This window comes from Dasypus novemcinctus, chromosome 1 (assembly GCF_030445035.2).
Source record: "Dasypus novemcinctus isolate mDasNov1 chromosome 1, mDasNov1.1.hap2, whole genome shotgun sequence".
NCBI classification, from domain to species: Eukaryota; Metazoa; Chordata; class Mammalia; order Cingulata; family Dasypodidae; genus Dasypus; species Dasypus novemcinctus.
Window position 1 is genome coordinate 183,421,734 of NC_080673.1, and position 273,802 is coordinate 183,695,535.

At 40.7% G+C, this 273,802-nt stretch overlaps 2 protein-coding genes, 1 long non-coding RNA gene and 1 other non-coding gene across 6 annotated transcripts; 2 read left to right on the top strand and 2 right to left on the bottom strand.

Moving 5' to 3' along the window:
* Positions 1–22,367: 22,367 nt before the first annotated feature.
* On the bottom strand, positions 22,368–44,852 carry PI4K2B (phosphatidylinositol 4-kinase type 2 beta). Of its 2 annotated transcripts, none has more exons than XM_004461809.4 (10): positions 44,358–44,852; positions 40,793–40,947; positions 38,999–39,199; positions 38,277–38,408; positions 36,174–36,327; positions 34,949–35,016; positions 33,219–33,318; positions 27,888–28,021; positions 27,265–27,324; positions 22,368–24,794 (listed from the first exon to the last, which is right to left on the bottom strand). In XM_004461809.4, exons 1-10 carry the CDS (start codon positions 44,659–44,661, stop codon positions 24,621–24,623), a joined length of 1,482 nt encoding a protein of 493 aa, XP_004461866.2. In that variant the 5' UTR covers positions 44,662–44,852; the 3' UTR covers positions 22,368–24,620. The 2 variants fall into 2 exon arrangements, with proteins under 2 accessions (XP_004461866.2, XP_071073254.1); XM_071217153.1 differs by having other exon boundaries at positions 36,174–36,312; positions 44,358–44,810.
* An 8,569-nt stretch (positions 44,853–53,421) lies between these two features.
* LOC131279147 (uncharacterized) lies at positions 53,422–161,924 on the bottom strand. Of its 2 annotated transcripts, XR_009186487.1 has the most exons (5): positions 161,755–161,924; positions 160,213–160,306; positions 157,735–157,817; positions 63,856–64,027; positions 53,422–55,975 (listed from the first exon to the last, which is right to left on the bottom strand). It is a non-coding gene; the product is annotated as an uncharacterized lncRNA (long non-coding RNA). The 2 variants fall into 2 exon arrangements; XR_011649544.1 differs by lacking the exons at positions 53,422–55,975; positions 63,856–64,027 and adding an exon at positions 134,990–138,985 and having other exon boundaries at positions 161,755–161,912.
* LOC111764934 (U6 spliceosomal RNA) lies at positions 65,037–65,142 on the top strand. Its single transcript, XR_002797410.1, has one exon. It is a non-coding gene; the product is annotated as a U6 spliceosomal RNA (small nuclear RNA).
* A 50-nt stretch (positions 161,925–161,974) lies between the features above and the next one.
* On the top strand, positions 161,975–204,528 carry SEPSECS (Sep (O-phosphoserine) tRNA:Sec (selenocysteine) tRNA synthase). Its single transcript, XM_004461812.2, has 11 exons — positions 161,975–162,225; positions 162,968–163,122; positions 164,907–165,025; positions 165,995–166,153; positions 168,172–168,325; positions 171,534–171,636; positions 180,207–180,336; positions 180,473–180,564; positions 196,977–197,070; positions 198,400–198,487; positions 200,096–204,528. The coding sequence occupies exons 1-11, from the start codon at positions 162,112–162,114 to the stop codon at positions 200,400–200,402; spliced, it is 1,515 nt and encodes a 504-aa protein (XP_004461869.1). The 5' UTR covers positions 161,975–162,111; the 3' UTR covers positions 200,403–204,528.
* The last annotated feature ends 69,274 nt before the right edge of the window (positions 204,529–273,802 follow it).

Here is a 273,802-nt window from a genome sequence, read left to right on the forward strand (position 1 = left end):
GGGCTTTGAGGTCTTCCAAAACAGACACTTACTGATCCCAATAAGAAAGATCAATGTATGAGACTTTTTGAAATGCCTTCCGGAAGTTAACCAGTTAGTCCAGACTCTCTGGTTGTGGAGTCAATGAATTAGAGCATGACTTTAGCAGCATTAGAGATAATGCTTTGTATGAAGGGCTTTATCTCAGTGTTCAGACCTCAAGGAAACTATTTTCAGCTCTGTCACTGGTTTCCTTTGAGAATCCTTTTAAGTCTCTCAACATTTCTCTGCTCAAGGATTTTCCTGTACAAACTAAAGACACTATTAGGTAATACAATGAAACACTCTTAACTTATTACTCATATTTATAACTCCCTCAGCAAATTCTCAACATAGGCCACACGTAGTCTGAAATATGAGATTTTCCTTCCCAAATTTTCCCTTAGAAAATAGAGAACTGGGGAGGAAGTGGAATGGGGTATATGGGAATCTCCTATATTTTCTATGTGACTTTTCTGTAACCTAAATCTTCCCGGAAAACAAAGTGGAAAAAATAAAAAGAACCTGGGGAAACATACTGAAGAAAATTGTCAATATACATAAAAAATAACAGATCTTACAGTGATGAAAGGCACAATGCAAAGATTTTAAAATTCTTTTAGTTTTTCTTTTTTAAAATTTTATTATTAAAAATTTTTTTTATTATTTTTTGTTGGCTTTGTTTTTGGGTAGTTTTGGGTTGCTGAAGGGTTGCAACTGTGTCAAGGGAGGACCACTTGCTTAAAGTATCAGTGGTGGGGAGACGTGTGGGGAGGGGTACACCTGGGGCATGCCTCTGTGAAATATGTGTGTGTTCATGTGGTCATGGATGTTGTTTCTGAAGACCCACAAAATAACCGATGGAATATTGAATTCACATCCCAGGGAGTCCTGCTACTTACTCTCATACAGTGGCAAGAATCTCTAGAGTGCATGGGCAGTGCCTAGCAAAGGAGGACAGACCAATACTCCAGGGCCTTGATATTGATGCTTGTACTTACGAAGCTTGCTCTTGTGAAAGTGAAACTTAGCCTAGTGATATTTATTGCCTAATAGTTACCTCCTGAAAGCCTCCTTGTTGCTCAAATGTGGCCTCTCTCTAAGCCAAACTCAGCAAGTAAACTCACTATCTTCCCACGGATGTGGGATAGGACTCCTAGGGATGAGCTTCCCTGGCACTGAGGGATTAATACCAAGCGCCAACTAACAATGCATTTGGAAAAAGGCCTTGACCAAAAAGGGTGAATATTAAATACAAATGAGTTTTTATGGCTAAGAGATTTCAAAGTAGGTCAGGTGATCATTCCAGAGGTTACATTTACACACATCTCAGGAGGATCTCACTTACTGCCACAATAAACGGTGCCTCAAGTAGGAGTGTTCTTAAGGGCTCTAGAGACATCCAGACATGATACCCTGGTATATTTGATAACCCACCTTACCCAATGTATCAGAGTTAAACTCATCTATAACTTTTCTACAAATGGTTCTTCGGCCCCATTTATTTGAACCTATAATTAGGACTATGCCATTAAATATTCAAGTCCCAGAGACTTGAATCTTCCAGCTATTCATATGCTGGGTAAGCCCTGAATCTCAACATAGTTGCAGCCAACACCTACTCTCCAGTTCATCAGACTTGCCCAGTACAACCAACAAAGGGATGATGATGGACAATGAACAATCATAAGAGGTGAATGCAACTATGAACTAAAGTAGACGTTATTCTAGTTACAGAGGAACTTGTAACATTGATATAAAGGCAGTGGAAACCAGAGGTTCTGAGGGGAGGGAGAAGGAAGAATTGTTGTAACATAGGACATTTTTAGGACATTGGAATTGTTCTGCAGGATATTGCAATGATGGATACAAGCCATTATACATTTTGTCAAAACCTATTAAATTGTGCAGTGCAAAGTGTAAAACATAATGTAAACTATATACCATGCTTAGTAACAATGCTTCAATGTGTTTTCATCAATTGTAACAAATGTACCACACTAATGAAAGATGTTGTTAAAAGGGGAAAGTGGGGAAGGGGGAGGAGGTGGGGTATATAGGTATCCCCCATATTTTTGATGTAACAATTATGTAATCTAAAGCTCCTTTAAAAATACAGAAAAATAATAATAATAATAAAGAAAAGAGAACTGCTTTATTTTTTAAAAATTTATTGAAGTATATCACTCATACATAAACATACATAAACAATAAGTGTATAATAATAGTTGTGAACTTACAAAACAAACACATATAACATCATACAGGACTCTTATAACTCACCCTACCACCAATAACTTGCATTGTTGTTAAACCTTTTTAACTAATGATTAAAAAGCAGTGTCAAAATATTACTACTAAACAAAGTATTTTTCCCCAACCAATCCTATTATTATCTTTATATCATTTATATATGAACATACATAAACAATTAAGTGTATAGTAAAAGTTGTGAACTTACAAAGCAAACATGTATAACATCATACAGGGGTCCCATACATTAACCCTCCACCAACACCTTGCATTTTCATGAAACGTTTGTTACAAATTATGAAAAAATATTGTCAAAATCTTACTACTGATCATAGTCCTTGTCTTACATTTGGTGTGTTTTCCCCCCAACCCACCCTATTATTATTTTTAAATATATTTTTTATGACAGAAGTTGTAAACTTACAAAACAATCATGCATGTGTGCAGAGTTCCTGAACAACACCCCTCCATCAACATACCACAATGTGGTATGTCATTTGCTACAGATAAAATAATATCATCTGATTGATACCGTGTCCACAGTGTATATTTGGCTCACATTTACCATACTGCCTCAATATCAACACAGCACATCTTTCACATAGATGCAAGAATATTATATTACTACTAACCACAGTCCACAGGTCACTCCAGCTGTATTTTTCCCATGCTTCTCCACATTCCCAGCACCCTGCAGCAGTGATATACATTTGCTCTAGCTAACAAAGGACACTCTTGCTTCTGTACCATCAACCACAATTCTCATCTGCCTCTTGGTTTACCATGCTATCCAGTTCCTAGATTATTCTCTAGCATTCTGTCAATTGGCATTTACAGAACTAGACTACCATTTTCAGTCACATCCCCATTTATAAACTAGCTGATACTCACTGTGTGTTACCATCCACTCTATATATTTCCACACTTTAACAGTAAAGCTAATTAAAACTTCTACATACATTAAACTTCAGTAGTCCACTTAGTCCTCCTCTTATCTCCTTTAAGAATCCGTCTCCTACCACCAGGTCTTGAAGATATTTTCCAATAATTTCTTCTAGAAGTTTTATGCTTCTTGCTTTTATTTTTAGTTTTTGATCCATTTTGAGTTAATTTTTGGATAAGGTATGAGATAGGGGTCCTCTTTCCTTCTTTCAGCTATGGATATCTAGTTCTTTCAGCACTATTTGTTGGATTGTTCTGCCTGAGCTGTGTGAGTTTGACAGGCTAGTCAAAAATCACTTGACCATACCTGTGAGGGTCTGTTTCCAAACCATAAATTTGGTTCTATTGGTCTACTGTGTCTGTCTTTAGGCCAGTACCATGCTGTTTTTACCACTACAGGTAGGTATTATGATTTAAAGTCTGGAGATGAGGGTTTACTTTTCCTTTTTTTGATGTTTCTGGCTATTCAGGACTCCTTACCCTTTCAAATAAATTTAACAACCACGTTTTCAATTTTTTCTTTAATGCTGGTGGAATTTTTATCGGGAATGCATTAAATCTTTATATCAATTTGAGTAGAATTGACATCTTAATGATATTTAGTCTTCTAATCCATTAGCATGGAATGTTCTTCCAGTTATTTAGGGCTTTTTTGATTTGTTTTAACTTTGAGTTGCAGTTTTCTGAATACAAGTCCTTTACATCATTGGTTAAGTTTATTCCTATTTGAGTTTTATCTATTATATTTTATTTTCACCACTCTTTTGACACCTTTAGTTACTTTTATTGACATAATTTTCATTTCTAGACTCTCTTCCAGGCCCCTCTCTTCTGTCTTTTCTTTTCAGTCTCTAGCACACCCTTTAGTATTTCCTGATAATCTGGTCTCTTGCTTAGAAATTCTCTTAGTTTCTGTTTATCTGTGAATATTCTAATCTCACCCTTATTTTTGGAAGACAGTCTTGTTGGATATAAAATTCTTGGCTGGAAGCTTTTCTCTTGTAGTATCTTAAATATATCAGACCACTGTCTTCTTGCCTCCATGGTTTCTGGTGAGAAATCGGCACTTAATCTTATTGAATATCCCTTATATATTATGCATTGCTTTTTTCTAGCTGCTTTCAGAATTCTCTCTTTGTCTTTGGCATTTGATATTCGGATGAGTATGTGTCTTGGAGTTGTTCTATTTGGATTTTTTTCGGATGGGAGTAGAGCTGCCTTATTTTTAAGCCTTCAAAGCATCACACATGTTGGGATGCTTTCTCATTTACCTTATTTGGATCAAGAAAGTACTGTTTGGGGAGGTCTACCTATAAAGACTGCAAATCTACACTGGTTTGGGCTGCTTATAGAGGTCAGTTCACAGAAGCAAAATTATTAAAAGAAAAAATAAGATAAAGATTCAGTAAATATTTCTGATGGTATGATTTCACAAATTCAATTGTGTGTTTTGCAAACAGGTCTTTTAAAGATCACATATCTGTTTCCATAAGCCACATTTTTGTGAAAAGTGTTAGTGTGAATGGGTAGTTATATCTTGATATAAAATTTTCTAAAACATCATCATCTCTGTGTCCAGAAAGTTCCCATCCTCAAAAGACAAAGAGTTGCAGATGATGGGCTCTAGAATTTGTACTGGACAACTTGAAACACAGTGTTGTTCTGTCAAAGACGCTGAAGGATTTCAGTAAAACTGTTGTATGAGATGTGAACAGAAAAGAACAATATATCTCAATTAATATACCCTTGTATTAAATGTGTGGTGTTAGATATTATGTCTAACTACAATTCTTTAAATATTATAAGAAGATATTTGAGTATTTCATCAACAGCCCAAGAAGTCTGTGTTAAAAATTCATATGTGTTTCCCACTGGGAAATGAGAAATACCTTCTATTTTGGGTCTCTGTACATGGTATATGTGGTTTCCTTATATGCACATAGGACAATAAATTCAACAGGACGCCATCCACTCCCTTCAGTGGTAGAATAAATCTGTGGAAACTATGCTCCCCAGTCCCTAACCTCAGCATGTTCTTTCCACAGGGCTTTGTCCACAGTATCAGTGTGAAGGGTTGTGGAGTTATAAGAGGCAGCAGAGTGGAATGATTAAGTACAGTCAGCCTAGGTTCAAGTCCTTGTCTCCTTGCCATTCACCTTCTGCCTGTGTTGGGCAAATTACTTAAATTTCCTAGGTCTCAGTTTAGTTATCCATAAAAAGGGCTAATAACACGCTTAACTGTTGAGACTTCAACTAAATGGATACTTTTGACTAATAACTTGCCCCACCCCAAACCCAAGCCACTACACTATACTTTAAAGCGTGGTTATGTTATAAGGATTCAATTGCATGTTTTCATGTTGATTGTTGCCCCACCCCAGAGGACACTTGCAGGCAATTCAGTGATGTTATAGAGACCACTGGCAACAAAAGTCCATGTTTATAATTCAACCAAGAAGAGTCTTGCTGATAGGAGCCATTTGTAAGTTTTGGCCATAGAAGCAGCAAAAACTTTAAGGTTCATCAATGACCTTCTTAATTACATAACTTCTTTCACTGGTAAGATTTCTGTTCATCAGTATTTTTTTTTTTTTTTTTTTTGTCTTTCAAAGAATTTGTCCATTTTATCTTTATATAAAATTGCTCACACTATTCCCTTACTTTGCTTTTAATCTCTGTGGCATCTGTAGTGATTTCCCCTTTCCATTCCATATTGATAAATTGTGCTTTAAACCTTTTTTCTGATGTTCATCAGTATTGTTAAGAAATAGTGTATGTTTCTAGCATGTTAAGAATTCTGGAAGACTTAATACTCTAGGCCTATATAAACCTAACTACGAATAACCTTATAAACTTGTTTGGTTTCTGAAACAAGGGTAGCTAATGTTCATGAAAGAATATTACTGACGATTTTCAGAGGAAAAGATTCATTCCCCACTCTTTTGCCCAGATGAGAATTGGCATGTTATTACTAAAATAGTAGAATCCTTTGGCAAGGATAAAATCAGATACATTGGGGTTCTAGAAAGGACTTTAATATGGGTGGGGAAAATTACCAAGTTATTGAGGGCATTTAAATAAAAGTGTACAGAGAATTAAACAGCCTTCATCAAGACAGTTACTATCTTACATACACACACACACACACACATATACACTAATCTGTAGATGGGCCTGAATTCTGCCACTCTTGGTTCTGTAACTTTAGACAATTTACTTAGCATCACTGAACTGCAACCTTCATTAGTAAACTGGGGATAATAATTGTACCTACTTTATAAGGGTTCTTGAACAGATTCATTTAAAGTATCAGACTCAGTGTTTGACACTGATAAACTCACAATAAATAGAACTCGTTTTTATTGTTCCTTACATGTCATTCTTATAATCTTAGGAATAGTACTGTAGTATTTCAATAACGAGACCCCAATGTCCCTAGACCTTACCAGGCTGTGACTGTAAAAAAGGTAACATTTCCTTTGATAGCAAAATTACAATGATCCAGAGCTTTCACTTTTATTTGTTTTAATGTATGAATTTCCCATGGGTTTTTATTTTTTTTAATGCTTTAATTTTAGAGACCTAAGCTTTATTTTTGTTCCCCACCTCTCCAACATGACAGGTCTTTTTCTGTACCTTCTTTGCTTTTGCTATAAAAATATTACAATATTATTGTTAGCTATAGAATTGAAAACAAGGATGAGAACAAATATATGCATGCAAATATTCACTTGGAAACAACCCTGTGTCCATTAACTGAGGAATGGATAAACAAAATGTGGTATATACATATGATAGAATACCGTAAGAAGAAATGCAGTTGGGATGCATGTGACAACATGGATGGACCTTGAGGACATTACTTTGAGTGAAATGAGCCAGATACGAAAGGACAAACACTGTATGGTGTCACTTAAATGACTCCAGAATATAGTTTACTAGGAGACCGGATAAGGGTTGAGAAAGAGGAGCTGATACCTACTGAATATAGAACTTTTATTAAGGTTGATTGCAAATATGTGAAAACAGAACGAAGATGGAAACACATTTTAGTGAGTATAACAGTATTAGTCAGCCAAAGAGGTGCTGATGCAAAGTACCAGAAATTTGTTGGCTTTTATAAAGGGTATTTATTTGGGGTATAAGCTTACAGTTTTAAGGCCTCAAGAAGTCCAACTCAAGGTTGCTTTCTCACCAAAGTCGGTTGCCATGTGTTGAAGCAGGACCCTTGCTGCTTTCTGCCTGGTCTCCCCCTCCTGGGCTTCCTCTTCCTCTTTTTTTTTTTTTAAAGATTTATTTATTTATTTAAGTCCCCCCCTCCCCTGGTTGTCTGTTCTTGGTGTCCATTTGCTGCATCTTGTTTCTTTGTCCGCTTCTGTCGTCGTCAGCGGCACGGGAAGTGTGGGCGGCGCCATTCCTGGGCAGGCTGCACTTTCTTTTCACGCTGGGCGGCTTTCCTCACGGGCGCACTCCTTGCGCGTGGGGCTCCCCCACGCGGGGGACACCCTTGCGTGGCACGGCACTCCTTGCGCGCATCAGCACTGCGCATGGCCAGCTCCACACGGGTCGAGGAGGCCCGGGGTTTGAACCGCGGACCTCCCATATGGTAGACGGAGGCCCTAACCACTAGGCCAAAGTCCGTTTCCCTTCCTCTTCCTCTTGAGGCTCCATGGATCCAGCTTCTTCCCAATCTCAGCTGTAGGCTGGCAAACGCTGTCTCTAGGGCTTCCTTTATCAGTCTGACTCTCCTCCCAAGGTCAGATGAAAACTATCAGACAAATGGCTCATCTCTCTATGGGGCCCCAGGATCAAATATGACAGAGCTCTCTCTTCCTGCATGTCTTCTTGAGTGAGTGTCTGCTTACATCAGCCCACCAAGGGGGAGGGGAATCAACTTGAGTCACGCCCTACTGATATGGTTGAATCCAGAGCCCTAAATTGATTTTATCAAGTAAACTTAAATCCTTTGAATTTAATACAACAAAGGGTATCACATCCAGAGGAACAGATCGGTTTACAAACATAAGCTTTCTCTTTTTGGGATTCATAAATTATCTCAAACTGCCACACTTTCCAAATAATCTTGGAGAAGTCACTATCTGAGCTTCAGTTTCCTCATCTGTAAAAGGAGGATAATAATAATATATACTGCCAATGAGCGGGGATATTAGAGTACATGAGAAAATGCACATGAGAGCACTTAGCAAGCAAATGATATATTAGCATTAGTTATTATATTATTTTATATCTGTGTTCAAATATGTAAAGGTGCTATTATATAGAAAAGAATTCTACTGGAACTCAGAGAAAGCAGTTTTATGACACCTTCCCAACTGGTCAAAGCAGGCCTCAAAATCAAGGGGTAGTTTGAATAGACCTTTTCCGAAGAGGAAAGACAAATGGCTAAAAAGCACATGAAAAGATGTTCAACATCACCAGTTATGAGGGAAATGCAAATAAAAACTACAATGAGATATCATTTGACACCTTATAGAATGACTATTATTAAAAACTAGAAAACTTCAAGTGCTGGAAAGGATGTGGAGAAATAGGAACACTCTTTCACCGTTGGTGAGAATGTAAAACTATGCGGTCTCTGCATTTGATATTTTGGCAATTTCTCAGGAAGTTAAATAAATAATCGCTGTATGATCTGTAATAGCAATCCCACTCCTAGGAATCTATTCAGAAGAACTGAAAGCAGGTAAACGAACTGACATTTGCACACCGACGTTCATAGCAGCATTATTCACAATTGCTAAAAGATGGAAACAACCCAAGTGCCCATCAACTGAAGAATGGATAAACAAAATGTGGTATATACACGTGATGGAATACTATTCAGCCAGAAGAAGAAATAAAATCAGGATGCATATGACAACATGGATGAACCTTAGGACCTTATGTTGAGTGAAATAAACCAGGCACAAAAGGACAAATATTGTATGGTCTCACTAATATTTACTAAATATGATGAGTAATCTCATGGAGTTAAAACCTAGAGTATAGGTTATAAGGAGATAGAATGAGGGTTGAGACGGAGGAGTTGATGCTATAATGTCTGCAGAATTTTTAGTAAAAATGATTGTAAATGTTTGGAAATGGATAGATACCATGGTGACACATTATAGGGAGTAAAATTTACATCACTGATTTATAGATGTGATAGTGGCTGAGAAGGGTAGTCTAGAATTGTAATTGACAATAGAATGAAAGCTAGAGGATAAACTTGGTGGTGGATTAGGATTGTGGTTAATAGAATGTTCTTAAATAAACTAGAAAAAAATGTATGTCACTGTTACAAGGTGTGAAAAATAAGGTGATATATGGGGGAAATACAACTACTGGAACTTATGATCTATAGTTAACAGTAGTACTGTAATATTTTTTAATCAATTGCAATGAAGGGATTATAATATTCTTTCCTCAGTTGTAGCAAGAGCACCACACTGGTGCAAAATTGTCCACAATAGGGTGTCATATGAGAATGTTGTATTTTTTGCATGACTTTTCTGTAAACTTACATGTTTTCTAATAACAAAACAAAACAAAACAAAAAAACCATGGGACAGTATAACACAGAGATCACAGTTGTCAACAATATTTTGGTTAATACTACAAGTATAAGAATGTTCTTTCATGAGCTAGAACAATTGTACATCATATTACAAGGTGTTAAGAATAGGTTGGTATATGGGAAAAATACAACTAATGCACACTTGGACTGTAGTTAAAATAATTTTTAATATCCTTTCATTAATTGAAACAAAATTACTTCTCCAATGCTAAATGTAAATAACAGGGGAGTATAAGAGGTTTTTCTTTTCGGGGTAATGAATATGTTCTGAAATAGATTGTGGTGATAAATGCACAACTCTGTGATTATAATGAGAGTCATTGTACACTCTGGATGGATTGTATGGTGTGTGAATATATTTCACTAAAACTACTTAATTCAAAAAAAATCGAGAGGTGGAAAAGTAAAAATACCCTCCTTCCTGCAGAGGTGGAGGGGAGTAAATAGTTTTGAGCAAAAATCTAATCCACCAGATGAGAGGAGGGTTGTAAAGGAGTACTAATACTTAATATATATAAAAGTTTTAAATAACTTGACTGTAAATGTGTGGAAATGAATAGAATTGATGGTAACATGTTATAGTGAGTAGTAGCTGGTTTATAAATGGGATTGTGACTGAAAAGTGTAGTCTAAATGTCCGTTGAAAGAAAGCTAGAGAATAATCTAGAGGCTGAATAACCCAGCAAGCCCAGAGGTGGAGGAAAATTGTGAGCTAGAACAGATGTACATCACTATTGCATGGTGATGGGAATGTGGAGAAAATGAGAAAAATACAATTAATGTAACCTGAGGACTTAGTTAACAGCAATACTGTAATATTCTTGCATCAATGCCAAAGATGTACTGTGTTAATAATAAGGGAGTAGGGGGAAAATATGCCAAGTGTACACTATGGACCATAATTAGTGGTAATAGTCTGATGATATTATCTCATAATCTATAACAAATGTTCCACAACAGTGTGGTGTGTTGGTAAAGGGTTGTTGTACGGGAATTCTACACACGTGCATGACTATTTTGTAAATTCACAACTTTTGCAATAAAAATAGATTTAAAAAAACTAATCAATATCAGTGATGCTATGTGAATATATTTAGCTCTTATTTCAAAATGTTATAAAGAAAAAATTAAATAAAATTCCATCTATTTTGACCACTTTAAGAAAGTGCATGCATCTTACTACTTCATTGTAACTTTCAATATGGTCATGCCTCAACACTTAAATATGAAATGCACATTTTATGATAGGTAATCGGTTCTTTTATTTTTTAACACCATATATCTTTTGTTTGATATTGGGCATTTAGGTCAATTATATTATTTATGAATTTCATTTCAAGAGAGCAAGAGGGGCTTGGAAAATATTATTTTTTTAATCCCCCCCCTTGTGGCTTTTTGCTTGCTGTCTGACCTGTGTCCATTTGCTGTGCATTCTTCTGTCTGTATTTATTTATTATCACCACTCCCCCACCCATTGAGGCTTGCTCGCTGTCTGTTCTCTAAGTCCATGTGCTGCAACGCTCTTCTGCATTTTCGCTTGTTTCCCTTTTTGTTGTATCACCTTGCTGAGTCGGCTCTCTGCAGTGCTTGCAGGCCGGTGGCACTCTGGGCGCCCAGGCTGGCAGCTCTCCACAGCATGAGGGCGAGCCTGCCTTCACATGGAGGCCCCGGGATGCGAACCCAGGGCCTCCCATGTGGTAGATGGGAGCCCAACTGATTGAGCCACAGCCGCTTCCCTATTTTTTCATTAAAAGGGGGCACTGGGCCCATCAGGGTTGAAAACCATGGAAGTCATCCAATGTAGCTCAGTAGAGGGAGAGGCGGTGGAACTGAGTCAGACAGACCTCCCTTTGAATCCTGCTCTACCGTTTACAAAATCATGTAACTTCAGGTGAGTTGTTCAACAGCTTGGAGTCTTTCTCAGGCTTATGATGGGTATAATGACACACATGTCTTCTGGGATGCAGTAAGAACTAAATGAGGCCGATGGGCATCGTGTGGGATCCTGGCAGGAAAGAGATGGCACTCATGCGGGGTAACTAAGGGGTGTTTTATAAAGGGACTGCTGAACTAAGGGAGGGTGCTTTACCCTGGGGCTCTTAGAGCAGGGAGCCAGACTCACTCATAGCTCAAAGACAAGGGGAGAAAACAACTACCAGAACCCAGAAAGATCAGTTTTATGGAAAGGGCGATCCTACAGGGCCCTGACTTTCAGTAGGGGGCATAGCCAACCAGGGCACACCCATAAGAAAGAAGCTGGAGGATAAATCCTCCAGCCACTCTCTCCTTCCACCTTCAGATCTTTGTTCTGTCGGTATCTGCTATTAGCAAAAGTCACTGGAAGTGAGAAGTGGAGCTCTGTAGCATGAAAATCACTGAGATGAGAAAAAATAAAACAAAAACAAAAAACCCTGAGAAGAGTAGCTGGGGTAGTAAGAACTTTATAAGCAGTAGCACTGTTAGACGTAGCTGGGAGAAGAAGAGCAGGAAACTCAAATAACTTGCCCCAAATTATATTAGAATCTCCATCAGAATCTAGTTTGATTTCATCATGCAAAGGCTTTTTCTATTTCATTCCTCTATGGATTATAGTTTTCTACATCAACAATGACAACTTGTCCTCTTGAGTTGCAGACTTTTGAAACTTAAAATAAAGGTAATAATATTTGCCTTAAAAGTATATTGGAAGAAGAAGTGTGATTTGCGGGCATTTTCGGAACTTGGAGTTGGCCTGAATGATATTACAGGGACAGATTCAGGACGTTATATATTTCGCCATAGCCCACTGAATGGACTGGGAGAGAGTGTAAACTACAATGTAAACTATAATCCATGCTGTATAGCAGTGCTCCCAAATATATTCATCAAACGCAACGAATGTGCCACACTGATGAAAGAGGTGGTTGATATGGGAGGAGTGGGGGGTTAGTTGGGGAGTGGGTTATATGTGAACCTCTTATATTTTTTTAATGTAACACTTTGTGTTATCTATGTATCTTTTTTTTTAAAAAAAAAAGCATATTGGAGGATGCTGTACTAGTAAATGAGCAACACTTTCGCTAGAGATTCAGGAATTATGCACTTGCAATTCCTCACAGACAGTGTGGATAGCGAGTATAGTTCCATTTTAAATTGCTTGGAAACTACGCTAGAGCAGTTGCCACAGGTATCTTGGTTAAATGCAGTTCATGATTACCTTTAAGCACTGCAATTTAAAACAAACTGGTTGAAGGGAAGAAAAGCATTCTGGGTTGTTCTCAGAGCCACACTGAGATAAAAGGCAGTCTTGTTCACCCCAACTGGGGTTTAGGAATAGGCATCTCTGAATCTGGTTAAACCAGTTCAGTCTGTCCCTCTGATAGGCCTACAGATGTTTACTCAACTTTCTGCTCATGGGGGAAAGGCAAGCCTACCTGAATTTTCTGCTGCTTCCCCAGAGTTTCAAAAGCTTAACTGTCCAGTATGAATTGCGTAACAGTTTCTGGAGAGGGTAGCGTTCCTGGAGTCAAAAGAAAAATAAACCCATCTTTTGCTTACAGAGGAGATGAGCCCCTGCTTTTAAAATCACATGCTTTCCATTTTCAGGTGTAAAAAACATCCTTGAGGTGACCTGCAGGGGCACTAGTCACTGCCAGGTTAGCATTTCATCAGATGAAATTGGGTGTCAGAATTCTGAACAAACACCTTTTGAAATATTTCTTTTCCTTGCAACTCCCAATTAACTACACATGTGCCATACAACAGAAAGCTTTAAAATATCATCATGGCTCAAATTTGTCACCGTGCTCCAAGAAGGAAGATATCAAATCTAGGAATTTGTATGTGTACAGACTCCCTTTACGCAATAATCCAAACCCATAAACACAGATGCACGTCTTATTTCATCAACATCTAAAACCAAAACTCCAAAAGTGCAATTAATAAACACAGACAACAGCTCAGATGGAAACTGAGTACATAACTAACAGCTAACAGCATTTATACTGCACTTTCGACAAAATATACTCTCACTTCGTGCTGGTACCGACATCTGAAGTAACCATCAGCTCATGTATTTTACATGTGGAGAGAAAGCTTGTCAGCGAAATTTGACGATCTGCCTCAAGACATAGAGCTAATAAGATGCAGAATCAGAACTTATACACAGCTTCCAAATCCAAACCTCTTTTAAGAATTGTGGCATGTTTTCCATTTATTAAACAACATTAGAATATAAAATAAGTTTACAGTTATATTTTGAAATAGCATAAAAATCTATTAACACTGCTTAGTATTAGGATAAAAATTCTAAAGCTGAAGGATTTATTTTCTCAAAGAAATCATTACATGGATTCTGAAGCATTTATTTACTGAAGAAAATGATGCTGATTAATAATGCAGTTTGGTTAAATACATTTTTATTATATACTTAGTTTGATTGTCATATGAGATGCACTAGGTAAGAACAAAATAGCTCCCATTAGTGAATGAAAGATAACAAGAAATTGTTTCAAACTACATACTTCATTCCACTGAGATTTTTTTTTTAAGAATTATTTATTTATTTCTCTCCCCTTCCCTCCCCCCACCCCGGTTGTCGGTTCTCTGTGTCTATTTTGCTGCATCCTATTTGTCCACTTCTGTTGTTGTCAGCGGCACGGGAATCTGTGTCTCTTTTTGTTGTGTCATCTTGTTGTGTCAGCTCTCCATGTGTGCGGCACCATTTCTGGGCAGGTTGTACTTTGTTTCATGCTGGGCAGCTCTCCTTACCGGGCGCACTCTTTGTGCGTGGGGCTCCCCTACGCGGGGGACACCCCTGCGAGGTAGGGCACTCCCTGCGCGCATCAGCACCGCACATGGGCCAGCTCCACACGGGTCAAGGAGGTCAGGGTTTGAACCGTGGACTTCCCATGTGGTGGACGGACGCCCTAACCACTGGGCCAAGTCCGCCGCCACCACTGAGATTTTATGCTTAATTAGAATTCATTCTTTTGCTACTGTGACAGAGTGGTAAATTTGCTTGATGAAATTTTTTAAAAATCACCATTGTTATCAAAAAAGAAACGTAATTAAGAAAAACTCATTGATAAAGTAGATGGGTCAAGTATTAAGGATGGTTTGGAAGAAGTGGGAGGAAAGATCTAAAAACACTCAATCTACATGGATAATAAGAACATTTAAGGCTTTGTGAACAGAGTTCCTGCTGCTACAGAGCTCTGGGTCCTTTGGGACCTCCTCTCTTACCATGATGAATTTCTTCAACAAAAATTAAATATCTCTTCTCTAATTCCTGACACAAATGCAAAATGTGGGACATTCCAAAAGTAAATGTCATGGGGGAAAAATTGAGGGTTCTAGACTAAAAGCAACTAAAAAGCTAGAACAACAAAAAATACCTTGTATAAAATTGATTGGTTCCTGACTCAAAAAAATAGCTATAAATTATATGTTTGATGAATAACTGAAGAAATTTGAATATAACCTGTTTATTAGATATTAGGAATGTTTCATTAATTTACTTAGTTGGGATAATGATGTGGTGGTAATGTAGAAAGGTCTTAGTCTCTTTCTCTTTCAATATGACCTCTCTGGGAGACTAGCTGGGGCTTTCTCATAACATGGTGCACTCGAGGTAGTTGGACTTCCTAAATGGCAGCTGACTTCCCAGGATGAGAGTGGAGGCTGCCAGGCCTCTGAAAAGCTAAGCCCAGAATTGCCATAGCTTCACTTTTGCCACATTTTTTTGGTCAGAACAAGTTGCAAGGCCTCCTGAGATTGAGTCCTGAGATTGGACCAAACAGTATGCACTTATAAAAATGAGACTATCTACTCTCCCACCCCGAGAATATATTAAAGATATCAAGAGGTTGAATGAAAGCCACACTTCCACAACCTGAAACAGACATTGAAAATATGCTTCTTTTATGAATAAGAAAAATGCTGACAAGTTAAAAGCAATCAACAAGCATTTAATTTACAAGCATTTAATGTCTTCTCCTTGTATGGGAAGACTTTATCATCTAAAAGTCAAAGGTAGAAATATCCGGGTGGAAGACACACAATAGCAAGAATCAAGACATTATTCCCCAGAAAATATTTGACTTTGGGCCTATTATCATTTTCAGGTTTTCCTCCTCCCTTTAAAGAATGGGAATCCAAGAGTTAAATCTGTATTTTACTGATTTTTGTATTCCTACCACTTGGCATTCAGTGACTATCCAAGAATGTTTGTTGAATCTATCATACAAACTGTTAAGACTATTCAGGAGTTGGTGTGGTGGTTTGAAACTGTATATCCCTCAGAAAATCATATTATTAAATAATTCACTTCTGTAAGTGTAAACCTATTAGTAATATCTTTTGATGAGATTACTTCAGTTAAGACATGGCCCAGGTAAGTCTTAATTCTTACTGGAGTCCTTTTTAAGTGAATGCAATTCACTCAAAGTGAGAAAAAGCCACAGAAGCAAGAAGCTGAAAGCAACAAAACTGGATGTGAAGTGAGAAACCTGCAGATGCTGTCATGTGCCTTGTCATGTAACAGAGGAGTCCAAGATTGTGGGTAGCCAGTCTTCAGGAAGAAAACATCATCTTGATGATGCTTGATGTGGATATTTTCATGGTCTCAAAACTGTAAGCTTATAAGCTAATAAATTCATATTGTTAAAAGCCAACCCATTTCATGGAATACTGCTTTCAGCAGCCTAGCAATCTAAAACAGTTGGGATTTTAGGAATTGAAATTCATGTGTCTATCCTGACAAAAGTATGTAGAACAAAACCAAGAGCCCAGTGGAAATTTCTCTTAGTAGCCAAAATAGTTATTATAAATCCAGGCTTAAATATTCCTACATTTAATTAAGAAAAAAGCTTCTCAGACCCACTTCAGAAAATATTGACAGGTGGATGAAAACTCAGAATGTCAAGAGCCTGATCCTACTATCTTGACCTTCCATCAGGGATGTGACTAACAAAGATGGCTAGGACCGTAGGAGTGGCTAAGGTGGAGTCTGATTCTGGCCACATTCAGAGAGACCAACATGTACATAAGTGTTCAAAAGAATTGAAACATAATTTTAAAAAGCATACTCTATTACGTACTGTGCGGATTGCAACAAATGTAGACATCTGGTCATATTTGCTGCAAATCTTTATTTTTTAAAAATAAAAATAACATTTTATGCTTCAGGTGAGCTTTGCACCCTTTGGATTCACTTCCCTATCCTCCTGTCCCAGGGGTAACCACTATTCTTAAGTTGGAGAAGACCATTCCTGCCCACGATTTTTATAGATTTATATGTCCATAAACAGCATATGGCACTGCATTGTATTTACATAAATGATTATATGTATAAATACTTGTGTAAGTTAACTTTTCTTCAACATTGTTTTGAGGTTTATGAGTAAATTTTAATACATATAGCTATAGTTTATTTTCACTACTCTTCTGTTGTTGAATATATCACAATTTATGTTTTCCTGCTGATAGATATTTAGTTAGTTCTTAATTTTTCAGTATTATAAATACTACAACACCGAATGACTTTGTGTCTTCTGGTGTGAATTTACATCTTTAGTTTTATGAAGTATTGCTCTCAAAAAGGACCATATTAACATTATAGTATATTGGCATTTTTCACAAAAGCCAAAAGGTGGAAGCAACACAAATGTCCATCAACAGATGAATGCATAAACAAAATGTGGTAATATCCATGCAATGGAATATTATTCAATCATAAAAGGAATGGAGTTCTGATACATGCCACAACAAAGATGAACCTTAAAGATGTCATGTATTTCAGTTACATGAAATAACTAGAATATGCAAATTCATAGACAGGAATTAGATCAGTTTACTAGGGGTTGCAGGGGAATAGGAACGGGGGAGGTTATTGCTAATGGGTGCAGAATTTGTTAGGGGTTGTAGCAGTTTGATATAGTTTATGAATTCCAAAAATAGATATTGGATATGTTTGTGAACTGGTCTGTTCCTCTGGACATATTAGATTATATTGGAATCAGAGGTTTCACTTTTACTTGATTAAATGATGATTAAGGTTTTGATTGGGCCATGTCAGTAGGGCATTGAGTGCCTGCCCCTTGGTGGGTGGGGACTAACAGAAAAACTGCACCACAGAGAAGGGAGGTTGGAGTTTTAATGCTAGAGCCCTGGGAAATAAGTAACAGAGAAGCAGACATGCGAAGAAAGAAGGCTCCATCAGACATGGCAGAGGCCCTGGGAAGAGAAACAAGCTATTTCCCTGATAATTTACAGCTGGCCTTGTGGACAGAGCAGAGCAGCCCAGAGAGAAACAAGCCCCAAGAGAAAGATGAGACTTGCCCCAGCCTATAGCTGATATTGGAAGAAGCTGAATTCTTGCAGATGTTGGTCGCCATCTTGCTCCAACATGTGGCAACAGACTTCGGTTAGGGAAGTAACTTACCCTTTATGGCCTGGTAACTGTAAGCTTCTACCTCAAATAAATACCCTTTTATAAAAGCCAACAGATTTCTGGTATTTTGCATCAGCACCCCTTTGGCTGACTAATACAGAGGTGATGAAAAAGTTTGGTAATGGATGGTGGTGATGGTAGCACAACACTGTGAATGTAATTAACACCACTGACCTGTGTATTTGCAAGTGGTTAAAATGGGAAATCTTATGCTATATATATGTTCCCATAATAAAAAGAAAAAATGATTGTACCAATTATCAGGCTTTTATTTTTTCCCAAGTCTGATTGCTTACTGTTTTATGAAGCATATATACAATAAGTGGGGCAATTTGATGAGTCTTAACAGATGAATTCACTTGTGAAACCACTACCACAACCCAGATAGACTATTTCTATCATTCTGTTTTAGTTTCTTGGCTGCCAGAGCAAATACTATGCAATGAGTTGGCTTAAGCAATGGGAATTTATTGCTTTGAGGCTGTAAGTCCAAAACCAAAGTGTCATTAAAGTGATGCTTTCTCCTAGAAGGCTCTGGCATTCTGGGGCTGGCTGCCAGCAGTCGTTGCTCCTTGGCTTTTCTGTCACATGGAAATGCACGTAGTGATCTCTCCTGGCTTCTTGGTTCCACTGACATCCAGCTTCTGGCTGCCTCCTGTGACTTTCACTCTGTGACCTTCCTTTTAAGACCCCCTATAATAGGATTAAGACCCATCCTGATTGAGCTGGAACACACCTTAACTGAAGTATCTGCATCAAACCATCATATTCACAAGATTTCACACCCATAGGAATGGATTAAGAACAGGTTTTTCTGGGGTACATAGCTCCAAGCCACCACATATCCCAATGTTTTCTCAACCTCCTCTTGCCATCTATCCCTCCTTCCACCTCAAATCCCAGGCAACCAACCACTGGACTATTTTAATGATAGGCTCATTTTCATTTCAGAGAATTTTATATAAATGGAATCATACAGTAAATTCTCTTGTGTCTGGCTTCTTTCACTTAGCATAATGACTTCTGAGATTCATCTACGTTATATCAGTAATTCTTTCCTTTTAAGGTATGGATTTATGACATTTTACTTATTTACCTGTTGGTGCACATTTTACTTATTTACCTGTTGGTGGACATTTAGGCCATTTCCAGTTTTGGATATTACAAAACAGGCTTTTATGAACAAGTCTGGGTGGATTATTTTCACTTCTCTTGGATAAGTGCTAAATGGAATGGCTGGATGGTATGATAGGTGTTATGTTTAACTTTACTTATTCTGGTTTTTATTTGTATTACCCTAATGACTAGTGATGCTGAACATCTTTTCATGTGCTTGTTGGCCACTCATCTATCTTCTTTTGCAAAGTGTCTAATTAAATCTTTTGTTCATTTCTTACTTGGTAATTTTACTTATTTTGGAGTAGTGAAATTTCTTACTTTTATCTTTCTAGATTCAGATCCTTTATCAGGTATGCTTGACAACTACTGTCTCCCAATTTATGGCTAAAATTTCATTTTCCTAAGTGTCTTTTGAAGAGAAAAAGTTTTCAATTTTGAGGAATCCCAATTTAGCAATATTTTTTCTTTTTTGGTCTGTGCACTTTGTGGTCTAAGAAATCTTTGCAAACCCAAAGAAATCTTAGCAAAATCACTTAAGATTCTCCCATTTTCATCTAGAAGTTTTAGCTCTTATAATTAGGTCTACATATGAGATGAGGGTGGAAGTTCACATTGTTTGTTTTTGCATATAACTAATTAGAACACCAATTGTTGAAGAGATTATCCTTTCCCCATCGAGAGACATTGGCACCTTTGTAGAAAACCAGTGTACCATATATGTAGGGTTTATTTCTTGACTCACTTTTGTTCCATTGATCTATATGTCTATCTTCACACCATTATCACACTGTTTTCATTTCTATGGCTTTAAAAGAAGTCTTGATATCAGGTAGTATAAATCCTCCAGCTGTGCTCTGCTTGTCAAAGTTAAGCCCAAACATTTCTATATTTTAGAACCAGTTTGCCCATTTCTACAAAATATTGATAGAATTTTGACTGGGATTATGTTGAATCTATAGATAAATTTGGGAGAACATCTTAATATTTCAATATGTGAACATGGCTTGCCTTCCACTTATTTATTCTCAAGTTTTATTACAATATAAGCATCTGATTTTTTTTAATGCTACTGTAAATGGTATCTTTTAAAATCTTCTAACATGTAAATATGTCGCCTGAAAATATAGTCAGCTTTATTTCTTCCTTTCTTATCCTTACATCTTTAATTTCTCTTTCTTGTCTTATGGCATTGGTTAGGTTCTCCATTACATCACTGAGTAAAAAAATGAAAGCATACTTGTCATGTTTCTGATCTCAGAGGCAAAATGTGGTAGAAAGAACAATGGCCCCCAAAGACATCGATATCCTAATCCCCAGAATTTGTGAATATGTTACACGGCAAAGGAAAATTCAGGTTTCAGATAAAATTAAGGTTGCTTTTCAACAGACCTTAAAACAGAGAGATTATCTGGGCAGATCCAATGTAATCAAAAGGATCCTTAAAGTTGAAGAGGGAGGCAGAAGAGTCAGAATGAAGCAATGTGAAAAGGACTCAATACAAATAAAGCTACCTTTGAAGATGGAGGTTAGAGGGCATGAAACAAGGAATGTAGGTAACCTCTAGAAACTGGAAAGGGCAAGGGAAAGGATTTTCCCCTAGAGCCTCCACAAAGGAACACAGCCCTGCTGACAACTTGATGTTGACCTAGTGTGACCCATTTTGGACTTCTGAACTATAGAACTGTAAGATTAATTTGTGTTGTCTTAAGTCACTCAGTTTATGGTAATGTTTTCTCTGAAGTGTCAGTTCTTATGCTATTGCCTATTGCTTACCCTTTTGATTTCTGAGCTTTTCCAAATTTGATTTTATGTTGTTTTTAGTTTCAATAATTTCCTAAATTCTTTCAGCATGTTTAAAAATATTAGATTACTGTTTTCCTCTGCTTTGTGGATATATGTTTCTGGGATATCTTCTTCTATGGGTAGGTTGTGCAGATTGCTATTGTTTTCTTAGGACATATTTTAAAATGTAGTTATATTAATGGAGATGTGTTTTCCTTTATTTTTCCTCCTAAATTTTTAGAAGATTCCTGTGTAGGGGGGTGAAGGTGGGCCTTGACAGTTTTCTAGATTTATGGTTTTAAAGTTCTCTGTTCTGTAGTTACAACAAAGTCTTAAGATAAGAAGGCTTTCTGTGCAGCTCCCTCTTCAGTACTTTCTAAATTCCACCTCATTTGATCCCCTCTACTACCAGTATTGGAATCTTTACTTCCAGAGTCTGTCTCTTGTCAATGTGTGTTCTACCTCCAATAGTGCAGGCCTATATCCACTCAATGGCTATTTCTGAGAACCCTGGAGGCCAGATGGCCCTAGCACCCTCATACCTATCTGCAGGCCTGTTAGTAGCTGCCAGTTGGATACTGGGCACCCCTCTCCCAGTTCTGATTGTGGTTTGTGAAACCATCAGTTCAAATTCCTAAGACTGAAAACTTCTCCTTTTGAAGATGACTACATGTTGGCAAATTCTGGTGTTTATGACTCTTGCTGCTGTTGATGGTTTAGTACAAACTGCTCCTATAATGGGATTATAGGGATACTCTATTACCTGCTTTTAGTGAAGATGGAGTCACTGTGTTCTATCTTTTGCTAAACTACTTACTCTATGGGGACTTGGGGAAATGTACAAGCTTTTATTTCTTGCTAATACCACAGTCCAGTGCACTCAGGAGGATATCCTATAGCTTTCCTCCAAACAGTGGCTCATATGCCCTAGCTATTTCCATTTTGCAAAGACTGTTTATAGCCAATGGGAAAGCAGGAAAGTGGTCACTCATGGCAGTGGGTTTTACTGCCAGGCCTGGAAGTCACATATATAACTCGTCCCCATAGCTCCTTGATCAGAACTCAATCACATGGCCCCAAACTAACTAACTGGAAAATACAGAGCAGCAGCACCAAGAATCTGTGCCCAGTCAACTTTGGGAAAGAAGGCAGACTATTATAAAAATATAAGATGTTACCTGTTTCTTTTTATATAATATCTCTAAATAGATTTAAGATGTAACCTAATCAAAGAACATGTCATCATAGTTTTTAAATAAAGTTTTAATACCAATAAATACATTAAAAAAATTTTAAATTGTAAATCAAATTGTTTTCAAGTTTGCAAACCATGTCTCTAATTGTTAACAAATTTGAGTAAAGGGGAGATGAGGAATTTAATTAAATAAAATTTAAAAAGTCTCCAATTACAAAGATTCCAGTTAAATATGTCTTTTGGAATTATAATGGATCAAACTATACCACTAACAAATGATATAAGAAAATGGTGGTTTATTATTATTTATAAACGTATTTGTGTTCACTTTCTAAATATTCAAAATAGTCAACATACATACTCAAATCTAGTCCTTAGACAATGATTTTATTACCTTCAGGCTGTCATGTTTGATACTATAAATAAATTCATTGAAAAATATAACATAATATTTAAGTAAAGAATTAAGTTTGTGAAAGCTTGCAAAATACAGCCAATGAATTCTACCTTGTAATATTTTAAATATCTGAACTTTACTTTAATGGCATGGTCAGGCCACTCAATAATATTTCTACATTTTTAAAATTTTAGGATATAAAACAGTGGCAATCTACTAAAATTATAATTATTTAATAGAGTATAACAACTCTCAAAGTACTGAAAAAACTGTTTAATGGAAGCAATACCCACATCATAGCAACTGGTTTCTTTTCTCTTAGGACATATCTTCAAAAGGCATATTTTAATTACTAGTATTTATCTAAACATAGCAGTTTGAGTTTTGAATTTCCAGTCAATATTCTATTATCTTGAGATTAAGATAATGTGAGGTGGGAGGAGGTAGGAGCACACAGATCTCCAATTAACTTCCATCAGAGTGACAGTGTTCTTATTTATTCAGCACGTTCATGAAGACCAAGAGAAAGATATAATGGGAGGGAGAGTTACAGATCTGTGTTCCACCCTAATTAAACCTTCAGGAATTACTTTCACACAATCATACTTAACTTAAAAAAACTGTAAGACAGTAAAACAAAGGCCAAGACTGCTGCCTAAGTAAGTCTGGGTGGTGATTTTATTTGATCTGAGCCACAAGAAGAGAACAAAGCGTCCTCTTGTCTAGATCACATTTTTAAAACAGGGCTCATTTCAATTCAAATAACTTAGTGAGTTAAAAGTGCTACAAATTCTCAGAATGCCAGACATACTAAAGTACAAAAATAAATTTCAAAATCAAATATAAATGATTTTAATGTATTTCTGTCATGCTCGCCTTTAATTAGGGCTGACAATCTAAAGTTGACTATAATTTCAAGTACCCTACAGTATTACAATTATTATTAAGAGTTATGTCCTAAGACCCCAAAATGCAATACAATTTACACTTTGGGCATGGTTTATTTTTCAATGAAATATACTATCTGAAGTACTAAATTGATAAAGATTAGTACTCTAAAGTACTAATTGGTCAAAGCACTTGATCCCATGCAAGAAACAATAAAATGCATTTTTAATGTTGAATATATTGAAATTTCAAATACCTTAATATCTTAATTTCATCCATTACCCTCAACTCCTAGTTGAGTGTTTTCATTTAAAAAAAAGGGTGTGTGTGTGTCTTTAGATTTCTTTCCTACTACAACAAAATAATTAAACAGAAATATTCTAAAGTACAAAAAAGAAAAATGGCTTCATTTTACTTAACCAAAATATAATTTCCTGGTCCCTAAAAATGGCCTTTTTTAGGGCACTTATTCAAGTTCTAAAATAGCAGCTTTTTATATTAAGGCAACATTACTTTATTCTTACCTGTTTTTCTATGAATTACTCTATTAAAGTTCAGAAGATCAGTTGCAGACTTAGGCACCCTCAAAGGCCTTTTATACTGTAAGAAGACTTAACATGAACCATTTAATCTTTAAAAAATATATAAAAAGTTATTGTACTCAAAGTTAACAAATATCTTATTTTTCTACTTGGAATTCTACAGTAATTACAGTCATTCCAGCATGTATAAACTCTGAAATTACCTTTTTAAACTAACTTCAACATAAAATACAAATTTTCTACAAAAATACAATATAGGAGATTTATCATTTCTTCCCTGAAATAGAAATTTAATATTTGGACAAAAAACTGTAAACTTTTGATAAGATTCATAAAATATAACCTTTTAAAGACTTAAATTATTTGAGGTTTTGGCAAATGGTGTTCTTTTCAGCAGATTTACATTACTGTAATACTTTAACACAATAATGTGAACCAACAGATGAAAGGTTTCTTTCTCTTAGGTCTTATATCTGCTACCAGGAGGTAAAAAATGGCTTCCTGCAATGGACAGTCTGGGTAAATGCATTGCTTAGGTGGACAATCCGACCCTGACTTCCACCTTGGCTGCGTTCCACAATCACACAAGGCATCTGTACTAGCTGAACAGGACTCTTCCCATCTCTCAATGCCTGAGTAAGATTTAAGATCTGTGGAAGGAAGAGAGACTTTTACCAATTCAAGAAAGATAAAAATAATTTCAGAACATTGGCATTATTTTAACCATAATTTTTACAAGAATTAAACAACTATAATAAATATCTATGTACATATATTTATTTACACACACACACATAAATGCACAAAATTAAACAACTCTTGCCAATTGATAACTTTAAAATATTCTAAATACATCTATGTCTAGGAGCAATGGATTCAGGAACTGAATAAAGTAAATGGTTCTAAATATTCTATTTGACATAGAAAATAAAACAAACAGTGGTCTAAAAAGTTTGATGGTAATTAAATTAAGTACTTGCCTTATTCATTCATTCAACAAGTAAATTTATTGCATGCCTACTACTGTTTTGGTGCTAGGGACACAACAGTAAACTAGCAAACAAAATCCCTACCTACATAGAGCTTACATTTTATAGCAGGAGAGAGAATCAACAAACATAAATAAGTAAATTATATGATGTATTAAAAGGTGAAAGTACCATTTGAAAACATGAAGCAGGGTGAATGGGCTAGAGAATTTTAAATAAAACTTTACTTAAGTTATACTTAAAAAAGGAAAAACCAAAGGAGAAAAAGTAAAATGTTACATTCCATGTTTAAAGATACCCTTGGAATTTCTACGTAAGCATACAAATGAAGTTGTGAAAGTTCATAGCCTATTCTACTCTCTGTTCAGATAAAATAAAATTTTAATAATTCTTTTGTTTTTTTGCCTTTGTAACAGGAAAAAAAATTCCCTTTGTTATGTACTTTAGAAATAAGGATATCTCCTTCAGGTATTTGAAATACGTAATGTATAGATGCTATGCATTTTGCTGGTTCTTGTAAAAACAATTTGATAGTATAAGCATGCTAATAACCTTCATATTTTGATTAGTATGAACTAAATGGTTTCGATCCTGGAAGATATGGAGGATTTAGCATATCAGGGAAACAAATCTTTACTAGCAATAGTTACAGATTGATTTATGTTTTAGGTTCTTCCCTTAAAGTTTTCTAAGCTGGCTAATTTGGATAACAAAAAAAGAACTTAAGAAATTTAGGTTTATAAGCATTGTTCTTACCATGACAACAAAATATATGCACTAAACATGGCTAAGGAATGAAATGTTCTGGGTTAGTTTCTTGTTCTGGGTTTTTAAAAATTCTATTCTAAAATGTTGGCTAAACATGCTATGTAGGGATTTCTTACTAAGAGAAGTGTTAAATATAAGTTACCTCTAGTACCCTGACTCTAAGAACAATACATAAAACTATCTTGAATATTAATAATTCTTGCAGGGTTCAGAAGACAGTTGATAATATGGCATTTATTTACTGAGGAAACTCAGCACTGACTATGTTGGGGAAGAGAGAAGGCTAAAGAAGAGGTAAAAGATCATGTGAGCACTTAAAGAACTCACCTTCAAGAAATAAAGGACCATATGAATAATTGCAAATTTTGTAATACAACAGTGGGCTTATGCCCTGATTTAAAAAATCTGCCGCTCTCCCCTTTTTCATTTCTCAAGAAATGAATCAATCTATTATTATATGTTTAAATGAGAGAGAATTATTTTTTAAAAATAGAATGGAGTAAACACTGCAGGCAAGGAGAAACACTTCAGAATTCTCTTTCCATAGCTTGATAGGGATGCAACAGCCATGTCAAAGCAGATGGTTTAACCTGCAAACTTCTGTGTATAGACTTTGCTTTGGACTAGTTTATGGGTCCTCAAATTCTAGTCAGCATAAGAATTACTGCACAATATACATACAACCATTACTTCTTGGTCAGTTTTAAGCTATTTTTCAAATGTTTGTCTGATATGCCGATTTTAAAACCTTTTTGACATTAAAAAAATAACTTTCTTAAAATAAAGATACTATCTCATGGGATAAGAAAATTCCAGAAGATTGAGCATACTGATATTTCAAATTAACTTGTTTCAAGCAAAAAAGTCAAAATTAGGGCATAATTATCTGTGCTTGAAAATTGAGCTCAAATATGCAACTTACTTTGATGATCTGATCCCTTCCTTTGTGCTTGAACTACTAAAAAAAGTCTCTTAGCTAGCTCCCTGGTTCTAGACGCCTCATAAACTAAGATTAACCTTCTGTTGCGGTTCTTAGGATTTTTTGTGCCATTGAGGAAAATAATATCCTGGCAACAGAACTTGGCATTTAAAAGTTCAAACACATGGATTTGAGGAAGAAGAAGAGAATAAAAAGTAGGAGGAAACAGAGCTAAATAAACAATATGCAACAAGGTAAAAAATGCCTAATTTAGAAGATAACACAGGAAAAGATACTACTTAAATAAACTTTATTTCTAACTTGAACTCTTTTGGTTCAACACAGCAGGAAATATTCAGAGTTGCAACTCTGGATTATAGTGGAGAAAAAAACTGACAATTACTTCAAAGGGATTTTTTTCTTAATGAAGAAAAGGTGACCTACCTGACCTCTCATTACAGACATCTGATTTTCAAAAGTGGCCTTGTCAAAATTTTTGTCAATCTACAAAAAGAAAAGACAAAAATTTAAGTCCAAAACATGAAGATCTTTGAAACAAATATTTGAAAATAACTCTTCAACTTAGCATGTAAGGTCTTTAGAAAACTTTCTTAATAACATGAAAACAAGTATTTTTACCAAATGAATTTGTGGGACACTCAAAATGACCAAAGAGTTTTATTTATTTATATCCCAACTTATTACTGAAACGGTTTAAGATAACTTTCCATCCAGTGGATTTGGGCTTTTTAAGAGAATTAAATCAGAGTGGAAGGTCACCGACAAGTATTAGTATTATAAATTACAGGGTAATTTTGTAAAAATTCAACTTTTGAAGAAAGCAACCTCTCAAATTTAGATATAGTCTCACTTCAAAGAACATTCATAATAGTGTAATTTCACAAATTTAAGTTCTTGAAAAATAAAACTAATTCCTTTGTTATGTCAGGTTTTACTGTAAGCAGAAATATAAGAAATAGTAAACTGTAAACTAGCTTGACTAAGAAAAGCTCTATTTTAAGATTCATTTCACTTTCTGCAATAATTAAAACTAAAAATATATTTACCTTAAAAAGCTCATAAAGATCTTCGCATAAATCTTGCACAAAGTTCATATCAGAAATAAATGGTAGAACCAAATTTCTGATTTCTTCAGAAAATGGAACCTTTGCTTGAGGAAGCCAAGCCCAGTGAAATGGATCTGAAAGAAAAAAAGTATTTTTCTATAATCAGTAGGGAAAATGGTTTCTTCAGATTCATCTTTGTCCTGGTTCTTTCCTACAGGTGCCAGGTTCCCTCAAAAGAAGGAAAGGAAAAAGAAAATAAGCTATCAGAGTACAACTATTCTTTGCCATCCAAATTATTTGGATCCAAAGTTTGGATAGCAAGAATGTGGATAACCAATTCAGATGGTAAAACATAGTAAGGTATTACCCGAACCAATTTAGTTTCTTAGTTTTGGATTGTAAAAAGAATGGTTAAAGAGTCTATCTCAAACAGGCCTATTTCAAAAAATATAACTCAATCTATCCAGTTCCTGGGTTTGGAAATTGAGTTTACTCAAACACCAGATGGAAAACCTTGGCTGAGATCCCCCGGCTGCCACAGCTACAAATCAACAGGAATTGATCACTCATTTGTATACAGAAGATGTCCTAAAATGTAAAATAGGGTAAAGAGGTAAATGGCTTTGAGGCATAAAAGACTTATGACTCTAATTCTCCCCCACGAAAACTATAAAATCTATTCAGTGCCAGGACTAGAAAGATTTGTAAAGTAGTGGACTATTCTAGAGAGGGGCTGTATATTCAGATTCCTGCAAGGAAGTATAGGCTTTATGACAATCTGATCATCCATAAAGCTACCATGGGTAAATCCCATGAGAATTCCCAGCTTTGGGGGATCTTATCGTTTATAGTCCCGAGGAAGAAATCTGCCTTTAGCTTCATTCCTTCTATTTCTCACATGTCTACCTCTGTGCACTGTGTTAAACACATAATCCATAGCAAAGAAAGCCTTTCTTCTGGTCTACATCTCCCTACAGCTAAGATGAAATTTCCCTTCTATCTTTCCCTGACAAATCTCATAAAAGAAAAGTACTTATTCTGTCTCTACTTCCAGTAACTATCTCTCAACTTGTGTTAACCTATCTTCTACTACCACCATTCAAACTTACTCCATGGAGATTACCGTCAGTCCTCTCCTAAGGGTCTCTCCAAAAACTCATTGCCGTCCTTATGCTACCTAATCTCTTTGTAGCAAGTGGCATTGTTCTTCATTAACTCAAGCGAAACTCTCTGTGACTTTGGCAATACTACCCTCTCAAAGTTTAGCTCCCATCTTTAAGCCATTCCTTCTTTTTCTTTTGCTGGCTTCTTGTCCCCTCTCCAATGTCACTGTTAACCCAGAGTCTGTACTTAGTCCTTTCTCTTTTTCATTTGCTATGCATTCATGAAATGTTGACTGAGAAATTATATACCTGGCATTGGGCTAGGAAGTGCTGTTTGTTCTCCACAATTTCTCTGAATGATAGCAGGGAAACACTACCATGGCTTTCACTATCAGGTTGACAGTTCTAAACAATATCCTAGCCCCATCCCAATCAAGATGGCAGAGTGAGACACTCCAGGGCTCTGTCGCCCAAAAGAAGCTTTGAACAACTGGCAAGAACAATCAGAAACAGATTTCTCAAAGCTCTGGAAAAGTTAAAGGATTGTAGTAACAGGATGAGCACTGAATCAAGAAAAAAGCTACCAAAAAGCAGTCAGACCTCATGGTGTCCTGACTGACCCCTGCCCCACCACTCACTGTGGTGCCTGCAGTGCTCCCATTGCACATCTCTGATCCCGGTTCCAGAGGAGTAACCTTCATGCACACACTGCCCAATGTGTTTGGTAACAGCCCAATGGACTAGCCATCCCAGGACTTGCCCTGTGTGTAGAGGCAGCTCACTGAGCTCTCCTACAAAACACTGTGGGAGAGCAGTTAAGTAGCTGCCTGGAGCAAGGAATTGCTGACTGTAAGACATACAGTGCAGTACCCAGACCAAGAGCCCTGTTTCCTAAGGAAGAGAAGACACTCTCATTCGCATAAATGAGGGAATTCCCAGGGTCACATGACTACGCCCAAAACAAGAGGCATGCACAGAAAAGATCAGTGAGGTCCCTATACTCTGGCCTGGTTTAGACAATCTCTGAAGGAGAGTGCTTGCACAGGTCAATCTGCAAAGACTGGAAAAGGTGTCATTCCCTAATCCAGCTCCTTTTTCTGTTAGCCCCTGGCATGCAAGGAAAGCTCTTTCAGAATACTAGCTGGACAAAAGCTTAAGAAGAAATGCCTCAGAGTCTAAATTCCAGCAATAACACATTAAAATATCAAAATGTCCAGGACTCAAACAAAAGATTACAAAACAACCAAAGAAACAGGAAGCAATACTCCAAGCAAAGGAGGAAATTAAAGCATTAGAAATCATCAACAACAGGGACCAGACCTAGGATACACCAGATAAAGGCCTTTAAAAAATGGTCCTCCTTATGCTCAAAGAGCTAAAGGTAAACATGGACAAAGAATTAACGGAAATGAGGAAAACAATAGATGAACACAAAGCGAACATCAGTATAGAGATGGAAATTATGAAAAGAAATCAAACAGAGCTGGAGGCTACAATTCCTTAGAGAAATGAAGAAAAGTGAACAGAACCTAGGAACCTGTGGGACAGCATCAAATGTACCAATATAAACATGGTGGGAATCCTGGAAGGAGTATTAAGATGGAAAGGAGCAGAGAGAATAGGCAAAGAAATAATGGTTGAAAACTTCTCAAAGTTAATGAAAGACATAAATATATACATTTAAGATGCTCAATGAACTCCAAACAGGATAAATTCAAATAGACCCACATGGCATCATTTTAGTCAAACTGCTGAATGCCCAAGATAAGGAGAATTCACACGCGAGAAGCAAAGTGTCAATACAAAGGAGCTTCAATAAGTTTAAGTGTTGAATTTTCATCTGAAACTATGAAGGCAAGACAGTAGTAGGATGACATACTTAAAGTGCTGAAAGCAAAAAACTGCCAACCAAAAATTCTGTATCCAGCAAAACTATTTTTCAAAATTGAGAGATTAAAATATTCCCAAACAAACAACAGCTGGGAAGTTTGTTACCACCAGACCTGGCCCTATAAGAGATGATAAAGAGATTCTGGAGGTTGAAAGGAGAGGACACTAGCCAATAGATCAAAACCACATGAAGAAATAAGGATCCCCAGTAAGGATAACAACATGAATGAATATAAATGCCAGAACTATTGTGTTTTTGGTCTGTAACTCCCCTTTTGACTTTCTACCAGATTTTTAAAGAGGCAAATGCATAAAATACAATGATAGAGCAGTAGTTTTGGACTCATAACTTACAAACATGCAACATGTAACAAGAACTACATAAAGATGGGGGGATGGATCGGTACAGGAGTATAGTTTGTGTATAAGACTGAAGTTAAATAAATATCTAAGCAAGCAAGGGTGTTACAGATTTAGGATATTAAATTTAATCCCCATAACTATAAGGAAAATAGCAAGCTCACAGAATCAGAAATTAGCATACTGGTAGTGGGGGAGGTGGAGGCACGGAGAGTCAATGCATAGCATGTGTGAGGTTTCTGTTTGGGGAGATGAAAAAGTTTAGGTAATGAAAGTTGGTAAGAGTATCAAACAGTGTACAAATATAAGTGATCTCATTGGATTGTATGCTTTGCTTGGGTGATTGAGATGGGAAAGTTTATGTTATATATGTGTCCCCACAATTAAAAACAAAAAGCAACTGAGAAGACATGACAATTGCATGGAATACATGATCTTGCATAGGATCATGTAAGGGAAGAGAGGGGCTGAAAAGGACATTTTTGGGACATATGAAGAGATTGGAATATAGCTTTCTATCAATATTAATTTCTTGAATTTGAAAATTTCACTTAGCGTGAAATTATACATAAGGGAATATCCCTGTTCTTAGGAAAGTACATGGCAGTATTAAGTGTTCAAGGAACAGTAAGAATAATGAGTTCTTTGGGTCATTCCAGTGAATTATTGAATCTAAGGGGTGGTGGGAACTTCCAAATTTGTAACCAGTTGGTCAGAAATGTCAGCGGCCTGGGCCCCAAAACTTGTAACTGGTGTCTGAAGGGCATTCTTGTGGAGGATTGTCCTTAATCTGTGGAGTCTGGCTTCTGAATAGTTAAAAGAACTAAGCTGCTGTTAGAAGGATCTGAAGTATTGTAGTAATCTGTAGCTGGTGACAGAAGTTGCTGAATTTTTGCATTCTATATAAAAGTCTATTAACAAACAGTAGGAATTAAAAAGGGAAATAATTGTAGATAGAATTTTTACATTTTAAAAATGTATTATAGAAATTAACTCCATATTCCCAATAAACTAATTCAATAATTACTAAATTTTACAAAATTTGCTTTATCTGTATCCCCTCCTGGTTGTTTTTACCCCATGAAGTATTTTAAGGAAAATTCCAGGCATCATTTCATTTTACCCCTAAAATCTTTAATATGCACACAGATAATTTTTTTTAGGAGGTACCAGGGATTGAACCTGGGACCTCATACATGTGAAACAGGTGCTCAACCACTAAGCTACACACACTCCCTCCAAAAATTTTTTTGAGGTACTAGGTTCTGGAGATTGAACCTGGGACCTTGTATGTGGGAAGCCAATGCTCAACCACTGAGCCAATCAGCTTCCCTGAGTTGATTTTATCATTTGTTTTGCTTGTCTTCAGGAGGCACCAGAACCAAAGCCAGGTCCTCCCACATGGGAGGTAGGCCCTCAACTGCTTGAGCCACATCCACTCCCAGAACTTGTTTATTATAAGAGAATTCTACATACAACTTTACACCCCTAAATCTAAAACTCAAGATGTCATGGACAATTTCAAGGAAAATGAAAATTTCTAAAACTGTCTCAAGATGTAATAAAACTGACAAATACCATAAAAGAGACTGGTAAGGTATGAATAAGGCACTGCTCACTAAAATAAGCAGAGAAGGGGGAGAGGCCTAAAGTGTTTTACATGTGAATTCTACTCAAAATCTTATAAAACAGTTCTACCAAAGTACTAAAATAATTTCCATGTATTACATGTTTTAAAAATTGGAAAGCTATCAAACTCATTTTACCAAGCTAGTATATAAGCCTAAAAATTAAAACCAGACACAGTCATCCGAAGACAGACAAATAATAGATGGCAAGACCCATGTAGTACACGTCTCTGACTCCCTCGTACCTGAAATAGTGCCTTAATGAATGATTATACTACATCCATTTTTTCCTCTGTTATTGTGATATCCATAGATTTGTTCCCTTTCCATAAGTATTCTAAAATACTCACATGTTCTCCACTCATCAGGATGTTTAAAAGGAAATGCTAGCCCATTATCAATTGCAGCTATTTTAATAAGTGATTCTTTATCAGTATCCCAGTTTGTTTCCTAAGGGAAGAAAAATGGTATGTTGATAAAAAACTTTAATTAGATATTTAGAATTATTAAGGTTTAAAGACAGATTCATGCCGAAGAGCTTACAAAAATAAATAAGGTGCAAGAAAGAATACGAATTCACCCTGGAAATAAAAATCAGAAAGAATTTCATATTCATTTCTAAAAAATTTTTGATATTATATATTGACCGAGTAAAGGTCTTATTTTTGCATTTTTAAGATATTCATATAAATGAAATCACTTGGCTTTGTTTCCTTTGTGTGCACTTATTTCACTCAGCATGATTTTGAAATTTATACATGTTATTGCATGTGTCAAAATGTTCTTTTCATTGCTAAGTACTATGAATGCATATTTTTTAAAAATACAAGCTTTTAAAAAGTGATGCAACAGCTTTAAGAGTTAATTTGAGAATATACAGATTATAAATATTAGAGAAATAATTTTTTAAATATCAGTTAAAATTTTCTCAAATGTCTATTTTTTTAATTAGAGAAGTTGTGGGTTACAGAATGTAAAAGTTTGATATTATTGATGAATTTCAAAAAGAAACATTGGATTATATTTGTAAACTGGTCTTTTCCTCTCGGTGTATTAGAGTGTCTTGGATTCAGAAGTTTTACTTTTACTTGATTAAATAATGATTAAGTCTTTGATTGGGTCACATCACTAGGATATTGCATCCCCACCCACTCATAGAAAAACCGCACCACAGAGAAGGAAGGTTAGAGTTTTGAGCTGGAGTGTGGGAAGTAAGCACACAGAGGAGCACAGCAGCTGAGCCCGGAGAGAACTGAGCCCTGGGAGAGAGGAGCGCAGGAAGCCTGAACTTGGCAGACGTTGGCAGCCATCTTGCTCCAACATGTGGCAACAGACTTTGATGAGGGAAGTAATTTATGCTTTATGGCCTGGTAACTGTATGCTTCTACCCCAAATAAATACCCTTTATAAAAGCCAACAGATTTCTGGTATTTTGTATCAGCACCCCTTTGGCTAATACACAGAACAATAATGAATAAAATACAGGATTCAGATTGTTTTAAACTTATAAAACTATTGTAAAAATCTTTTATGTAAATAACTAAAATTTGAACCTGGTTATACAGGGTTGATAGCAATGAATTAAAAAATCCATAATTATGATAGTGTTGAAGATCTATTAAGTCTAGTATGTAAGTTAAAACTAGTTTCTTATAAGCAGAATTAAAAAAAAATTTTCAACAGATTATGATTCACAGGCAAAGCACAGATTTTCCATTTTATACAGTATTAGGTAAGACTGAATTCATAAGACTCAGAAAGAAGTGAATTAATGAATACACGAAGTCTTTCTTAAATAAAGGAAAAGAAATCTGATGGTTCTACAACAAATGTCCTAAATTCTAAAATGTACTGAGCTGATATTACTCTTCTATTCTAACACAAAATAAAAGAAAAAGCTGCACAGAGGTAATAAAAAATAGAATCAAGAAATACAATCAAATAAGGGAAAAGGATGAGAAAAACTAGGAGAAAGGGGATAAAAACTAAGGCTCTAAGTAAAGGAAATGGTGTTAATTTCAAGGCCTCTTTTAAAAAAGATGTTACAAAATTTGATTGCAAATGTATTTTATTTCCTTACCTTACTGTTAGTGTTCTTTCCACGACTCTGCTTTTCATATTTGATTAACCAATTATCATTTCCCCTGTCTTTCAAAACATACATACATATATGTTACTTCATTTCTGTGGACACTACAGCTTAATAACAAGGGGAAGAAAATCTAGTCAACTCTGGGCTACTGAGACCTTTGGTTATCTATGGCATGTGTTTACCATCTTTAAAGGTTCCAATTTAACAAATGCAAATCAAAAACCCCACAAATGTCAGCTAATATTTATTGAGCATTTATTCTGTGCCAGACATTGTTATAAGTGCTTAATATGTATCTATTTATTTAGTATTCATAACTACCCTGTGAGGCAAGTACAAACATTGTTAAAAGTTATTAATTAAAGTTATTAAAATCAAGGATAACGTCTTTTCACCTTAGGAAGAAAAAGTATCTACCCTAACTGCCAGGCAACTTTCTAGGTAAGTTCTAGGTAAGTTCTAGGTAAGTTCTAGGTAAATGTCAGTATAGTAGCACTTTGAAACTTTACACTAATTTAATATTACCAAAAGTCATATCCATTAAAAAGGTGAATCTAGAAAATAATTATATAATGTATAATGCTTTTTCGGGAACTAAAAGAAAAAACATTTTTTGAACCAGGGTTCTTTTACTTCAGAATACAAAAGAATTACCTGATGCACTCAAGTAATCTGTTAAAACATAGATTGCTAAACCCCACATGCAAAGTTTCTGCTTCAGCAGGTTGTGGGGGAAGGGGGGTTGAAAAGTTGCATGTAATTGTGACCTGGCCAGTATAAGGCACCACATTTTGGAACTACCATTTTGACTGTCTAAATCAATATTTCCTTCCAGCTGCAGGTAAAGTCAAACTTAATATATTTATAGGCTATACTAATAGTTACATAAGGTAGAAATAAGCATCCAAAATACTGTACACAATCAAGTTTTCATTACTCATATTCTGTAGATAACATTTCTAATAACTGGCTTTGACCTGCTGCTAGGAAATTCCCTCTTAGGATATAGGAAATGATCTTTATCACCTGGACAGAAAACTGCTATGAGTCAGAATCTACAGTACAAGATTAATTCTGCCCAGGAGGATCAGTACTTTATCTCTATTTTTTTTTAAGACTTCTGCATCAAAACACTATGTCTTTAGATAACAAGAGTTGAATATATTTTGAAAGCTAACAAGATTTGAGTGGACAAATGAGAGAACTTCAATACCTGTATTTCTGATGATATAATCCAAAATAACTAATCTTTCAAACTGTGACTGAAATTGTTTTCTAATATTCTCAGGCAAAGGGTCAGCTTCAAATTTCCTGAGCCAAAATTCAGCCTCCTTGTAATCTTCAACAAATAACTGAAAGGAACCAATCTATAATTTTAAGAACTATAGTTAGAAAGTTCAAGAACAAAGGGATTAATATTTTTAAATTTCTCAGCATTACATCATACATTATACATTTTATAAACACAAGAAAAACAGAAGTTAGCACTAATTTAGATAAGGCACATTTATCAAGAAAACTATTTTTATACACTAATTTTAAATAATCACAAAGAATATATAGTAAATAAAAATGCTCAATCGTAGACTTTCAAGCAGCAAAGCTGCTACTTTAGGATAATTTAAAGGAAAAATAAACGTGATTAAAATTAAGGTGATATCTTAAAAATAATGTTTTCCAAAAATATTCATTAAAATGAATTATATTATGGAGGTCAAATTTTACACTTAGTCTGGTTTTTAACAGTATAATTTTGTCTTACTGAAGAAATATTTCAGAATTTTTTTTCCAATATAAAATAGTAAAAATTTTATTTAAAAAAAAGGAATGGGTTCTTTGACCATGCATACTACAGATACTGTCATAAATTTTGAAGGATTATTCACTTAATCATAACCTCTACAGTGTTTAATAGGTAAATGTAAACAAACAATTCACCACAAAGAAAATCTATTTCTTATCTTAACATTTTATCTTCTTGTTATTGGCATGAAATTTTACTGATTTCATAAAGGTTTTCACTAAAATACTTACAAGTAATAGTAGTCATATATATGGAAATAATATCATTCTTTAGTCATACTTATATAAACTTATTCTAGGAATAACAGACCTTGTAACACATTTCAAACATCCTACTTGGAGTATAATTTTAAAAAAAAGTTAACCAGGAATTTCTATGCAAAGTTTTTCATCTAGAGAAAGGAACAGCGAAAACAATACAAAATTGCAAGTCAAATATATTTTTAATAACGCCTTGAGCTTTCCCAGATTTGCACATCCTTTTTTCAGAATGCCTTTCTCATTAATCTTCCCCCACCTTGCTTAGTAAGCTTCTAATTATCCTGCACATTTCTTTAAAAGAAATAACAAGAAAAAACAAATCTAGTATGTAATGAGTAAACATTCACTACCATTCACTAAACCTTCAGTATGTGCCAGATGCTACCAAGTATTTGACATGAATTTCTTTATTTTAACCTCACAAGAACCTTCAGAGATATTTATTCATCTTTATTTTATGGAAACTGGGGCTTAGAAAGTAAAAAACTTGTCCAAGGTCTCATACCTAAGGAGAGGCTGGAACTGGAACCTAAGTCTGATTTCAGACCTGTGCTCTTTTTTTTTTTTTAACCCCCCCACCCCCACCAGTTGTATGCCCTCTGTGTCCATTTGCTGTGTGTTCTTCTGTGTCTGCTTCTATCCTTATCAGCAGTACCAGGAATCTGTCTCTTTTTGTTATGTCATCTTGCTGTGTCAGCTCTCTGTGCATGCAGCACGACCCTGGGCAGGCTGTGTTTCTCTCATGCAGGGTGGTTCTCCTTAAGGGGCGCGCTCCTTGCGCGTGGGGTTCCCCTATGCAGGGGACACCCCCGCACAGCATGGCACAGCACGGCACTCCTTGTGTGCATCAGCACTGTGTGTGGGCCAGCTCACCACATGGGTCAGGAGGCCTGGAGTTTGAACCCTGGACCTCCCATGTGGTAGGCGGATGCTCTATCTGTTGAGCCAAGTTCACTTCCCCAGACCTGTCCTTTTAACCATTACTTTATAAAGCCTTAGATGCAACTTCTTCTTGGGAACATTCCCTAGCCCTCCAACTGATTAAGGCATCCCTCCTCTATCCTCTCAGAGCTCTCTGAATTTATTATCCTAACAGCTTCATCATCTTGCACTGAAACTGCTTTGAACACGAAAAAACGCTTGCTTTCTTTTCTATTATATCCACAGTCCACAGCACACACCACAAAGGAGCTCAGGACACACACACTGAATCAACAAGCTGACCCCCAAAATAAAGATTAGAGTAACTTACCTTAGGAGGGAGTCCTATCCGATGAAATTTTCTACCTACTTTTGGCACTTTCTGTAAAGCATACTTTTTGCCTCTTGATTTTGCACGGTCAATTGCACTGTAGTTAAATGTCTCACTGACAAGCCAAACCACCTAGAAACATATATTTTGGCAAAACGGTCAGAATTTACATTATGGTATTTCCATTCATATATGCCATAAAACTCTCACGATGCAAATGAGTAAAGCTCAACCCTATATAAGAAATGTCCCCAGAGAATCTAAAATAAAACCCAAGAGATTTTGCAAAGCCCTTTGATAAATAATACATGTTTCCTTTTGAGACAGGTATAAAAGCAAGCTAAAATTTTTAAGTGAAAGAAAGAGTCTTGAAATGTAGAATTAGGAACAAACATTTTGAGAAAGTCTGTAAGTAAAAATTTATAAAGGCCAAGAAGACATTTTGGGAACATTCATTATCTTTACTAGAATCTCTAGAACCCTAATCCCTTTCTCCTTTCTAAATGCTAGCTCTTTTCAGTCTTCTCTTTAACATCTTTTGATCTTGTATGAATAAGAGACATTCCCTTGGATACTTTCGTGGTGACTCTCAGAATCCAAAAAAAAAAAAAAGGGGGGGGGAGTTCAACTTTAGGTTCTGTTGTTGGGAATTATTATTAACATGTTCACAGGTAAGTTGGCTGAAAATTTTAAGTAGAAGATTTTAAAAAAAAATCTTTTACCTTTGTTTTAGGTACAATGCCCAGATGAAGCTTTTCATCCACAAGGTAAGCACCAGCTTCGGAAAGGTATCCCTGATTAGGAAGCAGGCAGCCTCTGCCAAAGCAGCAAGGGCAGCAGACCTTATGAACGTATTTGGTCCATTTTGGATTTAGATGACCATAAGGCTCTTCTGATTTGGGTTTGAACACACCAATAATTTTCTGAAGGGAAAGAATAGAAATTTTATTACACTTTCAATGAATAATTTGTAAACTCTTTGCATTCTGATAAATCTTTTTCTACTGCTTCCTACCACAAATCTGGGCATAAGTCCCAAATATTAAGGTGTTTAGTTCCTACTACATTTTTACTTTTTTTTCATCATCATCAATAATCCTTTGGGTCAGTAATTTACAAAATGTGCTGTGAGATGCACCTAGGAGAAGGAAGTGAGGGCAGGGTCCCAAAACCCTACTCTACTTCAACCAGATCAACTTAGATTTCACTTGTTTTACATCACTGTACTTCCAAGTAAGAGTTCCACTGACTATAAAATGTTTGAAAGCTATTATACTAGATCAAATAATGTTATTATTTGGTATTTATTAATATCAAAATTATATACTTATTCATTTATTGCTTACTTGACCCACCAGAATGTACATTCTGAAAGAGTAGGATTTTGTTTCTTGGGGCCAGTACTCAGAACATTACCTGGTACAGAGTAAGTACTCAAATATTTGTTAAATGAATAAATCCAATGACAAGAGTCTCCAAAATACAAAGGTTATGCTTTCAGATTCTCCTATCCCAATCCTTTTCTAATTATTTTTTCATGAACCCGTTTAAAATAAATTCTCTCCTCTTAAAAAAGGAGAAAGATTTGTTCATAGATATTATTACTGGCCTGATAAAATATATTCCTATTAAATCTAGAGACTGAATCATCTTTAGACAAGAAATAAAAAATCTTATTATAATTTTAAGTATATAATTGCTCTATACTGCAATAAAGTCTGAGGTAAAAAGTCAACAAGAACAAATTAAGAAATCAAACTTATAATAAAGATTGAGAGATTGACATTACCTACATTTATGCTCTCAAAAAAAAAAGACTATATTCTAAAATCATTTTTAAAATCTAACTTCAACCTTTTCAAAAATTTAAGTGAAATTATAATCTTTCTTCATCCTGAAAAAGGATAGCTGGTTATGCATCATTCAGAAAGTTTTCACAAAAGAGAACATGGACTTTGAAAAATTCTAAGCTAAGTAAAACGAAGACTCATATCAACTTCTCTTTTCTGCTCTAGAATAATACTTAGGTTCGTTTCACTTTGTCACATTCCAATGCCTTCTAACTTCAGACTGCCCAGCTGTATTCCCTGGTATATGATGGGAAAAATATTCCCAGGGTAAGATATGTCTTTGAAAAAAAATCAAGCACTTTGGAAATAACATTAGATAAGTTTGAAAGTTTAAACATCTACTCTGCTTGGCTAATGTATTATAAGCTCCTGTAAGGTAAGGACTTATGGATACAAGCTCAATAAATTTACAGCCAAATATGAGTTTTCAATAAATGATTTAAACCAAATATAAAATAATAGAACAGCAACCTCTGATTTAAAATAAATAGCTCTATTTCTAAACAAGAGTGCTTTAGCAAAAAAACAAAACTGACCTTTCTTTTGAAAAGAGGGTGCAATCAGATTTATTAAGAAAATATCTTCAGTTAACTCACAATGACTTCACATTTAAATTAGTGTTTTCCAAAATTTCTGTTATATATACTAGGTCTGTGAAATTCTCACCCTCTTGGGATCCTTCACAAAGTAACTTCCACTTGAACCTTGAGGTATTCTTTCCGGAAAAACTCCAAATTCTATTGCTTGCTCTGCCTTCAATACAACATCAGCAAATTCTGGATCATCCAAGAATGAATTCATCTCTGAAGTACAACGAATTACTGCATTAAGAAAAATCAATGTTAATATAAAATATGAAGAAGAAAGACCAGCTATGAGAATGCTCAGAGTATGGAGCTGTAATATTTGATGAGATTATTAGCATTAGGACAGTAAGGTAGAGAAAAATGTCATCAAGTATTGTTTGGGCTGCTTTGATCCTCTTCCCCCTCCCTCAACCCCCCACTGCTCTTTAAATTCCAAATAATGACACATGGAAAAAATGCACTATTTGTTGAAATAATCACACTTATTCCTCTCATTTCTTTGAAACCCTCCTCCAAGGATTTTGCTCTCCATCCTACCTCAGCCTACTCCATTGGCATACCTCAGAGCTTGAATTACCAATACCTGGAAACTCTCCATACATTCAATGTCAAGCACTTCCTATTTTTCCAGTTTACTGCCTCTAGCATTCTGAGCTCCTAAGTTCTTTCACCCCACTGGACCTACACAAACACTGTTTATACCATGTTGTTACTGGTCTTCACTCCCTTTGTATCCTTACTTCCCACTTTGGTCAGCTTAAATTATGGGCAACCGTCATATAACCATTCTCTTTCTCCCTCTATTCATCACCGTCATTTAGGAAAATCCCAATCTTGGTTAAGTACAAATGTCAGCTACTCTATTCTTGCACCAGGGCAGCTGAACTGGGAACTTGGCTAGAAACACATACAATCATGATGTCTGGTGTCACTTTAAATTCATCACCACGAACCTCAGGTGGGCACTTCATGGCGCCTGAGAATCATACTAAACTCTCCTGGACCATGACTCTTCCCACTCCACTGGACAACTATCCACTTCTCTCTTTAAACTCCCAATAACCTCCTCTCCATACTCTCTCTCATCAGATGATCTTGCTTTCTATTTCACTGAGAAGCAGCCAAAAAAGTACTTTCAAACGCCCCAGCACACCTATCCACACACCTAAGACTGTACCTGTATATTCTGCCTTTTGCCTATTTATGTAGAAGAATTATTCAAGTTGTACAACCTTTCAAGTTAGTTGTATATAAGTATATATGGTGACCTACCAAGTGGTCATGTTAAATAAATAAAATGATTTCTCCCTCACTGACCAGAATATTTTTTAGAAAAAAAGGAGGTACTGACAAGTGTGTTGAACTGAACCCTACCTCTGGTGTTCCAGTGATTACTGATCCTTTGGGGCTCTAAGGGGTATTTCATAGTTAGTTATGAATTAATTATCACTATGCTTTAGCTTGCTCTAGACTTTGTCAAATACCTTGTTAAAGAAGACACATATGACATTCTTCCACTGGCTAAAGGACATAAAGCTCCTACTTAGATAAAAAAAAAAAATCATAAATTATGTTAATATTAATCTAAAGGCAAGAATTTGTTAGAACCAGAGCGGTAGTTTCATGGAGACTGGATGGTAAAGGACAAAGGAATCTAAAGGACTCATTAAAAACTTAACTTTAAATTCCACAATTTAATTAGTTCAATTAATCCTGTTCAGGATACTGGCCTGAAACTTTTCATTTTAAAGTTTTCACAATTCAACACTATTTTGATATACCATTAAAAATAAAACTTCCATAATAACCAAAAGTAACAATTATTTCCTAACGCTCAGAGATCTACAGCAAAATGGGAAAAATGCAGGTTATGAAAAAGAAAGAACAAGGCTGAGTCCTGCCTTTTTCCCTAACTGGCTATTGGGTTTTGGGCAAACCATTTATCTCTGAAGTGATCATGACAGTTTAAAAAATGTTTTGAATCCTCACAAGGATGAGGGTTAGTAACAACCACCTGGTTGTGCTGTTATGAGAATGAATGAAATATACAAAAAAAAGAGATCTTACTGTGATATAAATTCCTACTGTCAAAGAAGGTAGGATTTCTCTTTTAATAATCCATTTGTATTCTAACTATTATGCTGTATCCCCACTTTTATTTTTTTCTAGCCTTAATGTTTTTTGTTTACAAAGGGCTTCAGTTTTACAGAACAAAGTCAGTTTCAAGGCTTCAGGACTTTTTAAAAATCTACCCAAACAATAAGGTAACTTTGGTAGAAAGGGGCAAGTTAGCCATATGGATCTCAGTTACTTCACAGACTGGTTGCTCTGTACAATATACGCCCAAATTGTCAATGTACCAGGTGAATGTGCGTCATTTGTGTTCTGGTTTCAATTTCAGTTGCTTGTCTGTAAATGTTGTCAATGCATCCACTTATTAGTACCTACCATTATGACAGCAAACTTGATTGTCAGATCAGATGCTAAAGCTATAATAATGAAACGCTTGTAGTGGAAAACTGCTTGGTTTGGGTAGCTTTGATTTATTTATCTAGAATATGACTGACTATAAGTTCAAAGGATATCGGAAAGACTCCTATTCAAAATCCTTTATTTTGTAGAAAGCACGTTAGTGTATTAGTAGCAGACATGTAACGTCTAACAACTCCAGAAAAACCTAACAGTAATAATAAAAACTATATTTTCTATGGCTTTTCTTTAAGGAGCCACCTATGGAGTGACGCACATGGCACAGAGTACACACCATCTCATTCAATCCCTGTTAACAACCACAGAGTAGGTGTTATCAGTTTACAATCTATCTTGTCTCTAGTGGGGACACTTTGAAAGTTACTCTATTTACCATTAAATTAGGCTAATTCAACTCCACATGCCCAAGTATCATCCACAAACACCCAGGCCTGGAAAGGCAGGCTCAATATTTTCTAACTTTCAACATCATTACAATTACCCTCTATTTCACCTGAGGCTATCAATCCCTTAATAGTAAAAAAGGAGTTTTAAGTGAAAGAACTCTTAGAAAGAAAGAAAGAAAAAAACCTTTGCAAAGAGAGGATACAGGGACAGGAATTCAACTGCCTCTGCCCTCTGTGGCTAACGTCACAATAACTATATTAAACAGAAAAAGGTTTTTTGAAACGTGTCCCAACGGTAGCTGGATATTCTTGCCGTATTGTCGTCCACCTCGCAAACTGCAAAACTCGGAAACTTTCTTGAAAGCTGAAAGATCTTAGTTCAAAACCGAGTCCACATTTCGGCAACTTACATCGCTTCACAGTGTTAACGTTTTTCTCGGTGTCTGAGTCCAAAAGTTTAGACTCACTCCTGCGGGAGGCCTAAAGGAGTAGCGCTTAGTGGCAACGAGGCGCCTCACGTGAGACCCCAGACCCCCCGGCTCGTCACGGAAACGGAGCGAGTAAATGGGGGAGAGAGAGAGAAAGGCAGGGTGGCCCAGCCTGGGCCGGCGCACGGCTCCTGGGGCTGCGAAGGGGAAGCCTCTCCCACCAGGCAAGCGGCGGGGCAGCGCGAGGACCAGGGACGCCGGGAGCGGCTGAACGCGGGGCCGGGCGGCGGCGGCGGGCGCTCTGGCCCGGCGCGCGCAAGAGGGAAGGGCCGGGTCGCACCTGAACACGGGAGGCTGTCGCGGCTGGTGGGCGAGGCCCCGGGGCCATTCAGGTTCCAGGAGGGGCAGCGGGACACGTCCCCCGCAGAGAGCAGCACTTCCTCGTCGCCCGCCAGGCGCGGGGAGGCCGCGCTCTCCTCCCCGGCGGCCGCCGCCACCAGCCTCACGGCGCCCCCTGGGGCGTCTTTCCGCGTCTGGGCCCAGGCGATCCGCGGCAGCAGTGGCTCCCGCTCCTCGTCCCCCTCCTCCTCCGGGCTCTCGCTGCCCGCCGACTCCCGCCGGCCGGCTTCGGACGGCTCCGCCATGGCTCCGCTCTGAGCTTTCCGGGCCGGGACTGGCTCATAGAGGGGAAATGGCTGGGTCTGGCCTCGGCATCGTGGGAACGACGGGAACAGGGACTGGCGCGGCTGGGCGAGGGGGACGCCACTTCAAACGTTCACAGCCCCCGCGCAGGACGCGCCAGGCGGTTGCCGGGTCGCGCCTCAAGCAGCGCCACACCTCGCGCCTCCGCCCCCACGCCGCCCCCGCGCCTGCGCGGGAGGCCCGGGACGGCGGTGGGCGGGGCGCAGCGCGGCTCTGCTGGGCAGCCACCTGTTTCCAAGGCCCGCGCAAGGCGTGGTACCGCGTTGATGTTACTCTTTGAAGGTGGGGCTACTGGAGTTAGTTTACCAGCACAGGGGTGCCACCCTCCAAACTGAATCTGCCTCTCTTTCCGCCCCCCTCCCCCATCCTTTCATAGAGTTTGCCACAATCTATACCTATGCATTTACTGGTAAAACTATTTAACATTTGTGTCCTTTCCTCCCATTCTCCAAGCCTCCCACTACGTGAGAGTAGGTACCTTGTATTTATTGAGACATTTCTGATATTGGTAGTTTCCGTTTTCTCTCTTTTTTTCTTGACTTATTTAGTCATTTCCAAAAGCCAGTTTCTATTCCTATTGTTTTCTGTCTCATGGAGTTTTGCTCTTACTTACTTGGATTTTAATTTCTTCTTCTATGTTTAAGATGGTTAGAGTAGGAGATTATATTATTGATCTTCACCCTTTCTTTTTTTTAAAGAATTTAATGCTATGAGTTACCCTTGAAGCACTGCTTTAGCTGCATTCCACAATTTCTGATATATTGTGCTTTCATTTTCATTCAATTCAAAATAATTTTAATTCCTCTTATGATTACTTCTTTGGCCTTTACGTTTTTTAGAACTGTGTTGTTTAAATTGTAAATATTTAGCGGCTTTTCTAGATATTGTTATTTATTGCTAATTTAATTCCCTTATGGTAAAAGAATATGCTCTAAGGTTTCAATATTTTGAAATTTACTGAGCCATTGTATGGTCCAGCATATGATCTATCTTGGTGAACATCCCATGTGCACTTAAAAAGAATATGTAGGAGCGGATGTAGCTCAAGTGGTTGCATGCCTACTTCCCACACATGAGGCCTGGGTTTGGTCCCAAGTACTTCCTAAAAGCAAAACAACAAACAAAATAAAAAACCAACTCAGGGAGCTGATGCAGCTCAGTGGTTGAGTTCTGGTTTCCCACGTATGAGGTCCTGGGTTCAATCCCTGTTACTGGAGCACCAGACTCCATTCTCTAACTCCTCAAGCTGTTAAAATTGTGATTTTCTGATTGCATTCCAGATGCCTTTCACAGTGCAGACTGGGAAAATTTGTATAACGTGAATCTTACATAGTACATTTCACTTCTTTGAAAGACTGACATCCCTTCCATTTCTGCCGCCTGCTTTTGGTTTCCGTGCCTTCAAATAGTTTTTACATTTTTTTCTTGAAGTTTATCATTTTTACCCGTAAAAGGGCTAGTCTGATACAATCTATAACATTTTATTAGAAACATATCTTTAAATGAGATGGGTGGTGCTATATTTTCCACAGTAGTTCATGTGTTATTAGTGGACTATTACTTATTGCTAATGAGACAAGATTTAGCCTAAGTTCTTCTCCTAGTTTTAGGTTTTATAATCATAACACTAAAGAAATCTATTAATGATAATTAATAGATGGTGTGGCAGTTTGAAGCTCTATGTACCCCAGAAAAATATGTTCTTAAATCTAATCCATTCCTGTGGGTGTGGACCCATTTTAAGTAGGAACTACTGATGAAGCCATTTCAGTTAAGATGTGACCCACCTCAATCTGAATGGGTCTTAATCCTTTTACTGGCGTCATTTATAAGACAATGAAATTCAGACAAAGAGAGAAAATTATAGAAACAAGAACTGTAAACAACAAAACCCAGAAGAGAAGAGAGAACAGATGCCATGTGCCTTCTACATGACAGAAGAGACCAAGATTGTTGGCAGCCAGTCTTCAGGAAGAAAGCATTGATCGCCTTGATAATAACTTGATTTGGACATTTTCTCAGCCTCAAACTGTAAGCTAATAAATCCTCATTGTTTAAGCCAGCCCATTTTATGGTATCTGCTTTCAGCAGCCTAGGAAACTAAAACAGATGCATATGGGAAACATTTTACTTAGCAATATCACTAAGCCCTTGATCTCTCTCCAAGTTTTATGCTAAAAATCACATAGGACTCTATCAACAAAAATTATTTTATGATCTATTATCAGATAGATTTTAGTCTTCCTTTGTTTGAGTTATTCACCTTCTGAATTCCTGGGACATATATAAAAAAACTTTTAAAATACTTATAAAATTATTAAAACGTATTCTATTCCTTTGAGGCAACTTATTTTTTAACTGAGAAAGAGTTGTTGAGAAACTAGAAAAAAACAGTAGTTACTTTTATGGTCCTTCATTCAAGGAGGTTTTGCCAACACCAGTATTTCAAATCCAACCTTTGGAGCCTCAGGTTTGTTTACATTCTGTGGCAAGAGTCCATTAGAATATTCAGGATAGGGAGAGGTATGTAAACTAGGAGGATGACTGTGAAAGTGCAAATGGGAAATGACAGTGTTCAGGGACCTCATTTTAACATCCCCTGGCTTAAGATTTTCTATGAGAATGGCATCATCTTTTTTAGAGAAGGAAGAGGGAAAGAATCATGAGAAACTCTACACCAGTGTTTCTCAAAGTGTGGTTCACACATCACCTGCATCAATATTATCCAAAGCACTTGTGAAAACCAATGCAAATTTCTGAGCCCCACTATAGACCATCTTTGTTAGAATCTGGGGACCTTTTAAAGTTCTGGAGGTATTCTTTGTGCATACTGAAGTTTGAGAACAACTGCTCTAATCAATAGGTGTTCCCTGGGATAATTTACAGTATTTATTTTTAGAAATATCTGCATGATTAGAGATTTTAGGAAGACAACAATATTAGAAGGTCAGGGTAGTTTGGGAATTTGGGGGGACAATTATCCCCTCAAAATTATAATAAATAAAATTGTACTGATCCATAGATGGAGTCACAGTATCCCCAAGATGAAGATTCTCATGAAAATGGGAACCACTCACAAATTCATTTGTTTTATAAGCACTATAAAGACTGCAAAACCTTCTATTAGTACCAACTCAATTCAATTCAATTTAGTTCTGACTCTCACTACCAGGAATTAGACCATACTCAGCATTTTAAGAGTAATTCTCCTCTGGACTGACAATGTGATAGCCAGGTCCTGAGCCTCAACAGACTCCAGCACCTACAATCTGACTTATTGGGCTCACCACACTCAGTTAAGATGGAGTTGAAGAAGGACAACCACCACACCATGGAGCCTAGAGTGATTACAACTGAAAGTGGGAGGATTGTATCCAGCATCCAGGTGGAATCTGAGCCTCCTCTTGACATAGAGGTGCAATGGACACAACCAATCCAATGTCCACATAGAAAAGGTGGCATTGGATTGAGAAAAGTGGACATGATGGCTGATGGGTATGGGGAAAGGCAGGAAGAGATGAGAGGTGGAGGCATCTTTGGGACATGGAGCTGCCCTGGATGGTGCTTCAGGGGCAATCACCGGACATTGTAAATCCTCACAGGGCCCACTGGATGGAATGGGGGAGAGTGTGGGCCATGGTGTGAACCGTTGACCATGGCGTGCGGGGGTGCCCAGAGATATACTTGCCAAATGCAATGGCTGTGTCATGATGATGGGAGGGAGTGTTGCTGAGGGGGGGGAGAGGTGGGGTGGGGGAGGTAGGGTTCAATGGGACCTCATATATATATATTTTTAATGTAATATTATTACAAAGTAAATAAAATAAAAAAATAAAAAATAAAAATAAAAAAAAAAGAGTAATTCTCTAATTCTCTACAGGCTTGCCCTTCAGATACCAGTTGCAAGTTCGGGGCCTCAGGCCACCCCCACTTCTGACCAACTGACTGGAGACTCGGGGGGTTCCCACCACCCCCTTGAATTCAGGACTCACTGGAATGACTCACAGAACTCACTGCAATATGGAGGGTGGTTTGAAACAGACAGAATAGGAGAAGACACACAAAGAAAAGAAGGCCATGTAGAGGCAGAGAGTGGAGTGAGACAGCCAAAGCTCAGGAATATCAGGGCAGCAACCAGAATCTGGAAGTGGCAAGGAAGGATTCTACCTTTCAGCCTCCAGCAAAAGGGTGGCCCTGACAACACCCGTGCTTTCAGACTACAGGTCTCCAGAACTTGGAGAGAATGAATTTCCATTGCTTTAAGCCATGGAGTTTGTAGTAATTTGTTATGCCAGCTGTGGTAGATTGAATTACGTACCCGTACCCCGATTTAGACATAATCTTCATCCACATTCTTTTTGGTGTGAACCCATTGTTTAATAAATAGGGCCTCTTGAAGATGTTGTTTTTAGTTCAGATATGGTCCCAACTAATTGAGGGTGAGTCTTAATCCAGATGACCAGAATCCTTATGTGGCTGTTTGGTAATTATTTATGAATTCCAAAAATAGATATTGCATTGTGTTTATAAACTGGTCTTTCCTCTGGGCATGTAGAGTGTATTATATTCAGAGGTTTCACTTTTACTTTATTATATCTAGATTAGGGCTTTTATTTAACCACGTCATTTGGGTGACTTGGTTTGAGACCCTGCCTACAGCTGCTATCCTACAGCTGTGGGCTATATAAATGGATGCTCAATCAAAGAGGGAAGTAAATACATGAAGAAGGAGAATACAGAGAGATTACTTTTGGAAACTGGAGCCCTGGGGAGAGAGCTGAGCCGTTTGCCTGATAGTTTATAGCTGAAGAGACCAGGGCCCTGAACAGCTGAGAAAGCCCAGAAGGAAATGAGCCCCAGGGCAAGAGAAGTCTTATGCCAGCCAAAAGCTGATATTGGAAGAAGCTAGGACCACAGAGCCTTAGGAGGAAGAGGAAGGCTGAACCCTTGCAGAGACTGGCAGCCATCTTGCTTCAACACATGGCAACAGACTTTGGTGAGGGAAGAAACTTACTCTTTATGGCCTTGTGACTGTAATCTTCTACCCCAAATAAATACCCTTTATAAAAGCCAACAGATTTCTGGTATTTTGCATTAGCACCCCTTTGGCTAATATACCTTATAAAGGCCAGAAGCTGGAAGTGTGGATAACCAGAAAAGCAGAAGAAAGGAGAGTATATCACCAAGGGATGGGAAAGCAAGGGAGCCCCAAAGAGTGCCAGGAGCCAGCCCCAGAACACTAATCTTTGGGGAGAAAGCAAACGTCACTGATATCGCGATGTTGGACTTCTGGCCTCTGAAACTGTGAGACAATAAATGCCTGTCGTTTAAGCCAATTCACTGTGTGGTAATTGTGATAACAGCCTGGCAAACTGACACAGCAGCCCTATGGAACAAATTAGATTTTTCTACTGGGAAGTGAGATGCTGTTATGACAAAATGCCTAAAAATGTGAAAGTGGCTGTGGAATTGTGTAATTGGCAGAGGCTGGAAGAAATGTTGACGTACATGATAGAAAAAGCCTAGAATGCCCTGAAAAGACTATTGCTAGAAATGTAGACATTTAAGGTGAATCTGGTGTAGGCTCAGAAAGAAGTGAGGAACTGTAGAGAAAGCTTCTGTCACCTTAGTGAATACATATATCATCATGAACCGAATGTTGGTGGAAACAAACATTAAAGTCACTGATGGGGCTCAGACAGAAATGAGAAACACATTATGGAGATTGGAGGAAGGGTAATATTTGTTATAAAGTGGGAAAAATTTGACTGAATTAAATTCTACAGTTATATGGAAAGCAAAACTTTTAAGTAGTGAACTTGGATATTTAGCTGAAGAGATTTACAAACAAAATGTTGATTTCTCCTTGCTGCTTATAGTAAAATGCGAGAGGAAAGAGAGAAACTGAGGAAGGAACTGTTACAAAGGGAAACTACTTGATGATTTGGAATGTTCTTCTTCTCAGCAGATCCAGATTACAAAGGATGTTAATATTGGGAGATTTACTCTTCGGAAAGGTATTCTGGAGCAAGGGCCAAGGGTGTGGGTGGACAATCTTTTGCTGAAGAGATTAGACATGTGATTCATGGATCCACTCAACCCTCAGCAGAAGCCAGGAATAGAGATGGCATTATCCAGGGCAGAGCTGTGGAGGACCCTTGTCTAATGGCCTAGACCCCATGACATACACGCGAGATCCACAAGGATTTTGAGAATGTAATATCAGCAGGAATACTGCAGCTTGGACTGAAAGAGGTAGAGTCAGAGGTCAATGGAGCCACCACAGGGGCAGAGGCAGAGGCCTATGAGCTGCCACTGGTGCAGAGGCTTGTGGAACCACTGCGGGCCCAGAAGGAGGAAACTCAAACCACACAGGTTTATTCTCTGGCTTTGAAACCTAAAGGAATTTGCCCTGCTGCATTTCAAACTTGCTTGGGACGGCTGAGTCCTTTATTCCTTCCAAGTTCTTCCTTTTGGAATGGGAATGTTTATCATATTACCATTCCAATACTGAATTTTGAAGCAAATAACTTGTTTTTCAGTTGTATAGGTCAATAGATGGAAAGAAATTTTACCCCAGGATGGATCATAGAGACTCACCCATATCTGATTTAGTTGCTTTACATGATGTGTTTTGGCACTTTTGAAAAGATGCTATTTTGATGAACTTTTGTACTATGAGCTGATGCTTTAATGGATTGACACTTGAGAATGAGAAGAGGTGACTGTATTTTGCACATTAAATGGACATGAATTTGGGGGACCAGAGAGTGAACTATAGTGGGTTGAACAGTGGCACCCAAAGAGAGATGTCCACATCAAATCCCTGAAACTTGTGAATTTGACCTTATTTGGAAAAAGGCTCTTTGCTGTTGTATATAAGTTGAGGATGTTGAGAATCACTCATTCTGGATTATCCAAATGGGCCCTAACAAAAAACAATAAGTATCCTTATAAGAGAAAGACAGAGGGAAATTTGCCACAGACAGAAGAGGAAAAGACATACATAGAGAAGGCCGTGTGAAGACAGAGATTGGAGTGATGTAGCCACAATCCAATGATGTCAAGGAATGCTGACAGCTGCAAAAAATAATAGTCAAACATTTGAAGAGAGTTTTAAAGGAAGTGAGAGAGTAAGCTTTGAGATTATCTGGGAAAAATAATCCAAACACGTAGTTTCTTCCAAATCCTTATGAATGGAAATTCTGGAGCCTCTATTTCTATATCTATTTTTACACTTTTTGAATTTTTATTGACCAAAAATTACATTAAGGAGGCGGACTTGGCCCAGTGGCAGGGGCGTCCCTCGCGTAGGGGAGCCCCACGCACAAGGACTGTGCCCCATAAGGAGAGCCACCCAGCGTGAAAGAAAGTGCAGCCTGCCCAGGAATGGTGCCGCACACACAGAGAACTGACACAACAAGATGACGCAACAAAAAGGAACACAGATTCCCATGCCGCTGACAACAGAAGCGGACAAAGAAGATGCAGCAAATAGACACAGAGAACAGACAACCAGGGTGGGGGGCGGGAAGGGGAGAGAAATAAATAATTTTTTAAAAATTACATTAAAATGGATGGTGGTGATGGTAGCACACCATTGTCAATGTATTTAATGCCTCTGAATTGTACACTTAAACATGGTTAAAATGGAAAATGTTTTGTTGTATATATGTTACCACGATAAAAATTACATTAAAATTATTTTAGTGTATTACAAGGTTTTATAGCAATGGAATCAAGGAAATAAGAATACTTAACTAAAGTCTTAATTAGGTGTGGTCAATTTTTAACTTTGTGAATCAATAGTTATGTGATCAGTAATGGATGGAAAGCAGAGAGAACATAAGTGTATTAGTCAGCCAAAGGGATGCTGATGCAAAATACCGGAAATTGGTTGGTTTTTATAAAAGGTATTTATTTGGAGTAGGAGCTTACAGATACCAGGCCATAAAGTATAAGTTACTTCCCTCATTTTCATGTGCGCGAGGGTTCAGGCTTCCTAGGTTCTTCTCTTCCAGGTCTTGCTTCTCTCTGGGTTCAAGTTTCCTCTCTTCCTGGGGCTGGCTTCTCTTTCCACTGTGAGCTTACTTCCTGGGGCTCCAGCTTAAGTCTTCAGCATCAAACTCCAACACCAAAAACCCTCCAACTCTGTCTTTTGCCATGCCTTTTGCAATGCCCCAATGACATGGCCCAATCAAAGCCCTACTCATAACTCAGTCATGCCCAGGTACAGACCAGATTATAAACATAATCCAATATCTATTTTTGGAATTCATAACCATATCAAACTACTACAATGAGCCTTTGAGTAAATCCGATAATAGCCACTGGACAGGTATCTTTATTGGCTTTGTTTAACTAACTGCAGTGGACTTTTGCTTCACAGAGAATCTCTAGTACAAAGAGAGCATTACTTTTCACTGAGGAAACACAGAGATGCTCTAGGTGAACACTCCTATCTTTGTATTTTGTCCCATTTCAATATTTACATATATATATATGCTGTGATTTGAATACAGATACATTTAGGAAAACTATAATTATGAGTTTTCTGACATTCCCAGAAATCGTTTTATAATACTGGACTTAGTTTTGAATGGCATGTGTTCCCAAAAATTTAAGTGTAAATAAAATGCTCTTGAAACAAATCCTGCTTTAATGCAGTAATAATAAAGCTACAGTTTATTGAGAGCCAGATGCTTTTCCAGATGCTTTAAGTTTATTAGTGCATATGCCTTCACAACAAACCATTAAGTCAGAGGTTCTCATCATCATCTTTTACACTGGGAGAAACTGAGGCATAAAAAGTTTAAGTAATTTGTCCCAGATCACAGAGATGTAAGTGGCAGAGTCAGTGTTAGAACACAAGTGGTCTGGCACCATCCTCTTAACATTACTAAGCAACCTTCCTTTACTTAGGAAACCAGTGGAGGGCTCATTCTAAACCACAAATATGATTATTGTCACCAGCTTCTAATGGCATTCCAGTGCTGACCAGAAAAAAAACTAGAAAAATTTTTTTCAAAGTGTACAATTAATGGTATTTGGTATAGTCACATAATAATGCTTCAATCATTATTACAGCATTTTCATTATTTCAGTAATAATAGTAATAAAAAAACCAAACAAACGAACGAGAAAATTCTTAAACTCTTGATTTCTGTTTCCCCTGCTGTACACAGCTGCTATTTCTGGCTCTTCTTGCACAATTATTTATTTATTAAGCAGTTTTTATTGAGATATATTCACATACGATATGATCTACTTAAAGTGTATAATCAATGCATTTTAGTGTAATCACAATTTGTCATTCATCATCACAAAAAAATTTTAGAATAATTCCTCCCACACACCAGGCTCTAACCTGCCTCATAAGCCTTATGTGTCACCTAGTCCCAGCTGCAGGGGACTAGAAGCTGAACTATTTCTAGAACAAGGCATTCTTTTGCTTCTGTGTCAGTTTTTACTGCTCTTCTCTACTTGACCAACATGATCTAGCCTTTAAATCCTAGTTTAAATGCCAATTCCTTTGGGATGTGCAAGGAAGTATTGGATGCTCTCCTCTGTATTTCTCTATCTCCTAGAGCATAGTAGGATGCTTAGCAAATGTTTTTAAAGGGACAAATTAACGAATAAAATGAATTATTTAAATGAACTCTGTAAATAAATGTAGTGAAAGCCATCAACCCCCAACTTTCCTTCAATAATGAATGCCAGTTCCCCAAATATCGCCAAGACCATCTGTGTTGGAGGTAACCAAGACCAGGTTCAGTAATTCACTAGGAGGACTTACAGGACTCAGTCTCTAGTCATACCCATGGCTGTGATTTATTACAGCAAAAGAATACAAATAAAATCAGCAAAGAGAAAAGATGCATAAGGCAAAGTCCCAAGGAAACCAGGCATAAGCTTCTAAGAGTACTTGTATTAGTCAGCCAAAGAGATGCTGATGCAAAATAACAGAAATCTGTTGGTTTTTATAAAGGGTATTTATTTGGGGTAAAAGCTTACAGTCACAATACCCTAAAAAGAGTCCAACTCAAGGTATCATACAGGTACTTTCTCATCCAGGTCAGTTGCCATGTGCTATAGTAAGATGGCGGGCCTGTTCTCTATTTCCTTCTTCCTCTTAAGGCTCCATGGGTCCAGCTTCTTCTGATCTCAGCTGTAGGCTGGCAAATAGGGTTTGTTTCTTTCCAGGTTTCCTCAGTTCAGCTGCAAACTGTCAGACAAATGGCTCATCTCTCTTCCCAGGACCTCAGGATCAAGTTCTCTCCTCTGCCCTGTCTATGGAGATCTATTTCTTCCTGTGCCTTCTTCTGTGTGTCTCCTTGAGTGAGTGCCTGTTTATATCAAGCCACCAAGGGGGTGGGGACTTAATCTGAGTTATACCCTACTGATGTGATTGAATCAAAGCCCTACTATTAACATAGTTTAATCAAAGACATCTCAACTTAATCTAATATAATCAAAGGGTATCACACCCAGAGGAACAGACTAGTTTACAAACATAATCCATATCTCTTTTTGGAATTTATAAATAATATCAAACTACTACAGTCCTATTCCAGTGAAGTCAAACAGGATTATCTTAATTCCCATGGCAGGGATTGTGACAACATACGTGAAATGTTGTCTACCACGAAAGCTCAGTAGAGACTCAGTACCCAGAGTTTTCCCTGGAGGCTGTCTGTCATATAGGCAAACTCCACAAAGAAAGCACATGCTCAGCATAAACTATATTGTTCATACAATTTAGGGAAAATGAGCCACTCTTACCAGAAAATGGTGGGAATCCCCCCGAAACCCAAGTTCCCAGATACACCAACAGCAACCTTGCAAGCAAGCCTTTCTAGGGACAGCAGTGTCAGGCCTGCTTTGTGAACTACTGTGAACACAATCTGTTGATAAGTCAAGGCTAAATTTTTTTGTTTACCATGGTAATGGAGACCACTACTTCGGCAAAGTTTGGGAGTTTCTCAGATGCGGAAGGCAAGGTCAGAATTTATTAAGATTGGGAGTTTGGTTTAAGATGAGTCTTTCAATGTAGGGCATTGATTAGGATTGAATTAGGGTGATTGTATAAAAGTTTAGGATTGGTGGAAACCTTAAGGCAAGGGTTTTTTAGGGTATAGATGAAAAATATCTCAGAGAAAAAAAAAAAATCTGTTGATGCTTTTTAATGAAGAGTTGATGGAGCTTTCAGGAAGGTCCTAGAGTGAACATCAAGTTATTTTCCTGAAAAAGAGTGTCCTAGAATAGAAAAGTCATGTTAGTGTGGACAGTTAGCTGTGAGAGGACAGATACTCTCCCCTCCCAGTTAATATGCATTTAAATAAATATATATATGTATATACATACTATTCAGAAAGTACACAAGTCAATCCTCATTATTTGCAGACTAGATGTTTGTGAATTTGCCTACTTGTTAAAATTTATTTGTAACCAATATCAACAGCCACAGTGCTTTTGTGGTTGTTCATGAATATGCACAGAGTGGTGAAAAATTTGGGTCACCTGCCAAGCACATTCCCGGCAGAAGTTAGACAAGGCAATTGTTTCATCTCTCATATTGCAAGCAAGTTTCTTTTTTGTGATATATTTAGTGCCATGTTTTTCTCATTTTTATGTGTTTTGTTGGTAAATTGCTGTTTAAAACATGTCCCCCAAGTGAAGTACTGAAGTGCTGTCTAGTGTTCCTAAGTGCAAGAAGGCTGTGATGTGCCTAGTAGAGAAAATACATGTCTTAGATAAACTTTGTTCAGGCGTGAGTTATAGTGCTGTTGGTCGTGAATTCAAGGTTAACAAAGCAACAAGATATATTAAATAAGGTGTCTTTAAACAAAAATACCCACAAAACTAGGTTATGTATTGACTAGTTGACAAAATGTTGTGACCAGAGAGGGTCAAGGAACTTAACCCTGTATTTCCTTCAGGAGCAATGGTTCAGTATTCACTAATTCCATGTTCATGATAACTTTATAGAACATAACTGTGAACAATGAGAATCGACTGTATTTTGCTAGTGAAAGCTGAAGTTAACTTATACCCCAAATTTCTAAGAGAAACAAATAGCAATTAATTCAGTGTACTCTCTGGATGCATGAAAATTACACTGACTACTCCTAGAGATTTGCCCTCCAAATCCCCAACATTAATAATGGAGAATGATCCCAAAAGACAAGATGTGTGTGTTCTTTTGATGTGAAAGATTTGAGGTAAGAGAATACATGCCACATAGTTATCAATGCCCACCCATCATTTACAGAGAATCTACTACAAAGAAGGCACTGCAGTGACTCACATTACCTCTATCTTTACACCAACATTAGAAGTTAAGTCTTATCATCTTCATTTTACAGATGAGGGATCTGAGACCCAGAGAAGCTAAATAACTCATCCATGTTCCCACTGCTGATAAATAGAATAGAATATGAACCCAGTTTTCTTAGTGGACCGAGAGCCCATGATTACTTTGCTTTTACAATATTATATCCCATCACCTCAGATAACTTTAATTTTTATAGATACTTATAGGTGCCACAATTCCTAGTAAATTTTCAAAACTCTATGACTTTTCTATACTCTTGCTTTGCTCTGGCTGGCTGGCTAATTAATCTGTCATACTTTATGAAACAAGCCATTAGGTAGAGGAGAGGATTTTCTTTCCATTTAGCTAATACTATTCACACATACCATGTAGCAGGGACTTTTTAGGTACTAAAGGTATATAAAAATGAGCCCACTGTCTGGGCTTGGAGGTTGAGGAGGAGAAGGGAATATATAGAGAGGTACATGAATGCAATCATATATACAATATGATTGTGAAGAATAACCTAGAAATGTGGAAACATACAAAGCCAGCACCAGAAGAAAACAAGTCTACCTGCATGGAATGGGTTATATCTCTAATCTTATTCAGGGAGTTTATGTATCCATGATTAATTCAAACTAATCATGGGTCTCCCATTCCCCTTTGTCAGATTCTCACTTTTCTGGTCTCCTTTGCAATTCACTGTGTCCATGTGACCCAGTTATAAGATATAAGGTAAATTCTGCTGGGAATTTCTGGGAAAGATTTTCCTTCCCAACGGATGAAACTCCTCTCTTCCTACTTCCTTCCTTAGTACTAATGTGAAGATGTGATGCGTGGAGCTTCAGCAGCCCTTTGGCAGCGAAAAGCAAGTAAAACATAGTCTATAAGCAAGGACAGAGAAAGACATGAAACAAAGAAATATAAAAATAATTGATAAGTACTATGAAGGAAAAATGTGGAGTGTTATAAAAATACGAAAGACTGGGAACTGTTCAGGGGTGGTCAGAGATGTCTTTCTTGAGAAGGACTTATGTAAGTGAAGAAGAGGGAAGAATCTTTTAGGTGGAGGGAGTAGCACATGGGGAAAAGGTGAGAGAACTGCCCCTTGGAGCAAAGTAAGTTAGAAGAAGTGTAACATGAGATGAGGATGAAGAGATAGGCAGGGACAAAATCTGAACTGACTGTATTAAAGATCTTAGACATTTTCCAAAGAGCAATGGGAAACACTGGTGATAAAGAATTTAACCACCAGAAATGAGATGGTTGTGCAGGCTTTGTATGTTTCCTAGGGCTGCTATAACATACTTGGCTTAAAACAATAGATATTTACTGTCTCATAGTTCTAGAGGTTAGAAGTAAAAAATCGAGGCAGCAGGGTGATGTTCCCTCGGAACCTGTAGGAGAGAATCCTTCCTTGCCTCTTAGTTTTTGGTGTTTGCAAATCCTTGGCCTTCCTTGAGTTGACTTCTCTCTTATTGCTCTGCCCTTTCTACGGTCTTCCTTTTGTCTACTGGTCTAACATGCCTCACCAGTTACTCACCCTGCATCCAGGGAAAGGTGGAGTGATGTAGGGGAAGACTCTCCACTTCCGTTTACAGAAAGGCAGGATGTTACAGGACCTCTCATTCAACTGACCATATCTTAATCATCTGGGAGGGTTGGGAAATGTCTTAATTCTCAGAGGTCACACAACAAGCAAAAAACTCCAGTATCTGGGGGACAATGATGAGTTTCTGTCATTGTACCTTATATTTCTTGATCATCTTTAGATCCTGAGGGTCAGCTCTAAAATAGCAGTGCTCACCATATGATACCGATACTGAAGATAGAATATTTCCTATTTCATGCAGTTTGGATTCTTAATTGATAAGGATTTCCTTGTGTGGGAAATGACCTAGGCAGAGGTATAGTGTCACCAAGGCTCAAGTGACCACCCATTTAAAACACGTCTGAAAAAAAATAAAGACAAAAAACCCCATGTCTGCATCTCCTCTCTGCTTTGATGGACCCTTCAGTGATGATCACAACTTCCAACTGAGAAGAGGAAAGGATACACTTCAGGAAGAAAAACAGGAGGGCTAGTTAGCCCCACGCCCCAGAATGAACATAAAGGGTGGAAGCCTACTTCCTCAGAAACCATCTCAGAAGGGAGTTAGGAAAAGAATTGCCAGGTGTTACCTTCCAAAATCCTGGTCTGAGATGGGGTTGGGTTGGTTCATGGGACGCAAGGCTGTGGTGGTGATTAAAACTGTATGCATTTAATTAAAATTCTCTGAAACTCTCTATAGAAATAGATAATTCAGTTTTTCATTTTGTTTTTCATCTTAACATGTAAACAGGTAAAATACCCAGATGTCAATTTAATTCCAGATGCTAGATAATTCTACTCAGGAACAGAAGCACAGGAATTACAGCTTAACAAGTTTGATAAACCTTGTAATTTCCTCAGGACTCCTATTTGTGCGGTTGTCTGCTTGCTTGTAATTAGTAAGAAAACCAATTAAAACAAAATAAGGACTGAAGGCTTGTCAGCAGGAAAGTTGGGTGTTGGGAAAAGTGTGTATCTCTTGCTGCTGAGCTTGGGCGAGACAGAAAGGAGAAGGGGTGATGACAATAGCAGACGGAAGAGGAAAATAGGCCAAACCCCTAAAACTCAGGCAGAAAAAAAAAAAGATGGTAGAGAACAGGTCTGGGCCTGCAGCGAGGCCTGTGGCTCAGCCCTTAAAACTTATATTAGTTTCCCAGGGCTGCCGCAACAAACTACATGAACTCTTCTCTACCAAACTATTCTTACAGTTCTGGAGGCTAGAAGTCTAAAATCAAGGTGTCAGCAGGTCACGCTCCTTCTGAAGGCTCTAGAAGAGAATCCTTTCATGCCTCTTCTTAGTTTCTGGTAGCTCCCAACAATCCCTGACTTATAGACACATCGCTCCAATCTCTGCCTCCATCTTCATATCCGCCTCTTCTCTTTGTGTCTATCTCCTCTTATAAGGACACCAGTCATTGGATTTTAGGGCAACTCTACTCCAGGTCAACCTAACTAATAATGTCTGCAAAGACCGTATTTCCAAATGAAGTCACATTCTAAGGTTCCAGGTGGACATGGATTTTTGAGGAATACTATTTAGGCATCACGGAACCTCATCACAGTAAGTATTATTGCCAGATGGAAGGTCCCCATCAAAGCCTCTGTTTGTCTATTAACGTAACTGTGACTATTGCAGAGAGGACTGTTGAGCAAACCTAGGAAGTGGTCCAGTAAAACTGGAGTAAATCTAAAGAACACCGCTCCCTGTTTGTGACCAGAAATATGTTATGATGTGGATGAAGAGAACAGGATCCCACATTTCAGACAACAAAAGCTCTTTGTTTACAAAACCTGCAGACAATCTGTCCATTAAACACCAAAATGCCTAACTGATTTCACTAACTCCTCAGGACATTTTGAATGAGCTCTGAGCATCAGCACAGTCTCCTCTTCACTGGTTTGTGATGGTCCAAGTGCAGTCTAAGGCCAAGGAGAAAAGAGGATGTATATACCTATAAATGTTTCCAAACCTGTCTAGGCCACTCTCTAAGAGGACCTAGCTACACTAAAAAGACCTCCGAGGACTCCCTTATGGAGTGTGCTCCTCTGGTATGCTTTCTCATCAAATGGCCTCAGGATAAAGGAAAACATAGTTTGTTCAAGGAAGCTGTGGCAATTCAACAGGGGAAATTATCGCTTTCAGGTCTATGCACATCTTGCTGTGAGAAAACACTAGAAAACTCCTGCATAGTAGTTTCTGCTCCCTGAATTAGACTATGGATTCTGACAGATATATATTTCTTTAATTACACATTGATACTGTTTTAGACTCTGTTTTAGAAATAATTTTGGCTGATGAATAAAATGCAAAAGGCCATCAGAAGCACAATCATTTCCACTCTATAAGAACTTTGCAAATGGCATATTAAGCTATTAAGTAATGGTCAACATGTATGGAATATTCATGATTTAATCTATCCATCCTTCCATTCATCCACCTCTCACTCTATTGCCTATGCCTGAAATACCCCTTGAATTCATCCATTCTCTTTCTCTCCAACATTACCACCCTAATCCAAGCCAGAATCATCTCTAGTTTCAATACAGCAACAGCATCCTAGTTAGACTCTCACTTTCACTCTAGCCCCTCAAATAGTTAGGGCATCATAGGCAGGAGACACAGAAACCCCCAATCAAACTGGCTTAAAGGAAAGTCAATATCTTGCATCAGAAGAAGACCAGCAATAGGGCAGGTCTGGAAGCTGGGTGACTCAGTGGCTCGTGATTGCCTCCAGGGACCTAGATTCTATCTTTTAGCCCAACAATGCTTAGTTTGTCAGTTTTATTCTTGGGCTGCCATCCCCATGGCAAAAGATGGCTACAGCTGACAGCAGGATCATACCTAGACTTGGCTACATCCACCCATGGCTACAAGCAGAAGCAGAAAGGGACTGTCTTCTAGTATATTCCTGCAAGTAAGGATACCTTTCCCAGAAGCCTCACATGAGAGACCTCCCCTCATAGCTCATTGGCCAGAACTATGTCCACTAACAAAAAGAAGGGGACCATCTTTTTTTTTTGGACCAATCAGGATTTATTGCTTGAGTTAAGAACATGATCCAATTTCCCTGATCTATCTGGGGGAGAGATAGACACCAAAATAAAATTATAATTCTGCCCACTATAGGGAAGGAAGGAAAAGATATTGGGCCAGGTCCCTTGCCATAGCCAGAGAGATTTTCCCAAAATACATTTCCAATGATGTTATTTAGCTGCTGAAAGCTTCAGTAGCTTCCCAGGATACTTAGAATATAATCTAAAAGCTGTGTTTGGTCTTACAAGGCCCTGAAGACTCTGGGTACTGCCCTCTTCACTAACTGTAAGCCAGTCCTTCTGGCTTTCTCTGAATTATGATGCCTAGATATATGCCTTCACTGTATCAGTCAGGGTTCTCCAGAGAAATAGAACAGGATATATATATTTTTAAAGAGATTTATTTTAAGGAATTGACTCACACAATTGTGGGAACTAGCAAATGTGAAGTTTGTAAAACAGACTGACAAGCTGGAAACTCAAGCAGGGATTGATGCTGTGGTCTTGATGCAAAATTCACTCTACTTCAGGAAACCTTAGTTTATTGCAGATTTGCTACCCCAGAGCTTGCCCTTTATGTCAGTGCAGCTCATAGAGTTCTCCTACATAACACTGTAGAACAGTCAAATCGCAGCTGCCTGGGGCAAAGGATAACTGGTTGTGGAACATACAAGGTAGTGCTTGAGACCAGAAGAACACTGTTTCCTAGGAAAAGGGGACATTCAGATCTGTGTAAACAGGAAAATTCTTAGGCCCAGGCACACTTGCCCAGGACAAGATGCAGGCTCAGAAAAATCCAGAGAAGATCCTATAGTTTTACCTTAGATGGTTCTCTAAACTCATTGTTAGCAGAGCCAAGCAGTGATGGAGAATACTTGCAAATCCCAAACTGCAAAGATTGGGAAAGGTGTTTTCTTTTTTGTCAGCTGGTGGCATTCAAGGAAATCACTTTTACAACAATAGCTGGATAGAAACTTAAGGAACAGATGCCTCAGTGTCTAAATTCCAGATATAGCATGTTAAAATATAAAAATGTGCAGGGTACAATAACACATACACACACAGGGTACAAAACATACAAAGAAATAAGAAATGATGGCCCATGCAAAGGAGAAGGATAAAGAAATAGAGACTATCAATGAGGAAGACAAGACCTTGGGCATACAAGACAAAGAATTTTAAAAATGGACCCAAATATGCTCAGAGAGCTAAAGGAAAACATGGAGAATGAACTAAAGTAAATCAGGAAGACAACAGATAAACACAAAGGGAATACCAATAGAGAGATAGAAGTAATGGAACTAAATTGAGCTGAAGACCAGCATAACAGAAATTTAAAATTCCCTGGAGGGGTTCAATAGCAGATTGGAGCTGGCAGAAGAATCAGTGAACTTGAAAATAAGACAATGGATATCATCCAGTCTAAAGGGCAGAAAGAAGAAAGAATGAAGTAAAGTGGACAGAACCTGAGGAACTTGTGGGACACTGTCACACTTACTGATATGTGCATTTTGGGAGTCCCAGAAGGAGAAGAAAGAGAGAAACAGGCAGAGAGAATATTCAAGGAAATAACTGCTGAAAACAGCCCCAATTTAAAGGAAGACAAAAATATACACAGTCAAGATGCTCAATGAACTCCAGATGGGATAAACCCAAAAAGACCTACATTGCTACGTATTATAATAAAACTGTTGAATGCCAAAAATACAAGAGTGTTCTGAAAGTCACAAGAGAAGCAATGTGTCATGTACAAGGGAGCCTCAATAATATCAAATGCTGATTCCTTATCAGAAACAATGGAGGCAAGAAGGCAGTAGGATGACATATATAAAGTCCTGAAAGCAAAAAATTGCCAACAAAGAATTCTATATCCAGGAAAACTGTCTTTCAAATTGAAGGAGTGATTAAACATTCCCATAAAAACAAAAGCCGAGGGAGTTTGTCATCACTAGATCAGCCCAATAAATGCTAAAGGGAGTTCTTCAGTTTGAAAGGAAAGGACATTAGGCAATAGATCAAAGTCACATGAAGAAATAAAGATCTCCAGTAATGGTAATGACATGGGTAAATATAAATGCTGGTACTGCTGTATTTTTGGTTTATAACTCCACTTTTTATTTCCTACAGGATCTAAAATGCAAATGTATAAAAAGTAATGTTAGGGGAGCAGAGGTGGTCCAAGCAGTTGGCACCTACCTCCCACATTGGAGGTCCAGGTTCAGTTCCCTGTGCCTCCTGAAAAAACAAAAACAAACAAGCAAAACAAATGGAAAAAAAAAACCCAACTCAGGGAAGCCGATGTGGATCAGTGGTGGAGTGCTGGCTTCCTACATAGGAGTTCCTGGGTTCAATCCCTGGTACCGTGTACCTAAAAAAAAAATAATAATAATAATTATAAATCAATGTTCTTTTGATCATAAAGTATAAAAACATAATTTGTAACAAGAACTATATAAAGGTGTGGGGACAAAGGGCTTTAGAAACATTCTGTGTATGCTCATGAAATCAAATGAGAATGTTACAGATACAGGATATTAAATTAAACTCATGATAATCACAAAGAAAATATCAGAAAATTACGAGTAGGGGTTCTAAAGAGTTCACTACAAAAAACCAACTAAATAAAAAAAATAAGCAGTAACGGAAGAACTGAGGTAAAGGAAAAAATGTAAGACTTACAGAAACCAAAGAGCAAACTGACAGAAGTCCTGCATGATTAGTAGTTAGTTTAAATATAAATGGGTTAAACTCTCCAGTCAAAAGGCAGAAATTGGCAGAATGGATATAAAAGTGTGACCCAACTATATGCTGTTTATAAGAAACTCACCTTAAATTCAAAGACACAAGTAGATTTATAGTGAAAAGGATGAAAAAAAAAAAAGCATGCCAATAGTAAACAATAAAGTGCAAGGTGGTTATACTAATGTCAGACAAAATAAACTTTAAACAAATATCTGTTAAAGGGAAAATGAGGGGCACTATATATTGGTAAAAGGGTTAATTCATCAAGAAGATATAACAATTATAAACATATATGCACCTAACAACGGATCTCCAAAATATGTGAAGCAAACATTGGCAGATTGGTAGGGAGAAATAGCATTTCTACATTAATAGTAGGAGACTTCAATACATCACTTTCATGAATGGACAGAACATCTAGAAAGAAAATCAATAAGGAAATAGAGGACTTGGACAATACTATAAACCAACTATACCTAACATAAATATATATAGAACATTTCATCTAACAATAGCAAAATATGTATTTTTTTTTCAAGTGCACACTGATCATTCTCTAGGATAGGCAATATCTTAGGGATAAAACAATACTCAATAAATTTAAAAAGACTGAAGTTATACAAAATACCTACTGCGTGCTCACTTTGGCAGCACATATACTAAAATTGGAACGATACAGAGAAGATTAGCATGGCCCCTGTGCAAGGATGACACGCAAATTCGTGAAGATTCCATATTTTTCTATCACCAAAAGTTGGAATCAACCCAAATGCCCATCAACAGATGAATGGATAAAGAAAATGTGGTATATACATACAATGGAATACTACTTGGCTTTAAGAACAAATACACTACAAACACACATGATAACATGGATGAATCTTGAGAACCTTATGTTGAGTGAAGCAACCCAGGCATTGAAGGACAATACTACATGACCTCAATGATATGAAATAAGTAAATCAAGCTGCCTCAGAGAGCTAGAGACAAGATGATAGGCTTACAGGAAATTGGGGGGTAGAGGAAGGATGTAAGCTGACATCTACCTGGGTGAAATCTATGATAAGCTGGAGGTAAGTATGTGTACAAGGAAGGGATAAAATGGGGGCATAGGGTTACCTTTGGGTGGAGCTTTGCAGGCTTGAGGGGGGTTAGGGATGGGAGGATGGGTAATATTGCCCAAGAAATTGGGGGGAGGGGGAGGCAACTTACGAACATAGGAGATTGTCAGGTGTTCGTTGAGAGTGTAATGCTGAGAAAACCTTTTCAAAAATATAATAAGGAAACTTACCTGTTTAAGAGACTTAAAGGGGATAATCTGATGCAGGACAGACTCTTAGGGAATATGTGAATGCTCATTTTGCCAAAGTGGGTTATAGCATTGGGTAGAGACCCATATAATGAGAGTGAAGGTATACCCACATCCTGGGGAGGACTGACACCATCAAATAGAGGGAACTGTATCTCTCAAGAGAAATGGTGGCTCCCAGGGCATTAGGGCAGTTGAGCATGTCAAGCCCTCAACACTGTTGCAAGTATCTCTGAACATAGCTCTTCAAGAAATGAAGATTGACTGTCACTGTGGGCCCTAAGGGGAGGGGGAAATAAGTATTGAATAGATGGAACCAATGTAACTGTGTGGGCAATAGAAGTGTTTCACAAGAGTACGCAAGGATGGACATAAGACATGTAAAATTACACCAAAAATATATAGGGACTGATAGGCTAAAATGTAAATCATAATGTAAAACATAAGATAACTAAAAATTTAGAAAATTGTATAGTCTAAAATATAAACCACAATGTAAACACAAACGTTACCTTGTTTGAAAGCTATTGTCTCAATATCTGTACATCAGTTTCAGTAAATATGTTATGAATATGTTAAAAGATTATTGCTGTGGAAGGGAAAAGGTTCTGTGTTGGATATGTGGGAGTACTGTATATTGTATATATGAATTACTGTGATCTAAAACTCTTGTGAAGATAAGCTTAATAATTAGAAAAAAGAAAAGAAAAAGATATGATGTAGAATTTTTCCAAATTAATATGTATTCTATATCTAACCTTTAAACTCATCGCTATATTCCGTTTTACTATTAAGGGAACCTGGCAATATATTGGGCTTCACTTTTCAGGAAGTTTTGGATCACAGAGAGGTTTAACAGTGGCAGTGGAGGAATACTGGTATGGGATGTTCTTGACAGGGAACACATGGTTGGCAGGGCATATATCCAGGGTACATAAAAATGTTTGGATATTTTCATAGTGGAAACAATTAAAAACAACAACTGAGGGAGTGCTGAGTTCCTAGCCAGGGGAGCTCTATCACAGTCCCTAAAGGAACAGCAACAATCCCCGAAGTGCAACGGCAAAGACCAGAAAAGAATGAAGTTCCAACAATGAGCCCCTGATACTAATGACTATGCTTGTGAGCCTGTGCACCTGAAATAAGAACAAGGCCTAGAGCAGCAGTGTGCCTAAGAGTTACCTCCTGAGAGCCTCCGTGTTGCTCAAATATGGCCAGTCTCGAAGCCAAAATCAGCATGTAAATTCATTACCTTTCTCCCAGCATGGGACATGACTCCCGGGGATGAGCCTCCCTGGTGCCGAGGGATTACTACCGAGTACCAGCTGATGATGTAACTAGAAAATGACCTTGAATAAAAGTTTCAACTCGGACCAGCAGAATATCTCTGTCTACATATACTAACAGGAGTTAAAAATGCTATTTGACCTAAATCAAGGGGGAAATGGAAAGGACAAATGAGTTTATATGGCTATGAGTCTCTAAAAAAGAGCCGGGAGGTTATCAGAGAGGTTGCCCTTATGCACACCTGAGCAGAGTCCCAGAGACAGATAAAGTAGATACAACCCCAGATATTGGTTCTCCTGAGGGCTACAGAGACCCACAGGTTTTATGGTCATGGCAGATGGAGTTCAGTGCCATGTCAGTTGGCCCTTCTTTGGAGTTGGTGTTTCTGTGTGATGCAGCTAGACTCAGATGTGATCTCTTTTCACAAGCCTTTCCTTTTGCTGGGGTTTAATATATACCCAGGGCATCTGAATCTCTGGACTGACCATATGATAGCCAGGCCCTGAACCTCAACAGACTTCAGCTCCTACATTCTGGTTTATTGGACTTACCCCACTCAGCTAACATGGAGTTGAAGAATGTCAACCACCACACACCATGGAGCCAAGAGTGCCTACAACTGAAAGCAGGAGGATTGCATCCAGCATCGATGTGGAATCTAAGCCCCCTCTTGACATAGATGTGGAAAGAACACAACTAATCCAAGGTCCACAGGATGGGGGAATAGAATATGGATAGACTGGACTTTCTGATGTTCTATTCATGAACTATTGCGATTAGTAATTGAAGAAAATGTGACATTGGTGTGGAGAAAGTGGCCATGGTGGCTGCTGGGTGTGGGGAATGGGAGGAAGAGATGAGATATGGAGGCATTTTCAGGACTTGGAGTTGTCCTGGGTGGTGCTGCAGGGACAATTACTGGACATTGTACATCCTCCCATGGCCCACTGGATGGAATGTGGGAGAGTGTGGGTTATGATGTGGACCATTGGCCATGAGGTGCAGCGATGCTCAGAGATGTATTCACCAAATGCAATGAATGTCTCATGATGATAGAGGAGGTTGTTGTTATGGGGGGAGTAGTGGGGTGAGGAAGGTGGGGGTATACGGGGACCTCATATTTTTTTAAAGTAATATTTAAAAAATGAATAAAGGCAAAAAAATAATATTAAGGGGAAAATTAATGTAATTAAAAAAATAGTGAACAATGCTGCTATGAAAAAAACAAAAAAAATACCTACTGCAACCATTAAGGAATTAAGCTAGGAAGACTTCTGTCCATTCCTCCTTCTTCAGCCTGATAAAATGCCCCTCCTTTGTTCTTCCAATGCATACTGTATTCTAACTTGGCACTAACATTACACTACTTTTTATTTTTTATTTTTTATTTTTTTTTAATTTTTTTATTTTTTATTGACTTTGTAATAATATTACATTAAAAATATATATGTGAGGTCCCATTCAACCCCACCCCCCCACCCCCCCTCTCCGCCCCCCCAACAACACTCGTTCCCATCATCATGACACATCCATTGGATTTGGTAAGTACATCTTTGGGCACCTCTGCACCTCATATACATTGGTTCACATCATGGCCCATACTCTCCTCTATTCCATCATGTAGGCCCTGTGAGGATTTACAATGTCCGGTGATTACCTCTGAAGCACCATCCAGGGCAGCTCCATGTCCCGAAGATGCCTCCACCTCTCATCTCTTCCTGCCTTTCCCCATACCCTTTGTCCATTATGTCCACTTTTCCCAATCCAATGCCACCTCTTCTATGTGGACACTGGATTGGTTGTGTCCATTGCACCTTTATGTCAAGAGGAGGCTCAGATTCCACCTGGATGCTGGATGCAATCCTCCCATTTTCAGTTGTAATCACTCTAGGCTCCATGGTGTGGTGGTTGTCCTTCTTCACCTTACACTACTTTTTAATAAACTGTTTACTTTTCTTTACCACCAACTAAAACATAAGCCTGAAGTTTAAAAACTGTATTTTGCTCATTATTATGGCTCAGTCACCCAGCACAGAACTTGCCACATTGTTTGCATTCAATAAATATATACCAAATGAATACATCTGGTACAACTCAGTTTTCATAGTTGAAGTAATAGGTTTAGAGAGGGTGTAGTAGTTTGATGTTATTGATGAATTCCAAAAAGAAATATTGGATCATGTTTGTAAACTGATTTTTTCCTCTGAGAATATTAGATTATATTGGATTCATAGCTTTGCTTGATTAAGTAATTATGTATACCTCTTGTGCTAGTAGGGCAAAGTTAAGGGTTCTGATGTTGGAGTTGGATGCTGAAGCCTTAAGCTAGAGCCCCAGGAAGTAAGCTCACAGAGGAAAGAGAAGCCAGCCCCAGGAAGAGAGGAACACTGAGCCCACAAAGAAGCAAGCCCTTGGAAGAAAGGAACCTTGAACCCAGAGAGAAGCAAGACCCTAAAAGGGAGGAACCCAGGAAGCCTGACCCCTCACAGATGTCGGCAGCCATCTTGCTCCAACACATGAAAATAGACTTTGGTGAGGGAAGTAACTTATGCTTTATGGCCTGGTATCTGTAAATTCCTACCCCTAATAAATACCCTTTATAAAAACAAACCAATTTCTGGTATTTTCCATCAGCACCCTTTTGGCTGACTAATACAGATGGTAAGCCTTTTCTCATGATTACATGATAAATCAGTAACAGAGCTGAATTAGATCTCATGCCTACAGACTAGAACTTCAGGCTCCTTTTTGCCTTCCTATTACTCTGTGTACCTGAAGGTTAAGCTCCTCCAGATGTGGTGAGGTCTATTTTTCAGATGTATATGTGCATGTTTCTTCATGTGCATATGTGTGTGTGTTTGGCTCTTTTTTTTTTTTAAGGATTTATTTAATTTATTTCTCCCATCCTCATTCTCCCTGTTGCCTGCTCTCTGTGTCCATTTGCTGTGTGTTCTTCTGCATCTGCTTGTATTCTCACTAGGCAGCTCCGGGAACCGATCCTGGGACCTTCTGGAGTGGGAGAGAGGTGATTACTCTCTTGCGTCACCTCAACTCCCTGTTCTGCTATGTCTTCTTCTTATCTCTCCTCTGTGTCTCTTATTGTGTCATCTTGCATCTCTGCATTGGCCAGCACTCCTGCGCAGGCCCTGGCCATTGAACCCTGGGCCTCCTATATGGTAGCTCTTTTGAGTAAGAAAAGAGAGGCCCACTCAGGTTACCGCAAGTAATAAGGGTTGTTTGTTTGCTGGTTGGTTAGTTGGTTGGTTGGTTTTCTTCTTGCCACCTGACTGATTCTCTCTTCATTTTTTCTAAAAATAACTTCTCTCTAAGACACTGTCATGGGCCACTTCATAGTGCTGCCCATTGGACAGGCTGCTTTTAGGTCCAATCCACTGTGACAGGAAGGTAATGGAAGGGGCAGGTCATGTGGAATCAAACATGGTTTTCTGGCAAAACTGTGGGTGTAGTATTTTTTCCTTTTCAAACGACTAAGCGTGAGGCAGGTGCCATCACTGACCTGCCCAATAAAGCAGAAAAAGATAACCACAGTTTTGGAGAATAGCCTAAAGTGTTATCCTAATAGCAAGTTACAGAAGTAATTTGAAGAGACTCAGGCTACCTGATTTCTCACATATAGTGGCTCTAGAGTTTCCTTTTCAGGTTAAGGGGGTGAGGATAAAACATTCTGGGGGTGGTTGAGAAGAAGAAAATGGAAGAAGTAAAATAACCCTGTTATTATAACATTATTGGGCTTAGACAATAGCAAGTGAATTTAAATGAAGCTAGATCTCAAAGAAATTTCCATGAAAACAACTCTTTTCCCTTCTCTGCTTCTCTCTCTCTCTCTTTGTTTTTCCTTTGATTTAAATCTAATCTGGTGAGTAGAAGAAAATAACTCAATATTCTGAAAATAAATTTCCTGAAGGAGGCCATTAAGGCAGCCTTTCGTTTCCTGTCATACTCTGAATCAGTTACAAGGACAAACTCTATTTGTTTGGGTACATTAATTTTGCTCAATGGCCTTTCTATAAAATGAGCATCAAATTGATGGGACTGGACCTCAGTAAAGATGAAGTTCCAATTTTCCCTGGATGGATTGCTCTGGACGTGCAATGGAAAATTATTATTAATAGAGATTCATGTTCACTACCCAGTGAGCACAAGAAGAAGATGGAATTTAGAAATGCAGCTGTATCCAACGAAGCACTGAGCCCCATAGGACAAATTACTAGGGAGTGATGCAGCCAATTCTTCAGTGCCTGTATAGCTGGTGTTTTGGGGCCATTTTGGGTGTGTTGGGCCATAGGTTTTCTCTGGCTGTGCCTTGGTTCAGGAACTTCGGGAAAGCAAGAAAGGATTAGATAGAGCTAGTCATTTGGGTTGTCTTGCAGGTACCACACAGTGCTCATATCCTGGATGCATCCATGGGTTTATTTTAATCATTCAACTAAGTAAAGGTTGAGAAATGAGCGGACATGCCCCTTACCCACATGGAACTTATATTCTAGTGTTTAGTCTGATTTCTAGGCTTTTCTGATTCTAACTCAGCCCTTTGAAGGAAACCCAAAACTAGACTTATGTCTGTTCTCATCTTCCTCGGGCTCACTACCACCCCAGCTTAGTCTGTGTGGGTGGGGTGTGTCTTAGTTTGCCAAGGGACTGCTGATGCAAAGTACCAGCAATGGATTGACTTTTATAATAGGAATTTTATTCAGAGGAAAATCTTACCGTTCCCAGGGCTGTGAAATGTCCAAGTCAAGGTATCAGCAGAGATGCTTTCTCATCGAAGATTCACTGCTGGAAGATCCTGTAGCCCTACCACGTGGTGAGACAAGATCACAATTCTACTCTTTCTTTTCTTTCTCCTGGAGCTCAGCTATGAACAATCAGGTCTCTATCTCTCTCTGTTTCCATTTATATCAGACCCAGCAAGAGGGTGGAGACCCAACCTGGCTCATGCGCCACTGACATAATCCAATCAAAAGCCCTAAATCAATCTTGTCAAGTACTCTAATCAAAGGCCCCTCAACAGAATTTAACACAACCAAAGGACCCTACACCCACAGGGATGGATTAGTTAAAAAATATAATCTTTTTCTTTTTGGAATTCATAAAAGAACTCCAAACTGTCACAGTTGGATATGGAGAGTAGCTTCCATCGTCATTTCCCATAATATATATGACTTTTCCATTTACATTCTGTGTGCTAAGCTTATTTCTGAGTCCATTCCTTTCTTTAAATCTTTACCTAGGTTCTTTCATCTATGTTAACTTTTTAATCTTTTGACTTAAGCATATCTCTAAATAGTTTTCAACTCTGCAACTTTCATGATACATTTTTTAAAAACCTTTTTATTACACAAATAATGTCTGTTCACTGAATAAAACATTTTACAATATAATCCCTTAGGGCTTTGTACATTCATAACGCTCTTATAGTGTGTGTTTCTCCCATTGAGCATTTGCAAAGATGGGGAATATATCTTATTCAACCATTTACTCCCCAAACTTTTAATGGTGCATTAAACATGGCAGTATGTTCAATAAAGATTACTTGAATATTTTATTTTGAACCACATGATGTTGTCCAAAAATGATCAAATAATGGCAATTTCATGTGGTTAAATCTAATGGATGGATGGATGTATGGATGGATGATCAGAGGAATGAAGGGTAATGCCCGCAACCATTGCCAATTCTATTCCACACAATTACTGATTTAAGCATCAAAATTCTGAATAAATATTCTGTGGCCTTTTGACAATGATGGGGAAAATTCTGACTTCTGCTCTCAACTTAGTTATCTTCCATTTGTCTATGACTGTGATTTAGCCAATTACTGGATGGCAGTGTCAATCCTTTTATCCATAAATGCATTCAACTTTTTTTTTTTGTAAGACTGCAGTTTCCCTGTCATAAGTAGATGGATCATTTTAATTTTCCAATTATTTGAGCTTCAGTTTAGGACTTTGGGAAATAGTTTTGCATGACATTAATTAGAGAGGTCTTTTTCTTTCCTGATTAGAAGCATGTATATCTTCTCTCCAGCTATGTTTTATTTGTATCTAGTAATTGTGGATCTAAATATATTACTATGGCGATCTGTCACATGTTATATTATGTGAATTTTTCAAAAAACAAAAGTTATTTTTAAATAATTTCAGGTGGTTGTCATTATTCAGACTAAGGCTTTTGAAAGTAAAATGAATTGTTTTCAATAAAACACTATAACAGCAAATCACTGTTGCCAACTCCTATTCAATACAGGAATCCCTCAGAGATATTGCGTGTTTGGTTCCAGATCACTGCAATAAAGTGAATATCACAATAAAGTGAGCCACGTGATTTTTTTGGCTTCCCAGTACATATAAAAGTTATCTTTACACTATACTGTAGTCCATTTTAGCATTATGTCAGAAAACAATGACTATATCTTTTTTTAAAATAAATTTCACATTTTTACTTTTTTTTTTTTAAGATTTATTTATTTTATTTATTTCTCTCCCCTTCTCCTCCCCGGTTGTCTGTTCTCTGTGTCTGTTTGCTGCGTCTTCTTCTTTGTCTGCTTCTGTTGTTGTCAGCGGCATGGAAATCTGTGTTTCTTTTGTGTGAGTGTGTCATCTTGTATCAGCTCTTTGTGTATGCGGTGCCATTCTTGGGCAGGCTGCACTTCCTTTTCGTTCTGGGCAGCTCTCCTTATGGGGTGCACTCCTTGCGCGTGGGGCTACCCTATGCGGGGGACACACCTGCGTGGCAGGGCACTCCTTGCGCGCATCAGCACTGCACATGGGCCAGCTCCACACGGGTCAAGGAGGCCCGGGGTTTGAACCGCGGACCTCCCTTGTGGTAGATGGATGCCCTAACCACTGGGCCAAGTCCACTTCCCAAATGACTATATCTTAATTTAAAAATACTCTATTGCTAAAAAAATGCTAACCATCATTTAAGACTTTAGCGGTTATAATCTTATTTCTGGTGAAAGGTCCTGCCTCAAAATTGATGGCTGCTGACTGATCAGGCCAGTAGTTGCTGAAGGTTGAGATGGTTGTAGCAACTTCTTAAAATAAGAAAATAGTGAAGTTTGCCACATCGATTGCCTTTTCATTTCATGAAAGATTTCTCTAGAGCATGCAATGCTGTTTGATAACACTTAATCCACAGTAGAACGTTTTTCAAATTGCAGTCAATCCTCTCAAATCCTGCTACAGCTTTATTAACTCAGTGGATGAAATATTTTAAATCCTTTGTTATCATTTCAATGATGTTCACAGCATCTTCACCAGGAATAGATTCCACCTCAAGAAACACTGTGCTCATCCATAAGAAGCAACTCCTCATCCATTCAAGTTTTATCATGAGATTGCAGCAATTCAGTCACATCTTCTGACTCCACTTCTAATCTCTAGTTCTCTAATGCTAGTTCCACTATGGTGGAAATAGCAGTTACTGCAGTTACTTCCTCCACTGAAGTCTTGAACCCTTCAAATCATCCATGAAGGTTGCACTCAACTTCTTCCAAACTCCTATTAATATTAATATTTTGACTTCCTCCTATGAATCAAATATATTCTTAATGGCACCTGGAATGGTGGATACTTTCCATCCTTTCCAGAAGGGTTTCAACTGACTTTGCCCATGTCTGCGGTCACCCCTCGGGCTGAAGTGTGGTTTGCTGGCCTGGCAGGGGAGCGGCCGCGGTAGGCCTAATTCCGCTGCCCCCATAATAGGGTGGCTGGTCGGACTCACCGCCACCCCTGAAGGAAGCTCGGCATGGGCGCAGAGTGCCCTCGGGTCTCCCCTTCTCGGCAGCCATGCTTCCGCGGCCGCCCCTCCTCCCAGATGGCGCCACACGATGCCTGTAGGGCGGCACCCTTCTTCTTCTTTCTCCCTGCGCAGGCGCAGGGCGGAAAATTCCAGTCTGTCCTTTTTCCCTCCCCCGACAGCAGCAACAGCCAGGCGTGGGCGGGAAACTCCAGTCTGCCCTTTTCCCCTCCCCCGACAGCAGCAACAGCCAGGCGTAGGCGGGAAACTCAAGTCTGCCCTCCACCCCAGCAACAGCAGCCACCAATCCCTAAACCCTGCCCCTTCCCCCAGCAACAGCGACAGCCAATCCCTAACCACCACCCCTCCCCCGTCCAGTACCGCCCACTGACCTTTCGCCGGCAACCAATCAGAACAGGGCGTGGCTTCGACCAATCAGCCTTCCCCAGCCCCTATAAAACTGTTGCCTCTCCCTCAATAAAGTGGACTTGCGTGTTTACCTTGTCTCCGCGGTGGTTCTTCTGCCGTGCGCCCTCCAGTCCTGAGAGCCCCCGACAAGGGCCTGGCCTCCCTTGTCCCCAGTTCGTCGCCTGCTTCTCCGGGCGACCCCTTCGTCGCCTGCTTCTCCGGGCGACCCCTTCGTCGCCGGCTTCGCCGGGCGACCCCTTCGTCGCCGGCTTTGCCGGGCGACCCCGTCAGCCGAACCGCGCAACCCCTGTGAGACCGATCCCTCGTCTGCTGCCGGACCGACCCCTCGTCCCAAGCGGGACCAACCCCTCGTCCAGAGCTGGACCGACCCCTCGTCCGCAGCCAGACCCCACCTCTACCGACCGAGCAAGCCGCCGCACATGTCCATGGGATGAATCACTGCCTTTGGCAGCTATAGCCTTATGAAATGTATTTCTTAAATAATAAGACTTGAAAGTCATAATTACTCCTTGATCCATGGGCTATAGAATGGAGATTGTATTAGCAGGCATAAAAGTAACATTAATCTCATCATCCATCTCCATCAGCACTCATGGGTGACCAGGTGCACTATCAATGAACAGTAATATTTTGATCCTAAGGAATCTTTTTTTCTTGGCAGTATGTCTCAACAGGGGGCTTACACTATTCAGTAAACTATGTCATAAACAGGTGAGTTGTCATCCAGGCTTTATTATTCCATTTACAGAGCACAGGCAAAGTCGATTTCACATAATTTTTAAGGGCCCTAGGATTTTCAGAATGGCAAATGAGCATCAGCTTTAGTTTAAAGTCACCAGCTACATTCACCCCTAAGTGACTCAACCTCTCCTTTGAAGCTTTGAAGCCAGGCATTGACTTCTCTAGTTATGAAAGTCCTAGATGGCATCTTCTCCCAATTGAGGGCAGTTTCATCTACACTGAAAATCTGTTGTTCAGTATAGCCACCTTCATCAATGAGCTGAGCTAGATCTTCTGGGTAACTTGCTACAGTTTCTACATCAGCACTTGCTGCTTCATCTTGTACTTTTATGTTATAAAGATGGTTTCTTTTCTTAAACCTTATGAGCCAACCTCGCTAGCTTCAAACTTATCTTCTGCAGCTTCCTCACCTCTCTCAGCCTTCCTAGAACTGAAGAGTTAGGGCCTTGCTCTGGCTTAGGCTTTGGCTTGAGGGATGTTGTGGCTGGTTTGATCTCTCCAGATCACTCAAACTTTCCCTGCATGAGCCATGAGATTGTTTGGCTTTCTTATTTGTGTTTTCACTGGAGTAGTGCTTTAAATTTCCTTCAGGTACTTTTCCTTTGAATGCACAACTTGGTTAACTGGTGCAAGAGGCCTAGCTTTGGGCCTATTATCAGCTTTTGACATCCTTTACTCACTAAACTCAATCTTTTCTAGGTTTTGATTTAAAGTGAGAGATGTGTGCCTCTCCTTTCACTTGAACATGTAAGGCTATTGCAGGGCTATTCATTGGCCTAATTTCTATATTGCTATGTCTTAGGGAATAGGGAGGCCCAAGGAGAGGGAGAGAGACAAGAAATGGCTGGTCAGTGTAGCAGACAGAACACACACAGCATTTATCTATTAAATTCACCATCTTATGCAGGTGTGGTTTTTGGTGTCCTGAAAGATCACTGATCACAGATCACCATAACAGATATAATAATGAAAAAGTTTGAAATATTGTGAATGTAACACAGAGACACGAAGTGAGCACAGGCTGTTGGAAAAATGACGCCAACATACTTGCTCAAGGCTGGGTTGCCAAAAACCTTTACTTTGTAAACAACAACAACAACAACAAAACCCACAATATCTGTGAAGCACAATAAAACAAGGTTTGCCTGTACTGTATTCCTCTTATAATATCTGGGTATAATTAACTACAGAGGAGTTGCCACACAACTTATGCTAAGGCTGTTGTCTTTAGGACTTGGTCCTTAAAAGACTATAGTTGTTAGTTCCAGCTCTGTCTCTTACTGAGTTCTTTGACCTCAGGCAAGTTACCTGCCCTCCTGGAGTCGCAGTTTCCTCCTGTGTAAAATGGTGATATTACACCTAGTAGGAGATATTCATTCTTTCGTTTAATATACGTTTCTTATGGTCAGGCCCTACTCTAGGTTGCATTATTGGGTTCATGTCCCATGTACAATACATCCACATTGCTTTTGTTAAAGAAAAACATTGCACTGGAGAGTGTTAAACAGGCAAGGATGTCTTTATGCAAAGCGATATGCAATAGAGAAGAGAGAGACCAGAAGAATATTATTGTAAGAGAGAGAAAGAAAGAGAGAGAGGGGCTAGATTTTCACAGTAGGGGAGAGGGCTCAACTCCACTGAAGCAGAGGGCAGAAGAGTTTTTAAAAGGACTGGGATGAGCTAATGGAAGAATACTGGAGGGGGAGGTCAAGCAATGAGGTGCGTCCATTACATGGGGTTTACGCCTGAGTTTACTGCTCAGGCCAGGTGGAACATGTTCTGTTTGGATTCTGGAAGGGTCAAGGTGAGGGAGGTCAAGGCCCTGGAGACAGGGAGAAGCCTGTCTAAAGTTTAGTCAAGCTAAGGAGAAGTTAAGGCCTTCTCAGTCAGTAACAACGAGAGGGCGGGGTTTCCTAACCTGTGCTGTTTCCAGGACCACAGGGTTCAGGTAAAAATCAGCAAGGTTACTTCCTAGGCCCTGGGGATATAATGGGGAATGAGGCAGGCAAGGCTTTTTCCAAGCTTCTGAACTAGTGAAATATCATGGGTAACCCAAAGATATGTCAAATACCAGCATGCGGTAGTTACAGGAAGAGATACTTAGGTTCAAGCCTGCTATTGGGGAACTTTTGAACTCGTCCCTTCTCAGTTTCCTCCTCAGTAAAATGTAAATAATGGTTTCTGCTTCACTACCTGCACAGAATTGACTAGGCAGTTACTACTATTGGCAGTTCAACTACATTATCTTAATTAAATGAGATCATCAAAATAGATAATCTCCCCAAGAACGCCCAGTAAACTGTAAATAGGTAGGTTGCCATTACAATTCTTTTAAAAAAATCAGGTTGGTTTGAGAAATGCAGTGTTTTTGTTTATTCAGTTGGAGTTAAATTTTCCCAGAGGTTTTTGAACTCTTTCCTTTTTTTGCATGGAAAATTTATCCACAGCATTGCCCTAAGGTGTCACTTTCCACCTTGCGCATTTGCATTAACTGGGAAGCACCTCAGACTCACCCCAAACAAGTGAATTGGAATTTCTGGGGGTGGGGCCCTGGCATTGGCAGTTTTAAAAACTCCCCAGATTTTAATGTGCAGTGGGGCTGAGATGAACAGCCCCAAATAATGCTTTTCTCTTATCTAACACTGCGGTTTGGCTAGGAAAACTATTAAGCATTACAATTGTCCTGGGTGGGTGGGTAGCCCAGCTCTTTTCCCACCTGTGGGAAGGTGGCGGTTACTGCAGTAAAACTTGAATTCTTGGGCAGTTGGATAGAGGATTTCTGGCCCTCCGCCACTTCAAAATGACATTGCTAGCATTTAATATGCTTTACAGTAGTAATAAAATCTCTTTTATCATTGAAGTGCTTCACGGATTACAGTGCTTTCAAATGCATCATCTCACTGAAATAAGTTTATTCTTTTTTTGCCCCTATAAAGAAGCATAGGCTCCTACAGGAATCTTAGAAATTACAGAAAAGCGGAAAGAAGATATACAAAAACTCCAAAATCCCATTACTCAGGCAGTTATTGTTAATATTTTATAAATTTCCTTCCAGTTGTTTTCAATAAATTAGTTATATTTTTATCATAAAACTATGCAGGCTCATTGTAAAAAAAAAATTCAAATACAGTATGTATAAAGCAAAAAAAAAAAAAGAAAGTCCCAGGCCTGCCCTTACACACCCACTTCAACACAACCCCCTCTTCCACCTGGCTATATCACATCCTTCAGAGGGTGACATTGTACTTTCACACTTTTTTTCCCCTACATGCATACGTTTTAACATTTTTGTTTTACATGGTTGTATTCTTAAAATATATGCAATTCCTATTCAGTTTTACCACTGAACATTATATCATAAGGTTTCTTGGGCATACTTTTTAATGGCATATTAAATATTGAATAGTCTATTGAATATATGTATTATAATTTGCTTAATTATATGCTGTTGCATAATTAGGTGGTTTTCAGCTTTTCACTCTTATAAATTCTGCAATGACTGTCTTTGCACATAAAGCCTTTTTGTTTTAGTTAAGGAATTTCTGTAGAAAAATCTATACTCCAAAAGAGCATTGTGGGGTCACAGCAATGATTCTTTCATTGGAAAATTCCTGGCTATGTAGATACCTGTCCATTTTATAGTAACACCGAAAAAGGAACATGGACTTTAGGGTCACACAAACTTGTACTCAAATTCCAGGTTTACCAATGAATAGCTGTGTGACCTTGGACAAGTAACTTAACCTCTTTGAGTCTACATTTGTGGTATAGACATAATAATGCAAACAATGGTATATTATGATTATTTTGGTAGGCACTTAGTGTAATACCTTTCCAGAATGAACACTGAGTAAAAGATATTTCCTGTATCATCTTTAAAAACACAAAATCTTTTTTGGCCTTAAGAAAATTGAGATAACATATATACAGTGCACATATTTTAAGCACACACTTTTTTTTTCTATTTATTTTTCTTCCCCTCCCCCTCCTCCACCCTGCTGTTTTTGCTGTCTGTGTCCATTCGTTGTGTGATCTTCTGTATCAGTTTCTCTTTTTGTCTTCTCGTCTTTTTCCTCTAGGATTCACTGGGATTCGATCCTGCGGAACTCTGATGTGGAGAGAGGTTCCCTGTCAATTGCACCAACTCAGTTCCTGGTCTCTGCTGCACTTCACCTCTCTTTTTTGTTGTGTCATTATCTTGCTGTGTGACTCACTTGCGCGGGCACTGGCTCACCATGTGGGCACTCGGCTTGCTGCACGGGTAGTCAGCTCATCGTGCGGGTGCTGGCTCACTGCAAGGGCACTCAGCTCACCGCATAGGCACTTTGCTCGCCATGTGGGCACTTGCATGGGCACTTGGCTCACCACATGGGCACTAGGCTCACCACGTGGGCACTGGTTCACTGTGCAGGCACGCTTTCTCTTCTGTTTTCATCAGGAGGGCCCAGGGATCGAACCTGGGTCCTCCCATATGGTAGGGGGAGGCCTTATCACTTGAGCCACATCTGCTTCCCAAAGCACACAGTTTTGATGAATTTTTATAACCACATACAACCACAACTCAGATCAAGACAGAACATTTCCTTTACCCCAGAAAATCCTCTCATGCCCCTTCCCCATCAATAACCATCCGAATGCCCAGAGATAATCACTGACTTCTAGCACCATGAATTCACTTTTTCTGTTCTTGAACTTCATTTAATGGCATCAAATAGTACATATTCTTGTGTATGGTGTCTCTTGCTCAATATTATGATTGTGAAATTCATCCATGTGTTGAGAGTATTAACAGTTTCATTTTTTTATATTGTGTAGAATTCCAGTGTATAAATATACCAACATTTATTTACCCATTCTCCTGTTGATGGACATTTGAATTATTTCCAGTTTAAGGACTATCCTGAACACTTTTTTTTTTTTAAGATTTATTTATTTATTTAATCCCCCCCCCCCCCCCCCCCCCGTTGTCTGTTCTCTGTGTCTATTTGCTGCGGCTTGTTTCTTTGTCCGCTTCTGTTGTTGTCAGTGGCTTGGAAAGTGTGGGCGGCACCATTCCTGCGCAGGCTGCACTTTCTTTCTCGCTGGGCGGCTTCTCCTTATGGGGCACACTCCTTGCGCGTGGGGCTCCCGTACGCGGGGGACACCCCTGCGTGGGGCGGCACTCCTTGTGCGCATCAGCACTGCGCGTGGGCCAGCTCCACACGGGTCAAGGACACCCAGGGTTTGAACCGCAGACCTCCCATGTGGTAGATGGACGCCCTAACCACTGGACCAAGTCCGTTTCCCTATCCTGAACACTTGAATGTGTATATGGTGAACAGAAAACACTCATTTCTCTGGATGTAAACCTAGGAGTGGAACTGTTGGATAATAGGGTAGGCGGATATTTAGCTTTGTTAGCTATGAAGATAGTTTCAAAAGTTAAAACCATTTATTGATTCCCTAGCTACAAGGAAGTCTGAGAAAAAAAGCTTCCAGCATTTTTCACCTTCTATAATGAGAAGCCTGTTCAGCCAGCAAGGAAGAAGGAAAATAGCTATGAGGAGGCAACCAACAGTGTCTACCATTGCATTTTTTAAAAAAGACTTATTTATTCATTTCTCTCCCCTTCCTCTCCACCCCCCTGGCCCGGTTGTCTGTTCTCTGTGTCTTTTTGCTGTGTCGTCTTCTTTGTCCACTTCTGTTGCTGTCAGCAGCCACAGGAATCTGTGTTTCTTTTTGTTGCATCTTCTTGTGTCAGCTCTCCGTTTGGGTGGCACCATTCTTAGGCAGGCTGCACTTTCTTTTGTGCTGAGCAGCTCTCCTTATGGTGTGCACTCCTTGCCTGTGGGGCTCCCCTACACGGGGGACACCCCTGCATGGCAGGGCACTCCTTGCGTCTATCAGCACTGTGCATGGGCCAGCTCCACACGGATCAAGGAGGCCCAGGGTTTGAACCATGGACCTCCCATGTGGTAGACAGACGCCCTAACCACTGGGCCAAGTTCACTTCCCATCATTGCATTTTTAAAATGCTTGGTCTTGGGCAAGTGACTAGGCTTTTCTCGAAGCTTTCCCATCAGTAAGATGGGAATGATAACTCCTGCTTTGAAGATTAGGCTCAGTATTAATGAAATAAAATAAATGTGATATGATGGGCATATAGCAGGTACCAAATAAATGCTAGTCCTCTCCCTTTATATTCTTTTTTAAAAAATACATTTTTAATTTATTTTTAAAAGATACATAGATCACACAAAATGTTACTTAAAAAAATATAGGAGGTTCCCATATGCTCCACTCCCCACACCCCCCACTTTTCCCAAACCAACAACCTCTTTCATTAAATGTGGTACCTTTATATTATTCTTATTCCCATGGCACTCAATATTTGTGGAGATTTCAGCAGGAATTCTAAAAAGGAAAGACCAATTGGAAAAAATGAGAAGAAACAAAGAGAATGAATTTCATGTAGTGATATGTCTATACAATTTATAAATTATCTGACTGGAGAAATTGCAGAATCAGTTACAGGGAAATATATTGTAGATAACCAAAGTTTGTGGCTTCACAAATACATGAAAATATATGATCATGTGAAAGATATTGGATACCAAATGGGCTTTATTTTTAACTGTTTGTTTTAATAGCTCTTGAAAATATGGTGGTGCTTTTTATGGCTGTAATGAATTTCAGGAATACGAGACTTCACTGTAGCTTTGTAGCCTTACATCTTTTTAGTGGAGAGATAGAGACTTAGTATGTCTCACCTTCCATGCTGGTGGCCAATTCCTTCTTCTGCTGCTATTCACATTTTTCTGAAAATTGCACAGTGTGAGTGTGAGTAGAAGGGGTAATAATTCCATGAGTTGGTGTCTAGGAAATTGGTAGAATCTCCTGTGAGCTTCACTCGTCCTTTCTTAGGTAGATTCTCAGTATTAAATAAAAATCTTTCTCCCTTCCTTTGTAGGGTATATGATAGTGTCTTTGACATTGGAACTTTAAAAGCAGGAAGAATTTGAGGCTGTATTAAGACTCTTTGATTTTCAAGTATTAGAAACTCAGTTAAGGTGCTTAACCATAAAAAAGGACTGAATTGACTCATATACCGATAAGTCTAGGCCACTGACTTCAGGCATGGCTGGATCCAGGAGTTCAAATGTTGACAAAAGGATTGCATCTTTCCTCTCTGTGACAGGCTGGTCCCTAGAGGTGACAGGATAACTGTCAACATCCCATCTACTCAGTAAACCCAGCAGCCAAAGCACATTCCCACCCCTCACCCCCACAATGGTCCTAGGAAGAAGTTTCCACTCTGGAGGATGAGGGATAAGGAGAGGGCTGGTGCTGAGCCAGAGAGAGCACCAGTAGAGGTGGAACAAGTTTGTGGTCAGCATCTGTTTAGATTGGGCAGTGCCCAAGCTGCACCTGTTGTTAAATTTTTTGAAGTAAGGAGAAGTGGCAAAAGACCTATCCTATTAGTTCTTCTTCTTTCATCTCATTCATCTTTACCCTTATTTTCCACTCACCTTTCTTTGTCCCCTCCAGTCTCAAGAAGTGGGTAAGATTCGATCTCAATTGGAGCTAATGGTGTGATGTGGTTGTAGTTATGGTGATTGCATATTTAGGGAGTGGAGTGGGGCCTGATTATTTCAGCCCCTTCTTTCTGCCACAAATCTCAGTGTCCAAAAAGAAAGTAGGCAAAACTTCAGCATTACTAAGGCAAGGGTCTAATGTCTCATTTACCATGTATTTCCAACTCATTGAAATCCAATGCCTGGCTCCTCAGAAGTATTCACTAAATACTGTTTGAATGAAGAAATGGAGAAACTTGAAGAAGCCTAGATTTTTTTCTCTTTTAGTTGTCTTGAAGAGTATGGGTTCTGAAGCTTGAGTTCCTGATCTCAAAACCAGGCATCCCAACTCTGCCACTTAACTAGTTCCATGACCTTTCTGTACCTCCATTTCATTATCTGAAAAATGGAGATAATAAAAGGAAATAGTTGAGAGAATTAAATGATTTAATAAACATAAAAACACTATATGTTTGATGGTATTTCTAACTCCCTTGATCTCATTAGCTACAGGAGGGATGCAATTCCCACCCCATTTTAAGTCAGGCTTGGCCTTGTGATTTGCTTTACCCAATGAAATATGAGCGGAAATGCTGTTTATTACTTCTGAGTGTAAGCTTTAAAAGCCAATGTAATTAACATCTGCTTTATTTCCCTCCCTCTAACTGGGCAACTGAAAGAGAGGTTAATAGATTAAACTGAATGAGCATTAAAACTTTTGAATAGAAAAATTAAATAAGATACAAGAGAAAATCATAACATTCAAGAGATAAAGGTGCTATTCTTAACATGAAAGAATTCTTAAAATTAATAGTAGAAAAAAAAAGGGACCCAAAATCATACTAAAACCATCCTCCAAGAGAAGAACACAGTTGGAGGACTCACCTTTCCCAATTTCAAAATTGCAAAACTTAATATGCAAAATCAATTGAACCTCTATACATTTACAATGAGCAAACTGAAAATGAAATTAAGAAAATAATTCTATTTACAGTAACATCCAAAAAGAGTAAAATATTTAGGAATAAGTTTAACAAAAGAAGGGCAAAATTTATACTCTGAAAATAACAAAACATTGTTGAAAGAAATTAAAGATCTAACTAAATGGAAAAACATTCCATGTTCAAAGATGAAAAAACCTAGCATTGTTAATATGGCAATGTGCCCCGAACTGATCTACAAATTTAATGCACTTCCTATCAGAATTCTAGTTGACTTCCTTGCAAAAATCAACAAGCTGTTTCTAAAATTTATGTGAAATTGCAAGGAACTCAGAGTAACAAAAACAATCCTGAAAAAGAAGAATAAAGTAGGAGGACTAAAACTTCCTGATTTCAAAACTTACTACAAAGTGACACTAATCAAGACAGTGTGATATTGACACAAGGATAAATGTATAGATCATTGGAAAAGGATTGTGAGTCCAGTAATAAACCCATACATCTATGGTCAAGTGATTCTTGACAAGAGGGCAAAGACCATTTGAATTAGTCAGCCAATACCAGAAATTGGTTGGTTTTTATAAAGGGTATTTATTTGGGGTAGGAGCTCACAGATACCAGGCCATAAAGCGTAAGTTACTTCCCTCACCCAAGTCTTTTGCCACATGTTGGAGCAAGATGGCTGCTGAGGTCTGAGGGTTCAGGATTTCTGGGTTCCTTTCTTCTTGGGGCTTGCTTCTGTTTCCTCATGACCAATTTCCTCTGTGTGCTTACTTACCGGGGCTCCAGCTCTAGACTCCAGCAGCAAAACTCAAACAGCAAAACTCCAACTCTGTCCTTTGCATGTCTTTTATCTGTGAGTCCCCACCTGCCAAGGGGTAGGACTCATCACCCTACTGATGTGGCCCATATAAAGCCCTAATCATAATTTAATCATACCCAGGTACAGACCAGTTTACAAACATAATCCAATATCTATTTTTGAAATTCATGATCCATATCAAATTGTGACCAACACTGCACCCTCTGAATTCCTAAAAGACATTATAATATTCAAAAAAACCCTTAAATCAGTAGCAATGCTAACTATAGAATCACATTGCAATCAGTTTATGGAAATACAGTTTGTCTTGGGTCAAAGTCCGTCTGCTATAGACCTCTGAAACTTATAAAACAATTTATCTGCTTCCAATACACAAACGGACAAAGGATAAACATTTTCATTACAATAAGGAGAAATTAGGAGGGAAATATGAGTTATGGGTCCAGAACAGTTCAGTAAACCCACAGGACAATCCATTTGATTTCAAAGTCTGAGGGTCATTTTAAGATGATGGTTTCTTCTCCCTGGTGCCTCATGAGGACTCACCCTTTCCACAGGCTTGCCCAATGGCCATTTTCTTGGTTCCACCCTTATCAAGCATCTGGGTGGTGACTGAGCTCCATACCTCACCCTCAAAGAGCATTGGGGTGTTTGCCACACCTTACCCAAACTTTGGGTTAGAGACTTAACACCCTTAGTACAGTGCTTAGTAAAGCAACATTCTCCCTAACCTTTGGCAAACAGGCTCAAGCCACTCAGGGTAACAAGTTGAGCACCTAGCCTTCCCTAATTCATTGGTGACAGGTGCACCCCTCTCAGACCTATGAGTTCTGGCCTTAACTGCCCTAATCCTTGAGGAATGTCCTCCTCCCTCTCTGTACCCTGGGGTGTCAAAACTCTCCCTTGAGTTGGGAACGTCCACTGTCTTCAACTGCTGGAGGAAATGCACCTTCTCTGTATACATGAGTGGGGTTCTTCTCTTGGCCAAGGCAAAGTCTCAGTTCCAGATCTCAGCTTCCATGGCTTTCCTTTTAAAGCTGTTTCTCCTTCAATGTTCCCTTTCCATGTCCCTTTTAGTTCAAGCTGACAGTGGTTTTGTTCATACAACTCCCTCAAAAAGTTTGTTGGTTTAACATGCAAGAAGCAGGAGTCTAAACCATTAGACAGTAAGACTTTTCACAAGTCTTTCTGAGATATCTGCATCTTCAATCCTCATTTACAAGTTCCAAGATTAGTTAAGTCCTCACAGGGGGCACTATCATCAGGGAGCGTGCTTTCCAGAGGCTTGGAATTTACGGAATCAGTTTCTGGTTTCTTTGTCCCACCAGTTTAGTCCTCGGCATATTTCTCTCATCTAGCTTTTTGCTATAAGCTGCAAGGAGAAGCCAAGCCCATTCTCTGAGCTTACTTTGGAAAGTTCTTCATCTAAATGCCCAGGCTCACCATTTTCAAATTCTGCCTTTCATAAAACACCAGGAGTTAATCTTACTAAGTTCTCTGCCACTTTAAAACACAGATCGACGTTCCTCCAGTGTCCAATAATAGTTTCATCATTTACTTCTAAGGCCTCATAAAAAGTCTCTTTAGCATCCATATTGCTATCAACAGTCTCTTCAAAGTGATCTAGGCCTTTTCCATCAAGCATTTCACAATTCTTCCAGAAATACTCCTTCCCATTTATAAAACCATTGCAGCATTTCGGTAATTGCAAAAGCACTACCCCACTCCCAGTACCAAATTCTGTATTAGTCAGCCAAAGGGGTGCTGATGCAGAATACCAGAAATCAGTTGGTTTTTACAAAGGGTATTTATTTGGGGTAGAAGCTTACAGTTACCAGGCCATAAAGCATAGGTTACTTCCCTCACCAAAGTCTTTTGCCATGTGTTGGAGCAAGATGGCTGCTGACATCTGCCAGGGTAAGGCCTCCTGGGTTCTTCTCTTCCCAGGGCTTCCATCTTTTTCCTCACAACTAAGCTCCTCTGTGTGCTTCCTTACTGGGGCTCCAGCTCCAGACTCCAGCATCAAAACTCCAACAGCAAAACTCTAACTCTGTCCTTTGCATGTCTTTTATCTGTGATTCCCCACCTACCAAGGGGCAGGGGCTCAATACTCTACTGATGTGGCCCAATCAAGGCCCTAAAGGTAATTTAATCATGCCCAGGTACAGACAAGTTTACAAACATAATCCAATATCTAATTTTGGAATTCATGAACCATATCAAATTGCTGCACCATTCAATGGAGAAAGAATAATCTTTAAAAAGAATATGTTTGGACAATGGGATTTACTTCACACCATATGCAAAAAAATTAACGAAAATGAACCAAGGTGGGGAGGAGATGTGGCTCAGTGGTTGAGTTCCTGCTTCCCATGTACAAAGTTTCAGGTTCAATCCCTGGTACTCACTTAAAAAAAAAGAACAAAGGACTTAAATGTAAGAGTTAAAGCTATTAATTCTGGAAGCGGCTGTGGCTCAAGCAATTGAGCTCCTATTTACAATATGGAGCTCCCGTTTACCATATCAAACCCAGGTTTGATCCCCGGTACTTCCTGGTATAATGAAAACAAAAACAAAAAACTGTAAATTCTTAGAAGAAAAATAAGGGTAAATAGTCATGACCTTAGATTGGACAACAATTTTTTAGGTATGGCACCTAAAGCATGAGAGCAACCAATGAAAAAATAGCTGTTGGTCTTCATCAAAATTTTAAAACTTTTGCATTTCAAAGGACACCATTGAGAAATTGAAAAGTCAGCCCACAGAAACAGAATGGGAGAAATATTTATAAATCTTACATCTGATAAGGAGCTAGTATCCAGAATATACAAAGAACTCTTACATCTCAACAACTAAAAGAAAAATAACCCAGTTAAAAATGGGCAAAGCATTTAAATAGACATTTATCAAAAAAATATATTAAGGTCCAATAAACACATGAGAGGAAGCCCAACATCATTACCCACTAGAGAAATTCAAATCAAACCCACAATGAGACACCATTTCAGACAAGATTGGGCACGTTCAGGGTGGTATGGCCATTGACGAGACCATTTCAGACCTACTAGGATGGCTTTAATAAAAAAGGTAGAACATATTAAGCGTTGGTGAGGATGTGGAAAAATTGGAACCCTCGCATGTTGTTGGTGGGATGTAAAATGGTGCAGTTGCTTTGGAAAATCGTCTGGCAGTTCTTCAAATAGTTAGTACAGAGTTACTATATGCTCCAACAATACTACTCCTAGCAATACCCAAGAGATCTGAAACCATATGTTTACAGAAAAACTTGTACATGAATATTCACAGCAGCATTATTCATAAGAGCAAAAAAGTGGAAACAACTCAAATGTCCATCAATTGATGAATGGATGAACAAAATGTGGTATTTCCATGAAATGGAATGTTAATATCCCAGAAAAGGAATGAAGTATTGATACAGCAACAAAAACAATATGGACATAACTTGAAACCCTATGCTAAATGAAAGACCCTAGACAAAAAAGACTACATATTGCATGATTCCAATTAAAAGAAATATCAAGAATAGGCAAATTCACAGGTAAAGAAAGTAGATTAATGGTTATCAAGGACAGGGAGGAGGGAGGAAAGGGGAATGACTGCTAATGGGTTCAGGCTTTCTTTTCTGGATTATGAAAATATTCTGGAATTAGATAGTTGTAATATCTGTGAATAAATAAAAGCCTTTGAATTATGCACTTTGAAAGTGAATTTTATATGTGAATTTTATCTCAATAAAAATAATCAACAGTAGAGTTGAAGCCCAATAAAAAATGGATTAAAAGCATGTGAAGAACTGAAATGGACAATAAATATATGATAGAAAGTTTATCCTCACTACTGAAGAAATGTAAATTATAACAAGATACTATTTTTAAAAATATCAGATTGGCAAAGAATGAGAAGTTGAGAAATGGGTGGGGATATAGTCATTCTCATGTAATACTGAGGAGAGTATAAAGTGGTACAATATCTCTAATTTAGAAATGTTTATCACAACTTTAATTGTACATACTCTCTGACCCACAGATTCCCCTTCTGGGATATATATTATGACAAGAGTGCAAAATATATGTATAAGATGTTCATTGAAGTATTATTTAGTAAAACTGGTGTAGCAGTTTGATATGGTTACGAATTCCAAAAATAGATATTGGATTATGTTTGTAATCTAGTCTGTACCTGGGTGTGATTAAATTATGATTAGGGCTTTGAGTCCCCACCCCTTGGTGAGTGGAGAATCACAGATAAAAGGCATGGCAAAGGACAGAGTTGAGTGTTTTTGATATTGGAGTTTGATGCTGGAGTCTGGAGCTGGAGCCCCAGGAAGTAAGCACAAAGAGGAAAGAGAAGTAAGCACACAGAGGAAAGAGAAACAAGCCCCAGGAAGAGAGGAACCCTGAGCCCAAGAAGAAGCAAGCCCTGGGAAGAGAGGAACCCTGAACCCAGAGAGAAGCAAGACCCTGGAAGACAGGAACCCAGGAAACCTGAACCCTCACAGAGATTGGCAGCCATCTTACTCCAACACATGAAAATAGACTCTGGTGAGGGAAGTAATTTATGCTTTATGGCTTGGTATCTGTAAGCTCCTACCCCAAATAAATACCCTTTATAAAAACCAACCAATTTCTGGTATTTTACATCAGCACCCCTTTGACCAACTAATACAACTGGCAATAATCAAAAATATCCATCAATAGCACATAAATTATAATAACTTTTCTATATATATATGAATATTGTATTGAATACTACTGGAATGCCTAGCACTTGTTAAAAAGGATATTGTGAGGTATAACATGGGGCATTTTTGAGACATTGGAATCATTCTGCATGATATTGCAATGATGGATACAAGACATCATAACTTTTGACAAAGTGTATAAAATTGTGTGGTACAAAGTGTAAACCATAATGTAAATGCTTCACTATGTGTTCATCAATTGTTACAAAAGTACCATACTAATCAAAGATGTGTTAATAGGGGAAAGTGTGGGAGGAAGAGGGCTGGGGTATATGGGAATCCCCTATATTTTTGATGTAACATTTATGTAATCTAAAGTGACTTTAAAAATAAGAAAAAAAAGAAAAGAAATAAATCATTACTACTAACCATTAAAAAAAAAGGATATTGTGTTGTTAAGCCAATGGCACTTTCATCCCCTGATATTTTTTCCCTTTCTTGTGGAGATGGAATGGAGAGTCTAGGACAAATGTCTACTTTTCTTATCATCTCTGGACCTAATTCCCAGAAGATGGACCACATATTTGAAGCAATGGAGAAGAAGATGATGTTTACAAATTCCTTTTTTTAAGTTGCTTTTGTTGGTGGTTATGCTGAGTTGCTGGAGAACTGGGGGAAGAAAGACGTCCCTTAGTATCCTGAACGATAGAAGAGAATTGTGATTGGGAGTGACCAAAGCTTCACAATTTCTGCCTGGAAGAAAGCTAATGAGGGGCAAGACAGTGATCACCTTGGAAAGACAGCCCCCCAGGCTAGCAGAAACAGATCTCTCAAATCACTGAGAGAGCTTAGCAGGCCTGGGGCCACACATCGTTTGGCAATCTACATATGTATCCCACCTTTAGGCAGAAGCTACTCCTGAACTTTGTTTAGCCTTGAGTGGTCTTTGCTCCTTTTAATTCTGATGCTTCCACCTCATTGTAATGAGTCTACAGAAAACCTAACCCTGGGGTAGAGGCAGGGGTGGACAGCTTGAATTTTGATAGATCCTAAATCATCTATTTATTGAAAGGGAAGATGCCCATAATATGCTGTTAAAGAGGGAAGGAAAAAAAGCTAGGAAAAAGTATATTTTATTACTTCTATTTTGACTTTTAAAAGGCATATATATATTTGCATATAAAAAACATTGTGGGAAACGGACTTTGGCCCTGTGGTTACGGCATCCGTCTACCACATGGGAGGTCCGCGGTTCAAGCCCCGGGCCTCCTTGACCCGCGTGGAGCTGGCCCATGCGCAGTGCTGATGCGCGCAAGGAGTGCCGTGCTACACAGGGGTGTCCCCCGCGTAGGGGAGCCCCACGCGCAAGGAGTGCACCCATAAGGAGAGCCGCCCAGCGCGAAGGAGGGAGCAGCCTGCCGAGGAATGGCGCCGCCCACACTTCCCATGCCACTGACAACAACAGAAGCGGACAAAGAAACAAGACGCAGCAAAAAGACACAGAAAACAGACAACCGGGGGAGGGGAGGGGAATTAAATAAATAAAAATAAATCTTTAAAAAAAAAAAAACATTGTGAGTGACATCCAGTTAACCTGTTAACAGTGGCTATCACTGGGCCATGTTATTTTCTTCTACATACTTCACCAAAGTGTCTGATTTTTTTTTTTTGCAATGAACACATATTGCTTTTATAAAAAGAAGATACAAAACTGTATTATAAAATATGCTAATGTAAGAGGATATGATGGATTGAATCATGTCCCCTACAAAGACACTGTGAAGTCCTAACCCCTGGTCCTCTCGATGTGAAATCATTTGTAAATAGGATCTTTGAAGCTGTTATAGTTACAATAAAGCTTAACTAAACCAGGGTGTGCCTTAAATCCAGTTTGACTGGAGTCCTTATAAGCAGAAGAAATGTGGACACAGCAGGAAGAGATGGAAGGAGACAGAAGGAGGCCGAGACTGAGCTATAGATTGTTAACCAGCCACCTGCAGAATGCTACAGACTGCAGGGAAAGCGTGGTCCTGCCAACATCTTGATTTTGGACTTCTAGATTCCAAACTGTGAGACAATAAAGACGTGTTGTTTAAGCCAACTAGTCTGGTACTTTGTTACAGTAGCCTGGCCAGCTTGGACAGTCAGATAGATCTTATTGGTCTAAATAGGTGGACTTTGGACCTTGACCAGCCAATGATGACACGTGGAAAAGCATATAATGCAAGGGTGATTCCAGATTGCAGGGCATAGGATGTGTACTTTCTACCTAATTTTATAAGCCTTCCTAGATACTAATGGTCGTGTGTAATGTGGAGGATAAAGGGGTATCAGAAATCAGTCTGATAAATGGAGGATAATTGCAATTTTAATTTTGCATGTTAAATGTGTAAATATTTTAGCCCAAATATTTTCACAAACGCTGTCTTTTATTACTTCATCCAAAGTACCTTTCTTCAACAAATATATCATAAGAAAAATCTCACACTTCTCCGAAGAAGAAATACAAATGGCAAGAAAGCACATGAAAAAATGTTCCAAATCTCTAGCTATCAGGGAAATGCAAATCAAAACCACAATGAGATACCATCTTACACCCATAAGATTGGCAGCTATGAAAAAAACAGAAGAATACAAGTGCTGGAGAGGATGTGAAGGAAGGGGAACACTCATCCACTGCTGGTGGGAATGCAGAAGGATCCAACCATTCTGGAGAACAGTATGGCGGTTTCTCAAAAAACTAGCCATAGATTTGCCATATGACCCAGCAATACCACTGCTGGGAATATACCCAGCAGAACTGAAAACAAGAACACAAACCAATATATGTACACCAATGTTCATAGCAGCATTGTTCACTATTGCCAAAAGTTGGAATCAACCCAAATGCCCATCAACAGACGAGTGGATCAATAAAATGTGGTATATACACACAATGGAATACTACTCGGCTGTAAGAACAAACACACTACAAACACATGTGATAACATGGATGAATCTTGAGAACCTTATGTTGAGTGAAGCAACCCAGACATTGAAGGACAAATACTACATGACCTCAATGATATGAAATAAACAAGCTGCCCTAGATAGCAAGAGACTGAACGATAGGCTTGCAGGAAATCGGAGGGTGGAGGAAGGATATGAGCCGATGTCTGCAGGGGTGGAATTTAAGACGAGATGGTGGTAAGTATGAACACAAAGAAGAGATAAAAGGGGGGCAAGGGGTTGCCTTTGCTTGGGGCTTTGCGGGTTTGAGGGTGGCTGGGGAGGGACGGGTGGGTAACGTTGCCCAAAAGTGGGGGGAGGGAGGGGTAGCATACGAACCAGGAGAGGGTCAGGTGTTGGTGGAGAGTAAAATGCCGAGAAAATCATATCAAAATATAATAAAGAGGGTTACCTGTTTAGAATGCTCGGAGGGGAGGGTCTGATGCAGGACGGGCTCCTGGGGAATGTCTAAATGCTCATTCTGCCAGAGTGGGTGACACCATGGGGTAGAAACCCAAGTAGTGAGAGTGGGGGTGGACCCACATCCTGGGGAGGACTAATGCCATCCAATAGAGGGAACTGTATCCCTCGAGAGAAAGGTTGGCTCCCAGGGCATTGGGGCAGTTGAGCAAGTTAGGCCCTGAACACTATTCCATCTATCTCTGGAAGTGGCTCCTCAGGAAACGGAGGTTGGCTATCACTGAGGGCACTAAGGTGGAAGGGAAAATGGACGTTAAATGTGTGGAACCAAAGTAAATGGGGGGTAAGAGAGGAGTTTCTTGAGAGTACACAAGGATGGATATAAAACATGTAATATTACACCATAACATATAGGAGATGACAGACTGATAATGTAAACCATAATGTAAAACATAGGATAACTAAAAATGTAAAGAACTGTGTATCCTAAAGTATGCACCATAATGTAAATACAGATGTCACCTTGTTAGAAAGCTAATGTCTCAGACTCTGTACATCACTTTAAGTAAATATGATATGAATAGGGCGTAAGAGTATCACTGTGGAAGGGAAAAGGTTTTCTGGTGGATGTGTGGGAGTGCTGTATATTATATATATACATTGCTGTGGTCTAGGACTCCTGTGAAGAAAAGCTGAATAATTAGGGGGGGGGGGGGGAAAAAAAAAATAGGATGTGGAATTTTTTCAAGTCAACATTCTTTATCTAAGTTCTTTATCTAACTTTATCCAAGTTCTTTATCTATCCTTTAAACTCATCGCTATATGCCATATCCTAGTAAGGGACCATGACATTATATTGGGCTTCAAATTTCGGGGAGTTCTGGATCACAGAGTGTTTCAACAATGGCAATGGAGGGATACTGGTATGGGATACCAATGACAGATGATATATGACTGACAGGGAGCTGTACAGAACATATGTCCAGGGTGCATGGTAATGTTTGGATATACTCATAGTGGCAACAATTAAAAACCACAGTAGGGGGGGTACTGGGTTCCCGGCCAGTGGTGCTCTGTCGTGGTCCCTAGGGGAGCAGCGACAGTCTCCCAGGTACAGTGGTGGGGACCGGGAGGGAGTGAGGGTTCAACAGTGAGCCCCTGATACTAATGACTATGCTTGTGAGCTGATAAACCCAAAATAATAACAAGGCCTAGAGCAACTTTGTGCCTGGGAATTTCCTTCTGTCAGCCTTCATGTTACTCAAATGTGGCCAGTCTCGAAGCCAAACTCAGCATGTAAATGCAATGCCTTCCCCCCAGCGTGAGACATGACACCCGGGGATGAGCCTCCCTGGCAACGAGGGACCACTATCAACTACCAACTGATGATGCAACTGGAAAATGACCTTATACGGAAGGTTCAATGCGGATCAGCAGAATATCCATGTCTACATAAAATACCATGACTTTAAAATGCTGTTTGACCTAAAGTAAGGGGGAAATGGAAAGGAGAAATGAGTTTATATGGCTACGAGTTTCTAAAAAAGAGTCTGGAGGCTGGCAGAAGGTTTGCCCTCATGCACAACTGAGCAGAGTCAGAGAGACAGATAAAGCAGATACAACCCCCAGATATTGGTTCCTTTGAGGGCTAAAGAGACCCATGGGAGTTATGGTCATGGCCGATGGGGTTAACTACCAGGGCAGATGGCCCCTCTTTGGAAATGGTGTTTATGTGTGATGAATCTGGACTCAGATGGGATCTCCCTTCATAAGACTTTCATGCTAATGTGCTGGAGGTGCAGTTAATGTTGGGGTTTAAGATATATTTAGGGGATTTGAATCTCTGGACTGACAATGTGATAGCCAGATCCTGAGCCTCAACAGACTCCAGCACCTACAATCTGATTTATTGGACTTACCACACTCAGCTAAGATGGAGGTGAAGGACAACCACCACACCATGGAGCCTAGAGTGATTACAACTGAAAATGGGAGGATTGCATCCAGCATCCAGGTGGAATCTGAGCCTCCTCTTGACATAAAGGTGCAATGGACACAACCAATCCAGTGTCCACATAGAAGAGGTGGCATTGGATTGGGAAAAGTGGACATAATGGACAAAGGGTATGGGGAAAGGCAGGAAGAGATGAGAGGTGGAGGCGTCTTCGGGACATGGAGCTGCCCTGGATGGTGCTTCAGAGGTAATCACCGGACATTGTAAATCCTCACAGGGCCTACATGATGGAATAGAGGAGAGTATGGGCCATGATGTGAACCAATGTATATGAGGTGCAGAGGTGCCCAAAGATGTACTTACCAAATCCAATGGATGTGTCATGATGATGGGAACGAGTGTTGTTGGGGGTGGGGGGAGAGGGGGGGTGGGGGGGTGGGGTTGAATGGGACCTCACATATATATTTTTAATGTAATATTATTACAAAGTCAATAAAAAATAAAAAAATTAAAAAAAAAAAAAAAAAAAGAAAAATCTCAACAAATAATTTGTCTCTATTTATGGTTCTGCATAATTACACTTTTTAATATCAGGTTGATGATGGGTAGCAAAGAAAGAAAACATGTAAATGCTATATTGAAGTATGTTTCTATATGTGTATCAGTATTGTCACAAAATTTTGTAATTTGGTTATTCTGTGTATACATAAAAATGTTTGCAAATTTTAGCAATTTGAAAAAGTTTGAATATTTTTCTTTTTCAATTGGTAAAAGAATTATAGTTGCTGTGTTTTCCCCCAACAATTTGGATGTAACTTCACATCCATACCCAACTGCAAATAAATCTCTTATGTGACTTTATGAAGTACATTAATTTTATCAAAATTTGTATTCATATTATAACCACAAAAATGAATAATTTTTTCCCTCAGTGTTCACATTTTTAGCTGAGCATAAAATAACAATCATAATAATTTCATATGATTTACCTTCAATAGTATAAACTCCAAAAAGCTTTGATTCTGTGAACTATATGAAAAAAACTGAACAATTTTTGTACCGAACTGGAATTCTATATGAAGCATCTGACGACAGTGATATAAAACTGGGCACAATTTAACCTGTGAAGTATTTTTCTTTACTGGAGCCACAAAACACTGGTAGTACTTCATATTTTCTACATAAACAAGGGAACATGGGGGTGGGAATGAGCAAAACTAATTCACAGAATGTTGCCTGACCTAAATGAAAAGCAATGCCTCAAAGAGTGATGAATAAATTCACTTTTTTCAGTATACCTATTTAATGGGCAACTTAAGGCACAGAATTATTTTTCTTAAGATTTATTTATTCCCCTCCTCCCCTCTTGTTGTTTTGTGTTCTCTGTCTGCTCTCTGTGTCCATTCACTTCTTCTGTGTCTGCTTGTCTTCTCTTTAGGTGGCACTGAGAACAGATCCTGGGGTCCTTTGGAGTGGGAGAGAGGTGCTCTCTCTCTTGCACCACCTCAGGTCCCTGGTCTGTTGTATCTTTTATTGTCTCTCCTCTGTGTCTCTTTTTGTTATATCATCTTGCTACACCAGCTATCTACTCGGTCCAGCTTGCTTCGCAGGTCAGCACTCCTGCTCTGTGTGGCTAGCTTGCCATGCAGGCCAGCCAGCTTGCCTTTGCCAGGACACCCCAGGAATTGAACCCTGGACCTTCCATAAGATAGATGGGAGCCCAATCGCTTAAGCCACATCTGCTTCCCAGGCACAGAATTCTCAAAATAATGTCTTCACTTTAAAAGGAGATGCTGAGGCTTCTTCAGAAATATGTAATTACCACAAGATTAGTGATATCATTATGGCCCTCATAATGATGTTAAATGCTGACAAATATTAAGTGCAAATATCTTGTCATCATCAACTTTCTTGAGAAACAGATATTCGATACTTAAGTTTTCATTAAATATACACTCTGCAATTCTTGAAAGGGCCAGGCAAAGGGACATGGCTTATTACTGGTCATCTTTCAAATTTAAGGTGAGAACTCCCTTTGTTGTAAATGCATCTCATGACTTCTAAATGAGACCAGGGAAGAAGCTGGAGGTACAAAGGGGAGGTCTGCCAAACCTCTCCCATTTTATTTACTGATTTACTTTATTGAGGTAAAATTTATGTACAGTGAAATGCAAAGATTCTAAATGTATTGCTCACAGGATTTTAACAAATGTATATACCCATGTAACCCACACCCAAATAGAGTATAGAGCATTCTCATTGTTAGAAAGAAAGCTGTACCTGTAAGAGAACAAAAGCTCACCTGATTGTAGAGGAGAAAAGAATTTTATTAACAATCTTGCAAGAACAGGTGCACAACCTGGATAAAATGAGCAGCATGCCAAACAAAAAACAACAACATTTATACCCTAAGCCTAACATGCAGGTCCGTCCCCTGTTCCCCATTGATTGGGTATTTTAGAGGTTACAGCCTATCTGAGAGGTCTAACTAACTTAAGTGGATTCCCACTCTTAGTTACCACTCCCATTCCCTACATTTTGGCAGCTTGGTAGTTGGCACCACATTCAAACCTGGCCCCACTTTCAAACTTGGTGCTGCCTTTGAACTTGGCTCCACCTTTAATTTGACACCACTTTCAAATTTGGTCCCGGAGCCATTAGAGCCCTTTTCCCTCATTACTTTAACTTCAGAGCTGGTTCTAGCTTCACCTTCAGGTGAAAGCTAAAGTTAACATTTTCTCTTACGAATCTCCCCTCTTGTTTTTGACTCCTTTTAGTCTTCACAATTTAGTTTCCCAAATTTGCTAAGAGCTTCTTCACATTCTTCATTGTAGAGATCTTCTTCTTTAAGGGGGTATAAGTTTTTTTTCTTATACTGTATTGTCATGTTTGGTTAGGGTTGTTTCAATGAGTGTTTCAGCTACCTTTCAGGCACATGGGATGATGCAACACCCAACTGCTGTAAGTACCCCAGCTATGATGATAAGGGAAGTCAGGACAGACAGTGCCACCCCTTTCCATTTTCTAAACCAGCTTTCTAACCATCCTGTGAGTGGGTTGTCAATGCCAGAATTTTCTACCAACCCTTCAGATGAGGCTATTAAGCCTTGCACAGCTCTAGTGATAGTCCCGTCTGGGGCTGTATTATTGGGGATGAATGTATAGCAACTACCTCCAATCATAATACAGATGCCTCTTTTTTTCTGCTAGCATCATGCCTATAGCTATCTTATTTTCCCATGCCATTCAGCTAGTAGCATCCAACCGTTCTACTATTCCCTTAACTGCATCCCTGATATAATTGATAAATAATTGCTGATTGTAATATATATAATTAATCCAATCCACATTTTTGTTAACAGTGACCCATCAGAACAAGAATGACTCAAATTCTGCAGTTACCTGATTTCTAGCTTTAAATTCCTCTGGGACTCCCCAGGGAACCCTGTACTATCTAGATAAATTCAGTCATCAAAGGAACCAGGTAAACTTCTTTTCTTCCTCTTTCCCTAGTTTTGTGTTTCTTCCTTTTTCAAATGCGAGGGTAAATGGAATGGCCAACTGAACCAGAGCACAGGTTCCTCCCCACTTCTCAGGTAACACTGGTCAGAGGATGCCCTTTCCACAGTACCACCAAAGGTCTGCTCGGGGTATGGTCAAACTGAAGAAATTTCCAGTACTATCCTTATGTTCCACAGTGGTGTACACAAGGCCATGGTCCCAAGGTCCTGGAGCCCTTTTCACCATCTAGAGAGACAAGCAGAGTGACTTCCTGGACCAAGGCAGGAAGCCGTTGCAGCTTGATGTTTCCCTTTTTGACTGGAGGAAAGAGAGAGGACAACATACTACAATTTTTACCAGGAGGGGAAGCAGACTTGGCCCAGTGGTTAGGGCGTCTGTCTACCACATGGGAGGTCTGCGGTTCAAACCCCGTGGAGCTGGCCCATGCGCAGTGCTGATGCACGCAAGGAGAGCCCTGCCATGCAGGGGTGTCCCCCACATAGGGGAGCCACACGCACAAGGAGTGTGCCCCGTAAGGAGAGCTGCCCAGTGTGAAAGAAAGTGCAGCCTGCCCAGGAATGGCGCCGCACACACGGAGAGCTGACACAACAAGATGACAACAAAAAGAAACATAGATACCCGTGCTGCTGACAACAACAGAAGCGGACAAAGACGACACAGCAAAAATAGACAGAGAACAGACAACCGGGGCAAGGGGGTGGAGGGGAAGGGGGAAGAAATAAATAAATAAACCTTAAAAAATTTTTCTTTTTTACCAGGAGTAGCATTCTGAAAGAGGAGTACCATGCACTTAAAGTCCTTTTCATGCTTTTCCATACTGAACGGAAAGGGTATGATATGAGAAGTGGGCTGGCCTGTATCACAAGGGTAATAGTTGCTTTTGTTCAGGCTCTGGACTGTATATTTGACCCATTCTACCTAGGCATTTGTGTCCCCATATCCTGTCTATTCTATGGTTTGCTTTAAATCTTCTGCCTTAAGTGTGCTCACTGCTTTGGGATCATTCTGAATTGGGGAACTGACTTTTCTTTGGTTTTCCTTTGGTATCGCTGAATGGTTAGCTGGAAGGGGCGTTGTTAATATCATATCTGCAGGGAGAGGAAGGACTTGAATATGGAATCTCCCCAGGGGATCTTTACCTGTAACTCTGTTCCCATTCCACATACTCTGTCAACTACTTGATTCTTGGTGCTGCTCCCAGTTTCTAATCTGTCTGCCCTCTTAATAGTTATTATTACTGGATTGCACTGAAGATTTTTGCAGTCTGATAGGGTATTGCCTTTATAAAAGGTTATCATACCCTTTAATGGTCTCAAGATTGGTGAGACCCATCCCATCTTCATGACTCATTCCTTATACTGGGTAGTCCACCATACATTGTCCCAAGAGGGGCACGGGGTGGGGGACTTGAGTATAAACATTCCCCAGCAGCTCTGGGCATAGGTATTTATTTTCCCCACTCAGCCACTGCTTGTGCTCCAAATTCCCACAGTCTATTACTTGGCCAGGTGCCTATAAAAGCTGCATCTTCCTGAAGTTGGTGGACTTTATTTGCAGGTTTTAAATGCTAAACTACAGGAAATGAAAACAGACAAGGTTTCTTAAGGGGTACCCTATTTGCCCTCCCCCTAGAGCAATAGGCATTTGGGTTAGAGTTAGAGGGAACAGCTAGTTTTGACATAGACCCTCCTTAGCTTTGTTTCTTGAAGAGTTATTTCAGGCCGTCCGATGACTGAACTTATATGACCTGTCAGGTGCTTCTGGTGAGCTGGAAATTCCTTGGGCAGCTGGCTTCACTTGAGATAAGCACACCCACACAGCTATCAAAGGTAAAGGAATTGCTATCCATCCCAGAATGTGAGTGGGACAAGTTTTGGAATAAAGGCTGGGACAGAGACTTGGATTAAGCGTGTTTATTAACTGCTTAGAAAATGAAGTTTACCAGGACCTTTTAACATGTTTAATATCCCTCTGCATATGATCTAGAAAAGATATCACCATAGTCATTAAGTATATATATAGAATAGGAGCGATAAAGGTACAGTACTTGATTCTAATCAATGCACTAACTAGTGCATAAGCTTCTTTTTGAGTTGCAATTAACAGGTCTAAGTTCCAGGTTTGCAACACCGTAAAAGTTGTTTCTACATGGGAACAGATCATAATGCCAATTATGGTTAAGTTCCACTCACAGCACCCTGGTAATCACTTAGCATGCCCTTCACATAGCTAGCACGCTGCAGCCCTGTTGACCTTAGAGAAAAGCTGGGAAAGAAGGGTCTAGTATTTCACCGGCCTGGTGTATAGTGCCTTTCAGCACCACAAAGCTTTTTACTTCTACACTTTTACTATGAGGGCATTAATTAACAAGTATTTTACTTTAGCAATACAGATGTCTAATGGAATCAAGATTATCTTCTTTTACCAGCACTTGAATATGCAGATTGAGGTGGCCTTTGACAGTTTTTCCTATTATGAAGTTACTTTTTGTTATTAAAATCAATTCAGTTTCTGTTTAATAATAACTTACTGGAATTAGCCATTCAAATATTTCGGTTTAAACAATGCTTCTACAAACTTCTTATTACTATCCAGAACCACACAGAAACTAGTTGCTTCATCTCAAGACAAATTCAGCCTTCACAAAACACATTTCCTTACTTGATGCTACTACCTTTTGCAATACCTTCTATAACTTGCTATATGCATTCAAGTTTTTTGTACATATTTTCATTCTGATTTTATAAAAATCAACTATCTTAAGAAAAAACACATTTCTTCAAACTTATCAAATTTTAGTCAGTATTCTCATAAACCTCTTACTTCTTTATCTACTTAAGTCTCATATAACTTCTCAGAGTTTCATATTCCTCATTTGGAAAATGATTACAATAAAGTCTACCTTAGAGAGTGGGTGTTAATTAAGTTATTAGCATTTAGGTGTTCAACAAATATAGTTCAGTACAACTCATCTTAATTTTTGTTGATCCTCTGAATGCTTTACAAACAGTCCAGCCCATTTCCTCATGTTCTCTTTCACTTGTAAGAACTGTGGTGGTTTGGAGCTGCATGTACCCCAGAAAAACATGTTATTAAACTTAATCCATTCCTGTGACTGTAAACCCGTTGTAAGTAAGGCTTTTTGATGAGGTTACTTCAGTTAAGGTATGACCCACCTCAATCAGGATGGGTCTTAATCCTGTTACTGGAGACCTTCATAAGCAGAATGAAAGAGAAAGCCACAGACAGAGCAGCCAGAAGCTGAAATCAATGGAACTCAAAAGAGAAGGGACAGGCCAGAAGAGGGTGCCATGTGCCTTGCCATGTGATCAGCTAAGGACCAAGGATTGCCAGTAGCCAGCCCCAGGATGCCACAATGTTTGGGGGAAAAGCATTACCTTTTGATTTGATACTTTGATTGATTTAGATTTTCTTTTGACCTCAAAACCATGAGCTAACAAATCCCCAATTATTTAAGCTGACTCATTGCTTGGTATTTGCTTTAGCCGCCAAAGGAAACTAAAATAGACTCTGAATTAATATTTTTACAAGTAATCATAACAATCCTTTAGGTACTACTTGAACCTGGCAACTCTTTGAGGCATTATCTTTATTTGGAAGATGGTAAAACAGGCTAAGAAAACATGAATAAGTGGTCCAAAGAAACAACTAGGAAGTGATAAAGCATTTGAATTGGCCTGAGTTCAAAGATCATATAGCATCCCCTATGTGCCTTTGTCTGCTCAATTGGAACTGATATTAGTGTTTAACATGGTCTTTTGGGGTCATTTGAACACCTTGTAGAAGGCATTCAATGGTAAATTTCATTTCTGCCTGGTTTCAAACATTGCTTTCCTATCATATCCTCCACCCCAATCATGCTGTTCTCTCAGGCACCATGAACGAGCATCAGGTAGAACTCCTCCACACCTTCATGCCTTCCATTTGAAACGCCTCCCAGATTCTTCTTTGTCATTCTTCAGTGCTTCCTCATCCAGGGAAGTACAATTATCCAGGGAGTATTTGGAAACATGTAGGAGCATTTTGGATGACAAGCACTCAGCCAGCATGGAACAGGGAGGCTAAATATCATGCAATGCCTGGAGTACACAATGGATGCTGCCCACCCTCCCCCCCGCCCATGCCCATAGCACCCCCACTAAGATTTGGCCAAATCCTAACTGTCTTTAGAAGCCCAACTGAGTTCCTTTCCTCTGTGAGTTTTCTCTCCCCAAGTCACCTCTCCCTCTTGAATGACCATGCCATTACTCCCTCCATTGATGCTATAGTTTTTAGTCTTCTGTCCCCTTGTTTTGTCCTCTTCTTAATATAAATGCCTGTTTGTAGGGCATGTGCTAGGCACCATGGCTTCAAGAAGCAAATGTGCTATTTCACTGTATCCAGCAATGAATGAGCACAGACAGCACTTTGCTTAGTCAGTCAGTCAATAAAATGATTTTAAAAGGCTGCGATCAGCAGTGCTGAAGGAATTTTTTTACAGATTGTAGCTAGAGGGACTAGAACAGGATGCCTTTCCACAGAATGAACATGAATGCGACCAGGGCTTATGAGAGCGCTGGAGTGGGGAGGGGGTATTTCACCCATGGCTGACCTTTGCCTGGGGCTCAAGGTGGCATCAGAATCTCTCACCCAGAAACCCCCTGTCAGCACTTAACTCTGCGCTGACGATCACTGTGATTCATGCACCAGGCCATTAATCCAGTAAGAGGCTGCTAAATGGGCAGGCTAACAAACACAGGAGGCCCTTCTGAGAGCTGTAAATTATCTCTCATAACAGCTTTATATACTTGAAAGAAGGGTATTCCGGGAGCCCCGTGAAAAGTACCTGGAACCTCTATTTCTAATAGAAAATTGGGAAATTTGATTCAGCTGCTAACAAATTGAGGCCATTTTGTACAAGTGGCTGGGTTGGCGCTGAGATGAATATAACGACAGTATTTAATCTTTCAGGGGCTCAAAAACTAGTGAGAATCACCCCGGAAGCCTACTTTTCCCTCCCCTGCTCCCAGATGTATTCCTAAGAACTGCCCACTTACTACCCTCCCCAGACTTTCTCCTCCTCTTCATCCCTGTTGCCACTGCAGAGCTTTCATGATGTCTGCATGACAGCATCAGCCTTTTATGGTTTCCCTGACTCTCCCAGCCCCATTCTGATCCAGCATCCACACACCAGTAGTGTTCCCAAAAGTCCATCTGTTCATATTCCTCAGTAACTGATGCATAAGGCTCTCATTTGGGTTACAGATAAAATTCAGACCCCATCACCAAGGACCTTCCCTGTTATAACCCTTTTTACCTCTTTAGCTTTTCCACAATATATTCCTCCAATCCAGACATATTGACTCTGTGGTTTCCCAAACCTCTGGGCTCCTACCTGCTGCTCTGTCTGGGAATGTGTGCCAGCCTCCAACCCAGTTAACTAACCTTTCAGGATTCAGCCCAGGCAACATCTCCCGCTCCTCCTGCCACAAGGGCTAGGGGTGCCTCCTACTTGTGCTCCCACTGTCCATCATGTGCACAATACCTGATTCCTTAGTTGTCTCTCTCAGGCAACTTTGATCATCTTGACTAAACCATAAGAACTATATCTGATTCGTTTTTGACTCTTCAGCATCTAGAAGAATGCCTGGTACCTGCTAGGTGTACAATAAATGTTTGCCAAATGCATTTGAATGAGTGCCTATGCAACATCATAACAAATTAGACAAGAATGGCTCATTCAGAGCTGGCTGGAATAGCATTTATTTCTAGGTGCTCCCAGCTTTGTTTCTAGTACAGCACCAGCAATTCATTCACTCTGAAACATTGTGCCGGACAATCGAATGCCTCATTGTTCCTGAATGATGTATGGGAGTGTTATAATCTTAGAAAAGAGACCTGGTTTGTTTTCTTTGGGGAAATCAAAATAGAAGTGTCCAATATTATTCAGTCTCAAAAATGATAAGAATAGCCCCAATCAAGATGGCACAATGAGAACTGGCAGAAACATCTTTCTTAAAGCTCCAGAAAACAGTTAAAAGGAATGCAGTAACAGGGTGAGTGCTGAATTAAGAAAAAGGCTACTTAAAAGCAGTAGGGTCTCCTGACTCCTTGGTTCGCCCTTCCCCATCCCCTTACCAGTTCAGCATGGAGCACTCCCAGTGCAGGTGCCTGGTTCCCCATTCCAGAGGGAAGTGACCCTCATGCTCATGCTGAGAGCATGTGTGTCTGGTCTAATCTGTCTGGTGGTGGCCCGAGGGACTGAACCAGGGCACTTGTTGGCCAGAAAGATAAATACCTAAAGAGATGTCAACCCACTCCAAAACAGGTTGGGGTCGGTAGTAAAAGCATGACTCACTCAAGCTCTGATGGAAACATGTTTCTTCTCACATAGAGAAGAGACAGAGCAAGGTCAGCTTCACTAGTGGGTGTCAGTTCCCCATAGGCAGCAGGCTGATGCAGGGAGATGTTCTATGCACAGCAGTTCTCTTGTGTTCATGGGCTGTCACAGTGGAAAAACCTCCACTCCCTCCCTGCCAGGGACAAATAGACCATAGGGGGGTGAGCTGGATGTTTAAAATATGCCCACCAGAGTCAAACTGCCTCCAGTGAATGTTTATATATATTAGAAAGAAAGCTGCACCTGTAAGAGAACTAAAGCTCAGCTGACTGGGGAGGAGAAGAGAATTTTATTAACGATCTTGCAAGAATGGGTGGGCGACCTGGACAAAATGGTCGCTGTGACAAACAGCAAGAAACAATGACATTTATATGCTAAACCCTCCACTGTTCCCCACTGATTGGGTGATTCAGGGGTTACAGCCTATCCAAGAGGTCTAATTAACTTACCTGGCTTCTGGCTCTGAGTCATCGCTCCCCTTTCCCTATGTTCCAGTGGACTTGGCACTGCTTTTACTCCTGGCACCACTTTTCTAATTCGGGACTGCTTTTCACCACTTTCGTGCCACTTTTCAGATTCTTGGCACCAAAGCCACTAGAACCCCTTTCCCTCCCTCCTCCAACTGTGGAGCTGGTTCAGCTTCACCTTTATGTGAAAACTAAACTTAATCCTTTCCTTACATATATACTTAAGACAATAGGGGAAGGAATGTACCAGTAGTCCCCTAATCTACTAGGGGTCTGTGTTTTAACCTGCCAGGCAGACACACCCATTCTTAAGCACAGTGCATATTTGTGGGTCCCAGGGAAAGGTGCCAGGCCACACTAGGACTGCCTCCAACCATAACTTTCATGGCAGGCTTGCACTGCAAGTAAAAGGCAGCACACAGGGCTCTCCTACAGAATACTATGGGAGAGCAGTCAAACTGTGGCTGCCTGGGGCAAGGGATTGCCAGCTGAGGGGCATACAGAGCAGTGCCTGGCACCATGAGAAAACTATCACCTAGAGAAGAGGAGACATTCACATCCATGTAAACTGAAGAATTCCTAGAGCTGCATGCATGCCCAAGACAAGATGCAAGTGAAGAAAGGACAAGGGAGATTCCAATGCTTTGGCCTCAAGCTATTCTCTAATTTCAATGTATGGATAAATTCTGAAGGTGACAGTTGCACAGGCCAATCTGAACAGACTGGGAATAGTGTTCTCTCTCTCTCTTTCTCTTGCTTGCTCACTCTCGCTCTCTCTCTTATTCTCACTCTCTTTCTTTCTTTCTTTAGCTCCTGGAATTCAAGGAAAGCTCTGTCATAATATTAGGTGACACAAGCTTAAGGAATAGACACCTCAGAGTCTAGATTCCTGTAATAGCACATTATAATATCAAAAAGTCCAGGTTTCATCAAAAGATTACAAAACATACAAAGAAACAGGAAGTAATGTCCCAGGCAAAGGAAAAGAGTAAAGCACTAGAAACCATCAAAGAGAAGGACTAAACCTAGGAATTTCAGACAAAGACTTCAAACAACTAGTCCTAAACAATGCTCTAAGTGCTAAAGGAATATATGGACAAAGAATGAAATCAGGAAACAACAGATGAACACAAAAAGAACATGAATGGAGAGATGGAAATTATGAAAAGGAACCAAACAGAATTGAAGACCACAGCAACAGAAATTTAAAATACCTTAAAGGGAGCCAACAGCAAATTGGAGTTGATGAAAGAAATCAATGAAGCTGAAAATAAGACAATTGATATCACTCAGTCTGAGGAGCAGAAAGAAGAATGAAGAAAAGTAAACAGAACCTGAGGAACCTGTGGAACACCATCAAGTATACAAATATACACATTGTGGGAGTCCAGAAGAAGAAGATAGAGAGAAGGGGGCTGTATTAGTCAGCCAAAGGGGTACTGATGCAAAATACCAGAAATTGGTTTGTTTTTACAAAGGGTATTTATTTGGGGTAGGAGCTTACAGATACCAGGTCATAAAGCATAATTTACTTCCATCACCAAAGTCTATTTTCATGTGTTGGAGCAAGATGGCTGTCGACGTCCTTGAGGGTTCAGGCTTCCTGGGTTCCTCTGGGCTCAGCTCTTCTCTTTTCTCCACAAGGTCAGCTGTAGACTATGAGGCTCTCTAGACTTTGCCTCTCTCCATAAGGTCAGCTGTAGACTATCAGGTGAAAGGCTCTGTCTCTCTCCCTGGTGTTTCTACCATGGTAAGGAACCATCTCTATTCCTCTGTGTTCTTCTCCTGGCTCAGGTCCTCTCTTCGTGGCACTTGATTCTCTTTCGTCTGTGTGCTTACTTCCTGGGGCTCAAGCTTAAGACTTCAGCATCAAACTCCAACATCAGAAAATCCTCAACTCTGTCCTTTGCTGTGCCTTATATCTGTGAGTCCCCACCCACCAAGGGGCAGGAACTCAACACCCTACTGATGTGGCCCAATCAAAGCCCTAATCACAACTCAATCATGCTCAGGTATAGACCAGTTTACCAACATAATCCAATATCTATTTTTGGAATTCATAACTATATCAAACTGCTACAGGGGCAGAGAGAGTATTCAAAGAAATAATGGCTGAAAACTTCCCAAAGTTATTGAAAGACATGAATATACACTGTCAAGATGCTCAATGAACTCCACACAGGATAAACCCAAATAGACCCAAATGTGGCATATTATAATCAAACTGTTGACTTCCAAAGATAAAGAGAGAATTCTGAAAACCACAAGAGAGGCAATCTGTCACATACAAGGGAGTATTAAGAAAGTGACTATTTCTCATCAGAAAACATGGAGGCAAGAAGGCAGTGGGATGACATATTTGAAGTGCTGAAGGCAAGAAAATTGCCAACCAGGAGTTCTATATGCAGCAAAAGTGTCTTTAAAAAAACTGAAGGAAAGATTAAGACATTCTCAGATAAAAGCTGAGGGAGTTCATCACCACTAGACTGGCCCTACCAGACATGCTAAAGGGAATTCTGCAGGTTGAAAGAAAAGGCCACTACACAATAGATCAAAGCCACATGAAGAAATAAAGATGGCCAGTAAGGGTAATGACATGAGTAAATATAAATGCCAGTACTATTGTATTTTTGGTTTGAAACTCTACTTTTTACTTCCTATAAGATCTAAAAGGCAAATGCATGAAATGTAATGATAAATTAGTGGTTTTGGATTAATAATCTATATTTTGGATCACTTTTTAAAAAGTATTAGTCTGGTATGTTCACCATCTGGTCTTTTTCATTGATGGTTTCTGGATTTTTATCCTGTTTCTTTGGATGAGCCATCATTTATTGTTCATTTGTCTTTTAATCTTTTGTTGCATACTGCAAATTTAATATTTTAAAGTGTTAATCTGGGATTTTCCCCTTGAAATGTCTGTCCTTTAAGTTTGTATTCAACTCATATTATGACAAATATTTCCTTAAGTGCCAGGAGCTAACAAAACCAAATCAACCAATGCAAAAACACCTTTCACAGTCTTTATAAGTTTATTTGTGTTGTTAGGGACTCTCCTTCAAGGTTTAGGCCCTCTGTCAAAATATCAGCCAAAAGGTGAATGAGAAGAGAAGGGTCCTCTCTGTCTTTTTCTGGGACTGTGGCTTGTCCTAGGCCTGTGCTTGGTAGTGGGCTTAGGAATCCCCCCATTTCACAGAAATTCCAATGCCCTTTCTATTTCCTATGAAATAGACTTTCTCCCTCTCCTGGGTGCTTTATTGTGTGACTTAAAGAAATAAGTCTTTTCCCTGGGTTGCTTGGTTGTTTCTTACACTGCTTTAGCTGTCCCAAGCTGCTTTTGCTTGGAAGGCAAATTCTGAGATGGTAGGCCTGAGAAGAGTTTCCTAGGAAAGTCCTTCATGCTGCTTCCTGAATGACTGGCAGGACATCCGGGAACTTCAGGGTGCCCACAGGGACTACTCTGCTTCTGCCAAACAGGACCAGGGCCCCACACTGGAAGCCCAGGTTAGTTCCACACTGAGCTGTGTGGGATGGGATGAGGGTAGAGTCAGCAAGGGTGCTAGGAGCTTCTGCTACAGCCTTTGAAGCTGTGCTTTCTTTGTTCAGCACTTGCCCAGTTATTATTGTAGCCCTTTAACTGTTTTCCATAGTTTTAAGGAAGGGTACTACTATCTTTAAGACTCCTATGCTGTTACCACCTGAGGGGATTTGGAACAATGGCTACCCTTAGAGCCAACCCCCAGCATCTGAAGTAGCTAATCAAAAGGAGTGATAATCAGAACACACATCCACAGATTTTGGAGAACTCAGTCTTTCTATCCCACCCTGGCACCAGTAAGGAGCACCAGGAGCTGGGGCTGCACACCCACTGCTGCCTGCTATTATGCTGGGGGATGGCGGATGGTACCTGCTGCACACAGGGTGAAATTCACCAGTGCTTACTGCAATTTATCAGCCTTTTCCTTTAGCTCTTCCTTGGATGCCAGCCTGTGTTTCACTAGACTCCTCAATTTCAAAAAAATTGATTCAGAAAGTTCCTATTAGTTCAGTAGCTGTTTCGGTGGTGATGTAGGCTATAGGGTGTGTGTGTGTGGGGGGTGGGGGGTGGAACTGCTCATCTCTTTGTGACCTGAGCTGTATGTGTCCTGAGTTGTGTGTTTGGGACAGTGAGAACTGCAGACCTGCCCTTGGTAACCATGACAACAACTCCAGTTCCAGAAAAGCAGTTTAGCAATGCAAACTCTATAAACTTTAAGTATTCAGGGAAAATGCAAACCAAATGTGCTAAAAGCTTACCTAGGATGTGGAAGATATATGTTACTTCAAGCTTATTGAGCACTGAAGCAAAGAAGCATTTGGCCTTTCCTCTGTACAAAAAAGAACTCGAAAATCTTGTTTGGGGCTGGATTTTGGAATGAGAAGCTCCAAGCCCAGCCAGTCGTAAATAAATCTTTTTTTTCTTCCCAAAATTATTCCTGAGTCCTGGCCTTTCTATATGCAAATAATTGAACCTCTCTTGACTTCTACAACAGTGGAGAGACTGATTTCTGGAGCTTCCTACTGTGCCATTTTTCCCAATACACTTATAATGTATAAATATGTTATTTGTGATAAGAACTACATAAAAATGGGGGGAATGAAGCAACATAGAAAGATAAGTTGTTATGTATTATTGAAATTAAGTTGGTTTCAAAGCAAAGGAGACTGTTATAGATTTAGGATGTTAAATTTAAACCCGATGGTAACTACAAAGAAAATATAAGAGAATATGCATGCTCACAGTGACAGAAATTAGAATATGGGTAGTAAAGGGTGGAGGGGAAGGAGTAATAGGGAGTTAATGCATAACAGGTGTAAAGCCTCTGTTTGAGGAGATGGGAAAGTTTTAGTAATGAAAGTTGGTGAGGGTACTGCAACATTGTGAATATGATTAATTTCATTGAATTGTATGTTTGGGAGAAGTGGAGACGGGAAAGTGTATCGTATATATACCTCCACAACTAAAAACAAAGAACTGAAGAGATAATAATTAAAGCAATATGAGATCCTGGGCTTGATCTAATAAGGGTGGAGAAAAGACTCAAAGGTATATTATTGGGACATATGAAAAAATTGGAATATAGATTGTAAGCTTTATATCAGTGTTAACTTGCTTGACCTTGATCAATGCACTTATGGTACAGTTATTCACATAAGTGAATATCCTTGTTCTTAGGAAATGTACATGGCAGTATTGTTTTTAAGAAGTATGATGTATATACTCTATACTCAAGTGTTCAGAAAATGGATTGATAAATAGATATACAGACAAATGATTGATAGATAGATAGAAGGATTGGTTGATAGATGGATAGAGTTTATATTATTTTTGTAACTGTCCTGTAAGCTTAAAATGTTTCAAAATAAAAAGTTTTTAAAACATTATATGAAATTTGAAAATAAAAGGATATGAATTTTCATACTCAAAATGATACAAGCGCAAAAAAACTATAGTTTAGCAGGCTGGATATTTGGACCTTTTGGGGAAGAAAGTACTTGACTTTGATGCCTCAAGATTTTATTAAACAATCAGCCTTGCTTTTGACCTGGTTTTATTCATTTTAACCTTGTGTATTAGTTCCCTAGGGCTGCTGAAACAAATTATCACAAACTTGATGGCTTAGAACAGCAAAAATGAATTCTCTCACAGTCCAGGAGGCCAGAAGGCTGAAATCAAGGTGGCAGCAGGCTGTGCTCCCTCTGAAGCTCTGGGGGAGAAGCCTTCCTTACCTCTCGCAGCTTCTGGTGGCTGTAGGCTTGTGGCAGCACAACACCAACCTCTGCCTCCATCTGCACATCCTTCTCCTCTTCCCCGTGTCTTCTCCTCTTCTATCTCTTAAAAGAACACTTGTAACTGGAGTTAGGGACCATCTGGTTAAGTCAGGGTGATCTTATCTTGAGATGTTTAACTTATTCACACCTGCGAAAACCCTTTTCCCAAATAAGGTCACATTCATAGGTTCCAGGGAAATAGGGTGTAGACATATCCTTCCGGGGGGAGCCGTGGGGGGGGGCACCATTCAACCCACTATAGAATGTAAATAATAAGTTTCAGTACATTTATAAAAGCCATTGGGATGGAATTCCAGTAGATTCTATGATTATTTCACCTTAATTATGAATAACTATTTTGAAATGCTTGAAAGGGATTTTATTTCCTCATGGTACAGAGGGCTACAACTGGGTGAGAATTTAAATTAATATTAAATGGTGATGCCATTTACTGGTTGCTAAAATTTACAACTAGCTAGGCTCAGAGGTAATAATAGTGAAAGCAGAATAGCATATGGCAGCACTGATAATAATCCTAATTATGGGGTCCCTGTTAGCACATTTGAAAATGTAAAATGACTATTTGAATTCGTTGGATATGTGGAGTTCAGTGACTACAGTTGGCAAATTAATTTTTCCTTTGGGTTTTTTTTTAAGATTTATTTTTTATTTATTTCTCCACCCCACCCCTCCCAAGTTGTCTGCTCTGTGTTCATTTGCTGTGTTCTTCTGTGACCACTTCCATCCTTATCAGCAGCACTGGGAATCTGTGTTTCTTTTTTTTGCGTCATCTTGTTGTGTCAGTTCTCCATGTGTGCAGTGCCATTCTTGGGCAGGCTGCACTTTCATTCGTGCTGGGCAGCTTTCCTTACTGGGCGTACTCCTGGTGCGTGGGGCTCCCCTACGTGGGGGACACCCCTGTGTGGCACGGCACTCCTTGCGCGCATCAGCAGTGTGCATGGGCCAGCTCCACCCGGGTCAAGGAGGCCGGGGGTTTGAACCATGGACCTTCCATGTGGTAGGCGGACGCTCTATCCAATGGGCCAAGTCCACTTCCCTTCTCTTGGGTTTTGAATCCATGAGCTCAAAGGGATAAGGACTGAGTCATTTTGCCCCTTAGGGGTGATGATATTCTTCATTTGTTTAGGAAGAAGCCAAGACAGGCAAACTAACTCTATCAGAATATTTGAGCATCAATCCTAGATTCAACAATCAAAAAGGATGGGAAACTAGTGTATTAAATAGTACTATGCTCCTGTATTAGGCAGGGTTCTCTAGGGAAACAGAATCAACAAGAGATATCTGTCAATAGTATGCAATTTTATGAGTCTCTCATATGATTGTGGGGGACACAAGTCCAGGTTCTGCAAGCAGGCTGCAACCAGGGGCTCCCATGAAAGTCCAGTGAGGGTTCTTGACGAGTTGTGTGAAACATTGGCTGTCTAAAAACAAGCTGGGAAATTTTCACTCAAGGCTGGAATCACTTCCCACCCCTTCCCTTTTTTTTTTTTTTTCGTGGATACTTACTTTTTTTTTGTCTTTATTTTTTTAATATTACATTCAAAAAATATGAGGTCCTCATATACTTCCCACCCTCCTCACCCGACTCCTCCCCCCCATAACAACAACCTCCTCAATCATCATGAGACATTCATTGCACTTGGTGAATACATCTCTGAGCACCGCTGCACCTCATGGTCAATGGTCCACACCATAGCCCACACTCTCCCACATTCCACCCAGTGAGCCATGGGAGGACATACAATGTCCGGTAACTGTCCCTGCAGCACCACCCAGGACAACTCCAAGCCCCCAAAACGCCCCCACATCTCATCTCTTCCTCCCACTCCCTACCCCCAGCAGCCACCACTTTCTCCACTTTCTCCACACCAATGCCACATTTTCTTCAGTTACTAATCACAATAGTTCATGAATAGAATATCAGTAAATCCACTCTAATCCATACTCTTCCTCCATCCTGTGGACCTTAGAATAGTTGTGTCCACTCCACATCTATATCAAGAGGGGGCTTAGATTCCACATGGATGCTGGATGCAATTCTCCTGCTTTCAGTTGCAGGCTGTCTTGGCTCCCTGGTGTGGTGGTTGACCTTCTTCACCTCCATGTTAGCTGAGTGGGATAAGTCCAATAAATGAGAATGTGGGAGTTGCAAGTCTGTTGAGGCTCAGGGCCTGGCTATCACATGGTCAGCGCATTCAACTGATTGAATAAAGTGTCACATTGCTGATGGCAATCTCCCTGAATGATATAATTGTAATAAGCTATTTATGATTTACCACTGCAGTAAAGTCAATGGTGACTAAAGTCCATAAATGCCCTTGTATTACAGTTAGCCCAGTGCTTGCTTGACCAAACAACTGGGCACAATTACCTGGCTGAGTTGATACATTAGCCTACCAATCACAGTTACCTTGGAATCAATCAGTTCATCTTGTCCAGGGGTTGGCACACTATGGCCTTGGATCAAATCTGATCCACATCCTGTTTTGGTAAATAAAGTTTGTTGGAACATAGCCATGCCCATTTATTTATGCATTATTTGAGACTGTTCTTACACTACCCTGCAGAGCTGAATATTTGCAATTAGTGATGTACAGCCTGCAAAGTCAAAAATATTTGCTATCTGACTCTTTATGGGAAAAGTTTGCCAAACCCTGATTCTAGTAAATCAATATTTAACATTCTTGGGGGATATATATTATGTGCTAGACAGTGTATTGTTTTAGATGCATTGCTTCATATAATTTCACTTCATCCTCAAAGCTACACTACACAGTAGTTACTATTTCTACTTTGTATATAAGGAAACTGACACTTAAAGGAAAAGTAACTTGTGCTAGCTGCTAAGTGACAGAGGTGGGACTTAAATTGATGTCTGATTATTAAACTAGAGTTTTCATTCAACAAATGAAATGCAAAATTAATGCCTCTTAATGACCTAAATGATCACAGAAGAGTTTTTACACACTGAGGACCAAAAGAACACAGTATATATTGGCATATACTTGTTGCCGTTTTTCCAAATATAAAAGTGCTTTTTAAGCCTTATTGGAACAATATTGAAAAATAATCTGTCCTAAGTGCAGAGTGGCAATGAATTCACCTGTGAAGTGAGCACTCTTCCCTTGGTTATAAACATAATTAAAGGGAGTTCTCATTCAAAAACCACACAATGGATGGAATCTTGGCCAACAGACTTGAAATAATACCGTGGCCCTATTGGCAAGACAGTCTTTATAGTGGAGAAGAGTGTTTCAAGCCATACTATTTGAGCACTAAACCCATCCCACCTGAGTCTCCTCACCCTGGTTCTATGTTCAATAATCAACCTTCTTATTATTTAGGGCTATTGCACTGCAGAGTTGGGGAGTCGGTACCATTCATATTGTAATACACTTGAATGGCACCCCCAAGGGTTCTCTAATGCACAGCTTGGGCAGCTGTATGTGGATGGCCCTGGATAGAATGAACAAGTCTTGTTGACACCTGTAATTTCAGTGAGAGTTATGCCACTCATCAAATAAATTAGCCTTCTGGTTGTATACATTGCTACCTGTGAATGTGAATTAATGTGGGTCTACCATTGAGAGACTGGACCATTTTCTATGTGCTCCCACTATCAGAGGTTTGGTTCTGACAGACAGAGGACCAGTCCCTGGGGTGTTGTAAAGTTGCCAAGGAAATAGAAGCCACATTATGAAGTACCTTGCTAAAGAGCTATAGAATTCTTTGGCATTACCATATGTCTTCCTAATTGGGGAGGATGTTTTTCTCTGCCACTCAGATTCCACCTTGACAGTGAAAACCTCATCCTCATCCCCATAGCATGCTTTTGTTTCAGCAAAGAGGGGCTGCCTTGTCCCTTCTCTCCAATTTAGGATAGCTCTAAAGGTGAACCCATCTTCAGAATCCCTGTAGTTGGCTGAGGCTTTCTACTGAAGCATCACAGCTCTATTCCCTCTGCCCAATCCTGCTTCCATCGTTTCCTCCCAAGGTGTGATAAACTTCCTACATGTTAATCTCCATCTCAGTGTCTCTTTCCTGGAGACCCCAACTGTGACACCATTCAAGCCTCTATGTTGGAGGTCCATACCTTCAGGGACTGGCAATTACAATGAAGAAATCTCCACTAACCAACAAATATTTATTGAGCATCTATTAAGAGTCAAGTACCTTTCAGGCACTAAGGATTACAGCAGTGAATAAGAAAAGTGTCTGCTTTTCTGGAGAACTTTCTACTGTGGGGGACATAGGAAAACAGATGACTAATGCCAAGCAGAGATACGTGCTTGAAGAAAAACAAAGCAGGGTGAGAGGTTAAAGAGTTTTAAGGTGGGGATGGGCTGCTGTAGGGTGGTCAGGAAAGGCTTTCTGAAGAGGTGGTATTGAACAGGGACCTAAAGGAAGTGAGAGTGTGTGTTGTAGACTGAATTATGTACTGCACCATATATATGTTCATGCCACATTCCTGTGGGCATGAACTCATTATAAATAAGACCTCTTGAAGTTGTTATTATATGTTAAGTTGTGGCCCAACTGAATGACAATGGGTCATAATCTGTATTACTGCAGGCCAGGAGAAACTGGGAGCCAGAAGTTAGAAGGTCACACACCAGAAACTGAAAATCAGCACAATCTGGAAGAGAAGACAGGAAGGAGAAGACATTGCCATGTGATAGGAGGCAGAGATATAAGCCAAGGAAGCCCAAGGATTGCCAGCAGCCAGCACCAGAATGCTGCAGTCTTCAAAGATAAAGCAAGCCTTGCTGATATCTTGTTTTGGACTTCCTCTAGCCTCTAAAATAAACCAATAAATGCTCATTGTTTAAGCCAATCCATTATGTGGTATATGTCATAGCAACCTGGCAAATAAAACAGTGAGTAATGCAAAGATTTGGGATAAGAGCAGCCCTAGCAGAGTCATATGAAAACAAAGGCCTGAGGTGGGAATGAGCCTTGGGTTTTTGAGAAACAGTAAGAAGGTTAGCATGGCAGAGTGGAGTGAGCAAATCACAAAGTGGTAAGAAGGGAGGGGAGAGACACAGGTAGGCACAGTCTTGTATTTTGAGTGCAATGGTAAGCATTAAAGAGTTTTGAGCAGGGGAGCACAAGATATGATTCAATATTTAAAAACATCACCCTGACTGCAGCTTGGAAAAGAGTGGGCTAGTGCTGAGTAATCTAGGGGAGAGAAGATGGTGGCTCAGGCCAGCGTTGGAGATGTGAGAATTGGCTAGACCTGGGATATATTTTGAAGCCTCAGGATTTGCTGATGGATTAGATGAGGGGGTAGGGGCAGGGAGAGAGTCAAGGTGGCTCCCTGCTTTCTAGCCTGAGCACATGGATGAATGGTGGTGCCACTTACTGAGATGGGCATCCTCCCCATTTATAGATGTACAGAATCCCTTGTGCACAAGTCAGAGGGCCCCCATGGTAATACCGCATTTGCAAATGCATCCTTCACAGAACGCGTGGGTAGAACTAGTGATTTAGGAAGTAGGGGAGACAGCATTTTTATTTAACACAAATATGAGCTAATTGTTTCATAAGGATTATTCCTGGTGGAGAAGGAGGGGTGCTGGGGATTGTAGTCAGGGGCATTGTACTTTTTCTGCCATTACTGAGATAATTGTCACCTCAGTTGTAGGACAGAATTAGGGATGATAAGTAAGTTTTAAAAGCAGAGGAGTATTGAATACAGATAGGTCTTGCTAACTGGTTGATTCCTGCTGGCATTTATTGATATAATTACAGCTTTCTTCTTTAACTTGATGAAATAAATTTTATTGATATATTTCATAATATTGAACCATTCTAGCAGTGCTGACATACAACCTACATGGACGTAGTATACTATCCTTTCAACATACTATTGGGTTTGATTTGCTAATTATTTATCTACTTACAATCTGCGTTCTTTCAAAAAATAAGTTTAGGGTATTTTCCTTCAACTGCCTTTAGTTTTCTATTTCATTAATTTTAGCTTAAAATATTTTTAAAAATTAGATTTTGAAAAATATTTCCTGTATTAGTCAAGTTTCTCTAGGGAAACAGAATCAGCAAGAGATATCTGTCAATAGTATGCAGTTTTATGAGTCTCTCACACAGCCGTGGGGATGCACAAGTCCAGGTTCCACAGGCGGGCTGCAACCAGGGGCTCCAATGAAAGTTCAATAAAGGTTCTTGACCAGTTCTGGGAGATGTTGGCTGTCCAAAGACGAGCTGGGAAATTCTCTCTCAATGCTGGAATCACCTTCCCTTTTAAGGCATTCAACTGATTAGGTTAAGCATCCCTCATTGCTGATGGCAATCTTCCTGATTTGTGTAATTGTAATTAGCTATCTAAGATTTACCACTGCAGTAAAGTCAATGGTGACTAAAGTCCACAAATGCCCTTGTATTACAGTTAGCCCAGTGCTTGCTTCACCAAACAACTGGGCACAATTACCTGGCCAAGTTGACACAATAGTCTAACCATCACATTTCTACCTTAAACTTTCTTTTATTTTGATCTCTTTCTACCTTCTTAAGTTGAAATACCTTCACTTATTTCATTTGTTTGCAGATTTTTTAAATAATGAAAGCATTTAAGCCTACACATTTCCATTTGAGTATAATGTTAACCATATCCATAGGCTTGGGCATAAAATATTTTCCTTTTTTGTAAATTTCTATATAATTTTTTAGTTTTAAATTCTCTCCTTGACACAGGTTGTTTTACTCTGTTCTGTTTTCAGAAGACAGTTCTAAAATTTCTAATTGCTTAAACATTTTGTTTGTTTTTTGGTCATCATTTTGTTGGTGACTTATAATTTTATTAGATTATGGTTAGAGAAATTGGCTTATAGAGATAGTATATTTCAGAATTTATTAGGGTTGTCTTTGTGACAAATGTATGATAAATTTTTGTGACTATACATGAACATAAGAGTATAAGGTACATAGGATTTATTTTAAGAAACAATATTCAGTACAAATTGTGGAATAGAGCTGTTTTTTTCTACTGTGTAAGAGTTTTTTGTTATTGTTGATAATTTTTAATTAAAGAAGTTGTAGGTTTACAGAAATGTTGGTAGAAAATACAGTATCCATATACCCTCCATATTATTATACTTTTCATTAGTGTGGTAGATTTGTTACAATTGATGAAAGAATATTATCATTATTGTACTATTTACTATAGTCCATTAGGGTTCACTGTTTGTATTGTAAAGTCCTTTTAAAAAAAAAATTATTCTAATAACATACATAGAATCTAAAATGTCCCCTTTTAGTTACATCCAAATAAATAATTCAGTGTTGGTAATTACACTCACAATGTAATGTCACAATGTAACATCACCACCATCCATTACCAAAACATCGCCATCACTTCAAATAGAAACTGTACAATTTAAGCATTAAATTGTTATCCTTACCCTGGCTCATGGTAACTTTTATTCCAATTTCTGACTCTATGAGATAACTTATTCTAATTATTTTATATCAGTGAGATAATATAATATTTGTCTTTTTGTGTTTGGTTTATTTCATTCAACATAATGTCTTCAAGGTTCACTTATGTTGCATATATCATTACATTTTATGGCTGAAAATATTTCATTGTATGTATATACCACATTTTGTTTATCCATTCATCGGTTGATGTACACTTAGGTTGGTTCCACCTTTTTGGCAATTGTGAATAATATCCTTAGGAACATCAGTGTGAAAATACCTGCTTTCAGTTCTTTTTCAGAAGTTGGATTGCAGAGTAATATGGTAATTCTATACTTATCTTTCTGATGACCTGCCAAACTGTTTTCAACAGTGGCTACATCAATTTATGAATGAGTGGTCCTATTTCTTCACATCCTCTTCAATAACTGTTATTTTCAGTTTCCTTTTTTTTAGTAATATCCATTCTAGTGGGTGTGAAATGGTATCTCATTGTCATTTTAATTTGCATTTTCCAAATGGGTAATGATGTTGAACATCTTTTCATGTGCTTATTGGCCATTTTTAATCTTCTTTGGAGAAATATCTATTCATGTCTTTTGTTCATTTTTAATTGGGCTGTTTGTTCTGTGTGGTTGACTTGCAGGATTTTAAAAAATATTCTGGATATCAAACCCTTTATCAGATATGTGGTTTCCAAATATTTTCTTCCATTGAGTAGTTTGTCTTTTTACTTCTATAATAAAGTCTTTTGCTGCACAAAAGTTTCTAAATTTGATGAAGTTCCCTTTATCTACTTCTTTTGTTGCTTGTTGTTTTGAGTATGACATCTAAGAAACCATCGCCTAACATAAGGTCCTGAAGATGCTTCCCTATGTTTTCTTCCAAGAGCTTTATAGTTTGGGTTCTTATATTTAAGTCTTTGATCCTCTTTGAGATGATTTTTGTATATAGTGTGAGATGAGGGTCTACCTTCATTCTCTTGCAATGGATATCCAGTTTTCCCAGTACCATTTGTTGAAGAGACTGTTCTTTCCCAATCATTCAGACTTGGCACTCTTGTCAAAAATCAGTTAGCCATAAAAGTTAGACTTTATTTCTGAACTTTCAATCCAATTCTAGTGGTCCATTTGTCTGTGCTTGTGTCAGTACCATGCTGTGTTTTCTTTTTAAATTTTATTGAAGTATATCAATCATACATGAACGTACATAAACAATATGTGTATAGTTAAAAGTTGTGAACTTGCAAAACAAATATGTATAACATCATACAGGGGTCCCATACATCAACCCACCACCAACACTTTGCATAGTTGGGAGACATTTGTTAGAAATTACGAAAGAATATCGTCAAAATATTACTAACTATAGTCCATATCTTACATTTGGTGTATTTTCCCCCCAATCCATCCTATTATTATTATTATTTAAAGATTTATTTATTTGTTTATGTCTCGTCCCCTCCCCCCCGCCCATTGTTTTGTGCTCACTGTTTGCTTGCTGTGTCCATTTTCTGCGTCTGCTTGTCTTCTTTTTACGTAGCACCAGGAACCAATCCTGGGACCTTCCAGAGTGGAAGAGAAGTGCTCAATTTCTTGCATCATCTCAGCTCCCTGGTCTGCTGTGTCTCTTATTGTCTCTCCTCTGTGTCTCCTTTTGTCATGTCATCTTGCTGTGCCAGCTTTCTTTGTGGGCCAGTACTACTGCATGGGCCAGCACTCGTGCACCAGCCAGCATGCCACGGATGTCAGCACTCTACGTGGGCCAGCATTCCACACGGGCCAGCACTCTGTGTGGGTCAACTCTCTACTCAGGCCAGCTTGGCTTCACCAGGAGGCCCTGGGAAACAAAACTTGTACCTCCTGTATGGTAGATGGGAGCCCAATTGTTTGAGTCACATCCATTTCCCCCATTATTATTTTTTAAATATTTTTTTTATATATTTGTGAATTTACAAAACAATCATGCACATGTGTAGAATTTCCTTACAACACCCCTTCACCAACACACAACACCATAGTAGAACATTTGTAACAGATTACGAGATAATATCATCAGACTATTACCACCAACCATGGTCCTAGTATATATTTGGCACACTTTTTCCATATTCCCCCATTATCAACATAGTACATCTTTTGCATAGATGCATGAATATTACAGTAGTGCTGTCAGTTACAGTCCATAGGTCTCACCAGTTGTATTTTCCCTTATGCTTCTCCACATTCCCACCACCATGCAATAGTGACGTACATCTGCTCTAGCTCACAGGACACTTGCATCTGTACCATCAATCACAATTCTCACCCATTTCTGGGTTAACTGTGTTATTCAGTCCCTAGTTTATTCTCTAACTTTCTTTCAATTGACATTTACATCCCTAGACTACCTTTCCAGCCATATTCCTATTTGTAAACCAGTTGCTACTCAATATAATGTGTTACTGCCAACTTGATACATTTCCACACTTTTACAGTAAAGCTAATGAGAACTTCTATGTACATTAAGCATCAGTAGTTCTTCTCAGTCCTCCTAACTTCTAATAACCTACACTCTAGGTTTTAACTCCATGTGTTTATTCTTTGTATTTATTCATTTTCATGAGACCATGCAATATTTGCCCTTTTTTGCCTGGCTTATCTCACTTAGCATAATGTCTTCAAGATTCATCCATGTTATCATATGTGTTCCAATTTCATTTCTTCTTACTGCAGTATAGTATTCCATCATATGTATATACACATTTTGTTTATCCATTCATGACTGATGGACACTGGGTTTCTATCTTTTGGCAACTGTGAAAAATGCCACTATGAACACCAGTGTGTAAATGTTCGTGTCACACTTGTCAGTTCTTCTGCATATATTCCCAGTAGAGGCACTTCTGGATCATATGGCAGTCCTATATTTAGCTTCCTCAGGAACCATCAAACTGTCTTCCACCATTTTACAATTCCACCAAGAGTGAAGGAGTGTTCCGATTTCTCCATATCCTCTCCAGCACTTACAGTTTTCAGTTTTTTAGTAATGGCCATTCTGTGCAGTGTGAGATGATATCTCATTGTTGTTTTGATTTGCATTTTACTAATAGCTAGTGGTATGGAACACTTTTTCACATGCTTTTGGCCATTTGTATCTCCTCTTTGGAGATATGTCTATTTAAATCTTTTGCCCATTCTAAAATTGGATTGCTTGCTCTTTTATTGTTGAGTTGTACGATCTCTTTATACAGAATGGAAACCAAACCCTTATGGGATATGTAGTTCCCAAATATTTCCTCCCACTGAGTCGGCTACCTTTTCACCTTCTTGACAGTCCTTTGAATCACAAAAGTCTTTAAGTTTGAGGAGGTCCCATTTATTAATGTTTTCTTTTGTGGTTCGTGCTTTCAGTGTAACGTTTAAGAATCTACCATGAACCTCCAGGTCTTAAAGATGTTTTCCTACATTTTCTTCTAGGGTCTTTATATATATATATATATTTTTTAAAGATTTATTTTTATTTATTTAATTCCCCTCCTCTCCCCCGGTTGTCTGTTTTCTGTGTCTTTTTGCTGCGTCTTGTTTCTTTGTCCGCTTCTGTTGTCGTCAGCGGCACGGGAAGTGTGGGCGTTGCCATTCCTTGGCAGGCTGCTGCCCCTTCGCGCTGGGCGGCTCTCCTTATGGGTGCACTCCTTGCGCGTGGGGCTCCTTGCGCGCATCAGCACTGTGCATGGCCAGCCCCACACGGGTCAAGGAGGCCCGGGGTTTGAACCGCGGACCTCCCATGTGGTAGACGGACGCCCTAACCACTGGGCCAAAGTCCGTTTCCCTAGGGTCTTTATAATTATTGCATTTATGTTTAGGTTTTAGATACATTTTGAGTGAATTTTTGTATAAGGTGTGAGAAAGGGGTCCTCTTTCTTCTGGCTATGGATATCCAGTTCTTCCAGCATCATTTATTGAATAGACTGTTTTGTCCCAGCTGGGTGGGTTTGACAGGCTTGTCAAAAATCACTTGACCATAGATGTGAGGGTTTATTTCTGAACTACCAATTTGGTTCCATTGGTCTATGTGTCTATCTTTATGCCAGTACCATGCTGTTTTTATCACTGTAGCTAAGTAATAAGATATAAAGTTGGGAAGTGAAAGTTCTCCAACTTTGCTTTTCCTTTCTAAGGTGTTTCTGGCTATTCAGGACCCCTTACCTTTCCAAGTAAAATTGATAATTGTGTTTTCCATTTGTTTAAAAGATGCTGGTGGAATTTTTATTGGGATTGCATTGAATCTGTATATCAATTTGGGTAGAGTGTACATCTTAATGATATTTAGCCTTCTAATCCCTGAGCATGGAGTGTTCTTCTAATTATTTAGGACTTTTTAAAATTTCTTTTAACAATGCTTCATAGTTTTCTGAACATAAGTGCTTTAATTCCTTGATTAAGTTCATTCCTAAATATTTGATTCTTTTAGTTGCTATTGTAAATGGGATTTTTTCTGGAATTCCTCCTGAGATTGCACATTACTAGTTTATAGAAACACCACAGATTTTTGCATATTTATCTTGTATCCTGACACTTTTCTGAAATCGTTTATTAGCTCTAATGGCTTTGTTATAGATTTTTTGAGACTTTCTAGATATAAGATCATATCATCTGCAAGAGTAAAAGTTTTACCTCTTCCTTTTTGATTTGAACGCCTTTTATTTCTTTTTCTTGCCTGATTGCTCTAGTTAGAACCTCTGTCACTATATTGAACAACAGTGGTGACAGTGAGCATCCATATCTTGTTCCTGATCTCAGCAGGAAATCTTCCAATCTTTCACTTGAGTACAATGTTAGCTGTGGATTTTTCATATATGGCCTTTATCATGATGAGAACGTTTCCTTCAATTCCTATCTTTTGTAGTATTTTTATCAAGAAAGGATGCTGTATTTTGTCAAATTCCTTTTCTGTGTCAATTGAAAGGATCATGTGATTTTTCTTCTTTGATTTATTAATGTGGTATACTACACTGATTGATTTTCTTGTGTTGAATCACCCTAGCATGCCTGGTATAAAACCTACTTGGTCATGATGAGTAATTCTTTTAATGTGTTCTTGGATTCAGTTAGCAAGTATTTTGTTGAGGGTTTTTGTGTCTGTATTCATTAGAGAAATGGGTCTGTAATTTTCTTTTTTTGTAATATCCTTATCTGGCTCTGGTATTACAGTGATAATGGCTTCATAGAATGAGTTTGGTAGCATTCCTTCCTGTTCAATTTTTTGGAAGAGCTTGAGTAAGATTGGGATCTTCTTCGAATGCTTGGTAGAACTCATCTGTGAAACAATCTGGTCCTGGGCTTTTCATTTTTGGGAGTTGTTTGATGACAGTTTCCATCTCTTGTGGGTTTTTTTTAGGTCTTCTGTTTTCTAGGGTCAATGTAGGTTGTTCATACATTCCTAGGAATTTTTCCATTTCATTTACATTGTCTAGTTTTTTGGCATACAGTTGTTCATAGTATCCTCTTATGATCTCTTTTTTATTTTTGTGGGGTCAATAGTATGTCCCCATTATCATTTTTTATTTCATTTGTTTGCATCTTCTCTCTTTCTTTTCTTTGTCAGTCTAGCTAAGGGTTTATCGATTTTGTTACTCTTCTCAAAGAACAAAATTTTGGTTTTGTTAATTCTATTTTTTTGTTTTGTTGTTCTCAATTTCATTTATTTCTGCTCTGATCTTTGTTATTTCATCCCTTCTCCTTGCTTTGGGAATAGTTTGCTGTTGTTTTTCTAGTTCCTTCAGCTGTATAGTTCCTTTTTTTAAATTTAAATACACTGTTCATAATTTAAGTCCTTTGAATTTGTTGAGGCATGTTTTATGGCCTAGCATATGGTATCTTTTTTTAAAATAATTGTTTTCCTTTATTGTCTTTTTTTTTTTAAGATTTATTTTTTATTTATTTTTCTCCCTTTCCCCCCCTCCACATCCTGAGTTGTCTGTTCTCTGTGTCCATTCGCTGTGTGTTCTGTGTCCACTTGTGTCAGCGGCACCTGGAATCCGTGTCTCATTTTTGTTGTGTCATCTTTCTGCATCAGCTCTCCATGTGTGTGGTGCCACCCTGGGCAGGATGCACATTTTTCACTCTGGATGGCTCTCCTTATGGGGTGCACTCCTTTTGTGTAGGGCTGCCCTACCCGGGGACACCCCTGTGTGGCACAGCACTCCTTGCATGCATCAGCACTGGGTGTGGGCCAGCTCATCACACGGGTCAGGAGGCCCTGGGTTTGAACCCTGGGCTTCCCATGTGGTAGATGGACACTCTATCCATTGAGCCAAATCTGCTTCCCAAGTTTCTATTTTAATTTAAGCATTAAGGGTTATAAATTTCCCTCTCAGCATTGCCTTCATAGCATCCCATAGGTTCTGATATGTTGTGTTCTTATTGTCATTTGTCCTGAGATATTTACTTATTTCTTTCGAAATTTCTTTTTCGACCCATTGAGTATTTGAGTGTGTTGTTTAATCTCTGCATATTTGCGAATTTTCCCTTTTCCTGCCCCTTGTTGATTTCCAACTTTATTCCATTATGATCAAAGAAAGTGTTTTGTATAATTTTGATCTTGTTGAGTTTATTGTGATCTGCTTTGTGACCCAACGTATGGTCTATTCTAGAGAAAGATCCATGAGCACTTGAAAAGAATGTATATCCTACTGTTTTGGGGGTACAATGTTCTGTATATGTCTATTAGGTTTAGTCCATTTATTATGGACTAAGCAGCTTATTCAAGCTGCCTAGATGCTCTATCCAATGTTGAGAGTGGTGTATTGAGGTCTCCAACTATTACTGTAGAGATATCTATTTCTCCCTTCAGTTTTGCCAGTGTTTGCTTCATGTATCTTGGGGCATCCTGGTTAGATGCACATAAATTTATGATTGTTATTCCTTCCTGGTGAATGCTCCTTTTATTACTATATAACATCATTTCTTGTCTCTAATAACAATTTTGCTTTTAAAGTCTACTTTGTTTGATCTAAGTATAGCTACTCTAGCTTTTATTTTCAGTTATTCCATGCTTGGAATATCTTTTTCCAGTCTTTCACTTTCAATCTATTAACATCCTTGGGTCTAAGGTGAGTCTCTTGTAGGTAGCATATAGATGGCTCATATTTTCTTATCCACTCTGCCATTCTATGCATTTTTATTAGGGAGTTTATCTATTAACATTCAATGTTATTACTGTAAGGGCTGGTCTTATTTCACCCATTTTAACCTTCAGGTTTTATCTATCATATTTTATTTTCACCATTCTTTTGACATATTTAGTTACTTTTACTGATATAATCTTCATTTCTAGACTCTCATCCAAGCCTCTCTCTCCTGTCTTTTCTTTTCAGGCTGTTTCATTCCCTTTAGCATTTCCTGCAAGGCTGGTCTCTTTGTTATAAATTCTCTCAGTTTCTATCTATCTGTGAATATTCTAAACTCACCCTCATTTTTGGAAGACAATCTTGCCGGATATAATATTCTTGGCTGGCAGTTTTTCTCTTGCAATATCTTAAATAATGCTATTGCCTATTGCCTCCATGGTTTCTGATGAGAAATTGGCACTTAGTCTTATTGGTATCTCTTATATGTTATACATTGCTTTTCTCTTGCTGCTCTTGTAATTCTCTCTTTGTCTTTGGCATGTGTCATTATGATTAGCATGTGTCTCAGAGATGGTCTATTCAGATTTATTTGGATGGGAGTACATTGTCCTTCAAGAAGGTTGGGAATTTTTCTATTATTTCTTCAAATATTCCTTCTGTCCCTTTTCCCTTTTCTTCTCCTTCTGGGACCCCCATGACATATGTGTTTGCATGTCTCTTGCTGTCATTTAGTTCCCTGAGACCCCATTCAATTTTTTCCATTCTTTTCTTCATCTGTTCTTTCATACGTTTGCCTCTGAAGACCATGTCTTCAAGTTCACTGATCCTTTCTTCTACCTCCTCAAGTCGGCTGTAATATGACTCCAGTGTATTCCGCCCCCCCCCCCCCGTCAAGGTGGCACCCTTGCCTGCTTTGCTCATTGTGTTCACTGCCTGCTCATTGTTTTTGATCACTGTCCACTTGTTGTTTTTTGCTTGTAGTCTACACATCGTTTGTTTTTCTTTAGGAGTCACCGGGAACCAAACCTGGGACCTCCCATGTGAAAGGTGGGTGCTCAATTGCTTGAGCTATATCTGCTCCCTGCTCATGTGTTTTTGCTTGTTATCTGTTCATTGTCTTGCTTGTTGTTTTTGCTCATTGTCTGCTGGTTGATTTTGCTCATTGCTTGCTTGTTTTTTTTTTTCTCATTGTATGCTCACTGTTTTTGCTCAATGTCTAATTGTTGTTTTTGCCTGTTTTTGCTTGTCTTCTTTAGGAGGTACCAGGAACCAAACCCAGGACCTCCCATGTGGGAGGTGGGCACTCAGTTGCTTGAGCTACATCTGTTTCCCATTCAGTGTTTTCTTAATTTCATTTATTGTGTCTTTCACTCACATAGATGTGCTATTTTTCTATGTATGTTTTCAATTTGCCCAGTGTCTTCTTTTTTTTTTCCTGGAAACCACCCCGCTATTGTTTGTGTTCACTATCTGCTCTCTGTGTCCATTCACTGTGTGTACTTTCCATGTCTGCTTGTCTTTTCTTCTCATCTTTCTCTTTAGGAGGCACCAGGAACTGATCCTGCGACTGCTGTGTGGGAGAGAGGCACTTAATTGCTTGAGCCAGCTCCTATCCCTGGTCTGCTGCATCTCTGTCTCTCCTTTGCACCTCCTTTTGTTGCATCATCTTGCTGTGCCAGCTCAGCTCTCCGTGATGCAGGCTATCAGTTCTCTGCAGTGTGCCTTCACTAGAAGGCCCCAGGAATCAAACCTGGGACTTCCCATATGGTAGACAGGAGCCCAAGCACTGAGCCACATCTGCTTCCCAAAGTGTCTTCTTAATATCCTTAATCCCCTTAGCCATCTCATTGAATTTATTAGGGAGATTTATTTGAACATCTATGATTAGCTGTCTCAAATCCTTTATATCATCTGGAGGTTTATCTTTTTCCTTTAACTGGGCCATATCTTCCTATTTTTTGGTATGGATTGTAATTTTTTGCTGGTGTCTTAGCATCTGGCTTATTAGATGTGTTTACTCTGGGTTCAGTTTCTCTCTTTAGTTTAGGGCTTTCCTGCCCTTTCTCCTTTGCTGGTTGTGTATAAGGTGCCAAGGATGTAATTGGTGCTGTATGCTGTGGAGGTTCAAGCTTCCTGCATTGCCCCAAGGACTGATTAAACTTTTCCTGCCTTTCTTTTTTGCCAGGGTGAGGACAGAGTCTCAGCAGTGTGTAATAATCCAAGTCCTGCAGGTCTAGACCATCTGTAGTTGCCTGGAGAGACTGATGAAGTTTCAGTCCTCTTCCTCCCCTGCCTGGGGTGGAGATGGACCTGCAGATATGGGCAGCAATCTATGCCATGGAGGTCCAAAATGACTGCAGCTGCCCAGGTAGACTTTTGTAGCACTGGCCAAGCCCTCCCTTCCATGGGTGGGGATGAACTGTCTGGACTGCCCACCAATCTAATTCATGTGGGCTGAATGTGACTTCAGTTGCCCCAAGAGCTGAGGGAGCACTGTCTCTTCTGCCCTTTAGGGGGTGGGAATGGAACCACTGCTGCCAGCCAATTCAGTTTATGTAGGCTGAATATGCCTGCTATTGCCCGGGAGGCTGAGGAAACACCAGGCCTCTCCAATCTGATTGGGGGGTGGGGGTGGATCCACAAGTACCCAACAGTTCAGTCCCTGTAGGCTAAAAGTACCTGCTGTTGCCCAGAGGGACTGAGGAAACACCAGCCTCCTCCTATCCTATTGGGGGGATTGGGAGTGGATCCACAGTACCCACCAGTCCAGGTCATGCAGGCCAAAAGTGCCTGCTGTTGCCCAGAAAATCTAAGGAAACACAGCTCCCCTTCTGTCTTACTTGGGGACAGGAATGGAGCTACAGGTACCCAAGTATCTGTTCTGTATGGGCTGAAAGCACCTACAGTTTCCCAAAGAGCTGAAGAAATCCCAGTCTCCTCCTATCCTATGGGGTTGGAGTGGTAGAGGTGGAACTGAAGGCACTCAAGAGACCAGTTTGCATGGGCTGAAAGCACCTGCAGTTGCCCAGAAAGGCTGAGGAAACACAGCTCCTCTTCTATCCTATTAGGGTGTGGGGATGGGCCCCAGGTGTCTGACTATTCAGTCCGTGCTGGCCAAATGCACCTGCAGATACCTGGAGAGGCTGACGCAGGTCCTGTCCGCTTCCTCCATGCCAGAGTGGGGCTGAAGTCTAGGCTAAGGCCGCTCCAATCTGGGTGGAAAAAAGCTGATTCTTACCATCAGAGTGATTTTCAATCAACCCTGCCTCCTCTCATGTTGGAGGTGGAGTCAAAATAGCAGTTACTGGCCTCTTTCTGATTAGACATGTTCAAACCTTAGTTGTACTTAGGATTATACTTTAGTCAGCTGAATTTACTAATAAGTAGCTGCAATTGGTGCCCAACTATCTCTTCTTCTCCCACTTTTGGAAATGGAGCTTCCAATTCCAGCCACTGAATATCTCCTGGGGTGGCTCATGCCACCAGTGGAGTATGTGCACTGGCCTCCAACAGTGTGGTATGTTCTCCTCATGAATCTTCTCTGCAGATGGGCAGTCTCCTCCTTCCATTCTTTCAATTTCAAGGATGTTGCAGAATGCTTTTCTGGTCTCCTGAAGCCCCCAACCAGGTGCTTTTTTTTTTTTTTTTTTAAAGAAACTTTTATACAACTTTGCTACTTCCTTTTTTTCTTTTGGAGGTCCTGGCACCAGGGATTGAACTTGGGAACTTGTATATGGGAAGCCGGCACTCAGCCGCTGAGCTACATGAGCTCCCCAACCAGGTGCGTTAGATAGCTCTGGGTGATTACTAACTGCCCTGTGAGACAAGCTGACTCTTGGAATGCCTTACTCTGCTGCCATCTTGCCCCTCCTCCCTCTGAACCATGCTGTTTTGATTACTGTGGCTTTGTTTCAAAATTGGGATGTGTGAGTCCTTCAACTTTGTTCTTTTTCAGGATGGTGTTGGCTATTTGGGGCCACTTACCATACCATATAAATTTAATAGTTGGCTTTTCCATTTCTGCAAAGAAAGTTGTTGGAATTTTGATTGGGATTGTATTGAATCTGTAAACTGCTTTGGGTAGAGTTGACATCTTAACACTATTTAGTCTTCTACTCCATGAGCATGTAAAGTCCTTCCATTAATTTATGTCTTCTTTAGTTTCTTTTAGCAATGTTTTTTAGTTTTCTGTGTACAAGTCCTTTATCTTTAGTTAGATTTATTCCTAGATATTTGATTCTTTTAGTAGCTATTGTAAAAGGATTTTCCCCCTTGATATCTCCTTCAGATTGTTCATTACTAGTGTTTAGAAATGCTACTGATTTTTGTGTTGATCGTGTACACTGACACTTTGCTGAATTCATTTATTAACTCCAGTAGTTTTCTTGTGGATTTTTCAGGATTTTCCATATACAGGATCGTGTCATCTGAAAATAGGGCAAGTTTTACTTCTTTCTTTTCTATTTGGATGGCTTTTTTTTTCCTGCTTAAATTGTCTTGGCTAGAACTTCCAGTACAATGCTGAATAATACTGGTGAAATTGAGCATTCTTGTTTTGCTCCAGATCTTAGAAGGAAAGTTTTCAGTCTTTCACCACTAAGTATGACGTTAGCCATAAGTTATTTATATGTGCTATTTATCATGTTGAGGAAGTTTCCTTATATTCTTAGTGTTCTAAGTTTTTTTTTTTTTAAGATTTATTTATTTATTTAATTCCCCCCATCCCCCAGTTGTCTGTTCTCGGTGTCTATTTGCTGCGTCTTGTTTCCTTGTCCGCTTCTGTTGTCAGCAGCATGGGAAGTGTGGGCGGCGCCATCCCTGGGCAGGCTGCACTTTCTGTCGTGCTGGGCGGCTCTCCTCACGGGCGCACTCCTCGCACTTGGGGCTCCCCTACTCGGGGGACACCCCTGCGTGGCACGACACTCCTGGCGCGCATCAGCCCTGCGCATGGGCCAGCTCCACACGGGTCAAGGAGGTCCAGGGTTTGAACCGCGGACTCCCATGTGGTAGACGGACGCCCTAACCACTGGGTCAAGTCCATTTCCCCTCTAATTTTTTTTTTTAAATCAAGAAAGGATGCTGAATTTTGTCAAGTACCTTTTCTGTATCAATCGAAATGATTGTGTTTTTTTTTCTTTTCTAATAATGTTGTTTATAACATTGATATTCTATATTGTACAATCCTTGTTTCTCTGGGGTAAATCCCAGTTGATCATGGTGTATAATTCTTTTAATATGTGTTTGGATTTTTTTTTTTAGGAGGTAGCAGGGATTGAACCCGCGGCCTTGTACATGAGAGGTGGGTACTCAGCCACAGCACTACACCTATTCCCCTGTTTTGGATTTTGTTTGCTAGTATTTTGTTGATGATTTTTGCATCTTTATTCATAAGGGATTTTGGTCTGTAGTTTTCTTTTCTTGTGATATATTTTTTCTGGTTTTAGTTTGGGGATGATGTTGGCCTCACAGAATAAGTTAAGGAGTGTCCTCTCCTCTTAAATTTTTTGGAAAAGTTTGAGTAGAATTGGTGTTAATTCTTCATGGAATGTGTGGCAGTTTGAGAGTGTTTATGAACCGCCAAAAAGAGAAGGATCATGTTTGTAAAGTGGTCTGTTCCTCTGGGTGTGATACCCTTTGGTTGTATTAACTTCAAAGTTTTAAAGTTTACTTCATTAAATCAATTTGCTTCAACCACGTCAGTAAGGTGTGACTCAGAATAAGTCCCTGCCCCCTTGGTGGGTTGATAAATGGACACTCACTCAAGAAGACACACAGAAGAAAATATACAGTAAGAGAGAGAGAGAGCCATAGATGCCAGAGGAGAGAGTGCTCAATCAGCTAAAGCCCGGGGAGAGATGAGCCATTCACCTGATAGTTTGCAGCTGAAGAGAACAGAGCATCTGAGTAGCTGATAAGGCCTGGAAGGAAAGGAGCCCTTTGTCAGGCTGATATAGGAAGCCCTGTGAGACAATCCTATGCCAGCCTACAGCTGAGATTGGAAGAAGCTGGGTCCATGCAGCCTTAAGGTGAAGAAGGAAGGAGAGAAGAGGCAGAGATCGCCCCCCACAATCTTGTTTCAACACATGGCAACTTACTTTGGTGAGAAAGCAGCCTTGAGTTGAATTCTTTAGGGCCTTGTAATTGTAAGCTTTTATGCCAAATAAATATCCTTTATAAAAGTCAACAGATTTCTGGTACTTTGTATCAACACCCATTTTGACTGACTAATACAGAATGTTTGGTAAAAGTCATCAGTTTCTTTGTTGGGAGATTTTTTGATTGCTGAATCAATCTCTTTACTAGTTATTGGTCTGTTGAGATCTTGTATTTCTTCTTAAGTCAGTGTAGGTAGTTTGTGTGTTCCTAGGAATTTACTTATTTCATCTGTGTTGTTTCCAGCAAACGCCTATAATTCTTTTATTTCTCTGGGGTTGGTGGTAATTCCCCCCTTTCATTTCTGATTTTAACTGCATCCTCTTTTTTCTTTTCTTTGTCAGTATAGCTCAAGGGTTCTTAATTTCTTTTTGTTCCACAGACCCCTTTGCCAGTCAGGTGAAAAACCATGGACTGCTCACTAAATCCACACTATCCTCTATGTTATTTAATAAATATTTCATACCTGCACCAACATTTCCCCACAAGAATGTTTTGGGGTTTTTTGAATTTTAATTCAAGCTCACGTGACCCTTGTTAAGAACCCTTGGTCCAGCTAAAAGTTTGTTGATTTTACTGATAATTTCAAAGAACAATTTTTGGCTGTGCCTCTCCTCTCTGTTGTTATTTTATACTCTATTTATTTATTTCTGCTCTAATCTCTGTTATTTCCTTTCTTTTTCTCACTTTGGATTTAGTTTGCTTTACCTTTTCTAGATTCTCCAGTTGTGAGGTCAGATGTCTGACTTGATATTTTTCTTCTTTTTTAACATAAGCACTGAGAGCTGTACATTTCCCTCTCATCACTGCTTTTGCTCTATTCCATAAGTTTTGGTATATCGTTTTAATTTTTATTCATCCCAAGATATTTTCTAATTCCTCTTGTTTTTTCTTCATTGATCTATTGGTTAAGAGTACATTTTTAATTTCTACCTATTTGTGAACTTTTCATTTCTCTTCCTATTAATTCCTACCTTCATTCCATTGTGGTTGGAGAAGATACAGTGTATGATTTGAATATTTTTAAACTTATTGAGACTTACTTTGTGACCCAACACATGGTCTCTTCTGGAGAATAATCACATCTACACTGGAAAAGTATATATATTCTGCTGGTATTGGGTAATTGTTATACGTATTCTGCTGGTATTAGATCTAATGGGCTTAGAGTATTATTCAAGTCTTGTATTTCCTTATCTTCTGTCTAGATGTTCTATCCATTATTGAAAGTAGTGTATTGAAGTCTCCCACCATTAATGTAGATCTATTTCTCCCTTCAAATCTTTCAATATTTGCTTCATATATTTGGGGGCTTTAACTGTCATGTTTTCTTGTTGACTTGACTCTCTAGCCATGCATATTAATCTTTGTCCCTCTTAAGAGTTTTGTATTTAAAGCCTATTTTATTTTCTTTTAACCACTCTTTTTTTTAGGAGGTACTGGGAGTTTGACCCAGGACCTCATACATGGGAAGCAGGCCCCCAACCACTGAGCTATATCTGCTTCCCAATGAGAGTTGGTTTTATCATTTGTTTTTTTTGTTCTGTTTTTAGGAGGTACCAGGGATTGAACCTGGGATCTTGTACATGGGAAGTAGGCACTCAACTACTTGAGCTATATCTATTCTCCAACCACTTGGATTTTTTAAGTTAAAATGAGTCTCCTGTAAACAGCCTACAGTTAGATCATGCTTTTAAATCCATTTTTGCCAATCTCTGCCTTTTGACTGGAGAGTTTTAATCCATTACATGTAAAGTAACTACTGATAATGGAGGACTTTCTTAGACCATTTTGCTATTTGTCTATGTAAGTCTTATATATTTTTTTGACCCTCAATTCTGTTAATGCCTACTTTCATATTTATTTGATTTATTATATCGTACCACTTTCTATCCCTTCTCATTTCTTTCTGTCTATATTTTTCATATTTTTTTTTTTACAGTTACCATGGGGCTAACATTTAACATCCTAAATTTATAACAATCCACTTGATTTGCTACCAATTTAACTTCAATAACATACAAATATACTTTTCCTATACCCTTCCATCTTCCACATTTTTTGTATTTGTTACAAATTATATATTTATACATTGTATGTCCAAAACCATAGCTTTATCATTACTTTTTATGCATTTGCATTTTAGAACCTGTAAGAAGTAAAAAGTGGAGTTACCTACCAAAAAATACAAGGAAATGGCATTTATTATTACCTATATTATTACCTTTACCAGAATTCTTTATTTCTTTATGCCACTTCCATCCGCTGTCTAGTGTCCTTTCTTTTTAGTCTGAAGACTTTGCTGTAGGGCAGATCTAGTGGTGATGAACGCCCTCAACTTTTATATATCTGGGAATGTCTTAATCTCTCCCTTATTTTGAAAGAAATTCCATCAGATATAAAAGTCTTGGTTGGCACTTGTTTTTTTCAGTACTTTAAATATTTAGGTCTTGATCTGATGGGGATAACTCATTGCTTTTCCTTTGCAGCTTTCCGAACCATCTCCTTTTCCATAGTACTGGGCAGTTGGATTACTATGTGTCTGGACATGTTACTTTTTGAGTTTATCCTGTTTAGAGGTTGTCGTCATCATTAAAGGCTTGATCCCAAGGACAGGGGTAGAGTACTAAACCCCCTTTAAGGATCCAACCACTAAATACTAGTTGCATTATCTTCTCTTCCCTCCCTTGTCCCATCCACTGATTTTACTTTCATCTCTTTTCCAGCTGGAAAACTGGCCTTATATCTTCATGCATTCTTTCTTATTTTATGTTTTATGGTAATAAATTATTATCTGAATCCTCCAGACTCAGTTTTCCAAGGCCTAAAAAGACTTTCTCTTTCATAAACCCTAGCCCTTGCAAATTAAGAGGATTTAGACTTTCCAGCCCAAACCATCTCTGTCACACCTACTGAACTCTGTTGTTGTAGCATAAAAGCAGCCATAGACAATATGCAAATGAATGGGCATGACTGTGTTCCAAGAAAATTTTATTTATAAAAACAGGCCGTGAGGCCAGATTTGGACCACTTGCCATGGTTTGCAAACCCCTGTGCTAGAGAGTAATTACAAGAGAATTCATTTGTGATACTTCAGAAATTCCTGATTATCCATTTAACAGAGAGCAGCGTAATTTCGGTAAATGAATTGTAGATAAAGTTCCACTCTATCCACGCAGTTCTAACCGGACAAAGAAGCTCTGGAGTCTACTAAGGAAAGGAGGGAGTCTGTGATCTTACCCGAAATGAGCTTTATGACGGGTGAACCAAAGCAACAAGGATCTCTGCATGTATGGCTGTGGCAACACTGGGTGTCTTTTTGCCCATGGGTTCAGGCCTGCTCCTCACTGGAACTAACTAGGTCTTTGAGACGTAAACATTTATTAGCCCATTTAGATTGGCATCTTGCCTCTGAACCATGGGTAGAAATAAGTTCAGGTGGTCAGAGGAAGCACTTTTATCATTCTCCACCACATCTCTGGGGGCATTGATTAATGTTAGTTATATTTTCTTCAGACATGGGGAAAAAAGGAGTTCATGGAGATTAACAAACTGGCCTGATTCCATCAAAGAGACCCAGTCTCTGGGAGTTCTCTAGAAACTATTTACTGTGAAGTGAAATATGTTAGTGATGATTTGCTCTTGAAAATGTAGCTGTTGTTGTGTGTGTAGCCTGAGGCTATCATTTCTGAGAATTAAATGTGTCCTAGAAGTCATGACATTCTGGGTGTGTTAGCCTTATAGAGGAGGTACAAGTGACCTGGTAAATGGGCACCAGAATACTAATTAATGCCTCATTATCTCAGAGAAGAACTGAGGGGCTGAGGTGGTGTGGAGAATGCTAACGATGTGGGCTCCTGCCCAAGGCAGACCTAGGTTAAATTGTAGCTCTGCAAATAACTGGCTGTAACACCTGAGGCACGGTGCTTACCCTCTCTGAGTCTGTTTCTTCATCTGTAAAGGTGGGAATCATTCACACATTCCTTTATGTATGGAAGCACCACTATTTAGGCACCCACTATGTATGTGCTTGTGGCTGGGGATACAACGGTAACAGATAATAATTCCTATTTCATAGGTATGTTGTGAGATGGGATAATTCGAATAAAGGGCTTGTTATACTAGTTATTGGTATTCTTATCATTAAACTTAAACTTTATTTCATCCAAGTACCTAATTAGAGAGGCTTGCCTTGGATCTTGACCTTATTTGTTGAAGACCTTCAGCTTCTTTTGAATACTTGGTTCTTACTCTTTGCTGCTCTATTTAGCCTACAGAAGCTCAACCACTTCATCTAGCTGGGTTAGCTCTTCGGATCTAACAATAGGTATTATGAAATTATTAGGTATTATGAATTTCAAGGCCTAAGGAAGGAAGGGGCCTGGAGAGCTTTCATTCTTTCAACGTTACTGAATATCTTTTATACACTAGGTAATATGCTAAATGTTGAATATATGAAAATAATGAACAACGGTCCTGGCCTTTAAGAAGCCAAGAATATTCCAAACCCAAATTCTAAAAATGGTCCAGGCAGACCTCAATGTTTCCAAGAATATAAGAAAGGTGTTCTTCATCCACTGTTTGGGCCAGTATTTGGCCAAACAAAGGTCTCGTATTTTTTAAAATTTCAAATGCAACATAGTGCCACCTGGCATAGCGTTTTCCTTGATATCTTAATCAAGGAAACCAGCTTCGTGTTCACTTTTCTTTTATTTCCACTGGACATCTTCTAACATCCTGAAAAGGAAATGTTTCTAAGCTATAAAGACCTTGGAATGTAATTTTTCAAAAGTACATTTTCAACATTCCAGGAATTTCAGGAAATATATCATTTGCCTAAGGGCAGAAGATTTAAAATACCTCTCTTGTGATGGCTTCAAATAAGTTGCTGATTAGAAAGCTGATGCATGAATATAAAGCATTATTATTCTACACTGATGCTTCAGAGGAGGGAGCTAGTCAGGGGAATATTTTCCTCCCTAACATTTTATCCCTGCTGAAATAAGTCAAAATACCCAATGTTCTTTGTATTCAAAGGTGACACTGATGACAGCACGACTGTCAGCTGCTGTCAATCCCCAGCTTTTGGAAGCAATGTCATGGTGCTTTAACTTGCTTTTCAGTTTGCTCAGCATGTCTTTGAAGCATCGCCTCTACTCATCTCTTCCACAGCTCACTGTTCAGCCAAACTGCACTATTTCAGCAGGAAATCAGCTAAATACGTAAAAGCCGTGGGCTAGCCTCCTGCCTTGGTAAGGATTTAAAGCTGTGTTTTTCAAAATGCCATGCAGACTGGTGGCATCAGCACCCCCGAGTTACTTGTTACATTGCGATTCCTTTGCCTCCTTCCCCAACTGAATCAGATAGGCATTCAGGTAATCTGCATTTAAAAAAAATGTCCCTGTTGATTCCTGTGCCCTGATGGATAGGGCCTCTGAGTTGAGGGCTTCTGTGGTTACCATGTTTTGGTTGAGCCATGTATGTTTCTTTATATACAGAGACCTTGTTTTAGGGTTCTTCAGGGAAAGAGAACTGACAGGAGATACATACATATACATATAAATATATATATGTAATGTAAATATTATGAGATTTGTTATAGGAATTGGATTGGATTGATTTAAACACAGTTGTGGGGATAGGCAAGCCCAAATTTCATACAGCACATTGCAAGCTGGGAATGCCAAAGGTTTTTGGTGAATTTCCTAGGAGAAGCTGGCTGGCTGAAGTAGAGATGGAAATTCCTCCTTCTGAAAGCATCACTCCTCCTTTTAAGACCTTCAACTGATTGGATGAGACTTCTCTCACTGTTGAAGGCAATTTCCTCTGTTGATTGTAGATGTAGTCAGACATAGATCGACACAATTCACTTACTGATGACTTAAATCCACAAAATATCCTCAGTAACAATCAGGCCAGTGCTTGCCTGACCCAAGTGTCGCGTTAACACCATGACCTGGCCAAGTTAACACATGAACTTAACCAACACAGACATCAACAATTTGCAGGAGCTAGTCTCAGATAAGCAACTGAATGCTGTGGGAAACTGGCTTACCTGTTTGCTTCGTGCCCCACATTGGGCACCACTTGCTGCAGTCAGCTCACAATAGGTTGGCTCGAAGGGAAGGCAACACAGAATTTTACAGAAATAATGAACAAAGAGAAATATGAGAGAGGAACCAGGGAGCTTGCAGCTTCTGGAACTGAGAGCCCTGACCCTAGTTTTCACATCATATTTATTAGGAACTCCAAAGCAGCTGTTCCTCATCAGCACGGCAACATTTCCAATAATTGGGGGCAAGTGCAACAAATAGGGAACAGGTATGCCAGTTTCCCACAATACCTGAACATCTCCACAAAAGGCAGATCTATTATTATGATCCAAATCTTCCCGAAAAATCTTTGTTCTTTAAATACATTATGACATATTTGGAAATAGGCTGACTCGCAATCAAGTATACCTTTCTAGATGGCTGTGTAAATCCTGAACAAAGACAGAAAACAAATCAAATTTTTAAATTTACATTAGCATATCTTGAAAGAAGAGGAGCTTGAATAGTGGGAGTAGAATTATAACCTTCAATGGGAAGGGAAAAGCCCTCAGTTTGGCTAATACACAGGCAAGATCTCTTTCAGCTTTATTTTAAGAAAATGAAAAATAACTGTCAACACCTTGGGGCTCCCTTCCTCCAGGGAAATCTTCAGGTTGGCTGTACTTTCTCCTTGGCTCCACTGCTCAGGGCTCCACTTCTACCTGCAATGTTTCTATGATCACAGATGGCAATTTTGTTTAACATTTTTGTTTGAAATAATGATAAATTTATAGGTAATTGCAAACAATGTACAGGTAGGTCTTTTATACCCTGCATGCAGTTTTCCCAATGGCAACATCTTGCATCGCTCAGCACCAGGAAACTGACATTGGTTCAATCCACAAAGCTTATTCAAATTTTACCAGTTTACATGCACTCTTGTGTGTGCATGTGTATATAGTTTTACACAATTTTTATCACATATGTAGATCAGTATAAGCACTACCACAACGAACTACAGAACTGTTTCATCACCACATGGCTCCCTTTAAAGCCTCACCCACACCCCTCTACTCCCATCCCTCATCCCTAGCAACCAACAATCTGTTCTCCATCTCTATAATTCCACTCACTTATTTTTAATAGCATTTTTAATAGCCCTTGAGGCAACCTCTAACCATACTGAGCTTCCTGCTTGGACTGTCCAAGTTACTCTCAAGGTACCAATTACTGATTTATTACTGCATTAGTTACAAATTTGCATGAGTTTTTAGTTGTCTCACTATAACCCTAATTTTCCTATAAACATTATTTTTAATGGACAACTTTGCTGAACATGTAGTTTTTCAGAAATGTCTATTCTGTGTCACAGTAGAAATATCTACATAATAGCTCGAACATGATAGAAGTTTATTTTTTGCTCACAGAAGGGTCCAAGGAAGACATTCTGTTTGACAAGCATTTCTTCTCCCACTGGCAATCATGTTACCCAGAAACCTTTCGTCTTGTGACCCTCCCATCCTCTAGAGTCATGCTGGTGTTGCATCTATCCAGTGGAAAGGAACAGAGAAAATGGAAGGGGTACACTTGTTTCTTCAAGCTTCGACTAGGAAATACACATATTCCACTGGCTAGAACTCAGTCAATGGCTAACTGTTATGGCTAACACCTAACTGCAAGAGAATCTGAGGAAAGTAATCCAGCTGTAGGCCTATGAAAAAAAGAAATGGAATCTAGGTGAACTACCAGTCTCTGCCACTTGACTGCCACTCAATTTGAAATTTTCCCTTCTCCATCTGATAATCTAAATTTGACACATTCTTCAAGACCTAAATCAGTTCTCACATTTTCCATGAAGCCTCATTAATCACTCTATCCATCCTGGACTTTTCTTTTCTTTGCGTTCCAGTTGCACTTGGAAACAGGGCAAAAGATTCTGTGTATCTATCTATATTATATTCTATCTATGTTGGTTTATCTCTGTAGGTTTTTTGGAATAGGATTTTCTTTTTATATTTTCACAGAATCTCAAGTGACTGGAAAGTTTAGGACGAGTGTGGAGAGACACCAATGTCCTCTGTGTGGACTCTGAGGTCAGGCTTTCTTTGTGATTACTACAGAAATCTACTGGGCAAAGTAGTTGGACCACTGAAGGCTGCTTATAGCCTACTACTCACCTATGTCACAGCTTCAAGCCAATGGGAACTAACACAGAAGGAAGGCTTTAACCATCACTAATAAATGAGAGCCTTTCTAGAAGGTGTTCTCAGTTTACTGGTGGTGGGAATTGACCTGAACCTGAATATCTCATGTTCTGAACACATTTGGGATCTATGGAAAGAGTCATAGGATGAAGGTGATCCGAATACAAATTGAAGAAATTGCTACCTCCAAAGCTGTCTGTCTGCCCCTCCTCAGGGTTCAGGTCACTCTGCAGAGTGGCTAATTTGAGATGTGTGTCAACCATGCTCCCAGGGACAGACTACCTTCATACTTTTTATTTGGATCGTCGTTGAATACAGTTTTTGAATGCAGTCCAATCACCGGTGCAGCCCCATCTAAACATTAGTCAACTTCAACTGGTTCTTGCTGTTCTAGGCATCATGACCCCTGATGATAGGGATGGGAGAGGTAGTGGCAAACAGGGATTTTCCTCAGTTGTCTTTCACTTTTTATCAGTAAAGGGAAATATCCTAGTAGTCTCCGCGGCAGACTTCTCCCTTCATCTTATTGGCCAGAAACGTGCCATATGGCCATTGTTTCCAACTAGTCTCTCAAATGAATAAAAGCAAATAATTATGAATAAGCCACATGCAGATAATGAAGAATGGACCAATGATTATATGTTTTTCCATTTATTTGGCCTGCATGGCAGGCTTTGGAGTAGGAAAGGGACTCAGAGTTTATGGGCTTCTCACCTCTACTTCAGAGTTTGGACTTTAAATATACTCTATTGGTTCACAATTTTTTCTCACTTCTCTTATGGAAAACCAGCTCTGGTTGAACTGAGTCATTATAACCAAACTCATATGAAAGGCTGAAAAAAAGAGACTAGATTGCTAGTTTATTAGTGTCCAGGAAGATAAAGAACTGCCAACCACACCAGCACAGGTAACAGATGGTCAGTATCACCTCTTGTCAACAGGCAAACTAAGTTAGTATAGGAAGGTTGGTTTATTCCCTGCCTCCTTCCAAAAAGGACTTCAGTGCTGTTGCGAGGGAGTTGGCTATTTTTAAGGAATAAGTCACCAATGAGGCACAGTGAGTCATTATTGATTAAAAGGTCAAATCTGCCAAGTTCTTGGGAAGATTCATATCAACTATCAACACTCTACCTCTCCTGGACAATGCTTGAGAAATTATTTTTTTCTCTTCTCTCTGTTCTTAATATTCCATAAGAACATCAGGACTGGGGTTCACCTTACTGGTTTGGGATTCTGAAATCTGCTCTGTCATCTCAGATTATTACATTCCCAGCATTATATTTGTAGTTTGAATGACTGTCATCGGGGGATGCCAATGCCCCTTAGTTATATAGGGATGGGATAACTAGTCAGCATTTCTATAAGTGTGAATAACTCAGGAAAAAGAAAAACACAGAATCTCCTGAGTACAGGGGAAATGACTACTAGAGGAGGATGTACAATTTATGGGTCCTTGATAATGATGACTATACTTATGAACCTTTTTTTTTGAAATTGAAACTTAGCAAAATATTATAGGTGCCTAAACGTTACCTCCTGAGAGCTCCTTGTTGCTCAAATGTGGCCTTTCTCTAAAGCAAAACTCAGCATATAAATGCATTACCATTCCCCCTAGTGTGGGACATGACTCCTGGGGATAAGCCTCCTTGGCACTGAGGAACTGGTACCAAGAGCCAACTAGCAATGCAACTGGAAAAAGATCTTGACCAAAAGGGGGAAAGGGTAAAGACAAATGAGTTTATATGGCTGAGACTTCAAAGTGAGTTGGGAGGTCATTTCAGAGCTTACACTTATGCACATCTCAGCAGGAACTCCTTGACTGCCAAAGTAAATATTACCTCACATAGTGGGGCTCCTGAGGGCACTGGAGACATCCAGACACTATAGGCAGGGCAGATAGCTCAGGAGTTTGGCACCCTGCCAGTGGATCCTACTTTGGAATTTATGCTCCCCAGTGTGATAGATTGGACTCAATTGTGTTTTCCCTACACGTGGCTCTGCTGCCACTCTATTTGAACCTGAAGTTAGTACTGGAGTTGACAGTTGCTATGTCTAAGAGACTTAACTCTTCGGGCTGTCCATGTGCCAGTTACACCCTGAATCTCAACAGACTTGCAGCACCTACTCTCCAGTTCATTGGACTCACCTAGGACAACTAACAAGTAGATGATGACTGAAAACCACCACCTTAATGGACAGAGAGAGTCCACAACTGTAAGCAAGAAAGTCCCAATCATTTTCCCCATGGGATCTAAGCCCCCTCTCAATTAGAGCTGAAGTGGGCATCACTATCATGGAATCTTCAGGAATGGGGAATGGATGATGGACTAGAGTAGACTTATAGTTGTTCTACTGTAGACTTGTTGTGATTCTAGCAATAGAAGAACTTTTCTCATGGATGTGCAGGCAGTGACCACTGGAGGTTCTGAGGGGAGGGAAAGGGAAAAATAGGTGTAATTTGGGGGCATTTTCAAGACTTGGTAATTACCCCAAATAACATTGCAATGACAGATATAGGCCATTGTGTAACTTGTAATAACTTGCAAAAATGTGCGGGAGAGAGTGTAAACTACAGTGTAAACTATAAGCATCACTTAGTGACAATGCTTCAAAATGTGTTCATTAATTGTGGCAAATGTACCACACTAATGAAGGATATTGTTAATGTGGGAAATGTGGGAGGGCTAGGCAGTAGGGTATATGGGACTCTCCTATATATATATATATATTTTTTTTGCTTTATGTATTTTTTTTTATTATTCATTTAAAAAATATATTACATTAAAAAAATATGAGGTCCCCATTCACCCCCACTGCCCCCACCCCACCACTCCCCCCACAACAACACTCTCCCCCATCATCATGGCACATCCATTGCATCTGGTGAGTGCATCTCTGGACATCGCTGCACCTCATGGTCAAAGGTCCACATCATAGCCCATTCTCCTATATTTTGTGTGTAACATTTATGTAATCTAAGTTTCTTTTTTTAAAAACATATTTTTTTAAAAAAAGGAAAAAGGAAAAAACAATACCAGGTGAAGTGAATGATGCTTTCTCTAAAAAAGTATTTCTACTTACAAAAAAATGTGGTACACAAAATGTGAAGGAAAGAAATGCAAACCCCTAGTCTAGCAAATGGGATTGAGGAAACAGAAATTACTCTAGATATTTTAATGATGAAAAGGACTTAATGCAGGGAATAGGATATTTACAAAAAGGGAATAAGATGTTTACAAAATCATTGGAAGGTCTGAGGGTATGGACTTGAAGATGAGTTTCTAGAAATAACTGAGAGCACTTAAGAACTGATAAACCATACGTGCTACCACCACTTTGGTTAGTGATTTCAAGAATGCACTGCTGAGACTGTGTTCCTGGTAACAGGAAGCTGTAGTTAAGGAGACACACTCCCATCTCACACTGCTTTTATTTTTTTAATTTTTTTTTTTTTAATTTTTTTATTTTTTATTGACTTTGTAATAATATTACATTAAAAATATATATGTGAGGTCCCATTCAACCCCACCCCCCCACCCCCCCTCTCCGCCCCCCCAACAACACTCGTTCCCATCATCATGACACATCCATTGGATTTGGTAAGTACATCTTTGGGCACCTCTGCACCTCATATACATTGGTTCACATCATGGCCCATACTCTCCTCTATTTCATCATGTAGGCCCTGTGAGGATTTACAATGTCCGGTGATTACCTCTGAAGCACCATCCAGGGCAGCTCCATGTCCCGAAGACGCCTCCACCTCTCATCTCTTCCTGCCTTTCCCCATACCCTTTGTCCATTATGTCCACTTTTCCCAATCCAATGCCACCTCTTCTATGGTCACACTGCTTTTAGACACCCAGAAAGCCAGAGAAGGCTGGGGCTGAAAACCTCACGTTTCTATTCCCTAGCTTGCCAATGACAACAGTCAAAAAGGAGCAGGAAGATGCCTCCACTGTACTGCTTTCCAGATCTCAAGTGAGCACATTTAATTGACCAAACTCAATTTGCTTCTAGGAATGCTAGTTGGGACAGAGCCTGGAGAATGTAGTTTGTAGTTTTCAAGCCTCAGGCATATGGTAAGGCACAGGAGAAGAGGGCTGAGTGAGCCAGTCTACACTGCACGTTCCTAGGCTCAAGAGGCTCACCCACTACCCAGTCTATGCTAGCCCTAGTAATAGCCATGATGTCCCCTCTTTCACTGAGCGCTCCCTGAGTGACGCATGCTATGCAGAGTGCTGGAGGAAGAAGAGGTGCTGAACTTTGAAACACATTTGCCTGATTCCAGACACCACAACTCCCCACCATTACTTGACTGCCCAAATACCTGCTGTTATTCATCACTTCTCCATCCACTGCCATCATTCTAAGTCAAAGGCTTCTGAAACTCTCCCGCACTCCATTTCAAGTGTCAGTATGCCCAGGCTCTGGGCGTTCACAGCCTCCTGACCTGTCTCCTGTAGTTTTTCTCTTACTCCTTTCATGGGGGAATTGTAACTATCTTCACTGTTTAGTGCTTAGGGGAAGTCTTCTCTACCTATCTGTCTACCCTCTGGAGAGAGAATTGCCTTACTCATCCCAGGGAAGATCATAAATTACCTTCTGCTACATCCATATCTACTTTTATGTCATCTCTCTATCAGAAATAGAGAAGATGAAGGCGAGACTAGGCTGCCTGAATTCTCTTAGTCTCAGCAAAATGTAATTACTACGTTTTTTTCTTTTTCTGATCACCGGAGACATGTACGAGCAAACCTGGTTACTGATGTCACCACTCCCTCACTCACCCCTTCCCGCTGCTCTTTGAATTTTGGCTTTGGTGTGGAAGTTATTTCATTAAAATTGCTTAAGAATCCTCATTAGAGAGGTTGGCAACAGCCAGATCCCGCTGTGCCTCTTAAGAGACTCTCCCCTCCCAAACATTTTAAAGCACATGGGAAGGGGATGGTAAACTAGTGTGGTCATTCTTTGCATATTTGCATCTGCCATTGAAAAACAACTCTTTCTTAACTTAAAACATCCTCATACGATGAGGTGTCACCTCTTTGCTCCTGTTCCCTGCTCTCTCCCTTCTCTTCACATTTGGGTTCATTCAGCAACCACCAGAATGGTAAACAATCTTTGGGACTCATTCTTATGATTTATTCATCCAACAAACATTAAGTGAATGCTTATTGTGTGCCAATTGTTGGGAAGAGTAGGTGAATAAATAGTCAGGAACCCGCCTACCAGAAGCCTTCAATTCCGACATTAAACAAGTCAAAAAAACTTGAACAGAATATATATAGTATTTATTTAAAACTAGGCTCCTACTTAGATACAGTGTTAAAGAAAGGCTTCTCCGAGGAAGTGACTGTGGAAAGATAAATTGGAGTTAAGTTGCAGATTACAGCATTTTATTCAGGACACCAAGGAAGTGCTGCAGCAAGGAAGTGGATCACTTGCCAAAATGAAAGCAGCTTGGAGCTTCTAGGGATGGTAAGCAATTTTTAATGCCATAGAAAAAAGTTAGATTGACTCCTATTGATTGTCTTATAGAGGTAGGTTTAGGGAAGGTGAGCTTTATTTTGTAACTGAGTCAAACATAATGAACTGGGGGCTTGATTGGCTATTTGGGTTTGCTGCCTGGGTGAGAACTGCAAATTTCAAAAGTTATCAAGAGGAAACTCAAGAAGGAGTTCAAGGAGGAATTAGGGCACTTTTTTTTTTTCCTCTGAGGGGTCCCCAAGGCTTTCTCTATTATAATTTTATCATGACACTTACCCTGAAGGAAAAGCAGGAACTAGTCATGCAAAATGAGGAGGGGAAGAACATTCAGGGCAGCAGGCACCTCATGTGGGAAGGTCTGGAGGTGAGAAAAGGAAAACCTGGTATGTTCCAGGGCTTGCAAGGAGGCCAAGTGGGGTCAGAGGGAGGAGGGCATTTGATGTTGTCAGCAGGAGTGAGACTTTGAAGGACCTTATAGGACATGGTAAGAAGTCTGAATTGTATGCGCAGTGTGATGGGAAATTGTTGAAGGGTCTATTGAAGGGTTATAAGAAGTGATGATGTGATATATATGTAAGAGATAATTCTCGCTGTTGAGTGGGGACTGGACTGGGATGGGGGTGGGAGAAGAGTGGAAGCAGAGAGGCCATGGCAGTTGTCCAGAGCGAGATGACAGAGGCAGGGGAGGTAGAGAGAAGGTGGAAGGGATAAGACATGAAGACTTGGCTGATAGATGAGATGTGAGTGGCGGTGAAGGGGAGGAATCCAGGATGCCTTCTGTTCTTTCAGATGCTGATAGGGCTCATCCTCAAGAAATCCTGACTTGGGGCTTTTCTGCTCCTGGGGGCTAATGGGCTTTAGGACTTAATAATATGTTTTTGGCAACCCGTCCTTTCTTCCCTTCTAGCTATATTCTTGTGATTTCTTTCAACTCTCAGTCTAGGCTACCTCCTGTCCAAAGACTAGACCATGAAATGGTCAGTGGGTGAGTGGTAAAGAGCACAGTCACAGAAGCCAGACAGGCTGGTCCAAAACCTTGCTAGTTCCTGATCTCACCTGGCTTCTCTGAGGCATAGCTTCCTCAGTTATAAAATGGGGTGAAGAAATTAGTACCCACATTGTAGGGATACAGGGAGGATTTGATGAGCTCCTACAGGTAAAGTCTTTGGGGAAAGTGGACGTGGCTTCCACCTACCATATGGGAGGACCTGGGTTCAATCCCTGGGGCCCCTTGTGAAAAAGAAGAGAAAGTGTGTCTGCGTGGTAAGCCAGTGCCCACACGAGTGCCTGTGTGGTGAGCCAGTGCCCTGCACAAGTGAGTCACACAGCAAGATGATGACGCATCAAAAGAGAGATAAGGGGAAGTAGAGCAGAAACCAGGAACTGAGATGGTGCAATTGGCAGGGAACCTCTCTCCCTGGCAGAGGTCTCCAGGATCAAATCCCAGTGAATCCTAGAGGAGAGAAAATGAGAAGAGTAGACAACACAGACAGCAAAAACAGCAGGGTGGGAGGAGGGGAAGAGGGGGAAATAAATAAATAAATCTTTAAAAATAAATAAATAAAAACAAAATCTTTGGAACAGTGCTGGCACACAGGTATAGTGTTATTTTAAGTGCAAATCAGTGGGACCAGGTGCTTTTGAGCTGCCTTTATTTTATTCTGCACCCACCCTTAAAGCAGGATTTAGTGCTTCAAGTCAACCCCAGAATAGATTCAACCCCACAGTGGATTAAACAAGACTATTTGACTAAGTATTTCATGGCACTAGAGGATGGGGAGTTGTATTAGTCAGCCAAAGGGATGCTGATGCAAAATACCAGAAATCGGTTGGTTTTTATAAAGGGTGTTTATTTGGGGTAGGAGCTTACAGATACCAGGCCATAAAGCATAAGTTATTTCCCTCACCAAAGTCTATTTTAACACGTGTTAGAGCAACATGGCTCTGATGGCTGAGAGCATTCAGGCTCTTCCTGGGTTTCTCCCTTCCAGGGTCTTGCTTTTCTCTGGGTTCAAAGTTCCTTTCTTCCCAGGGCTTGCTTCTTCTTGGGCTCAGGGATCCTCTTTTCCTGGGGCTGGTTTCTCTTTCCTTTGTGAGCTTACTTCCTGGGGTTCCAGCTTAAGGCTTCAGCATTAAACTCCAACATCAAAACTCTATCCCCTGCCATGCCTTTTATCTGAGTCCCCACCCACCAAGGGGTGGGGACTCAACACCCTAATGACATGGCCCAATCAAAGTCCTAATCATAACTCAATCACGCCCAGGTATAGACCAGATTACAAACATAATCCACTATTTTTACAATTCATAGCCATATCAAACTGCTACATGGGCTTCCTCCAGAGTGCACAGCATTTTGCTTTAAATTTTTTCTGAAAGGTTGATGCCTTCTCTCTCCCCTGCCACTAGCTGTTGGTCCTCCCTCCCCCTGCAGTTCCCCCTGTAGTCTCCCTGCCACCTGGGACTGTACCCTCCTTCCCACCTCATCCCTTAGTCTTTTCACAGAAACAAGTGATGGCTTTTTTGGTTCTCTGTCTTTTATTTCCCTAACTTTTTGTCTTTATTGTTTCTTTCCTTCTATTTTCTTCCAGTTTAATTTCTGTTCTTTTACTAATCCTTGAGATAAAATTTTAATTCACAAATGTTTAGCCTTCTTTTTTCATTACTATTAAAACATTTCCCCCTAAGCATGGATTAGGGCTGTTATGCATAAGTCTTGATAGATGGTATTTTTATTATCATTTGGTTCAAAATACTTTCTCATATCTGTTATAACATTTTTTGACCAAAATTTTTTTAGAAGACTATTGCTTAATTTCCAAGTATGGTTTGTTTATGTTATTTATTTCTAGCTTAGCTGCACTGCAGTCAGATGACATACTTTCAAAAAATATATTTTAATTTATTTTTAAAAGATACATAGATCATAAAATATGTTACATTAAAAAAATATAGGGAGGTGGATTTGGCTCAATGGATAGAGCACTTGCCTACCAAATGGGAGGTCCAGGGTTCAAACCCAGGGACTCCTGACCCATGTGATGAGCTGGCCCATGCGCAGTGCTGATGCACACAAGGAGTGCCGTGCCACGCAGGGGTGTCCCCCATGTAGGGGAGCCCCACGTGCAAGGAGTGTGCCCCATAAGGAGAGCCGCCCAGCACGAAAAAAGTGCAACCTACCCAGGAGTGGGGCCGCACACATGGAGAGCTAACACAGCAAGATGATGCAACAAAAAGAGACACAGATTCCCAGTGCTGCTGACAAGAATACAAGTGGAAACAGAAGAACACAGTGAATGGACACAGAGAGCAGACAGGGGGGAAGGAGAAGGGGAGAGAAATAAATAAATAAATAAATCTTTAAAAAAATATATAGGAGATTCCCATATGTCCCACTTCTCACACCCCCCACCTTTCCCACATCAAAACTTCTTTCATTAGTGTGGTACATTCATTGCATTTGATTAATATATTTTGCAGCACTACTACACAGCATGGATTTTAGTTTATATTGTAGTTTATACTCTCTCCCAGTCCATTCAGTGGGTTATGGCAGGATATATAATGTCCTGCATCTATCCCTGCAATATCATTCAGAACAACTCCAAGTCCTGAAAATGCCCCCATATCACACCTCCTTTTCCCTCTCCCTGCCTTCAGCATCTCCAGTGGCCCCTGTCTCCACATCAATAATATAATTTCTTCCATTGCTAGAGTCACAATAATTCTGTAGTAGAATACCAGTAAGTCCACTCTAGTCCATATTTTATTCCCTAATCCTGAGGACCCTCAGGTGGCGATGCCCACTCTACCTCTCAATTGAAAGGGGGCTTCAATCCTACATGGCTGATGGATGGGACTCTCATGCCCACAGCTATAGACCCTCTCAGTTCCTTGGTATGGTGGTTGTCCATCCTCACTTCCCTGTCAGCTGACCTGGGTAAGATGCAACTCCACTGAGGCTCAGGACTCAGTTGGCACATGGACAGCCCAGAGATTCAAATCTCCTGGGTATACGCCAACCCAAGCACCAATCACAGGTTCAATAAAAGGGACAGAAGAGGCATGTGTAGAGAAGTGACATCTAAGTCCAACTCTGTCACACTCAGGAGCACAAAATCCAAATTAGAGCCCACAGGCAAGGTACCAAACTCCAGAGCCATCTGCCATGACCATAGGACCTAGGTGTCTGTAGCCCTCAGGAGCACCACTACCTGGGGTAGTGTCTACTTTGGCTGTCTATGAGATCCTGCTGAGATGTGCATAAGCATGACCCCTCTGATAACCTCCCGGCTCATTTTGAAGTCTCTTAGCCACATAAACTCATTTGTCTTTGCCACTTCCCCCTTTATTCAAGATCTCTTTCCAGTTGCATCACCAGCCAGTGCTTGGTTAGTAATCCCTCAGCACCAGGGAGGCTCATCCCTAGAAGTCACGTCCCACACTGGGGGTAAGGTAATGCATTTATATGCTGAGTTTGGCTTAGAGAGTGGCCACATTTGAGCAACATGGAGGCTCTCAGGATGTAACTCTTAGGCACCGTGCAATGCTAGGTCAAGTTGAAATTACAAGCACACAGGTTTATAAACATAGTCATTAGTACCAAGGGCCCATCACTGGACCATCCTTCTTCATTGGTCATTGCCCCTGCACTTGGGGGATTGTTGCTGTTCCATTGGGGAATGTGCAGAGCTCCCCACGATGGCAGCACAACACTCCCTTAGTTGTGATGTGAATCTCTACCCACAGATGATGTACTTTGTATTATTTCACTGCTTTGAAACTGGTTGTGACTTTTTGTATGGCCTGGCATATAGTCAATTTTGCTAAAGGTTCCATGTGAGCTTGAAGAGTATGTGAGCTTTGCAGTTGTTTGGCACAGTATTTTATGAACATACATTGTTAAGTTTGTTAAACATAGTATGTCTATATCTTTACTAATATTTTGTGTTAACTTGTTTTATCGGTTGCCAAAAGGTATATTAAGATCTACCGCTGTGATTGTAGATTTATCTATTTTTCCTTGTTTGAGCAATTGGGTTTTAAATGTTTTTAACTACTTTATTAGGTATATACAAATTTAGACTTACTATATCTTCTGGCGAACTGAAACTTTTATCAGTGTGAAATATTTCTTTTTATGTTTAGTAATGCCATTTGCCTTAAAATCTACTTTGTCTAATCTATGCCAGCTTTTTGTTTGTTAGTATTTGCATATTTTATCTTTTTCAATTCTTTTACATTCAACCTTATTGCAGTATTCTGTTTTAGATGTGTCCCTGTAAACAGAACGTAAATGTTTTTTAAATTCTAGTCTGATAATTATTGGCTTCTAATAGGAGTATTTAGCTCATTCATATTTAATATGGTTTCTATACATCCTATCTGTTCTATGTTTTTCCCCCTCTTTCCTTGCCTTCTTTTGAACAAATTATTTTATATTATTCAAATTTTCCCTTGTGTTAGATTGGAAATTATACTTTTACTATTCTTTTAGTGGTTACTCTAAAGATTACAAAATATATTCTAGATTTATAAAAATCTAATTTTGATTGGTATTTTCACTGTCTTCTCAGACAAGAGAAGCATCTTGGGAACAATGCTTTCCAAACTTCAGTGTGCATATGACTCACAGGGAATCTTATTAAAATGGAAATTCTGATTTAGTAAGTCTAGGGAGATTTTCATTCGAACAGGCTCCATGGACCATTTTATGAGTAGAAAGGCCTTAGAACATTTAACCCCATTACTGTCTTAGTTTCCCAGCCATAAAATAAAGACCATACAATGGGTTGGCTTTAAAACAACAGTTTATTTCTACTGAGCTTATCTTTAAAGGTTTAGCCTAAGTTTCCCTTGTTCTGATCATTTTAGGCCAAATGTCACAAGGACTCCTATAGCCTACTTAATATATATTAGCTTGCATGGTTGGCTGCTTTTTAATGTTTATGCCCTGTTTTCCAAATAAAATAATAGGATTCCTGAAGGAAGGGTATGACATACTTCTTATCATGTTAGCCTTGTCATTAACAATTATTATGTTATGAATGTACATTGATTTTTCCTTCGTTTTACTCTCTATACAGCAGAGAGAGATCCTTTAGTTGTGTATATGATACATTTCAGCTTTTGGTCACTTTTAAATGTATTGAGGTACAGAAATAAATGAAGACCATTGTGACCATTTGAAGTTCTTTTTTGAACCTCACAAGATTATTCTTAAACTAATGTGTGTAGTTGATTGCATTAGATTCACTTTGATTAGATCACCTTTGATAGGACTGTGTCAGTGAGACATGACTCAGGATGGTTTTCTGCCCTCTTGCTGGGTCTTATTTAAACTGAGAATACATATAGAGAGACAGAAAAGTGAGACTACCATTTTGATCTTGTTATGTGAGAAAGAGGACTCGAGGACTGCTGGCAGCAGAAGCTGAAGCAAGAAGGCCTCAATAGGCTGGGCCCCCAGAGCCGCTCAAGGCTTAGAAGATGAGCCATATGTCTGAAGTCCTACAGCTGAACTCTGGGAGACGGCAGATTCTGGAGGTAAAGGGAGAGACCTTGGCAGAGATTGGTACCATCTTGCCTTGCCACATGGCAGGATGCCAGCATCACCAGTAGCTGACTTTGGTGAGAAAGCATCTCTGATGGTGCCTTGAATTGGACATTTCATGGCCTTGGAATTTTATGATTTTCCCCTAATAAAATTTCCATTCTAAATCCATTTCTGGTACTTTGCATTGGCAGCCCTTTGGCAAACTAAGACAACCACCCAAATGAAAACAAATTGAAACCACTAATCCAGAACTTTCTATAGCAAGGCTGTCAGTCACCATCACTTGCATCTGACAGAAACACAAAGGAAAGCAGGACAGTAAGAAAAATTTATAGTGAAAGTAAGGGAGTTTCAGATGTGCTCTGATAGGAAGTTGTTGGTACATAGAAGCTGGAGATGAGATAACTATAAATAGGACATCTTATGTGATTGGTTTAGGGAGCATATTTGGTCTTTTGTAGTTGGTATTGATCTGGAAACAGAATAAAATCTCATAGGCAATGAGGATCAACTCTAGATAGACAAGTAGGTTTTCCCTTAATGCAAGGTATATTTAAGTACAGAAAGATGTGTAAGAAATGGCACAATAAGAAATCTAGAGTAATGCAATTGTCTGCTACTACTCATGCCAAGAAGTTGTGACTGTCTGTATTCCATCTGAGCACAGGAGGTATCATTAAAAACTTCTGCCTGAGTTAGTGACAAATTTCTTACAGACTTTTCTATTTTTATGATTTCTACTACTGGGAACATTGAATTAATTGCATAAACAATGGGTCAGTAATGCCCCTAAGGAGAACATCTGAGTAATCAAGGGTAGCCTTGATTTGGAGCTTGTATATAAATTGGAATTTCCAGCCTTGGTGATTTAAAGAATTAGGATCTCTGTGTTACAGACAAGTTTAGAATACTATTCCTAAAGTGCATGAGGTGTTACTCTGAGGTGAATAGGACCAGGCTCCTGGATACAAAGTAGTATCTGGTAGGGGTACATGGAAATCTGGGGAAAAAGTTGTTTTTGATCTATAGATTGGAACCAAGGCCTTACTTGAGCTGAGATACATATTTGGTTCTCAATTAGTCATTTCCAAGTGGCAAGTGTTTTGGCTCATCACCCTACGAAGGGTTGTTGAATTCAAATCTAGAATGACCTAGAATCTGATCAATAGATTGTAATAATTGATTCCTTTTCAGGGAGAGAAAGATGCTCAATATTATTAGCCATTAGGGAAATAACAAATCGAAGCCACAGTTGAAAACCACTTTACACCCACTAGGTTGGCTTTTAAAAAAAGGAAAATAACAAGTGTTGGGAAGGATGGGAGAAATATAGGAACCATTATACATTGTTGCTGGACATGTACAATAGTGCAGCTGCTATGGAAAACTGTTACTTTCTCAGAAAGTTAAGTATAGAATTAGCATATGACCCAGCCACTCCATTTCTAGGTATATACCCTAAAGAGTTGAAAGCAGGGACTCATATTTTTGTACACCAATACTCAAAGCTGCATTATTCACAATAGCTAAAAGGTGGAGACAGCCCAAGTGCCCATTAGTAGATGAACAAATAAATAAAATGTGGTATATACATACAATGCAATATTATTCAGCTGTAAAAAAGAATGACGTTCTGGTACATGCTACAACATGGGTGAACCTTGAAGACATCATGTTGAGTAAAGTAAATCAGACGAAAAGGAAAAATATTGTAAGGTTCCATTTATATGAAATACCAAGAGTATGCAAATTCATAGAGAAAGAAAGTAGATTACAGGTTAAGAGAGGCTGTTTTTGTTTGCTAAAGGGGTGCTGATGCCAAGTATAGGGATAGGGAAAGAAAGTTGTTAAATGGTCGACTAGGGGCTTCTGGCCAAGTATATTCGGTTGGGATGGATCAGCACTCTTACAAAGTATAGTAGTCAGTACTTTCACATAATGTGTTATGTAATCTTCACATGTGTACTTATATAACCAATTGGCTTGTAGCCACTTTTGTATAAGAATGTATAAAAGCTGGTAGCTTGGTTATTAGACACATGGGATAGAGAGGGTATGATTAAACTATGAGCACTCTACCAGCTGCCCCACGTGCTTTCTTCCAATTATCTACCAGATCAGAATCCCGCCACTGGCTGAGCAACTTGGAATACCTGACACCAAGTACCAGAAATCTATTGGTTTTTATAAAGGGGATTTATTTGGGGGTAAAAGCTTACAGTTCCAAGGCCAAGAAAATTCCAAACTGAGGCACCATCAAAGATACTTTCTCACCAGTCAGTTACTGTTAATCTTGGCATGTTGCCACATGGTAAAGCAAGATGGCCACTGATCTCTGCCCAGGTTTCAGCCTTCCCCTCCAGGCTTACCCTTTCCTCTTGAGCTCTGTGGGCCCAGCCTCTTGAAGCTTTGTGCTTAAGTGATCCCATGGTCCTCTCTCTCCTGGCAGAGGGCTTGTTTCTGGGACTCCTGTATCAGTCTCAACTGTTCTGCTCTGTTCCTGATTTCAGCTGTAAGTCATTATGCAAATGGCTCATCTCCCCCCTGGACCTCAGCCGTTTGAGCCTCATTACATGGCAGGATCAAAAATGGCAGTGCGCTCTCTTCCTGTGTTGGTCTGAGTGAGTGCTCGGTTTAATTCAGACCCAGCAAGGGGGCAGGGACTCAACCTGAGTCCTACATCACTTAGTCCAATTAAAAGCCCTCAGCAATTGTAACAAGTAATCTAATTAAGGCCCCTCAGCTGACTAAATGCAATCAAAGGGTATCATACCCAGAGGAATAGATTACAATATTTCTTTTTCTTTACCCATCATAATCGTTCCCTTTGGGGGTTCGTAAAATAATCTGAACTGCCATAGGGGCCAAAGTGGGGAATAGAGTGGGGAGTTATTCCTTAATGGATACAGAGTTTCTCTTTGAGGTGTTGAAAACATTTGGTAATGGATGGTGTTGATGGTAGCACAATATTATGAATATAATTAATACCATTGAATTGTATACTTGAAAGTAGTAGCAATGGGAAACTTTACATATTATATGTGTTATTGTAACAAAAATTAAGAAACAATTGTTTTGCCACGTGTTTTAGTTCAGGCAAAGCGGCTATTTCCCTTTCTAATTTCTGCTTTGGAATTGGGTTTCCAATTTCATCTTTAACTCATTGATATAATGAGATGAAAGGGCTGCTGTTACACTGTCACCTTCTTTAACTTCCAAATGTTGTCTGAAAGTATTTTCTAGTCTTTCCAGTAAATGTCCCATAGTGTTATATTTTCTCTGTTTGCATGATTAAATTATGGCCCAATGAATTTTCCCTAGAAATGTTTTGGAGATGCTTTTAGGAGACTTGGTGGAAAGAGAGACCCTCTATATCCCTTTCACAGTAAGGTCAATCAGCTTTCTTTTTCTTTCTTTCTTTTTTTTAATTAAAAGTTGTTTTACAGAAAAATCATGCAAAAAAGAGTTCCCATATACCACCCTATTATGAACACCTTGCATTAGTGTGGTACATTTGTTACAATTCATGAAGGAATATTTGTGAAACTGTATTATTAATTATAGTCCATCATTTACAGTAGCATTCATTGTGTTGTACAGTCCTATTTTAAACCACTGTAGTGGGAACTGGGGTTGGCAGTTACCCAACCCAGCAGGTCTACCTCAGTCTCTCAACAGCATAAAAGAACTCAAGAAAGGGAAGTGGACATGGCTCAACTGATAGAGCATCCACCTACCATATGGAGGGTCCAGGGTTCGATACCCAGGGCCTCCTGACTTGTGCAATAAGCTGGCCCACGCACAGTGCTGCCACACAGAAGGAGTCCTGTGCCACACAGGGGTACCCCCATGCAGGGGTGTCCCACGTGCAAGGAGTGCGCTCCTCAAGGAGAGCCACCCTGCATGAAGAAAGCGTAGCCTGCCCAGGAGAGGTGCCACACACACAGACAGCTGATGCAGCAAGATGACACAACAAAAAAGAGATGCAGTTTCCCAGTGCCTCCAGATAATGCAGGTGGACACAGAAGAACACACAGTGAATGGACACAGAGAGCAGACAACAGGGGGGAAAGGGAGAGAAATAAATAAAATAAATCTTTTAAAAAAAAAAGAACTCAAGGAAGAATTCTGTTTCCGAGCAGCAGATGTGCCTCAAGTGATTGAGCTTCCACCTACCACATGGGAGGTCCTGGTTCGGTTCCTGGTGCCTTCTGGAGAAGATGAGCAAGACAGCAAGATGGCATGATGAGCTAGCGCAACAAGATGACATAAAAAGATGATGCAACAAGGAGACACAAAGAGGAAACACAATGAGAGACACAAAAAAGCAGGGACCAGAGGTGGCTCAAGCAATTGAGCACCTCTCTCCCACATGGCAGGACCCGGGATTTGGTTCCTGGTGTCTCCTAAAGGGAAAACAAGCAGACACGGAGAGCACAGAATGAATGGACACAGAGAGCAGACAGCGAGTGCAAACCACAAGGCCGGCGGGGGAGGGATAAATAAATAAAAATAAATCTTTTTTTAAAAATGCTGTTTCCCATCATTTTGGGGAGGATGCAGGCTCTAGTGGCATCTGGTCTTTCTCACTCTCATGGCCCAGTATGCCAAGGCTGGTCCTCTTTTTGGGTCTGCTTACTACCATCTTCTTTAACCTTTTAAGTAGGACCATGTCTCTTCAAAATTCTAATTAAGTTTATTTCTTACAGGATCAATACCTTATTAATCATGTGAGAATTTTATCCAGCGCCACCCACGGTGCCAGAGTTGTCGTCCCCCAACCACAACAGAAAAGCAAGAGGGTTCATACCTTGTCAGGTACAGCCTACTCCCCCTAACCAGCAGGAAGTAGCTACCGAAGAATGATCATCGCCCTTCAGCACCCCCTTAAGAATAAGGGTGTAAACCCTGTGAAGGGGAGTTAGTATAGTGAAAGCGGGAAGACAGTTGGCCCAGCAGACAACATGGCCAACAGAGAACACGGCCGACAGACCACATGACCATGAGACCCCGTCCAGAAACCTCTTGAGAAGAAGGCTGCAGAAAAGACCCTGCAAGATCCTGGCCATGAGAATCTCATTTGTAACAAGAGAGAAAGCCCTGGATATCCTCAAAAGGCCTCACTGCTGGCCCCCGGAAAAATGACAGATGAGGCAATCAATCAGAACAGCAAATAGACTTAAAAAAATCCCTTTTCTAGGATTCTACATGCATAACTCACCCTGCAGTGCTCTCGCCATCCATGCCTTGGGCCGTGTACTTTTCTCATTTTCTTGTTTCTTTTTAAACTCTTTACTCCCTTGCCTACCCAAAAAATAAAAAAAATTTTTTTACTCTAATAAGATATATACAACTTAGAATTTTCCCTTTTAACCACATTCAGATATATAATTCAAAGCTGTTAATTACATTCACAATGTTGTACTACCATCACCACCATCCAGTACCAAAAATTTTCCATCAATCCAAAGAGCAACTCCTTACAATTTAAACATTAACTCCCCATTCTCTAACCCCACCCTGGTAACCTATATTCTAATTTCTGACTCCAAGAATTTGCTTATTCTAATTATTTCCTATCAGTGATAGGTCCTCTGATAAAATATTTGTCATTGTGCGTCTGGCTATTTCACGCAACAGAATGTCTTCGTGTTGCAACATGTAATAGCACTTAATTCTGTTTTTATGGCTGAGTAATATTTCATTGTATGTATTCACTACATTTTATTTATTCATTCATTTGTGATGGACACTTGGGTTGCTTCCGTCTTTTGACTATTGTAAATAATGCTGCTATGAACATTGGTGTGCAAAAATTTGTTTGAGTCCCTGCTTTCAATTCTCTTGGGTATATACCTAGAAGTGGGATTGCTAGATCATATGGTAATTCCATACTTAACTTTTTGAGGAACCACTGAACTGTCTTCCACAGAGGCTGCAACATTTCACATTCCCACCATCAACAGATGAGTGTCCCTCTTTTTCTACATTGTCTCCAACACTTGTAATTTTTTTTTAATAGTAGTTGTTTTGGTGGGTGTAAAATGGCATTTTATTGTGGTTTTGATTTGCATTTCCCAAATGACTAATAATGTTGAACATCTTTTCATGTGACTATTGGTCATTTGTATACCTTTTCTGAAGAAATGTCTATTCAAGTCTTCTGCCCATTTTTAACTTGGATTGTCTTCTTACTGTTAAGCTGTAGGATTTCTTCACATATTCTGGATATTAAATCCTTATCAGATATGTGATTTCCAAATATTTTCTCCCATTGAGTAGGTTGTCTTTTTACTGTCATGATAGTCTTTTGATGCACAAAAGTTTTTAATTTTGATGAGATCCCTGTTATCTGTTTTTTTTCTTTTGTTGTTTGTATTTTGGGTGTAAAGTCTAAGAAATCATTGCCTGACACAAGGGTCTAAAGATGCTTCCCTATGTTTTTGATAAATGCCTTAGAAAAGAAATGGAATAAGATTTCTCAAGCTGATGGGCAGCAGTTTTTATTGGTATACAAAAAAAAAAAAAGATTCTTTAGCCAAAGCTAACGTACGATTTAACCAACTTAAGCAACAACAAACTGGGCTCTTTTCCTAGTAAATCACCCTCCTTGTCCTGCAGTTGCCTCTCTTTAGCCAGATCTTTCTCTTTCTCCATACCCTCCTGACTTACCTGCTTCTGCACCTCTCTCAACACCTCCATCCTCTTCCCCTTGTGCAGACCCCCTACCTTTACCCAGTGACTTTTCTAAGACCCTTCAAATGTCAGTAACCTCTAAAGAGCCATCCCTCCCATGAGCCAGGCAATGAGAGAATTTAAACATTGGACCCAAGCTGAATTAGAGCTTTAAGTAGACCTATACCTGGGGTGCCTAAGCAGTAGCCCGAGCCCCAGCCCAGCCCGCAGAGCCCACTGAGCAGCCCAGGGCAGCACCAGCAGCCTGAGGTGGTGTGGGGCTGGGCCATTTCCCAGCAGCCCTCAGAGGCTCACCCCCCTGCCCATGACCATGAACTCCCGCTATGTACAAGCCATGTGAAAATCCCGTACCCCATTAGAAAGACCACCAAAGTGAGAACAAAAGGAGGTTAATTATTTAGAGCTTGCTTTGGCAAGGGTGTTAGTCACCCTCACTAGCATTTGACAAAGACTCAAAAGCAGGCAGGACAGTGGAAAGGCTTTAGAGTGAAAATAAAGGAAAGCTTCAGGTGTGCTCTGATTGGAGGTGTTGACATGGGGAGGCTGGAGTTGGGCTAATTAGAAAGAAGATGTGATTGGTTTGGGGAGTATATTTGGTCCTCATTGGTGGGACATGAGCTGGAAACTGGGACAAAATGAAAAATAGAGAATCTGGCAGTCATTGACCAAGTCCTGCCATTTTGGGCCAGTTGCTGCAGAGGTTGTGGGTTAGAAATCTATTGTCATATATTATCTGGCCATTGTCTTTTTGTATAGTCAGTCTCCCAAGGGGGAAGTCATTTCATTGAGCAATTTCATCTCATTTAATCATCATAACTGTCTTCTCTATGTCTCTAACAGATGAGGAAAGCAATGCTATGGGATTATGAGTAAGAAATCCAAGGACATAGAACAAGTGACACAAACAGAATTCAAACCTAAGAATGTTGGACCTCAAGGACCCCATTCTTTTAACCATGTTTCATCTTGGAAAAACTATGATATCATTCTGATGTTGCCTTACCTGTTAAAATATTAGCTGCTCATTAAACACTTGTTGCCTGAGTGAATGGATGAAAATAATTTTGGAGCACTTCTTTTTAAATTGCCTCCAGAGCCTACATTAAAAAACAAAAAATACCTTTAGTGAAGACAAATCTTGATGACAGACTTATTTTTTGGAAACAGACAAACATTTTTCTGAATTAAGGCTGTTGAATAATGTGAGCGAACCAGTTGGCTCAAAACCTAAGCGTTTCCATTAAGTAAGAAGATGGAGCTTTGGAGTTTTTCATCTTTGCATGTGATTGACAGTGTGGCTTTGAAGGCATTTCAAAGGACAAGTTGCAAAAATAGCTGCATTTTGGGAATAAGAACTCAACTTTCCAAAAGTTTGGATAATACTGCTGTTTTTAAAATAAGCTACATTTTTAATGTATTTGTAGTTTCTCAGTGTAGTTTTTTAAGTTCTCAAATGGTCTATGTAATTTATAGAGCACCCATTATGTGTCCAGTGCTGGCCTTTAAACACAGATATCTAATATAGCCTTTTTCAACCAGGAGTACATAGTCTATTGAAAGAGGTGGAAAATGCACAACTGTAATGCTATATATAACAAGTACCATGACTGATAAATGGCTGGATGCCCTGGGAACCTGCAGGAGGAACAGCGGTGTACTGGAAACATTTAATAACTGACTCGCCTCATTGGAGGAGGAAGGACTTGCTCATTTCCGAGTTGTAAATGCTCCCAACATGGTGGATTTCAGGCTACCAACATGAAAGGGGAGTTGGGAAGATAGGTGCATGCAGTAGGACACCATTATATGCTATTTCCATCATACAGATACAATAGATGTAAACAAACTCAAGAGATAAGTAATAGTAAAATATATATTACCATTATTTTTAATATAATTAAATTATAAGCTCAAATGATTTCATTTTTAATAGTGGCTGTGTTTAAAATCCGCCTCCAAGTTCTGAAAATTTAACCTTCAGCGCTTGCAAGCTAGCTCGAGGAGGTGCCCGTGGATTCCAGCAGGCCACTAGATAAGAACATCAGATTTTTTTGTAGGTTCTCTTAAGGTGAAGATTGCACGAAAACGGAAGGCAGGGATCTTGCTTTTTCATTTCCATTATCTCCAGATCTTCTTGAATGATCAAAGTAATGCATTCATTACTTATTTAACAATTTTTTAAAAGTCTCTATTACATTCTGGGGACAGTTCTAAGCTCTCAGGGATATCGCAGGAAAAACTAAGGGCCTGCCTTCAAGTTCCGTATATTTCAATGGGGGGTTGTGTAAATAAACAGATGTCTTAGAGTCAGGTCAGTGATAAGTGTAGTGGACAAAATTCTGCAAAGTAAAGGGAAAAAGGAGTTGCGCATTGCTATTTTATATGGGGTTAAGCAAATGCTGAAACGTATGAAGGCAGGGATGAAAGGTTCTGGTAACATACTGGATTGGGTCAGAGTACAGGCTCCGCGCTGATCTCAATTCTCCAACAGGATTGGAACACAGGGCAATTTTGCAAATTTTCTGTCTTCACAGAAGCCACTTACGTTTGCCTCTCTTAGGCTTTCACCGCACGCGTTCAGAGTTCTTCCTTCAAGTCCGGTTCAAGAACTCTAGGGTTTAACTAAACCAGTCCGCAGCAGGGAGGTAGAACTGGTTATCACACCCCTTTTCCCCCTAAGGAATAAGAGCTAAAGTCGCCAACTCCTTCACGCATGCGCAAATCCTCCACTTTCTCCCTCACGCCCCCTTTGGGGAGCCGTGCGCATGTGCGAGAGCAAGACGCGGGTTCCCGTTTCCAGGCCACGCGGTCGTGCCCAGGCGGCGAGTTGCATCCTGGTCCCGTCGGGCCTCCGGCGTTTGGAGTTCGGTTCTCCCGCGTACACGCCGCCGCCACTGCTGTCATGAACCGCGAGAGCTTCGCGGCGGGCGAGCGGCTGGTGTCGCCGCACTACGTGCGGCAGGGCTGTGAGGCCCGCCGCTCGCACGAGCACCTCGTACGGCTGCTTCTGGAGAAGGTACTGAGGGGTCGGCGTCCTCCCCGGCGGGCGCGGCCTCGGGGCTCGGGTCCCGCTGCACCCACTGCTTTTTGCTCCTTGAGACCTAGCCTGAGGGTGTCTTCTCTTCCCCGCCAAAGCCACTAACCCCCCAGGGAGTTGCTTTTGGGGGGTTATGGGGTAGATAACTTGAGCCCCGCTTTTTCTACCTCCGGGAAAGTTCCAGTTATTTTATTTTCTTCTGTTTGCGGAAAGGGCAAAGTTCGCACCTATCTTTCCTCACACCCGAGGAGTCGGAGAACATGTTCTGTTTGTAAACCACGATAAAATAAGTTGACCTGCGTGCTGACATAGAATTTCACAGGTCTGGCGCCTGCCGTATTCCTGAAGTTTAATTTCACTAGTTTGACAATCCCTAACTAAAGCACTCTGCTTGAAGAGTCTTCGGTGAAATGTGTTTTTTTGGTTTTCAATTATTTTAATTTACTGAGGATTTTAAAATCTGAGCAAACCTTATCGCATGCATTTATTATCGCTTCTGGTAGACAATTACAGTATAATTACAGTAGGTAAATGTAATTATTAAATGGAACAAACGTTTTGACCATGTGAGGTCTCTTTGTAATGTTGAATTTGTGTTTGAAATTTAGAAAGCAAGGAGCATGGCAAAATAGACCATAAAAAGTGTTTACAATTCATTGAAGTAAGTTCTAGGGGACGATGTTTTTTTCTTTAAATAATTATAAACTTTTTTTTTTTAAAGGGCAAATGTCCGGAGGATGGTTGGGATGAAAGTACACTTGAACTCTTTTTACATGAACTTGCAATCATGGATAGCAACAATTTCCTGGGCAATTGTGGTGTGGGAGAAAGGGAAGGGAGAGTGGCATCTGCATTAGTTGCTCGCCGTCATTACAGGTATGTTTTTAAATAGAAAGTGAAAACTTTTTTCTTTTTGATTAAAACAGTAGTAACAGTACTGATCATGTCACATGATAAAATGTTCGTTTGTAACCAAGTTCTTCCAATTTACATGGGCATATAAACCAAATGCAACAGGGAGATAGATGGAAACAAATCTGAGCAGGCATTTTCAAAAGACAATAGGGTAAAAGTTGTAGTATGTGGTGGTTGCATTATCAGGTTCTAGTACCAGGTGGTTTGGTTTTATATATTATAAAGAATGTTTAATAAATCTATTTGGTTGTCAGAGTTTAAAGTATTTTATGGACTCTGTGTAAAGATTGTTTATAGTTTTCCATATTTCTTTTCTAACATTGTGGGGTTTTTTTGGTGAATGATTTATAGGTAGAACTTTGAAGTAGTGTTCATCTGCACCTAAACTGATTTCCATCTAAAAATACTTTGCTTTTGCTTTGTTACAATAGATGTACAGAGAAAGTGTGTTAAATTTAACTTTAGATTATTAAATCACTTTTTCATTTTTAAAAAAGTTTCTAATCAATTCTGATAACCATTTAATTGATAGTGTTCCAAATATGATCATTTATTTCTCTGTCCTCCAACCGTTCTTTGAAATATGGGTAAACTCTCTAAAGAACTCCATGTCTTCTGTGATTTTAACTCATGATGGGATTGTTTTTAGGGTGAGTAGAATTTTATTGCAATCAAAACTAATGATGGTGTGTAACTTGGATGAAAAGTTCATTATCAACAAAAGGTTGTTAACATGGTTATGAATATTTGTAAAAGAATACTTTGTATTTATGAGGTTTCAGTGGTAGAGGTTCATTGTTAGGCAGTAATCCCAATATACTGCATTTCCAATCTGATGATACATTACAGACTATTCCAATTACAAAAGGAATTTGAGTTTGAAGAGTATTCAGAGGTATCTTCAAATAGTGCATAGTATCATAAAATGGGTGCATCTGAGCAAAAATTTTCAAGGAGTATATAGTTCTTTTAAAATTAAGGCACACTTTAAAACATCAACTCATCCTCATGGGAACTTGGTGATGTATTTTAGCCCAGTGCTCTGTTTAGGAAAGGAAAGAAAAAAGAATTTATTATTGCATATGCTTCAGTTTTCTATTACTGCTCTTCAGACCACCCCAAAACTTAGGGGGCTAAACCAGCCATTCATGGTTCTGTAAAATAACTGGGCTCAGGAGGATGATTCTTGCTTTGGTTTTCTCCTGCAGTTACAGTCAGATGTTGGCTGAGAGTTTAGTCATCTGTAGGCTTAACTGGGCTATTGATCCAAGGCAACTCACTGACATGGCTGGGAGCTCAGATAATTTCTTTTTGTGGCTTGGGCTTCTTCCAGTGTGGCAGCCAGATTCAAAGAGGGAGTGCCCCAAGAGGATTCTTGTGACCTGGGTTCAAAAGTTCCCGATCATCACTTTGGCTAGATTTTACCTGGCCAACCAAGTCACTAAGTGCAGCCCACATTCAAGTGGAGGGGGATTAGATTCCTCTTCCTGGTATGGGAGTAGCAGGTGGCGTAGAGTAGAAAGACATGGATGGTGAGCAGCTTTGAAGGCAAGTGCTATCACGGAGTAATATATGAGGTTATTTTGATATAAGTAAGATTTTCCAATTATGAACAGTTTATTATATTTATCTCTGACACAAATTGCTTCCTGTGTTTTGGGTTATGATATTTGTATACTTACACAATGGTTTATTTAAAAGAGTGAATGTAATTTTCTAGTTGATGGCCCATTTTTCTTGCTAAGGTTCATTCATGGAATTGGAAGATCAGGTGATATTTCTGCTGTGCAACCAAAAGCTGCAGGTTCTAGCCTTTTGAACAAAATTACCAACTCTTTGGTCCTGGACATCATAAAGTTGGCTGGTATGTATACTTTAAGTAATCAATACTTTTGTTTTACCAGCCATGTATACCTTTGCCTAATTTCTTTTATTAATGCCTCTTTTTGAAAAGCATGTGAGTGGTTTTTGGAAAGGCATATGCATTAGTCAGCCAAAGGGGTATTGATGCAAAATACCAGAAATTGGTTGGCTTTTATAAAGGGTATTTATTTGGGATAGAAGCTTGCAGTTGCCAGGCTATAAAGCATACATTACTTCCCTCACCAAAGTCTGTTGCCACTTGTTAGAGCAAAATGGCTTCTGATAGCTGCAAGGGTTCAGGCTTCCTCTTCTGCTTAAGGCTCTGTGGTCCCAGCTTCTTCCAGTATCAGCTGTAGGCTGGGATAAGTCTCTTCTTTCTCGCAGCTGCTTTCTCTCCAGCTGCTCTGCTCTTCCACAAGGCCAACTGTAAACTTATCAGGCTCTCTCTTCCTGGGGCCTCTGCTTAATAGAGTCTTCTCTCTTTCTTCATGCATCTGCTTCTCTGTGTATTTACCTTCTGGGGCTCCAGCATTAAAACTCACACTAACTACTCTGACATGGACTAGTCAAAGCCTTAATCATATTAATCAAGTAGGAGTGAAACCTCTGAATCCAATACAACATAATATGCCCAGAGGAACAGACCAGTTTACAAACATACTCCAATATCTACTTTTGGAATTCATAAACACCAAACTGCTACAGCATATATATATATATGTATGTATGTATGTATATGTATATATATATAATATTATATAGATAGATAAAGATTTTTAGAATAACATGGAAAATTAGAGCCTTAAGCCTATAAGGTGAGTTTGGCTGTGAGATTCCTGAGAGCCAGTACAGAAAAGGAAACATTAGGGCTACAACTCTTATATTTGAGATAAGAAACACATCATTCCTTCAAGAAGGATGCTAGTTTTTCAATAGAGTAACTAATTTCTGTTTTCCTCCTTATTCATAGGTGTCCATACAGTGGCCAACTGCTTTGTAGTTCCTATGGCAACTGGTATGAGTCTAACCCTGTGTTTCTTAACATTACGACACAAGAGACCAAAGGCAAAGTATATTATATGGCCACGAATAGACCAGAAGTCTTGCTTTAAATCCATGATCACTGCAGGTAAAATAATAGATGTGGCATAAGCAGTGTTAAATATCAGAAAAGTCTAACTTTTTATGTAGAAAGAAATGAAAAAAGGCATTAAATTTGTTCCCAAGTCTTTAGAACAGGGAATATTACTCCCTGTCTCACAAGATTCATTGTGGTTTAAAATGGATGACATGAAAATACACACCAGCTATCCTTGGAACATAAAAGGTGCTTCAAGATTTGTTGAATATACATAAGTGGAGCACATGTTAATTATTACAGTGAATCAAAGTGCAAGGATACATGCACTTAAAATACAAATGAGATAAACTTTTTAAATTGCTATTTTAGTATGTTGGCTTGTTAAAGCCAAGCTTAGGTTATACATTTGAGAATTTGCTATTTTTGAATGGCTGTAGTCTGTTGTGTGCAATGAATAGTATTGGGCTATAATTCAATTCTATAAATAAACCTAAAGAAACTAGTGTAAAGGGATTCATATCAAGGCATATAGCAGAAACAGATAGACTTTTAAAAAATACAACATTTATTTTAAGTGCCATAAAGCTGTGAAGTGTGTTACTTCACGTCCTTTTAACCAAAGAACTGACAACCAGACTTAGGGAAAAGGTTGCAGTATTATAATTTGGACTGCAATTTAGATTCTTTTTTTTAGGATAAACTATATTCTTAGGAAGCAAGATAGTTGTATTCCTAAAAAAAAAACAAACTTGCATTTCAATTGTTTGAAAGCAAAAATAGGGTTGAGTCTAGAAAATATGAGAAATAATAGAAAATTAGCTGTCCTTAAGAATTTCGTTTTTATTGTGGTAATGTATTTACAACATTTTCCCATTTTAACCACCTTGCCCTTAAGAATTTAAATGTTTGTTTTAATAGCTGTAGGTATAAAACTTGAACATCTCTGAACCAACATATTTGAAAAGATAGCCAGTGGTTGGTGATTTTATAGTAATCAAGGTTTTATATTTCTGTCACTAGAATTCAGACAACTTGATGGCGAGTCTGAAACACTAAAGAAAACTAGTTAAACTCTACTTTAACTTGCTATGTAACTTTAAGGAAGCCACTTAATCTGCCTAAATTTTTGCTTCCTTATTTTTGAAATGAGTGACTTGAATTAATTGGTTTTTAAGTCTCTTACAGCTTGTAAATCCATGAATCTAACCTTTTTCTTTGGTATTTGGAAAGTATGAACATGTGACAACATAAAAACTTGGTGCAATATTTTCCAAATATATTTCCTATTTAATTTCTAAGATTTAAACCCTAAGATTTTGCTTTTATCTCTAAATATTCTTAATTACTCAGGTATTTTGTACATTATTTAGTGTTCATATTGCTTTCTTCAACTTATAAGTTTCTAGATACCTAAATATTTACCATAAAAGAATACAAAGTTTTTATTTGGGGAGACCTTTGATTATGCTAGTTAAGTGAACTCTCTCAACTGAAAACTTGAGAACAGTTTTTATATTTAAATCATAGAAGGCCTTTGCAAACTATGAGATGGGTGGGTGATTCTCAGGCTACTGAAAGTCATTATATTTTTCTTTAGAGAGTAAACATTAAACTGGTGACTGCAGTTTGTTCAGTATGTGAATATACTTTTATTTATGTCTACAAAATAAAGTAAACTTTGAAATAATACTTAAGTGTGAGAAAATGAGCAAATTTACTTTTCTATGATCTGAAATAAAATTGGGCTAAGTGAACCTTATAGTTATCAGTTATTACTTACATGGATATTTATTGAACATTTGTTTTCTTTATGTTCTAGAATTCTCTCCTATAAAATCGAAGTGTTGACTTGATCTGTGGTTTTCGTAATGGCCTAGTTGTTTTCCACATTATTTTGACCTGCCTTTGACCAATACCAATGTTGAGGGAAAACTTTAATGGGGAGGGCTCATTGACAAAAATCTTTAAAATTTTTGTGTGGAAAATAGCACTTGCTTCCTAGAGTTCCAGTATCTTCCCTTATTTTATTTCCCACTAACATTTTGATTTCTGATTGGCTTGGTTAGGTTTTGAGCCTGTGGTGATAGAGAACATTTTAGAAGGCGATGAGCTGCGCACAGACCTGAAAGCAGTGGAGGCTAAAGTCCAAGAACTTGGGCCTGATTACATTCTCTGTATTCATTCTACTACATCCTGTTTTGCTCCAAGGGTGCCTGATAGGTAATTGATTTGTGACTCTTGTCCTTTAGGAGTTCATCAGGCTTTTAAATAAAATACAGATATTCTAATTCTCAAATATACTTAAATAGCATTTGATGGTAAATAAGTGAATGGACTGTCTTTAGTGAATGGACTGTCTTGGGAGAATGAATTGACCTTGTGGAAAACAGCATAATGGCTTGGGAAAATACAAATTTGATATAGAAGATGGAAAAACAATTATTACCTTGCAGAGGTCCATTATAACTCATCTAAATGCAGATCATCTCTGTTTTCTTTATTTTGTCTTTCGATCTTTCAGCTCTTTTTTCCTTATTTAATAGATGTTCCTTTCCTAAGCTAATTGTAGGATTTGCTTACTTTCACTATTATCTCCACTTTGATTTTACAATTAGTTTTCATATGCAGGAGCTATCAGTAGTAACAGATTTCAAGTAGAAAATTTCAGGATTATTCACTTTCGTTTGAATTCTTTTAATTGAGCAATTAACTCAGATCTATACCTAGATGTACCCGGTGGTTGTCTTGGCATTTTGAGAAAAAAAAAAGTAAACATTTAAAATTAAAGCAAAAAGGAAAATAAATCAAGAAGTATTTACTTTTCTAAATGATTGCTGCTGAAGACGTTTCTACTGAAAATGTAGTAGGCTTATATCTGGTAATACAGTTTCAATTCTTTTTTTGTTACTTTTATTTTAACCTTTTGAACAGAAGTGCAAATAATTTGTAAGAACTGCAGTGACATTGGGCTTTTCTTGTTGCATAAAGTTATACTTCAGTTTTTGTTTTTGTTTTTAAGGAGGTTCTGAGGATTGAACCCGGATCACCTTGTATGGGACGCAAGTGCTCAATCACTGAGCTACACTCGCTCCCCAAAGTTATACTTCAGTTTTAATTCATGAAATCACATAATTTGGCAGTAACAAATGCATGTTAGTTAGCTCTTACTATTTTGTGATTTTAAGACACAATTTTAAAACCATAATCTGAAATTTATCTTGCTACATTCAAGAGACTGTGAATTCTGTTTTAATATTATATTGAATATTCTTGAACTATTCATTACTTACCAATCAGATTTTAAAATTTGTATTGTAATATTTAATTAATATCTCTATTCTTCTTTGATGATTTTGATTTCTAGAAAAATTTCATTGTGATAGAAATAAATTTTAAAAATAGTGTAAGGATAACTGTATTAGTTGAATTATTTACCCTTGAGGACAGTTTTGTTTTTGTTTATGTTGACTAACATTTTTTGAATATTTACGGTTTGCCCGGCACAGTGTTAACTATTCACATTGCTGTTTCCTTTGAAAAATTCAGTTTTTTCTCAGCAAAATTCTCATTTATCACTTTTTAGTTGGTGTTATATAATGAATGATTCTGATAAGAATGAGCTTTAGAAAAATGGTGATGCACAGTTAGTAGTAGTATGTTTGAACTTCTTCCATTAAATTTAAAAAATACATTTTTACTTTTTACATCAAGCTTATTTTACTTGTAGTCTTAAATGGGTATAGCAAATAGTTTGTTTTTATTAGATATTTAATTGGACAGGGAGTATTGTGGGAGGAAATCAGTCAAAGAAAAAGTTATGAAAGGAGTTGCGTATCTTCTAACACACACTTTAAATTGGATTATAAATTAGAAGTTGCTTCACATAGGAGATATTTCATTTAATACCTTTTAGCAAATTTAGCAAATTTGACCAATCACAAGTGATTTTTTTTCTTTTTAAAATAGAACTTTATGTTTTTATGGTGCTTTCTTTCACATTCTTTATTAAGGAAGCTTTCATTAGAAGACAAATATGTGAAAATACCTTTTATCTTATGAAGAAAATACTGGGTGTGTCTCATAAGGTCTGTTTTGTTAGGAACAATATCAGATTAGTTTCAGTACCAGAATTTTTTAAAAAAGATTTGTTTCTCCTCACCCCCTTGTTTGCACTCACTGTTTGCTATGTGCTTGACTTCCTTTTAGGAAGCACCAGGAACTGAACCCATTACCTCCCATGTGGGAAGGAGGCACCTAATCGCTTGAGCCACCTCTGCTCCCTCCTTTGTTGTTCTCTCATTATGTTTTCCTCCTTGTGTCTCTTGTTGTGTCAGCTTGCCGTGCCAGCCTGTTGTGTCAGCTACTGTCTTGCTCGTCCTCTTGAGGCACTGGAAACTGAACTTGGTACCTCCCCATGGTAGGCGGGAGCTCAATAGCTTGAGGCACATCCGCTTCCTGACAAATGAGTTTTTAATTCATAAAACTTTAAGAAACAGTTTGAAAACTTCTGAGAGATGAACACAATATTCCTATTTGTAGTTCACTGGAAATAGAACTGTATTTTGCATAAATATATAATAAAACTACATGATGTGTATTTGTAATAATCCTTTTGGAAGACAACTTATATTGCATAAAAATGCTTTGCTTCCAAATTCTTAATACTGCAGAAAGAAAATTGAAAAAATTAATTTTATCAAGCTATAGAATTTAGTTTTAGGTTATACAGGTGACCTCACAAAAAGTGTTTGGTTTTGTGAAAAAACATTTATTATGCTCTAAAAGAAATTTATTACCTTACTTTGAGTAAAGTTAGACTCTCACATTCTCTTGAAATAAGTGTGTCAAATGGAAACCTAAGAGTGGATTTAAAACCAGCAGCTATTTAAAATAGTCTCTTTAGTACCCAATTTGTTAACAAAATTAAGTGTTTCTTTGATACTGAAACATTTCAGTATTCTGTAGTTTTTAATATTAAAGTATATAAAAATGTATTTTATGTGGTATGTTTCATGTGAGATTTTAAAGATACCTGGAATGCTAATTATTTTACAGAAATTAGCTTTAGTGTGATAAGCAACCAAAAGCATTGAAAAATTTGCATATCATCTTTTGATGGGGGTCATTGAAAAAATCTGCTTCTTGTTTTTATATAGGAAATTTTAATATATTTAAAAGCTACCATCTACATACATTTTTATAATTTAATTGATAATATTAATTTAAATGATTTTTTAGGCTTGTTTTGAAGTGCCCACTATTTCTATTCAAGCTGCTGAACTATATGCTAGAACACTGCAGTAGAAATTTCACGGTTAATCAGTCTTTTTTCTTGTGTTCATGAAGTATAACTATTAGGTTTTTTTCAAGTTTTCACACTAATTTATAAAGCACAGTGAGAATGTCTATTGAATATTTATGTTTATAGATTAGAAGAACTGGCTGTGATTTGTGCTAATTATGGCCTTCCACATATAGTCAACAATGCCTATGGAGTGCAGTCTTCAAAGTGTATGCACCTAATTCAGCAGGTAAGAGAGTTTAAAAAGCTACGTCAAGAAAAAGTGGGTTTTAGCATTTTATAGGATTATTTTTCTTACAACCTTATATAGTAAAAACACTTTTCTAGCATCCTTTACTTCAGGGAATATAAGAGAACTACATTTGATGTTCTCAATAAAAGCCATTACTCTGTGGCAGTATGGTGGTAATTGGAAGAATAGCTTAGATTGTCCATTATTAACATAGAAATATATCAGTAGCTTAGTTTGTAACTTTGTCAGAATGTTTCGTTACTAGGAGCCTCACATTTCCAATATACAGGATTATGGTATTTTTAAAAGTATATTGATAATTTTATTCTGTGTTTAATGTTTAAGGAATCACTTTACCTTATTATCCTAGATTGCAAATGACCTTATTTTTAAACTTTCTTGCATATAACTGTGAAGTTGACAGTCTTTTAAAAATTAAAAAAAATAAAAAGAAGCATCAGCTAGATCCTGGTCATCTGTTTTAGATTCTTCCCATCCCACTTAGAAAAAGAGTTGGAGCCATGCCTTATATTCAAATGTCTGCCACTTCTCTGATTTCATATTCTCCTCTCCCTCTCACCCACTCCGTTCCAGGCACACAGACCTTCTATCTATTCCTCCTTGAAGCCACATGTGTGTGTACTCCTCTGGGATATTGTTCTTGCTCATCCCTTCTTCCCTCCCTTCCTTATATATTCAACATAAATCTTCCCATCTCAACCCCTTCCAAGCATACCATTCTGTGGTATTAATCACATTCACAGTGTTGCAGTACCCTCATTACCACCCATTACTATAACTTTTCCTATACCCCAAATAGAAGCCCTATGTTTATTTTGCTTTAACTCCCCATTGCTCCTTCCTCGCATTGCTGGTAACCTTTATTATGCTTTCTTTCTCTGAGTTTGCTCATTTTCTGTGATTTTCTTTGTGGTTATCATGGGACTTGAATTTAACATCCTAAATCTTTAACAATCTCATATGCTTTAATACCAATTTAATTTCAGTAGTATATACACTATGTTCCTGTACTTCTTGTCTCCACCTTTATGTAGCTCTTGTCCCAAATTACATGTTTATACATTGAGTCCAAAACTACTGCTTTCTCTACATTTTGTGCATTTGCCTTGTAAATTGTGTAGGAAGTAAAAAGTAGAGTTATAAGCTAGAAATAAAATAGTACTGGTGTATTAGGGTTCTCTAGGGAAACAGTATCAACAAGAGATATCTGTTGATAGTAAGAGATTTTATTTATTTTTAAAGATTTTATTTATTTATTTCTCTCCCCTTCCCCCCCCCCACCCTGGTTGTCTGTTCTCTGTGTCTATTTGCTGTGTCGTCTTTGTCTGCTTCTGTTGTTGTCCGTGGCACAGGAATCTGTGTTTCTTTTTGTTGCATCATCTTATTGTATCAGCTCTCCGTGTGTGCGGCACCATTCCTGGGCAGGCTGCACTTTCTTTTGCACTGGGCGGCTCTCCTTACGGGGTGCACTCCTTGTGCGTGGACACCCCTGAGTGGCACGGCACTCCTTGTGCACATCAGCACTGCGCATGGGCCAGCTCCACACGGGTCAAGGAGGCCCGGGGTTTGAACCTCAGACCTCCCATGTGGTAGACGGACACCCTAACCACTGGGCCAAGTCCGCCACCAGTAAGAGATTTTATGAGTCTCTCACCTGATGTGGGTATGCACAAGTCCAGGTTCCGCAGGCAAGGCTGCAGTCAGGGGCTCTAATGAAAGTCCAGTGAAGGTCCTTGATGAGTTCTGGGAGACATTGGCTGTCCAAAGATGAGCTGGGAAATTCTCAATGCTGGAATCACTTCCCCTTTTAATGCATTCAACTGATTGGATAAAGCGTCATTCATTGCTGATGGCAATCTCCCTGATTGATGTAGTTGTAATCAACTGTCTATGATTACCACAGCAGTAAAGTCAGTAGTGACTAAAGTCCATAAATGCCCTTGTATTACAGTTAGCCCAGTGTTTGTTTGACTAAACAACTGGGCACAATTACCTGGCTGAGCTGACACATTAGCCTAACCATCACAACTGGTATTTATATTTACCCACGATATTATTTTTACCAGTAATCTTTATTTCTTCATGTGGAGTCAGTCCCTTGTCTAGTGTACTTTTCCTGTCAACCTGCAGAATGCCTTTAAGCACTTCTTGCAGGGCCAGTATAGTGGTGATGAACTCCCTCAGCTTTTGTTTATCTGGGAATGTCTTAATCTCACCCTCATTTTTGAAAGACAGTTTTGCTGGATATATAATTCTTGGTTGACAAATTTTTGCTTTCCGCCCTTTAAATATGTTTTCCAACTGTGTTCTTGTCTCCATGGTTTCTGATGAGAAATTGGCACTTAATCTTATTGGGGCTCCTTTGTAGGTGACATGTTATTTCTCTCCTATGGCTTTCAGAATTGCTATCTTTCTCATTTGATAGTTTGATTATAGTATGTCATGGGGTGTATCTATTTGAGTTTATCTTTTTTGGAGTTCATTGACCAATCTTGGATATGTGTATTTGTTTCATTAAATTTGGGAGGTTTTCAGCCATTTTTTCTTTGAATATTCTCCATACTTCTTTCTTCTCTGTCTGGATTCCCTCAGTGCATATACTGGTCTGCCTGATCATATCCCTTAGATTCTCAGGTTCTGTGGTTCTGTTCACTTTTCTTCTTTCTTTTACTCCTCAGACTGGATGATTTCAGTTGTCTTCAAGTTCATTTATTCTTTTATTTTGCCAACTTCAATCTGCTGTTGGACCGCTATAGGAAATTTTAAATTTCTTTTACTTGGTTTTCAGCTTAGTTTGGTTCCTTTTCATAATCTCCATCTTTCTACTGGTATTTTCTTTGTGTTCATCATTTTCCTGAAAACCTTTTATTATTTGTCCACATTGCCCTTTAGCTCTTTGAGCATATTTAGGGACTTTTTTGTTTTTAAGGCTTTGTCTGGAATGTCCTAGATGTGATCCTTCTTAATGGTGGCTTCTAATGCTTTAATCTTCACTTTTGTCAGGACCGTTATTTCCTGTATCTTTGTATATTTTGTAATTTTTGCTGGAACTTGGAGATTTTTTTAAAAGAAGCTTTTTGAACTTTTTATTTAGAAACAATTTCAAACTTGCAAAAATAATACAAACCCAGGAAGCTGATGTGGCTCAGTTGTTGAGCATCAGCTTCTTGCATGCAAGGTCCCGGGTTCAATCCCTGGCCCCAATAACCGCCCCCCCCCCAAAAAAAATATATATATATATAAAATCCATAGATACTTCCAGCATACCTCCAACCCCCATACCCAGATCTACCAATTTTAATATTTTGCCACCTTTGCCATATAATTTCTGTCAATCATCTGTTTTTCTATCTGTCTATCTATATATCTGTTTATCTAGTTTCTGAATTTTTGAGAGCAGGTTGTACATCGTATTCCTTGAACACATAATACTTCCATGTACATATCCTAAAAACAAGGATATTCACTTGCGGTTACCTTAAGTGCAGTTATAAAGTTTAAGAAATTTAATGTCAATATAAAATTTTTTAATGTATTGTCACTAGGACTTAAACTCAGAGGTGTCTGTTCTTTAAGCTTTTACTCAGGGAGTATTATGCTAGAGCTTTCCTTGAATGCCAGGAGCTAACAAAAAAAACAAGGAAAAAAAAAGAAAACCTTTCCCAGTCTTTGCAAATTGTCCTGTGAGTGTTCTCCTTAGAGTTTACCATACAAAGAGTTTAGAGAATTCTCCAGGCCAAAGCTTAGGGGCCTGATCTTTTTTGTGTATACCTCTCGTCTTGGGCATGCTCATGTGGCCCTAGGAATTCCCTGTTTATCGGGATAAGAATGTCCCCTCTTTCCTAGGGAACAGTTTCCTCTCAGTCCTGGGGCACTGAATTATATTTTCTATAGCCATCCATTCCTTGTCCCAGGCAGCACGACTTCACTGCTTTCCCACTGCATTCTGTAGGAGAGCTCTGGGTGCTGCCTTCTACATGCAGGGCGAGTTCTAGGATGGTGAGTCCCTCAGGCCACCACCAGACAGATTGGACCTGACATACATGCTTCCAGTGTGTGCATGAGGGTTATTCTCCCTCCAGAACTGGGACCTATTCCACACTGGGAGTGCTGTCTGGCTGATGAGTGAGTGGGGGAGGGGCCAGTCAGGGTGACATGAGATCCTATTGCTTTTTTTTTTTTTTGAGGTACGGGGGATTGGAGATTGAACCCAGGACCGCTTATGTGGGAAGCCAGTGCTCAACCACTGAGCCACATTGGCTGCCCTGAGTTAGTTTTTTCATTTGGTTTGCTTGTTTGTTTTTGTTTTTTTTTCCCCCCCAGGAGGCACTGGGAACTGAACCTGGGACCTCCTGTGTGGGAGTTGGGAGCTCAACCACTTAAGCCACATCTGCTCTCCTGAGATCCTACTACTTTTAAGTAGCTTTTTTCTTGATTCAGTGCTTAACCTTGTTACTGTAGTCCTTTAACTGTTTTTTGGAATTTTGAGATGTTTTTTGGAATTTTGAGGTGTTTCTGCCATTCCTTATGGTTGTCCAGACTTTTTTTTAGGAGAATGGAGCCCTGAGGCTTTTCACTGCCATCTTTATTGGAATAGAGCTCATGATATATTTTTAAATGCAAGGAAGTTTGGTTGATATAGTTGAAAAGAGTAAAAGAGAATGTGCTTCAGGATATGATTTGAAAGGTGCTTCTGGGGTTGTACATCATGGATACCCTGCTTTGTCATCACCTCTGCATTTGTGAGATAGTTTTACTAAAATTTTAACCAGAAAAGTAGCATTAGAACATGAGGTTCATAAAATACAGATACTGTATTATTGCAGATATTGAATTACCTTCTTAAATGGACATTTTTAAAAAGAAAAAGGAAAAAAGCAGTACATAAACATTTCTCTTTTTCCCAAATTTGGAAGAGGTTGTGGTGCAATTGTTTTAAACTAAATATTTGGGTCTTGTTGATTGCTAGTTGCTGGTAGCCTTAATTCATGTCAGTGTTTCCCATGAGTAATAAATGGCCTTTTATGGGTACCCATCATATGTCAGGTACCCTGCTAGTTTCTTCAGGTTTATTAATTTAATTCCGACAACTAAGTTATACTTCTCAAAAGGGTATTTGGGGTAAAAACTTACAGATTTTAAGAGTCCAACACAAGTTTGGATTAAAGAGTCCAATTCAAGGTTGCTTTCTCACCCAAAGTCATTTGCCCGTGTTGAAGCAAGATGGGCACTAATCTCTGCAAGGATTCAGCCTCCCCTTTCAACTTCCTCTTGCAGCTGCAGGCTGGCATAGGGCTCTCAGGACTTCCTCTCTCTCCTGGCATTGGGCTCATTTCTTTCTGGGCTTTCTGTATCAGTCTCAACTGTTCTGTTCTCTTCCCAAGGTCAGCTGCAAATTGTCTGGTGAATGGCTTTCTCTCTGAGGCCCCAGAATCAAAATATACCAGTGCCCTCTCTTGTGGCATCATGTTACACATCTAATTCTGTATATATAATAACAGAAACTCAGCGGGATTTAGTAAATCGCCCAAGGTCCCCTAGCTACAAAATGGCCCATCTTGTTCAGCATGACTCCAGAGCACCATATTTTCCTTTAAAAAAACAAACAAAACAACACCCCACAAAACTAGTACTAAAAACTAGAAGTCCTTTCTTAAGAAAGTAAATTACAACAATCAAGCAATGAATGAAGAGCTATAATTAAAGTCTTTTGGCTTTTAAAAATTGTTTTAAAGGAAAATGCCCCCAAATGACAATGCTGAGCATATTAAATTTTCTAGTATACACATGCACAGCTAAAGAAAGTTAGCTTTGGAGAACCCAGACTTCTGCTTATTTACTCAAATGACTAGGAGGCTCGTGGAGTATGGATGTTAGGACAGATTAAAGGAGAGGGAGGTAGTCGAGTCACAAAATATATCGGGTTAATTATTTTAGTCAGAATTGTGAAGATCTGAAAGTATGGGAAGCAGCAGCTTTCTTTATTGAGAATTTGAGGGAAGTCGGTACTGCCACTTAATCACATGCTTAATTGTCAGATCATTCAACAAATATTTACTGGGTTTCCACTTATGTACCCGGCACCCGTGTAGGCACAAGGGATGCTGTAGTGAATAACGAAAAATCCTTACCTTCATGGAGGGTACGGTTTTTGTGGGAAAGCAGACAATAATAATGATGGGTCTTCATGAATTCTGTGGTATTTGGGGGAGGGTCAGAGTAGATGGAGTGATGGGGGAAGGGGGAATGACTGATGGCTCTCCAAGAAGTAACATTGGAGCTGGGCTCTAAGGGATGTGAAGGAGTGAGCCATGTAGCTCCTGGGAGAGATTCCAGGCAAAAGGTAACTGCTGGTGCCAAGACTCTTAAGGCGGGAAGGTGCTTGGAATGTGCGAGGAACAGCAAGGCAGCCAGTATGACTGGAGCAGAGTGGGTGAGCAAAACAGTGGTAGTAAATTAGGTTAGAGATTTGAGACATGTTAAGGATTTGGTGTTTTATTCTTGGTTTGGTCTTCAGCCATTGGAGTGTTTTGAGCAGGAGAGAGACGTGATTTACATTTTTATGCCTGGGTGATTTTTGGTAAGGAACTTCTAACAGCCTAGATTTGAATCCCTGCTGTGCTGTTAACCACCTGTCAGTTTTGGGCCAAGCTACTTTAATTTCATTGGGCCTTAATTTTCTCATCTGTAAAATAGATATTATAGTAGCATGTCCCTCAAATTGTTCTGAGGGTTAAATGAGTTATAAATGTAAAGTGCTCAGAGCAGTGCCTTACATATAGTACATGCTCAGTAAATTCTGGCAGTAATTATTATATGAGCAATTAATAATCTGTTTTATTCACTGCTGCTCTCTCCAGAACCTAGAACGATGTTTGGTTGATTATTGGTGTTCCGTGCATAAATGAGAATGAACTAATAAATGGCAACCCTTTACTTCATAGAACATGTTCCTGTATTTCCTAGTTCACTTAAGCTCTTCCATCCTTGTTGCTTTTTGTTGTTTCCTTTTCTTCCTTATGAGTCGCCTCTGACTTCAGTTTGTGGAATAAGTTCTACATACCATTCCTTAGATTGTGTTCGGCCTGTTTGTTTTGTTTTCTTGCCACAGAGTATATGCACTCTTTGAATGCTTTCTGTATTTTAATGATGAAGAGGTTCTAGCAAAGTCTTAGTACTCCTTCTCCTAATTTAGGTTTGTGTTTCTCTCAGGAAGCCTTGGACAGTATTAAAATGGTACTAAAAAGACAACTCTGTCCATTCCACTTTTCTTTTAAGTGCTGCTATTCTGCATGTTTTTCAGTTATTTATTCCATTAATCTTATGTTTCTCTATGTTTTCATATGATAATGGTGAGATTTTCTCTGATTGTAATTTATTAGGAAATTGAAAAGAAGAGTAACAGGGGAAGGTTAAGATATAAACAATCATGCAGTAGCCTCTAAAGTAGTCTGCTCCTTCTCTTTGCATTCTTCTTCTACCTTTTGCCTGGGTCTGGTCTCTTAGATTAGACTAGCTATCTGCTCCTCCTATCCTTTCTGAGATATGGATGTGCAGAGAAGGCATGAAGATGAAGGTCAAATGTGGTTATAATATTAATAGGAATGTAGATTCTGAATACAGATTGAAAATCTGTGGCTACAGATAAAGAAAAAAACTATCTTGGTTGAAATTTAGATAGTATCTTTATTTTTAAGAGGAGAAAATTGAAGCACATTAGAGAGAAGGTCATAGACTGTGTTGGATGGGGACCAGAACTTAGTTTTACGTTTCTAATAGACAAGTTTTCAATTTTTCACCAGAATATTAGATTTTACTTGAAGTTCCTATGCAATGGAATGAGATCATCAAAGATTATAACATTCAGGAACATGAGTTATGAAAAAAAAATCACTTTAAGAATTGCCAGGAGTATATAAATAAAATTTCCATTAGTTGATGTTAAGAATCAAATTTTGCTTTTTTCTTTTCTTATCTGAGTGGTAGTAGGAGCAGAACTTAGTCCTTAGAGTGGTCATGTGGCAGATTGTGCAGGCAGCAAAGAGAGGTAATTAAATGTATAATTGATTGGCAACTTGGGTAGCTGGAAGCCATTAGATTATGGGTGACCACTTTTGAACTCAAAGAGAGTGTTTAAAACTATTAGCTGCAGGACCCTTGATATGTTTTATCAAAAAGAGGATCACAAATGAGAGTCATGGGAGGAATCACTCTTTTTACCTAATTTTAAGGGCTAAAGCTTCAATACAGTTCCCTCTTGAGCCTCACAAGGTGGTTGTGAAGATTAAATGTTTTATATGTGAAAGCAGGTTATAAACTAAAAAGTGCTTTTCCAAATAAAGCGGCACCATTTAAAAACTTAATACTAAAAACATTTTACTAGCTCTATTACAAAGAAAATAATCTTTGATCTGTTTTTGATTTCTATGAATTGTGTTAATGGTATTAATTTGTTAAGAGTCGTTGTATATCTGATGTTCTCCTGGCAATGTATCTGCTGTTATCCTGGCAACTAATATGTAATACTCCATGTTATTTGATTCTAGGGGGCTCGAGTTGGTAGAATAGATGCTTTTGTTCAGAGCTTGGACAAAAATTTTATGGTTCCAGTAGGTGGTGCTATAATTGCTGGCTTTAATGATTCCTTCATTCAGGAAATCAGCAAGATGTATCCAGGTAGGTAAATCAGTTAGTTGCTCCTCAGACAAAGTAACTAACAAACAAAAACCCATTGTACATAGGCTACTTTAATAAATCTTAATTTCAAAAGCTTTTTTCCTTCCTGAATGTAATTTTTTCCTCCTTGCTTCAGGAAGAGCTTCAGCCTCACCTTCTTTAGATGTCCTTATTACTTTATTATCACTTGGATCAAATGGCTATAAGAAGCTACTAAAAAAGAGAAAGGTAAGCTTTTCCCTTTAAGTATAAAACAACACTCTTGATTAGAACAGTGCTCCAAATCATTGGTATTTTTACCTCTTGGTTTATATAGTGGCAGTATAAGATAATCCAGTACAATCCTAGGAGATTTACTTGAATCTGGAACCACCCTAGGTGGTTTTCGATTAGTCATTGTCATTCTCATCTGTCCAGATATTCTGAGGCATCTTGGGCTGATGATTTTGCCTTCATTTTTTTCTGAGAAACTCCTACATCAGGGATTTTTATTAGTTCAATAATATTTAATTAATTTATCACTTAAAGGTAGAGGCTCTTAAAAGACAAATGGAAAAGTCTTTTTAAGTTTTGGAAGCATAAAGAATTGTCTAGGTGTGAGATGTCAGCTACAGGGGGAGGAACCAGATGAGAATTTAGACAAGGTTTTCATTCTAAAATGATCAGTCTTCCCTTGCAATTATTGGAATGCTGAACTCATTGGTTTTGTTGACTGTGAAAAGAAAAATGACATTTTATGCTTTAAAACAGGGTTTTATTCCTAACCTTGAAAACTAGCTTAATTCAGGACAGCTCCAGAAGTTCACACTAAGATGCTTCATTCATCTGCCATCTGGGAGAGCTAGAAGCCCCTGGAAATGTTTTTATGTTTAACATTTTAGCACTTAGTAACAATAATAGTCCCTTAGATTTATAATAATTCTATAGATATTTTAAAACATTTATATGTATTTTATTGCATAGATCTTCACAGCAAGCCTTATGATGAAACTTAGCCAAAGTTTAAAAATGTGTGTCCTATTTTACCCCAGCTCCCTTCCCCACTAATTCAGCCCATGGGAAAGTAATTCTATAATTTTTGTGAGGACATTCCTAAAATTTACATGATACATGAAAGATGGTCAACATCATTAGTCTTTGGGGAAATGCAAGTTAAAGGCACAATGGGTTACTACTACCCAGCTATTAGAATGGCTAATGTTAAAATCAGTAGCAAAAACTGCCAATACTAAATGCTGGCAAAGATCTCAAGAAATTAGAACTCTCAGCCCTCGCAGTGCAGAACAGTACAGCAACTTTGGAAAACAATTTGGCAGTTTCTTATAAAGTTAATAAATATATACTTGTCATATAAAACCAGCAGTCTGGCTCCTTGGTATTTACACTGAAGAATTAAAAATTTATGTCTGTACAAAAAACTGTACATTGCTATTTAGATGGTTTTGTTCATCATTGCCAAAACCTGGAATCAACCCAAATGTCCATCAGTTGGTAAATGGATAAAGAAACTGTGACACATTCATATTGGCAGTAAAAAGGAATGAACTACTGATGGATGCAGTACCATAGATGAATTTCAAATGCATTATGCCAAATGAAAGAAGCCAGTGTCAACAAGTCTGCCTACTGTATGATTTCATTTGTATGCCAACCTGGAAAAGGCAGAAAAATAGGGACAGAAAAAAGATCAGTGGTTACCAGAGGCTAGAGATAGGGGGAAGAGACTTTTGGAGTGATGGAATATTCTGTCTTGATTGTGTAAGTGTTTCATGACTGTATGTGGTTTTCAAAATTGACACCTGAAAAGTAGACATTTGAAATGTTACTGCATGTAAATTATTCCTCAGTAAATCTTACTTTAAAAAATATATGTGAGTGGAGCAGGTGTAGCTCAGTGGTTGAGCACCTGCCTTGCATGTATGAGTCTTCCTGGGTTCAAGCCCCAGTACCTCCTTAAAAAACAATGTCCGTGATGAGAATAAAATTCCGGTTTTGATCAACTCCATGAAGTCATCATCGTGGTCATAGATCACTGTAGACATGAGAAGACCTCAGCAAATCTCTCAAGGAACCTTCTCCATATAACAGACAGACCTGTTTTATAGTTCAGGAAAACCTGTCACCTGTTCATGTATGAGGGTTAAGTTGAATTGTGTGCTGCTGGGTCTTAGTTCTCCTGTAACTAGTTGTTTCACCATGGAAAAACTGAGCTGTTAGGTTTTATTGTCCACTTGTGAAATAAACAGTATTTCAGGACACTTCTATTTCTAAAAGACTGTAGAATATGTCTTTATTTTTTATTTTTTTCCTCTTTAGTATTAGTAGCCTGGGGCTAGGAAGAAGGCAGCCCTGGCATACTGAGGGCCAGGAGGAGTGGGTTAACAGTGATGAGGCAAACATGGCAGACCCTTCAGTATTCTCATTTGTAAATTGAAGAGGTTGCATTCAATGCTCTATAAGGCCCTGAAACTTTAAAGTTCACTGAAGCTCACTTAAAAGAATGGTATATAGCTTCTCTGCCTCCCCCACCTGACATGAACTGCTTGACAACAGGGACACTGTCACAGTCTTGCTCTGTCAGAGCCTCCCAGTGTCTGGCATGTAGTAGGTGTGCAGTACATCACTTGCCAAATGAACATGTGACATAAAGCAAAACGTAGCTGGGGATGTGAGAGAGGTTCAGATAAGACTCTTGGGGGTTTCCAAGGGGATACCCCTCATGGGGGTAGGAGATCAAAAGGATACCATTGAAGATGAGGTGACTTTTTGAAGGAAAAACTGGCAGAGTAGATTGGGACTAGATCCTGAAGGTCCTTGTAGACCAGACATAGGAGTTTAGATCTTCATCACTGAATTTTTTTTTAAGAGTAGTTGTAAGTTCAAAGAAAAATCATGCAGATAGTGCAGAGTACCCGTATACTCCCCTCACACACAGTTTTCCCTGTTAACATTTTGCATTAATGTGGTACCTTTGTTAAAATCGATGAAGCAATATTATTAGATGCAAAGCAATATTAGGTTGGTGCAAAAAGAATTGTGGTTTCAGACTGTGAATTTTAAATCATTATAACTAGCTCAGACACATCTTTATTAATCAAAATAGAAACTATTATACCCATCACATTTTTGCCAATGAGAAATAAGTTTGTTTATTCCTGTAGCATAAAAATTCGTGCTTCGGAATTCAACAAACTCTTGGAAAGCATTTTCTGCATCCTGTTGGTTGTGTAAGCGCTTTCCCTGCAAAGAGTTGTCGAGATGCTTGAAGAAGTAGTAGTCAGTTGGCAAGAAGTCAGGTGAATATGGCGGATGAGGCAAAACCTCGTAACCCAATTCGTTCAACTTTTGAAGTGTCGGTTTTGCGATGTGCAGTCTCTTGTTGTGGAGAAGAGTTGCACCCCTTCTCTTGACCAATGCCGGCTGCAGATGGTGCACTTTTCAATGCATCTCATTGATTTGCTGAGCATACTTCTCAGATGTAATGCTTTTGCTGGGGTTCAGAAAGCTGTAGTGGATCAGAGGCAGCGGGTAACCAAACAGTGACCATGACCTTTTTGTGGTGCACATTTGGCTTTGGGAAGTGCTTTGGAGCTTCTTTCAGTCCATCCACTGAGCTGGTTGTTGCTGGGTTGTCGTATAAAATCCACTTTTTGTCACAAGTCACAGTCTGATCGAGAAATGGTTCATTGTTGTTGTGTGGAATAAAAGATGACACTTCAAAACAGTTTTTTTTTTTTCTTTTCAGTTAGCTCATGAGGCACCCACTTATCGAGCTTCTTTGCCTTTCTAATTTCCTTCAAATGCTGAACATAGAGTGGTCAGCATTGAGTTCTTTGGTAACTTCTCATGTAATTGTAAGAGGATTATCTTTGATAATTGCTCTCAGTTGGTCGTTGTCAACTTCCAGTGGCTAGCCACTATTTATCTTCAAGGCTCTCATCTCCTTTGCAAAACTTCTTGAACCACCACTGTACTGTACATTCATTAGCAGTTCCTGGGCCAAATGTGTTGTTAATGTTGCAAGTTGTCTCTGCTGTTGTATGGCCCATTTTGAGCTCAAATTAGAAAATCACTCAAATTTGCTTTTTGTTTAACACCATTCCCATAGTCTAAAATAAAAAATATAAAGAGCAAGTTATAAGTTATTAGCAAAAAAAAATGAAGCGAGAAATGCTTGTTAAGAAGGCCAGCATCAAACAGCAAATTTCAACAGTGCAAAACTGCAGTTAGTTTTGTACCAACCTAAGTATTATAATTGCACTAACAACTACAGTCCATTAGGATTTGCTCTTTGAATTTTTTGTTTTAAAAATTCTATGAATTTTTTTTTATTCTGGTAATAAAATATAATCTAAAACTTCCCATTTAATCCACTTTTTTTAAAGATTCGTTTTTATTTATTTCTCTCCCCTTCCCACTCTCCCTCCTCCCATTGTCTGTTCTCTGTGTCTATTTGCTACGTGTTCTTCTTTGTCCACTTCTGTTGTTGTCAGCGGCATGGGAATCTGTGTCTCTTTTTGTTGCGTCATCTTGATGCCTCAGCTCTCCATGTGTGTGGCGCCATTCCTGGGCAGGCTGAACTTTCATGCTGGGCAGCTTTCCTTACAGGGTGCACTCCTTGCGCTTCGGGCTCCCCTATGCAGGGGACACCCCTGCATGGCAGGGCACTCCTTGCGCACATCAGCACTGCTCATGGGCCAGCTGCACATGGGTCAGGGAGGCCCAGGGTTTGAACCATGGACCTCCCATGTGGTAGACGGACACCCTATCCACTGGGCCAAGTCCGCGTCCCCCACTTTCAGTTATATAGTTCAGTAATGTTAATTATACAGTGTTGTGCCACCATCATCACCATCCTTTCCCGAAACTTTTCTCTCACTCCTAACAGAAGCTCTGTATCAATTAAGCAAACTCCCTATGTCCCACCCCCATCCAGTCCTCGGTAACCTGTATTCTTCTTTCTGACTCTTGTCTTCTAGTTATTATTATAAGTGACAGCATAAAATATTTTCCTTTGGTGTTCAGCTTATTTCAGTCGTTATGTCATCTTCAAGGTTCACCCATGTTGTTGCATGTATCAGAACTTCATTCCTTTTAATGGCCAAATAATACTCCATTGTATGTGTATTCCACATTTTGTTTATCCATTAATATATTGACGGACACTTGAGTTTTTTTAATTTTTAACAATTGTGGAAAATGCCACTATGAATACTGGTGTTTAAGTGGCTGCTTTCAGTTCTTTTGAGTATATAACAAGTGGGATTGCTAGGTCCTATGGTAATTCTATACTTAAATTTCTGAGGATTCACCAAACTGTTTTCCAGGGCTGCTGCATCATTTTACGTTCCTAACAATGAATGAGTGTACCTGTTTCTCCACATCCTCTCCAACACTTGTTTTCTTCTGTTTTTTAAAATGTTTATAGTAGCCATATAATATTTCTTAAAATAACTGCTTCTTGGTCCTTGAGCATTATAATCATGAGACCTGCCCTATAATTTAGTAATCCAGCATGAGGCAGATTGGTTAACTTATATATCAGACAGTTTGTAAACCTGAAATTTTTCTTTTTAAGATGATGATCTTTTCAGTTTCATGTGTTACTTCATATCCATTTCTACCCATGTCAGACTGTCTTGGTAACCTCTCTGAACAATGGCAAGGCCATTTAAAAGTAGCACAGTCTAAAGTATGGACCAGTATTTCTGAAGGTAAAGGTGAGTGTGGGGTCAATTTAATTCAATTCAGTTCAATCAATTTACTAAATATTTTTAAGAATCTATTATGGGTCAGTGACTATTTCAGGTACTTGGGTCATTCAGGTCAATAAAATAGACAAAGATATCTGCCCTTGCGAAGCTCACATTTCAGGTAAGGGAGACCAGTGATAAACAGTAAATGTGGTAAATGAATTATAAACATTGCTCAAAGATGAAATGTATTGTAGGAAAAAGAAAGAATACAGTAAAATAAGCAGAATTGGGGATGTTATGGTGGTGTAGGGGAGACATATAGATCTTTTAAATATAATGGTCAGGACAGTCCTTACTGAAAAGGTGAGTCAGCTGAAGAAGTTTGAGAGAGTTTGAACATAGGTGGAAAGCCAGTACAAAGACATTAGGGCAGAAGTGGGCCTAGTGTGTTTGAGGAGCAGCAAAGAGGCTGAGGCTGTTGGAGCCTGAGCAAAATGAGCAAGGGGGAGAGTTGTGGGAGTTGAAGTCAGGGTGGTAATGGGATAGGACTGACTGGTCATGTAGGGCCTTGTAGGCCATACTACGGTCTTTGTCTCATGTTCTGAATGAAATAGAGAGCCATTGAAGGTTGGAAACGGGAGTAGCAGGACCTGACATATTTTGAAGGATCACTCTGGTTTTTGAGAATAAAGTGTAGAGAGGCAAGGGTTGAATGAAGCCTTGACACTTCTTAGGAGGTTATGACAGTAGTCACGAAGTGGTGGTGGCAGTGGAAGCAACAAGAAGTGGTTGGATTCTGGGTCTAGTTTGAAGATTGAGCCAATAGAATTGCCTGGTAGATGTGTGTCGTGGAAAAAAAGAGAGAAGAAGAATTCAGATATTTTTGACCTGAGAAGCTGGAAGAATGGAGGTAGCATTACCAGATAGGAAGTCTGGATTTGGAGGGAAGGCGAGGAGTTGGTTTTTGGGCGAAATTGTATTTGGGTATCCACTGACATTTTAGTACAGGTGGCAGGTAGAAAGTGTATGAAGTCTAGCGTGTATGAGTCTAGCGTGAAGGAAACTGGAGTAGAGATAAAAATTTGAGAGATATTGGCCAGTAGATTGGATGAGATTGCTATGGATTGAGTATAAGTAGGAAAAAGTACAAAGACTGTGCTCTGGGGTACTCTAACATTAAGAGTCTGGGAGAAGAAAAGGTACCAACAAAGGAGACTGCGAAGAAGCAATCAGCTTAAGAGGCTCTTGAGTCCTGAGCAGAGTAGCGAGGGGGAGAGTTGTGGGCGTTTTCAGGGTGGTAATGGGGTAGGACTGATCACGAGCATGGAGTCCTGGAAGCCAGTGGAAGGAAGTATATCAAGGAAGAGGGAGTGATTAGCATACCCAATAGACCACGTAAAGTGAGCACTAAGATTGACCATTGGAGAGAAAAGTTTCATGTAAAATCATTCTTAACACATAGTCTTTTTTTTTTTAATGTATTTTTTTATTTTTGTAAAAGAAACTTAGATTACACAAAATGTTACACAAAAAAATAAAAGGGATTCCCATATACCCCACTCCCCACACCCTCCACTTTTTCCACATTAACAACATCCTTTATTAATTAACATACAGTCTTTTTTTTGGTTGTTTTTTTTAAAGGTTTATTTATCCCCCTTCTCCCCTCATCCTCCATTGTCTGCTCTCTCTGACCATTCGTGGTGTGCTCTTCTGTGTCTGCTTGTATTCTCATTAGGCAGCTCCAGGAACCTGTCCTGGGACCTTCCAGAGTGGGAGAGAGTCAGTCACTCTCTTGTGCCACCTCAGCTCCCTGTTCTGCTACGTCTTCTTAATTTCTGTCCTCTGTGTCTGTTGTTGCGTCACCTTGCTGCGCCAGCTCTCAGCATTGGTTGGCACTCCTGCATGGGGTGGCATTCCTGCGCGGGCACCCTGCCCTCACCAGGAGGCCCTGAGCGTCAAACCCTCTATGGTAGATGGGAGCCCAACTGCTTGAGCCACGTCTGTTTCCCTTAACACATATTCTTTTAAATGCTATATATATATGAAATAGTAATAACTAATTCTGAGCGCTATGTGGCAGGTATTCTCCTAAGCATTCTTTATGTGTTCATTTATATTAATTGGCTTTCTCTGTGTAATCATAAACTGGAATTGATGGCTGCCAAAACTGTATAACTCTTAAAAGGGTATTTTTAAACCAAGACTTTAGGAAGCAAGTTTTTGGAGAATTTATATTTTAAATCACTTCATCAAATTAATATAGTGTTTTCCTTTAGAGTAGATTCAGATTCATCACGTCTGAAGTGGGGCACAGGCAACTGTATTTTTATCAAACATCCTTGATGAATCTGAGGCACACCAAAGTTTGAGGCACATGTTTTGGGGAGTACAGGTCACTTGTATCTAACAAAAACTTGGTGAGGAAACATAATATCAGCATTAAAAATTTTTTTTATTTCAACTTCAAAAGATAAATTAATAGAAAAAAGGTAGCTTGACAAATTATGGAAGCATTACTTCAAAAAATCCTGTCCAGGGACATTTATCTTATTTAATCCTAAAAAAAAAAAATCAGTTGTTTTTTCATTGTTCTGAAAAATGAATAAATGAGCACAATTTAAATGACATGACCAAGTCTCTTTGTTAATGAAGAAAATGGAAAAAAAAAATGCTTGATCATATTCACATCTCAAACCTAAGTCCCATATATTTTTTTACCTTTAACCTTGGTATAGTACTTCTTTGCCTTAGCTACAAAAATATTATTATTGTTAACTACAGTCTATAAGTTACATTAGCAGCATTTTAATACTTATAAATAGGTGGTAGATAATGTTTATGGAGTTTGAGATGGACTGTATAATTAGCCCAAATATCAAACCTTGAAAATGTAACCTGTTAGTTGTTTGCATTTTTTTAGTTGTCATAGTTGCAGTCTTTTTTCTTACATTGTAGCTGTTTTTATATTGCTCATTGTACAGCTTTGACTAAAATTCATTTTTAAGCAAACTAAATGGAATAAATAATAGCTATAACAACGTATCATTACAATTTTAAGTTAGTCCTTTAATTAAAAAGTATGCTTTATTATACAGATAAAAATTTTAAAGAGTTTTACATGCTTTTATTATAGCACCAAATAAGAATGCTACTTAGTGTTTACTGGTTTTGTTCTTCTTGAATTAAAATAATAAATAACAGTAGTTAATAATATTAAATATTTGTTACAATAAATTAACAGAAGTCTTGAGTAATTTTATTTAATTTAATTAGCAAATTACACTGATTATTTGAGTATATACATCTAAAAAATTACCATCAGTTGTCTATAATGAAACTTTGGTCCTTGATTATGCCTAATCTGGTAGAATAGTGTCCGCCTTGAAGTTTGCGATTGAGTATTCAGAGCTTGACAGATAGTAGGTGCTCATCAAATGTTGAATGAGCTAGTACAGAGTATTTGGGAACATATAGGTCCAGTGTCATAATCCTTAATAAATAGTCATCTCTTGTTTTTCACAGAATAAGTATCTTTCTGAAAAATTAGTCCAAAAGTAGATAACATTTTGATACTGAGTTCTCTTACGAATTAGCTGTTCTTATAGAAACATTTCCTTATGTGGGAATAGTTGAAAACGTGTGAAAAGAAGTGAGTTAGAATGCTGATTACCTGTTGTGCATAGCAAATACTGTATTTCTGGGAGTAATACTTCTCTCCTAGTAATTACTCCTTTTCTAAAGTAGTTTTCTTTAAGATTTTGAAATTATTGATTTTAGGGGTGCTCTGTCATCTTGGGATCTAAGAATTTGTTATGACTTGGTTCTTCAGACTTTTGACATGTAAGATTTGACCATAAAATTTTTAGCTGCTTGTAATTGATTCCAAAGGTCCATGCATGTATGCATGAAATGAAAATCTACCTGCTTTGAGAATGACCTGCTGGAATATGTAGCTTAGCTGATAAATGAATCCATCAGGCAGTGCAAGTTTGCCTTTCATTGGGACTTTGTTCTTTAGTCATCATTTTATGGGAGAAATTTTAAGTTCTAGTGGTATTCATGAATTGGATGGTTCCTTTCAGATGTTAAGAGGTAATTCTCTAACATCCAGAACTTTGTTCTTTCCCCTTTTTTTTCCTAGATAGAATAGAGAACTAAACAGGGACAGGACAGAACAGGATTATAGCTACAGTGCATTAGCATGTGTCTGTGAGAATACTGCTAACCTGTTATTCTACCCTGAAAACTCTTTTAGGCTAAGGAAGAACAGTAGGTGAATAGGGAACTAACAGTTTTATGAATGGCTGCTGTATGCCAGGAATTGTGCTATGTTCTTTGTATTCTTTATTTCATGTAATACTCAGAACAAGTTTATGGGGTAGGTACTGTCCCCATTTTACAGATGAAATTGAGGTTCAGCATTAATTACACAAAAAAAGTACCGAAACAGGTGTTGAAACCTCAGTGTGTTTGATGTTTAAGCTTCTGTGCTTTCTGTTTTACCACTGACTTTTCTCTGCTTCCGGTCACTCTCCATTATTGGTGAGTATCATTTACTCTGCCCTAGACATTTGAGCCATAGAAGTGATTATCTTGTAACCCGCACTCTATCTAGTGGTATGTACAACCCCAAAAGTGTTAATGTACTAGTTGGTTTTATTTAAAATGCTGTAATAGAATTTACCTAGAACAGGTAATGTCTATAGTAATAATTCTCAAAGTATTAAAATGTCCATTTGAGAGCTCTGTCATTGTAAGTGAATAAAAGTTTACTCTTTAACAACCTCATTCAAGTCTTTTCATTGAAAAATGTGGATGTCCTTCATAAACCATAATTGCATATATGTAGCATAAATATTGTCTTTTTTATTGGATTTGTTGCAGAAGTAAGGGCCTCTTTTGTTTAAATGGACTTGCTTTTGAGCTGTGAAAATTTAATCATGATAGTTTATTGGTTCAGCTTTGCAGAAGCTAAGGCAAAGCTATTATGCTTCAGCTGGAGCTATTTATATACCATCACTGAGAGCTCCTTTTTATATTATTGGTGTTATTGCATACTAAAAAAAGGAGTGCTTAAAAGAAAACTTAGGATTTTTTAAAAATTCTGTGCCCTTTTTCATTGACCACAATGATATTTTTAGAGGTTATTTCATCTGGCAATGTGTCTTTAGAAAAGGCTTTATCTTTTTCACAGTAGAGGCACACAAGAACTCAGCTTGAAGCCATTTCTTCTCAAGCCTTCCTTTTTGAAGGGTGAAAGGATCAGAGAGTGGAATTCTGTGTGTGAACTGAGCCTCTTTGCTCTTAGTCCCTTCCCGATCAACACATCTGCTTCATTGAGGGAAGAAATGACCATGAATTCAACTGAGGAGGCCTTAGGAAAAGGGGTTTAAATATAAGAAACATTTGCTTTGAGTTTCTCTGTGGAAAAAGAAAGATCAGTCTTAGAGGTTTACCCTCACTTCTGTTTTGCTTCCAGAGAGGACCTTTATTCTGCTTAGCTTTCCTTTTACGAGAGTGCTCTCCTTATCAGGGCACAGATAATCACTTATATTTGCATGTATCTGCCGTTGGACAAGTGCTGAAGAGAAATAGCAGCAAAACGGCTGGACTTTGTGAGCTGAAGCTTGGAGGACAACTAAGTTCTGAAAGACCCATAACTTCAAACAATGTCCTAGAACAAAGCTAAGTTTGAAAAGAGTATATTTGCAGTCCTGAAAGTGGAGTAGTTGAAGCTGAACAAAAACTTCAGATTTCAGGCAGGGATGTGGGGCCCCAAGAGTAGAGAAGAGCTTGAAAGCAGTGCTTTTCAGTGTATTGGTATGGCTAAATACGTGTGGATCCTTTCAGCAGGTCCCAATCATAGATAACAGCAAATTGTATTTAGTGCTGTTATCCTGAAGTATGGGCATTGGTTTATGTGGAAATGTACCTACTGTCTGCTCTCCATCCATCCATTCATTTTATCACTGAAATATTAGATTAGTTATGTTTCTCTCTTGATATATTACCCACACACCTTATGAAACACACCGTAATAATATGTGAAGTTCTATTTTTATCTTACCCTATAACATGAGATAGTATGTTTCAAAGGATGTGATCATATAAGACCTTTGTCTTTAAAATTTAGTAGATTGCACACATCTTAGAGGAGAAGGATAGGCTGGATGTTGGGCTTCATGATTGCAAATCAATTTGTAAAAGGCTATATAGAAGATAATGCTTTATATAATTCAACTTCTCTTCCATTAACATCTTGAACTATGGTATAAAGCTTTGTACTTTTATTCTAGAAATACAGCTGACATTAGCATTCAGGTATACAGTTCAGTTTATCTCTAGTGAAAAGTCTTTTAAAATTAAGTTAAATACAGCACAAAGGGCATAGAAAATCAATAATGTTTCATTTCTTTTAAGTAAGATCTTTCTGTATGCATTTGCTTGGGTGCTTATAAATTTCTCCCTTTACAGAAGTATTTTATAATAAATGTCAGCTATAGATTTAACCATAACAAAAAATAGTGCAGGTTCTGTAGTACCTTTAATATATTAGGTAAAAAATTGCTTAGATAAGTCTTTGTGTAGGAAATAGTGGTAATATCTACTAAAATTTTTTAAATATAGTGATAATAATGGGAAAGCATTCAGGACTTACATATGTAGAATATTGTAGAATTCAGTATATTGCAGTTTAAAATATTTAAACCTTCCTTGTTTATTGGATTACCTTACACAGAGTATAGGGGTACTCTAAAAGTATTTGCAGATGAATGTGAATTTGACTCACAATGTTTTCCCTTTTTTGTCTGATTACTCATATACTAGAGATATGTGAGGCTTAGTTACCTTAGTATTATCTTTTTAGTCTAAAGATTTTTATCCTAATGTTACCTACAGTTAAAACTGAGTTCTAGTGGCATTAGCAGATGATGTGTGGAACTGGTTAAAGCTAATTCATTTTCATTTGAGAAGTTGAGCATTGGAAACATCACAGTTTTTTAAATAGCCATATATGCATCAGTAAGTTTAAAAGCACCCTCTAGGGGTGTTACTAAGGAAATATTCCTTTTTCAGAAAAAGCTAAGTCAATTAAGTACAAATTAACTACTCATCAGGTTCCTCTTATTCTGCCAGTCTGACCACATTTGTGATTATTGTGGCAGCCAAAGTAGATAGAATATTTTAGATTGGTCCTCACCACTGAAATGTGAAATGGAGAAAGCTTTGCTTAATTAATATATATATTGAAGGATAAATGAAGGATGGATGTGGTTTTTGTTGTTGTTAGGGGGAAACTATAAGGAGGTCTATAAAAGGCATTTCCTGGCTACGAGATTTGTTTCTGCTTTTGAGAGATTGGTGAATTTGAGAGTGAGAGAGAATTAACTTGACAGATGCAGGTTGAGGCTGTGGTGAATAACATAGATGCAAAAATCAGCAATTAATATCTAAATGAAAATATGTGACTGCCTTTAAAATCAATCCAGAGCATTTAAGTTAGTGAACTAGTTTATAGCAATTGAAAAATGCACAAATGAAATCTGAGAATGCTAATCTTTGTTAAAAGATTGTGAATTATTCTAGTTGCGGGGGAAAAATGTTTTCTCTGTTACGTTTGATTGTCTTATCATTTTGCCTTTCGGAATAAAGATTTTAAGAAGGATGGGCCAGGAAATCTTTATGTGTCTGGGAAAAGATGCCTACAACATATTTTTTTTCCATTTCTACACATGCTGTTGATATTTGCCTCCTTAAATATTTCTGTAATAATGACAAAAGAAAAGGCTTATCATGTGTAACAATAATACTTATAACTTTATTAGGTATGACAAATGTGGATGTGTTAACTTTTTGAATATAAAAACAATTTATTTTAGTCATTTGTCTAGGGTTTCATAACTGTGGTACCCTGAGAATTAATTTTATAAAATGTCTTAAAAATTTACAGATTATTAGATTTTAAATATTTAGGTTGGAATATAAAATATACTGTGTTGACAAGGATATAAAAGTTTGGGGTGTTAATGGATTCATTAATAATTCATAAACCTGGTAAGAGTTCCCTTTTCTTGTTAACTTTAACAGAAGTTTGAGTTGTCTCTATGCTTCAGGCCTAAAAATGCTACTCTGGGGTCTAGTGTAGGATCAGAGTATCCAGCCCCCAACCCCCTTTTTATTTTTTTAAGGTACTGGGGATTGAACCCAGGACTATATACAGGTGAAGCACACTTTCAACCACTAAGCTACACCTGCTCCACAGCCCTTTTCTTACTAAGAAAACTCTGACACAGCTACTGTGGACTTTGAATTAGAAAAGCTTTGTTTCTTACTATCTCTGCTTGGGTACTCTGTTAGTCCTTGGCCGTTTGATATATCTTAGAGTTTACATGGTTTGACTATGACTTGAGGAGGTCAGTAGAAATGGGTTCATTCAGCTGAGACTTACCTGGGCAAGTTTTTATTTCAGCATTTTTTAAAGGCTTAGGAGAACAAAGTATAATTTCAGGTCAAAGAGTTGCTAACTTAATATTTATTAAATATTGTCAAATTTTAATTAACTTGGTTAAACTCCACTTACATACATATGCATGTGAAATTTTATACTTGTAAAATATATTTTACTGTATTCCCTGTTTTAGTTTGCTTAAGGGCTGCCAATGCAAACTACAGAAATGGGTTAGCTTTTATAACGGGGATTTATTTGGAGTAAAGGCTTACAGTTCAAAGGCCATGAAAAGTCCAACTCAAGGCACCGTAAGAGGTCCTTTCTCCCCAAAGTCAGTGGCCATGTGTTGAAGGAAGATGGCAGGTGATCTCTGCCTGGCCTCTGCCTCCCTCTCTGGGCTGTACAGTCTCCCAGAGCTCAATTGTGGGCAACCAGGCATAGGGCTTGTCTCTTACTGGACCTCTTCTCCCAGTCTTGGCTGCTCTATTTTCTTTCTGATTTCAGCTGCAAGCTATAAAGCATATGGCTCATCTATCCCCAGAGCCCCAGCTCTTTGATCCTCTCCTTTCTCTTACATGACCGAATAAAAAAATGGCAGAACTCTTTCTTCCTGTGTGTCTCCGTGGTTGGTTTGGTTTTGGTTTGTTTTCTTCCTGAGGCACACCTCACTGAAGTAGTGCAATTTGAAAAAGGTCTCCCACCCACAGGGGTGGGCCAGTCCACAAGCATAAGCTTTTTCTTTTTGGGATTCATTAAATAATTTCAAACTGCCATACCCTACTATTGGGCATATGTTATTTTTCAGAGTGAGATCAAGAGTACAATTTTTAGTTTTTAGTTTCTATAGTCTTTTGTTTGAGTTTAGGAAATTTCTACTTTTAAAGTTTGTGTGACTAAAAGGAAATACCATTGTAAACAACCTGTTCTTTAAGTTAAACTTGCATACTAAAAGCCTGACACGTTTTTCTTGGTGTTGGGGGAGTAGCGAAGAAGACTGAAGTCCCTCCCTTCAAGGAGGTTTCCATTCTAGTGGGTAGTAATAAGCAGTATTCTTTTAAAGAATAAAGGAGATAATTTCAGACTATGAATAAGTGTAGTAAAGGAAAATAGATAATAGTTTTGGAGGGAGATGGTGAACAGATCAGGCTGGGTGGAAAATCTACTTTAATGGGAAAGTGATCAAGGAAAAGTCTTCCTGGAAGGTGACAAGAAAAGACCAATCAGGGAATGATCTGGGAGAAGAGCTTTCTGTGTACAAGGGAAGCAGGTAGAAAGGTTCTAACACTAGAATGAGCTTGGCATGGTCAGGGCAGTTGGAAAGATGGCTGCTGTGGCAGAAGTGCATAGCTTGGGGGCAGGAATGAGGTTGCTGAGTTGGGTATGTGGGCTGGCCCAGAACACATGGGCTTTATAGGTGAGGAGTTTGGATTGCTTTGATAGTTACAGGAGGAAACCATTGGGGAGTTTCAACAGAGGCAGGACATGATCTGATTTATGCTTTTGAAAGACCCCTCTGACCTCTCTATGTAGGGATAAGATAAAAGGCAGAGAAATCATTTAGGATCTGTTACTTTTGTCCAGGGAAGAGGTTGATGGCTGTTTGAACTAAAGTGGTAGTAGTCAAGCTTATCAGAAGAGGATGGATTTGTGATTGATGCATAATAGTTCCAAAGTGGCTGTAGCAGTTTGATATTATTGATGAATTCCAAAAAGAAATATTGGATTATGTTTGTAAACTGGTCCTTACCTCTGGGCATATGAGAGTGTATTGGATTCAGAGGTTTTACTTTTACTTGATTAAATAATGATTAAGGCTTTGATTGGGCCACATCAGTAGGACATTGTATCCTTGCCCCTTTGGTGGGTGGGAACTCACAGAGAAACTGCACCCCAGAGAAAGGAGGTTGAAGTTTTGAGCTGGAGCCCTGGAAGTGAAAACACAGAAGAACACAGGAATAGAGATGGCTCCTGAGACATGGCAGAAACCCCGGGGAGGGAGACAGAGCCATTTGCCTGATAATCTACAGCTGGTCTTGTGGAGCGAGCATAGCTGCTGAACCCGAAGAGAAACCCAAGAACCCTGAACTCTTGGCAACTGTCAGCAGTCATCTTGCCTCAACATGTGGCAGTAGACTTTGGTGAGGGAAGTAACTTATGCTTTATGGCCTGGTAACTGTAAGCTTCTACCCCAAATAAATACCCTTTATAAAAGCCAACATATTTTTGGTGTTTTACATTAGCACCCCTTTGGATGACTAATACAGCAGCAAGTGGGTTGATTCTTTGGTTAGTTCTTCTCCTTAAGTCCTGTGCTTTCTGATGATTGTGGCAGCTTTAAATCTCATTATATTGGGGCATAGGAGAGACTTGTTTCCAAGGCACATGAATAAGTTAATTTACAGATTTCAAACCAATTAGATTTTGTCTTATTAAATCAGGCAAGTTACAGTATTTATTATACTTGTTTTAAATATGGCATTTTGTTGTTGCAGGAAATGTTTTCGTATTTGTCCAAGGAACTAAAGAAACTATCAGAAACCTACAATGAAAGACTGTTGCTTACACCTCACAATCCTATTTCTTTAGGTAATTTTTTTTCCTTAAAAAAAAAAAGAATCACTATTTCTGTACCATCACCAGAAGGAAGCTGGTGTTTTTGAAAAGAAAGTGAACTTTTTCTGGTTACATTATTTCTAAATTCATTAATTACAGTATTAATCTGTAAATTGAAAAATCTTATCCTTTAGAAATGCTTCAGTGTATTTCTTAAGATATAGTTTATATACTGAAAGAATCAGAATCAGTATTAAGTATTATAATGAATATGCAGAAAATAATACTTAAATCCTTTTCTAACCAAAATAAGTTAGTCACTAGTGAGAACTCTGTCAGTAATTTAAAATGTCTCCTTTAATAAAATACCAAAATATCAGAAATCAAGGTTTTTTTTGTATTGTTTTTGATCATATTATTATTATCTTGAGCCTCTGCATATTAGAGAGATCTGTATTTGTGGTAATTTCATTTGTTTATATAAGGAATATGTATTTTTGTCATATATAAAAGCAGCTAGAATGGAAAGTATTGGCTTTTATACTATTAAATAACTTTTAAGTTTCATAATTATCCCTTGTAATATGTGACTATATATAGTATACTATTATTTCACATTTATGTGAGGAAAGTAAGGAAATTGAATAATTTGTAACTGAAGCATTTTTCAAGAATGGGCTTACATAGAAAATCATTTAAGGCACCAATATATAATAAAAAACACCCTATGCAATACTTTGCTGGTTTATAATCTATGTAGATGGTATAGAAGGAGGTATGGTGTGTTCTGAGTACCAGTTTTGCCAGGTACCAGCATCTAACTTCCTTTCTCCTGTCTATAAAAGAGATAATGCTCTCTCACAGAATTTTAAAAGATTGATCAAGATGATGTTTGTAAAATTTCTTGTGTTGTCAGTCAGTCCTCAGTAAATGGAAACTAATAGTGGTGACAGGAATGAAGGTAATTTCTGTGTGCAAAATTTGATCTTAATCATATATACTGAAATGATATTCCAAACTCTCGTTTTGGATGTTCTTAAAACTTGGTTGAATTTGAATAAATTGCCATACTGACCATGACATTGTTCCATCTCTTTATTTGGAAAACTCACTGTCTGAAAGGATGATATGGAAATGCTGTTTCAAATTCTTACCATGTTAATTACCATTAAAATATTTTTGTCTGATATCCCTTCCATAATTTAAGAGCATTAAAGTGAAATTTTACTTCTTGACAATGAGTATTTAAAGTACCTCTTCATCGTGATTATAAAGCAATGTCTCCATCATTGAGTTTGTTTTTTTAATGAGTTTTGTCCCAGTAAATCAATGCTTATTGGGATACTTTCTTCTTTTTTTCAGCTGTGACACTTAAGACACTAGAGCACCATGACAAAGCTGTTACTCAGCTTGGCTCAATGCTTTTCACGAGACAGGTTTCTGGAGCCAGGTAAGTATGATTGAAAGAGGTTTGGGTTTATTTGACTTTTCACAGTTAACTCTAATAAAGTACCTGCCCTCCACAATAGCCCCCCAAGTGGAACCTATACCTGAGAATTTATCCTGGGGTAAAATAATGTTGAAATTAGAGAATCCACAAGGCTTTTTAAATTTATCCACCTGTGGACTGCCTCTACTTGAAATAGTCACAGAAAAATATGAATCTTGCTTGTTTTAATAGACATACAGAAACAAAGTTTTATTATCTCCCTGTCCAGATTTTTTTCTTTATTTTTCCTTTGTTAGATGATGTTCGGAGGTGTCATACTGAGATATTAGAAATTACTCATCTTCATTACTAAATTCAAGTGAACTGTTGTCAAGGAAAAGTCCATTTCCTAAACTAAAAGTTATGCAGTTTTTGCTAAGTATGGCCTTCAACAAATGTACTTTTCCCCTTTATAGCTACATGGCTTGAAAATGCTTGTCATTTTTCATTTTATATTTGATGAGGTGTCAGAGGTCATTTTATATTTGATGAGGTCTGGCTTGACCAGATTGTTCAAGGCTGACTGAGTGTGTTTGCATAGCCATGATTTATGACTGTTTTTAAACTTCTTGATAAGTAAATATAAGGTTTTATTTATGGGTGGTGTTCTGTTACATCATCAGACATATTAAAGCGATAAATCTTTTGTTTCAGGGTTGTTCCTCTTGGGTCATTTCATATAGAAATGAAGTGTCTTGCTCTAAATACTCTTCTTTACCTGTTTATATGAAAAAATTTCCCTCTGACTACCAAAGGTTAGGGATTTCGCGTCAAAGTACAACTTTTTGAAAGCAAAATCTTAGGTTAATTCAGTTTTACCTTGATGAACTGTATTTGTACAAGCATAGTTATGACACTTCCATACTGGTTTCTTGACCTTGCTTTTAGTATTGCCACTATTTGTCTTTTTGTTTAGGTTGTTGTTCTTAACTGGCTCCCTGGCTCCTTTTTTTTTAAAAAGTTCTCTTTAAAATCTGCTTCTATTTAAGTACTTGCCCATGAAATGAAGCCTCAAAAATGCATGTGCCAGTCCTGAGTATTATGTTTGCTGACCACAACCCTGCTCCAAGCAGGCACATAATTTCTTCTGGGTTCTTGCTTTAATACCCTCCAGTGCATAGCATGAGTTGCATAAATACAGTTCTAGTTCCTGTTGTTTGTTGATTAGTTGAGGCAACACAGTGCACTTAATCAAAGTGGTTTGACTTATAAATTTTAGTTCCATTGAAGTATGTATGTATGAAGTCAGTTCAGATTTGGCACAAAAACAGAAATAAGTTTTCTTTTTATCTCTTTGATGATGTAGAGGTGTTTGAGACTCTTACAGATTGTAGCTCTTTAGTAGAAGGTAAGTAAATGGCAGTCATCAGGCAGGACTTTTTCTATGTATTTTTTTCTATGCAAGTTTATTATATATTTTTCATTTTAAGGCTGGCTCAGTGTGTTTGCTTAGGCCATGATTTATCGCTGTTTTTAAACTTCTTACTAAGTAGTTGTAAGGTTTTATTTACAGATGACATTCTGTTATATAATCAGATATACTAAATTGATAAATCTATTCTGTTTCAGGGTTGTGCCTCTTGGGTCTGTGCAAACTGTGAATGGCTACACTTTCAGAGGCTTTATGTCACATACAAATAATTACCCTTGCGCTTACCTCAATGCTGCATCAGCCATTGGAATGAAGACGCAGGATGTGGACTTGTTTATAAAGAGACTTGACAAGTGTTTAAAAACAGTAAAAAAAGAACATAATAAAGAGAGTGATGTATCTGGAGTTGACAATTTTAACAAACCCGAAGATGTGGATATTGGAGAGATGGCTTTAAAACTTGATAATGTACTTACTGACACATACCAGGATGCTTCTTCATGACATGCAAATTTGTTTCTTTTTGATAATTTGGAAGAAAGAAACGAAGCTATGATGCAAGCAAGCAGTTTATAAAAAACACTTGAGACTTTTTGAATTGATAATTTTATGGAGAGTATTCAGTCAAGGAGTAGACTGATCTGAGATAGCCATTGGTGATTGTTAAATCTTCGATTTTTAACAGTTCAATCTTTATGATCCTTAACAGATTAAACAGTGCATTTAACATTTTTCTAATTGTTAGATTGTTTTAAAATCAAACACTATGATTCAGGTAATTCTTATTAATATAATGGCTGTAAAATTGTCTCTAATGCTCTTTGAAATGTTTAGACTGCTTTCTCCTGACCATTCTCCATTATTCACAATTTCTGTTTCTGATCACACAGAGTTTAGAAAGATCTCTAATGCTACTAATTATTAGATGATTATTATTAAGTGTATAAGTTTCAGTATGCCTGTAAAATGGGCATTCCTAGGGGAAGAAGAGTCAAGGAGTCAAGGTGTAAACTTTAATTTTCACCCCAAAGCTGTAATTCTCAACTGAGAGTAATTTTGCTTATATCTAAGCAACATCTGGAGACTTTTTGTTTGCCCCAACTGGGGGGATACTATTGACATGCAGTGAGTGGAGCCCTGGGGTGTTGCTAAGCATCAGGCAATGCACAAGACAGCTTCCTACAACAAAAAATTATCTATCCCAAAATGTCATTGGTGCCGGGGTTAAGAAATACTGCTCTAAATGAACTCTTCAAGTAAAGTGATGTTTTCCATAGCAACTTTATTTATTTGTTGAAATTGTAATTTTCTGTATGTTGAAAATTCTGTAGTATGATAACAGGTATATTTCTACCACCTTTATGTTCATTTTCTGTCTGAAATTCCAGGCTTATGGGTTAAACAATTCTTTGTAGTTAATCATAAACTGATATCTTAATAACCCAAGGAGTTAGTAAAGCTTCTGTATACATGACATATCTAAGCCGTGTTTCTCAAAATCCGTTCTATGGAGCATTATTCCTAAAAGATGCTCTTGTGGCCTAAAGAGTTCTGTGGACAAATAATTTTGGGAAAAGCCTTTGCCAGTGTGCCTATTGGCATGTTAAAAGCTCTAAGAATTCTTCAGTAAAGAACCAGTTTGAATGTATCCTTATCCAAAGATGGAATTCTTTTTATAAATTAAATACCTGTTAAGATGTTGAATTCACTTTCAAGAGACTACGGTAGAGAATACCATGTCAATTTCTGGAATTTTTTTTTTCAGTGTGAACTGTATGAGAAAGAGATTCTGTACATTATTCTAGACTATTTGTAAACAAGCTCATAAAGACACCACTCCCATTAAGGGGCAAGTTGAAAACTTTAGACACTGGCTTAGTAATCTTAGAAGTACTGTTGAGATGAAGTACTATTGAGATAAAAGTACTTGAGTATAAATATTGTAAAGGTTATTTTAAAATTTATGTCTTTGAGATCAAAGTCTTAAATTTTGATTTTTTTTAACAGCTGTAGTAACATTCAAAGGAGCAAATCCTGGATTAAAAAGTTGGGTAATGTTTTTGGTGTGAATTTGGGACTGAATTGTAAACCAGTAAAGCTGAAGAGTTGCAGCAGAACTTCTGAGTCTAAGAAAGGGAATGAAGAGATGTTGCAAATGTAAATGCTGGCAGTGCAACTTATATACATGTAAGCCAAAATTGTTTTATAGAACAAGTGATCTATATTGTGTGATCATCACTTAGCTTAAGAAAGGCCAGAGCTGAGAGACTAGCAAATGTTTTCTCATCTGCAGTGTATCAGCAATTCTTGGGCTTCAGCTGCTGAATAGATAATAATTCTAATTGAAGATAAATTACATGAACCCACATGTGAATGATAGATATACTATAACATTTTGTTCCTGATGCATAAAATCAGCTGCTGTTTTTATTATTAACCCTTCCTTTTTCAGAGGCTTTGGAATCCCAGCTCTTTTAAATCTCTGCTGCTTTAATTATGACCTTGAGGACATAGAATTCACAAGAAAGTTTTTGATGGGTATGTTGGAGATTCTTTATACTCAAGCCTTCCTTGGCCCTCTCCCCAGTGTCTTTTTTGCTCTCTTTGCTGTTGCCCCTTATATGTCTAAAGAAGTAAAATAAATAAAATTATTTCTTTTAAATTGTTAGTGATAGCTAGGTCTCACAATTGGCCTTAGCTTTCCTTGAACTGCACAGAGTACACAGATGTACACATGGTCCATTTTCTGATCATTGACTAAGATGACTAACATCTTTATAACTTGACTACCCTTATTAAGGCTAGCAGGTAAAATTTTGGAGTTTGGTCTCTAAAGTCATTGGATGTGGTAGTCTGCCTAGAAAAAAAAGATTGAATAACAAAAAATATTCTTTGGGTCATTACATAATGTGTGACTTACTGTGTGGCAGGAAAAGATATTTTAAATCAAACTGAATTTGGCTTGTAACTTTTCTGTTAATGAATTCTCAGTCTTGGGGAATGATATGTAATACCAGCCTTAGGAATCCTGAATTCAACTATAAGTCTTCCTTTTTAGCTTTTTGTATTAGTTGAATGAAGTTACAGAAATGAATTATTGAATACAGTTCTGTTAGCCAATAGGCACTTGGTATACAGAATGGTAAATTAAAATAAGTTTTCTCTAATATTTTGACCTAGCATATAACTCTACTGCAGTTCTCTTTCACAAGCCCATAATAAGGACTGTCACTGAGGCTTAAGCTACAGAATGTGTTTTTATCTTTAGGCTGTGCCTCTGGCTTCCATAGATTTTAGTAAAATTTAAACAGTTTTTTTTTTTTAACCAATGATATTACTTTAATTTTGAATTAGAAGCTTGAGAGTTGTGTCCTTTCACCGAGGGAAATAACCAAGAGTTAACAATAAAAATTTTTAAAAAAACCAAAACCCTTATGAGTCTTATTTATGTCACACTAAGAGAATTCTTTGGAGTATGTGTAAATTTGGTGCATAAAAAAGTTGGGTTTTCTTGTTCCATTTGCTTAGATGTACTAATTTCTGCCAGGTACTTAAATGGTTTTTTGTTTTGCATTCATGAGGCTGACATTTTGTAACTGAAAAAGAATCCAGTGTTGGGTACATAGAATTTTTGTCATTTCAGTGGTTTCATAACTGAATAATTGCTAAGAACAATTGAATATGCTTTTTTTTTTTTTTTAATGTTTTTTTTTTAATTTTTTTTAATTTTTTTATTTTTTATTGACTTTGTAATAATATTACATTAAAAATATATATGTGAGGTCCCATTCAACCCCACCCCCCCACCCCCCCTCTCCCCCCCCCCAACAACACTCGTTCCCATCATCATGACACATCCATTGGATTTGGTAAGTACATCTTTGGGCACCTCTGCACCTCATATACATTGGTTCACATCATGGCCCATACTCTCCTCTATTCCATCAAGTGGGCCCTGTGAGGATTTACAATGTCCGGTGATTACCTCTGAAGCACCATCCAGGGCAGCTCCATGTCCCGAAGACGCCTCCACCTCTCATCTCTTCCTGCCTTTCCCCATACCCTTTGTCCATTATGTCCACTTTTCCCAATCCAATGCCACCTCTTCTATGTGGACATTGGATTGGTTGTGTCCATTGCACCTCTATGTCAAGAGGAGGCTCAGTGAATATGCTTTTAACACTTTAAAAAGTTACGTATTCGTTGTATGTCTCTTAAGGCCGCTTTGAGTCTCTAGGCCTTAAGACCAACTGCATCCTTTTGTGCCTTTTCACTTTCATGCTCCTTTTAGCCATTATGGTATGTAAACATTTAAAATGGTGAGTTTATGCACTTTTGTAATTTTCCTTCTGATATTTTGCAGTAGTTTAGGCCATCGGCAAAATTTGGAAATGTTTATACTGTTTGTATCAAGTGGCATCATCTTGAACTTGTAGAAAAATGCAAAGAAAGATGACGTTTAACAGTGGGGGACTCTAGCTATTGGCTGTGAGGTTCATGTCATGTCAGACTGCTAACCTATGTTTTACCAAAAGAAAAAGATATTTCCAAAAATATTTTTGGTGTAGACTATTCGAAAAGAAAAATGAATTGTGTAATTTATCATATTAAATAAATCTTTGATCATTAATGACAGTACCTCATATTATTTTACTTCATTGTTACTATGGATAAAATCTGAAAGTACAGATATCTAACATTAAATTACTTGCCCATTTTTTGATTGATCAGTAGACTTGCCCAGAAATCATCAAGAAAAGTCATATCCATAATGAGACTCATGAGTCATGGGGCTAGATTTTTTTTAAAAAGTGACATTCTAGCCATTTTGCGAAGAATATGATGACTGTAGAAAATTGGATACTTATAAGTATTTCATCTTTTCTAAAAGCAACACTCCCTCTTTTATTAGAAGCAGAAAGGATTAGGATCACTTCCTTAAGCAGATTTCACTTTTCAGTTATGCTACTTGAATTTTGCAAGTAGTTGCCATTTGATTTGAAGTTAGAGCTCTGTCCTGGTACGTATTAACTATGTTAGCTCACATATTTAATCTCCAAATTCAGTCTCTTCATCTGTGAAATGGACATAGCCTTACTGGGTTGTGAGGATTAAATGGAATAATATATGTAAACTCAATACCTGAAACAGCACTTGCTGTTAGCAACTGCTATTGCTATGTAAAACCATCCTGTCCTAAGTTGTAGGTTTAAATTAAAATATATTCATTCTCTATTCAGAACTTTTTTTTAAAGATTTGCTTTTTATTTCTCTCCCCCGCCCCCCAGTTGTCTGCTTTCGGTGTCCATTTGCTGTGTGTGTTCTTCTGTGTCCACTTGCATTCTTGTCAGTGGCACAGGGAATCTGTGTGTGTCTTTTTTTTGCATCATCTTGCTGTGTCAGCTCACCATGTGTACGGTGCCACTTCTGGGCAGGCTGCGCTTTTTTTCAGCTGGGCAGGTGTCCTGAAGGGGCGCACTCCTCGGACATGGGGCTCCCCTACGTGGACGACACCCCTGCATGGCGTGGCACTCCTTGCAGACATCAGCACTGTGTGGACCAGCTCATCACACAGTTCAGGAGGCCCTGGGTTTGAACCCTAGACCTCCCATGTGGTAAGTGGATGCTCAATCCATTGAACCAAATCCGCTTGCCTAGTAGAACTTTTTTTGAGGACGCTTCAAGGAATTTTGTCCCTTCTCCATTGGAAATTAATTTTTAAAGTATATAGTTGATCTTATAGAACCATCTTGATTTTTTAGGGTTTTTCTATTGGTTTCTATGGGTCACCTTTTGCGTTGACATTTGAGAATTAAAAAAAAAACACTTAAAGTGAATTAACTGTTATGCATGTGAAATGTCAAATCACAACCCAGAAAGGTTCAAAAAAAGTTGATGACCTCCAGATCATTTATGCTAATTGACCCACGCAGGTATATGGTCTGGGGTTTAGCAGATTTGTTTGGAGCAGGAGGGAAATGAGCGGGAGTGGTTTTAGGCTACCTCATAGGCCTCAGGTGTTGTAGGGTGGATTCTCTGGAAAGCAGATGCTGAGACAAAGTTCGGGGGAAAGTAGGTTGGGGCACACGAAGGCACCAGACTGGAATGCAGACCCCACAGCCTCTGCCAGCCCAGGGGAGCTCTGAAGCAAAGTCAGAGAAGAATCCCACTTTGGGCAGAAATGGCCAGGCCCTTGCACCATTGCCTGGCTCAGAAATCAGCCAAGGGCCATCCCATGAAGAGCATGACCTTGGCTCAAAAGCTGAGCTGGACCTTGAAGGAGACTGTCCGCGAAGCATTCCCTGCAGTTGGGCAGCTGTGGGAGGAGGGGCACCTGGCTTGCCTCAGTGGCAAACAGTGCGGCAAGAGGTGACACCGCCTCTGCCCACTGGGCCTAGACAAGGTGACCACGCCTGACTAGGCCTTTGCTGCTAACGGCTAGCCGGCACCGCCCTCCCCCTTCCTATCTCCCACCTAGCCCAGCTCTCACTTCCCCTCCCCCCTCCCTTAAACCTAATCTCTTAGTACGATGTTTGCCCAGCAACAGCTTACAACCACCTATCAGCTTAGTAACAGTGTCAGCCTATCAAGAGTTAGCACATACTCTACTGGCCAATCTCTAGCCCAATGCCAGAACATTGCCTTATATGGAAACAGCATTTGCCCTAGCCAATCAGAACCCGCTACACCACTCCCCAATCCTATAAATCTGCATCCCCTTCCGCAATAAACCAGACTTGTGCCATCAGCCTGTCTCCGTGACTCCTTCCTGGGTCGTGTGCCCTCCACGCCTTCGGAGCCCCTGAGGGAAGCCTCAGCGGCCGTACGAGGCTTTCTTCCCCACGCCAGGGACCCCTCTCGTCCCACAACGGGACCCCTCTCGTCCCACAACGGGACCCCACTCGTCCCGCAACAGGGACCCCGCTCGTCCCATAACAGGGACCCCCGTTTCGTCCCTCAGGCAGCCAGTTTTTCCTTGAATGGAAATTGAAGCAGCATGTTTCTGGGTCTGCCCCAGCAAGTAAAAGTTTTGGAGCTTTATTCTAAAAGCAATGGAAAACCACTGAATAGTTTTAATCAGACATGATGAGATTTTATACATAGTTACATAAAATATTTAATACCTACTGAAAAATTCATATAACAAATATTTGAGTGTCTGTCATGTACCAGGTGCTCTTTTGGTGCTTGAGCTACATGAGCAAACAAAGCAAAGATCCTGGCTCTGGTGGATGGGGAGAGACAACATGACACAATAATATAGAAATGATATAATAATTATATAAATATATACATCATATCATATAATTTATAAATCATTATCGTAATTAAGGATTCGCTCCTCAATGTGTGGTCCACAGACCAACAGTATCAGTGTCAATTAATTTGTTAGAACAGAACCTCAGGCCTCCACCCCAGATGCACTGAATTAGAGTCTGCATTTTCACAAGAACCTCAGGTGATCCTTAGGCATGCTAAAATTGGGGCCCCCAAGCTCAATTTTAAGACAATTGTTAGGCAATGCTGAGTATGGGGGACAGCTGCAGTGTTTAGAAGGGTGGTTGGGGTGGAACTCACTGAGAAGGGGACCACTGGGGACGTAAAGGAGGTGAGGGAGTTAGCCAAGCCTTGGGGGTTTACAGGTGTGCCCAGGCAGAGCACACGGTCAGAGTTAAGACCAGAGTGTGCCTTGGAGGAACGTCAAGGTGGCTGGCTTGGCTACCGCCAAGGCGGCAAGAGAAATAACAGATGAGTCCATGCTCCTGTAAAACAATCCCATTTCAACCCCCACTTTAAGATAAGGCTGGGAGTTAGAATCCCAAATTGGATTAGGCCTAGAAAGAAGGCAGCTGCAGAAATCATTCCAGCTACATACAAAGGTAACCCTTTTTCTAAATAAATGTACTGAAGGCAAGGCAAGCTATGTTGGGCATGAGCCAGCCGGGCTTAATGAGCAGTGGAAGAAAGGAAGCGTGCCATTGCAAACCCAGTTTTCAGAGGCCAGGGGAGGCAGAAAGGAGTGTGCCGATGTTCCTGGAGGGAAGAGTCTGCCCGATGTGACTCCTGGGTCCCATTAGAGAGAGAACTATTTTAGGAAGTACTTGGAGCTTCTGATCAGATGAAAAGCTGAGAAAGAATTGTTCCATGCTTCCCTTCCAGAAAATTTTGGTCATAAGCAATAAATGGGTCCTTTATGCAATGAAGGCAGAGGGGACTTTTAGTTAAGAAGCTGTCCTTGGAGAAGAACTCTCCTTGGAGCAGTTAATCTGGAAGGCAAGATCTAAGAGTTCCAGGGAATACCTTGGTCCAATGAAATTCCCCATTGGAAATGTTTCCAGATGAGAAGACAGATGTTGAGGTTGACTACCTCACGCCACACAGCTAATTAGGGTCAGAAATGAGGCAGGTCTTGGAGGCTGGACCCACCTCTGGGCTCATGATAGGAGCAGGGACAGGTCTGAAGGAGATGGAGAAGTTCTTTGGAAGATAAACTCTTAATCCAGAAAACCTTTCCATGGCTTTTGGGTGGAGTTTCTTTTATATTTCCCTATCAAATGTCTTGATTTCTCTTTGTTCCTTCTATTTCCCCTGCTTGCCACTACCAAATCTCACTCACTCTTTATCTGTCATTGCCTGGTGCCTCAAACTTTCCTAGGGGGCAGGAGCTCTTGGCACAGTGAACCCTGCTAACTTTTCTTGAGTGCCTATAAAAATACTCTTGGGGTTTATGTAAATAATAAGAAACCAATGGGCCTTTTAACATCAGGAAATTCAGCGTTTTTTGTTTGCATTTAGGATCACTGTCTATTTTCCATTTATTCCCTTCTCTTGGCAATAAGTGTATTTTGGGGCCAACATGGTTTATGCTGTTTCCGGGGGAGGGGGGGTAGTACACACACAAAAAACCGACAAAAACCAAACTGCTTATATAGCCATCCCCACGGGGCCCTGAACTTCCTAGGCGTGAAATTGACTGACACACATAAAGGCAGCAGGTGCGGGCCCACATGCCACTCGCTGCCTTTTTTTTCCTAGTATATGTTTATAATCAATAAATGGCTATGGATGTTTAAGTGGTTCCCTAATACTGATGGAGAGCGGATGCCATTATAACTTGAACTTGCATTGCCACGCAGATGGTGGAAATAAACATCCAATTCTGCACACAGTTTTGTCTGACTCACTTTTAAAGGATCAGCTGAATGTGAGGCTTCCACGGTTCCAGCAGAGGGGCTTGGGTAGGGGCACCGCAGAGCAGAGCTGCTGGCCGGTTCTGGGTTGGCTTCTGTGTTGAGAGCCCAGGACAACAGGTTTCCCAGCAAATGAGAGGGCTTTCTGGCAGCTGTGGAGCCCACCCCAGAATTATCAGATGTTAGATCCAGAAATTCCTTTGCAGCATTGAAATGTGCCTCCATGAAACTTAGCTCTCAGCTTCCACTGCCTCTAGCCTTCTATTACAAAATGATTCCAGTTCTCACTATGCCTCTTGCAACACCTAACCTGCTGTGCCTTTCTCTCCAACTTTCACTTTCTCAGGCACCTTGAAAAACTGGGCTCGGTTCAGCACAGCAGTTTGACTGGACACCAGTTTTGATACCCCTCACCCCCCCAGCCTTCCCTGCCTGTCCCTTGAATTGCCTCCTTTCTAGGGGCCTACTTTTTCTATACTTTCTCTGGGCACATTGTAGGCCTGTGTGATGGTTTGTAGCTCTTTTGTGCCCCAGAAAAATCATGTTCTTAAGACTAATCCATTCCTATTTTAAATAAGGGCCCTTCGATTAGGTTACTTCAGTTACGGCATGGCCCAGGGTGGGTCGTAATCCTCTTACTGGAGATCTGTATGAGAGAATGTAATTCACAGAGAGAAGAGAGGAAGTCATGGAAGCAAGAAACTGAAAGCAACAAAACCCAGAAGAAAAGGGAGAGAAAAGCAGGTGCCGCCACGTGCCTTGTCATCTGACAGAGGAGCCCAGGATTTCCGGCAGCTGGTCTTGGGAAAGAAAGCATCACCTGATGATGCCTTGATTTGTACATTTGTCTTGGCCTCAAAACTGTAAGCTCGTAGGCTAATAACCTCCCATGGTAGAAACCAACGCCTTCCTGGTATATTGCTTTCTGCTGCCTAAAACTGGAATGTATTTGCTGAGGAAATGATCAATTAATTCATCCATGATATTTAAATAACATTGGTGTGAACCTTATTCTGGAAATATTTGTGTTTTAGATGGTTTGGTATAAAGATAGAAATGAAATCTCTGAAATGTCTCCAATCAGTGAGCAGAAAGAGCAGAGAAGTGTTCCTGGTCTGTTAAGATGACACAGGAGGAAGCCACCCCCTGGGAGGAGGGCCACGCTTGGGAATGCCCTCAAGCCATTTCTTTGGGACAGAGACACTGGTCCCAAATTTGAATGCTTAAGAGATGATTCTGTTCCTTTTTTTTTTTTAAAGATGTATTTATTTATTTCTCTCCCCTCCCCTCTTCCCCCCTCCACCCCAGTTGTTTGTTCTCTGTGTCTATTTGCTGAATCTTCTTTGTCTGCTTCTGTTGTTGTCAGCGGCACGGGAATCATGTTTCTTTTTGTTGCGTCCTCTTGTTGCGTCAGCTCTTTGTGTGGGCAGCACCATTCCTGGGCAGGCTGCACTTTCTTTTGCACTGGGCAGCTCTCCTTACGGGGCGCACTCCTTGCGCATGGGGCTCCCCTACGCAGGGGACACCCCTGAGTGGTACGGCACTCCTTGCGCGCATCAGTACTGCGCATGGGCCAGCTGCACACAGGTTAAGGAGGCCCGGGGCTTGAACCACGGACCTCCCATGTGGTAGACAGATGCCCTAACCACTGGGCCAAGTCCACTGCCCTGATTCCGTTCTTGAGGGTCAAAAAAAAAAAAACTGAGCGAGGGGTATGGGGTTATGACAAAGGCCATTCTTAGCTAGTTTGGCCCATTGAATTCACGGATCATGCAAAAGCAAGGCAGAAGGCTCTGCAGGCCCTTGTTCCACGTCACCCCTCATCCCACCCCCTACTTCCCTCAAGCTAACCTCCTTTCTCTGAAGCAAACAATATAGTGATCCCTCACGTTTTTATAGAGTGCTTTCTGGATTCCACAGTGCTTTCATGTACATGACCTTGCTCTCTTCTTCTGACAGTCTCTGGAGCTGGGCAGGCCGTGAGGAGTCTCCTGGTTTTACAGTGAAGCCCCAGTAAGGCTCGATGGCTTAGATGGCTCGCCTGGTGTCAGTTCCGAGTGGCGAGGTCTGGGAACCCTGGGCTCAGCGCCCTGACGCCAGCCTTGGAGCTCTCGTGGAGAGCCTGTGCTTTAGAGCAGGGGTCGGCAAACTTTTTCCGTAAAGGGCCAGGTAGTAGAGAGCATAGTCTTTGGAGACCATAACTGATTCTCTGTTGTCACGCAAAAGCAGCCATAGGTAATAAGCAAATGAACGAGCCTTGCTGTGTTCTAATACAACTTTTAAGTATGGATGCTGAAATTTGAATTTCCTTTTATTTTCATGAGATGCAATTCTTCCTCTTTTAATGTTTTTTTCAATATTAAAAAAGGTAGAGGGAAGCGGATGTGGCTCAACTGATAGAGCATCTGCCTACCATGTAGAAGGTCCAGGGTTCAAACCCAGGGCCTCCTGACCCATGCGATGAGCTGGTCCACGTGCAGTGCTGCTGCGCGCGAGTAGTGCTGTGCCATGCAGGGGTGTCCTCCATGTAGAGGAGCCCCATGTGCAAAGAGTGCACCCCGCAAGGAGAGCCACCCTGCATGAAAAGTGCAGCCCGCCCAGGAGTGGCACCACACATACGGAGAACTGACGCAGCAAGATGACACAACAAAAAGAGATATTTTCCTGGTGCCACCGAGAATGCAAATGGACATAGAGGAACACAGAGTGAGTGGACACAAGAGAGCAGACAAGGGGGGAGGGGCGGAAGGGGAGAGAAATAAATAAATCTTAAAAAAAAAAGGGTAGAAACCCTCCTCAGCTCACCAGCCATACAAAAACAGGTGGTGAGCCGAATTTTGTCCCAGGGCCATGGTTTGCCCATCCTACTTTAGAGCCAAATGTCTGGATCCAAATCCCTGCTCTGCCACTTATCGAGTATATAATTGTGAGCAAGTTACCTACATAAGCCTCGGTATCCTCAGCTACAAGGTGGGAAAGTCATGAGGATTTCTACCTTGGAGGGCTGCAGGATGAAATGCAATGATGGTGATGTGTTTAGCGTAATACCTGGTCTATAGTTAGGCCTCGATAGATGGCAGGTGTTGTTATGAGGTGACACAACAAGTTGCTTTTCCTTCCAAGATATCTGAGAGGGGATTCTGGTCTCTTGATAACAGCCTCAGCCTTGTTAGCACCTGGAGGTGATGAAAACTGTGTGTTGAGGGGAATTCCAAACATGCCTGCAGAACACAGTGTTGTTCTGTCATTTTTAACCAAACAAAAGCCTTTAAAAAATAACTTCTCAGTAATCAGAGCTGCCCAGACTAAATAAAAACAAGCTGGGTGTTCAACCTCCTGATATAAGTCAGGGTAGAAAACGTCCCTGCTCTGGGCCTCAGTTTCCTCATCTGTAAAATGAGGAGTTTTTGGATTCCATCCTCTGCCAGCTTTAATGCCCTTAACTCCCAGGTGGTTCCTGAGGGACACCAAGTCAGAATTCAAGCCTGCAGCGCTCTTGGCAGGCTGGCAAGGCCTGTGATTTAGGCGAGGCCCCACTGTCTCCAGACCTTCTTCTATGTTCCACGTGATAAACATTGGGGCTTCTCAGTAGGTGTGGTCACTGGGTAAGCCAACCTCTCCACATCTCAGTTTCCTCATCTGTAAAATGGGGATAATAATCTACCACACGGGATTGAGGAACAGATAAAGAAGGACAGTAGATGCGAAGCGCCTTGCCCAGTGCTAAGCAAGTGAGAAGCAGATGAAGAACTCCATACTGGTTCAGCACAGAGCACAGGGGTGGTGGCTGAAGAGCCCGGTGGGGGGGGGGGATGGAGGTGAGGAGGGGTCTATAAGCCAAAGACACACCACCATCCTGCCCACCACCACCACTGGGCTCTTCAGCCGCCACCCCTGTGCTCTGTGCTCTGTGCTGAGGAGTGGTCTGTAAGCCAAAGACACACCTCTTTTCCCCTGAGGACTAATGAGACCGTGGACATTGGAGAGCCTTCTCTCCTCGCCCCTAGAGCTTTCAGGCCCAGGCTAGGGGCTCCAGCAGTCACCCAGATGTGGTTGAGATGGAGGCAGCATGGAAAGCTGCTGAGGGAAGTGGACTTGGCCCAATGGAAAGGGCATCCGCTACCACATGGGAGGTATGTGGTTCAAACCCCCGGCCTCCTTGACCAGTTGGAAAAAAAAAAGAAAAAAAGAAAGTTGCTGAGAGGCTGAGTCTAGGTAAAGGTCCTGAATAGGGCTCGGCAGTGCCACCTTGGCCTGAGTTTGTCCAAATCTGGCTCCCTGCTCTCCCCATTCAGAAGTGCAAGCTTGTGACTCAGCAAATGTTTCTGGAACACACAATAACCCACTTTCTCAGAAGATGCTAGAGCCTTAAGCCGGGGAGGATGCAGTCCAGGGCTCTTGGGACCCAAGGGCCCGCGTGACCTGCTTAGCCTCTGTGGCCTGAAGGTTGCCTTTCATCATCTGGAATCTTTGCACCTGCCAGGGAGGACTGCTGACTCTCCCGCTGGCCCCGTTCCAAGAGGACATTCTGCAGGCTGGTGGGATGAAATGAGAGGACCACCTGGTAACCTGGAGATGCTGCCCTGGGGCGGGAGGGAAAGGAAGGTCAGCCCGGCCACTGCCTTGCCAGCCAACGGCCTCATTGTAGGCCATCCGCCCCTTGTGAGCCCAGGGCCTATCCTTGCAGAGTCTACTCAGTGATTTGCTGAAGGAAAGAAGAATGTCTGCCAAGAACAAAGAGTGACTTCTTCAGCCTTGCTCCTGAACCAGCCTCCAATCTTTTGACCTCCATTCAATCAGGCAGTACTCACAGCCTGGTAGAGGCAAAGCCGGTACAAAAACCACAGGTCAGCTGGCCTCCGTTGCAGGACCCCCCCCCCCCCCCCCCCCCCCCCCCCCGCAACTTCCAGGGCATGGCTGAGGCCAGCTGCACCGTTTAGCCATCAGGCTGAGGTTTACCAGGCACTGGCCGGAGACTGCTAGTTTCTTCTTCATATTTCCCCCTTCCAATTTTCCACTGGGAATAATGCTACTCTTTTATTTCGTTACATTTCCCAGCTTGCTTTAGAGTTAGGTAACTAAGGTCAGGCCAAGTGGACATAAGCAGAATTGTTGGGGACAGTGGGAAAGTTTCCTTAAAAGGGAAGCAGGCTGTGGCTGTGGCTCAATCAGATGAGCTCCCGTCTACCATATGGGAGGCCCTGGGTTCGTGTCCTGGGGCCTCTTGTGAAGGCAGGCTTGCCCGTACACTGCGGAGCGCCGCCCAGCCTGCAGACGCCGCGGAGAGCTGACTCGGCAAGGTGACGCAACAAAAAGAAGAGAGACAAGTGAGAACACAGAAGAGCCTGCAGCGAATGCACACAGAGAGCAGACAGCAAGCAAGCTGCAAGGGGGGAGGGGAAATAAAAATAAATACAGACACAGAAGAACGTACAGAGAATGGACACAGAGAGCAGACAGCATGCAAAAAAACCACAAGGGGGGAGGATAAAAAAAAAAAGGGAAGCAGTACACTTTTTTGCCCTTCCATGTTCCTAACAAGAATTCAGCAATGACGACTGGGGCTCAAGCAGCCATCTTGGACTATATGGTAAGCCTGGTGAGAAGCAAGGTATAAGAGTTGGGGCCTCTGATGATAACAGTGCCATAGAATTACCCCTGGGCTTCCACCCTCCAAAGTTTTTTAAGAAAAGAACTATTGTTTTTGGTTTATCTGTTCCATACAGCCAAACTTGATCCTGACTGGAATATCTCCCCATGTGCCAGACACTCTTCTAGGTTGTGTGTGAAAACGGGCCACATGATACCTGGTCTTCACACTGAAATTCTCAAAGAGAGCTATAAATAAGAAAACATGATAATTTCAGGAAATAATCAGTACCACAAAATAAAGACAAAAGGTAATAATAGTTAACACTGATCGAATTAAGCCACAGTTCTAAGGCTGTCATGTTATTAACCAATTTAATTTTTTAAAAGATGTATTTATTTATTTATTTTAAATTTATTTCTCCCCCTTCCCCCCGTCCCAGTTGTCCATTTGCTGCAGGTTCTTTTTGTCTTCTTCTGTTATTTTCAGCGGCACTGGGAATCTGTGTTTCTTTTTGTTGCGTCATCTTGTTGTGTCAGCTCTCCATGTGTGTGGCGCCATTCCTGGGCAGGCTGCACTTTCTTTCACACTGGGCGGCTCTCCTTACGGGGTGCACTCCTTGTGCGTGGGGCTCCCCTATGCGGGGGACACCCCTGTGTGGCAGGGCACTCCTTGAGCGCATCAGCACTGCGCATGGGCCAGCTCCACACAGGTCAAGGAGGGCTGGGGTTTGAACCGCACACCTCCCATGTGGTAGACGGACGCCCTAACCACTGGGCCAAGTCTGCTCCCCCCAATTTAATTTCCATGTCAGTTTCGTGAGGTAGACCTTATTACTGTCCCCATTTTACAGATAAGGAAAACAGAGGCGCAGAAAGGTAAGGCCACTTTGCCACCAACACGCAGGCAGTGAGCGGATGAAGTGGTGCTCGTGGAAGCTGCGCAGCCTCTTCTGACCTGATCCTGGAGGTTGTGCTGCCTCCCCTCCCCTGTAAGGAAAGTTGGCCCAGATTCAGGAGGAGGGGACTCAGACCCCCACCTTTTCTGCAGGAGTGACCAAGAACTGGCAGGCACGTTTTAAAACCACCACACCTATCAGTAAGGCAGGCACTCGCCAATGGTGGCTGCTACGCTTGGGCTTCTCCAGTCGGGGAGGCCCCTGTGAAGCAAGCAGAGCACAGCAGAGGGCTCCATGGAGAGAGAGCAGGAGCTGAGAGCGTGGCACAGACCACAGGGGCCTCCGGAGGGGGTCTTTCCAGACCTAACCTAACACGGCTGGGTTCTGGGCCCCAGGAAGCCGCAGAGACCTTGGTGCTGCCCCACTAAGCCTGTGGTCAGTGCTAGCTGTGTCCCCTGCCTGGGCCTGAGGACTCTGTGGAAGGCCCAACCTTGCCTCCATGCAGATGTGCCAGACACATGGGGGTGTCTCTGCTGGGGCAGGGCCAGCCCTGGAGGTCCCGGGGCCCCCGGGGAGGCACCGCCGTGCTGGGTCCCACCTTCTCCCAGACGAGCAGGTGAGCGCATCGATAGATGGATCTTAAGAGGAAGTTCTGAGATCAACCTACCTTTGAAGGAGCCAGCTCCAAATCCAGAACCGCCTTCTAAGGGGAATCCCTGGAGGGTCCCAAAAGCTGTGGAATAGGCTAAGGTTTGGACCAGAGGAGAAGATTGCGGCTCTATTCCAATAGTCTTCTGAGTTGTCCCACCCCATCACCTTCACAGATGTTTCAAAAGACCGGGGATGTTAAGAGTAGTTTCTTATCTTGTAGTTTCTTATCTTGTTTAATCTTCACAACACCCTGCAATGAGATATTATGTTCATTTTCAGAGTGGAAAATAAAATTCGGAAAGATATAAGCTATGTGCCCAAGGTCACAAGGCAAAAACAAGGTCAGGACTGGCAGAGACCTCCCTTGCTTTGAATCTAATGTTCTCCTCTCTCCCCTATCCTAACTATCCTCCTTTGAAGAGGTGGAGAAAATGGGGCTTGCACAACTTTTGGGATCTGTGACAGTGGAAATCTCTCTGCAGCTGCCTCAAGTCATTTGTGAGTAAACCCGGCCAGGTTCAAGGACAGTCCTACAGGAGAGGCGCATTCTCCACGCATAGGAGGTCCCGGGTGTTCCCTAGGGGCCCTGATGGTGCTCCCTTCAGACACTGCCCAGGCGACATGCAGCTGGGGACAGCTGGCCTCTGGGCAGCTGGGAAGATGATGGTAGACCTATTTCCCAGAAAAGGAGAACAACAGAAAATGTGGTTTATTGGGGGCGGGGAGAGCCCGGAACGAAAGGAAGGCTTCTCTCCCTGTCTCTCATTTCTCAACTTGCTTTGATCGAAAACAAAGCACTATCTTTTAAGACGCTGAACAAATTGTTCTCAACAGTTACTTGGAAAACCCTGCCCCCAAACTCACCCTGGCTGTAGCTGTAGAGCACAATGGCAGAAACATCATGTCTTAGGAGTGGCAAGCGCAAGTGGGGATTCCACGCTCTCAGCTTGGCTCTTACTCCAGTGGCCAATTGCAGAGCCACACTCCCTTAACATAATTCCAAAATCCAAAAACCTCTGAAAACCTAAGTTTAAATAAAAAAAAAAAAAATCTGACCTGAACTGAATCATGCAAGTCTCTTTTTAGCCTTCATTTATCCCACTTTGTTTGACTATACATACATTTTGCTGAGGAAATATCAATGTGGTAGTGGCAGGGATGCTGCCCCATGTGGGTTATGCCCCATAATAATCTTTGTTAAAATCCAAAAAATTATGGAAACCCATTTGGTCCCAAGAGTATCAGATGAGGAGTCATGGACCTGTATTAGAAAAATAGTTGAGCACCACTTCTTGTCTTTCTCTCATTCTTTCTTTGTCCTCCTTCTTTGAACCTTTTTCTCACCCTTTTCATTCCCCCCTTCTTTTTAATATCCTGCTTCTACTTTTCCTCCCCTTCCTACTTTTTCTTCTTAGTTCTTTGACTCTTCCCCCATGTATGCATTCATCCGTCCATGCATCCTTCCATCCATCCATCCATCCATCCATCCTTTCACCCATCCATCCATCCATCCATCCATCCATCCTTCCACCCATCCATCCATCCATCCATCCATCTATCTCAAAATGTACTGAGTGCTCCCTGTGGGCAGGCATGTGACTTGGAACTGCAGATGCAATGCTGAAAGAGTGGATGTGGTCCTAATTCATGTGGAGAGTTTAGTCTAGTGGGAGACCAGCCAAGTGAAGAGATGACTGTGACTGTGAGATGAAAGTGAAGATGGGAGAAGCAGGTAGGAATACATGGGAGGAGCACTTACCAGACTGGGGGACATGATGGAGCCCAGGTGGGGTCTGCTAGGAGGCTTTATTGCCTCCCAACTGAACAACCCTCCACCCCAAGGCACTACAAACTACTAGCACGATGGCTGTGCAGCCCCATCTCAAGCACATCTGCACCTCTCCCACCAGCCTGTGCGCCCAGCTCCCTCTTCTGCAAGACCATTGTCAGCAGGTCAGGAACACTTCCTCAAAGAGGGTCATCGAAGTGAAGAGGCAGAGGATTTCATCACCCGAGATTTCTTTCTTCCATCTTCATGTTTTGACATCCAGGTCCATCCTCAGGGATATTGCTTCCAGAGAAGAGCCTTCTGTCCCTATAATCTGGCTTAGTCTGGCCTGTGACCCCTAAAAGAGCCAATGGAGGATGTGTCAGGAGGTGGGAAAGGAGCCTGGCTGGCTTTGCTGGTGAAGAATGGAAGAAGGAGGCGTCCCTGTCTGTGACGGGTTGACACGGGGAAAGCAGGAGGGAGGTACACTTAACCAGGAGAAGGACATCCCGCCGGGGGAGGGTGACAGGGGGCAATGGTTCCACAAAGCCTGGGACCAGTCAGTGGGACCCAGCCCCCTAACGGACTGAAAACAAGTATTCATCCAATGCAAACATTTTAAACAGAAAAGCATCTCCCATAATTCCGTCATCTATCAGAACGGGCTTTTCAAGCTAAATTCAGAAAAAGTGACAAAGAATGTACACGTCAGTGTAGCATAGTGGTCCAGCATGTGAGTTTGAATGCCAGTTCTGCCACTTATTAGCTGGGTGGCCTTGGAGAAGTTACTTACCCTTTCTATGCACCAGTTTTCTCATCGGCAAAAGGGGGGTAATAGCTGCCCCTACTTTATAGAGTTGCGGCAAGGATTGCTTGAGAGTCTGTAAAGTAAAGCCCTTGGAACAATGTCTGGCACGTGGTATGTCCTTCAGCAAATGGGCAGCTACTATTTAGAGTGGGTGCATGTGTCAAAGCCCAGAACAGACTGCAGCCACGCTTAGTTTACTTCTGACTTCTTCTGAGAGACTTACCTTTAAACAGCTGTTCAGGGAATGCGTCAACAGACTCTTAAGACCAGGAGGGTAGTGAAAGGATATCTTGCTGCTTTAAACATATACCATTCTTAAGGACTAAACTGCATTCCAAGATGCTGAAAAACTTGCTGACTTGCCACAGAACTGCTGTGGTGATCCCTGGGGCGTCACGAGGTGGGGGAGTGGAGGGAGAGAGCCAGGAAGGGGAAGAGTTTTTCTAGTTCTCTTTTTAAGGGAAAAAGGGCGAACTGTAGGAACTCTAGACTGGCGTGATAACAAAGCCTTATAAAATTATCACACCGTTTGGGCATACTTGCAGGAAAAAAGAGTCATCTCCCTTGAGCTTTATCTCTTCTGAGGTTGGGGTTGATATGGATTTGGGAAATGCTGAAGATCGGGTGACTTTGACCTTGTGTGATATTTATCAGAGACCCTCCCTTGCCTTTTGGACAAGAAGGAGCAGTGTGGTCTGGCTTTATAGCTCGGGTAGGTTGATGAATCTACAGTTGTAGGCAAAGAATGTTGAATAATGATCAGTTTGAGAGGAAGGTCTTAGGAGCTGAGTCCAAGTTGCCCAAGTCTCTCTGTTGCCTTTTAGAAAATAGACACCGTGCTTCCCCGGCTCTGGACTTATTATTCTCTTTTTAATTCCCGCTCTGACTGTAGTTTTAAAGTTTCTTTGTTTGCTTGTTTGTAGAAGCATATTAAAGTGCCAACAGCATTTTAGTAAGATAGTTTTGTACTTGCTCTTAAAAAAACCTCCCCGCGACCCATGGTCCAATGTTTCAGCAAAATTCAAACAGTTCTGTAAACATTTCACATTTCATATAATTCTGAAGTCCTTACAGAGTCTTGCTGATAAAGAAGGAAGCTAGCTGGCTAACGAGCATTCTCTTCTGCTCTTGTTCTTTCAAAAAATATTTGCTTAACTCCAACCATGTGCCAGGCACTGGGCTAGACACCAGAGAATCACAAGATCATAAAAGTAGAAAGAACCTGGCGCTTTCTAAGAACAAGGGGAAAGGCATTTTCCTGATAGCGTAGGAGTTGTGGAAGCATTTGAACGAAAGCTCTTGCTATCCAGCCATCCACAAAAGGTTTGCAAACTTCCTAACCCTTTGTGCTGGGCTGTTGTTTTTTGAAATAAAAGCTGATCTCACAGGAGAGGCTGTAAAGGCAAAAAAACTGCAGTCCAGGCATTATTTATGAAGCAAGGAAGCATGTTCAGAAAGTAAATCCTATATGATCACATTTGGCCAAACTCAAAGAATAAAAAAACCACAAACCACAAAAAACCCCACATGAAACAAACGAACAAACAACCCCAAGTCTCGGACATGGAGCGCTAGCTCATGCGCTGTCTTAGCCAGTCTTTTCCCGGCTCTGCTGCAGTGTGTGTTTGGTGGGACCAGCTGTGCACAATGTACCCTGCACATCACAGGGAATTTGTGCTTCTAAGTGGAGTAGAACAGAATATAGATCACGGTGCTGACAAGCCAGGAGCTGGCATCCCCCAGAGTTTCCCACTGCAGCTGCTTTTTGTTACTTCTTAGCACTATAAAGTATGTTTTTAAAAAATGACAAGCCAAATACAAAAGAGAAAGGAGCATTCCGCTCTTTTAGTCGCCCCTCCCTTCCAGATCCAATCAGATCACAGTTCTATCACTCTGGAATTGCGTGGATGATTCACATGGAGGTGTTCGTCGAAACTTAGGGTTGCCCTGAGCTGCTGTGAGTTGGGGAGGTCAGTGTCAGGTGGGCTTTTTTTTTGCCAGCAGCTGAAACGACTTTTCAGAAATAGGAACTTCATCTCACATGGCCTCCCACAGCAGTTCTCAACCCTGGCTGTCCATTAAGAATATCTAGGGAGCTTTGTTAAAATAGCCATGTCTGGGACCCCCAGACCAAGTGACCCAAATCTCTACGGGTTGGCCTGGATTTCTGTAATTAAAAAAAAACTCCCCATTCTGAACCACTGAAGTGGCAAGAGCTCAGAGTTTAAAGTCGGAGCAGCCTGGGTTCAAAACCTGACTTTTGAGGGGACCTTTGAAGAAGGTACTTAACTTCATTATTTGAGGTTTCCTCAACTATAAATTTGGAGGTAATAGTAACTACTTTTCAAGGCTGAGAGGATTAAATAAATAGTATGTTAGAGCTTGAAGCACAGGTCAATGTTAATATTATCAGGGTTTTAAATCATTGCCGGATCTCCCGGCATTTGGGCTCACACCCTGTCTGCCTGTGGTCTCTTCCACGTGCTGGACACTGTGTTTAAAGTTACCAGGACCCGTGTTCTCTCCTTTTCTCTGGTCTCCCCACTCATGCATTGGCATCAGTCTCAGACTTCATGAAGACATTAGTTCAAGCCCATCACCTCTTATATTCATGGTGAGAGTAGAAGAGTGAAGATCCAGCAACAAGGTCATAGAGTATAATTGGCTCCAGTTGTGTGAGCCCGTTCTTGACCAATCACTATAGCAACATGAGTATGAGGGTCTGATTGGCTTAGGACTGGGTCACTCAGTCCATCAGAGCCAATGGTGGAGTGCAAACTGAAGAGGCTGGGCTGGAAGTTGAGGAGGGTGTGATTACCCCAGAGAGAAACCAAGATGGGATTGACAAACGCTGGGGGCAAGTAGCATAGATACCTGTCCCCCACAACCTGCCTTACCCACACTTTTAATTATGTCTGTTCAAAGAAATAAGGAGACTACAGTGAGCAGGAAGGTGGAATGGGACAAGAAAGGATACTTTCAAAACCTGTGCTATAGCTGGGCCTGATATCTAGCTGGCACGTACCAATTAGGTGCAATGGACTGTGTCTGCTCTGTTGGTTGCCCTATTGCTTGTTTAATACTTTCAATATCTCCCTTGTCCACAACTACAATGAATTCCTGGATGTTCCCTGTACAAATTCCAATTTCTGTCTCTTTGCTCATGTCCTTCCACCTACGTGGTATTATGCTCCTTCCTCTATGTGCACCCATCTCAAGCTTACCTACCCCTCAAGATCCAAGTTCAAATGCTCCTCCAGCAGAAAGCCTTCTGAGAGTCCCTTGTTCCCTCCATGGTCAAAGGAAATGCATTCGGATCTCTAGCACTGTTATCTGTGCCTCTTTTATAGCATGTATCTCTTCCTTTCTTGTACTATTATACCAATACATATCATTGCTTCTTTTACCAACCTGTGATCTTCTTGAGGGCTGGGGTTATTTAACTCAGTGCTCTAATTACCTAGCACAGTGCAAGACAAAAAGTAGGAGCTCAGTAAGTATGTGAATAAGTGAATGAATGAACGGGTCCCACGTGGCCCTTGATGGCTATGTATCTAAGGGAAAACGTGTATTTTCAACCATAGTAACGGGATTATGTATGTCAATATATTTTGCAAAGGGTCAAACACTACACGAATGTCTGTTGGTACAATTTTTACTTCTCTCTCTGCTGTAACCACCATTGTAGCTACTGGATCTAGGACTCAGGCCCGTGCTGGCCTTAACGTTGTCTTCAACTTTTGCCCTCATGGGCCGCCAGATGCCTCCTTCCAAGTAATCATCCCTACCCTCTTTCCCCAACTGCCTTGTCCTCAGTTGATCAACTGGCATTTAATTTCCAGCCTTCTCCCACATATGGGTCATGTTGTTTGAAGTTGTGCCTGAATTTGATGGAATGAAGCCATCGACTTCTTTTTTCTTTTTCATGAGCAAGTCATGCAGGAAGAGAAGAGCTGAGTGACGTTAGGAGATAGAGAAGCTTCTTTTTCGCCAGTTTATCTGGTGATAAGAGAAAGCCAAGACTCCAAGCTCCTGATGTTGCCAAGGCATATTCCTTTCTCCCCTGAAAAGCCTTTGCTGAATGAGGCCAGTTTCTGAAACCAATGACAAGCCCCAGATGAGAAATGGCTGCAATTTATTGCAAGTCCGAACGGCTTGGCTCAGACGAGGGGACTGGCATCACATTTGAGGAACAGCTGTGAGATCAATTTGGGTATGGGTTTATTAGCCATGAGTTGGGTTTTGAAGGGCGTCTTTGGGGAAAAGGGGTCTGGGGCAAAGGACCCAGGCTACTGTGAACAATCCTGATAGCCACAAGCATTGCTGAGGAAGATTTAACAGCCTCAGCTGTGCCTCGTCGGATGACCATTTCAATGGAGCCTCGGCAGATAAGAAACAACCACGCAGGCCCAGGGCCAGCTGGCAGAGCCCCAGCCTGGATGGATTTGACTTGTCTGATGGCAGCCCCAGCCCCTCACAGTTGGAACAAGTCAAGGAAGTTCGCTGAGTCCAACAGCTGTCAGACTAGAGGAGATGGTGAGACTTTCTGGAGTGTTTCACCTCAGAAAACAGCAGTGGGGGCCAGGAAAGGACAGAAGTAACAACCAACACACAAATGCTTACTGGATACCTACGGTGTGCCAGCCCCATTCCCTGTCTGCCATGAGTTCAAATCCTTGTGGGGCAAAGTGTCCCCTGAGGCCGTGTGAGGCAGTACCAGGTCTTCTATGAAGACAGTTTTGCCTTCCCAGGCAGTTAGTTCCTTTGTTGACCTTTGCTTTTTCCCTATTCTTATGTTCACTCTTTTATTTACTGTTCAGAAAGATTATGTTTGTATGCTGTTTACATGTTCTCATAGAAAACTGGAACACATAGAAAGGTAGAAAGTATGTAAATTCTCCCTCAATCACAGTGAAACCTTTGAACATTTTGACATTTGACAGTGAACAGTTTTCAACTCCCTTCTCTGTATATATTCATGTAGATATTTGTAATTCTACAGGAGAATTTTTCCATTTCCCAATTTGCATTTTTTCACTCAACGATGTCACAGAAACCTTCCTCCAACAATGACTACAGATGTACATCAAAATTTTATATGGTTGTGTGGTATTCTGTTCCACTGCTACAGCAAAATGTATTTATTTCGTCATCCATGGATGGACGTTCACAGTGCTGCCAGCTCTTTAGGTCAGTTTTTCTCACTTAGGTGAGTCTCTTTGGGTGCCCCGCCCCCCCACATACACACACACATACACTCTGATGTTCTCCTGCCTGTTTGATTAACACACGGTGCCCAGTCCTCCATGTAAAGGTTCCCAGTAAATGTTTGAACCGAACCAACAGCTTCGTGTCCTTGTTCAAATATTTCCTCAGGAAAAGTCCTTAGAACTGGACTTTTGGGATAAAAATGAGATTTCACATTTTGCCAATTGCCCTCTGGAATGGTCCTATCAATTTACACTCCTTACACATTGTCGGAGTATTTTTCTTGTTTTCAATCTATTAGGTTCCAGGCTGTATTCTTTTTGTTTGTTTGTTTATCATATTGATTTCCCAGTCCCTTTCCTATACATTGCATTTATTTATTTTATTTATTTCTCTCCCCTTCCTCCCCGCCCCATTGTCTGCTCTCTTGTGTCCATTCACTGTGTGTTCTTCTGTGTCCACTTGCATCCTCGTCAGGTGGCATGGGAATCTGTGTCTCTTTTTTGTTGTGTCATCTTGCTGTGTCAGCGCTCTGTGTGTGCGGTGCCACTCCTGGGCGGGCTTCGCTTTTCACGCACGGTGGCTCTCATTGTGGGGCGCACTCCTTGCGTGTGGGGTTCCGCTATGTGGGGGACACCCCTGCATGGCAGGGCACTCCTTGCGCGCATCAGCGCTGCGCGTGGGCCAGCTCCACACGGGTCAAGGAGGCCCGGGGTTTGAACCGTGGACCTCCCGTGTGGTAGGCAGATGTCCTAGCAGTTGAGCCACATCTGCATCCCCCAGGCTGTATTCTTTAGCCTAAGTGCCACTTGTCAATTTGGGTTGTAAGTATTTGCCTCCCTTCTTTCTTCCCCTCACGAGCAGCTAGCTCATGGTCTGCAACAAGGTGAGTACTTTACTATGTAACGCAGGCACTCAGGAACATTTATGAAACCCGTCACCGTGCAAGGACCCCGGGACAGAAAGAGGAGCACATCATCCTTTCTGCTGCTGCCCATGGGGAAAACCAGCTGGTGAGGAGGCGTGGCTGGTGCCCACCTGTGCAGAGAAGCGCGTGGCACTGTGGGAGGGAGAATGAAGGAGAGTCAGGGTCATCCCGAGGGGTTATCAGAACCGGGCCACGGGGCGTGCGCGGGCGCGGGGGCCTCGGAGCGTGCGTGCGACATCTAAGGGTGGAAGGAGGGAAGCTGTGCGCAGTAGGGCCTGCCTGATTGGAAGGGAAGCTTGTCACAACCATACCCCCAACTTGGCATCCTTGCCACAGCCCTCAGATGAGATTCAAGGACAAAGAGCGGGACAGTGTGTGGCGGTCACATTTCTTAAACTGCCGCCGAGAACCAACTATATACCAGCACCCACTGTGGTGCTTGTTAAAAAGGCGTTTTCCTGGTTCACCTCAAAGCAACTGAGTCAAAACCTCTAAGGGTCGGACGGCCCTCATCCCTCCTCTCAGGAGATTCCTTTGCGCACCCTGAGTCAGAGCCATACCTAGCAGGTGACCGGTGAAGCACCCAGTGAGAGGAACAGAGGTCAGGGTTTACGCGAAAACAAATAACCAGTGTGTCTGCACCCCTCGTGCCACATCCTCTCCCTCACATTAGCCAGGGGCTCTGGGTCAAGCAGACACAGCTACCGGGAAGGAAGTCTCTCTCCCTTCCTGGTGCTGGTACTGCCTTGCTGTGGGCAAATATTCTTTTGCCAGAGGGACTTCAAGAACTGCCCCAGTGTGTGTGCTCTTGTCGGCTGTGCGAATACTGATATATCCTACCCCCAGCGACTATCGCCTTTGCACCCTTGGGAGACTTCACGCGGCTAAGTTGTCAACCCAGTGGGAAATTCTTGGTGTTTCTCAGGGTACTCAGGCAAGGGCTTCCATCCACCTCGTCAGTAGCTAGAGAGAGAGAGCACACTCTCATTTCTCACCTGTCTGTCCCCAGAGTGCAGTGTTCCTCTCCTGAGTGAGGACAGATCTCCCCAGGGGGAGAGGAGCAATAGCAGGGACTGGAAACTTCCCAAGTAGCAGCCCAGAGATCTGAGAAACGAGCCTCCCAAATTAACATGCCGTGGAAAATTCAATTTCTGCTTGTTGCCTCTCGCAGCCCACGGCAGAGGTAGAGCTGGGAAGAGCTATGGAAATGTCAGAAAGCAACTGACGCCGCTGAATCACGGCTGCCATCCGAAGTGGCCGGACGTTCTGATCTTGCTTCCTGATCTTGCTTTACCGGGAGGCCTGGCTCGGGACCCCTCTCCTGATGGAGGACCTGGTGGGGCTGGGGGCTGCAGGGGGAACCGTGATTTCAAAGAGGCAGCCAGATGGCGGCGCGAGACCCCACGCGAACGTGTCATGCGCCTGACAGCCCTGCGAGTTATGCAGATGGAGCAGGAGCCTTTTAGCTACACTGGATGGCATTGATGCAGTTCGCTGAATGCCTGGGCGGAGAGTAATGCACCTTGATAACTGACCATAAACTCTTCCTAAGGGTCTGATTTCCCGAGACGGGGGTGCCTTTTCCAGTGGCGGCGATAGCGGCTGCAGTCAGCATATCTGGATAATATTCACTGGAACCATTTTTCCCTGGAACCAAATGAAGCAGTTGCTCTTTCAAATTTGCTGACTTAAGGCCAGATGAATGAGGAACAGAAAAGAGCCAACAGCTTTGGCCCTGCCGCCCTGCAGACCCAGACCAGGGACCTCCCCGCCTCCTCCTTTTTCCTCTGCCAACTCCCATGAAGATGACATTCTTCCTCTCTTTTAAATAGCCATACAATCCACCCTTGCCTTCAAGAAGCCTTTCTGGATTTACCCAGCCCAAAGGGCCAAACCATCCTTTTCCTAGAATGCACTTTTAAAACCAAGTAGTCTAGGAAAGCAGATGTGGCTTGAGTAGTTGAGCGCTTGCCTCCCACATGGGAGGTCCTGAGTTCAATTCCTCGTGCCTCCAAAAAAAAGAACAAACAACAAGAAAACAAACAAAAATATGAACTCAGGGGTTGAGCGCTAGCTTCACACATACAAGGTCCTGGGTTCAATCCCTGACTCTAGTACCTAAAACAGCAACAACAACAACAAAAACAAAACAGGTAGTCTAGAGTGCTAGAAACTTTGCTGTTTTCCCTCCTGACTGGGAGGCCTTGGGTGAACCTCTCAGGGCTGCTGGAAAGGTGGAAGAACATAGAACTGTGCCTGGAGTGGAGGAAGCGCTCAGTAGGATTATCATACGCATATGGTATAACATACAATGAACACATAATATATAAAAATATTATTACACATTTAATAGCTACCATTATTATTAGCTCAACACATTTTCATTTAGCACCTGCCATGTGCCAAGGGTGGTGCTGGGCCTTGGAAATGGGGCTAAGAGGTGGGAGGAAAAAAAGTGGTGTGGGACACACATGCAACTCATTCTAACCTAAAGTTGAACAAAATAGTTTCTAAACAGAGGGCTTGGGGGCCGGGGTACAGGGAGTGGCCCAAGGAAGAAAGGAGGAACTAGCCAAACAATTCTGATGGCTGGAGAGCAACGGAGGGCTGCCTGGAAAATGTCAGTGTGTGCTGGGCCCTGAAGAGGAAGTAAGGCTTGTGAGGGAGAGAGAGTGTGAGTGTGTGTGTGTGTGGGGGGGGAGTGGTGGTGATGGGGGCGGGAGGGATAAAGGCATCCATTCATCCAAGGAACATTCAGTGAGCACCCACTGTGCGCCAGGCACTGTGGTAGACCCTGGAGACAGAGCCGCGACTGAGGCGTCGTTAGGGCTTAGCTGGAGTTAGGAAGAAGGAGATCCTAGAGAATGTGGAAATCTCTCTCCCTTCCTTCTGCCCCCAAAGGACTTGGGAGAAAAATGGTACTAGAGGGATTGTGATGGAGAAGGTCTTCCTTTTTCCATTCCCCTCCAGGTCCCTGGCGAGCCGGGAGCTTTAGACATATCCAGATGGGCATGGGAAGCTTGGGACAGCTTTCCCTCGTGGGTCATGGCTTAGGGGAGATGGTGGGCCCCCAGAGGAAGCCCCCCCCCCCTCAGCTCCCATCTATGCACAGCATGGCTCAGAACGATGGCAGAGAGGCAGGGGTGGGAAGCAGGCAGCTGGAGCAGCTGGAGGGAAGCAGGCGGATAAGCCTGATGCTCAGCTTTCTGGGCTGGGATCTTCTTGCTTTTCTCAGCAAGGCAGCAGCATCACAAAGTCAGGCACCATGAAGAGAGAAAACATTATTCTAAATTCCTTTCCTCCTGTAACTTAAGCAGCCAGAAAAACAGGCAGGCAGAAAAAGAGAGGCCTCTAAAGGCCTCCAGGGGCAAAGTCCAATTTGAGCAGAGGTCACACTGTCCAGGCCTGAGCTTGGGGGAGTGATGGGCCTTCTAAGCTGTTGTGGCAATCCCATCCTCCTTTGCTAGATACTAAATTTACTAGCCTCCCTTGCAGCTAGGAGTAACTGCTGCCCTAGTTTAGGTTAATGGGATGTAGAAGGAAGTCTGTTGGAGAAATTTTAGGAATTTTCTTCCCTGATTAATATTAAGAGTAGGAAGAAGTTGTAAGATGTTCATTCTCACTTCTTTATTTTCTGTCTTTGAATGTGACCATTATATCTGGAGCTGCAGCAGCCATGCTGGTACCATGAAGTCACAAGCATGAGGATTAAAAAATAACTCTCCACAGATGGCAGAGCAGAACCTGGGTTCCTTGCATCCTTGTTGAGAAACTAAGCCAGAATTCAGACTGTCCATCTCTATACCTTTTCTTGAATAAACCATAAACATCAGTATAGCTTAATCCATCTGCATCTGATAATTACAGCAGTAGGGAATATTTTAGCTGATTCACAAAATCCTGTAATCGGGATTAGTCAGGAAAACAGAAAATAAGTGTTAGTTATTTTAACCAAGATAATTTAATAGAGGGAATTCATTGAGCAGAGTATTGAAAAGGCACACACACAGAAAGAAAGTGGAGGTAGTAACTGCAGGAAGCAGCTACCATCCCTATGCCGGGAAATCAAAAGGAAGAGGGGGGTCTATGTGGACTTAGAGGTTTGGAAGTGGGGTCCTGCAGAATTGGCATCCAGGCTGGATTTGGGAGAGGAAATAAAATGAACCTGGAACCAACTGCTACTGCCAGGTTACAGGTTGCTGTGGAGGCTATGCAGACAGGAACAGGAGCAAGTCCCTTCTCCCTGTCTCCTGCCTCCTAGTCTCCCTCAACCATTACAATGCAGCAGAAATGACAGTGGGTGTGTTCTGGAGCCTGGGCCTCAGGAGGCCTTGCTTCCTCCCTCCTCATCCTCTTGGAATGTGGCCTTGAGACCACCAGGCCATGAAGAAACTCACCATGAAAGACCACATGGACAGAGAGGCCCACCCAGCCAGGCTGGCCCAGCTCCCAACCCACCTGCCAGTTGAACATAATGCACGAAGGAGCCCAGGGAAGACCAGCAGAAGAGAAGCCCAGGTAAGTCCAGCAGAAGAGCCATCTGGCCAGCCCATGGAATTGTGAGAAACCATCATCATTGTTTCAAGCTCCTATGTTTTGGGGTTATTTCATAGCAATAGATTTCATAGCAATAGAGCATTGAATCAACAAACAATAGAGAAAAAAAAAGGTCAACAAAGACAGGGCACCCAACAATAGGGCTTGATGGTGCAGGGGCAGGTAGGACAGGTGCCAGGGGAGAAGAGGCAGGGAAAGGTGGTGAGATGGAAGGGTCCGAGTCTTTATTCTGACTTCTTACCTTTGGGTCTCAAGGCGATCACAGGCAGTAGTTGGTGTGTTGAGTAACTAGCCCATACTTTCTATTTTCTCTCCTTTACTTTCTTACTTCACTCCCTTGACAATTTAGCTCCAAGCCATATCCTGGTCCCTCTTCCCAAAGTGCTCTTCCCTTGCTTCTCATCTAGCCAATTCTATGCATCCTTCATTCTCAGCTCCTATTGTTATGTCCTCAGAGCAGTTCCTCCTGACCCTCCAATCTAAATCAGGAACTCCTGTGTGCTCTCTCAAGGTACTCTGCATCATACACAGCACTCATCGCAATTTGTAATTATATATTTACTTCTGTGTTTCCAAGGTCCAGGCCCAGCAACACTTAAAGAGCTCATGTGCCACGGCTCTATAACTCATTTGGAAGGAGACACAATGAGTTCAGCACCTTCCCGTCCTTCACCCTTCATATAGATTTCTCTAGACCGCTGGTTCTCAAGGTGTGGTTCCTGGATCAAGGTCATTGGCATCACCTTGGAACTTGTCAGAAACCCAAATTCTTGGACCCTATGCCAGTCGTACTGAATCAGAAATTCTGGGGTTGGAGCTCAGCATTCTGGACTTTAACAAGCCATCCTGATGATGTGGACACACTCTAAAGTTTGAGAACAATAGGTCTAGACAGTGAGGAGCAAGGCGAGTTGGCGGAAGCAAGGAATGAGAAGACAGGACGCTATCCATGCCAGCTCCCATCAGCCTTGGTTGGGCCAAGTCAGGGGGTGATGTCAGAAGTGGAGGAGGAGTTTGGAGGGGATCTTGGGGCACAAGGATCTACCCCCCATCTTTCCAGGTAGAGCCAGGACATGACAGGAGCTCAGAGGAGGCATGATTACATGCTTGAGCTAGATATGCACCTCACAGGACCAGCCCCTGGCCCCTGTATCCGGGGGCTCTGGGACCTGTTGGAGGCAACCTGTAAGATCTTCTCGAGGACCATGTAGACTGCAAAGGCTCCCTGGGTGTGCCTTACTCATCATTTACATCCACCCAGAAAGGCCCCAAATATCCAAACTTGATCTTCTTTTTTGCCTGTTATTGCTAACAAAATTAGATTCTGGGAAACCCAGCTGGGTGTTTCATGGTCAAACTTGGGACATCCCAGGGGCTGCTGCCTGAATCCCGAAGACGGGTGCTCTAGGGAGGCCAGTTGATAGCCACCGACACCCTGGATTAATCTTCCAATTTGGGGGACACAATAAAACCTCCCATTCATTGGTCTGCGAGGCACTTTTAATCTTCACTACCTCTTCAGAACAGAGGGGCTACCATTCCACATTTAACAGATGAGGAAACCCAGCTTTAGCAGGACCATAATTTCCCCAGTCTCCCACAGCCAGAACGCAGCAGGGCTCGGACTTGACCCCAATTCTCTCCGTCTCCGCCTGCGCTATTAGCCAGCCCGCTCCACTGCCAGACTCACCAGTATTTGGGAATGCATTTCACACTTTTCTTCAAGAAGCAGCAAAATGAGCATCTCAGTGGAGAAATACACAGCACAGGCATTGGCTCTGAAGGTGGAGAGCGTGTCAGAAGCTCTGTCGGCAGCTGGCAGGCTCAGCTGTGGATTCAGATGATATTATTCTGCCCCTCTTTCTCTAATTCCTTTGCTCCAAGCGCTCAGGATGAGGCCGGGGGGATAAACAGCAGCCGGCAATGCATCTCCCCAAGTTTATTTACTAAAACAACATTTTTTATTACCAGGACATGTTCACAGTGAAAATATGACAGTCTACATTTTATGTCACCATTGATCTTTATTCCGAGCCTGCCTCGAGGTTTCCTATAAAATCAGGGCTTCCTGGCCCCAAATGTGATTCCGGCACCAGAATGAATGACTGGCCCCGGCTACTCTTTTCTCCTCTGAAAAGGCTGAAATTGCTTTGTGTAAATGGGCGGAAAATGCTGATATTTGGATTCTATAAATAGCTCGCTTCCCAAGCGAGCCGAGCTGAGTTTCATCTGCGCTGACTCCTTGGGGGTATCTGGGGCCTTATCACTTTTATCCAGGGGGCGGCCTAGGAATGAACGCCCGCTGTCCTGTGCCGATTTGGAATGCCGGGGCGCATCTGTGGTTAATGAGGGAGGGATGTGGCGAATGAAGCGGGACATTGCCCGGGAGAGTGGCGGCACAGCCAGGGATGGGCACACACCTCCCTTTCGGGGAGCGGGATTGCTGCACAGCCCCTGCTCCCCACTTCCATTTGCAGCCTGTGCCTGCTTGCGTGGGAGAAGGTTCTATCTATAGCATGCTATTTTTAGCCCCATCATCTGAAGAACCTGACAGCCAGTTAATGACTGGGACCCATCGCAGCGTGTCTGCCTCGCAGTGAAATTCACACGCCGGCAGCAGATGTGCTGAGCCTCAAGGTTGTTGCATCTGAAAATGCCCTTCCGTCCGGGGAGGCGGGGCTGCTTGAGGAAGGGCTATTTGAGGGGCTTTACCCCCCTACTTTCTAAGTGTCTTTGCTCATTTCTAGCACAAAAATGTCATCATTCTGGCCCAGGACCCCATTCCTTGATACAGCCTGGAAGAAGGAAGGGACAGGGAAGGCTGGCTCTGAGAGCTGAGAAAGCTCTCCTGACCATTTTGTTCCCAAGCAGGGAAAATTCTGTGTTTCGGAGACTGCATTCCCTACATAGCCATTGGGCCCACCCCCTGATTTTATAGATGGGGCTGCCCCACGCTCAGAGTGTATCCAGGGCCACACGGCCTGGCTCTCCTGCCTCCACACCCTCTGGAACCAGCTGTACCCAGGACTCAGTGACAAGTTCAAGGGCCTTGATGAACAAATGTAGGGATGTGTCCAGAGTCCGTCCATTCATTTGGTTCTCATTGATCCTCCACTCCAGGGACCAGGGTAGGCTGTCAGAGCCCCCGAAGTAGGGTGGCATGGAAACCCCAGTGCCAGCTGGGAAGCATGGGGCAGTCCTGGGCAGCGTTGAAGGATTACCACAGCTGAGGTGCCCAGAGAGCGCCCCGCTGGGGGCTTTAAGGCTAGAGACTTTGGCCACCTGTCAGGCCTTCTGGATGACACCAAGTGCTGTCACGTAGGGCACACACCATGTGCCAGGGCTCTGCTCTGAGCACTTTACATTTCAGCTTTAGCGCTGCACCCTTACTGCAAGCCCAGGAGATGATACACTATTATCACACCCTGCGGTGGATTGACCTGTGCACACCCCCGTTTGGACCTGCTCTTGGTCTTGGTCCACCTTCTGGTGGGTGTGGACCCATTGTAAGTAAATTCTCGTCAAGATGTTACTTCAGGTAAGGTGTGGCCCAATGAATCCTGTGGGGCTTTAGTCTAGTTTGCTGGAGTCCTTTATTTATTTCTTGAAATCCCCTCCACACACCCCCCTCCACTTGCTGTCTGTTTACTGCGCATTCTTCAAGTCTCCTTGTCTTTTCTTCTTGTCTTCTCTTCAGGAGGCACTGGGAACCAATCTGGGACCTCCCAACGTGGGAGAGAAGCACTCAATTGCTTGAGCCACCTCAGCTGTCTGGTTTGTTGTGTCTCTCACTGTCTCTTCTCTGTGTCCTTTTTGTTGCGTCATCTTGTTGCACCAGCTCTCCGCACCACGCGGGCTAGCCTGCCTTTCAACAGGAGGCCCCGGAAATCGAACCCAGGACCCTCCATATGGTAGATGGGAGCCCAGTCGCTTGAGCCACATCCGCTTCCCTGGAGTCCTTTATAAACAGACTGAAAAGTCAGACAGAGAAGCCACAGGGAGCAGCCAGAAGCTGGAAGTCAACAGAATATGGAAGAGAAGTCAGGAAAGACCACCATGTGCCAGAATGGCCACGGACCAGGGATCCCCGCAGCCAGCCTCCGAACACCACCATCCTCTGGGAGAAACATCCTCTTGACCATGCCTCAAGACCGTGAGCCAATAAATTCCCATTGTTTAAGCCAACTCATTGCATGGTATTAGTGTTAGCACCTGGGAAAAGAACACACTCCCGTTTTCCAAACAGAGAAAGGGAGGCACAGAGAGGATACATAACTTGTACAGACCTTGTCTAAATCTGGGATGCAAATCTGGGCAGTCTCTTCCCACGGTTCATGCTTTTAACCATCATCCTGTGCTGCCTTCACGTTAGGCCCATCCGAGTTGCCTCCCTCGGAAGGGCCAGATTTGAAGGGCCGTGAACAGGCTCCCTCACTCTCAGATTCCTCCAGAACAGTAGGGTCCAACCTCAGTGCCGACTGTGGGCATGGAAACTTTCCATAACAGCCCTCCGGTCCAGTAATCGCTAGGTGGCTACTGAGTATTTGAAACATGGGCAGTGTGGTCGAGGAACTAAAGGAAATGTTTTTATTATTATTATTTATTTATTTTAATTTAAATAGCCACAGGCGGCCACTGCAGTGGAGCCGTTCTTAAAAGCCTGGCTGTGCATTTTAATCAACTGGGGAGCATTTAAAGATAACAACGCCGGGACCCAGAGATTCTGATTCAGTTGTTCTGGGGTAGGACATGGGCATTATTCTTTTAAAATTCTCTGGGTGATTCTAATGTGCAGCCAGTTATTGGGAGCTGCTGGGTTTAGCATCTTAATTCTGTCTCGTCTTGGGTGAAGGGTTCTCTAGTCCTCTCATGGCAGACTTCGCACTTGACTCTTTCAGCACCATTCCCGATCCTTTTATCCCTTGCCTTCCTCTACTACAGAGGCTAGAAAGCGAAATGCTTGATTTACCTAACCACCTTTCACTTAGGAGTAGACATGTGACACAATTCCAACCAAAGAAACCTAAGTAGAATTCTGTGAGTGCTATCCTTTCACCCTTCTTTTTCTTCTTGCCTGGAATGCAACTAGATGCCCAGAGCTGTGGCAACCATTGTGCAACCATGAGGGGAGAGCAGGTGAGGACGGCTTGACATCATTGTGTTCCTGAACCACACCCAGCAGTGCCTGCCTCTGGCCTTCTTGTTTTGGGAGGAAACATATACCCTTATTTGCTTAGGCCGCTCCGGTTGTGTTTTCTGTTTCTTACAGCCCAAAACTTTCCTAAAAAGCTATCTTTTATTTTCTTTGGCCTTGAGCTTGCTTAAACGACTGAACCTGCTAATGTATGTGAAAGCACGTCACAAGTAAAGCACTCAGCAAATAAACAGTGTTTGGAATCTGCCTGGAAATTTTGCCATCTTCTGCTTTAGCAAGAAATCCAAACGTGAGGACTAGGACTTGAAATCCAAGCTAGTCTAGGGCAAGCTGGGGAGAGATCTCAATAGAGCTTGGCAGAGATGGGGGGAAAGTGAGGGTCGGGGTGGGGGTCCTAGGAACAAAGTGACCAACTTGTCCTGGTTTGTCTAGTTGTAGCACTGAAAGTTCTGCATCCTGGGAAACCCCTCAGTCCTGGGCAAACCAGGATAGGTTGGTTACCCTGCCCGGGAGCTGGGGCCCAGAGGGCTCTCTGCCACCATGAAACAGCTGCTTTGGGAGCAGATTGCTAACTGACCCCAAAGGACTCTGGCCACTCCTTGCTGGAAGATCCATCAGCTGTTACACTCTGAGCCAGAACTGACTCTTCACAGCATTTCAGTTGTGGTTGCTCATAATGAATTCGTGGCTCTTTAAAATGCTCATATACTTCCCTCAAAGCCTCTACTTCTTTCTCTAAGAAGGAAGGGGAGTGTGGGAATCGGCCACTCCAGGGCCAGCCCCGAGTGGGCCCTCAGCAAACATGTGCTACCTGAGTGATGTGCGTGGGGCTGGTCTTTGGCTCCAGTCCTTGCTGCCCAGCCCACATTGCTCTGTCCACATTTTTGGTTGTCCCATTCTTGCCTCTCCTAAATCCCATTCCAGGGGGGCTTCTGTCTGCTAATTATGCTCCTCCCTTTCATTTGAATAGGATTTTTGATTTGCAAAGGAATTTCATTGTAGCAATGTTCATTGATACATTGCCCAAGCACAGTGTGATGCAAATCCACTGCACTCATAGCATCCACTTGGGCCCCTCTGTGACACCTCTTGGGACGTAGAAGGTGTGGGGAACCAATGCCAACATAACCTCAAGCTATTGCTGTTACGAGTAATAAATCCCTTTATCTCTGACCCAGGAGTCGCATGTCTTCTGCCAGCCTCCATGAGATAGTGGCAGCCCATCTGTAAGTAGCCTGTAAGTAGGGTAAAATCCCAGACCCTGACAGAATGGTGTGTGGGTAACTTGAGGGTAATCTTACCTTGTTCTCAAAGGGCAGGGAAATACCCCCTGACCTTGAGGTTACGTGTTGAAGATAAGGTCATGAAAAAGAGCAGTGACATGATTAACTAGGTGATTTGGGAAAGCTTCATCTAGTGGCTATGGAGGGGCAGGTGGGGAGATGGTTACCATTTAAAATGTTCTAATCAGAGTGCACATTCCAGAGGAGGTTAGTTAAGCATTTGACAGCTTCAGATCAGAAGTCCACCCTCTAGAGGGAGCTAACACGAGGTGCCAGCTATCTTTACCCCAGGTCAACAACACAGGCTTTGTTGATTAATATGATAGGTGTTAGAAATTATTTTCCATTGGTGAAATAAGTAGTATTTAAGACATGCAGCTTGCCTTGAAATATTATACAGGCACTCCAACCCTTGCATGAAAAGAGTTTAAGAATCTCGGGACCTCAATAGCCCAGAGATTCTCAAACTTGGCTGCACATTGCAATCACAGGTTGGGAAGCTTTAAAAAATGCTGGTGCCCAATTTCCACCCCCAGAGATCGATTCAGTTGGTGTGCTTGCCAAGCTACAGTCGGGGTAGGGTGTTGGGGTTTTCAGAGCTCCCAGTGATTTTAATGTGCAGCACACATGGAGAAGCAGCAGCCCACACTTAGTTCTGTCATGATCTGTGTGACCTTAAGCAACTTATTATCCTCTCTGAGCCTCAGTTTCCTCATCTGTAAGGTGGGCATAATCATCTGTCGACCTCATGGATTTAATGAGGAAATTCATGCTGAGCACTTCAAGCAATGCCTGGCAAACAGGAAGTTCTCAATTGTTAGTCTAATATTATATGTAATTATATTACATTATTCTTATTTGAGTGATTTCTTATTACGATCTTCGGAAAAGTTCCCAAGGCCTGATCACAGTGTCTTATTGCTTGCTTAGACAATTCGTGTTAACCCTGTATAACTAGGTGGCTGAAACCTGCCAAGAGAATATGGCTTCATTTGCCTTGAACGAGACTTTCATACAAAATGCTCTTGGAACTCCTGAAAAGACAGAGGGAGCCCGAACTTGATCTAGCTCCCAGAACAAGTTGTAGGAACTGCTCACAATACCAGCCTGCTAAGGATGTCTGTGTAAGTGGCAGGAGTCAGTCTGAAACTTGCTTTCAGTGAAACCTGGTGGGAAATTGGTGGGAAAGAAAACTTCCACCCTCACCTCATTCAGGGATTCAGGGGTTCTTGGCCTTTGTTTTTGGGCCACAGACCCCTTTTTAGCTGTCAGGTGCAGCCTATGGACCCTTTCACAGAATAATGGTTTCAAATGTATAAAGTAAAAATATTTAGTATTACAAAGGAAACAAATTACAGCAAAGGACACTTCCAAATTTTAAAAAAAAATTTATGGTATTTTAAAAAATCGACTTTTTAAACCTTTAATAACAAGGTCTAACAGTGGCTGATGATATGCATAAAAGGTATTTTAGGATATCTGTCTGAGCGATCAAGTGATATGAAAAAAATCGACTTGTAGTTTCTATTAGTGACAGTCACAAGTACTCTTATACTACTATGGTTTGTTGCCTCATTCATAAGTAAAGATGAGGCTAAATTTCATTTTAAGGTAAATGAAAATAAAGATGTCATTTTTTCCTCATACGAGTTCACAGACCCTTTTGCATTCCATGGCCTTCAGGTTGAAAAGCCAAGTTTGGAGGCTACTAATAGCTGCCCAGCTAATAATTGGGTGTGACCAAATGGTCTTAGTTAGGTCAGACTGCCATGCCATATAACAGAAGGAAACGGGGCCATAAAAAGAATCTGTTTAAAGGTACTACCACTGTCTAACAAATGACTCCACAATATAGTGGCCTAGAGCAATGATTTATTTTTTTCCTAATGAACCTGTAGGTCAGGAATTTGGGAGGGCTCAGCAGGGCTGTTTTCTGCTGGTCTCACTCAAGAGCAAAACCAGACCTGGAACTTCTAGAATGGCCTCTCGCCTCCAGGGCTCTACCACACACACACTCTGCTCCTTCTGTCTTCTAGTCCAGACAGCACTTAAAGCACGGCAGCTGGTCTCCAGATAGAGCAATGGGGCACCTGGCAGGCTGCTCCAGGCCCAGGCTTGCCAGTCCCCGAGAGTTCCTTCCACATCCTTCCATGGGCCACAGCAGGTCCCAGGCCAGCCCGGATTCCAGGGGAGAGAGACAGACTCCATCTCGTGATGTGCAAAGTGGCTCGTGAGCACAGGGTTCATCCATTATGGGGACCTGCTCGGGCAAGCAATGAGGGGAAGGGATGAGTCAAAGTGCCCCTGAGATTTTCTGGTCCAGACTTGCATTGCTGCGGCACACATCAGACTTCCTCTTCCAGAGTTCCCGATAGACGCTAAATGAACAACCAAAAGCGATTCCCAAGGCTTGGGAAGTGTTCATCTAAATGGCAGAGTGCGCCTTTCATTAGTACTCATTAGCAGGCTTAATTATGCAGTGTGTCCTATAGTGTCAATAACTTAGGTGTCTGTCGCTTTAGAAATGGGAATGAAGTGCACACTTTCCCCTTCCTTACCTTAGCATGCCTGACAACTGTGGATTTCCAAGCAGAGAAGACCCATAACCCCTTGGGGAACCTGCACTGAGCCCTATAGCCCACCACCAACCGAGCCAGCTTCCTCCTCCTGGGCTCCTGTAACCCCCTCTACCGGGCTGTTTTTCTTCTTCTTAGCAGCTTTTATTGAGATAGAATTCACATATGGTACATCACTTGCCTGCTCAGCAACACTGGATTGGAATCATCTTGCGTCTCTTACTCAAAACCCGATCGCTGGTTTGCACCTTGGCTATACACTGGAATCCTCTATAGAACTTTAAAAAATGCTGATGCCACCCCCAGGGGTTCTGAGTTAATGGATCTGGATGCACTGAGGCTTTCACAAGCTCTCCAGGTGCAGCCAGCGTTGAGCACTCTGCCTGAGAGCCCTTGAAGGAAGTGCAACCTTGTCTTATGGTATACAGTAGGTGCTTAATGAAAAAAAATGAACAATTAACTAAATGGCCCTGCCCCCATTCTTTGAGCGGTATCCTCTTCCTTAGGTTCCTTGCTGCTTGGGAAGATATTGAGGTATTCATTTTTGTTGATCCTTGCAAGTGTAGATGAGTTGTTAAGAATGAAAGTTTTTGTTTTGTTTTTTTTCTTTCCTTCCCTCAAGAGGGAAGCAGAGCTTGGAAGCTCAAGGCAGAAGGAAGAGGCCTCTGTGTTTTGAAAGCTTAGATTAGGAGCCCAAGGGCTGGAAAGAGGTTGGTGGGGCACCCGGTGGATTGAACATCAACGAAAGCAAAGCTTGCATCAGCACTTACTTTTGCGCCAGGCACCGGGCTGACGGCTTAATATTATCGCATGTATTCTTTACTATGACCCAGTAAGGAAGGTACAATTGTTATCATTTTTATAGATGAGGAAACTGAGTCACTGAATGGTCAAGTGGGTGACCTTGGAGTGACAAGCACTGGGAGGGAGATTCCCAAACGGGGAAGGAAGTGGGTTGGGGAGGGAGGCAGCTGTGGTGGGACCTGCACGCGGATCCCTCGGCTCCTTTGGTGTGGGTGCACTTCTTGGCAGGTGCATGCTAGGGAGAAATCTGTGTGGGTGTGGGCACTTTGGAGGGACACTCTGAGCACTGACTCCTTCCAGGAGGCTCAGACAATAGGCTTGCCGGCATGCCCTCGGAAGACCTTCTGGAATAACTTAGAACTTCTATCTCTCCCAAGGATAGCACTCGGTGGGTAGATACCCAACTCTTTCATTTTACACATAATAAATAATGCACTTATTATCCTAGAATAGAACTACCCACTCTACTGTCTGGGAACAGGATGAGGGTCACAGATCCTGGTGATTTTGCCTTTGGGCCTCTCCCCCTGCTTTGACCTGATCCAAGTTCAAGGTCACTGCATTCCTAGTCTGGCTCCAGAAGCACATTCCCAGCCTCTGCTCCTCCGGGGCCCAGCTGCCCTATCTTTCCCACCAGCCCACGTCGCCGCACCCCAGCAGGCTCGTGCCTCAGCCTGCCCAACTCGGGTTTGCTTAGGGAGATTAAGAACCAAACCTGGCTTAACGCAGGCCGGCGCCAACTCATTATTATTTCCCGCTCCTAAGCTTCCAACCAGCCTGAACAAATTCCTGTCAGCCCTGGTCAAACGGCCACCGCCTCCCCCATAAAAACTTCCCTGTCGCACTTCTTGGCAGGTGCATGCTAGGGAGAAATCTGTGTTTGGTTATTTCTATTCGTGTTTGGTTTTGCTTAAAAGGATTTAGAGTGTTTGAAAGAAAGAAGTGATTTAACAGAGAAGCAGGCAAGGACTTGGGATGGGGCTCGTTAAGGGAAAGAAATGAGGTGGCTCCTTCCTTACCTTTAAGAGAGTCTGGTGGGTCTCCGGAGTGGGCTACAGACTGTAAACTGAATAATTCGTGTGGGGAGAGGGCAAGTCCGAAGCCCACTGTAGGGTAGTCACAGTAACAGGAAGTTAGTAACAACACGTGCTGGGTATTAAGGAGTTAAAGAGTGTGCGTTAACTCCTCCACTCCCACCGCCCCCATCGCACGGAGGTTACACAACGTGCCCCAGCCACATGGGGAGGAAGCCGCGGGGACGGGACTTAAAGCGGGGCCCATGTCATCCCAGCCCCTCGTCTCAGGCACCCTCCCTCAGGAGCTCTGTGGACAGGCAGCTGAGAACGAGCCGACGCCAGAGCAGACTGCAGTCAGCGGTTCTCAACTCAGAACGCACAGGGAATCGGCCGGGGAGCTTTTAGACCCGCACCGGCGCGCAGGCCCCACCCGGGCCTCTCTGGTTTAATTGAATTGGGTTGCGGCCTGGGCCTCAGTGTGTTTTTACGGCTCCCCAGGTGAATGGGATGTGCAGTCAGGGCCTGAGCTAGGCTAAGTCCTGAGGTGACCCAGGCTGAGGTGAGGCCCAGAGAGAGGAAAATCAGTGAGCACGCTGGAGAAGTCGGGGGTAAGGGGGCCCGGATTACTTTTACTTTTTCTTAGTTTTAATAAGTGACTTTGCATTCGAGATAGCGATATGTTAGACACCATGTTTCCTTAGATAAGGCACAAAGAGAGCGAGTCCTCTAGAGCTTCCTCGATTTCCTCAGAAGTTTAGGCCCAGGAGGAGCCCAACTGCCAGGAGAGGCAAATTCTCCTCAGCAATCCCCACTCACCCTCTGCCCCTCCAGTCGGTGGTTCTTGGAGGAAATAACTAAGACCCCATTCTGTGCCTAGAGCAAAGCAAATTCCAGTAGCAGTTACTACCGTTGATTAAGCACTTAATTAATTACAGAGCAACCTTCAAAGTAAGGGCTATTGCACTCCCCCACTTTACAGAAGAGGAAACGGAGGCTCAGACAGTGTTAGAGAGGATTCCAGTGCATGTGGATTGCTCCCAAAATATTCTTTAAGGTGAAACACACGGGGTGTACATACATTTAAGAAGATGGTGCTGGCATCTATGAAATAAGCTGGGTGTCTTAAGGTCTTCCTCTCTCCACACCCAACCTGGCCTCTCTAAGTCACCCCCAAAAAGAAGAAAACAACTTTCTCTGCTGAGCTCCATCCTTCCAGTGGATAAAAATCCCACAGGCCTCCGTGCTCAAGTCAGGCAGATGTTTAAACTCACTCTTCTTTAGGAGGAGCTTCTCCGGCAATTTATTTTCTGTCAGAGCCCGTGTTTTCTGCCTATGAAGGATGATATTTTGTTCACCTTCCGTGCCTCTACCCATCGTGTTCTGCAGTCAATGTCCCCAAACAATGCTGGCACCATCCATTAGATAGGGCTTCTCGCTTGGCTGTCAGCCAGCAAACCTGCCTTTCCCAGGCTATGGGCTAAACTTAATGCCATTTCTTCCCTGCACATCACCCCCTCCTATCTCCTGTTGTGTGCGTGTGTGTACATTAAAAAAAAAATGTTTCAACAGAGTGTTTCTTCTCTTTTCTCTATCAATCCAGCGGGCATCACAATATTGAGCCAGCACAGTGCTTGATAGCACTTGTAAAGCTTTGAAGAGGAAGGTGTAGGAAACCTGGCCGAAAGATAGTGCATGGGAATCTGTGTTTCTTTTTGTTGCATCATCTTGTTGTGTCAGCTCTCCATGTGTGTGGCACCATTCTTGGGCAGGCTGAACTTTCTTTCATGCTGGGCGGCTCTCCTTATGGGGTGCACTCCTTGCGCATGGGGCTCCCCTACGCGGGGGACACCCCTGTATGGCACGGCACCCCTTGCGCGCATCAGCACTGCGCGTGGGCCAGCTCCACACGGGTCAAGGAGGCCTGGGGTTTGAACCATGGACCTCCCATGTGGTAGGCGGACGCCCTAACTGCTGGGCCAAGTCCGCTTCCCAAGGGGAAGTACTTTTTAATCCAGGCATTGAAATAGAGTAGGCTTGCTGGATTTAGCAGTAAAGATACAGGACATCTAGTTAAATCTGAGTTTCAGATAAACAATGAAAACTTCAGCTAAACATGAGACATACTTACACTAAAACATTATTTGTTGTTTTATCTGAAATTCAGATTTAATGGGACATGCTGTGTTTTACCTGGCAACCCCCAAATAGGGTAACGGTTAAGACCCTAAGTTTTGGCTCAGAGTGCCTGGGTGCAAACCTTGGTGCTGTCCCTTACTAGCGCGGTAACCTGGTTAGATGATTTAACCTCGCCGTGTTTCTGGTTCCTCGTTTCTACCTAGGGCCATTGAAATGAGAAGATGCAAGTAGAGAACTTGCACTTTGGCAATGTGAACAAGTGTTCAATGTGTGTCCAAATCACAGCAGGTTGTAGCCTGTTGAAGCATGCCCCTTAAAATGCATGTCTACCTGGAACCTCAGAACAGGGTCTTGGCAGATGCAATTAATTAAGATGAGGTCAGACTGGCTTAGGCTGGGACCTAAATCCAGTGACCTTTGTTCTTAACGAGGAGGAGAGGACACACAGAGGAGAAGGTGATGTGAAGGTAGAGGCAATGGAGTGACGCCGCCACAAGCCGAGGAGCACCTGGGGCCCCCAGGAGCTGGAAGAGGCAGGGAAGGTTCTTCCCTCACATGTTCAGGGAGATCACGGCCCTGCCGACACCTTGCTTTTCGATTTGAAGCCCCCAGAACTGTGAGATAATAAGTGTCTGCTGTTTTGAGCCATGCAGTCTATGGTACTTCATTATGGCAGCCCTGGGAAACTAAGAGAAACTGAGTCAAGCAGCACCTCTAACATGCAAGACCCCCTGTTGGACGTTAGGCTCTGTGCTCTCTGTGCTCCAGCACTTACTTGCTGTGTGGCTGTGGGCAGACATTTTAATCTCCCTGAGTCTCCCTTTGCTCACCTATAAAGAGGAGCTGACAACCTCTATCTTTTGTGGTTGTTGTAGGCATGCATGGGTTGTGTGTAAAGCATCAGGCGCCTGGTGCTCTGGGTGCCATTCAGATAAACATTCCTGCCCATTCAAATAAGCATTCCAGCTAAGGAATGCCTCCACCAAGGAGTTCGATCTCCTGAAAGGCTGGGGCCAGACACCTAGAGCCTGGCTGAGGACAGGAAGTAGGAGGCTGGAAGGGCGAAGGACAAAATGGCACGTTTGGGAGACGCAGAAGATATAGGAGCTGGGTTTTAGTGAGTGGTGCCCTTTGTCTTCTCTCCCTCCTCCTCCCTGGTTTCTTTTCCTAGAGGACCCCATCCCTAAATCAATTAGATTCTTTAAGGATTTGCTGAGCACCTACCCCATACATTGGGGTGGCAGGTGGCCAGGAGACATACAAAGGATTGAAATAGGATCGGAGTCTTAGGCTAGAAGGAAAAGCTCCAGTGATAGAATTTCAGGAACTGGGAGAGATACTTTTGGAAGCGAGAGGAGTTTTCCAGGGACTCTTGAGATATCTGCTATATAATTCCTTCCTTTTTCAGACTCTTTTGGAGGCTGTTATGTACCTGTCTCTGTGCTGGTGCCTGGAGAGGTGGATGAATAAGAACCAGTTCAGTCCCAAACCCAGCTGCTCGTGGTCACTAAGCGGAGCATTAAATACAACGTGGCAAGTGCTACGATACCTGTGAGAACAAAGTGCCATGGGAATCGGAAGGAGCAACCCTCAATCTACACCTGTGGGAGTCGGGGAAGGCTTCCTGGAGGAGGTGATATTTGACCCTAAGTTCAGAAGGAGGAGTGAGTGTTAAAGAGGGGGGAAGAAACAAAGGAGAAGGGCATTTCGGGTAGAGAATACAGCACACAGAAAGACACAGATCTTTGATAAAAGACCCACCCAATAATAATAAAAAAACAACAAAAATCATGGCAACCAACATTTCCTGAATGCTTACTCTAAGCTAAAGCGATTTATATGTACTATCTCATTTAATCCTCACAATAGGCCTTGGAGATGGGTGTTGGTAATTTTCCCATTCTCCAAATGGGGAAACTGAGTCACAACTGCGTTAGACGATTTGCCCAAATTCACCGGCTGGTCAGCCTCAGAGCTCAGTACTGAAAGTGGTTTTTCTGATTCCCAAAGGGAAACTCATAAAGCCTCTTCCGTACTTCCTCTGAATCCTAATTTGGAATATTTCAGCTCAGCACTCCCCAGTTGTCATTTACCTCTTTACTGTATTCTCTTCTCTTCAGCTGAGAATACCTGGCTTGACCTGAAACCAGATACAAATCAGAGTTCCTGTGCTTCCTTTCCGCCCTCTTGCTGCCCAAATTTCTAACCATCTATCTTCACAAAGCACCGAATCAGAGAAAAGTTCTGGGAAAAACAGAATCAATGGCAGGATGTCGCCCCAGGTCTTTAATGAAATTGCAGTGATGCGTGACTTGTCGGGGCCTCCCTGCTCCCACCCCTTCCTTCCCGAGCACTTAGCTCTTCCTATCGATTCCTGGTCACGGGAGATGGGAGCCCATTAGGAAGAGTTCCTGAAGTCTGTTAATCTGCCTTCCGTTGTGGGTTTATTTTTCACTTGTTGATTTTCCTTATCTCGTTTCCCTAGTAGCTCCATTTAGAAATAAATAATACTGTCAAGTTAAAAAAGAAATTAAAAAAAAAAAAGAGGAAAACTGTGTTGCTCTAGTTGCCTTTGAATCCATTCGCTCCTTTGCTTGGCTGTGTTAGGGGTGCTGATCCTACAGGATGCACGTCCCGGGTCCCTGTGCAGCTGGCCACCGCTGGATTTGGCCAGTGGGAGGAGGAAATTGTGGGAAAATAATTACCTGCGCCTTATTGTAAATGTTACACCTGTTCTATTGTAGATGTTGCAGTTGTTGCTTATTGTAGATGATGTTGCAGTTCTGAGAGCAAACAGCTGCTCGGTAGTTTCCCAATAAATAGAAAGTGGAAACGAGGGTCGAGGCGCTCAGTTCCAGAAGCTGTGAGTCCCCTGGCCCCAACTTTATCTCCTCTCTTGTGTCTTTCTCTCTGTCCCTTCATTTTGTAAAGTTCTGCATTGCCTTCCCTTCCAGGCAACCTGTTGCTAAGCTCATTGCAGCAGGAAATGATGGGAGACAGGGGAGAGGAAAGGCAGAAGCCAGGGACTTTTTCCCTTCCCCCTATCTCCCCCCAGGACTCCCTGTAGGGGTACCCTGGCCATGGTCTTGCTAACTCCATCCTTGGTTCCTTCAGCCTAGTTCTCGACTCACCAGCCCCCATTTGTCTTCTCAGCTCTTTCATCAATTGAGTGAATAATCCCATGTTAAGGGAAACGGACTTTGGCCCAGTGGTTAGGGCGTCCGTCTACCACATGGGAGGTCCGCGGTTCAAGCCCCGGGCCTCCTTGACCCGCGTGGAGCTGGCCCATGCGCAGTGCTGATGCGCGCAAGAAGTGCCGTGCCACACAGGGGTGTCCCCCGCGTAGGGGAGCCCCACGCACAAGGAGTGTGCCCCGTAAGGAGCGCTGCCCAGCGCGAAGGAGGGAGCAGCCTGCCCAGGAATGGCGCCACCCACACTTCCCGTGCTGACGACAACAGAAGCGGACAAAGAAACAAGACGCAGCAAAAAGACACAGAAAACAGACAACCCGGGGAGGGGAAGGGAATTAAATAAATAAAAAAATAAAAAATAAAAAAAAATAAATCTTTAAAAAAAAAAAATCCCATGTTAAATTCCTTCCATTTTAAATACTTAGTGTGGTTTCTACTTACCTGGTTGGAACCTGATACAGAAAGGGAAGCCAATTTGCTCAGCCAAGACATGCAGGACCCAGCTTAGACTGTAAACTGTCAGCAATCTTATTCAATATGATTTGGGTCAATTCAATTTGATTTAACCCAATTCTACTTAATTCAAAGCAACATGTGTTTATTGGACGCCTACGATTTTGAAATCACTCCCATTCAAAATGGAAGTAAAACACCCACTCTCAAGGGGTTGACAGTCTAATTTTAATGGTGGAAACAGGCAAGAGAACTGAGTGAAGGTACTCTGCGCAATGACTTGTAGTAAAGGGTATTGTTAGTTGAGCCCTGAGGAGGGGCACCTCTTTAAAAGGCGGGTTTAAGGGGAGCTTCCCAAGGAAATAATATCCAAATAGAAAGAATAATGTGGAATAAAGGCGCCAGGTAAGGAGAACAGCAGCATCATGTAGGTTGATAAATCGGCAACTCTGAGGTCTGAAAATCTGATTTCCAGAACATATAGCATGACACCAAAATCCCAGCCTCTAAAATTCATCCAGGCATATGGATGAATGGAGCAGAAGAGCTAGCCCAGAAAGAGACCCTACAATAAGATTTGTATTTGATAAAAATAATAAAAGGAAAAAGAAAATATTGTTAAATGACACTGGGACAACGATGTAACTGTAAGGGGGGACATCTAGATTTTTGCCTCATAAATTTTACCAAAATAATCAGTTAAAGATCTAAAAGCACTCCCCACCCCCCCCAACCACCACCACAAGAAACCATAAATATCTAGAAGACACTAGGTTAAAGTTTATAAGATCTGGGATAGAGAAGGACTTCCAAAAGTGTGGAAAAACTTATGAAGAACAAAAATTGTTTCACAACTTAAAACTATATAAGCAATATGGAAATCAAAACAGAAATAAACAGGATAAAGAATTTGCAAAATATATGACAGATGGTGGATTTGTATTCTTAATATGTAAAGAGCTTTCACAAACAAATATGAGGAGACAAATATGAGATATTTAGGAAGTTATTGCCTCTAACAATAGGACTTCCAGAAGAATGCTTTCCCTCCTCACATCAGCCTTATTCAGGGAAAGTAAAGCTTCTTATTTTCCCCGGATAACACCTGGACAGGCAAACCACTCCCATCACTCAAGGCGGGCTAGCAGATGCTCCCATCAGTTTCTAGCATCTGCCTGGTTTGAACCTCTTTTTTCTATAAGCATTTCCCACACAGCGAAAATGGGGAAATGAAAGTTCATGAAATGCTACCTTTGAATTTTTACAGATGACAGGGTGCAGTGGTACATCAAACTCAAGAATATGGTTTTTCTGTGAATATTTACAATAGCCCTCCCTGAAATGGATGGATAATTGTGGAAACTGGATATTGGTTGTGCAGACACACACATGCCCACGTGCACACTTAGCATTCTTTCCTAGCGTACATTTCTGTCTTCTTTTACTGGGTGTCCATTTGCTAAGCTGATTTGGATGTCCGTGAAAACAGTTCCATGTATTGCTGACATTCGTTATATAATTAGAAAAAGAGAGAGGGTTGGAGATTGGCTTGTAGGGCTACAAGCTGTGTCTGGTAATAAGCCCTTGGTTTATAGGTTAATTCTTACATCAACGGAAGTGACTGCCTTCTCAAGCATGTCGGAGAGAGGAGAATTTATAACCCAAGGCACTGCTGTCATTGGGAATGCAGGTAAATAACTGCATTGCAAATGCAGTATGAAGGGGACAGGCCCCTGCTGAAAGCTGGCAGGCTGAGGGGTGCAAAGGGGAGCTCAAGGCCCAGGAGATGGGCATGAGAAAAGACCACCGAGCTGATGTGTTTGGACATTTCTCATTTGGGGACACTGCCGCGATCACCTGTGTCTCGTTATTCAGCCCCAGTTAAGCCTGGGAAAGAGAGCTAGGTGCACGTTTTGGAACCTGTTTCCGAACATCACTGTCATTATCACCGAGGCTTTAACCCCAGAGCGATAGCCTGGTGACAGTGGGGTTTAAAATGCCAGGAGTGCAACTGTTTAGTAAAAGCTGGCAATTAACCTCCACGACCCCTATTAGCCACTTGATTTTCTCAGAATTAGGTGCCAACAGCAGACGAAGTTTTGACCCTATGTTTTAGGCTCATAGCCTGTGTTGGCAATTAGCAGTCTGGGCCCAAGCCCTGGACAAAACTTGAAAAAGATCTTTTCCTAACTTGCACTCCACCATCCTACCCTAAATAGCCATCTTTGGGCATCTCTCATGGAAGCTTTATTTTATAATTGCCTCATATATTTTAGGGTAAACAACCACGCTAATGCCATGATACTAAAAACACAGAGACACAAACAAGGTTTACATTTACTTCTCTTTCACGAAACTCCTCAGATGTACGAGTCTAATCCAGGTTGGGCGGATAACTCTGAGCTCTGACACCCGGTCAGTGCACCCTGGACAATGCTTCTGGCTTGATGCTCAACCATTCTCTAGAGCAGGAGTTAGCAAACTTCTTCTGGAAAGGACCACATAGTAAATATTTTCAGCTTTGTGGCTCATATGAACTCTATTGCCACTCTACACTTCTGCATTCCTAGGTCTAAAGCAGTCATAGATGATATATGAACAGACGTGGCTATGTGCCAGTAAAACAGGTGGTGGGCTGGATTTGGCTGTGGTTTGGTGACCACTGTTCTAGAGCAGTGCTGTCCAATAGAAATATAAATGAGCCACAAATACTAGCCTCACATGTAATTTTTTGTTTTGCCAGGCAATTCCATTATTTTATTTTATTTTTTCTCTTTAAGTAATTTTTAACTTTCTATTATCCACGTTAAAAAGTACAAAGAAACAGGTAAAAATAATTTTGATATTATATTTTGTTTAGCCTAATATATGTAAAATACCATTACACACGTGATCGATATTAAAATGTATTAGCATGACATTTTACATTGGTTTTTTTTCCTTTTGTATTGAGTCTCTGAAATCCAGTGTATATTTTATGCTCACAGCACAACTCAACTTGAATGAACCACATTTCAAGCCACATATTAGATGGCACAGCCTGTTTTTGGTTCCTAGGTTCAAAGGAACTACCATGAAATGGGACAGGTGAACAATGCGAATTTATTTGCCCACAGTTTTGAGGAAAATATCCAAATCAAGGCATCCTCAAAGTAATGCTTTTTTCCTGAAGACCAGTTGCCAGGGATCCTTGACTCCTCTGTCACATGGCAAATGGCATCATCTGCTGGTCTGTCCCTTCTCTTCTGAGTTTTGTTGATTTCATCTTCTTGCTTCTGTGGATTTCTCTTTCTCTAGTTGAAGTTCATTCTCTTATGAAGAGTTCCAGTAATAGGCATCCTGACTAAGGTGGAGCATATCTTAACTGAAATTGCTTCATCAAAAGGTCCTACCTACAATGGGTTCATGCCACAAGAATGGGTTAAATTTAAGAACATGTTTTTTTGGGGGGCACATACAGCTTCAAACTACTGCCCAGCCCTAAAGGGTTGCTCTTGTCTACAAGGTCATAGCTTACTCATTGGCCCTTCTACAGCAATTCGTGGAATAGGAAAGAAAGTGAGGGAGCACATGCCCGATTGTTTTGAGGTCAAGACTCCAAATTGCAGGTATCAGTTCCCATGACTTAATACTGAAAAGAATCCGGTCACATGGACACACCCAGATGCAAAGGTTGTTGGGAAATGTAGTCTCTAGCTGGGTGGGCATGTGCCCAGCTAAAACTTGGCAAGGGTGCTTTCAATAATAAAAGGAAGAAGGGGAAGAAAGTATTTGTGGACAGTTACCAATTTTTGCCATACTACCATATTCATTTTTTCAATAGAATTTTCTCTCTGTTTCTGAAATCTCACCTGACCTAAGGCCGGTCCTGAAAGTCAGTCTGCTGGAATGGAAGGGATGAGAGGGTTCCTGTATCTCACCCTCCCTTTTTGCTCTGACACTTCCGATCCCTCTGCCATTCTTCTGGGTCCCTCCCCATACCTGGAAACCAGTATTCTATCTGTCTTAGGGTCCTGCAGCTGCCATCACAAATACCCAGAAAAGGGCTGCCTCAAAACCACAGAAACTTATTCTCACACAGTTCTGGAGGCCAGAAACCTTCAGATTCTAGGGGAGGATTCTTTCTGGACTCTTCCAGCTTCTGGTGGCTCCTGTTGTTCCTTGGCTTGTAGATGCCATCTCTCCAATCTCCATCTCTGTCTTCCCAATGTCTTCTCCTTTGTGTTTTTATGGGTCTTCTCCTATTCTTATGAGGACACCCATCATTGGGTTTAGGGCCCATCCTAAATCTGGGATGATTTCCTCTTGAGATCCTTAACAGATTACATCCTTAAAGACTATTTCCAAACAAGGCCATATTCTAAGGTTCCAGGTGGACATGAATTTTGGGGTAACATTAGTCAATGAATGACACCATCTTACCAGGACTTGGAATCATAACCAGCAACTTTCCAACCGCACTCCCCTGATGGTCCAAAATATATGCTGCTCGAAGTCCCTTGAATACAGGACACCCTGTGCCAGGGAAGGGTTCAGGGAGTTTCATGAGGATTTCCAGAAAGACCTAGAAAACACCTGGAGAAGGATGTGCAGAGCAGAGGATCTCTCAGCACTGAAAGTGGCAGGAGGAGGAGGGAAACCGTGAGTGTAGAAGCAAAACTGATGCTTTGCTCATCTCCACTGTGAATAAGTGTATCCATCACACCCCACAGATGGAAAATAAAAAACCACTTAGCAATCTGAGATAAAACAAAAATAAAACCAAATGCTGAAAGAACAGATCGCCCTGTCTAGTTCTAGTATCCAAAATAAATAAATCCTTGAGCATTTCCTGACAGTTGCTGATTACCTAGCAAAACACCTTTATCCCTGCCTGGTGTTCATGTTGATGTCTGGGAAATGGAGGAAATAACTGTGTCTGAAAATTGCTGTCATTCCACCATGAACAGATCAATGTAAAACAGGTGATCTTGGTAGTTTTGCAGGGTTTTTTTCCTTTTATATACCTGTTGTGTTTTTTGTTTTATGACTTCCTTGCAATTCTTTGTAAAAAGACGACTTCCCTAAAAGTCTTCCTTTCATGGTGCCTTAGCTGTCAAGGGCTAAGAACAGGGATGGCGATCAGTTTGAGGCCACCCGCTCCCACTGCAAGGCTCTGTTTATTTTATTCCCCAAATATCCCTTAGTTCTATCCGCTTCTCTCCATTCCCACTCCATCGTCCTTGCTGAAGTCTCACCTGGCCAATTGCAACAATTAATTAGCCACCCTGCAGCTTCTCTCTACAATCCAGTTCTCTCTACCATCTATTTTCCACATAGTATCTGGAGTGATCTTTTTGAAATTTGAACCTGATGACATCACCGTTTTGCTTAATAAACTGCTCTGTCTCTCTGTTGCTTTTAGAATAATAGCAAATATGTACGTGGCACTGACTGTGTGCCAAGCACTATTCTGAAAGCTTTCTGCCTACTAGTATTAATTTAATCCTTTTATTAATATCCTCCTATTTTACATGTGGAAACAGGAAGATTAAGTAACACAGCTAATGAGTGCCAGAGCCGAACTTGTCCCCAGGAGATTGGCAGGCTGTTAACTGCCACTCTGGACGATTGGCCCGGTGGCTTCTGAAACCCTCCAGGATGCTCTGCCACCTCGCCAGCTTCCTCCACTCCAGCGACGCTGGCCTTCTTCCCCTTCCTTGTGCCCCTCTTTCTCCCCTCTACCACAGGGCCTTTGCACACACTCTGCTGAGGATCCTCTTCCTTCCCCCCTTAGACTAGGTAATTCCTCCTATTTTCAGAACTCAGGGCAGGGATGCCATCTGTGATCTCCCTGCACACATGAAATCCCCCTACAGTGCGCTGAGCGCTTCTGCACATACTTGCCGCAGCTCTACCCCCATCTGTTCCGGCGGTTATTTGTTAATGCCTGGGCCTCACCTCCCTCGACCTCCAAGTCACATGCTCAAGTGTAAGCTCCACGGGGACAGGGAGTTTTGCTCTCCACAGTACTTAGCTCATGACACTTGAAGGCTAAAGAAACGGATGAGGATGGGGTTGGTGAATCAACGGTGCTTGACATCAGGTTAAAACAAAAAGGTTTTATTGATGTGGCTGACAAAAAAGCTACAAGGGAAGGAAAGAGGAGCTGCAAGTGTGGTTTTGCTGAGTACACATGGCACCCGGTATAGTTCTCAGAGTGAACTTCTGCCTTTGGCACCTGAAGCGTGGAGCAGGCGCAGGGCAGGCTGCAGGGGAGGGAGCCTGAGGTTTTTGATCAGCTGATGTGCTCTCAGATTTCTGTGGATTTCAGATGTTCTTTTTTTTCTCCTTCAAATCTTAGTATTTTCAAAAGCAGAATTCACCTTACAATGAGCTGTCCATTTAATGCAATGTAGTTTTTGTTAGTCCCCTGTAGAGCAGTTATTCAAATGAATGGCAAGTCCCACAATCAATAGCACTTCGGAATGGAAGAAATGCCATTTGTGGCCTTGGGTAAATTCTTTGCTTTTCTGAGTCCTCATTTCCTTGTCTGTAGAAGGGCAGGGCTTTTCTAAATATTGGAAAGGTCTGGAATGGCCTCAGCCTGAGGACTAGTAGCTCTAATTCATCAACAGAAAGTCTATTCTACGTCAGATTCGTTTTTGTTTAGATAATCCACATACCTGCATGATCAGACTTATATTTGACTGTTCACAATTTTAGAAAAGAAATGGAAGATGATTTGGGGTGGGGGGCCAGGCTCTTTCTTCTCTACATTTTAATGAATGCTGTATGAAACCTCCTCTGAGTATCTACTTTGTGAGGCCAACCTTCACCAGTTTAGCCTCGGGGAGAGAGGCCCCGTCAGCTTGTCACTAGGGAGCGCTCTTAAGGTTCAGTTTTCTGTCCCATTCACTTCTCATGACACAACAAAAATTCAAGGACTGTGCTTCTCCCCCTCATTAAGAATTATATGGAATTTGCCTCGTCTTTTAAAGCATACCATTTTTTTTTTTTTTTTTAACTCAGGGCAATTACTTGTTCTATTTCTACGTCTAGAACTCTTTCCAGGTTATTCTTGGTGAGCATTAGTCAGTGGAGCTATATTTTGGTAAAGGAATCTATTTGCTCTGAACCAGTAACTGGAGTATAATCTCAGCAAAGTCCTCTAAAGTCTTCATTGACGTCACTGTTTGCTCTTCCAGTGACTTGAACCAGAATGTGAACAATGCTATAAATTAAGCACCCAAATGATTCTGTGAAAAATTATGCCTTTATGAAGGACCTCCCTTTACCCTTAAAAATGTCACAGGGCCAACAGATGTCTTAACTACATCTAACTTGGCAGACAACTATGGACTAGGAATAAACTAGAAAACATATATTCAGATTAAAACCAGAAAGAGCAACTGCTGAGTTAGGGTAAAAAAGAGAAGTAAAGTGGATTGAGTATAATTTCCATGTAAAAACCAGGAGGTTGACTGTGGTGAAAGACAGAACTCAAGACATGCCTTTTCTCACTGACCAACTTCTGTAGGTGTCGGCAAATTGTTTTTCCTCTCTACATTGTTGGTACTAGATTTTCCATTATTTGCAATGAAACATTCCTTGTGTTTTAAAAGTTTATTTAATGTGGAATGAACAAAAACACTGAGAGCTAGGTCAGATGAATAAAGTAGTGATGTAGCAGAGTAATAAAAGCTGTGTGCATGTGCGCATGTGTGCAAGTGCATGTGTGCCTGTGTAAGAGGAACTTTTCCCAATTGACAATAAAACAATGAAACAAAAGGGTTTCCTTTTTTGATTTGAAGACTTTAAGACAATTCCCCAAGAAAAAAGAATTTCAGAAGTAATTTGAGCAGTGACAGTAATGCTCAAATGTCTCTATTCCTCCTAAGGCTGCTTCAAATCCATTTCTCACCAATTTTATCCATCAGGGCCTACCTAGGAATACAGAAGCCACTTTGAATATTTGCACAGAAGGAATTTAATACAGGAATTTGTTACACAGGCGGTGGAGGAACCAGGGAGTCAAAAGGAGACAGAGAGGTAACCCAGAGATTAGCAGGAGCAGGAGGACACAGCCACCCCTAGGGAGGAGTGGTATTACCAGAGCCTGGTGGTCAGAGTCACTTATACCAGGCTGGAACCATGGCAAGTCCATATGGTGGTAGCTGGTGCTGTGGGACATACCATCTGAGGAGGAGAGGGAGGGGAGAAATACCCTAGCTCCTCCATTCCTCCACCCTTCCAGCCCCTCTTCAACCCATCCCATTGGTTGCACCCAGCCAGCCCTTCACTGATGCAGCAGCTCTGGAAACTATCTGCAGGGGGCAGTGCAGAGCAAGGGGGAGGGTTGTTGCTGAGGGCAAAGCAGCCCAGGACCTGGAGCCTCTCGTGGGAACATACTTTGCAATAAGTGCTTAAAGGAAGGGATTGTGTTCTACTTCTTTCCCCAGAAGGTTTGGAATCATTCTCTTTCTCTTTTTTAAAATTTCCCTCATTGTGGTTGATAGAATAAAATGTCCCCGTCTAATTCCCCAGAACCCTTACATAACAAAAGGGATTTTCAGATGTGATTAAGTTAAGGATTCTGAGATGGGAGGATTATTCTGGGTTATCTGGCTGGGCCTGATGTAAAGGTCCTTATAAGAGGGAGGCAGGAGGCCAGAGATGTAAAAGGCTATGTGATGATGGAAGCAGAGGCTGGAGGGATGCCCTTTGAACATGTGGGATGTGGCCACATGCCAAGGAAAGCAGGTGGCCTTTAGCAGCTGGACAAGTCAAGGAAACGGATCTCCCCTAGAGCATCTAAAAAGGAATACACCCCTTCTGGCACCTTGACTTTAGTGCAGTGAGACTGAATTTTGACTTCTGACCTCCAGGACTGTGAGATAATAATTTTTTTTTTTTTTTGAGGTACTGGGGGCCGGGGAATGAATTTGGAACATTGCATGTGGGAGTGGGTGCTCAATCCCTGAGTCGTATTGCCTCCCCTGAGTTGGTTTTTCCTTTGTTTGCTTGTTGCTGTTTTTTTTCTTTTAGAAGGCACTGGAAACCAAACCTGGGGCCTCCCCTGTGGGAAGCAGGCGCTCAACAACTTGAGCCATATCCACTCCCCAAATTGTGTTGCTTTAGCCACCTAAGTTTGTAGTAATTTATTACAGCGGTGGTTGATAACTAATATACCTCTTATTGCAAATATTAGGCTAAAACCTGCAATGTTGTTATTTCTCCAGCTGACACAATGTGCAAACTGATTTACTTTGCTTTTTCATTCTTTCTTCAATGTACCTCTTCACTATGAGTGTCGAGGTTAAAGTCAGATGGCCTAAAAAATAGTGGCTGTGATTTAGGCATTCCAAATGCTTACAGGCCATTGTTACAATTACTTTGTTTAAAAGTTAGATTTACAGCTATCAGAAAATATTTAATCCAGTATCTGTATTCAACAGGTAATCACAGTGTGTCCTGACAAATGTCCTTTCAACACTTGGGATTAATAGCTATTGGTTGGCTATTTGGTATTGCTTTGGCTGATGTTTATTAAAGCTATAAAAAGTCTTATGCTATTACTTGAGTGTCTTCATTAAATGAAGCAGGCATGATTTAGATCTGTTAAAGTGGGAAAGAATATTTTCTGAACTAATAGCTCATGCTTTTCTAAGTGTTTTTTCAATCTAATTTATGGCAGAGCCCCATAGTACCAACACTCCCTCACTCCTTTCCCTCCCTCTGTCCTTCCTTCCTTCTCTGTTCTAGAAGAAGTAAAGGAAAGAGAAGTCAGATTTTTTTCAGACCAGAGGATAATACTAACAGTAACAGCAGCAATAACAAAATAGTAACAATAGTTATGTAATTAAACTCTGTAGAATCTGTATCTAGAAAGTGATTTTTACAGGCTCTATCATGTCATTCTCATAACCCAAAGAAGGAGGAATTATTAGTCATATTTTACTGCTAAAGCAATTGGGGCTCGGCAGATTAACGTAACTCAGGTGATAAGCATCAGAGCTGGAACTTGTGTCCAATTTTTAACTGATATATTCAAGGTTGTTTTTTTCTCAGCTTGGCTTTCCATAATTTGGATCCTGGAGAACATTTTAACTCAACAATAATTTATACACAACAGGCATTTGTTAAATATTTATTATATTCATGTGTGAATATATGAATGAAAACTGTCCACCCAGCCCCTGAACATCTCTAGACCTGTTACATGTTAATTCTACTCCTGAGCAACGTGTTGCAAAGAAGCAAAACAGATTCTGATTTGGTCAAGAGTGAATGGCTAGAGGTGGCTGTTCATTCATTCACTTAGTCAATCATTCATTCATCGTTGGACAGGCATCACTGAGGGCTTACCATGAGCCAGGCACTCTGCTGGTTGGTGGGAAGTCACAGGTGGAGAAGACATAATACCCTCTCTTAGGGATGTTCTGTGGTTCTCCACAGAGCCAGGAACCTCAGCTTACTTTCACAATCTGAAAAATACCACTATATACCTGGAAGGGACCTTGGAGGACTTCTCCATGTGGGAGGGGATACGGCTCAGCAGCTGGACTGCAGTTCAGAGTCAGAGGGCTCTGGGTTCATATCCTGGGTCTGTTACTTATTAGTAGACCTCTTTCACCTGCTAAATGGGAACCATAAGAGTTCATATCCTATTGTGTTGAGGTGAGGGTTCCATGAGATGGAATTGCATAGCCCAGGATCTATCCATAGTTAGTGCTCAATAAATGTTAAACCTTCATGTCACAATCTCCAACATATGCAGCCCATATGTACTCCCTTCTGCCATTCTTGAATGTTTGACGTTTGTATGTCATTTCTACTTATCTGAATTGCAGTGCCTTTGAGATTGGTTAAACAAGGCATGAACAGAAAATGATGAGATTGAATATTGTTTTAACTCAAATCCAATTTGCAGATCGCAGACCTCCCAGTACCACAACTCCTTGTCCAAGCCCCACCACGTCTCCCCAGCACCACTTCCACAGCCTTGCCTTGCTACCCTTCCCTTCCGCCTGCTAGTTTATTCTCTGCACAGACTATCCTTTGGAAAACGTATGGCAGATCTTGTCATTCCCCTGCCTTCCAGTGGCTTCCCTTTGTACTTAAAATGAAACCCAAACCTCTTACCATGGCCTGCAAGGCCCCTGCTGACCTCTCAGACATCAAGCCTACCGATTTCCACTTTGATCTCTCTGCACCAGCCACCTCAGCCTTCTTTTGGCTCCTTGAACACACCAAGCCTTCTCTTGCCCCAGGGACTCTTTGCCTTCTGTCCCCTCTGCTTAGAATGACTTTCTCAGTCTTCTCTGAACTTGCCCTGTCCTATTAATTGCCATCTCCCCAAATGCCCCACTCCTTTCCCACCTTCTAATTACTGGTCCTGTTACATTTCCTTCATGATAGTCATCAGTGTATTCTTTTTTTTTCCCCTCTCTGTCTCCCACAGTGGATGGGAAATCTAAGAGCACAGACTGCCTTGTCCCCCATGCACTCCCTCGGGCCTTAAACAGAGCCTGGCACATAGTAGGTGAGCAATAAATATCAGTCGCATGCATGAATGAATGAATTATTCTCCACTGTGGTTTTGCCAATTTGAGGTTTGAGGAAACCCACTTCTACAATTGAAAAATAAAGGATTCATACCTGTATTAGTCAGCTAAAGGGGTGCGGATACAAAATACCAGAAATCTGTTGGCTTTTATAAAAGGTATTTACGGGGGGGTAGAAGCTTACACTCACAAGGCCATAAACTGTACATTACTTCGCTCACCAAAGTCTGTTGCCACGTGTGGAGTAAGATGGCTGCCGATGTTCAGCCTTCCTCTTCCTCTTAAGGCTCCGTGGTCTCAGCATCTTCCAATATCAGATGTAGGCTAAGATAAGTCTCTCTCCTGGGGCTCATTTCTCTCCTGGCTCAGCTGTTTTGCTCTCTCCCGTGTGTTTATTTCCCAGGCTCCAGCTCAAAACCCCAGCCTCCCTTCTCTGTGGTGCTGTACCTCTGTGAGTCTCCACCCACCAAAGGGGTGGGGACTCAACATCCTACTGACTTGGCCCAATCAAAGCCATAATCATTATTTAATCAAGTAAAAGTGAACCCTCTGAATCCAATACAATCTAATATGCCCAGAGAAACAGACTGGTTCACAGACATAATCCAATATCTACTTTTGGAATTCATAAACAAGGTCAAACTGCCACAATATTTAAGACCTTTTTTCACTCTACACACTTGAGTTGTGATGCTTTGACAACAATAACAAAAAGCTAAAGGATAACGACTGTTGGCTTCTCTCATGGGCCTTGTGGACAGCCCTGGAAAGAGTGGCAGGAAGACATCAGTTACTGCCTCGCCCTCCCAATACACCAGCGAGGAAAACCTTGTCTGGAAGCTCTGAGGTTGCCTGTGAAAAGTTCAGGAAATTACACAAAACCAGGAAAAATGCCAGTTCAAAAGAAATTAGTTTCAATCCAGAAAGGGCCAGTTCTATAACTTTAAAATGAGGTACAGTGTATGTAACACACAACAGGCAGGATATTCAGTGTCCTCAAATCTGCCCTGAAGTTTCCTGGATGTCGAAGAATGGGACTTGGGAGAAATATGACCTGCATAGTGGGTTCTTAGCACTGATGGTCTGATTTGGAAACAGAAGTTACCTGGAACTTGGATTCAGTGGCTGATGGAGAAAGATGATATGACATAAATCTTGCACTCTCAACATGAACGTTGGTTCTTGGGGGTCAAAAAAAAAAATACTGTTTTCATATGAAAGCATAGTGTACAAACAATACACAGATATACAGTGTATCTGTGGTATTAGAAGCTCATAGGGATGGGAAGCAGATGTGGCTCAATGGAAAGAGCGTCTGTCTACCATATGGAGGATCCAGGGTTCAATCTCCAGGGCCTCCTGACCTGTGTGGTAAAGCTGGCCTGTGTACAGTTCTGCTGTACGCAATGAATACTATGCCACGCAGGGGCACCCCTACACAGGGGTGCCCCACGCGCAAGGAGTGTGCCCCGCAAGGAGAGCTGCCCCGCGTGAAAAAAGCACAGCCTGCCCAGGAGTGGCACCGCACACACAGAGAACTGACGCAGCAAGATGACGCAACAAAGAAGAGACGCAGTTCCCAGTGCCACTGGATAATGCAAGCGGACGCAGAAGAACACACAGCGAATGGACACAGAGAGACAGACAACAAGGGGAAGGGGAGAGAAATAAATAAAATAAATCTTAAAAAAAAAAAGTTCGTGGGGACAATTAGGAAAAAACTCTAAATGTTATCTATAATTCACCTGACAACCACTCTGAGATTGACCCCTCCATAGACCAGGTGGTTGATTCTCAGATAAGTGGCTCTCTCAAGTTCACCCAAATATAGGTGGAGGAGAACTGGAAGTTCTAAAGTGCCATGTTGTTTTTTAAAAACTCTAGAGGGAATGGGTGTAGCTCAGTGGTTGAGCACCTGCTTCCCATATACAAGGTCCTGGGTTCAATCTCTGGTACCTCCTTAAAAAAACACAACCTCTAGAGGGTGCTTAGTTCACTCAGTGCTGTTTGATTACCCTTAAACAAAATTGGGAGCTGGGTGATTGCTATAGGATGACATGCTCCCCTCAAAAGGTAAGTAAAAGTCTTACTCCCTGGTCCCATGAATGTGACTTTATTTGTAAATAGGGTCTTTGAAGATGGGATTGGTTAAGATGAGGCCAAACTGGATTAGGGTGGATCCTAATCCACTGTGAATGGTGCCCTTACAAGAAGAGGGAAATGTGAACACAAAGGCATACGTTGGGAGACTGAAGTGATCGGAGAGATTGAAGTGCTACAGCTGCAAACCAAGGAATGCCAAGGATTGCCGCCAAACCACCAGAAGCTGGAAGAAGTAAGGAAGCCCTCACCCTACAGGTGTCAGAGGGAGCATGAGCCTGGTGACACCTTGATTTTGGACTTCTAGCCTCCGGAATTGTGAGACAATAAATTTCGATTGTTGTAAGCCACCTGGGGAACTAAGACCATGTCCTTTCCACATGCCATCTGGAAGCTTTCTGACCTCTCAAGGGTGCCAGTGCCCCCCGGCAGACACTCATTTGTACACATAAATGCACTCTCCCATGTCTGGCACTCATGTGTTTTCAGAGGAGAGCACACGGTAATGAGCCCTGGAGGAATTAGGCTGACACGATGAAACACTAACGGGAGGTACAAGGGGAAATAAGAGAGAAGTGCTGACATCATAAAAACCAGCAGGCTTTCCAAATGCAGACCTATTCATAGGGAATCCCTTTTCTGCTCCTTATGACCTGTGTGACCCAGGCAAGATGCTTAACCTCGGTTTCCTCAGTTGGAGGAAAGGTCCTGTTTGGACTCAATGAAATAGTCTATGAGAAAAAAACCCCAGTCCCTACTCAAGAAGATGCTAGCATCTCCATGCCTGTCCTGCTGTGAAGATGAACTCTGCTTCCTGATTCTACTTACAACCCAAGGGGAAAATAGTTTACTTTTTCTTAGTGTTCTCCCACTTCATTCCAATGTTTGGTATGCCACAAAGGAGTCACTAAATAGAGGGGACAGACCCCACTGAGCCCCAATGTAAGTTTTTAGATGGATCTGTCTTCTGTGGGCCTCCCAAAGGACAACCCTCAAACCAATAGTTGGATAAAGAATAAAGTCAGAGAGAATGTTGGAATCATGTGAAACATTGAATTGTCGTCAACAGTCTTGAATACTTTATAAGCTTCTATTCATATGCAATTGACATAACAATTTCTAATTATTCTTCCCCACTCATTAAAGCACATCTCTTAAGAGCCTATACTCAGCTATACCTTTTTAGCCTAGTTCTTTTCGTTCCGTGTACTTGAATGTAATTAAGTTCCATTTTTGACTCATAGGAATTTTTTTAAAAAGCACGCCTTCTTGTTACTCCCCTGTAGTACTTCGGTGTTGTCATTCTCCAGCCCAATTTACCATTTCCTCATCCCTCCCTTTGTCTGGTGTGGCAGATTGAGTTAAGTACCCCAGAAAAAAACAAGTTCCTAATTGTAATCCCACCCTTGTGGGGTGGGAACCCACGGTAAATAGGACCTTTTGAAGATGTTATTTTTAGTTAAGGTGTGTCAGCTGAATCAGGATGGGTCTTAAGCCTATTACTGGAGGACTTATGAAGAGAAAGCCAAGGGGAGGAGCTGGAAGCCAGAAGTCAATTGAACCTGGAAGAGAAAGGAAAGGACATCAGCCTGTGATGGAAAGCCAAGGAATTCAGATTGCAGGAGAGCCAAAACAGTAGCAACCCCTGGAGGAAGCAAGCCTTCCAGCCTCTTAAACTGGAAGCCAATAGATTCCTGTTGTTAAGCCAACCCATTGGGTGGCATTTGTCATAGCAGCTGGGAAACTGCTGTGTCCTGTGCTTAGGAAGCAGCACAGACTGTTAGAAATACCACATCCCTTGGAATCAGAAAGAAACAGAGTTGAATCCTAGTGTTTCCACTCCCTAGCTGGGTGAGCTTGGGAACATTTCTTCAGCTCTCTGAGCCTCAGTTTCCTTATCTGTGGCTGGCAACCAGTGATTCCTCTTGTGAGAATTAACTGGGAGTCCTACGTTTTAAGAATTAGGATTCTCGGTTGCAAGTGGCCAAGTGACAAAAACAGAAAACAGAATTTATTGATTCATGAAATAAAAATGTCCAGGGGTCCCTGACGCCAGAGACTCCACTACTAATGCCAGCAAAGGATGCCCCCCACTCATGTGGTGAGTGAGTAAAAGAGGCTGTGAATGACCTGGGCTGTGTGAGGGTTCACCATTTGTTACCTATTCCTTGGGGCCTGAAGAGCCCCAAGTCTGCGAATATTCGAGGAAAATGCTTCTTTTGGGACTCAGTTCAGATATGGGAAAACTTCTATAAACGTTTTGAAAAATTTGGATGTGTGAATGTGCTTCTCAACTGGGACCTTTATGAACTCTAGCTACAGAGCAGGTATTTCTGACAAAATTTAGTGCTCTAAATATAAAACCCACCACTATATATTGTACTATGGGTGTGAAATACGCCACCACATTTCAAAGATGTAGTATGAAGAAAAGGTAAACGATTTCAATTTTTGTATTGATTAATGATGAAATGATAATAGTTCGGATATCTTGAGTTAGATAAAATATATTATGAAAGTTAACTTCACCTGTTTTGTTTTTTTTTTACTTTTTAAAAAAGCGTGATGACTAGCAATTTAAAAATGACCCGTGGCTCGCATACTGCTTCTATTGAACAGTGCTGCTCTACAGGCAAAATACAGGGACTCTAAGTACGTGAAACAGGAACCCTGACCTACTTTGGGGTGGGGGTCACAGGAAGCTTCCCTGAAGAAGTGATGTTTAGAGTGAGATCTAGAGAACTACTGGGGCTTACTGAGGGAGTAGGGCAAGTGGGACGTGGGAGAGTGTCCCAGGCAGAGAGAATGACTTCTGCAGAGACTCAAGGCAGGAAACAGCACAGCTCTTGCCTGTGTCCTCCCCATAATGACATGCCAAACATTGTCTAATGACACAGTCCTCTGGCACCAAGTCATGCAACATGTATGCCCTTGGTGCTTTATTCTAGGTAGGAAATTACTCCCTGCAACCAGAGCCCTAGCTGCTGAAGAGCACCATAGTACAGAATTGCAGGAAAGGAATTGTAAAGGAGAATAATTGAAAGAGAGTCAACAGTTCATGGGGAACATTGAGTATAGATGAAAAGTTAAAGTAAACAACTTATCTATCAAACATAGATAAAAACAATTCAGGCACACTTGCAGGATGAGATGAGCCTGTTATCAAATTTCATGATTGCTGGTTATTAAAACATTCCTATCACTCAAAAGAAACAGCTCTGGTTCACCACCCATGAGTAACTGCTGGCCATGACCTTCAGGGTGTCCTTTTCATGATAGGCGATAGGACCAGTCTTTACTGGGTTATCAGAGAAACAACCCCAATAACCGCTCAAGGCTTTTACTGAGCAGCAAGATCCCCTAGATTCTAATCTCTGAACCCAGACAAGGAATTCCTCTTCATCCCACCACTCATGGAGGAGACTTTGCTCAAGAAGGTGACAGAATGAAAGAAGAGGAGAGAGAAGGAGATTCATGTATTTATTTCCAAGCTAAGCTCTGCTGCCTTTAAGTGTATCTAATTTCTTAATTTTTGAAGAAGTTTCTTTTACATTAAAAAAAATGGAAATTTCAATAGTTTAGCACTAGAAGACCACCTCTGAGGCAATCTAATTCCCCCAACATTGATGCGCCATTGAGATTTTGAACCACGGGAAGTTCTTACAGCATGATGTTGCCATTCATTCATTCATTCATTCATTCATTCATTCATTCAAATAACCATTTATGAAGTTCAGAGAGTTGAAGCAATTGATCATAGGTCCCTTTTGGCTGACACATCACTCCCAATGATGGAAGAAGACTGTAAGAGGCCAACCTTCTCACTATGGCAGGGACATTCTCATCTTAGACCGGAGATCCAAAAGGTTCTAGAGGCCTAGAATATATTTGTTTCTCCCTGGCTGCTCTTTGGCTAGCCTTTCTTCTTCATTAGTGTCTATCCCAGGTGCTAGGAATTCTCATGCATTCCAGAACTCTTCCTTATTCACACCGTGGGGATCCCTGGGAGGGATGGACATTGGTCCTTTCTTCATTTTTCACTTATTCATTCAACAAGTATTTGGGAGTCCCTAATGTGTCAGGCACTGCACTAGGCACTGGGACAATAATGGCAAATCTAACATCCTGATCTCTGCCCTTGAGCATATGCTCTCAACGCCATCCATTTGTCGATTCATTCTTCAATGTTTTTTGAGTGACTGCTTAGTGACAGGAGATTTTCTAGGCCTTGGAGAGATAGCAGAGAATAAGACAAGGTTTTTTTTTGTTTGTTTCATTTTGTTTTTGAGGTCCCAGGGATTGAACTGGTACCTCGTATGTGGGAAGCCGGCATTCAACCACTGAGCCACATCAGCTTCCCTGAATTGGTTTTATTGTTTGTTTTGCCTACTGTTTGTTTTTGTTTTCTCAGGAGGCACTGGGAACCAAACCGGGGACCTCCATGAGGGAGGCAGGAGCTCGACCATTTGAGCCACATCTGCTCCCACGAGCAGGGTCTTTGCTTGCATGGAGGGCATGTTCTTGTGAGGAAAACAAATATTAAACAAATGAATAAGCAAAGAAATATATACTATGTCAGGTAGTAAGAACTGTTGACAAAGAAAAAATTACAATAGGTGGAAGGTGGTAGAGATCCATTTTAGATGGGGTGGGCAGGGAGAGTCTTGCTGAGGATGAGACATTTGAGAAAAGATGAGAATGAAATGAGGGGTGAGCCACTGCTGAGTGAGGATGAGTCATAGCTGGAATTGACAATGAAGGAATCCTGTGCATCTCAGTCCCTGTGATTCCTGAGTGGGGAGAGGGTTATCCGGGAGGCAAGAGCCCTCCCAGCAGGCCAGTTGCTCAACGTCCTCCTCATATGAAGACAGTACAGCCAGGGGACCGTAAGAGCCAGCTGGAATCGTCAAAGTCAGAGGGACAGAAGGGAGGTTCGCCCCATGAAATCGCTCACTCCTGCCTCCCTGGAGTCCTTCATCTGTTTAGGAGAGGGGATATCATTTCCCAGAACTGCTTAATCAGAACGTAATTATCTCTGGGGCCGTGAGTTTGAGCAGCGGGATTCCTGTCACCTGACGTTGGGAAACGGGTCAACAGCCGGGACAGACTGTGCCACCCTCGCAAAGCAGACAGCCTTGCCGAGCGGGCACCTCGGGGCTTGCCCTCTCAACTTGGGGACAGAGACATTCTCCCAATTAAACACATCTAGGCTCAGCCCCGGATTAAGAAAGGAATCCTGGACACTTAGTCTCCTAGACAGGAGAAGAGTGTTTTGATCCTACTATTCTCCCAAAAGGCACCTGCCTCTCCCCAGTCCAGTAAGCACTTGAGCCCCCAACCTTTTCAAATCTCAGCCCTTGACAGCTGCCTCCTTGCAACACCTTTGTTCTCTTCCTTCCTTCTTGACCACCCTTCCTGAAAGCCGCAAAGCATAAACTGAAAAGCACACCTGAGGTCATGGGGTCTGGTGCTCTCAGATGGGGACTTGAGACCCAGAGGGGTTTTGGTTGATTTGTCCAACACCCAGCAGCTGCAGCCAGGAAGAACCAGGCTCCAAGCTCTTCCCTCTGCTCAGTGGCACCTCGTGCTCTCTCACTTCTGCCCTTCACCTTCTCCACCGCTGGATTTGGTTTCCCTTGCAGCTTCTTAAGTTGTGGCCTTGTTGGCCTGTTCTCTCTCAGCCAGGGCCTCCCTTCTTCATGGAGAACATCGTAGATTTGCCCCTAATCTCCAGCATGTAAAAGGCCAGAGCTTGGCCCACGATTTCTGCAAATTCCCATGGCTTGGGTTCCCTGGGTGCCTCTGCCTTGGGCCCCTGCTCCAAGCACAGTTTCTGTTCTGCCAGTGTTGGCCTCGATGTGAAAGAGGCCGCTTTGCTGCTTCTCACCAAGAGCACCACTCCTCCAGCGCCCGTGAGCTTCGGGTAGCTCTGGGGACAGGAGAGTCATGAGGAAGAGTCGCAGTTAGCAGAGCCTTGCTCATCCATCTCTGCCTCTGTCTTCTGTCCTTCCTTCTCTGTGCCTGTTTCTCTACCCCACTCCCACCCCTGGCGAATCATACGCTGCTCCTCTTCTCCCACAAGGTGCTAAGCCAACCTGTGGAGTCTCAACGTTTGTATTATTTCTCCAAGCAGACCCATTGCTCTCCATGAGTGATTAAACATACCCCCTTCTCCTAACACCTAACACAGCAATGCTCTCTCCCCTTCTCTTTCCCAACCCCTCCCAAACCCCAGCCTCTCGTCTGCCCTGCAGATTCAAATTACCAAATGACTTCTGGTCACGTCCATCTGAATGTCTCACAGACAACCCAGCCCAGGGCCCACTGGACCCATTCCTCTCCCCGCCAGGAAGCCCTCCTTTCCTCACAATGGGGGGTTCCCTCCATGGCCAGTGAGGTCATGGACCTCAATTTGCCAAAATTAGGGAACAGCGTAGGGTTGGGAATGAGCTTTCAAGTCAGATGGGTGATGATGAACTTGAATCTGGTACTGCCTACACAACTTTGGGCAAATTACTTAACCCCTCTGAGCCTCAGAGTCTCCATCTGTAAACTGCGGATAATAATACCTCCCTGGTGGTGCTGTTCAAGTCTCAAGTAAAATAAGCTTACCTAAGGTGCCTGGCACATAATAGGCATCGGAAATGGTTAGCCACTATTCTTGCTGTCATTATTAATCTGTGGCTTTGCTTATTCCATTTCTTCCATGCAGGATGTCCCTTTCCTTGTATCTGCCTGTTTAGACCTGTCAGCCTTTATGGCCTAGCTCCAATGAGAGTGGCCCTGAGAAGTCCACTCTGACCTTGCAGATTAGAAATAATCAGCCCCTGATGTGTGCATTCATGATCCTTCACGTACACCTTTTCAATACCAATTGTCCTATGACTTCTTACATTTCTTTAATTATTTGTATGCTCTATTTAACTATTGCTTAAATGCAAGCTCTTTGAAGGCAGGGCTTAAACCTTAGGAATCTTTCTAGCTTCAGCCTCTAGCCCAGGGCTTGCCATTTTCAAGGCACTCAATAGATATTTATTGAAGTGCTCAATAGATGTTTATTGAATTATAAGCAGGAGTTAACCCCTGTTAAACAGTAAATCTATAGGAAGAAATCACCGGCTAATATCCTGTTAGGCCGTCGAAGGCCTAGAGATCTTCTGTAACAGCTTTTACCAAGTTCCTCTAACTTCATGTCGACTGCCCAAGCCCACATGCCTTTCTTGCCATTTGTAGCAGAGCTGGATAATCACAGCTCGGATTTCCCTTCTAGAAAAGACTGGCTGTCCAGGGGCCAGGAGAGGGCTCAGGTGATAGTTTCTGGCTGTGTTTTTCTTCAGGTTCCCTCTCAGCTGATAAGCGGAGGTCCCATTTCTCTCAGGGAACCCCTGGGCTGTGTCTGAGCAAGGCCTGGCCATGTCCCCCCGACACGGGACTCCTTCAACAGGCCGCCTCTGCTTCCGAGCTCCATGCTGCGCTGACAGAGATTTGTGGGGTCTGCCTGGAGGCATGAGGGTTCCCCTCCTCCCCCACCCCCCCTACCCAGTTCTTTACCACTTGCTTTCACAGACGTTAGTTCCGAATACACCTTTTATACTCTCAACTCTGGCTCAGCTCCTGTTTCCCAGAGATCCTAAACAGCACACCACTGCAGACCAGTGTCCCCAGAGAGCCCAGAGAGAGCCAGAAGGAAGACTGATCTCATTCTCCTGGAGCACTGCACACTTTATGGCATGTGGGGAAACACAGAAAACTGAGCTGATCTGACAGCAACCATTTTGCCATACCTGGCCATCAGAGAAGCCTTTTCCAGTGGCCTCACACACACCAGAAAAGATACTAAGGGCCCTTTGGTTTTTATGAGGCATTCAGCTGTAATTACATTGTCCAAAATATTAGAGTAAAATCGATTGGAGAGGATGCTGTTCTGGTGGCAAACTTCCTGATTTCCCAAATGAATCTTAAACAAGACATTATTTATGAATTCTATTATTCCCTCCTGGAAGATAAAAGATAAGAATAAATGATGCTGTCTTGGATTGTACACCTCAGAGAATTGCTACAGCTCATGCTGGGATGGGATGTGGAGGTAGCAGGGGGCAAGTTCTCCAGCAGGCCCTTTCCTGGTCTGGGGACTTCAGGATTATTCCTGATAGCCAAGGGTGACTGTTCTTCTCTCCCTGCCCATGTCCCCCTTCAGCAGTTCCCTCTTGGTAACATGGACTTCTTGCTTTAAGAAAGGCCTTTTTGGGAAGCGGACTTGGTCAAATGGATAGGGCATCCGTCTACCACATGGGAGGTCCGCGGTTCAAACCCCGGGCCTCCTTGACCCGTGTGCAGCTGGCCCACGCACAGTGCTGATGCACGCAAGGAGTGCCGTGCCACGCAGGGGTGTCCTCTGTGTAGGGGAGCCCCACATGCAAGGAGTGCACCCCATAAGGAGAGCCACCCTGCACGAAAGGAAGTTCAGCCTGCCCAGGAATGGCACCGCACACGTGGAGAGCTAACGCAGCAAGATGATGCAACAAAAAGAAACAGATTCCTGTGCTGCTGACAACAACAGAAGTGGACAAAGAAAACACACAGAAAAATGGACACAGAACAGACAACTGGGTGGGGGGGGGGAAGGGGAGAGAAATCAATTAAAAAAATAAACCATAAAAAACAAAAAGGCCTTATTTGCATTGAGGGGTAATTCTCAGAGGACTTTCATCCTGCCACTCTCCTTTTGCACTCAGCTGACACCTCCTGGATATCTGGACAGGTCCATCTTATAGTTCATGTGTGCCACAAAGTCACTAAGACCCACCCCTAGGCCTTGAAGAATGGTCATCTCTGACACTGCTCTGGGCAATATTCCAACAACGAAGGTATGCCTTCAAGCCTATGGTTAAGATGGGGGAGGGAATGGCAGGGGATTTGACCTAGAATCTTGTGGAAGGCACTGCTAAGGTTTTTTCCACCTCACTCCTAATCCTCACTCCAATGCCCTCCAGCAGTATTGTTGATGCCCAAGGACCACTCCATCCAGTACAGTCTTAAACACTTTGACATTGGCTGCCTGATCTTGGATGGGTCACTTAACCTATCCAAGCCTCAGTTTTCCCCTCTGAAAACTAGGAAACGGAACACTTACATCCCAGTGTTATCATGAGATGCAGTTGAGACAATGCTAGTGAAAAGGCTCTGGAAACTGTGGAATTGCTGGATGAACATCAGATATTGTCATTGAACCTATAAAAGTCACTTCACTTCTCCTTCTAGAGAAGATAAATATCTGAACACAGGGATGCTGGAGAAAGAAGCTATCCCAGAACTTTAGGTACAGGTGTGCATAAATCCTTATCCGAGATGAGCTAAGACGGCTTGCTGGGACAAATTTTGGATTTACAACTTTCCTCTTCTTGAAATCCCTGCTCCTGTGTGTTTGTGTTTGGACCAATGGATATATCCTTCCTTAAATGGCAGCCTTTAGAGGCACATAAATTCTGAACTCCAATGTCAGACCAACGATTGAGAAAAGGAGTCATTGGGTTTATCTAGGAGATGGAAATTTATCTCAGCACAGTGGTGGGTCAGGTCTTGCCCTGGTGTAGAGGGTGTGGTAGGGGAGTGTGCTGGATCTCCAGCATCTTGACCTCTGGCTGGACTTCTGATATATTGGCCAGTTGCCTGGGGGCTTCTAATCCAAGAGCCTAGGACATCCACCTAAATTTCTTCACTGCAGACCAGGCTGAGTTGGCAGGACCTACAGCTGGACCATGTCTTCCTTGTATACTACTGTATTCCCAGAGTCTAGCACAGTGCCAGGACTCCAGCTTCCAGATAATTGTACAGATTCCATCTCTTTGGGGGTGGGGGAAGAAAGAATTGGAAGAAGATCTATGACACTTCTGAGATTCAAACAAGCTCTTTTGACAGAGAAGACCCTTATTTCCTTGGTATATTTCAAGCTTCTTGAGGAGACTATATAGATACCTAGCTATCTCTATATCTTTATCGACAATGATTTGTGGCGCCCAATGAACAGGTCAGCTGGCTGGCTAACCAATTAATAAACTAATTTGTGCTGCCTGCAAAGGGTTTTCACATTCTTTAACTGATTTCATCCTTCAAACAGGTCAGGGTGATGTGCATTTTTCTTCCCATTTGTGGAAGTGGAAATCAAGGCCCCAAGAAGATCTGCCTCCCACTGGTGATAGTGGTGAAAATGGGATTCACGCTAGGCCTTTGGAGAACACATTCCATGCTCCCCCTGCAACACCAGTATCTCTTGGTTCCAGATTCTAAAAAACTCAGGGGGAGAAGGGGGAGGGTTCTGACAAAAAGCTCTGTCTACTTTTCTTCAGAACAGCTCTTCTTACAAGATGTGGGGGAAGGAAAAAGGGAAGATCCAGAGCCAGGCCTGCACGCTGCAAAGGGAACTTGCCTCCTTTTTCCAGTTTCAGGGACTGCCTGGCATTCAGGCTAAGCGTCTCTGGGAAGGGTAGCCCAATAAATAGGCAATCTTGGGATTAAATATGGGCACATTCAGATACTTTCCTCAGAACACATTTTGTTGCAGCCTGGGATGGGTTGGGCAGAGGATATAAGATCACAAGATCACACAACACCTCAGATGCTGGACAATGGAAAAATTATAGACCCCAAATATCTTTAATGAAGCCTGGATTAAAATGAAGTTGAGGGTAGCAGATTTGGCTCAATGGATAGAGCATCCACCTACCACATGGGAGGTGCAGGGTTCAAACCCAGGGCCTCCTGACCCGTGTGGTCAAGCTAGCCCATGCACGGTGCTAATGTGTGCAAGGAGTGCTGTGCCATACGGGGGTGTCCCCCACGTAGGGGAGCCCCATGCACAAGGAGTGCACCCTGTAAGGAGAGTCGCCCCACGTGAAAAAAGTGTAGCCTACCCATGAGTGGGGTCACATACATGGAGAGCTGATGCAAGATGACACAACAAAAAGAGACACAGAGTCCCGGTGCCGCTGACAAGAATACAGGTGGACACAGAAGAACAGACAGCGAATGGACACAGAGAGCAGACAACTGGGTGGGGGGGAGGAGAGGGGAAGGGAAGAGAAATAAATTTTTTTTTTAAATCTTGAAAAAAAAAAAAGGAAGTTGAGACCAGAGTCTACAGGCTTCAAAAGCAGCAATCTTGAGAGGATATAAGGCTTTAGGGAATGCAAAACATGGAATTAACTGTTGTTTATGGATAAAAGAAGAGCTTAGGGAATATTTGCAGACCTCTTATTATAAATTTAAGTTAAAGCTGTAAAGTTTGTAAATTGTTCTTCTAAAGTTGAATTTTTAAGTCCCTTTCCTTAGAAGAGCAAAGGAGGTTTCTCATAAAATTATCATGTTTACTTGTAAACTTGAGCTGTGAAAGTTCGCTACATAAAATACCGTGCTTGTCTTAGAGGATTGAGTTACCCATTGTCTGTGACCTTTCAGATGTACTTTTTAAAAAAAAAAGATTTATGTATTTCTTTCTTTCTCCTCCCTCCACCCCCCCCCCACCCCTGTTGTCTGTTCTCTGTGTCTGTTTGCTGCGTCTTCTTTTGTCCGCTTCTGTTGTTGTCAGCAGCACAGGAATCTGTGTTTCTTTTTGTTGCGCCATCTTGTTGTGTCAGCTCTCCGTGTGTGCGGCGCCATTCCTGGGCAGGCTGCACTTTCTTTTGTGCTGGGCAGCTCTCCTTAGGGGGCGCACTCCTTGCGCGTGGGACTCCCCTACGTGGGGGACACCGCTGCGTGACAGGGCACTCCTTGTGCACATCAGCACTGCACGTGGGCCAGCTCCACACGGGTCAAGGAGGCCCGGGGTTTGAGCCACGGACCTCCCATGTGGTAGACAGATGCCCTAACCACTGGGCCAAGTCCACCACCCAGATGTACTTTTAATCAACTCAACCCAACCAAAAGTTTGGGCAGATTCTCCTAGAGCTAGGAACAGAACTAAATGCATCCCATCTTGTAGACATTTTAATTATTTTTTATCTTTTAATATATTTTTATTACAGGAGTTTTGAACTTACAAAACAACCATACACGTGTTTAGAATTCCATACAGCAACACTTTACCTACACACCACACCATTGTGGAACATTTGTTACAGATTATGAGACAATATCATCAGACTATTAACACTAACTATGGTCCATAGTATACATTGGGCATATTTTTTCCATACCCCTCTATTATTAACCCAATACATCTTGCATTGATGCAAGAAATTACAGTATTGCTATTAACTAAAATCCATAGGGCACATTAATTGTATTTTTCCTGGGCTTCTCCATATTCCCACCACTGCAATAGTGACATACATCTGTTTTAGTTCACAGAAGGACATTCTTGCGTTTGTACTATTAACCACAGTTCTCATCCACCTCCGTGTTCACTGTGTCACTCAGTCCCTAGATTATTCTCTAGCTTTCTTTCAATTGGCATTTACATCCCTACATTGTAGACATTTATTTTACAAACAAAATTAATGACTCTAACTGATTAACATTTTTCAGAAGTGCAGAATTTCCCATTTCCCTTGACAAAGGGGAGGGAAGGGACTACAACATTGGGGAAAGAGGGAAAAGTGTGTTGCATGGCGAAGCTGGGGCCTTGAGTTTTAGCTGCTTCTCAGCTTCATCATATGGATGCTGCATATTGACATGGCCTCTGCTGCTAGAGATGGTTGAGATAGGATTCATCTGATTGTAATAGACCAAAACCCCAATTCAGACTACTGATGCCAGGAAAAGAACTTGTTGTCTCCCATAACTGAAGAGTTGAATGGGTTGGCTTGACTTGCGGTCCAAACAATGCCACTGGGATCCTTCCCTAGGTGGGCACCTTTCTAAGGTGTGCAGTGTCTCAGGCTCACACCACCACATCTCCCTGGCCAGTGGGAAAGTGTGGCTGTTTCCCCATATTTCCAGCAAAAGCTCTGGAAAGCGATTTCATTAGGCCTGATTGCTCCAGCTGGGTCATGTGTTCACTCCTAAACGAGCCCTTGTGACTGGGAGAAACGAAAGCTCTGGCTGGCCTGGTCTAGATGGCATGTGCCGTGGGAGATGGAGGTATTCATCAGGCGAGCCACATGGGTTGAAAGTTGGGGAGAAGTCATGCTCCCCAAAACAAAACCATGTTCTGTTGTCATGAGAAAGTATCTACTACACTGGTATGGGAAGGAGGTAGCAAGGTCACCAGAAAATGGCACAGGGCCCTGAGGGCTTTTTGACTGATTTAGGAGACTGCATAAGATAGCCACAGGCAGCCTTTGAGAACATAATCAAATTCAAGAGGCCAACCAGGTGTGGATTCAGAAAGAGTTCCAGACTTGGAACACACACTGCATTTATGGAGAAAGGAAATAATGGAAGCCATAAATGGTATCTAGTTAGGCAACCACAAGAGTTACATATTGGGGGGACGTAGTCAAAGAGAGATTGGTGAACTCTTTGACCAAAAAGTAGACAAAAACCTTTCTTTTACCCTAAGGATTCTGATTTGTAACCATTCAAATCAAGTGCCTTTTTTTTTTTTCTGAGTCAAATGGCCTCTATCATTTTGCCTCCCCACTCCCCTTTTTTTAAATTAGAGAAATTATAGAAATGAAGGATCCTATTTCTCCAACACTTGTTATTTTCTGTTGTTGTTTTTTAATAGTTGTCTTTCTAATGGGTGTGAATTAGTTATCTCATGCAGGAATAAAGACTTCCCATACACCCCCCCCAACATATTTTTCCCTATTATTACTGCTTTGCATTAGAGTGAAAGAGTGGTATTATAATTGTACTATTAACATAGTCCATAGTATACATTAGGGCTCACTGTATTGTGCAGTTCTATACTTTCAAAAATTTTTTATTCTGGAACATCTATATAATATAAAATTTCCCCTTCTAAACACATTCAAGTATATAACTCAGTGTTATTAATTACATTAACAATGGTGTGCTACCATCACCACCATCCATTACTAAAACTTTTCCATCAGCCCAAACAGAAACTATGTACAAATTAAGCATTAACTCCCCATAACTAA

Excerpts from the sequence above, each read along its gene's own strand:
- PI4K2B (XM_004461809.4), bottom strand. The coding sequence starts at position 44,661 with ATGGCGGAGCCGTCCGAAGCCGGCCGGCGGGAGTCGGCGGGCAGCGAG. Across the intron at positions 33,319-34,948 it reads GAAAGAACACTAACAGTAAG|GAAACAAACTGGGATACTGA; the intron begins GTAAGGAAATAA and ends TTCTTCCCTTAG. Across the intron at positions 28,022-33,218 it reads TCCTGATGAGTGGAGAACAT|ATCCATTTCACTGGGCTTGG; the intron begins GTGAGTATTTTA and ends TTTTTCTTTCAG.
- SEPSECS (XM_004461812.2), top strand. The coding sequence starts at position 162,112 with ATGAACCGCGAGAGCTTCGCGGCGGGCGAGCGGCTGGTGTCGCCGCAC. Across the intron at positions 165,026-165,994 it reads GGACATCATAAAGTTGGCTG|GTGTCCATACAGTGGCCAAC; the intron begins GTATGTATACTT and ends CCTTATTCATAG. Across the intron at positions 180,337-180,472 it reads AATCAGCAAGATGTATCCAG|GAAGAGCTTCAGCCTCACCT; the intron begins GTAGGTAAATCA and ends TCCTTGCTTCAG.